This window comes from Meles meles, chromosome 4 (genome assembly GCF_922984935.1).
Source record: "Meles meles chromosome 4, mMelMel3.1 paternal haplotype, whole genome shotgun sequence".
NCBI lineage: Eukaryota > Metazoa > Chordata > Mammalia > Carnivora > Mustelidae > Meles > Meles meles.
In genome coordinates this window covers 88,965,814-89,254,171 of record NC_060069.1, presented here as the reverse complement: position 1 = coordinate 89,254,171, position 288,358 = coordinate 88,965,814, and the positions used below count along the sequence as shown (strand labels likewise).

At 38.7% G+C, this 288,358-nt stretch overlaps 2 protein-coding genes, 1 long non-coding RNA gene and 1 pseudogene across 5 annotated transcripts; 2 read left to right on the top strand and 2 right to left on the bottom strand.

Moving 5' to 3' along the window:
* Positions 1–12,898: 12,898 nt before the first annotated feature.
* On the bottom strand, positions 12,899–12,997 carry LOC123941087 (annotated as a pseudogene).
* Positions 12,998–52,839: 39,842 nt separating this feature from the next.
* ZIC4 (Zic family member 4) lies at positions 52,840–73,945 on the bottom strand. 3 transcript variants are annotated; one of them, XM_046003620.1, is made up of 5 exons: positions 73,564–73,945; positions 69,820–69,904; positions 62,700–63,317; positions 57,769–58,087; positions 52,840–55,685 (listed from the first exon to the last, which is right to left on the bottom strand). In XM_046003620.1, coding segments are annotated over exons 2-5 (1,008 nt in total). In that variant the 5' UTR covers positions 69,890–69,904; positions 73,564–73,945; the 3' UTR covers positions 52,840–55,684. The 3 variants fall into 3 exon arrangements, with proteins under 3 accessions (XP_045859576.1, XP_045859577.1, XP_045859575.1); XM_046003621.1 differs by lacking the exon at positions 73,564–73,945 and adding an exon at positions 72,106–73,071; XM_046003619.1 differs by lacking the exon at positions 73,564–73,945 and adding an exon at positions 72,879–73,071.
* Positions 73,946–76,632: 2,687 nt separating this feature from the next.
* On the top strand, positions 76,633–80,939 carry ZIC1 (Zic family member 1). Its single transcript, XM_046003618.1, has 3 exons — positions 76,633–78,328; positions 79,733–79,896; positions 80,576–80,939. Exons 1-3 carry the CDS (start codon positions 77,347–77,349, stop codon positions 80,771–80,773), a joined length of 1,344 nt encoding a protein of 447 aa, XP_045859574.1. The 5' UTR covers positions 76,633–77,346; the 3' UTR covers positions 80,774–80,939.
* A 7,831-nt stretch (positions 80,940–88,770) lies between these two features.
* On the top strand, positions 88,771–213,025 carry LOC123939662. The gene is made up of 3 exons (XR_006817948.1): positions 88,771–88,974; positions 188,409–188,515; positions 212,988–213,025. It is a non-coding gene; the product is annotated as an uncharacterized LOC123939662 (long non-coding RNA).
* Positions 213,026–288,358: the final 75,333 nt, after the last annotated feature.

The window sequence follows — 288,358 nt, the reverse complement described above, 5'->3', positions numbered from 1 at the left end:
CACAGGATTACAGTTCTACTGTGAGTAGTGATTCCCTTTTGAAGCGATATACTGTTGAAATTGGCAATATCTGTTAAGAATCCCAAATCTTGGGGTGTCTGGGTGGTTCAGTGGCTTAAAGCCTCTGCTTCCGGCTCAGGTTATGATCCTAGGGTCCTGGGATCGACCCCCTGCATTGGGCTCTCTGCTCAGCAGGGAGCCTGCTTCCTTCTCTCTCTCTGCCTGCCTCTCTGCCTACTTGTGATCTCTGTCTGTCAAATAAATAAATAAAATCTTTAAAAAAAAAATCTTAAATCTTGGGGCTCCTTAACGGCTCAGTCTGTTAAGCATCTGCCTTTGGCCCAGGTCATGATCCCAATGTCCTGGGATTGAGCACCCCCCATCACGCTCCCTGTTCAATGTGGAGCCTGCTTCTTCTTCTTCCTCTGTCTGCCACTCCCTCTGCTTGTGCGCTCTCTCTCTCTCTCTCCCTCTGTAAAATAAATAAATAAATCTTTAAAAAAAAAAGAATCCTAAATCTTGTGCAGGCTATTTTGTGAAGTATTCACCACCCAAACATAAGAATCAAAGTAGTGTAGGGAGAGGGTGGTGGGGTTATGGACACTGGGGAGGGTATGTGCTATGGTGAGTTCTGTGAAGTGTGTAAACCTGGCGATTCACAGACCTGTACCCCTGGGGCTAATAATACATTATATGTTTATTTAAAAAATTTAAAAAAAAAAGAATCAAAGTAGTGCATCCCTTCCTCAAAAAAAAGGTGAATTCTATCATTCTAGATGAAGAAAAAATTCAAACCACATTATTTCAACTATTATTTCAGAAGGAAAAAATCATGTTTCATGGCCTAAAGACGTCATTATAAAAATATGTTGCTGTGTGCAACTAATTTAAGTTTCTTACTTTAAGATATACATGTTATGATCATGAAATAATTAAAAATGTCATCCTTTTGACCTACAATCCAACAAGCATATGTGCCCTCTGGTACTTATAAATCTGCTCTTGAGAGAATAATAATAAAACTAGCAAAACTTGCATGGCACTTACTGTGTGCCAAATCCTGTGCTCATCCTTATACGACACATTTCAGTTTTGTGCAATAAGTAGAAATAATTACCCATGTATTACAGAAACATTACCCACATACAACAAATATGCTGATATATTTGAGGCACAGAGAGGTTTAAGTACCTTATTCTAAGTCACATAGTCAGTATGCAAAAACACCACTGAGGCAGTTCTTATTTGGATGAGAGAAACCAACATAATGTTCTAAGTAGTCTTGCAGGCAACTAGACTTTTCTAGCTTTCGTTGAAGCTAAGGACAGGATATAGGCCTTGCCTTGAAAGAAAGGGGGAGGGTCAGAAAGAGATGGCCAGTGAAATCAGGGTGAGCGACAACTAGCCTCCTGGTCAGCCAGATGGCCTGAAAACCACCCTTCTTTATTTAACATTTTTTTCAACTATACTCTATCCCCTAGGTGGGGCTTGAACTCATCACCCAGAGATCAAGAGTCCCATGCTCTACCAACTGTGCCAACCAGGCATCCCAGAGAATCACCCTTCTTAAAAGGAAAAGATCACAGACCTTGCAATCCCCCCCCCCCCAACCCATGATTTAAGAGCCTCCACTTCTCCAACCATGGCGAAAATGCTGAGTGAAGAGAAGTTGCATCACGGGTCACCAAATAAAGATGGATGCTGAAAGAATGAACACCCAACTTGGCGTGAAACCCAAAGGGAGAGAGAGGTAGGACAGGTTTGGACAAGCAGCATGGATGAGCAACAGCAGAGTAGTGGATGCCCAGAGTGACAACTGCATGACAGAGACATTCTGTAAAAGGAGCAAATCCATCCAACAAAGGAAAGGAAGCAACCAAACTTGAAATGGTTTGCACTAAAAGCAACAAAGGCGCGCTCACTGCACATTCGTCTGAAGGGATACAAGGCTATACTACCTGTCCTCCAAAACCACAGATGAGGAGATGAGGATCAAAGGCACCAAAGGGATATGACTAAAGCATATTTGAGAGAGCAGAAGGCACAAGTCAGTCACCATCAGAAACGTTTACCTGTTCCCCATGCTGGAACCGGGTAATGTAGTCAGAGAAAGGGTTCGCCCTGGCACAGTCTACAATTAATTGCAACATTTGATTTCATATTTAGTAAATGGAGTTGAGAGCTTTTACACAGAGCCATTAGAGTGTTCTCCAGACAATCTGTTTTCATTACAAGTTTAGGTACCCAAATAAGAGTTTGTCATGCTCTAACAGCTAAATACAGCCGGTTCCTAACAAGACACTGGACACTGGACAGATGTGCAGACCGAGACAGTTTGCCTATTTCTCCCTGACAGATGGAGGAAGAGTGAAAGAGACCAAACAGAGCCAAGCCCCTTGTGAATGCCTTGCAGAGTACATTACCAAGTTCATTCAGTGGTTTATTCTCCACTGAGTATCGGAGTACTTGGTAAGTGCTATGTGATACAGGCATAATAGGTTGAGGATGCTGATTCTGATTAAAGAAACAATTTGTTCCATGTTGACTGGGCTTAACATTTTTTTGAGCACTTTCCTTTTCTCATCGCTGACCTTTTTGTCTTGTTCTTCACTTTTCTCCTTGTCAGGCCCTTTTGTTTTTCTTACCCCTAAGGATCTTTCTCCTCTTTGATACAGTTCATATCGGCCTGACAACCCCCCTCCCTGGGCACCTGTGTCAATTAAAATCTAAATTTTAAAATTGAGTGATGCTATGTGGTCCACTGGAATAAAATATGTGTCTTCCTCTCTCTTCTCTGAAACTCTTTTAAACTACTTTTTGGTTTGTAATTTATAAGAGCTTTTTTAAAAAGCTCTAAATATATGTGGGAAAGGGTTTCAGCTTTTCTTTCCAATTCAAATGTCCATAGAGAAGTATTTAGTATATGCCTTGAACAGAAGTTAGCTAATTTGAAAATCTATTTGAACCCTATCCAATTATAGCATAAGATATTACAACATAAAGTATCTTTCCTGCTATACAAAGCCTTCTATTTTAGAAAAAGCTAACTGATAGAAGTTAATACAAATGAAAAGCATCATTGCTTTAAAATTCATTATATTTGCATTCAACTCCCACATAGCCCTCATTATCTCCTTGTAGTTGGTGCCTGTAGCCCTGTACTCATTTTTCCAATTTTCATGTAGGAATTTTTATTTCTTTCAATTACATATGTTCCCAATATTTCAGTTGCCCCTAACTTTTTTCCAACAAAGGGCCAAAAGTCATGGTTTTGCTTTGTTATTTTTGCTACAATCAACATTACAGCTAATGTCCTCTGTCTAAATTGTTCTTCATTATCCCCTACGCCTTTGTTATTGTGGTTTTTTGCATTATATTTTTCCCAGTATTGCATCTCCAGTCTCTTGAATATCTAATGTGTTGATATTATTTTCTGAGATTCTCATTATTTCTAGCACTCTACCCAGAGTAAACAATGTATATTCCATTATTTTCTAAATTGCCTTTACACTATTTTAGGAAAGTTTGAACAATCAGATAACTATAATGCATGACTCTGAATTCCTTTTTTGATTCACCAGGGCCAATCAGTATAAATACAGAAACTGTACACACATTAGTGGAAAATAAATTATTTCAGATGATGTATGTTTTTAAATTCTAAGAGAAATGAATCAAAATATATGTTTAAATACAAAAACAAAAAAGTCATAATATATCCTACTTAAAGAAATAGCATTTTAAATATAAAAACTCGGAGAATTTGGAATACTTTTTTTTAACATTTTATTTATTTATTTGACAGAGGGAGGGAGCGATCACAAGTAGGCAGAGAGGCAAGCAGAGAGAGGGGGACCAGGCTCCCCACTGAGCAGAGCACCCACCAGGACTCCATCTCAAGGGCCCTGAGATCATGACCTGAGCCCAAGGCAGAGGCTTAACCCACCGAGCTACCCAGGTGCCCCAGAATTTGGAATTCTTATGAAATGAATCCTATATTCCCATCTTCTTCATTATTCGATTCTGTTGCACTGCTTTCAGAGTAGAAACAGCCAACCAAGAATGAGAATTTATTTAAAAAAGTTGTTCTTTGTGGTTATTATTTTGATTTTTTTTTCCCCAGGTGGGTCAGGAAAAAAAGAAATGGAAAGTATTTTAGGAATTAAATGCAATCTATATATACCATTGAATAATAAAATCACATTATCAAGCAGATATAATACTCTTTTTGCATGTTAAAAAATTTTAGATGTCTGGTATTTTTACATGCCTTGATATTCAGATCAAAAAACATAAAAATTTTAAATAATTTCTGCCCATTTTTATAAGAGAAAGTGGGATGAAGGGAGAAATCATACTCATGAATAAAAAGAAGTTTGTGCAAGGTGATTTGTAATTTCTAACTTGAAATCAGGACAAAATCCTAAATTTCACCACCTTATTCTTGTCAAAAAGTTCATGGGAATGTACTCATTAATAAAATATTATTGATTTATGTACAATCTTAATATCATGCTAAAAATTAAACTCAGTTGTATTCAAAAGGAAAATCTATGCAAAAAGAAGTATTCAATGATAGCCACAAGGATCACAAAAAAAGGTGGTGCTCAATCTGATTTTATTAAACATGTATTTTTCCTGCTCTGACTCTGGAAAGATCACAGCCAGCATCCGACAGCAGCCTCAAGTATCTCTTTGAATTATGGCAAAGGTCGCTCTTCCAACACACCCCAGACCACAGTTCCAAAACCAAAATCTGAAGGCAGACACGGTTGACGACAGTAGATCCAAAGGTGATGAGGAGAGAGAGTGAGACATCCATGTTACAAAAGAAAAGCAACTTCCCTCAACTGGAACCAGCACCTCGACAACCACTTGGCTCTCAAAACTGTAGAAATTATTAGAATGAAGTATTGATTCCCAGAGCAAACATGTCCACCATTAGGAGGCTAATGTTGCACCAAGAAACTTATTTTCCACTCGAAGTTGTTTTTGACAAATGCCATGATATAATGGATTATCTGAGCACATTGATGTTTATTTATTTGGATGGTGGAGGCCCTGAAACACCGCTAGCTAGATACTGTAATAGGTAATATTTTAAATACTCAGCTAATGTTAGAAGTAATTAAGATCGCTCCAAGTCTCTAGAGGAGATTTCAGAGAAACAATGTTTCTAGGTAAGCTTAAGGAGTCAGGAATCTGCTTTGAACAGGCATTGTTAGGTGTTCTGAACACAGAGACGCCACCCTCCTGCTGCTTGAAACGGCATCAACTGGAAAACCTGCGAAAGAAGTTGCCAATGCTACCCAAAGTGGCCAGCATGCTCGGGAGAGGCTGGCCAGGAGCCAAAAACTTTTAAAGTCACATACACCCAATTTCTAACGACACTGGGTGTTTTGTTTGTTTGTTTTTTAGTTATTATGGCCAGTTTAACATATGAATAACTATGGGAACCCTTTCCATGAACTCCGTACACAGCATTTTCATTCCTGGAATTGGAAATAACTATGACTACAACCTTTCACCTCTATCTTTAAAATTCAGATTCTTGGAGTGGTTGCCAAATCCCATGGTTAGGTTCACAGAGTGAGAAATAAAATACACAAATTGAAAGTAATCAGTGAGAGGAAGGTACACTTTTAGACTTTGTTTTAACATGCCTAAGGGTGAATTCTTATTTTTCATATCATTTGAAATGAAGACATCATAAGAACACTTTCTCCATCTATTTCTTTTTACTTCATGGGAAATGACAGCAAACCAAGGTATATAAATGATACCTGTCTCTTATACGTGTTTCCATATAAAAGATCTCTAGGACATAATGATTTTTGTTTAAATTAAAGCATTAATGACCTATTAAACAAAGAGTGGAAGCTAAAGGAAGAATTGCTGTTGAGATTATAAAAAACCAAGCCTGTATGTTTGCAAGATTTTAAGTTGATAAAGGTATAAATTCATACATTATCCTTCTGTATCAGGATACAAAGAGGAATGAATTTGAAAATGTTAGAAAAGGATGAGAAAGAGATAAAATCTGTGATGCCATGAGGGAAACCCACAAGAACAATTAGCAGTTCACTCCCATTATAGGGAGATGAAATGGATGGATAAGGAGGAAAATTCTTGAAAGAAGAGAGAAGTCAGAGGGCCAGAGAACGGTAAAGGCTTTATTAGCTTTGCCACTATTACCCATTACCAGAAAATACTGTCCGTGCCATCAATGCAAAGATACATGCAGCCAAGTCCTCAAAACATTTGAGGTAAGACCTACAGACTCTGACATATTGTCCCCAAAGCATTATTTTTTTAAAAGAAGGGGTTCAACCATAAGTGACTGGCCTTTATTTTTCTTACCATATTTACCTCGTTTCCCCCAAATTTAGATCTTTTTGCCAGACGAACTGAATCTCTTTTCCAAGCTTATTAAATCTCTTTCGTGCTAATGTACTCACTTCCTACAATTTGCACTACATTACCCCAAATTTGTCCTCACTCCGTAGAAGTGCTTTATGAAGACTCTCATTGTTTGCCAAGAAATTAACTCTCCAGAACAGGCAGACGTTCCTATACAAGTGCTAATGAGTGCTCGGCTCCCACACAGCAGCCACCACAGCCCCCACACAACGGTGTTAAGTATTTAACACCTTTAGGGAAGCCTCCTGGGTTGAGGACAAAGCCCTCAAAAGAGGATGTTCTAATCCCCAGCCCAGGCGGTTCTCAAACTCTGGCCTGTTTGGCAGATCTCAGAATCATGCAAGGCACTTCCTAAAATAAAGATCCCAATGCTGTGGGACCTGGATGAGGTCCAGGAATCTGCATTTCTGTGAGTCCATTCCACCACCCTGCCCTTTGTAGCTCTAATGCAGCTAATTCATGGATAAGGTTTACTGTGGAGTATCCCCGCGTCTGCTTGCAGCCGGGACAGGATTATTAACAGGAACCCTGCCCCTTTTACTCTCTAAGTATCCTTGTTTGGACAGAGTGTATCATCACCAACACTGAGCCAACATTGGCCACATTTTGAGCAGCCCTACTCTAGACTGGGTTTAAGGACAGGAAGTGGTCCTTACTGATCTTCACATCACTCCATCACGATTGCGTGCATTCATTCGACAACTATATCGGAATGCCTGCTATCTGCAAGGTGTTGACCTAGGTGCCGAGACACAGTAGCAAATAAGGCATGTAGACTGTATTCTGTGAGGGTGGGGAGAGTCAGGTAATAAACAGGGAAGCAATACATACACAGAAAACAACATCAGATAGAAAAATGCTGAGAAAAAAACTGATACAGAAATTGACTTAGAAAAGGGGCGCCAGGGTGGCTCAGTGGGTTAAGCCTCTGCCTTCAGCTCAGGTCATGATCTCAGGGTCCTGGGATCGAGCCCCACATCGGGCTCTGTGCTCAGCGGGGAGCCTGCTTCCCCCCTCTCTCTACTTGCCTCTCTATCTACTTGTGATCTCTCTATATATATCAAATAAATAAAATCTTTAGAAAAAAAAAAAAAGAAATTGACTTAGAAAGTACCTGTGGGTGGAGAGCAAAACCACGGTCAGGCAGAGAAGGCCTGGCCAAAGAGGTGACATGGGCAAAGAACCGGAAAAATAAGTTCTTGATGCACACAGAACGTACGTCAGTGTGGGTGAGGGTAGAGTGGGCTAGGATGAGGTCAGAAAAATAATCACCAGAATGACATAATGAACCGGGGGCAGTTGTACACTCTCCATACACATTAGTTCATTTCATCTTTATAGTAACTCCATGAAGGAAGTACTATTCTCCCCATTTTATGGATGAGGAAACAGAAACCTGGAGATTTAAGTAACTTGACCAAAGACCCACCAGTAGCAAGTGATGGAGGCAGGATTCAAAGCCAGGCAACCTAATTCCAAAGTCCATGCTCAAGCTCTCCAACCATCTCTCAATGATGATGACAATAATAACTGTAGTAGTGATTATAATAGTAATTAATAATATCAGCTAATCTTGGGTGAGTGTTCACTATTACACTCTTTTATACTCTCATCTCATTCTTACAAAGACCTTTGGAAACAGACACTATTATTTTCCCTATTTTACTTATGACAAAAACCGAGTTACAAAGAGGGGTTTATAACGTGCCCATGGTTGCAAGTCAGCAAGTGTTAGAGCAGGAATAGATTGCCTTGAGCCTTGCAAATCACGAAAGGTCCTACTGAATTAGAAAACTTCGGCCTTTTTCTATACATATGGTTTTGTTCCTAAAATAAAGGGTCCAAATGATTTTCCAGTAATTTTCCTGGCTTTTAATGTATCTTTAAAGTGGATGGAATCTCTTCAGAAGCACTCATGTCTTTTTTCAACATCTAAATGATTTTCTCCTAAATTATCACACTTTATGGGCATCCCTATATTTCCTTGGCACATTTTCAGATTTCTATGCCTTCTAACTGTGCTTTTGCTTTCCTTTTGTCACTTAACGGTGCGTGGTTTGTGCCACTTACTTTTCATTTACAAAGACCAGGTCTTTAGGATTCTCCGTTTTAAGTTAAATATTTTTTGAAAACCGGCTTTCTGCCAAGGGCACAAGAGGTCCAGTTCTTAAGTCTCCATGTACACAGCAGTGGAGAGACACATAGCTGTGTGTCTCTAATACACGGCATGACACAAGACACGTCCCTGAACTTAGGTGCATGACTTTATCAGCCCACCAATCTCATCCCCACACTCCCACACCAGCATCACAAAGTACACCATTTTCTCTAAACAAAAACCACTTTAGGTAATTATTCTGTACTTCTCCCTTTTAAAATTGTTCTTAAAATCATTCTAAAATGAACACCACATGCATAAAATGCTAAGGCTGAGAGCCACAGTAGTGAGCCCTCTACCCGTGAAGGAAGAGCTTTGAAGATGGGTGGAAAGTAAAAAGAATTGGTCTATGTGTGCTAATTCCAGAATTTCTGCAGACCTGATGACTTCCTAAAAGTACTTGCTCTGAAAACATACCCCATTGTCTCTGTAGCTTCATTATCGTTTCACAAATAATAATTAATCTAAAGCACAGAGAAGTTAAGTACTTGCTCAAAGTCACACAGACCAAATGGTAAATACTAGAAATAATCAAAGAAATGGAATAGATGAGCAGGACACCATCTTCAAAAGGCAAAGAGACGGTAATCTGGAAATCTGTATCAAATCACACAAATACAGGAGGAAATGCAACCAGAGAACAATTCTAAAAAACAAAGCAGAAGCAGACCATATTTAATCTAATCAAAATCTCGCAAGTGTGTTGGAGAAATCACCCAGCTTTAGATTTTCAAAAAACGTTAGTTGTCAAATTAGATGGAAGATGAAAGAAGAAATTGCCTTTTGCTGCGACCTACTGCTAAATTTGGTCAATTTTGTTGTTTATCAGCGCATAAAGTCCTTGCACTTACCATTTGACAAATCTGAAGAAAAAAAAACACTTGCTGCAATCAGGTGAAGTAGGTTATTAATGGTTCTGAACAGATACACAGGATTGCCTCATCCTGAGGCAATTAAGGCTGGGAAGAAAGCGTGTTTAAAATCTCTGAGGACTGCCTATCATGGAACAGGTGGTCTTCTACAATTGCCATTGTTTGTATAATTCTGAATTGCTCAGTTTATTTCTTTTTTAACAAATCACTCATGAATTCAGAGGTCTTCTTTTCTTCTTAACCCCAGCTCAACAACAACAACAACAACAACAAAAATCACCCAAAGGAAGGCTGGAGATTTTAGAAAGCAAAGATTGAAGCCAAAAATAACTACATCATAACACTTCATACTATCAAACTTGGATGAAAATGGATATATACCAGTGAAAATGAAAACATAAATAAAACCAAGACTTTTGGGTGACTTTTGCAAGTTGAATCCCTGAGTCACTTTGACCCTAGCCCTTCAGTCTAATAATACTTGCCTGTCAAAATTGTAAAGCAAACCACTTGTAAATTACTGAGGTCAAAGTTCTTGGGAGGGAAAACTTACTGTTTCCAAGTATAAAGATATAGGTAAACAAAATTCAATTCACTGTCCAAGTTACTACTACAATGTCTTTTGTCCAGGAATCTACCATTAACCATCTCCCCTCCACACACATATGCACACTAGCACAGGATTAGATCAGACAATCCTAAGCGATCTCTCAAAGTGTCCTGCACTCCCTTAGTCTAACAGAAGTCACACATTATTACCATTCCTTGTGTAACTGTCTTTCCTTCTATCAAAGCATATTCAAACCTCAAGTAGCAAAATACCAAATAAAATGACTTAAACAATAAACATACTTATTCTCTCCTTATCATGAAGATGGGAGATGGAGTGGATTAACATGACCATCAAAAGACTTATTTCTCTCTCTCCCTCCTTCCTGTCACCCCCACCTCATCAACTTACTCCCCTCATGGTCGTAAGATGGCTACAGCATCTCTCCAGACAGACCTAGAGTGGAACCCAGATTCAGTCAATTACATACTGAGTGGATAATTTGTGGAAATTTCTTCTTACACCTGCTATCTGGGCATAACTCTTTCTAGTATCCCTTTTCATGTTCCAAAGTGTTTGGATGAGAAATTTTATGATCACTCTCTTGAATGTTCTGGGCAAGTTTCTTCAATTCCTTGAGCCCCAACTTTCTTTATAAATGAAGATGACACCACTTGAATGAGGTACATGTGAGTGAAAATTACATGAGATAGCTTATGTAAAGTGCCCAACATCTGGTTGATTCTGAATGAAGAGTTCTTTAGATAAACTGCCTTGATGTTGAAGAGGAGCTGAAACATGGGAAATTAGGTAGTTAGAAAAGAACATTAAAATTATTCAAGTGGCAAGAAACAAAGGAGTGAAAAAAAGAAATTAGGAGCAAGCTGCAACTGGAGGACTTAAAGACAAATTGACTATGGACCTAAAGGAGAAAAGCGCAGGAAGAAAACTCCTTGACTGTGAACATAAAGGACTGAAAACTGGTGATCCTATTGAACAATATATGAAACAGACCTGAAGGAGGGAGGAGAAGACAGACCAAGGAGATACTCAGCTCCACTTTGGACCTGTCTAGTTTAACAAACCATGTGTTAAGAAATATACATCTCAGGGCACCTGGGTGTCTCAGTGGGTTAAAGCCTCTGCCTTATGCTCAGGTCATGATCCCAGGGTCCTGGGATCTAGCTCCACATCGGGCTTTCTGCTCAGCAGGGAGCCTGCTTCCCCCCCCCCCCCACCTCTGCCTGCCTCTCTGCCTACTAGTGATCTCAGTCTGTCAAATAAATAAATAAAATCTTAAAAAAGAAGAAAAGAAAAGAAATATACATCTCATGAGAGGGGTGGGGAGGACTTGTGATCAGTACCTGGCCACGTATAGGACTGTTGAATCACTATACTGTACACCTGATACTAATACTGTATGTCAACTCATCGGAATTTTGAATTAAAACGTTTTGAAGAGGTGCTTCCATGGCTCAGTTGGTTAAATATCTGCCTTGCTCAGGTCATTATCCTGAGGTCCTGGGATGGAGCCCCACATCGGATTCCCTGCTTAGTGGAGAGTCTGCTTCTCTATTTCCTTCTGCCCCTCCTCCCTGCTTGTGTTCTCTCTCTCTCTCTCTCAAATAAATAAATATAAATAAGTTTTAAAAAAAATATTTTGGGGGGCCTGGGTGGCTCAGTCATTAAGCATCCACCTTCTGTTCTGATCCCATAGGTCCTGAGATAGAAACCCTCATTGGGGGTTCCTGCCCAGTGGGAAGCCTGCTTTTACTTCTTCCACTTAACCTGCTCGTGTCCTCTCTCTTGCTGTGTCTCTCTATGTCAAATAAATAAATAAAATCTTTTAAAATACATTAAAAAAACTTTTTTAAAAAGAAAAAAAAAAGGGAAAGAAAAAAGATAAGAAATACATAACTTTGCTAGGAAACTGGAAATGGCACCCAGGGAGTAAAACGGAGCCTGAGGCTAGAGAGAGGTATTTAAGAGTTATCTACATGTGGGGCACCTGGCTGCCTCAGTCAATGGAGCATGTGAGGCTTGATCGTGGGGTTAAAAGTTTGAGTCCCAGGCGCCTGGGTGGCTCAGTGGGTTAAGCCTCTGCCTTTGGCTCAGGTCATGATCTCAGGGGCCTGGGATTGAGTCCCGCATCGGGCTCTCTGCTCAGCAGGGAGCCTGCTTCTCTCTCTCTCTCTGCCTGCCTCTCTGTCTACTTGTGATCTCTCTCTGTCAAATAAATAAATAAAATCTTAAAAAAAAAAAGTTTGAGCCCCATGTTGTGTGTAGAGAATATTTAAAAAATAAAATAAAAAGTTATACACATGAGATTTTTTTAAACATGATCATCAGTTACTTTTTTAAAGATTTTACTTATTTTTTTGTCAGAAAGACAGAGAGCACAAGCAGGGAAGGGGGCAGGCAGAGGGAGAAGCAGGCTCCCTGCTGAGCAAGGAGCCTGATGCGAGACTCAATCCTAGGACCTGGGATCATTACCGGAGTGGAAGGCAGATGTTTAACTGACTAAGCTACCCAGGCATCCCCTTTTTAAAAAAAAAAATATATATATATATATATATATATATATACATATATACACACATATATATATTTTTTTTGCTAACATTTTTAGATTATTTTTAGATGTTATTTATTTGTCAGAGAGAGAGAATGAAAAAGAGAGGACAAGCAGGGAGAGCCACAGGCAGAGAGAGAAGCAGGCTCCCCGCTGAGCAAGGAACCAGATGTGTGACTCAATCCCAGGACCCTGGGATCATGACCTGAGTCAAAGGAAGACACTTAACAATATGCCACCCAGGCGCCCCCATCAGCTATTTCTTAAGTTTTTATTTAAATTTTAGTTAGTTAACATATAGTGTAACGTCGGTTTCAGGAGTAGAAAAAAACAGAGAATGCTTCACAAATTTGCGTGTCATCCTCACACGGCAGCCATGCTAATCTCTGTACCGCTCCAATTTTAGCACACGAACGAGCACATCCACAAGCAGTTTTAGCAGCTCTGGAAGATACTGTTGAAACGGAGAGTATTAAGAAAGAAGTAAAGTAGACCAAGGACAGAAATTTGATGGGGAACTTATATTTAAAGTTGGGAGTTAAAGCTTGATTTGTGCAACAAATTAAAAAGATATTTTAGCTCCAAAGACCTGTTCTTGGTGGGGAGAGGGAGGCTGGTTTGGGATTCAGAAAACCATCTGATCTGGATGTATGAATTCACTCGGCTTCAGCTCTACTTCATTCCACATATATCTCCAGTCACATGGAGTTTATGTCAAACCTACAGTGAATGATTAAAAAATAATTCAATCCTCAACATATTGTAAGGAACGCCTATCCCTTTTTTGAAATGTCCTTATGTTGAAGTTCTGTTATTTGCACTGCTATTGTCAAAATCACACACCTCCTCCAGAAGCAAGTGCAGAGTTATTCATCACAGTAGACTGCATGAAACATTCCCTCTGAAAGGAAGGAGCGAAGCATATGTCCCCATCTGACCACTATCTTGCATTGTAGACACTCACAGATACAGTGTTCTGTTTTCTCTAGAAAAGATTCTAGGGGCACCTGGGTGGCTCAGTTGGTTAAACAGTCTGCCTTCTGCTCACGTCCTGATCCCGGGATCAGCCCCACATCTGGCTCCCTGCTCCGTGAGGAGTCTCCTTCTCCCTCTCCCTCTGCCTCTTCCTCTGCTTGTGTTCTCTCTTGCTCTTTCTCTCTCAAATAAATAAATAAAAATTTAAAAAAAAGAAAAAGAAAAATGGGTGCCTGGGTGGCTCAGTCATTAAACGTATGCCTTGGGCTCGGGGCATGATCCCAGGGTCTTGGGATGGAGCCCACATCAGGCTCCCTGCACAACGGGGAGCCTGCTTCTCCCTCTCCCACTCTCCCTGCTTGTGTTCCTTCTCTCTGTGTCTCTCTCTGTCAAATAAATAAATAAAACCTTTAAAATAAAAGAAAAAGAAAAAAGATACTAGTCACTGCTCTTACTTTCATCAAAAGATATATTAATAAGAATATTAAGCAAAATAATACGAAGTTCAAGTTCATTATTTAATCTTTAATTTTCATTATTATTTGTACACTTTTGCAGGAATGGCATTTAATGTTTTAGTCATGCTTCCATTAATTTGTAATAGAGTCAAGTATTTATTAGTTCATCTTTTTCTTCACATCCATAAATCTTTGTTTTTTCAGTGGTTTTAGAAAACCTATAATCCAATTCACCAAGCAATCTTGGTTTTTCTAACATTTTCTAAATATTATCCACATTTTCTAAATATTATCTAAAACGTAACATTCTCTGGCATGGGCTCCTGCTTCTCATAGAATAAAATAAGAAGCACCTGAGTGGCTCAGTCAGTTAAGTGTCTGACTCTTGATTTCAGCTCAGGTCATGATCTCAGGGTTGTGAGATCCAGTCCTGAAGTGCTTGGTGTGCAACCTGCTAAGAATCTCCCTCTGCTTCTCTCTCTCTCTCCTCATCCTTTCTAAAACAACAACAATAATCCCTTCCTATATTCTGATGCTTTATCCCCACATCCAAATAAAGTAAAGTCAATGTTTCTGCTGCATGGAAAATTCCAAAATACTGCCTCTCTGTGGCAGTATCTTGTGGTATTAATATCTTCCACTGATTTTATGACCCCAACTTAATTCTGTAGTGCTCAGCAAAAACAAAACAAAACAAAAATCCCAATTAAATGTGCAAACAACAATAGAGATATCTTCTCCCAGTAACAAAAAATACCTTGGAAAATAATTTTAACAGCATCTAGATTGTGACACTATCATACCATCAATTAGTCCAACTTCTTTTTTTTAATATTTTATTTATTTGACAGAGAGAAATCACAAGCAGGCAGAGAGGCAGGCAGAGAGAGAGGAGGAAGCCATACCATCAATTAGAAAGATTTTTTGCTGTGGAATAGAATCATGGGGGCGGCGGGGGGGTGGGGTGAGGAATGAAGCCAGCTGGTGACCCAGGAGCACCCAGGTAGGATAAGTGATATTCCCAATCCCCAAAAGATCATGTAAGCCTCCCATACAGGTATTAATGTCAGTATCCCCATTTTAGTATGAGTAGTAAGAACGCCACTCTAATCCTCAAGGTAATAAAGAGGACATTCTCGGGCAACAAAGCAATTATCTTCCCAAATTTCCAGCCTTCAGAATGCAGCAACAAATTTAGATTATCCAAGGCAGATGGTGGCAAATGCCTTGACTGCCTGATAAGCAGGAAGAAACAGCATTTTCCCAATTCAAACTATATACTCCAGGTATATTTTGTTGGTTCATAAAAGCATGACTGGATGGTCAAATCATCAAAATTACCAGCGTATACTTATTTCAGATAACAAATCATTTCTCCGGAGCAGAGCACCTGACTTCGTCTCAGGTCATCATCTTTTTGTTCTGGGATGGAGCCCAGCACTGGGCTCCCCATTCAGAGTAGAAGTCTGCTTGTGCCTCTCCTTCTACCCCTCCTCCTACTTGTGCCCTCTCTCTCTCTCTCTCTCAAATAAATAAACACAATCTTAAAAAAAATCACTTCCCCAGATCTATTATAAATCTTCCAATATCCAGAGCCTTTTGTGTAGTCATTAATTGATGAAATACTGTTTTCTCTCAATATTTTCCTAGGGAAATGACTTAATTTGGGGGGACTTACCTTAATCAGTTTAAAAAGTTGTAATAGGACCCATATATCATTGTTGGGGGCAAAATTTTACTAATTTGGTTAATTATTACAAAATGAATTAAAATAAAATATAAGGCAATCAACGTATTTTTTCTAGGCCACTAGAAAGAACTTCGGTCCCTAAATGAAACACAGAAAAATAAAGTAATAATGAAGTATGTATTTTAAGTTATAAACTACTAAGCAGATAGTTTGGGATAATTTATTCTACACTGAATTATGCTTTCAGATTCCTACCTGCTGTGTGTATTCTGTTGTTGTGCCAGTCCTACCCACACACATATTCTGGCACTAATCTTGGTTCTGACAGCTTCTAAAAGTTCCTTTTATGTCTATATCATATCACATATTTCATGCTTGGAATCACAACTTTCAGTGAACCAAGGAATGAGGGCCTCCTTTTCTCTCAAATAAGAGTACATTGAAAGGGTGTATTCTCATATCATACCTACTACGCCCTGATTCCAGGGTTTTCAGAATAAAATAGGTTTCTAATGAGTGATTTAGTCTTGACTTGACTTGACATCCTTAAGAAATACAGTAAACACTCAGGACTATAATCTCACTGTATTCATTGAGAGTTTGTCATTCCAAAGCATGCACAGATACCACAAAGTTGTGAGAAGCACAGATTTGCCTTTCAAAGAGATTCTCTGTATGTGCCCATTCCCATAAATAAAAGCTGGATGAGACGAGAAGACCCAAGTCTGGTCCCAGACCAGCTATGTTGATCTAAATCAGTTCATTTCTATAAGCCTCATTTTTTTCATCTGTAAAATGAAGGATTTGATGTAAGAGATGTTTGGATCTCCACCAAAAACAAGCCTCTTTTATACTCTATTCTAGTATGTTGTCTAAATGACGAAAGTTGTTGGTTAAAGTTATCTAAATGACAAAAAATTCTCCAGACTCTCTCTCTCTTTTTTTTTTTTTTTTTTTAAGCCAGGTTTCATACTTACCCTTCTCTCTCTAGATCCCTAAAGATAAATGGATCCCTTCAAATTCTTTTAGGCAATACTGTTTGCACAAAAGTTCTCTAAATGCTTATATCAATATAAAAAAGATAAAACCATGAAAGTGTTTAATTTTCCAACTGTGATTCTCTCTAGGGGTGTAAAAACATTCTTTTGAGTTTGTGTGTGTGTGTGTGTGTGTGTGTGTGTGTACACAGTGCTGATCAGAACAAACCTGTGGTTGCCAGAGGGGAGGTAGGTGGAGGATGGGTGAAACAGATGAAGGGGATTAAGAGAATACTTGTTATAAGCACTGAGTAATGTATAGAATTGTTTTAGTGTATGTGCTGCCGAAGCAAGTACTAGAATTGTTGAATTATTTGTACACCTGAAACTTTAAAAATAAAAAAATGTTTAATAAAAAGAAAAGAATAAAGAGAATAATTCCATATATGAATTCACCGTTTCGTTTTTTTAACTGTCAACACTATAGAAAATTGGGAGGACATTTGCTCTTTCAGAACTCGAAGGGCCTACGTGTTTTTTCAGAGACTATACACAAAGAAGGTGTAGCCCGTAAAATTCATCCCGACCAAGCTGGTAAACATCTCCACCTGAAAAACAAACGGGCAGCTAATAGAAGTCCTCCTGCTCCCAGGAATGCAAGCTGGCTACGCTCTCAGTTTCTCAGCAGAGCATTTCAGTGCAGGTTGGCACAACATGTTCTGGGATATCAGCTCCAACTCCAAAATATAATGTGTCCAGTGTGAGGTAAATATCACTGCAGCCAATATGAATGAGCTGCTTTTCTAGTGTTATTTCAGGGTTGTGTTAAACCAAAAGCCACGCTCTTTTAAAGCTACCAAGAGTTGATTAGGATAGGAAAATAGCTAAGAACTTGCTATAAAGATGTAACTGTAAATAAATGTTTTCCACATTTACAAAAGCATATACATATGACAACTGGTCCCAGGCAGCTGCTATGTAACATTATGCTTTTTAATAAATGCCAACATATTAAAAGTGTGACTCAACCAGTATCTAAATTAAAGCTCTCTCACAGAAGCATATTTAATAAAATAGAATATCTAAAATTTGAAATATAACATGAACATTAGAAAAGGTGTCATATCAATCTTATTCCTTAGCAAACAATTAACTTTATCATTTTGTTACTCTGGCTAAAAACAAATTTTTAAAGACTAGTTCATTATAGGTATCTTTACCCTTATATAAATGAACAACTTTTTAAAAAAGTTTTAAAATCTTATAAATTTTGTTTCAACCTGTGTGTGTATATGTATGTGTATAGATATAAATATAGAGATACATATATAAAGCTAATATTTTAAAATATATTGACCAGTTGAATCATTTTCTTAATTTAACTCACATTTATACTTCATGATATAAGATGACCATACAAACTTTGTTCTTCCATCTTAGTTAATTAAGGTCATACAACCATATTTCCAGTATGAGGCTTGTTGATATTGAGAACAACAAATATCACAGAGGAACTTTTCCTTTGGGAAAGTAATTATAATTAACTCCCGTCCTCATTCCTAAGCATACTAGATACCAAAACTTGACTGAGGTATTTTCTTCATCCACCGATAAGTTTAAACAATAATGTACACTTTGTTAAAATCTGACCAGCCACAGATCAAAGTCCATGAATATTTAGGAAACTTTATTTTCCCTACCATCCTTAATATCAATGGCTGTGTTATGATACTGCCTTGAAATCTTCATAAGAGAGAGAGGATATCTAAGCTAAAATAAAAGGTATATTAAGCCATTACAAGCAAAGTATTTTTCAAGAAATAGGAAAAAATAGATCTAGTTGATTTTTTAATTATCAGAAAATCATCTCTATTAACAGCCAAATAATAGTTTTTACTCACGTGTTTGAATATATAACAACAATAAGTCTCTGATTAAATGTGAACCAAAACTTCATGAACTTTTAGGGGCTTCAGATATTTATAGTGTTCAGGAAACTGCATTCACAACTGAGAATAAAAATAACATTTAAACAAAGAACTATGCCACAAACACTCTTAGAAGTAACTAAAAATCAGCCTTATATTAAAGGACAGTTGTGGGTGGGGGGAATTCAGAGGTATTTAACTGATAGCAATAGAAAAATATATTTGAATCACTGTATAATTCTAGAAATTAGATCATTCGTTTGAGATAAATATATCTTAATTCTTATGTGATGAACTAGAAGCAGGGTATAAAAACTTCAGGGTTTATGTAGATTATCAAAGATGTCTCATAAAAATTTGAAGGAATTTGAGGTGAACACAAACTATACAGAGAAGTTTGGGGGAGAGTATGGCCAATCAATGCAAATGTTTTATTCTATAGATTCAAAATAAACGGTCCCTGCCAAGTCTTGTAGGATCCTAATGTTTCTTAAATGTGAGATCAGAACCATTGTCCCTGCTTTAATTCTTACTCTAGAAAAAGCATATATTATAAGGCCTAGTGTTAACTTTCTGGGTGCCTTGTCAGGAGTTACCCAAGGAAGCCTATGCCTTCAGCCAGGTGGAATTTCATACATTAGCATTTTCTAAAGTCTCAGACTGAACTGACAACCCATGTTGTCTATTTCTATTTCTAATTCTATGTTTCCTACTCTGACTCTGCCCCCACCACCTCTGTCTTCATGTTTGTATTTATGACTTATTTTTCTGGGTATATTTTTTGTTCGTCTTTATGGCTGCATACACAGGCATGTATCTGTGTTTGTGTGTAGTAAAATGGTTACTGAAAAATGCAGAGTACAGTTAATTGTGGAATTCAGAACACATTAACTCAAAGCATCTACTCCATTTTCACTGAAATATTTGTGTGCTGAAAATAACTTTCCTAAAGAAAGAACACCATTTAGGAACTTGCTTCTCAGGAACTCACTTCAGAAACATTTTACTTCCTTCTGCCCCTCATCCCATTGCTATCTCTGCTTATGAAACCCTGCTTGCCTTGGGCTCCATGAATAAATAAATACACATAAGCCCTTTGGGAAAATGTTTCTGTACACCTTTGGCTAGAGTCCTGTGGAGTTTCTAAAGCTGGAGGGGATCGACTAATTGAATAGTAAAGTATCTATATATTTTTTTAAATCTAATCTGAATCTTTTTAACAACTACAATGGTTTAGTTTTCTGTTCTCATGCTCATTCAGCCCTCAGCTTCTGTAAATTTCAAAGCCTCGATATTTTCTTCCAAAATTACCTTCATTGAAGTCTAGCATATTATGAATTTTGCTCATGTAAGAAAATATTAAGAGACTTGATAAGCCAAATAGTGTGTTACTCAATTTAGTAGAGTTTCCATATAAACTCATGAGGTCTGGAGGTCATTAAAAAAGAGATTTCTCTTTTTTTGAGAACATGATCCACACAGGTGACTCCTTATCCTGAAAATACAATTGCAGTTCAAGACAAATCAAAGTAAATGGAAATAAACTATCCGGTTTTGAATGGGAAATTGATTAAATAGAACATCATAAATAATGGAAGCTTCATGATGAGCAGAGTAATCCCCACCAAGTTTACAGGAGAGGATATTCTTTATGTGTTAAAAATCCTTAACTTTTTCTATTCAGGAAATTATATCTGAGATTAATTGCATCCTTGTTTAAAAAATTCACTATTATGGGGATCATAACATTTCCCCCATTTATTCCCCAAGTTTGAGGACGTTTTGACTCCGATAATTTACTGAATCACTACCGGAACACAAGCCATTTATATTCCAAAACCTTCCGTCTCCTCAAGGCTCCCCCAATAGTCCCGAGAGCTTTTCCAATTAATTCCCTGGACATCTCAAGTTTTTTCGCCTTAAGTGCAAAAGCTCTGAAGGAATCAACAAGACTTGGCAAAGTAACTTTGCTTCCACTCCAGGGAGGGAAGGGGGGAACCCTGGTTGCCCCTTTTTTCCCTGCCCTAACCTTTTTTCTAAAATCTTGACATCCACGGGGTGGAGAAGTAGGTTAATTAGGCAGGAGTCTCTGGCTTGGCCCCCGGCTGCGGATTTCAGGGGGCTGCGAGCCCCGCCGCCTTTCGAGCACGGAGTGATGAAAACTGGAGGGAGGCCGCGCAGGGTCGGCCGCCGCGCACAATGGCGCAATTATTTGCCTTAAGTTCCATCCTCTGAGGAGCTCCTTGCATAATTCAAGCGTAATTAAGCCGACGACGGTGGAAGCTTTAAAGGCGTGACTTTGAGAAGGGGGGGTGTTTATTTACTTTGGGGCTTCGCTTAGAGAGCAGCTTCCGGATGAGCTGAAAAATGATTACAGGAGGATTTGCACCATCTGCGTGGAGAGTTCAAAAAGTTTGTCCTTTTGCAAATCGAAGTTTTTCAAATTTTCCTCTCCCCTGCTCCCCTCCTCAGCCGCAACCCCTTGTCACAGTTTTGGATTCAAGAACAGCTGACTCTTAAAAAATCCACCTGGGACTGCGCTCACATGCCTAATAGTCCAAATGCTGACTCTCACCCTGAGATTTATCCCTCCCATTCAACTACCATACTTTCTAGTGCTGGAAGTAGAGCTGAGTCATGCCTTTTGCTCCGTCTCCCTGCCCTGGGTCTCAAAACCTCCACTGACTCGGATTTTGGCCCTAAAAAGTCGCGATGGATAGGAAAAGTTACCCCGCGCTGAATCAAACTCACTCACCCCCTAAAACAATAAACAAAAAACAAAAGCTAGCTTTGAAGAGAAGGGGGAAACAAGAGGGGAAGGCAATAAGGTTGTAGTGTTTTGTATTATTTCCTTATTTATATCAAGTTAATGGAGATGACGCGGGAGGGATAATCAAGAGTAGTTAGAAATGGCACAACTAAGAAGGCGGAGCTTGGTTTTGTCTCAGCCAGCTCGGGCTGGTTCCTGCCAGAGCCAGGGTTCAAAAGGTTCCACTCTGCATCGTCCAAAGTTGTAAATATACACTCTAAAATAAATACATATACAGCCCCGGCCTAGTATATAGAACCTAATATATATTATTATGCTTCCTAGTTAATTATATTGGTCCTTAAACGCAATTTTGTCATCGCTTACTATACAATTCTAAAATGGCATACACATGTAATATTTATCACCATATATACAGATATATATCTTAATATATAATATATACCTCCTAATACATATATCAGTTAATTACTCTTGTGACGCATGAAAATAAAGCATACGTCCATATTCATCAAATACGGTCGTACATATTAGGTGAGAAATACAGATATAGAAATATCTATACATCATGTAAATATATTATTCCCATAAATGAGGTTCCCACCAAATATATACATAGATACATACACACATACATACATAGTTATGTCACGCCTATGTGCATATGTTGAATGATGCACACTGGATACTAGGATCTGCTTTGAAGCCGCATTCCACTCCCTTTTTACCTGTTGTTGAAAAACCTGTGGCCGCGATAAGTAGGAACCTGGCGCATAAAACCGTGTTCTCTTTCTTCCCCACCTTCTCAAGCCCTACCTATGACTCCCACGGTCATGGAAAGAAGTCCTTGTTCGAATAGCAGACGTACAGGGTGCGAGCCAACAGATCTAACTATTTCAGAAGAGGCCCGGGCAGCTCGGGCTACGGAAAACTCCCTAGAAGTTCAACTTCTACAACTCTCGGGAGGAGAGGGTCCGAGATCCAGGGAAATTAAGGAAATTAAGTCTTAAGTCTGCTCGGGACGAACCTCTGGCACCGTGGCGGGCAGAACTGTTGAAGCCAGGTTGCTAGGGGCTCAGGGCTTGGGGAAGTCCTCCACACTGAGCTCTCTGTGCGCCTCTCTCCTGTACCCCCGCCACCCCGCGCGGACCTGGGCCCCTTGGAAACACGTCTTTCCTGGCCTCCGCAGGAGATTCTGGAGAAAGTGAAAAGGAGCACTAGTATTCTTTTTCGGAATTCCGTTTCCATTCTTAGGGTTCTTAATTCTGCTCTTTAGGCGCTATTCTACGCCAGAAAGAGCTCTATTTTGCCAAACACGGCCACACCCAGAAATCTTGATCACTGGGAGGGACTTAACGGAAAATTCGTTAATTTTGAGCGACTTTTTCAAAAAGAAGTTAGGTAGGAAGGGGACTGGTGCCGCGCTAGAAAAAGCCACGAGTGAACCCCCAGGTCCCAGAGCAATCAGCCTTCCGAGGCGCGACGAGGGGAGTGCTTTTCCTCAGCCCGGCTCCGGGCGCCTCCCCCATCTGCCCTGGCGCGGGGCGATGCGACATTCTGCGCTGTACTGAGAACATAACATAAATGTCTATAAAAACTTCGTGGAAAGAATTTGATGAATGTGTCTAATTGGTTTAACCCGCCATCTATTCACGAGAAGAAAAGCTCCGTCATTAGTCTTAATTACGTTTTTTTTTTTAAGTCGCTGCCTTTAATGATCATAGAAACCGAAAAATCCAACACCAGCATCTGCGTCATTTTAATTACCCTGTTTATTTGTTGGGGATGTGGCAAAGTTACCCAGTATTTTCCCACATGCTCTCCTACTGATAGGGGAGCCCCACGAGCACGGCAGGCTCTCGTCCAACCCAGAGGAAAAGCGCAGCGTTTCAAAGTTGAGGCTGTGAGTCGCCTGGCGCGGCTTCTAGGCTCTTCTGCCACGCGCGCCCCCGAGCGCCAGCTATTTGAGGCGTTTGGACAACTGCCGGAGGAACGGTTTGCCATCGGATTTGTCCTCGGCAAATGTCTTACCGAACAAAAACAAAACAAAAACAAGCCCCTGCAACTTGAGGATGAATGTTCTAGAAAAAGAGCTCTTAAAAGAGCTTCGTGCACTCCTGGACGTATTAGGAGGCTGGTGGTCCCCGTGTAATCTGCCCAGGGGAATCTGGGCTAACAAGAAAAACCTCGGTTGCCACATCCCCTTCCCAGCTGGCCAGAACCAGAAGCTCCCGCCTTCATTCAAAAGTTTCCTTTTAATTCCTACAGTTTTCGTGCTTAGGAAAACAGACTTCCTGGAAACTGGGACTTGGTTTGAGGTCCCCACCACTACCCTCCACGGCAAATAACACACACAAGCGCGAGAGTAGAGCCTATGTCAGAACGCTTAAAACTCATCCATTCTTCGTGTTAATTAAATTTTGACAATTAAGCTTAGATGAGCTAGGACCTCAAGGATTTCTCTCACATTTGTAAGCCACGGATTTAGTAGCTTCTGCTATTCAGGACTTTGGCCCTCATTTAATTAACCATCAGCTATTCTCTCGATTATTTAAAGAAAATTAAAAACAGTCCAACTTCTTGACCATCAGTGGAAAGATGACAGAAACCTGAGACCTTGAAACCCTTTAGTCTGAGTCAAAGGCTTTTAATTCAGCGAGGCCCTAGGATTTTTTTAAGCAGCAACATCCTGATTGCATTTTAAAATTTTGGTGTGATTTTTACCTCCAACTTTCTCAATTCAGGATTTCAAGACATAAAGGAATAAGAGACAACCTAAACCAGATAAAGGGTTTAATTCTCCAATGTCTGGCAGACAGTTGTCAATCAAAATGGAATTTAAGACTTTTTTTCCTCTAATACAGAATGAGGATAATGAGGGAATTAGTGCCAAGGGCAACCAACTAATTTTTTTTTTCCTCTCTCTCTCACAGAGCTGGGAAGCAAGCTATTTGACAAGTACCATTAGCCACAGCTCTGAACTTGGCACTGCTCGGCTTTGAGGCTGCTCAAGCTTGGATCTCTGAGGATCTGAACCACTCTGTTGACTTTGGACTCAGTGAGGGCCTGAAAGGTAGACCTGAGGCACCTGGACAAGCCTTGGGCTTGGCTCCTCTGGCCATAATTCCTCAGGCCATAATTCAGGGAAATGTGTCCCACAAATTCCTCTGAAGTAGGAGCCACAAAGCCTGAAGAGTTTGTTTGGGTGGAGATGGGTCTGGAAGCAGTAAGAGGCCTCATCTCAGGAGTCATTCCCATTAATCCTTCATCTCCTACCTGCTTTGCAAATTTCCCCTTAGCCTGTATACCTTAGGCATCTCCACGCTTCACTAGGGAAAAATCATTTCACCCCAGTGAGCTCCCACCTTGCAGAACAGGTTGAAGTCCCAGGGTATCCTCAGAGAGTCTGAGTCCAACAAAAACCAGTCTAAAACTCAGGGACCCATCATGCCTATTACATACCCCTAGTGCTTCCAGTGCAATCCCCACCCTTGTCAGAGTGGGGGTGGGGCAGGTGCCCTGGGAGAGGGGAGGGTGTTGAAATTTATAGAGTTTCATCCTTAGGAGAAACTCATTCGGCAAGGAACGACCCAGGTGGTTGAAATATTAAGGCTTTTCTGTCAGGGCCCCTGAGTGACCCATCAATACCTAAAACCACCCCCCTCAACATACCCACCAGCTCAGGAAATTTTACTGCCCAGTCCCCTGTTACCCGTCCTTTGTTTCAGAGGGGCCAGCTTCTCCAAGACAGATAACTTTGGATAAACTGAGAATTCCTGTTTAATGAGATCATTCTTGCTTTCAGTTTTATTGTGATTTCCAACCTCCCATTCTTTCACTCTGTGATTGTGTTCTCCTCCCATCCCTATTCTTCCCACCATCCCCCAGATTCTGGACTTGTTTACACCTGCGCTGTTACTCAAAGAGTAAAAATGCCTGGAGATGCCAGGCTCTGGAGGGGAGAGAGAAAAGAAAGCCTGGTGGCCTGGGGCCCAGATGGGGCAGGGCCATCGTGGGGGTGGGGGGAATAGGTGCAGCCTGCCCTGGTCTGTGTTTGTGCACGGAGTTGGCGCAGGGGCAGCAATGGAGTCTCCAGCCCTGGTTAGACAATGGGCAGCTGGACAGCTGCAGCTGCCACAAAGGAGACCCTCAACTGAGGCACTGTTTACTTAGTGTCCGGCCTGACTCCAGGTCTGCTGGAGGCCAGTACAGATGCTGATCCCACCCTGGGAACTCGCTTTCACCCCTCCGTGGTCCGCAATGGCCCTCGTGTGTTTGCAAACAACTTAATTGACTCCTGTAATATTCATATGCTGTCGTTGGCTTTGGAGAAATTGAAGGGGAGACTTGTGGGGCAAAGGGCTGAGGCCTCTGGAGGGTTGGCTCCCCCCACACATCCAGACTGCCTGACTGATTATCATGGCTTCTTTCCGGAAGAAGCAGAGAGTCTCCAGCTTTTAAAATTTACTGTTTTAATTTTCCAGCCTCAATGTCCAGAAGAAGCCAGACAGCAGGCCACGAGCCACTCCACAGATGGTAACAGACCTTCCCAATGCCTACCAACACAGACACACACAACACAGTGCATGCCGGGGCAGAGCATTCTGTTTGTGCAGGTGAAGAAGACATTCACCTAGGACTGCTACTGGTGTATTCATTTCCATGATCTACTAATACACACAGAAATCACGATCCCTGACTTCTCAGTTTGCCTTAAAAAGAAAAGTGGAAGTCAGCTTGTCTTTCTTGAGAGATGTATCTAAAAAAACAATTAGAATTTGTTTCTTACACGTGCAAATTGAGGTACAGCTGGAAAGGAGATGCCTCACTTTAACTGGGTCTCCCTTGTATTGTCTTCCTCTTTGGGGGCCACTCTCTTGGAAAAGCTGCCAGGAGCCCACATCTGCTAAGACAGCTGTTGGGACTGCCCACAGGGTGCCCTATACCCCACCCTCGTCCACATCTAGGCCTAAAGATCCTGTAGTCTCCTCCCCATACCAAAACTGCCACACTTTTCCTTTGATAATGTCCTGAGCTTAATTTTTTTGAGCCAGCCTAACAATGCTGGTCCAGCATTGGTTGTAACTACAGGTCAAACCGGACAGCACTTCCTTCCCCTGATTTCTGCAGATCTCATTTTTCCTAGTGCCCCTGTAGGATCGAGGGTGGGGGTGGGTTTTTCCAGGAGCTTCTTCTATGAGGAGGGCTGGGCTGACACCTGCACTAAGACTTGCTGGAGAAGGTAGTTGGAAACCTGGCTGGGGCAGAGGAAGCCGAGTGCCTAGTGCTCCCACTTCTCTTTTTATTCCCCTTCATAACATTGTTCAAAATAACGGTCTGGTGCAGATATGACGAGGCCAGCGCCTCCCTTGAAATGGAAACAGAGGACTGAATAAAGAAGAAAAAGTACTTTGTAGTCAGCATCGTCCATCTTTAATTCAGAGACGCATCTATACTCCAGGGAGCTCTGCCTTTGATCTCTTTGATTTTTTTTTACACCAGATCTGTTATGGACTAAAATTCCTAGGTTTTCCATAGAAACATCTCCATTCCTTTGGGATATTGATGTTTTCTTCTTCCTGGGGGTTATGATATGGTAAATCAGATTCAGAAAAGAAGGGACAATGCCAGCATTCATGGGCCTGGGGTGGGGTTTCTCCCCGCCATCCCCCTCCCTCCCTCCGTCCCTCCCTCCCCCTAAATTCTCTCTTCTCTTTCCCTCCCTCTCTCATTCATTCATATTCATTCATATTCTCATTCTCTCTCTTTCTGTCTCCCTCCCTCTTTCTCCCGTTCCCTCCCCTCTCCCTCCCCCTCACCAGCCCTCCTCCTCCTCTCCTTCCTTCCTTTCTTCCTCCTTTCTTTCTCTGCTTCATTTTCTCCCCGTTGTTCTCGGGGAACCGAAATAGGGTTGTGATTCTGGTCTCTTCAAGCCCTTTCAAGCGTCTTCAACTTTGGCGGTGGCAGCAGCAGGTTGCGTTGCCATGGAGACTGTACTGTATGGCGGAGGCAGGGGCGGCCGCAGCTCGAATCCCCCAAACAATGCCGCGCCAAGTGCAGGTTTCTCGCCCTTTTCCGTGCACTTTTTCCTTCTAATGGGGCTAGTGGCCTCAAATGGGCGCTGTATCTTGACACGACAACAATCTCTACCCCCTTTCTTCCCCACCCCCCCATCCCCCACCCCCGCTTTTCCTTCTTCCCTCCAGGTCTTTGATCTATTAAAAATCAAAAGAACAAAGTCACAGAGGAAAGTTGGGTTTTGTTGTGGCTGCCACTGCACAAAATGGGACTCTTCAAACAGAGTGTGGTGGAACCTACGTCTGACAATGCTGATCCAGGATTGGTTGTAACTACAGGTCAAACCGGACAGCTCTATACAAGAGAACGCAAATCCAGGCCTGCCAGGGAGTAGCCAGCTTCTCTGTCCAAAATTGGCTGTAGGAGCTTCTGGCGGTCAGAGACACCTCCAGTCACGTTTCAAGTGCAACATGAGTGAGATCAGGGTTCTGAAGAGGCCCTCAGGTAAGGAGCCACAACGACTTGAAGCTACAAATATCTGTTCAATCTTAAATCATCTTACAAAGCCCCTGTGTAGCATTGGACGCTGCCCAAATCTGGACACGCTTCGGCTGCCTCCACAGTGCTTGGCACACAGCAGGTGATCAATAAATAATTACTGGTTGTCCCAGCGGCTGGTGCACTGCCAAACCCTCCACTAGGGGGCAGGAGAGGGGGGGTTACCCAACAGGAAAGAGCGGTTAACCCATGCAAGAAACAATGATATTGTATTGCATACTTGTGATTTGCTAAGAGAGTAAATCTTTAAAGTTCTCATGCCAAGAAAAAAAAAATGTGTAACTTTGTATGGTGACGGGTGGCAACTGGATTTATTGCAGTGATCATCTCACGGAGTATACAAATACCAAATCATTGTGTTGTACACCTGAAACTAATATATGCCAATTATGCCTCAATAACAAATAAACAACCAACAGCCATACTTTGCCATAAAGGATCATTAAATGATTGGGGGAAGTGCCAAACTATCTGTAACTAGACACTAAATTCAGGGCCCTCCCCCAAATGGGCATAACATCAATATCTTCATTATGGTTATGAGTCATTTGCCACAATAATTTCTGGTGAGACCATCTCGGAGCCAAAATATATATGGACCGTTTTCAAAAAACCAAGACCATTGTAAGATCATCAACCTAAGCTATTTATAGCATTTCTTTAGATAATATATTCATCACCCTCAACTAATATATTGTTGCAATATTAATTGAACTGGTTACATCAGGTCTAATAAGCAAACAACAGGTTTATAGATTGATTTTGTCCCATTGAATTTTCTCTTTTGATAGCAGAAAACACAAATAGATTTGCATTATATTCATCTCAATTTCAAGTTAATAAATGGATTTTTTTATATTTCAAAAATTAACTCAGCTTTAGATTCAACATTAAGTATACAATTCAATTAGCAACCTCTGGCTTTTCCATATTAAAAAATTCAAATTTGAGGGACCCCTAGACGGCTCAGTCGTTAAGCGTCTGCCTTTGGCTCAGGTCATGATCCCAGGGTCCTGGGATCTGGGATGGAGCCCCACATTGGGCTGCCCGCTCAGCAGGAAGCCTGCCTCTCCCTCTTCCACTCATCCTGCTTGTGCTCCCTCTCTCGCTGTGTCTCTCTCTGTCAAATAAATAAATAAATTTTTTCAAGTTCAAATTTGAAATAAAATTGGATAAAATCTCCAATTTGAAAAAAAAAAAGAATAATATACAGAGATCATGAAGTAGAAGAAAGGAAAACAAGACCAACTTGAAACCTTTAAAATCTGACAACTGGACTGTCTGGGTAGTGTGATGTCTATCCTAACATTTCTCAAGGAGCTAGTATGCTGATGATCTCTTGAAACATTTTAGCAATGTCTGTAATGTTTTTGGCTAGGAAAAAACCCAGAATATGTACTAGCAAATGGATATTTGACAAAATTAAAAATTTTTAAACGTGAAAAAAAGCTATGAATTAACAAAATTTCAGCTTTTTAACTTAATTCTTATTTTTAATAGCAAGATAATCAGAGAAACCTGCTAATGCAATTATGTTTTTTCTAATGTATACTAGAGCAGGATAATTATTCATAATGTGAGGCAAGAGGAGGGGGAAATTTGGGGTGTTAAACTATTGCTAAGAATCTGTAAACATGAAAGTATTGTACATACCCTGGCTAAGATCTCAAAACTCTAATTCCTAGGTCCATTTCTTCAAAAGCAGACTAGAAATTTCTGCCTTGGTCATTAAACCTTGAGAAAACGAGAATGAAAACTGTTGGCAAAATCAGCTGAGAGACAAATGTATAGACATCCTTGGCCCAAATGATCAGGACTTGGGATTTTATATTGTCAAGTAAACTCAGATATGAAATTAACAGTTTAGCATGATGACTGTTTATGGGATGTGTTCTCTAACTGTTAAGCATATCACATAGACACACACAAGTTGAAGTTGAAGGATTACATTTTTTCCTGTTTTTCCTCCTTTATGCACATATCTTTGCAGTTTCAATTAAATTAAAAACAAAAACAAAAAAACATGTCCTAGGCAATTCAAACGATAGAGCATGAACTGGTTAGAAGTTTCTAGACCAGTTTCCAGCCTTCAAGAAGGACTGAAGAGAGAAGTCTGTGAGGCTTCTTCACAAGCAGATGGAGAGGGGAAAAGGAAGTAACCATGGTAACCACTACCCAGGTAGAAAAGGTATTTCCATAGGGCCTGAACCTCTTGTTCATTTAAAAGAAAGTATAACTACAGAGGTTGTCAGCAAACTCTCTAAAACACACACATATAAAGATTCATAAACAATAAACCTTACCTACAGAGAGCAGCACTTTCAGTAACCCAAGACTCAATTACTCCCAATTCTAATCACCATCAGCTTCAGTGAAAATGGTCAATGAGGGCTTCGGAAAAGATATGTCTTAGACACAACCTCTTATTTTTCCTCCTTCCTCCCATGAAAGAAGTCCTAACCATGAAGATGATTTGGTCATTTTCTTTTTTAAAATTTTATTTATTTGACAGACAGAGATCACAAGTAGGCAGAGAGGCAGGCAGAGAGAGAGAGAGGAGGAAGCAGTCTCCCTGCTGAGCAGAGAGCCCGATGCGGGGCTCGATCCCAGGACCCTGAGATCATGACCCGAGCCTAAGGCAGAGGCTTAATCCACTGAGCCACCCAGGTGCCCCGATTTGGTCATTTTCTGATAAACTAATTATTCATCAGAGTAAATCCACACCTCCACGGTGTCTTCTGGCTTGAGAAATTTTTAGGGCACCATTCCCATCTAGCCAGCATCATTCTGCTCCTGAACTTCTATGTTCTTTGGACCTTCCTCTGCCTTATAACTATATCATAAGATCATTTCATACTGCTGAGATCCCATTTAAGTGTCCTCAAAATATGATCCCAGAACAGCAGCTTCATGATCACCTAGAAACTTGTTAGAAATGCAAATGTTTAGGTCCTACCTCCAATCTACTAAATCAGACACTCTGGGGGTAGGCCCAGCAATCTTTGGTTGTTTTGTTTTGTTTTATTAACAGACTCTGGGTAATTCTGAAGCTTATCAAGTTGAAAAACCACCAGTTTAAAAAAACCCTACCACCCACCCTGCTGATGGAAATTTTATACTTATGAGTTTGTGTTCCTGAAGTCTAGAGGCAACTAAAGAATCAGGAATATGCTGTCTGAAGATGAGGACTGAGAGCAGAGACATCAAATCAGAGGTTCTGGCCCTGATCTGCTGCTGGTCCAGCCCAGGGCACTGGGGAGCAACCTCATCAGCTCCCAGCTCCAGGTGGCTGAGACTTCAGAGGTGAAAAAGGTGAATGGACTTCTCAAAGAGAAGTCCAGAATGGGGGCAGGGAGATGCCCTTAGGTATAGAAAGAAGCAGTGGAGGAAAGAGGGGTCAAAGGCAAAGATGAGGTTAGATGTTAGGTTCTCCAAAACAGCGAGGAGCTCAAATGCCACTGGACAAGAGGCAGTCGGAGGGGGTGTCTTCTGTGCATGAGTGAGAGTACAAGTGTGAGTGTGGGTATGTGTGAGGGGTGTGGGAGATGTGAATATGGTGGGTGTAAGAGAGGGGAGATGCTAGGGGCATGTGCAGAGTGTGGAAAATGAGGAGGTGTGAAGATAGGAGAGTGACCCATGTGAAAGGATGGGGGGGAGGCACAAATAGCAGAGGACTGTGAGAGGATGCACAGGACACAAAGGGTTATGGGCTGAAGAGGTATGAGGTGGTAAGGGGTCTGGGAGGAGTGAGAGGAGTAAGGAGGGTTGAGGAGAGGTGAGGGGCTTGTGGTACTGTGTGTGAGTGGAGGGGGTGGGAAGAAAGGAGGAGTTGGGAATAGGAAGGACTGGGAAGGAGTGAGGAAGTTCACGAAGGGCTGAAGGAGTAAGAAAGGGTGACAGTGTGTAAGGTTTAAGGGGAGGTGGGAGTAGGTGAATGGGGAGGGTGGAGGGGGGTAAGGTGCACCCTGCTCCAAGCTTCTATGGAAGGACAGGGAGTACAAATGAATAGTGATAAGCTAAGCATGCAGGACAGAATCAGGAGCCAGGAAAACTTGATTCCTGGTCCCTTGCTCCCCCACCAGCCTGCTTTCAAATAAATCAGAGAGTTAGACCTCATCCCTCCAAACGCTCTGAGTACCTGCCATGCTGAGGCTCCCTGTGGGGATTGGCTTCTGCAAGTGACTGATAAACACTGGCACTTGGCTATGCCCTGTTATCAAACTAAGGGACTCCCGGATATGTCTGGTGAGAATGTGGTTTCCACACCAATCAGGTGTGGGCACTTTCCTGGACCCTGCACTCCCCCTCTAATGCCTTCACGACTCACTCCTCCTATAATTCTGAATTCACAACCTTTACAATAAAGAGGATGGAGCCCTTTCTCAAAATTTGGGATTTTTCCATGATGGTCCATAGGAACAGGTCTTAAATCTCCCTTCCAAATGCCATCTGAAACCCAAGCCCTAGTCGGTATTCCCAAGAATCCCCATTGTCTTTGGTAGGAATAGGTAATTAGGGCCTGATTTTGGATGCAACAGGCATTGGAAATCAGAGCACAATTTATTTAATCAGATTGTGAATAAAAATGGGAGTAAGAAAAAGTCTTTCTTTCTCTGTACCAAGAAAGTCTAGACCTGTGACCAACTAGGGAATGTCTGGCCTCTGAACTTCAATTTTAGCAAGGCCTGGCTGTTCACATGAACAAATTTGGGCTATTCCAGCTCAGGTTTAATAATAGTTAAATTCACATACCTCCAAGCCATCTGTAAGTTTTCATGTGCAGAGTAGAGTGGAATTTAATAGCAAGTAATTGCTGAGGAATTTTTAAAACAATATAAGCTGTGTCTACATAAATTATGGGAAGAGAATTAGCTTCAAGGAGATAGAATGGGAGGAAGTTCTGGGGTCTCCAGCACCTGAAACCTAAATTTACTTCTTTACCTTAATTTCAATGCATGGTGAAATACAAAGTTTCACACATCCTGGCAGATGACATTTCGTAATCAAGCCAGAAAGAAAATTATTAATGTAAATGTTAACATATACTACAGAGTCATCTAAAAGAGTTTACAGTTTCAGTGTCTGGTAATGCAATCATTTTACTTTAATGAATGTTAATTTCATATGCAAATGATTTTCAGCAGAGATTTTCCTCAAATATTCAACTCATAAGAATGAATCAGCTATCTTAATTCTTTGAATATAGACATAAGCAGATTTTTTATACCTTTACTATTAAATTTTTTGCTTTAAGAAAAATAACATTACTGTAAAAGCTTAATTATTTCCAAAAACAATAAAAGAAAATCCCTCCTTTCTTCTCCATTAAAGTTGTGATACTCGTTTGTATAAGAATAGTTTTGGGATTTATGCTATGTTTTTATTTGTATCAATTAATTACTATATGTCCTCTTGAGCACTGCTAGATAAAACCACCTACAGATTTCAAAATATAAATGTTTAATGGTATATCTGCTCTGGCCAGAAATATGCACAATTTCTAGATGTCTATCATAAATTAATTGAACTGATCATCTCTCATCTTCAATTTGGTTCATTATAATCAAATAACCAAATGAATATGTGGACTGAATACTTGAATACTGATACCTAGGATATATATATGTGTGTGAACTCTATTTTATCTAAGTTGTTGATTTTTTTCTAACTTGATGTGTTTTATTAAATATATATGCATTTCAAACTAAGCAAATTTGTAAAATTTTTTGAGTTCCTAAACTGATTTTTACAACTAGCTTGAACCTAAGTTGCTTGTATTCACCATCATGGATTATAAATTCTAGGTCCCAGTTCACATATAAGCTAAATGAATTTCATCTACCACAAGCACAGCTACAAGATAACTAGAAACATATTGCTAAAGGCTAGAAATATATTACTGCCTTGCTTCCTCCGTGTCACTGTAGAATATCTCAGAGAATAGAGTTCTAAAGTGTGCATGTCTATATATCTTTAATTCCTAAATTCTCTAAGAGATTGGATGAGAGGGGGCAGAGAAGAGACAATCGAGTCATTTTACCTTAAAATGAAACAATTTTTTAAAAAAATAGTTAAGATGGTTACAAGTTTAAGAAAATAAGCAGATACCCTCTGAGAACTGAAATATGATTTCTATGCATATCTAGTTGCTTGCATTTCTAAACCCAAAGCTAAACTACATAGTCTACCCTTCATATTTCCTGCCAAACTTACAGACTTGTTTTTGAAATGGTTCATATCTGACACATTATTAGTTAAATAATGAAGGTAAACTAACAAATCTGATCTGTTAATTAAGAAATTCTTGGGAGGATTATTTTAAAATAGAGGCAGTCTCCTTAATTATTTTCTATATCATTTGTATTTACTCTTCTTGCAAGCCTCTCCGTATTACTTCTCTGCAAGGTGTGTTTTCTGAAATTTATCTTTTCTCTTTTGCATTCTGGTGTTGTTGTTTATACATTTCTGCTACTTTATGTGGAATACAGCTTTATTCTGTTTGGGTTTTTTGTTAACAAACTTCCCCCTGCTCTGACCCATAGCCCACCAGAAAGAAGGTATGTTCTGCCCAGAAAACAAGAAAAAGGGCTTCCAAGGGAGAACTGGTGACCCACCACCTGCAGATGGTTAAAGGAAGCCTGAAAGCAACCTGGCCAATGTTTGGAGAAAAGCCAATGGCTCTCAGACATTCAAATTTGTATCCCCAGGTTGTGGCTTGGATTGGTACAGTCCTGGTCAACTGCATCCTCTTGGAACGAAGAAAATAAATACTCCTCTCTCCCAAAGGAATGGCACTCCCTAAAAAGAACACTGCGAGTATCCCTGTTTTTCTTAATTTGTCCTCCCTGTTTCTGTAGTCCTATCTGCCCCCGGAAATTAAGCCCTCGAAATCAGTGAGGTTTTGCCATCTTGCTGGTAATGAAAGGAATGTAGAAAATTCTGAACCCAGCTAGAAACCACAGCCAAAGGAAATTCATTTTTTTCCCCCTATGTCAAAGTTCAGGGAAAGGCAGCCTAGGTCTCTAAATCATTCCAAACCTACAATGTGGAGGTTAAAAGAAGGTTTAAACTGATTCTAGATTTTTACAAGATGTTTTCTCCTCCTGCTAAAGTATTTAGTTTTATTGGGGAAAGTATTCAGAACCATAAAGCTCAGGAATCGGTCAAACTTCCCCAGTCCCACGGGGTTCCCAGAGTCCTGAGAGCCTCTTGACTCACAGGCTCCTCCAGGAACAATAAATCCTCCAGGATCTTCGGGTTCATTTTCCCAAACTCCCCATTACTGACTGTCCTGAGCATTAGTCCCTCAGTTTTCCCCACTGTTCCTCTCTCTTGCTTCATTCACTCCCCATCTTTGTGGAAAAGTCATTTGTGAGGGAACTACATTCTTGTGCCCATTTTATCAAAGAAGAATCTGTTGCCTTTCCTAAACGTAAACTTTCCTCCACTGCCAGTTTTGTTTCCTGGTCATCTTATCGACTTTTCTGAAAAGAAAAGGAAAAGAAAAAAGAAAAAGAAAAAGACTGAAGAGAGATGTGTATCCTACATCCAAATTGTCTTGTATTTAACTAGCAACTAGCAATCATCCGACATTAATTTATACGGTTTGTACAAATACCTAAGCTATTTAAAATGCTGCTCTGGGTCGTGTGTGGCAGGGAACATCTATCTGGTGAATAGGCAGTGTCACACGGTAGCATGCTCCCTTGTCAAGGCCGATTGTGTTTTAGGCAAACATTTGCGCAAACATAAAGGCAAAGGTCAAGGACTGTTCAGTCCCAGTATGCGCTAATTCACCTAGCGAACCAATGGGGCAAAAGTTGCATTTTATATGCTCGCCCCGCCAGACTCAGGCGGAGGAGTCGCGCCTGCTCAGGGACAAAATCGCCTCCGATCAACCATCAGCTCCCTTGTCAATTTCTCTCCGGCTGCCTAGTCAATTTCTCTCGGCTCGCTCAAAAATAACTGGCAAAGTCGCATTTGCCAACATCTGGATCAGCTCTGCCCAATCTTTGGCGCAGCACGTGTTTATTCTTCATTCCTGAGTAGGGGAGAACTAATAATAAATAAAATCTGGCTCACGGCAGACGTTTGCAGGTCGCTGTTTGGTGCTTAAATGAACGACCACTCGGCACGGGCGCCTAATATCCATGCCATGAAATACACAGCAGACTAACAATAGTATTCACACCACTGAACCGAGTCCCAGAGCCTCGGGTTAGTGAGAGCAAAGTGCCTATAACTACGCATTCGTAACACATGTCTGTGGAAATGCGTGCGCGCGTGCATGGAGCCGCCTTTCGAGTTTCTTTGGGGCCACTTCCCCGCAATTCAGAGAACACAGGACATTGCTTTCTGGGGAAATATGCTTCTCACACTAATATGTCTACACCATCTCCGACAAATCACTCCTAGTTATTTTCCTAGTCCCTGAAAAAAATACAAACAGTTTCGAGTGGATGTCAACTTGAGCAACTCGGAAGTGGGATACTTTTAGGGTTAAACAAACGCGCGCGCGCTCCAACCCTAGGGTTTACTTTGCATCAATAATCATCTGGCGAGAACCAATGGCTGAGTTTTTCCAAACCGTCCATTTAAGGGAAGAGTTTTTTCCCCTGATAAACGCGAGGGTCGCAGCTGTGCGCGTCCACAAGCAAGTAGTTTACACGTGCAATATTCATTCCTGAGACTGGCGAGCCACTGGCTCAGCTGCGGAGCGGCGCGGCGCTGGCCCGGGGCTAGAGTCGGTGACTTGTTGCCTCTGTGGCTCGAGCGCGGCTCTCCAAACCCCAGCACTCTTGGCTTGCTGGCCCCTGGGACTGTGATGACAGGGGTCGGGAAGAAAGCACCTCCCTATAAACCACTCACAAAACCAGAGCAAAGTTGCAGGAGGCGGCCACTCCAGGAGGGAGCCTGAAGTTCTTTCCCCTAAAAACAACGGGAAAACTCTACTCCAAGCGCATTTTTACTGCGTTCCAAAACCAAAGAGAAAACAGGAAGAAAAAAAGTAACTTACCCCGACCTGCCACAATACTACATTTTGAGCGTCCTTTAACACTGTGATTCTTCCTTTAGTGCTGCAGCCTTTTCTTTCCTCTTGCCAGAAAGCAACTTGCAAACTAGTTGTGGTTTAAAAAAAAAAAAAAAAAAAAAAAAGACAACAACAAAAAACAAAAAACTAACCAAACAAAACAAAAACATCTAAAACTAAATAAAACCGGGTTTTACCCTTCTCACTTCTTGCCAGCTAGAATCTGCCTCAAATACTTCTTCCTTCATTCTTTCTTTCCAAAATTTCCAAAACACCACCTGGGCAGCTTCACAAGCTTAAAGTTTGTGTAGTTTGTGTGAGCAAGTGCGCTGGTGTGCGTGTGTGTGTGTGCGCGCGCGCGCGCGCGGCGCGCGTGTGCGGGTGTGGGAGTTAGTTGCTTTTAAAAAGACGTGGTTGTCATTCAGAGTAATAAAAGTGTGGCCCCCATCTTTGGGTGTGGGTTTTTACATGCACTTCTCATTTCAGTTAACTTTTTTAGAGCTGAGAAAAGCTGCTAGCTTACTTTCTGGAGACTTTGCTCGTTATTCATCTGTTTAGTCGCCTCAGAGGCACAAAAGCGGATCCGCGGCGTTATGAAAAATGGCCTGGGCGCGGAGAATGTCACAGTGGTCGGCGTATTATTTTAGCCGTCTTAAAAAAAAAAAAAAAAAAAACTCAGGGAAAGTTTGCTTTTGATGAATTCAATAAAAGAGAAGCTGCAACGGAAGAGATTTTCAGCTAAAATCATACAGCATGGGGCAGAGCTTAAAGCAGCCAGATGGCCAAAGGTAGAGGGACCCTCTTGGTTTCAAAACCCAGATCTAGAATTCCGCCGGCTGAGCTTCTTAGCTTATTTAATCCCGCGTGTATCTTTATTTTTTTTTCAATTGATTTCCCAGCTCTTTTTTCCACCTCCCTTTTGGTCCCCCACCTCTCTCCCCACCCCAGAAGTTGCTGGTGAGACCCCGTCTTGGGATTTGCAGAAGTCAGTTTTCAATTTCCCCTTTGATAAAAGAGTTAAACTTTTGAGCGCACGGCATCGAGCAAAGCTAACTGTGAAGGCGGTAGGCCCGCTCATCGCGGGCCATCGTCAGGATCTTCGTTCAAATGCCAGGCCCTTTGACGTCTCAGGGCAGCTAAGACTTTTGAAATAAGGGCTCACATGTTCATCCCACCCAGCCTCACTCCCCATTCCCATCCCCCGCCACCGCGGAAAATCGGAAAATCGGAAGAGTTTGGCTCACACCTCTGCCTTATACCCTTACAGATTCCTCCCTTCCGATTCCAACACACAAAAGCATTGTATTCTCGGTAAATTTCTTAGGGGTGCCTTATAACATTCTTAGGGGTCAGAGAGGCACAGATTGTGGTGGCAACAGAGTTTCCATCCCGACTTTGGAATGGGAATTGTGAGATTAATATGCATCATTTTTGAGCCCCATTCTTGGAGTCAATGTTGGTTAAGCAGAGAAATAGGAAGTTGGGAGAGGTGATAAACGTTCACAGCACCTGGAGCTCTTCCTTTCCAGACTGGGGGAACTGGCTGAAGCCACCAGGGATCTTATCACTTGTCATCAACGCTGATGAGATTTAGTCCGGTCAACGAGTTTGGCCACCACCTCCGGGAAGGCCTTGGGATGTACTCTACCCTAGCCTGACTAAGGCTCTACTGGCCCTGGGAACTGAGTGTGGTGAAGGGGCGGGTTTTCCAAAGGATTTGGTGATTTTGGACCCGGTGGACCCAGGGCTAAGTCTGAAAGATACCCCCCCCCCCCCCAGTTGCAGGAGATTTGGGGGCATGGGTATGAAAGAAGATAGTATCCTGGAGAGCAAGGAATAGCACTAGAGATATCTCAACTTCCTGGGGCCCACCATGCCAAGAAGAGGAAGGCAATAGCTGAACTGCCCCAGCTTTCCTAAGGCGGGGAGGCAACCCAAGGAGGGAGAACAGTGGGCCCTTCGGATGCAAGCTGCTCTAAGTACTGTCTCTGCCGCTTCCTGGCTGAGGGACTGTAAACAAAACCCTTTAATCTACTCCAGCTCTCTGTTTCCTCATCTCTAAAATGGGCACAAAAATAGAATCTGTTTTAAATGGTGTTTTTTGTTTGTTCGTTAGCTTTAAATAGGACTGTGAAAGCAAAACAGGTATAGAAAGTGCAGGATAAATGCACTTTCTATAAATATGTGTTGGTATTACTGGTGCTGTTGTTTTTTACTATAAATGCTGACATAGGTTTTGCTGTTGAGGAACCTCAAAGCATAAGCTCCCAGTAAGTGGTTATCTGGATCCATGCCCTCACTCTGTTAGCTCTGAATATCCAAAAGTCCAAAAAGTCTTGGACCCTTGGAGCCTGACAGAGACCTGGACAATTCCAGGATGGGACCAACTCTCCGCGACCAGACCGCCGCAACCTAGCTCCACGGGGTGCCTGGTCACCCCACTCCTTTTCCAGGGCAAGCTGCAGAACCCCAGGTAACTGCGGCAAGACCTTTTGTAGCCCCAACCCTCCTCTTAAAGGTGCACGGACCCCAGGAAAAAACCTCCAAAGCTGAGTTGGAGAAGATCTTTTGGAAAAGACGAGGCGATGCTTTTCTACCGTTTGGAAATGAAGGAAAAAGAACCTGAAGAAGGAATCAGAGAAAGATGCTTGATGCTTGATGCTGAGAGCATCAGCCCGTCACACTCGGGTTTTCCCGCTCACACCTCGGTTCACACCTCGGTTTTCCCGCTCAAGTACTTTTATTTTCCGCAGAGAATGCCGGGAGAAAACATCCCCCTTCTTCCCGGCTGACCTGCAAGGGGGGGCGGGGGGAATGGGTGGCGGCTCTTGAATAGAAGTCGCAGCCCTCAATGCTCCCGGACCCTGGAGGAAGGAGACACAGCAGAGCTCGCACCTCTGAATTACGCGATAAAAACCAATGTCCCCATTGTGGGGGGGGGGGGGGGCAACATGCTAAAAACCCACAAGATGTGGGGCTGGCCCGCATTTACCAGCATTTAGTGGCACATAAGCCCTTTGACCGCCGCTTGGAGTCCCCCACTCCATGTGATGTTTGAAGCGTGGAAAAGTCGTTCCTGGCCTCCACCGAGTGTGGGGAGCCAATGAGGACTAGACTTCTGTCAATTTTTGTCTACCCTGGGTATCTTCCTCCTCATACTCAAATCAGTGCACTGTCTGGTATTCCAGGTGCAGTGGTCCAGGTCCTCTGCCACCTCAACAGCGAGGGTCCCAAAAGTCCAACTCTGACCGGGGTCTCAGAGTCTTGCCCCGTGGGGGAAGCTGGACCCTCTGCGCAGTCGCCATCCTCTCTTTGCTGACACCCCGCTGTTGCCAAGGCTCCCTTCCACGCAGGTGACAGAATTTCCAGACGCTGGTCACCTTGAATATTTTTACACCTTCAAATATGGAAATAGGAGAGGGAGGAATAACCTGACAGGAGTTTGTGTCTTGGTCACTTGTAAATGGGGGGATATCGATTTGGTTTAACCTGAAGATTTCTGTAGCTTTAACTCAGAAATGAACTGCTGGTTAGCCAATAGAAGTTTGTGAGGGTGGGGTGGGGTGCATTTAAATAACTGTCCTAACAGACCCCTGACCTTCTGGGCTGAAGATTTCTTATGATTAATAAATGGCTTTTGCTTTGTGCTTTACAATTATAATAAAACTACTGGGTCACTTAAATAGGTGACCAGCTCAGATATGATGAATGATGGTCTGTCCATAGCATTCATTTTGCCTCCACTTTATGACACCCCATTCTAACAACTCGGCCGGCCAAAGTTTGCTCACAAATCCCACCTCCACCCCCAGTACGACATCTCTCTTACTCTCTCCCTCTTAATTCTCACTTGTTCTTGGCTTTCTGGGTTGGTTCTGGCTTTCTGGGCAACTATCAATGGACAGGAACTTGGGCACCGGGTGGATGGTGCACCCGCCCGAGGTGGAAGCTTTCGCATTAATTGTCCCAATAAATTGAGATATAGTGTGCATAATGCAATGGAGCAATATGGTTATAGTCCACGTGTATGACTTAATTAAGCTATTTGCAGCTTGATGCTGCAAGTCAACGGGTGTGCAAGTGGATTAACAATTGCCCGCTCCCTTATCCTCAGGATGGCGCATAATTACTTTACTAGCGGTACATATCAATTTTTGATGATTGCGGAAGCCATGCTCACTACACCAAGAAGCCGCTTAATAACTCTCTGTTGTGTATTAAAAAAGTAGTGTTTGGAAATATCTCGAAGTCACTCCCAACATTTTTATAGGTTCTGATTGTGGCCTTTAATGGGCCTCCGTTTTATTCCTGATATATATTTTATAAAGGGGCAAAGGCTAAACAACAAGTCCGTGCTCTGAGAGGGAATTGGAAGTCCTCTTCCTGCTTTCCACAGCGAATGCCTCGGGCTCGTTTGCTGGAAGAGGATGTAATGGACCTGTATAAAGGCAAAGGCTTGCGGCTGGGCAGCCACCTTTGGCTCCTCTCTCTCTCTCTCTCTCTCTCTCTCTCTCTCACACACACACACACACACACACACACACACACCTCTTTCTACTTAAGATAATAATGGGAGAATGTGAGCTCTACCTCATTCCAGGACTCCCTTCTCACCTCCACAAATGACACTCTGTCCCAAAGGATGCATGCCCTTCGTGGGCAAGGCTAAGGGAAGTAAGGCGTCTGGTGGCACTGCGGGGTAGTGTGTACTAACACGAGTTTATAAAATTTGCAAGAGAGCTAATAAAATCACCCAACCTGATGACAGAGACATTGACATTCTGACTTCCTGGGCTCCCTGCCCTTTGTTTAGAGTAAGATGGCGCCAAAGCCCCAGCTCCCTTTCACCCACGGCTGGGATGAGTGGTGATCATGTGCATTTATTCCATGTGATTTACTATTTGAATCTTAAGTCAAGACTGGTCATTTGACCTCTCTGGATTGAATTAAATTCATCACCTATAATTTTATTAAAAAGCCCTGTGGCCATCAATCATAATGAGAGCGTGGGGAGTCAACATTTTCTGGGGAAATGTGTCAACTTCACAGACACTTGGCACTTTCCTCTCCTAGGCTGAGCAGGAACATACCTGTGGTTCCCTCTGAGCATAAAGGGTCAATGAAGCATCTAATGGGTGGTGGTATTTGGGAGCAGTTCTTTGCCTGTCTAGGACCAAAGCTGGGGAGATGGTGCCCATTCCCTGATTTAAACTAAGTTCTAAGTGAGACCCCTTCCTCTGGACTCAAGAGCTGGTTTACGAACTGTGCACAGATCTTCAGTCTAAAGAAAATTTTATAAAATTCCAAAAGATGAAACCAAGATCAGAGCTGCTTTCCCTCATTCCCGATACTGCTGCTGTAAACCACTTGGAAATTATAGCATATCTCAGCCACACTTCTGAGTTTCAATGTTATTGCTTGCTAGTGAAATAAATGTAACAGCAGCCTCATTAAAATTTCACTGTAAAAATTTCTAGTGGTCTTTTAGACCCAATTCAACATTAATTCTCAAAACTAAGGTAGCAGAGTCCCTGTTTTGAAGGTTTCCTGGTCAAAGTTGATTTGTTCTTGTACCTGAAGCAGGTGATGTTTCTGCAGAGACATCTGAATGACAGCGGGAGTGAAGGACAAATCTAATAAAGCCTAATAAAGCGTGAGCGTCAAAATGTCATTAAACTTACAAAGATGAGACTCAAAATCACCAAAAAGGTAAATGTCTTCATTAGTCTGATCTCTGAAGACTGTCGAACATTTCATTAATTTATAATTTATGATTGTTTGACAAATATTGAAAAGTATGTAAATATGAGCGGGATAATGTCTTTTCTGCGGGAGATGAGGAAATGACCCAAACTGTACGTGCCTGCAAGATTACACACAGGACCCAGCTCTCTGTTATCAAACTGTGCCGCCCCTTTAGCCAACATATTGTGCAAGTGACAAGTGAAATAGTGCAGATAAACCAATGGTTTAAAACGTAATAAAGACAACAGCCATTTGCATTTTTTACATTTTATTACAAAGGTAATTTACTATGACACATTTCTGAATGTAATTTATGAAAACATGTTAAAGCAATTACATCGTGTATACAGCCCTCAGAGCTACAAAATTCAGATAAATAATAATATTATAGATCTTTAGAGACTCCCTATTGAAAACACATCATAAAGGGAATCTTTTATTTCAAAAATGAGTTGTACAGAAGAAAATAATGGCATTAAATTTTAAAATTAAGAATAAAATTTTGAAGAACAATAGAAAGTAAATGAATAATATGCTTTGCTGGAGTTACAAAATTAAATCTTCATGATGACAATTTGCTTATTTCACAGTGCTTATTATCAACATTTTTTTTTTTCCTTCCTGGAGTCAATGTTAGGTGCAAAGTATTAAAGGCTTCTTGGGAGGGAGATACAAGAGGAATTTATGTTTCCTTTTTCAAACTTCTGAGCTCATTCCTTCTCTCCATCTCTCTTTCCCAAAGCACAGTATTGTAGCAGCTTTAAAAAGTAACAGAGAAATCCATTCCCCAAAGGTCAGTATGTCTGAACTTATCCTTCAAGATTGTCTACATCAGCCTGTCATAAGCTATCAAAACAGGAGAAGATTCCGTTGAGGGAATGAGAAGAAAAGTTTACAAAATAGAGCATGAAATAAAAATAAGGGACATTTCATTTCTCTCCCCACTCCCTACTAACTCCACAATATATTTTTAAATTGGGAATGTATTATTAGATACTTCAGATTCAGCCTCCAACTATTTTTATCAACTTTTCTTTGGTGGGGCAAAGGAATCTTCCTTTTGTTTGCGTAGGTACAACATTGTAAATGTTTAACTTTAAAAGCAAAGTGTAAATAGTAAATCTGAAATGGGCACTTTTCCTGCCCATGGGGGGCATGCCCTGGGTTTATTCCACAACTTTGAGACTTGTTTGAAAGATCCCTTAGGAATGTTATCTGCTATGACAGACTTACAGCCATAAATCCCCTACCTGCCGTATTAAAATCTCTCCAACCTAAAGAAAAAGGCTCTTGACACCACTCAAATCAGAATTTGTGGGTCACCAGGTGCATGTAATAATTGTTTCCTGATCTTCTCTTTCAGTTGGAAGTTCTTCTAGCCCACAGTAACTGGCCTGCAAACCTTCTCCTCCTCCCCAGTTCAAACACCCAACATCCCCAAATGGATGCAGAGGGACTGCGGCTCTTAAAGAATGCCGGTAGAGTCCCACCCAGCTATTAAAGGTGGGGCCATTGCCTAACGTGGTCTCAAGTCGCCTCCAGAGCAGTGGGCAGGTGAGTCCCTGCCTTTGAACTTCTCTATCTTGCCTCCGGCTAGACATTTGGCACGAGAACTGACGACACCACTACTACTGTTTCCACCGCCAGGTGAAGCTAGCGCAGCCGCTGTCCCACCAAAGATCCCTCAGGTCCGCACGGCTGGCGGGCGAACCCTCAGCCCAGCGGGCCCAAACTTCGTACTGATCCCTGACTGCTACACTATCATTTTAGCGGCGTGGGTTGCCCTTCCACCCTGCGGTAGAAGTGATTCTTACTTTAACGCTGGGATTCGCCACCCCTCCCAACCCCAACATCCATCCCTAACCCAGCCACGGCTGGTGCCTAGGTCTGATAGCCCTTGGCCCTAGCCGGCTGTCTGGACTCTCCCTATCCTCTAGAGCTGGACTGGGCCAAGGAGGTGGGCTGTGGGTTACTTTTAACCAGGGTTAAGCTAGTCCTCGGCTCCAGCCTTTGTCTCTCTTGGACTGTCTAGGGGCTGCATATGCTTTTGTGTTGCAAACAGCAAGCGGGGTCCCCAGGAGTCCCTGACCCCATGCCTTGGCAGGAGCACGGTTTCCCTGGACAACTGTGGCTGGGCGGGCTCCCGGCTGCAGTCTTGCGCAGGCACGCTGCCACGCACCCCCGCGCCAGCGCAGATTTGCGGCACCCCGCACACATAAAAGAAAAGTTCCTGAGGATTATAGATAGAGATAGATAGATAGATAGATAGATAGATAGATAGATAGATAGATATAGATAGATAGATAGTAGATATCTATCTACTATCTATCTAGTAGATGATAGATGATAGATAGATGATAAATAGATAGATAGATAGATGATAGATAGATAGATAGATAGAGATAGATAGATAGTAGATAGATGATAGATGATAGATAGATGATAAATAGATAGATAGATAGATGATAGATGATAGATAGATGATAGATAGATAGATAGATAGATAGATGAATGAATGCACTGATGGTGAACTACCTAAATGCGTGGACTGGATAGAAATACACTGAGGGAGGTGATCGACAAAGAGAGGGAAGGAGAGAAAATATATGCCTGCTGATGTGTCAACTTCAGTGGGCAAATCTCCTAATAACAAATGAAACAATACAAAGACTGTATTGTCTTCTATTAGGCTTTCCATATATGACCCTGTTTATATCTGCATGGCCATGTTTTGATGACTTAGAGATATGCAAAAACAAACTTTCCCGCGGTGTATTTCCCCCCCTTCTCCTCTGCTTGTCAAGATTTTCTTTCCGAATAGTCAGATGATTTTAAAGAGAAGGCAAAGGAGAAGAGAAAAAAACCTCCACCACCATCACCACCCAAGAAATGATAAATAGCATCGCATAGCTAATCGCTGGAGGGCGCGTTTACCAATTCATAATCATTTATTCTTGGTGATGTATGGCTCTTACACTTAAATCTGAAAAGCTTCTATTTGAAGGTGTAAATAGCTTTTTTTTTTCTTTCCTGCAGTAAACCTTCCTGCATTAGCAGTGATTGATCTCATGTACAATTCGTCCCAGAGTGCTATTTTACAGGGGGAACACTAGCTTTTGGAGATTAACTGGGGAGTCTGTTACATATTAATGAAGCCGGGAGATATACTAACGTTTTGGTAATTTAGTTATTTGTGTCTATAGCTATCGTCGTTATTTTCTTTTAGACCCCTGCGGTTGTTATCCATCGAATTAAAAAGTGGTCCTTAGAATTATTTTTTTTTCCACTGGCAACTAAACGCCATTTAATGTGAAAAACAAATGTTGACTTCTCTCTTGAAGGAAGTGTTTCTTGGCAAGACATCAAAGTGTTTTAAACTGTATTAGTGGGTTATGTTAGTTTTCTTACCGGGAGCCTGCACTAAAGTAATGACTAACGGGGGAAAAAAGAAAAAAAAAATGTCTCAGCCTGCCTTTAAGAAAAATAATTTAATCTGGGGGAAGGGGATAAAGTTAAAACTCTAGGATAAAAGTGTTTTTGGCAAAAGGTTCCCCTAAACATTTGGAAATCCAAACTTAAGGTTGAGAGTAGGGTTACGGGAGAAGCAGAGATTGCTCCTTGATTTGCAACTCGATAATATCTGGCCAAATGAGACATCAGCATCATTATTGCCTGCGTTCATGGAGAAAGACTTCGAGTGAATTGCAATCCAAATAAAATCCACATTCCACAAGGCAGTTGCTTCATGGCCCTGAATAAAATGGCATTGATTCTGTTTTCTTGTAGGATTTTGTGGGGAGAGATTGTATAACCTAAAATGCTCTGGCTTCCCACAGAAGACCTGGGGGAGTGTCTCTGAGCAGGTAGCCTCTTCAGATACCCTCTAATTCCATGGTTCTTTGGAGGATTCAGGACCACTGCTGGTTGCAGGAGTAGGATGATAAGAGAAGAGAAGCTATTGTGAAAGGCTGGCTTAGAGGGCTGTGAGCACCTACATCAGCCTCGTGTAACAAAAGGTGGATAACCCATTTCCATTTCCACGGAGCCTGGGAACTGCCTGCTGAGTTCAGGAGAGGCCAGGAAGTGGCACAACATCCTCTAGGGACACTTTTGCTCCTGGGTCTTGACCATATGAATCTTAGCTCCAAAGCCCTTCTGATCCCTACCCTAGGACGGATCCTTCTCCTGTCCCCCAAAATAGAGTCCCCTCTACATTCCCCTCCCACAGCCAGTTACCACCCTCCTCCCAGAAGCCAGGATGTGGAGTTCTAGACTGTGGGGGCCTTCGAGGCAGTGTTTGCTGTGAGGCCAGCTTCAAGAAGCAACAAACTTTCCAGGGCCTCAAAACACTGAAGCGGATGGCGCCCGTTGGCCGGGGCGCGCCCCTTTTGTTTTGGGGGGCGATTTATGTTCTTTATAAAAATGTGGTTGGGGAAAAAATAGAAAGAGCCTTGAAAATGTTGTTACAATGAAAAAGGGACAAATTAGAAGACATTTTTCCGTGATCAAAGGCGGGAGGGAGAGCGCGCATGGGCATTCACAAAGCTTGACTTATTCACTCCCCTCCTTTGCAAGCCGGGGCAACAAGCGTGTCCCCCATTGACAAGGCGCCCTATTCAGACTGCAGGTGCGAAGTGGGCCGGCGCGCCCGGCCACATTATGTCAAGGTTGTTGGAGATTAGTGTTCGGCCTTAATAACTAAAGCGCTTGATTTACATTGGAAAAAAGCCCCCTCAGCCGTGAAAACAAAATCGTTGAACGCGTGATCATTGCGAGGGCGGCTGATATCCTAATACTCGCATTGTCCTAGGCTGGGCCCAGGCAAGCCCAGCCTCCTCAGAAAGGGCACGACCTGGGTTGTTGGTTGTAGACCAGGACCCCAGATTCAGAGGGGGTGGGGAAAAAAGAGTGATGGGTGGAGTTTTACTGGAGCCCGAGGAAGACAGAGTGGGGGCTTCACTGAGAGTTCAGATCTGGGCTCTCAGCTTTGACAAAGCCTGGGATAGGAGAATCATGGGGGCTCCAGGGCCTGAGAACAGGTCCAGTGGTAATATCTCAAGGTTGCAGACCCTCCAGCATTACTCTGGGGGAGAGCTGGGGAACTTGTGTTGAAGTGTCGTGGCGATAACAATTTTACTCACAGATGGTCACCTGGGGGTGACTGGAGAGCAGAAGGAACTTAAAGGACTAAGCACACCCCCCTGACAAGATGTTTTCAGGAAAAGCATTGCTTTCAAGCTAAATCTCTTCCTCCAAGAAGAGCCATTTCAAAGAAGTACAGAACAACTTGCAGCCCTGCCTCTCTGTTGTGTTTGCCAGTAACTGAGGGAGGCGCCTACCTTGGCCTTGTCCTGCCTCTCTCTGTGGGTATTTCAAAACAGATTCCATTCTCTCATATACTATCTGTGCCTCCCATACAACCCCCTCCCCATCTCATGAGAAGGGATCCAGAGAACAAGAAAGACATCTGTGGCTGGAACCTAAGAACGGGCATTTCAATATGGATATGTATCTATTCTAACTGCAGTATTTTATTTATTTATTTATTTATTTTGGGGAGGGCAATCTACTTAAAGCAATTTCCATAAGATCTGTCTTAGAAGAGAAGGTTTGGTGGGGACAAGGTGAGGAAGCTGTTAGCTATTGTCTGCCCCTGAAAAGGTCGTAAGTCAGTGCCTTGGTAGCTGACCTGTCAGGGGAAGGTATAAAGGCTTTATTCATGCAGTCGCTTCAATGTTCTCAGCTCTCACAAAAGTGTTTTTATGATTCAATTTTCTTACCTCTTTTCTTAATTAAAAAGCTGAACCATTAGAATAGCACCTGCATCGTGTCCTGACGGTGCCTGCATACTAATTCCAGAGTCTTTACAACCAGTAATTATAACATAAAATCAGAGATTGAATAAAACAGAAGGATTTTGCTTCCAAAGCCCTGCTAATCCCCTTTTAAAAGGGTCTGGTGAAATAATTCAGAACAGTATCCGGAAGTTGGATTACCGCTCCTTTTTTAACTTTTTACAATGAAATGATATTTCACAGTTAAAGGAAGCTCTGTTTTTCTACAACAGTTTTTTTTTTTTTTAATTGGCAGGTTTTTTTGAATGATAGAAAGCATTTGACTATGGAGTCCTTGCTTACTAAATGCACTGGTGGAAAATGTAGGGGAAATTTTTATAGCATGTTTGAAACACTTAAATTTTCTCAGGTGAAATTTGCTGCAGTGTGACTGAGAACTGCTTATGTACATGAGGTATTAGGCAACTTTCTTCATTTCTCTCTGAGGAAATAAATAAGCAAATCTTTCAGGGGCAGATGCCTAGTATTCACGACTTAGAAATATGCGCATTTCAGGCAAAACCCTTTTCACTAAGATGCTGGATGAATCTTTTTAACACTTACTGAATACATTGATGAGTGCAAAAGCTAAAGACCTCCATTAAACCCTGAGCAAAACCTTGCAGTAGCTGAAGCCAAGGAGCTTGAGCTGTCTGCATTTTCTCCCCAGTTCTGGCAAGGAACACTATCTTCATCTGGCTAATCTGATGTTGCATGGGCCAGCTGTCAGCCACAAACATGAAAAAACTGGGTCATCCTTTTGATACTTGGCATAAATCATCTGATAATATTGCTGATGGGGTTTTTTACCCCTTCTTTTGGACATTATTCTACAACTGCATGGTACAGCCAAAACCATAGAAATTTACCCAATTTTGGTTTCTTCCCTCTGCAAACATTTCCCAAGGCTGCCCTTTCATTATGAGGTTCGGAATCATGTACAGCTCTGCCTGACTTGTTTTGAATTGATCAATATTCTTGCCCTGCATGTTGGCTTATATAGAGTTTCACTGGATCTAAAGAAGCCAAAAAGGCAAGACAAATTTCAAATCCATCTCCCTGGTCATATTTACATTTGATTAACTTGTATCCTGAGGTTTTTAAATTTTTCTTTCTCTTTTTTTCTATGCAGCTGTTTTGGATGTTTGCAAGGCTACTGGAAGATTCAGAAGCAAACCCCAAGACTTCTCCTAATTGTTTAATGAGTTTCTTTTTCCTGAATGGCTTTGGGATCTGAACTTTATCAAGTTCCTAGAAAACCCTCATTTTTCCCCATTGAAGATATCTGGGTGAAAAAGCAGTGCTGTCCTGATGCCCAGAAAGGGAGTTTGTGACAAGTAGAACATGTTATTATGGTCACCTGATGACCAAGACATTATTAATTTTCCCAGAATGAAAATTCAGTACAAGAAAACTATGATCATAAAAAAAAAAAGTTTCTGGGACACCTGGGTGACTCAGTAAGTAGAGCAAGCAACTCTTGATCTTGGGAATGAGTTTGAGCCCCACGTAGGATGCATAGATTATTTAAGAGTAAAAATCTTAAAACAAACAAACAATCAAAAAACTTCTGATGCCTTCCTGGGAAAAATGTGCTTTTGTGTAATTATTTTATTTTTTTATAAACATATAATGTATTATTAGCTCCAGGGGTACAGGTCTGTGTACACACTTCATAGCACTCACCGTAGCACATACCCTCCCCCATGTCCATAACCCCACCACCCTCTCCTGACCCCCCCTTCCCCTAGCAACCCTCATTTTGTGTGATTTTTGTCCAAAAGCACAGGTCCTGGGTCACCCTTGCCCCCCACTGACATATTCCCTCCCTTCACACCCAGGTCTTAAAAAATCCAATGCCTATCTCACACTAGACTTATAGAGTGAGATATATAAGAGTCTGTCACACGCAGATATAAGTCTGTCACACTCAGACTTATAGCAAAAATAAATGAACCTCTGGGCAGGGTAGGCCATAGAGTTTACTGCAGTACCACTGTCTTAACAAATCATGGGAGTGACATCAAGATGATTGGGTTTCTCCAGCTTGGACCCACACTGAAATAAACTGATTCCCTCTAATTTTTCTTGGGCCTTTTAGAAATAAATTACTCTCTATCTTGGTGTCCCATGGCACCAAGCTCTAGAACTCTTTGAGAACATTAACTCGCAAGGTTTCAGAACACTCCTCTAGCCTCAGGGCTGCCTGGAGAGGTATGCCAAGCCTTGGCGCTTGAAGTCCCAGGAGGTACCACATTTTCTAGTAAGATCTGGAGATCTGATTTTGGGAGGAACTAGGGGACGTGTCTGAAAGATGAAGTCAGAATGGGAATCGTATAAGTGATGTTAACATTAACAAGTGCTTAACAACATGTAAATGTTAAATGTTTCAAGGAATATCTTATTTAATGCTTGAAAGAAGTTTGTGAGGGAGATACTTTAAATTCTATTTTACCAGATGAGGAAACTGAAGCACAAGGAGGTTTCATCACTTATCCAGGGGCAGAGAGCTGTATGTGGACAAGCCTGAGAGACTGGCTCTTACCCAAAGTCTTCCCACCATGCTGAAGTTTTTGCCTGGTGCTCCGACTGGGATGACAGAGGAGGAAATGCTCAGTGGAGATCATTAGCAAGCTAAGGTACCCCCAAACTGTCCTTGCCGCAGTCACTCTGCGGTGGGAGGGGGGTAACCCTCAGAGAACACGTGCGTTTGTGTCTAGGGTGAGGCTAGCCAAGGGCACTTGGGGACCAGTTAATTCAACCCCCCCTGCCAAAGGTTACACCATTCAGCATTCTGCCAAAAAATAATGGTTTCTGGAAAGAAGCCTGAGCTCTCTTAGCGTCAGGGGCGCTGAAATGTCCCAGAGCACGACAAGCACTGGATGCTAAAGGCAGCCACTCGTCCTCACACTCTCTTCTCCCTCCACTCCCAGGAGTGGTTCGAGCCTAAACTCCCGGGCGCCCTCGCTGCACAGCGCTATCCTGAGAGGGGGGCCGAGGGCGGGTGAAAGGCCTAGGTTTGGGCACTCGGTGTGAGCGGACGGAGCGAAGCGGTGAGCTGGTGGTTCCTTCCTAATCCCCACCTGCTCCCCAGCAAGTGACTGTCGGTGAAAGAGCTTTAATGAGTTCTGTCTCAAGGAAGCCGTGTAGGGGAGATCGAAGCAACAGTAGAGGCCCCTCTAACTTGTCCCTGAGCCGCAGGAGGGGGACCTTTCCTCGGGAGGGACGGGAGGGGGCGCAAATCCCTGTACTAATGTCCTTTGGCCCTCCTCCCTCGCGGTTCCCAGCGACTCGGACCGGTCTTGGCAGCCCCTGGTGCCTTCCCTTTGCTCTTTTCACACCCGCTCGTCGCTCTCTCGCCTTTGCGTGCCGGGTCCTTCCCCCAGCTTTCTCAGGACTGCAGCCTTGGCCCCAAGAGCTGCTTCTCCAAGGTGTTCTCTAAGGCGACCTAGCACTCCAAACCCAACAGCTGTGACCCTCCCGCTTAGCGCAGCCCCGACTCCTAGCCGCACCCACGGGAACTAGTTGAAAGCGTCGAGGCAACGTGTTTGTGGACCCGGAGCCTGGGGTGGGGTGGGGCGAGGCGTCGCCGGAGCCCTCGGGGCTCCGTGAGCTCAGTGGAGGTGGTAGGACCGCTCCGATGTTTTAAGAGGTTCTGTTACGTCTGAAATAATTTCTCTAGTGGCAGGACCAAAAAGAACTCCCACTGAAGATCGCAGTCAGGCCCCAGGGAAGAGTCACTGTGGGCTGTGGCCAGTCTCAGGGCTTGGCCTTTCGCCGCCCTCAGATGGGAACCTTTAAGTCCGAGCATCCGCTCCTCCAAGAGGGAGTGGGATCCAGCTAGGAAGACTCCTGCGGGCAACTATGCCCGAGGCTTAAGCCAGCTTCATCTTTTTTTTTTTTTTTTTTTTTTTTTTTCTTTCCCGGTGTTTATTCCCGACAACTATTAAGCTTTTGTCTGGGAAGTCAAAGGTGGTTCGTGAGAGGACTCGCCATATCCGAGGAGTGGGAAGGCTACCTTTCCAAGAAGACCTTGAGAGCATCGGTTTACTCCCCCCCCCATAATGTAAAATGTCAGTGTTACTGGGGTGAAATTGGGGGCGAGGGAGGCCTCCTTCACAATGGCCTCTTCAGTGGGTCCCTCCGTTTTGCTCCCTGGAACAACTAGGCTTCGGAGGTGTTCCTGTAAAAGCGCTACGGAAGGCAGGGAAAAGGACTGGAGGCTTCCGGAGGACCCCATATCTTTCCCTAGATGATGAAGCAATAATAACAGGACACTCGAATTCAAAAGAGGAAGGGAAACATCACAACATTTATTACCAAAGAAAACAGCAAAATGGAGCTCCATGTACACAACGCTCTTTGGAGGGAAAGAGAATCACAGATTTTAATTCATTTACATATTTACAGCAAGATTAAAGCCACAGCTTTCAACTATGTTTTTCATTGAACAATCACTTTCAATCAAATACAAAACAATTTTTTTCCCTTTCAGGTTAGTTCATAATTTAAGGATGTAAGGGGAGAGCTGATAAATCACAAACAGTGTGGGTGGAGATGTACCAAATAGTCTAAGATTTCAGTCAAGCTTTGTGCGTGTGTGTGTGTGAATTTATGATTACAAAACATTTGCCTGTCTGTATAATTCACATTCATTGCAATCATTACATTTTCCCATAAATTAGCGATATAAACAAACATATGGGGACCTCCAGTAAACAAATAAAAATCAATATAAGAGACAACATTTTGCAGCAACTATAATAACAGCATGGGTTACAGCTTGGGGAAACTTCTTTACAAATCATTTATTCAGCACACACAGAGTGGGGAGGCCGGTACATCCTTGTTTATTTAAACCACCTTTAAAACCACATTGGGAGGTTTGGGGAAAGCCGGACAGAGTGAAATTTTCTTTCCAGGGCACAATATTAAATGAAGAACTGCATATGTGGATGGGAAGAGGGTATTTGCATGCACTTTGGGGACACTATTTTGTAAACTGAAATTTCTGAACTCCAATTGCCAAGATTCTGAAGAAAACAGGAAATTATATATATATATATATATATATAAAAGTCCCTCCCTCAAGCCACTCTTACTTTCTATTAATGGCAAAAGGGGCTTTCTGATTGCTTGCTGCTAATAGGAAGAAACACACAATGGGTCTATGTTTAAGAGGATCATTTTTGAAAGAGCAGGAAATATTAACAATTGCTTGGCTGCAGCCTTAGGTCCCAAGGATGGTTGGCAAGAATACTGGGAGTTTAAGGAGGGTCCCAAGGAGGCTCATCCAAGTACCCCGATGGGACTGATGAGTGCAGGCCAGTGCAGAGAGCAGACACACAGTGTGTGCTTGGGGTATGTACCCTCTGCCTACACCTTCTCTGCATTCTTCCCCTCCTGTTCCAGAGCCAGTGTAAAGGGCCCCCTCAACATCTGTGCACCTTCACAGACCTTGGACCTGACGTCTCTGTGTCGCTTTTGTTTTTTCTGTAGCAGGACTTAGTCCTAAAGTTATCTGTTGGTGTAGTGTGCATGTATTTTTTTTTTTTAAGAGAAGTTTGATTTTATCTCTTTAGAAACGGTTTGAAACTAACGGGGCAGAGGGAGTTTGACAGAGAGGAGAACAAATCGCTGACAAAGAACCTTTTACGTTTCATCAGCGTTGTTAGGACGACAAGCAGGAATGTCTCAGATAATAACTCCCACTTCAAAGATTTCTCAGCTCAATAGAAAGCGGACCATCCTTTTTATTCAACCACAAGGACTGGCACTAAAGAAGACTCCACTGTTTGATTTTTTTTTTCACCGTGTTTATTTTTCCCCTATTCACTGGGGTACTTGGATAAAATAAACAACAAGACAATTAAGGGAACATGGACTTCTAACTTTCCTGCCATCTTCCCTATCCCCTTGGCCTTGGGCTCTTGAGTTCATGCCCAGGGCCAGAGTAGGCCTGAGGGGTATCTTATACCCCACGCCAGGGAGAAACAAGCGTGGGGCAGGGGCTGAAAGAGATTTCTGGGATGGAGGGGCAGAATGGGCTGTTCTGGGGGCCAAAGTGGAAATGTCCCAAAGGCACAGTCTGAACTCCACCACGGGCCTCATCCAGGGTGCCCCCTCCACAAGTGCCTTTCAAATTCAGGCCTCCACCCTGCTCAAGTTGCAGGAGAGGCGCTTTGCACAAAATCGAGCTGGGGATGCTCATTTGTTAAGCTTCTGAGATTGCCCTGAAGTTATTTACTCTTGACCCTGGAGCTTCCTTGGGGCGCAGTCAAGATGTATGGAGTCCGGCTCCTCCCTTTCCTGAAGGCGTCTGTGGCACAGAAGCGACCCCTCCCCACAGAAGTGTGGGGTGAACCCCTAAACGCGGGCAAGGCTGGTCCCAAAGAGGAAGTATATACTGGAGAACGCAGTGACAGTATTAAATGGCGTGAAAGCAAAGGTCAGCGCAAATGTATCTTAATAGAGTGTCTGCAGTGAAGTGTGCCGCCTTTGAAGCGGCCGCTCCCCGCGCGCATTTCCATGGCGAGCCTAACGCGGCATGCTGATGCACCGTCAAACTCACACTTTCAACCCCAAAACCCGACTCTTTGAACAACCCGAGCTTGATTAGACCTTTCTCCTTTTCTTTCCCCTCTTACAAACCATTTCCTCGCCTTTAGAAACTCGCCATCAAACCCAAATGCGCCCTCTGATCACCGCAGAAAGCAGAAACAAAGAAGGCTGAGCGGCGATTCAAGCGGCCCTTTTCTTCTCTCACATTATTATCCATTTTTATTATGATCGGGAACAAGTGCCCATTCGCGTGGGTTTTGTTTACCGGAAATTAAATGAAAATGATTTAGTCCGCGTCAAACAAAAATATATACTTGTATACACAAGAAAAAAGGCCTGTTAGACGTAAATATTATGTCCTTAATGAAAAGCCTGGACGGGCTCCAGGCTCGGCCTTTCAGGATTTCAGTGCAACTTGCCCATTGCCATAGAAATCCTAACTTACCATGAAGATGCACCGTGGCGAAGAAACATTGCTTTGTGCGCGGACCCTTTGATGTCGCAGGCGCTAGATGCGGGCGCTCAGCTGCGTTGGGCGAGATTACCTTGCGAGCAACGCGGTGGACATCTGTAACAAGCAAATGAAAAATTAAAGGCTATTAGTGGCCGACCAAGCATTTTTATTTTATTTCACTATTTTGGATTGGAGTAGAAGGCAAACCGCGGTCTAGAAATAGAAGAGAAAGAAATAAATCCTATTTGGAGAGGGGAGAGTTTTTTAACGTCAGAAGAAGCAAGTTCTTCAGACGCCCTCTGCACCTTGGTGGTGGGGCGGTCGTTTCCCGATGGGAACGAGTAGTTTGCCGCAGACCGCCTGCCCTTGGCCAGGCGGCCTCTGGACTCTATTGTATGGGTAAGGGAGATGGGGGAGGGGATTGCAGTACCACTTCCACAAGAATGGATTCGCTAAGGATATATTTCCGATATTCTGGTTTTTATTAGGGATAATGAAAACAATTCCACTGCAGTTAGGACATCATTTATCTGATGAAAATGGGGCTGCAGGGCAGGAGTGAAAATTGTCTAATAGTGTCTGAAGAGAAGAGTGTAGAAGAAAACCCAGCAGAGTGGCAGGACCAGGACTTGTTTGTTGGGCAGTCCAAGGAGCTCTCCCTAGGTGGGACTACCACTGCCCTACCTATGTCTAAATTCTTAAGGAATCGGGATAGGTCTAGCAAAGCTTTTTCCACCCTTCTTTTTCTTTGTACCCTCCTCCCTCATGTTAGCAAGGATTTAGGGTAGCCCCATCCTCCCTGCAGAGGGTGGTAGACTGGGAAACAGGCCCTGATTTCTCCCCTGCTGGGCAACAATTGCAAAGACTTTCCTCTCCTCTGCCACCAACATCTGGTTCTTTATCTGGGGACTTGGTACCCAGCGTATAGAATACACATTCAATCTAGATCCATTGGGTGTTTACCTGTAAAATATTTATCATTGCAGCACATCTCTTGTCTACTCCCCACCACATGCACAGCTTTTTAAAAATAAGACCAACAATTGTGAGGTGTGTTTTGTTTTTGGTGTGATTTATCCAAACACTATTGCCTAGGCCAAATCCCTTCAATGTGGAGGCCTTGGCTCAGTGACGTCATTGGCCCACTCTGCACCCCCAGCGCCAAGCACCCACAATATTCCACAGGCAGCACCTCTACAAGGGGGAGTGTGTTGTGGGGAGAGGGTGATTGGTCCCCGGAGTCTTCAGAGTACTGAATCCAAAAGCCCCTCTAGCACTCTTTTGTCTGCATTTTCTGTTGTTAGGACTCACACTCTACCCCAAGTATAAAATGTATATGGGGCAGACGGACAGGCAGACAGATAAATTTGTGTGCTTGAGCCAGTCTGTGGGAGAGTGGCACATGATGCCCAGGATTACGTGCTTAAACCCCTCTCCCTTTGATATCCTTTGTATAAGTAGTTGGAAAAATTGGGATCTGTGGCTTGTGCATTTTTGTTTCAATAGCTGAAGGAGGGGGAAAAGGTAGGGAGGCAAAAGTAGAAGGAAACAGGTAACATATCGGCTCAGAATTCCCTCTGCCACCTTCTGCGATTGCAACTTTGGAGGAGACTATGAATGGGGGCTGGGAGGAGAGTAGGGGGGGCAATCCCAGCCACTCAGGCCTTGAGCAAAACATTTCTCATCCTGTGAACCAGGAGAGGACTTTGTGATCTTAATTTCACTGCCTGCAGTTGCCAAGTTTGCACATAAATTCTTCCAGTGTGTCTTTCCCCCCTTCTCCCTGTATCTTTCTGTACTTTCTCTACACGAACACTGGGGTCACGCCACCCAGTCTCGAGGGTGTCTGTGTGAGTGGGTGGAGGGTGCTGGGTGTGACTGTGGAATAAATATGGGAACCATATTTACATATTTATATTTCAAAATAACAGACATTATATCAATACCCTATACGACCTCTAACAACCTTTAGTGGTTACCTTCCTTTCTCCCTCCTTCCCTTCCTTTCTTCCTTCCTCACCCTCTCCTTCAAGCCTCAATAACCCCGCCGAGACTAGCAGTCCGTGTACCAGAAGCGGCAACCACAGCAGCAGCCCTAATACCGGAGACGGTGGCGGCGACTGGGCCAGGTGGTGGCTGGGAGCTTGGGGGCGCGCCGGGGGCAGCTGCGGCGGGACCGGTGCCCTGACACACGTACCATTCGCTCAGTTCGGCGCCACGCGCCACCGCCGCCGCCGAGGAGGCCACCGGGGGCTCGCGACCGAAGTCCGACGAAGGCGACACGAGGGCAGACGGCGTGGCCGAGTCGTAGCCAGAGCTAGGCGGCGGCGGTGAGCGCCCGTGCACCTTCATGTGCTTACGCAGAGAGCTGGGGTGCGTGTAGCACTTGTCGCAGCCGCGCACTTTGCACGTGTATGGCTTGTCGCTCGTGTGCACGTGCGAGTGCTTCTTGCGGTCGCTGCTGTTGGCGAAGCGCCGCTCGCAGCCCTCGAACTCGCACCTGAAGGGCTTCTCCCCTGGTGGAAGCAAGGCAGAGACATTAGCGTGCGTGGGTCGTGGCCCCGGCCCGGCCTTACCACCCTTCTCAATTTCTCTTTCATTTTTTAGAAAAGACCCACAGAATATTTTTAGAAACCTCTTTCCTTTTCGCCTCTCAGGACCAGCACCCCCTTCTCCCGCTCATAACGCGCGCGGAGCTTCCTCCAGCACGCCGCCACCCCTCCCCCTCTCCCGCCTGGGCCAGGGGGTGGTGGGGGAGGGTACAGAGGAGGAGGAGCGACAAAGACTCCATCTTTGTCGTGTTTCCATCGTGATCCATTCCGGTTGTTTTCCTCCAAATTTCCCCACCCGGGGCCAAGAAGTACCTTTGCTCGAAGTCAGTTGACTGAGGAGCTAGCATCGGCTTAATTTAAAGTTGCTGGTTCTAGCCAAACGTTTCCCCCCCGCCCCCAACCACACACACACACACACACACACACACACACACACACACACACACCATCCAGCGGTTCACCCCGCGCGCACCCCACCGTGGCCCAAACTGTTTCCTAAAGTAGGTTTTGTGCAAACGCCAAGGCGATGGAATAATTTAAAGATGCGCAGCCCATGCATACAGCATATGCATAATGTGGATTCGTGCTGCAGGGAAAGGTATTCTGAGCAATGATTCACTTCAGACGCGATTTTTACGGGAAATGGAGCCCCCTCCCCCTTCCCTTCTACCCCCTGAGGGCAAACATTTAGCAGCATTCTTCAAATCTTGCCTAAACCGTCCGGAATCCCTCCAGTTACGCGCGCCGGCAATAATATTTTATTACGCTGCTCTAGCGGCCTCCCGGAGACACTGCCGCGGGCAGCCGGCTCTCCCAGTCCAAAATGACTTGAGAGGTCGAATAGCCTCCCCAGACCACCCACGCCTGGCGGTCGGGCCTCGCAGGTCTGAGCTGAGAGGCGGGCGCTGCAGGGTTTCCCTGGGCCAAGCGGGATCCGAGGCCTCTCGCGTAATCGTACTCTTGAGCTCGGCGGTTTCCGGAGGAGCGCAGCTGCTGAGATAAGACCAGGCCAGGAAGACAAGCGGGCAGCCGGGGTAGACCCGCCTGGGGCTCGGATCCGCGGTGCGATCCCCTGTAGAGCCGCGGGAAGGCGCGAGCGCGCGTTAGGGTGGAAATATTCGCCGAGGACCGAGCCCCAATCCCAGAGCTCACCGGCGGCTGGATTCGCTGGAATGTAGGGGTGGAAAAGACCCCAAGAACCTGGAAGCCCAGGTTCCTGCTGGAGCTGCAGATGCTGTGGAAAGGTGGGGAGGAAGTATCTAGGCGTCTTAAACAAATGGATGCCACTGGGCCCTTTAGGTTGAGAGAAAGGCTACCAAGCGTCTGGCTAAGAAAGAGATGCATGGCCGGAGGACTGTTGCCTTTGTGGTCGCTTCTCCCGCCGCTTCCAGGAAAGACGGGTGCTTTGGGGCAGGTTTGAACAAAGACCTTAGTGCTGAGCCAGGCTGCAGCTCAGGCGGAGTCAAAGGTTTGCGCACAAACCCTCGCCTCCGTGCAGCTGCGGATTGTGAGCCCAGGGTTCTGGCACCGACCGGTCGCTGCGTCCTGACCCTGCAGCAGTACTGCTAGTACAGTGGAGCACTGGGCGGTGCTGGCCTCTGCCATTTCTCGGCACACCGGTACCATTTTATTAAAAACAAAAATGAGAAAGATGGAGAATACATCAGTGTCCCTATTTGCCCCTTGTTTTCTCCCCTCTGATCCCTTTTGGCATCTGCAAAACCAAAACTTTTCTTTCTCCCTTCCTTCTTTTCTTTCTAAAATCACTTATAAGAACCATGCAGTTCAGGGCCTGCAAAAGAAAACAAGATTTACTGAGAACACAGAGGAGGAATAGAATTTGAGGTTGATTGCCACCCCCCCTTCCCCAAATAGTCCCACACACACTTATCCCATTTGTGGGCGCCTCGTTGGACATTCATGTAAAACAGAAACAATGATTTCATCCCAGACGAGGAGCAGAGGGAAAAAACAGGGCACTGAAGGTGATTCGAGCAGCTTGGAAGTTCGGAGGCCCCAGGGATGCCAGGTGAGGCCGCGCCCCCTGCCACGCGCCCTCCCGGCCTCTCCCCAGCTGCAGGAGGCTCCCTGGACTCCTTGCCTAACAACGCGACCCCACTCCCACCCCCAATGCACTGCATCCCGCCCCCTTCCTTCCCAGCAGATCTGGGCGCCGCGCCCTGGATGGGTGGGTGGGTAGATGTGGAGAGGCAGGGTTGGGCTAGGGCCCTGCAGCAGGTCCCGAGCGGCCTCAACCTTAGCCCGGGGTTAAGTTTTGAAAGGCCCGGAGTCCCCTCCCGGAGGCTCAGCAGCCGGGAGAGGCCTCCTCCCCGGCCCTGCGCCAAGCCCGCCTGACAAAGTTCGCAAGCTGCGGCGCAGTTCCGCTAGCGCCATTTTCTCGCACTTGTGGCTGGGCCAGGTTACCGAGCGTCTGTGTCCCGGCGCAGACTCTTTCTACCTTGGATACCCAGCCCTGCCTCTCTCTATAGACTGCCTAGGAAGGTGGGGCAATCCCCCAGCTGAGGGCCCCCGAAAGGGGGGCAGGCGATGGGGTCCGGCTGGAGCGCGGCGGCTGGCCCGCATCTCCCTCGCGGCGGCACCATTGTTCCGGGATTGCTGTGACCGCCACAAAGTGAAACCTTTCGGCATGGGCTTGGGGCAGCTGCCTCCGAAGCCAGGCCCGGGATTCAGATCCGGGAGAATCTCAACTCTTGAGAAATCAGCTCCTGTTCGCCGCTTCCGCGACTCGAGGAAATGAAACGCCATTAATATTTGAAAAGGCAATTATTTTCCTGTTGAATCGAGAACTGTCTTCATGAATAATTTGTAGTGAGGTCTATTGCCATTTGAGAAACATTTTGTTTTTTGTTTCTCTTCTCTCTCTCTCTTTTCATTACTTAGGAGGGGGGTTTGAAGGAAACGCCGGAGCAGGCGAGGCTCAGTAGGTTGTTGTTTTTTTGTTTTTTTGTTTTTTTTTAAACTCCAGCGATAATGAACCAGGACTGCCAGTGGAAAGGACGCACTTAGAATTCTGTCCTGAATAGACGCAAACCTGAGCCAGCCCAGGCGCACTGAACTTGCTTCTCTGCTGTAGGTCGATTGCACTAAGAATTTAACCATTTTCTGCTTCATGGACTTCAAACAGTAGGCCGGCAAAGAGCAGTAAAAGTTTGTTTGTTTAAAAAAACCCTGTCATTAAAAATGAGTTCCTTCTCTGGCTCAGGACTGGGTGTCTATCTTCGCAGTACGGGCCGTCAGCTCCTGGAGTAGCGAGACTGTGGGAGGTGATGGGGCCTCACTTCTCCCCTCCCCTGGGATAAAACTCTGGAAGTTGGGAAGAGGGAACAAATGCTTGCGCGCCTGGAGTGGGGGGAAGGATACTGGAAACAGTTCGGGAAAACTGTACATTTCTAGATACGCTATGTAATTGAAGTAGGAGACTAAGAGTGAACTTTGGTCTGGATTCCACCTGTGCCAGCGTCATGGCCAGGGACCTTCCCTGAGATGCAAGGTTTGGGAGAGAAAGCGGGCTTTGCAAATCTCTTTCCCCAGCTGTGCCAGCCTGGGGGAGACCTTCAACTAATACTTGCCGATGTTTCCACCAAGAATAGAGGTGAGTAAGGTAGAGCTCCAAGAGAGTAAGAGAAGTGGGACACCAACCTGAAACTTATTTCATCCTCTTCTCTCCCCCACTAGTCCCCTTCTCCTACCCCCAAAATAGAGGAGGGGAGCTGTTGATTTTTTAAACTTCCAGAGAGCTTGGGTGAGGAAAACCCTAGCTAGGGAGAGTACAACGTTGGCTGCTAAACTAATTAATGTAACTTCACAGGCTGTTCTGGGAAGTGTGAAAACTTTCTCCTTGCAATTGCATTAATTAGAGATGCTTCTGGCCAGAGGAGTTCAACTTTGCATGCTCCTGAGCAGGCTCCTTTTCTTTCTTTTAACTAGAACTAACAGATGCGGTTGACACATGTCCCCATTTCACTTAACAGCTCGGTAAATGACATTTAAGGCAGATGAGTCTCCTTGGATCTCTGCTGAAGCAAAAAGGTTTGTCAAATGTCCCCAGTGTCAGGTCACCAAGGCTCCAAACCGGGGCAAAGTTAGCCCATGAGACCCTAAATCTTAAAGGCACGAATGGCCTCATGACCCCTCAGTTCAGGTGGTGGTCAGCCACCCCACGGAAGAGTACCTTCGACAGTATTCTAAATAGATCAGGAAAATTAAATTGGTTCTATGTCTTTACCACTTTGAGGAACAGTACCATTTTAAAACCTGAAAAATCAAACTCGATGATAGGGAACACACACTTGCACACACAGAGACCCAAGCACGTTCACACTTGTCCCCTCCCCAAGAGCAAAAATCCTGCACTGTCCTCCCCACACAGCCTCAGGAAACTTCTGTGATTCTAATAGAAGGGCATAATTAATATTTTATGGACTTGGCTCATGGAACACCAAGAAATCCCCCCTCCTCCCAGATGGAACTTGAGGAAATCCAGCCCCGAGGGCCCAGCAGAGGCCACCTGCTTCCCCAGAGGGTCCGCACGAGACAGACAGTGCCGAATACTGACCTGTGTGAGTTCTTTTGTGTATTTTGAGATTTTCTGATCTAGCAAAGACCTTCCCACACCCCGGGAAAGGACAGGGGAAGGGTTTCTCGCCCGTGTGCACGCGGATGTGGTTTACAAGTTTGTATTTGGCTTTAAAGGGCTTGCCCTGGCGCGGACACTCCTCCCAGAAGCAGATGTGGTTGGCCTGCTCCGGGCCGCCGACGTGTTCCACCGTGACGTGTGTAACCAGCTCGTGCATGGTGCTGAAAGTTTTGGAGCAGAGGCGCGGGGGCGCGGGGCTATCCGCTGCCAGCCACTTGCAGATGAGCTCCTGTTTGATCGGCTGGCGCATGTAGCGGAAGAAGGCGCCGGGACCGTGGGGCGCGGCGAGGTTCACGGTCAGGTTCATGCCCCCGTAGCCATGCAGGGCCGCGGCAGCTGCCAGGGCGTCGCTGCGGGCCACCGGCCCTGGCGCAAAGGGCTCGGGTCGCGCGTACATGTCTCCAGGGAACCCCAGACGCAGGAGTCCGTTCAAAGTGCCGCTGGGGGAGGCCTGGGGCGGCTGCTCTTGAAGGCCCTGGAACACCGAGGGGCTGGAGGCGGCAGCAAGCTGGGGGCCATGGTGTCCGGAGCTGCTACCTGTTGTCGAGACAAATAGCGCTCGTGAGAACGGGCGGCGTGGGCTGAGCATTCCACCAGGCCCCGGGGGGCAGGCCCAGCCCAGCCACACTACGGCCTCTGCCGTCAGCACCGGGACCGGGAGCCAGACAGAGGCGGCAGCGAACGGAGTGGACAGCGAGAGGCCAAGCGCCTCCGCTGCGGACCGGCTGGGCGGCAGTTCGGTAGAGCCCCCTGCCGTTCCATGAGCGGGAGAAGGATGGAGGCTGCGGGGCAGGTGGAAGGGGCAGTAGGGCGCGCAGTGCTGAGTGTGTGGGTTTCTGGGGGGCCTCGGGCTCTGCTCCAGAGGGGTCCGACCTGAGCCCTAAGCGTGCTTTGGCAGCCAGCTCCCTGGGGCGATCGGGGTCTCGGAGCCCTGCGGGGGAATGAACGTGAGGCAAATGGTGATGTTTTATGTGGTGGTGGTGTGGAAGCCTCCGGATCATATATACTAATTTCAGTGCCTAGTTCGTCTGGGAAAGCGAGGCCTGCTACATCCCGTCCCGGGCTCCCCAGAGCTCCCTTAGGTCCGGCGGTTCACACCAGTCACCTGACAGCGGGGAGAGGAAAGAACAACCCACAAAGAAACTTATGCAAAGTTTTTTTTTTTTTTTCCTCCCCTCAAGTTTCGGGTTGTGTCCCCCACCCACTCCCCGTGGTCTTTAATGTCTACTTGAAATCCAGTACACTACAGAGGTAGCAGCGGGACGCGTGAGGAAGTGAATAGAGATTCCGGGCCACTGCCGGGCCCGCGGAGAGGAACAATCACCTAGGTCGCCTATTGGCCCGCAGCCCGGCTCGACGTCAGCAATGACAGGTCCCGCCGCACGCGGATACACACACACACACACACACACACTTTCTCTCTCTCTCTCTCTCTCTCTCTCCCTCCCTCCCTCTCTCTCTCTCACTCCTGCTCCCGCGCCTCTGCACCTCACCCCACCCTACCCCCAGCATTTCTTGCTTCTACTGCTCATGCGCTCTGACCCGGGCACGGATTCTTTTCTCTCCTCTTGAGCCCCCTCCCCCTCCTTTCTCGAAGGCTGAGTAGATCTGCTCTGCCTCACTGCTCCTGGAAGTGAGCGAGGCTGGGTTCTGCCTTCTTTCACCATGACTTTAGGGAGGGGGTGTTGCGCTGTACGTGAAGTACTCGGGCTATTAGACGGGCAGATCCAGCTCTACCGGGGCTCAAGGGCAGCTCAGGGCACGCGAGGATGGATGCCTGCTTCATCAGTTTGTCCCAGGAGCCCAAGGAGGAGGGGGCCTGTTTCCAGGGACTGCAGACTATGCGACCGGGAGCAGACGAACTCCTAGCCTAGCAGCCTTTGAGCTTTATTTTTTCGCTTTCACCGAAATTTCTTGTGTCCTTCATTTCTCTCTCTCTCATTTCCTCGGATTCTTTATTCTTCCCTCCCTTTTCCCTCCTCCTGACTCTATTCTTTCCACTTGGCCTTGCCAGCTCCTCGCAAGTACCAGCCCAAGCATCCCGCCCAGACTCAAGCCAGGGTGGGCCTGAGGCAGTGATGACCTGGGAGACATAGACCTCGAACCCACTACCCTCTCAAGACGCTATCCTCTCAAGGGGGCCTAAGAATCATCTTCGCCACAAATCCCTTCGTCTTGCGGACCAGGTGGCCAAGGAAACAAAGGCGAGGGGCATGCTGCAAGGAGAAACAGGTCCTCCCTCACCCGGTGGTCTCCCCAGTCAGTTTGCTGTCTTGAGTTCTGTGCCCTGCCGCCAAAAGGAGCCTTTGGAAAAGGACCTTGGGGATCACTTCCAGTTTCAGCTCTCACCACTTGTTGCCTGCGGCCGGAGTCTCTGCCTCCCTCCTCGTTAGCCTTCAGGGCTCTGAGAAGAGTGGATGCCAAGTTTCCCCGCCCAAGCTGTGCAAGGGACTGCGGACCCACAGCCTGTTCTCACCCGATGCCCTCTCCACAGTTTTGGGGTGGGATTCGCCAGCGGGGAAACAAACAAACAAAACAAAACAAAACAAAACAACCCTTTCCATTTCGGCCTAGTCTAGCAAGTGTTCTTTGTTTGCGCCGCAGACTGGCTAGGGCCGGCTACAGAGCTTGGCGATTTAAAGGGCTGCTCACTCTGTTGCCTGCCTTGCTCTCTGTAGCCAAAAATGCCAACTTAAGTACTTAGGCTTCCCTAGAGGCCATAGAAAGCGACTCCAGAGCAGAGAAAGGCTTAGATTTTTAAGAGAAGTTTTAAGGATTGAGTAAAAGACCCTGTATCTCTAGCAGATGTGCGAAGTTTGGACAGATTGCAAGGAAGTCTGACTCGAAATTGATTGAGCTGTCCCACCCATCCCCAGCACCAAGAACTATTCTTACACGTTTCCTAGTTAGTAAAGGGGGTTTCTTTTAAAATTTTAAAAAATAATTAACTTAGGGGCTCCTGGGTGGCTCAGTCCTTAAGAATCTGCCTTTGGCTAGGGTTCTGATCCTGGGGTCCTGGGATGGAGCCCTGCGTGGAGCTCCGTGCTTGGTGGGAGGCCTGCTTCTCCCTCTCCTAATCCCCCTGCTTGTGCTCCCTCTCTCTGTGTCTCTCTCTGCCAAATAAATATAATCTTTAAAAAAATAATTAACTTATTTATAATGGTTGGCAGATTCTTTGAGACTTTCTTCATTTAATGTTTTGTTCCCTGCTCCGGGTCGCATCTTGGCCGGGGGATTAACTTCCACATTTTCCCTCGGCTTTGACAAGTCCAGGTCTTTCTGCTTCTCTGGTTGTCCGGAAAAGCTTATGCAATGCAACCAATAGATGATGCCTTAGTATTAAAACAAAACAAAACACAGAAAGAAAGAAGAGGGAAGGGAAGGGAAGGGAAGAGAAGGGAAGAGAAGAGAAGAGAAGAGAAGAGAAGAGAAGAGAAGAGAAGAAAATGTTGAAGGAGTGCTTTTGACAGCCAAATTCCTTCTGTTCTGGAAACCAAGGACTTCTACTTAGTGTTGAGACTGGACTTTGAGGACTTGTCTCCTTCCCGGCTTTTACCTTCTCCCATACTCTCACTTTCTGGAATTTACCCTTCTGCTCACAGAAGCCTCCTCTCTTGTCCCCTGTCTTGTTTTCTCTTCCTCAACATGATGGTCAGGCTGGGTCTCAGAATGGTTTCAAGGCTCCCCCCAACTCAGATGTCTGTTGAATGTTGCAGCTGTCTAGGCAAGTCTGGGCTGAACTCATGAAGGCCTTCTAAGGACAAATGAACAAACGAACACAACCCCTCCCCCCCCCCAAAAAAAACCCCAGAAAAACAATATAACCCCCCCCCAAACCAAAAGGAGTGTGCTCTTCCCTGGGATCCCTTTTCTAGCTGTTTCTCCTTACCATCTCTCAACATAGAGCTTAGTCAGCTTCTCCTGTAGCATTCAGGCCAAAGTGCAGGGATACTTCAGCAGTAATCCAGCAATAAAAATATTTTCCTTTCCACCTGAACCTCTGTGATCTGCAACCTACTGTTCGGGATGTTTATCAAACTCATCATCCACTTTTATTTTCATGAAATCTCTGATTTGCACAAAAATGGATCCCTTAATATATATACTGTGACTTCACCCGCATCAAAAGCGTTGAATAACAGCAGAAAACGGGTATTTAGGTTGTTCTAGTCCATGGACACTTTTGGAAGCCTTGTGATGCCAGTAAACTCTAATAGTACTGTTTTTGTTAACAACACATGTGTTAGAAAAAAAAAAAACAACAACAACAACTGTAACTATCCATTAGAAGGTGGTGAAAATAAAGATACAATTTTCCCCTTCCAAGTTTGTGGACCCCTGAATTCTAAGCACTGTTTTTGTAGACTCTGAGGATAAGAAGCAGAGGTTTTATACTTGTAAAGTGTTAGTATGCTGCATACTCATACTAACTTTACCCTTGAAAAACTTTGAACATGTGTGTGGCTTTTTGTGCCAACAGTGAAAGGGCAGATAGGTCTGATTCAGCCAAATCCACTGACAGTAACTTGGCCCCATAGAGCTCCTTCCCAGATGCAGCATTCTCTTGAAGTACTAAAAACATATGGACCCATCCAGGGTAGATGCTTCTTGAGTAGCCAGAGGTTACTTGACCTGCAGGTCACTAAGGCTGCCTGATCCTTACAAATTCCTCAGAGCCACATGGTTCACATGTTGGCTAAATACAGAAATGGGGCCAGGAATTCTCCCAAAGGAACATTTTCCCAGGGACAGAGACATGGAGAAAAAACAAACCCATTTTACCTACTAGCATTTATAGACAGGGAACTCAGGGTAATTACATAAGGAACTTCAAGACATATCTCTGAAATAAGCTCTAAAGCCGTATCCAGGTAACTGTAGATGACAAGTGGGGAACTGATGGCAGGGAGAAATATGTTAGTTTTCAGAGCTGTTTCCTCAAGTCTTCCAGTGCCAGCTAAGGAAGAGTCCAGACTTCATTGACTTGATAGGGCAAGCTGAAGAGTGGTGTTCCCCTCTTTCAGAAAGTTATCTCACCACCTTGACTCCCAGTACCAAATGCTTGGCTGAGCATTCTATTTCTAACCATGCTGGGGGTTACAGCATTGTTGAGTTCACTTTCCTGCTTGATGTGCAGAAAAAAAGAGACACATTCTGCAGCCCAGAGATCTTCAGCAGAAGGCAAAGAAGCACTGGAGGCTTTTGTAGGGGGCTGTTTGGAACAAGTTCCACCGCAAGACACCAAACATCCATCCAGCGTCCAGAATCCTGCCCTAAGCACCTTTGTTCACCTCAGCCTGGTCAATGTGATTTTTGGGGCCTGTTGTATAGAAATATGACATTTGGTGGCCCTACCATCAGCCAGAGCTCCTTCCATTACTGACTCCAATAGGGAATGTCTGACCTCTCTCCTTTGGAAGGAAAGAAATAGGGGAGGTTTCAGATCAATAGCTGGGCTATTTTTCTACTTTGATATTTTAGGAAATGCTAAATGATGATTATCTGTTGCAGGTTATGCTCTGAGCAGGATCCCAGGAGCTGATGGCCACTGCACAGAGCCTGCTCAAGAGCAAGCCTTTTTGTCTGAATGTTCTGCATCTAGATCTGCTTTCAATTGTTCAGTCCTTTTTCCCTGTTTCTAGCCAGGTTATCACCAAAACAAGGGACAAGTCTCTTTATAGGCTATTCACAGCAGACTTTAGATTCCTGCAGTGAGAGGTTGTCTCTAGTCTTATGAAAAATAAATAAATAACTTAAGACCCAGGAGCCCACCGTATGTCCTAGCGCAAATTGTACAAAGGAGATGAGATGTAAGATTTTGGAGATAAAGGAAGCTATTCCTCTCCTCTGCTATGGAAGTTTGGGTTTTAATCATCATTAATGGAACTGAGTATGAAAAAATATGTACTTGGATAAAATTTAATTTCCAAGCAAAGGTTCTGCTAAATATCTTTGGGCAAAAGATTAAGAAACCTGGGGGGTGCCTGGGTGGCTCAGTGGGTTAAGCCTCTGCCTTCGGCTCAGGTCATGATCTCAGGGTCCTGGGAGGGAGCCCCCTGTCAGGCTCTCTGCTCAGCAAGGAGCCTGCTTCCCTCTCTCTCTTTGCCTGCCTCTCTGCCTACTTGTGATCTCTCTTTCTCTGTCAAATAAATAAAATAAAATCTTAAAAAAAAAAAAAAAGATTAAGAAACATGGTGAAAGGATCTTCCAGAACAGCACTAAGGAATTAAAACAACTGAATTTACATAATAAGCGCACGTCTCTTGAGAATTCTGCCATCAAATTATCCCAAAATAATAGAAGAAAGCCATTTCCTGAGTTGTCCATTTAACTTTTGTTAAGAAGGTTGCTTTTCCTTCCAACAAGGGAATACCTTGGAGACAACCATCAGCTGGTGGTGTAGTTGAATGAAATGAGGGAAACTAGAAGCTCCTGGAAGGGAAAACACCCAACCCTAAATCATATGCTTATTCTAAATGGAATATTAAATTAAATTCTTCACAATGAAGGTATTCCTGACAGAGCAGCTGTCAGTCAATCCCTGTTCAGACACCACATTGTGGGAACATAGTTGCCGCCACATTGCAGAAGGCTGGTGTCCCTGGTAAAGATGATGCATATCATGTAAACCCCATCACCAAGATCAAAGTCTGCTCCTTTCATGGAAGCCAATACATGTCAAACCTCATTCCAATCAAATCGTCTGGAAATGAATCCAAGATGAATATGTCATAGAATAATGTGACAGTGGAACTACAGAAGGTCAGGGGTTGTTGTTTCAGTGAGAGAGTCGTCAAATATTAATTCTAGAATGTCCAGATGAGTAGGCATTGAGGGGGATTAGCTGGCTGCTGGTGGGATGTTGTGTAGCTGATTTGTGTGCAAATGCATCAAACACCAAGGTGTTGTTCTCAGTTTCATTGGAACTCAAGAAACACCTCCAAGCTCACAACCCAACATAACCAAAAGACAAAACAAAACTTCCCACTTAAAAAAATAACTTAAACAAACCAATATTCAAAAAAGGATTTTAACTTACTAGACTCTTTCAGGGAGTTTCGGTAAAGCCGTAATCTTTTCCTCATCACCAAGGAAGTCTTGTATCTCATTTTCTGACTTTGAACCTGTTTAGGAAGAAAAAAGGGACAGTCACTAGTCAAACAATTTTATACATGTTTGCATGGCAAGATTGTGAGGCCAGAATGTATCAGTGTTGGTCTGAAGAGTCTTTCCAGTCTTTCATAGACCATTTTCAAATTTAAAAGTGAAAGAAAAGGATTCTGCTGGAAACTACCCATATTTATTGCAAAATGACATAGCCTTCGTGATTAAAAAATATTAAAAAATATTTCCCTACTAGATATTTCTCTGGTGTAACTCATTTGCTGATTTCCCTTGTAGATAGAATTTAAGCACAAGTCAGCATTCAAAAACCTCTGACTTCTAGAATTTAAATTTATTCTATGAGAAATTCCCATTATTTTCTTTAAGTTTTCTGAATTTAGTGAAATGTAATGGAGAGGGCTGTGTGTCCTCTGGGACATCAGGTTAAAAAACTGAGGTACAAGTATTGGAATTAAGAAGAGAGAAATTTCCTCGTAAATTTGTACATCTTGCCCATAGTGGTATGGGAACATTTACCGTCATATGACTTCCACCTCCAAACCCATTTGGAAATCATCACTGGTTGATTTTTTGAAGCTAATATAAAATTCACCGTAATAGAAAAAAAAAGTATCACTTCTATCATTTGGTCCTAGTTGTCTCCATTTCTTAGTTAATAATGTCAAAAATACCTCCCAACCCCCTGTTATATTTGCATCCCTTATCAAATTCACTTTGTGGATAATGCTACCAAGGCTTTGGCCATCTTAAAGCCTGAAACCCATCCTGAGGACCTTTGCATCTGTCAGGCAACGCTAAAGACAGTGGAACAGACGAACGGAGTCGATCCACCCAGCCCCAAACCTCGCTTGGCCTAGAAAGACAAACAGTCATTGAAAAGGTCTCAGGCTGGACAAACACAGCATGCCCTCTGTCAAAGAGGATGTCTGCCTGTCTTGACACTCCAGCCCACAGAACAAGCGATTGTTTAACTTGTTGAACCACAGGCCAAATCCAAATGGGGCTCTGCTATCTCAAAGCCTTTCCAATTCTCTATGCTCAAAGATCTCTTTCTCTCTCCCTCAACCCCCAATCTGGGTTTGAACTAGCTTGTGTGTTTTCACCCTTCCATCTCCCTTCTTTTCTACGTCTAAGCCTGAGGGGTGGGGGCAGGAGATAGACTCACCTTTTCCCAGAGGGTTTTATTTATTTTCAATTCTTTCTAACCAAAAGGCTTCTGTCCCCCCCAAATAATAAGCTCCTTCCTGCACAAATCAGAAAAGAAAGGAGGCCCAACTTTACATTCCTACAGAAAGGTGGCATGCTGGGCATACCCGCTCTAAAATTTCCTCATGGCAGGATGTCTGGCACGGGAAAAGTCCTGGTTGGTTGGAATTAATAGAATTTACTTTTTTGCCTCAGAGGGAAATGGGTGTGAGTTTCCCAAGAGAGGCCAGTCCACCAACAATGCTGCCCAAGGCCCTCCCCTCCCCCCTTAAGAGGCCTGGGTCACTTCTACCCCCAGATCCTGGCAGTCTTTTGTGCATTACAAACCCACAGGAATGCCAACAAATGCAGAGGCTGGACTTCGGACTGGCAACTGGCACTGTAAACTTCTCTGTAGTAGCTCCATCACCAGACTGATGTAGGGAATCAGGGTAAAAAAATGCCTCCTTTGGTTAAAACTCTAGGTCCACTTACCAAGCCAGTTATCTCACTGAAGGTGGGATGAAAGAATATGGGGGCAACCCCTGGGCCCCGGGACTAAGATCTCCACCAACCCAGAGATGTAAAAGCTCTGAAAATGCCTGGCGAGGTTTTCCTCAAATGACTGCTCCTGATTTGTCTCCTCACACTCCCGGGGCCACTTGTTCAGGAGTCAGGAGCACAACCTAGAGACTTATTGGAATCTACCTTCCTCCTCACACCTTGAGGAGAGGAAGGAGTGCCAGCCAACAACGGTAATTGATCTTTCTGGGGGAGAGCCAAGCAGGTGGGCCCCTGGGTACACGCAAAAGGCACCATTTTTCTTTGGGGGGAACACCAAAGCTGTACCTTGTGGGGTCTCCCTAGACAGCGCAGGCCTGCCCAAGGTCAGAGGTCACACACAGTCCACTTCCCAAGCCAGAGATTTCAGTCCCTGAGCCATCAATGCTGCTCCACACTGATTAACCCGCAGGCGCACAGGCAAAGACATGCCCGCCTTTTAGCCACAGCTCACCTGGGGCGGGTGCAGAGCAGGAGCCCTTCAGCCAGCCTGGGAGCTCTCAAGCAGAAACCCAAAAGACATCGGGCTTCTGCTGGCGGCCTGCTGTTGCCAGCTGCCCGGGCATCTCCCTGACTTCCCTCCATCCGGCTGTCCAGCCCCAGGAAGTCGGGCAGCAAGACTGGGTTGTGTGCTGGCCTTTTCTCATTCTTCTGTTCCCTAGAGGAATTAGCTTGGGTTTCCCTGCTCTGGGCTGAAGGCTGGGTGACCTCCGTGTACCCAGAGTAGAGTCTATGTTAGTGAGTCGCCTGAAGGATCAAGCCGAGACATTTAATCTTCCCTTTGAACACTCCCACACCCCCACCTGCCCGCAGCCAGATAGAGGGAAGGAAGTTGGTGCCTCACTTTGGGTCGCTCTGAGACCGATGATGTCCGTAAATGGGTAGAAATGTGACCTTGGAATCCAAAGGGAGTCTCTTGCAGACAGTGCCGGCCAAGGTGAAGCCCCTCAATGCCCCTTCTCCATTCCCAAGACCTCGCTGGCTCCCAGCTGTCCCCACGGACAGCCCACCTCATTCATCAACCCCAAACTTCCCGGTCAACCCTTTGAGGCAGTCCTAGCTTTCTTTCACAGACCAACTCTGTTCCCTCCTCACTTGTCCCTAATTTCCTGTGTCCCTAGATGTCTAAGCTAGTGCCCAGAATTCTAGGCTGCTGCGGCCTGCTCCCCCACAGAGCTAGTCATAGCCCTCGCTCGCATTCGGAAGAAAGAAATCCAAATCCCAAACCCATGGTCGGCCGCGCGCAGAGAGCAGATCCCAGCGGTCAACGTCCTGAGGCAGAACCAGGATGCGTGAGGGCGAGGATCCCGGCCCCATCGCGGACCCAGCGGGCATCTGCCGTCAGGCTGGGGCGGAGAAGTCCCATCATCTTGCTGCCATCCAGGCTAACTTAGCTCCACTGATCCTGGAAAGGGGAAGCCGAGTCCCTCCCTGCCACCCTCGCAGGAGCAGGGAGAGAAGCTGCCTGCAGGGCCCTTCTCCTGGCGAGGGTCCCGCTCATTTGGAGCAAAGGAAGCTCTCCTCCACGACTCCCCTTCTTGTGCCCACGATAGGGCACCCAGGCAGTTTACAAGGAGGGGGGGATTGAGGGGTGGGCAACGAGCTGCTCTAGGTCCGGGTGCCAGTGGGAGCCCCATTCGTCCTCCTTGCCCACCCCCTCCCTGGGAAGAAAAGATGGACTCATCCCCAGCGCTGCCCCTCCGCGGTAGGGCCCCCTCCTCCCCTCAGTGTCAGTGGGGTGGGGCCTATACTCACGGTTGGGGGGCTAATGAGGGAGGGGATGGGGAAAAAGTCTAGCTGGGCCTCTTTCCCCAGTGGGGTTTGGGTGCCACTGGCCCCGCTAAGGGCGCTTGTTACCCAGCTGCTGGCGGTACAGGTTCCGTCTATCTGCCCCCTGGACTCAGGCACTTACCCTGCTCCACCTGTTGCCGGGATCTCCTCATTTCTGCACATCACTTTGGGGTGGCGGAGGGGGAACCACAAACCCCTCCAAGCCTCTCTTTTGTGGTTCCAGCGAGGCGGTCATCCTTCATTTCTCCTTTTCCAGCTTTCGGGAAGCAGTTAGGGAATGTATGATGAAGCAGAAATGAGCCGTCAGGATGATATTTTAATGGCTTATATGTCACGTTGGTGCATGTGGCTTTGAACTGGAGCCGCTTGCGTTTCCTGCAGAGAGCGCCGCAAATCCCACTTGATAACTTCTACAACCCACAACTTTTTTTTTTTTTCCTCACATTCACTCTTACCCTGTATATTTGGAAGCGTTTCCTAAAAATACCCTCTTGTCAACGTCCCCCTTGGATTTTCCACAGACTGGAGAGAGAACACTGACTTTTCTTTTTTGAAGAATTACTTTCCCTCTCCCCCTCCCAACGGCTACCATTCCCCCTCAGGTCCCCTCCCTTGTTTTTTTTTTTTTTTTTTTTGAACGGCAGGCTAGGTGGGTTCAATATTTGTTCTCCCTAGTGAGAGCACTATAGTCTCTAGAGAAAACTTCTCCTTGCAAATAAGGTTTTTACAACTGCAGTGGAGGCAAGATTCAACTTTCTTCTATAGACAGCAGAGAAGACTGAGTAATTCTGATACATCTTTTTGAACAAACCATATAATAGTTTGGGGGTTTTTTGTTTGTGTTTTTTATTATTATTATTATTGTTGTTTGTTTGTTTTGAAAAACCACCCCTTGAGCCCTAGCCCTTTCCCTCTGTTCCCCATACCGGTTCCACTCAAAGTTGGCGGGGAATGCTGGGCTGCTATATTCAGACTTGTTGCTGGAGCAGAACATATGATTTTTTTTTTCTTTCTCAATTTTATATTTCCCAGCACAATAAGTAGAAATGCTGGTCAGGTCCCTTCAGACACCGGGAAACCATCCCAGATACACAAGTTGAGTTTTGAGCCGAGAGAGCCAGGGAAAGGGCAATTCAGCCCGCCAACATCAAGCGAGAATCTAGTCGATGAAAAGACCAGAAAATTAAAAAGGCAAGAAGAGGCCGACACTGACCCTGCCTTCCTCCAGCCGGTGTGGCCAGCGCAGGCGACTAGGCAAAAAAAATATTCATTTTCATTTTCCTCTCACTAGGGAACTGGTGAGTTTCCCAACGGGGCCGCCAGTGAAAGGATGAGTTGAGGTTTCTTTGTCTGAGAAGAGTTTAGGGCTCTGATTCAGCTGCAAAGAAGCCAAATGAAGTTAGAAACAAAGGGCAAATTGAAGGATTCCGACTCTTGGCTTTTTGTGTTTTCCTTACTAGAAAATAATTAGACCTAATGAATATGCAGACGCTTCAGCTAAACCCTCGGCCCAGCTCGGGCTGTTGGGTTTTAAACAGAGCTTCGAGAAATGCAACCTTCATCCCCCAACCCCCCGCATCTGCGTGCATTTTTTGAAATGCATAAATGTTGCCCGCCTTAATTGATTGAGTCACAGGGATTTTTTTACCCCTGCTTTTAAGTGCCATACTCCTCTACCTTTCAACAATCATTTTAATATATAGTCAATGGCTCTTTGTGGACGGGACAAAAAGCAACTACGCGCAGTTGTTGAATAGACTTTGCGCTGGGCAAAGACAGGTTAATCGAGGGCCGCATCGCGAAAACAAGCGAGTGTTGTATGTTTGCACTGAATCCAAATGTCTGCATTTTCCTAACTAAATCAAAGGGAGTGTTATTTCTTTTTCTGCTCACTCATCTGAAGGTAAGTAAATTTTCTCTGGCGATCAAAAGCCTGGTCGGCAACAAAGACCGCGCCCGCTTTTTCCACCGTCCTGGTGTGGCGAGTTGCGGAATTTCAATAACTGTGACAAGGGTGACTGATTTGTGAACCAGAAAAGGTTTGAATGTCACAAAATTTACATTGGTCCTATCTATTGGGGATTTAAATACCAAAAAAGTATTCGGGGATTTCTAGAGAGCTTTGGGCAGTATTGAAGAACAATGGCGCGTTGGGAAATTTACAGTTTTACCTGAATGAAAGGGGCCTCGGTTGGGAACAGGAGTGCAGAGGGAGGGGGTTAGTGGGGGGCAGACCAGGGAGACTAGGGCAAAGGAAGAAAAAAGAATAACACTGGAGAGAAGAAAAAAAAAACCCACCAACTCCGCAACAATGTTTCCAGTTTGCCCCCCACACAAAAAATGCCGCCTCAACAACCTGGAAAGTTAAGAGCTCTCTTCCACCTGTGCTTATTTGGGGGGGGGGGGCGCAGGAAGCCTCATCGATCTGATAAAAGTGAGAAAATGAGGCAACCGATTACCCTGAGAAATCACATTTCTTGTAAATAGTTAGCCAAGTGCCCGTGTGCTACCGAGATCTTAAATTATGAACAGGAGGGGGACGAGGCTAGAGGGAAGCAAACTTCAAAAGGAGCAAATAACAAAAGCCTCCTTTGCTGCCCTTGAAGGGGCTGGGGAGGAGAGGGGAGAAGAAAGAAAAGAAAGTTGCTGAATCGGGACATTCTGGAAGTGCCTGTGTTTACCAGCCCCATCCCCACCTCCTACTCTCGGAGATGCCCCGAGTAGCTAAATCGCTCAGCTACGAGCAGGTTTGAAGAAGGACAAGATAGAGAAAAAAGAGAGATGAGAGACAGAGAAATAGAGAGTGAGAGGGAATGGGGGGGGGGATAAAAGGAGAGTGTATATGACTGCAAGAAGGAAAAGGAATCGTGGCGAAACAATTTTTCCATGAGAAGAGGGAAAAATTTGGCTTTAAAAAAAAAAAAGTTGCTACTCCTGGCAGCCCTGTTTGTCAAAAGGGGATGTCAAGCGCTTTACAATACCTGGGATTGATGAGGCGGGCGGGCCAATGAACGGCGCGCGGCGCCTCGGCGCGCCCTCCGTTGGCGCGGCGGCTGCAGGCGGGGGGAGAGCGGGCACACCAATGGGCGCCCGCGTCAGCAGCACGTGACACCTCCCCCTGCTCCCATTCATCAAGGGGGGGACGGTGTCGTCCTTTCAATTCATTTATCTGCAGGAATGATTGCTGCTATCAGTCTCGCGCTCACCGCCCGGCTGAGGAGGTGAAAGTTTCTCCCCAGGAAGATAAACCGCAAAAGACAATATTGTGCATGATTTGCGCCTTTTCTTTGGCTTTTTCTTTCTTTCTTTTTTCTCCCCCCCCCCCCTTTTTCCCGCAAAAAGCAGAGGGGGAAAAAGGAGAGTGAAGGAGCGAGAAGGCGAGCCTGAGAGAAAGGAGAGAGAGAGAAAAGAAAGGGCGAGGGGCTAGTGGAGAAGTAAGGAGGGGCATACGGCGCGAGGCGGAGAAAGGGCGAGTAGTAGCGGCTCCGGCGCTCACATTCCTCTATGCTACAAATCCGGGAGGAAGTTTTTTTTTGGGGGGCTGAGATGCTCCACGCCTTTTCCTGGGCAGCCTTGACGCAGGGTCCTCTCGGCAGAGACTGAGCGGCGAAAAGTGCGAGCCGGGCCGGCGGGGTTTGCTTGGCGGGCGCGGGAGCCCGCCTTGCCTGCGGCCCGGAGCCGTCCGGCTTCCCAGCGCTTGGTCAGGCGGGCGTCCCGGCGCGTCGCGCCGCTGCCTGCGGGCTAGGACTTCACGAGGTGGGTCGACTCCTCCTCCCTCCTCTTCTTCTTCTTCCTCTTCCTCCGCCTCCCGTTCCTCCTCCTCCTCCTCCTCCTGATTTTCCCTCCTCGGCGGGCGAGGGTGGGGGGGGGCGGGGGAGGCCGGGGCTCGCCCCGAGCAGCCACGATGCTCCTGGACGCCGGCCCCCAGTACCCCGCGATCGGCGTGACCACCTTTGGCGCGTCCCGCCACCACTCCGCGGGCGACGTGGCCGAGCGCGACGTGGGCCTGGGCATCAACCCGTTCGCCGACGGCATGGGCGCCTTCAAGCTCAACCCCAGCTCTCACGAGCTGGCCTCCGCCGGCCAGACGGCCTTCACGTCGCAGGCCCCCGGCTACGCGGCTGCCGCGGCCCTGGGCCATCACCACCACCCGGGCCACGTCGGCTCCTATTCGAGCGCAGCTTTCAACTCCACGCGGGACTTTCTGTTCCGCAACCGGGGCTTTGGCGACGCGGCAGCGGCAGCCAGCGCTCAACACAGTCTGTTCGCTGCTTCAGCCGGAGGCTTCGGGGGCCCACACGGTCACACGGACGCCGCGGGCCACCTCCTCTTCCCTGGCCTTCACGAGCAGGCGGCGGGCCACGCGTCGCCCAACGTGGTCAACGGGCAGATGAGGCTTGGCTTCTCCGGGGACATGTACCCGCGGCCCGAACAGTACGGCCAGGTGACCAGCCCGCGTTCGGAGCATTATGCCGCGCCGCAGCTGCACGGTTACGGGCCCATGAACGTGAATATGGCCGCGCATCACGGCGCTGGCGCCTTCTTCCGTTACATGCGCCAACCCATCAAGCAGGAGCTCATCTGCAAGTGGATCGAGCCCGAGCAGCTGGCCAACCCCAAAAAGTCGTGCAACAAAACTTTCAGCACCATGCACGAGCTGGTCACGCACGTCACCGTGGAGCACGTCGGCGGACCTGAGCAGAGTAACCACATCTGCTTTTGGGAGGAGTGTCCGCGCGAGGGCAAGCCCTTCAAAGCCAAATACAAACTGGTCAACCACATCCGCGTGCACACGGGCGAGAAGCCCTTCCCCTGCCCCTTTCCTGGCTGCGGCAAGGTCTTCGCGCGTTCTGAGAACTTAAAGATCCACAAAAGGACGCACACAGGTACGAAACCACTGTTCTTGAGCCCCCATCCCCCATCCTGGGCCTGGGACCCGAAGTTTAAAAGTCAGCTGCCCGGGAGCACAAACCCGGCCGTGGTTGGTCTGGGCGTCAGGTTCCAGCAGGCAGGCAGTGAAAGTGTGCGCTGGTTTTAGTTTGAGGCTTGAACTTACGAAGAGGTATAGACAGGATTGGACAAGAGGTATCTAGGAATATAGATTTTTACACGAGGGCTAAAAAAAGGCTGGGAGTGCAGAAAGACAAGCCCAGCTTTGTGGAGCCCTTGCAGCGCGCAAAGCCAGGAGAGGTGGCCGGTCCTTGCTGGCAGCGGAGGCGCCAGCCGCTCCAGCTGCAGACAAATCTAAACATTTGCTTCTGGCTACCATCTTCCTCTAAGCAACTTAGTGAAGATGTTGTCAAATGAAGGAACTAAGGAAATTGGAGGAGATAGATGAAGGCGCAGAGAAACAAAAACCGAAGGGGGGGGGGTATTGAAAGCAAATAAGTTGGGCCTGAGGAGGCTTTTGGAGGCTTATGCATATTTAAAGAGCCTAATTTTAGTAGTGACTTGTTTTTGAGTAAGCTTGAAGAGTTGGGAGAGTCAATAGAAGGTGGAGAAGTCTTTTTTTGTCAATTAGATTTTATGAGATAGTTTTCAAAACACCGAATGCTCTGTATTAGCCTTTAAAAATAAAGAGACCAGCCAGGAACAGTTAAAAGAAAAGTTCGCGGCGAGCTCAAGGCTGTGGTCTGAGCTGGCAGGACATTCCGGGCTCCTAGCTCCAGTAAGACCAGGAATCCTGTCTGCGTCCCTATTCTGGTTTGCCTGGGTGATTTCTGTGAACCGCGTTTGGAACTTGGGGTTTAAAGCCAGAGTGAAGGAAGAATTTGCGGCGCCGAGCTCTCGGCCCAGATTACCTTATAAAATGTGAGTGTGAGTAGAGGGTGGGGTGGGGTGGAGGAGGCGACGAGGGGGGTGCGGAGCGTCGGGGAGGGGGTAGGGGGAGGAGAGAAGAGCAAAACAGCAGGAGAATCAGTTCTCAATGTGAAAATTAGAAAGCAAGAGCTAGGTAGAAGCCGCCCGAAGTCGTCTGTATAGCTCTGGGCAGAAAAGCCAGCAGCCAGACCTGCAGCCACTCTGAGATCTAGAAAAACTACCATCACTGATAATAATAATAAAAAATTAAATCCGGATGTAATTGGATTAGGAGTTAAAGTAGTTGAGATATTTATAATTACACTGCAGATAGACGACTTTGTTGAAGACCCGGGTTTTTGAACCTGCAAAGTACTAACACTGAGTTGCTGTCTTTTAAAAAAAAATTTTTTTTATCATTGTTTAAAATTTTAAAAATAGCCGCAGGATTTGTTATCATCAGACTTCTTTCTTTCTTGCCTTCGCACCAGGGGAGAAGCCCTTCAAGTGCGAGTTCGAAGGCTGTGACCGACGCTTTGCCAATAGCAGCGACCGCAAGAAGCACATGCACGTGCACACGAGCGACAAGCCCTATCTTTGCAAGATGTGCGACAAGTCTTACACGCATCCCAGTTCGCTGCGCAAACACATGAAGGTAATCGCCGCGCTCTCGCTGCCCGCCTTTGAGCCAGGACCCGCTCTACTCTTCTGCCAGGGCCCAGCGGCGAGTGGCAGCCGGGTGGTGGAAGGAGCTGGCGGAGGCAGAAAGGCCAAGGTTCCACTTAGCTGAGTACGGCTGGGCAGAGAGGGTGGGGGCTGGAAAGGGTCACGAGGGCACCCAGGGGTGTTCTAAGTTTACTTTTAAATAATGAAAGTAAAAAGAAGGAAGTACGCGACTGAATTTGGCCCAGGTAGGGAGGTAGCCAGGGCTGTACCAGCGCGTTGACTCTGCCGGAGCTGCCGCCATTGTAGCTGGCAGCCTTGGCAGAAGTGCTGGGCTCTTGCACACAGACCCAATCATTTGCTTACCTAAATCTGCGCAAGCAAAGTACAACGGCTGCAGGAGGGACCGTCGCCGGCTCTTGCCTCAAATCCTGCCTCCCCCTTCCCAGATCTATTTTTCTTTTGTGAGTCCCGGGGGCGGGGGCGCTGTCCCTCCCTGGAGCCCTGCAGGGCGGAGGCGGGCAACCAAGCCTAAGTCCGGCGGGTCAGGCCTCCCATGAGCTCAAGGGGCTTCAGCGCTGCGTGGGGAGACGGTACGCGGCCTTCGCGCGTCCTAGGCCGCCGCCGCGCGGGCTCTTTATCTCCGTAAAAACGCGACCTTATTCCCGCAGGTCCACGAATCCTCCTCGCAGGGCTCGCAGCCTTCGCCCGCCGCCAGCTCCGGCTACGAGTCCTCCACGCCGCCCACCATCGTGTCTCCCTCCACAGACAACCCGACCACCAGCTCCCTGTCGCCTTCCTCCTCCGCAGTCCACCACACAGCCGGCCACAGCGCGCTCTCTTCCAATTTTAATGAATGGTACGTTTAAAATCAGAAACAAAACACCGAACAAAACCCTATTTAAGAGACTGAACACACACGTACACAAAATATTACTGAATGAACCCTGCGAATCAACACAGCCCCCTCCCCCTCCCCCCCCGCCCCAGACACCGCAGTTCTATTTTTTTTTTTTTTTAAACCTGCCAATAGACCCAGGACCGAGTAAGAGAAAGAAAGCCCCAAACCCTTACTTTTTTTCCTTTTTAAAAAAATTTTCTTTCCTCTTTCTTTCTTTTTCCTTTTTGTTTTGTTTTGTTTTGTTTTTTTGTTGTTGTTGCTGGCAAAGGTTTGGTAGCCAAGGGGCGGGAGGGTGGTCGAGGAGAAGGCGGCTGCCTGTCCGAGTGCTGCCAACCCCGACCGAGGGCCAGTTTCTCGTCGGAATCGAACAGGCTCTCTGGGGTTCTGTTTTGTTTGTTTGTTTTTGTTTTACTTTCCATTCTTGTAAATACAGAATTATTAGCTTAAAACTGTACTGTTGGATTCTGTAAATAGTTATATCTCGGTTGGAGCGGGCGGGTGGGTTCGTGGCGTTGTGGTCTTTGCATTGGGGGAGGGGGGAGGGGGCTGGGCGGGCGGGCGGGCGGGGGGGGTGGGGTGGGCGGCCGAAAGCCAACTGTTTGTACTGAATGGCAAGAATGTTCTAGTAAATGTGTACCAAAATGTGAATTACTTTGTACGATTACAGTCTCCACGTCGACCTAACAAAATATTATTGGTATTAATGTGCTTTTTTTTTTTTTTTTTTTGTATAAAGTGCAAACATTTCTTGTCCCAAAGTCTAAGTACTTTAGTGCAGTAAAATGTTGTTTCACGTCCTGTCAAGAATTCGTATAGTACGAGCCTGGATCTGCGTGTCAAACTGTTCCATTTGTTTATGTAAAGTGATATTAAAAAAGATATAAACTATAATTGTCCGTTGCTTTTGGCAAAAGATACAACCACATAATGTATATAATTCCTAGTTTCCATATTTATCCGCATGTAAAGGGCCGGTTTATTCATGTTACAGCTATTCAATATTTATGGCTAGAAAAACTCGTATGTACACTTTAGTTTCCAGAACTGTTTGGTAACCTTTCGTACCTTATTAAAGATTCTTAAATCTCAGTGATTGTGGTAGGAATTTCTTCTTCACCCCCAGCAACCTGCTGCCTCTTCGGCCAGCGTTAGTGGGTCTCTAGAAAAGCTTTTCCAGTCTCCCTCGCCTTCCCTTTCTGTCATTGCAGGTCGTATAAACGTGATAAATGAACGCTACCCTGCTGGCTCTCCGAGAGGGTGTAATTAGTATTTATATCAAAATTTATGAAACAAATTTTCGGCCGCTGTATAATTTAAATGACCTTTGCAGACGTAGAATAACAACCATAAAAATAACAGAAATAAATTGCACAGGCGACATCAATATTAATGTAGGTGAATTGTCAGAAGCTTGGGGCTCACTCTGCCGTGTTGCAAATGAACTTGAAGCAGAGGGTTCCGCTGCCCCCCAAATTAAATTCTCTGGGCTGAAACCGAGTTGCAGATTTACAATATCATATTTTAAATTGCTGTCTTCAATTAAACCATTTATGGCCATAACTAATTTTCAGGATGGTGATGCATGCTTTTACAAACCTTCCTTTCTTTGTACAAAAGTAAATGTCCATAAAGCGGTTTACTTATATTTCTTCAAATGTGATGTTAATTTAAATTAATTACTTCCTATGATATGTTATTATTCCTATAATTTTACTACTGTTATTAGTTCTTTAAAAAATACATCTAGGGAAGAAAATTATTTTCTGTAATTTGATTATCTTTCTATCTCTTTTATTTATTTCTCATTTACTTAAGAAATTCGTTCCACTGGCTGGCGTTGATACAGTAAATTTGTAAATGAGGAGACAATATAAAAAATCTAAATTACTTGTGCTTAATGACTGTAGCAGAACGCCTTTTCTCTAAATCAGATTGTCTTTCTTGCAGTTTAGTTTGATAGATTTGCAAGCTATGCTGCTCCTTCGAAGTTAGCTGTGCTGGTAGGAACGCGAGCTTCTTTGTCTCTGGTTGTAGCTTGCATGATCGCCCCATTAAGCAGACAGCGTAGGGGAGATCACAAATCAGGGCCTTGGCTGTAGCTGCAAGGGTGTGGATGTGTCAGAGCAGGAGGCAGAAACTGACCTCACTGTGGACAAGGACGAACCTGGACCTGCTTTTTTAAATATACTATGTGTGTTCAGGAAAACATAGGCCATACTGACTCTGAGAAGGAAAGTAAGAGAGGGGGAAACCCTGCAAAAGTATGAGAACCCCTTAAGATACTGACATCTATTTCAAAGAGACATTAATTTTTCAGAGTATATCATTGACCAATTACAAAATCAAAGTGTTAAATTCTTTTAAAAAATCCTTTGTTTGACATGTCTTTTCATCTCTTGCCATTTTTTTTGTCACTTTTGGCCAACAAAGTTTTCATTGGTGAAAGAGGGGAATTGGTGGAGTTTATGTAGCACATGAAAAACTGGAAGATGGTGGTGGTTAACTTTTTAAAAAATACTATTGTGATTATTAGAGTAAATATCAACCTTTCATGAAAAGAGCGCCACCTTGCAAGGTTTAGCGAGATTTAAGGAAGCCGAACACCTAAACAAGAAATGCTGCTAGCTCCTAAAATTTGTGAGACCAAAAGCTGTCCCCAGTTGGCTTTGGAGGTTTCAGATTGATTAACAGTGTAGTATTTGAAGTGACAGTAGATATTAAGCCCAATAATTAAAAAAAAAAAATAGAAAGAGGAATGAAGATCATTCCATCTCTCTAAGAAAGATAAACACCTCAATTAATCCTTCCCCTTCCCATAAAGATCAAAATGTCTGGGATCCTGACCATGAGTATTTATGATAATAATAATCATAATAACAACAGTATTTTTAAACTTTGTTAGTACATTTAAGAAGATAGTAAACGACTGCATTTTTTCTTTGACCATTCTTAAAAGCAGTTTACTTCAATTTTGGAAATATAAATGTGTCACTATTTGTTATGTTTCGGGTGATTTTTTAACTTTAATATCATTTTGTATAATAATTAAATATACTATGATATATAATTTATAGGATATTTTAAATGTAAATTTTAGGGGTTAATACTTATTTCAAAACTACTTCACATTTACAAGACTTTTTTTTTTTTTGGCTTTGGCCAAATAATTAAAAAAAAAAATCATTCGAGGAATACTGTGTGTGTTTGTGAATAATCTCACTCACAGGAAAGGAACTTTTATAGTAGAAGGCAGTATTTATGCCAATGCCCCTTATGCTTCTCTTCCCCAACACCCACCACAAAGAAAAAGTCATTAATGATGTAGGTTGCTTAAAATAATGCTTCAAACTTAAATGTAGTCTATTATTTTGCTGGTACCTTTAATGTCTGCTTCTTGAGATGTATTCTTCATACTTTTCTTCATGGGCTATTAGGTTTTGAAATACATGAATGTGAACAGCGAGATATATTGTTAGACCCTATTTAGCAGGAGCTGAATATGCTGCAAATGGCTGGTTTCTGTGTGTAGCTGTGGATTTTGGTTTAGGCAGAAAGCCATCCTGATTCATATTTCCACTGTATTGTATTCTCGGTACTATCAAGTGATTAGAACAACTGACAAGTTATTAAAAAGTTATATTGTGTCAACAAAAATGCCTAAGTACAAGCAATCATATTTGAGAAATGAAGAGAAATGAGTTGTGATATGTGTGTGTGTACATTTACAGAGTAAGCATATAAATATACAAGCACCATTTATATGGAGGTTAAGTAATTTTCAAACATTTCTGATCCTTTGTTTTCTTCTTCAAAAGCTACCCCCAACTGCTTTAAGCATTTGCAGCTGATGATTTTGATTTTTTAAAGTCAAGCATTCAAGTTAACCTTTAAGAAGTAAACCACCTCCAAAAGAAAGATGTAACCTTTCAATTGGCCCATATGCTTATCTTTTTTTTTTTTTTTTTTTTTTTTGCTTTAGCTGACAATGAAAATAGCACTAACCTTCTTTGGTGATGGGCCTGGCATTTAGATGTTTTTATTTGTTGATTGTGAAGTTTTCTCAGAACTTTTAAAGGACTGGCAACAGAACTACACTCCCAAGCTCTGAAACCTTCCAGAGATCTCCTTTTTGGGGCCAAGATACAATAAGTGTGTTGGACCCCTGGTGAATAAGTGCTGGTGTAGTTAGTACCAAAACATACTTCTTTACAGGAAGCGGCTTGGAGAAGGCTATGGTCCTTAAAGAGCAGCATCAGTTTAAGATGGCTTGGGGAGTAACTGTATATGGTCTGGCAAACTCCAAAGGAAGACATTGAACTTGTGGTGCTTTTGATTACTTGTGAACTAGATATGAAACCATCAGATTTCAGACATTCCCAACTCACATTTTTTTTTCAACGTGAAATACTAATTACAAATTTATTTCCTCCTCTCTAGGTACAGAGTTCTTGCTTCCTCCTAGTATCAAGTATAGTTCTTAGAACTGTGTGTTCATATTAGGAAAAAAAATGTTTCCATGAAGATGGTCACAGTTGATATCACTCTCTGGTTTTAGAATTCTTGGAAATAGAGTGGCAATGAAAAGATGTATCCCATCTATGCCAGTTAACCACTAAAGGTTCATATTGCACATGGTATGTGCAGCTTTTTACAACCTCATCACCATCAGTAATATGTACTCGTTCAAACTGGTTAGATATAGAAAGTAATATTTTATAAGGGTAACTATACAGCAATCTATTTTTTTTCAAGTGATAAGCACTAGTTTGGGGAAAAAATAAGAAACATGTTAATAACTTTCTATGATATGTCACATTTGAGTCTTCAAAGTTGATTGCAAATATAATGGTGTAATATACACAGAGAATGGGCAATATTCTCCATTAATTTATGCAAGACTGGTTGCTCCAGAGTCTCTCCCTGAGCAAGAGGAAACAAGATCAAGCCAAACCAGGGACTATTTTTACCATGCAAGCTGAATTCTGGCATTAGTTCCTATGGTTTATTTCCACTTTAGAGCAAGGAGCTAGAACAGTAATTTCTAATTGATGCTATCCTGGAGGTGGATTTTTCAAGAATTAAAAGTAGGATTTAGCTATCTAGTATGGAAATGACATTATTTGGCCGTGAAAATGCTAAAGACATACGACTGCTGTCATCTGTCCACAATATTTTGGTTGCCTGTGATAGTTGCAAGGAATTTCTAGTATATGCAGGGAATTCACTGGTTGTGAAACTTAGTGATATTTTCACCTATAGCATACACAAGAATCAACTATTAAACGTGGATATAAACATGGAAATCATATCTTTAAAAAAAACACCCACCATACTTTTGAAAGCTAGATACCTTAGTAAATCTATCCTTTGTGTGACAATTCCCATTAAGCTACAGAAGACATACAGACGTAAAGAGGGCGAGAGAAGCTCACAACCTGATTCCTTTTAAAAATTTTTCTATCCTGGAAAAGCCTAGCTTTTCGCAAAGAAAACTGAGTTGTGGAGGAAGGTAAAACCAAGAGAGAGGATAGAAGCGGACGACTCTCTGAGTCAAGGGAGCTTTTTGTCCTGGAGAATTTCCTGAAAAAATATAAACACGCTTTTGGGTGGATGTGTGTGTCGGGATGGGAGCAAAACAGCAAAACTTCCCTAAAGCGCCTCCACAGATGGCCGGACGGTCCGCGTTCGCGGGGCCCTTTGCGCCACCCCGCAGCCCGGCGGGGCGCTTTCCAAGTCGCTGCCGCGGGCAGGGGCTGCGGCTGGGAGAGCTGTACGCATGCGCGGCCCGCGGCCCGCGGTTCCACGTGCTGATGAATATGCAGGAGGCGCCTGTGCCCACGCGGGCTGCTGAGGGAACCTCTCAGAGGCTCAGGCCTGTGAAAGCCGCTGGCCGGGCTGCCAAAATAGTGCGGCGAGAAAGCTGCACGTGTTTGTTTTCAAACCGCGTTGGTTTAAGTGAGTTCACAAAGCCAGGCAGACTAGCGTAGGCTCTAGCCTATGCTCCTTGTTTTCCGAACCGCAAGCTGAGCTGGCCAGGCAGAGTCCCCCTTATCCCAAGGGTCGTGCCCTGCGATGTGCGCAAGCCCCAGCCAAGAGACAAGCACACTGAGAATTCTCCCTCTGCCAGTCCTCTCCTAAGCCGGAAGCTGCACCCTGGCCCTTCTCCCTTAGATCCAAGGAGAATGAATATGTACCTTCCACTCATCTGGTACCTAATCAGAGCCCAAGTCTGAGATGAGGGGAGGGGGAAAAGGGCAGTAGGGGTTTTCCTAGCGCCCACCCTCTTTGCCCAGATATAGGCCTGAATGTCCCCTTATCTCTCTCTCTCCCCTTTCCCTTTCTTTCTCCTAGCTGCTCTTCCTCTCTCTGTGTCCCACTTACCCATTTAGGGGGCTAGCAACAGCTTGGTCTAAGATTTTCTTTCTTTCTTTCTTTTTTTTTAAAGATTTTATTTACTTATTTGACAGAGAGAGATCACGAGTAGGCAGAGAGGCAGACAGAGAGAGAAAGGGGGAAGCAGGCTCCCTGCTGAGCAGATAGCCCATGTGGGGCTCGATCCCAGGACCCTGAGATCATGACCTGAGCAGAAGACAGAGGTTTAACCCACTGAGCCACCCAGGTGCCCCTTGGTCTAAGATTTTCATCGACCCTTCCCAAATGATGCTTGTCAGCTCTCTAGTTGATGTAGTTTTGTTAAGCTCAACCGTGCTTAGCTGATGACTGGTAGAGGAGCTGCCCTGACTGAGAGACCTGGAAAGTGTGGGGTTTGGAGAGAGAAATTCTTGGGGTCCTGCACTTTGCATGATATTTTGTGGCCGTTGTATTGACAGTTCCAGAGTCAGTACATAACCTGTCCGGTGGAATGACCAACTTGTAAACAAAGGGGAGGGGTGGTGGAGGGTTCTTGTATTATTCTATTTTGAGATCAGCCTCTATAGAGTTCTGTCTTTGGCTGTTTTAGTCGAAATCCTAGGTGCCCTGTCATCAGATAATGGCTGCCACAGGTTCCAATCCTCCTCTGGATTTTAGTTGTAAATGAATGGGTGGATCCATTCCATGACACCCATCCCTCTTGCTTCCCCCACTGCCAACAGGAGAAGCCTTGTGTCCCTGCACTGTAACCCAGGGCCAGCTTCACCCTTCCAGTTCTTGGGGGGTGGGGAAGTCATAGCATCATTTAATCTGACAGCCACCACTCACTAAGTCTTCAGCTTAAGGGTGCGGCCCAGTGGTTTTGGAAATGTTCCTTCCAGGACAAGGCCTTTCCTCTTTCCCAGGCTCTAGGTCTCAGAGCTTGATAATACGAAGATGGCAGGAGAAAAGCCACAGGGACCTGGACCCACAGAGAACTGGCAGAAGCCCGTCACTCGCACACCCGGGGATTTGGCCTAACGGGTTGTGGCAGGAGGGTTCTCTTGTCTGAGTTCCCCAGAGGCCGGAGAGCCCAGCGTCTAGTCCCGACGGCAGAATCGCTTGATCGAACCCTCCCCGCCACAAGTCCCACCTCACAGGGAACCCTTCGCGATTTGGTTCCTTTTGTGTTCGAACGCGTTGTTGCGTGTTGGGGGGGACGATCTAGAGTCCACGGACTCCATGCCTATGATGAAGACCTGTGTCGGGCTCACTGTGAGCGGAAAGCTCAAACCCAGCGTGGGTTCTTGCGTTCCTCCCCAAAAGGCCAGGGCCCAAAGAACCCTTTTCATTTGGCGAGGGGCTTGACGGAAGGGAGGGGCGGGGGCGGGAGCGGGCCGGGGTCTGCTAGCCAGCGGCCGGGCGCGACGGACTTGCCCGGCTGCTCAGCTTGGCCGCCAGCATCCATGCTGGCGACGTGGTTGCTCTCTCCCGGGCCAGAGAGTGGGGACGCCTCTCCCCCCACCCCCAACCACCCCCACGGCGCCCCCGGGTCGGCGCCAGAGCCCCGGAGGCCCGGAGGCTCTGGTCTGATGGAGGCGAGGCGGGCTCTGTGGCCTCCTCCGGTCAGTCCGAGTTTAGTCTGCGGAAGCGACGGCGGGGGAGCGGGCCGGGGCCAAGATGGACCCCAAACCAGACAGGCGCTTTCCTTCCCCCACTCGCGCCTTAGTCCCTGCCCATATTGCCCGTCTTCGGTAGGACTATCTGCCCGGCTTCTGTCTGCTGCCAACCTTTCCCGAAATCTAGACCCCAGACTTGGTAAGTCGCGTTCTTCCCCCACCCCGCCCCTCCACCTTCCTAGCTGACTGGGCCCGCGACTTCGTGCACGCGCGTGGCCCGCGGCGCGCGCTGAGAAGTTGGGCTGATTTGGAGCAGCCGCGCCAATCCAGCCTGTGCGGCTGGTGTGTATGAACGCCGAGGACCCCAAGGTAGTCAGAAATGTCGCGGAGGCGGGAGCGAAAAGGATCCTTGCTCTCCTGGATCCTCGTTGTCCCTGTGGACACCAAAACCTACCTTTTTAAGCAGGAGCTTTCTGCTGGTCTCTAAATGTGTGTGTGTGTGTGTGTGTGTGTGTGTGTGTGTGTGTGTGTGTGTGTGTTGGGCTAGTAGCAGGGGAGGAGAACCGTCCCTTCCCCAAAGCAGTTTCTAATCCCTAAGGTCGCCAACAAAGTTTACTCATGGTTTCCATTTGAATGCTGTGAAGTTATCGTCGTCGTCGTTGTTGTCATTATTTTAACTGAAGACTTCTCAGTCACACTTCTCAAATATACGTGCCTCTTGAGGACATTTCGACAATTACCTTGTCCACTAACTCCACTCCCTTTCCTCTGGGGGGGAAAAATAAACTTAAATTTTCAGTAGTTGCCCTCGGACACGTCGTTTACATGTCACTAATGTGAAGAAAGAAGGAAAGAAAGAAAAACAGCCTTGGTATTTCTTGTTGGAACTCCGTGTGCTCTATTATTGAAATGTGAAAGATGGATTTTTGGGGGGAGGGGTAGACAGGGCTCTGGAAGAGTGCTTTTGAACCGCGCTGCCCTGTTGCACGGGGCTGACCTTTGGCTGACACGGCCACGAAGTGGGCCATTCGTTAACGAGGATTTGATACATTAGACATTCGAGCTGGGCGTGTAAACCCACACTCTGAATCCAGATTTTGCTCAAATTAGTGTACGAGGAAATGATCTTTTTAAGTCCCGAGGCTTAACCAAATGTCAGGAGGGCCAATCGCTGCCTGAAAAGGGCAGTGAAGGACACCCCGTAAAAGACACATTCCTATCTCCTTAAAAAACAAACAACATAAAACCAAAAAGACTTCTTTGAATAATTCCTGAAATTTTCCAAGTCGCCACTTTGAGGAAATGCTTATAAATAAGGTTAATCATTCATTCTAATGAATTCTGTTGTGTTAAATCCTAACACCAGGCAAGGTTGTAAAGGCAGCGGCACAGTTATGATAATAATTCTTCTTTGAGATTCATATATTTTGAGTTAATGTTTTACTCAATAGAGTTAGTAAGAGTGTCAGAATTTATATCTGCCAGGCAGTGGGGCACTACAGAGGAGAATCACAGATTTTAAAGCTATTTCAAAGTTGATGCGTCCCTCAACTTGATTTTGTTCGATTTGTCTCCAGACTTTGGAGCCCAGAAAGCGAGGGCAGGCTGGTGGCTAGGACCCTGGCCTGGAGCTCTGCGGCTGAACCTGCAGCTCCCTGGCCACACGGATGGGGCTGGAGTCGGGGACTTTGCTGCAGCCACTTGGAAGGCGCCACAGCTCCTGCGGTATTAATTGACTGACCCAGGAAGGTGTCATTTTATTTAAGTCGACATTAAAGGTCTAACTTAAAAGGGCACAGATAGAAAATGCTTTCTTTTCTTTCCCCCAATAGCAGAGCCCGCTGAAGGGGGGAGAAATTCGCTCTTATCTAAGTTCCCAGCCACTCTGAGAGTGCAGGGGAGGACGAAGCGAAATGGTGTTCTGCTCTGTGCCTCTCGACCCTCTACCCGCTGACTTCCTTACGGTGCTGTCCTGCACAGAGTACCGCAGAAGCAAAGGAGGTTTTCTGCACCTGAGTGCTGGGTTTCGTCGCTGGGTTTTGCTGGGTTTCGCCGCTGGGTTTTGCTGGGTTTGCGCAGGGGCGGTTCCTGTGACTCGAATTTATTCCAGGCGAAAACGTACACGAAACAGTTTTTGGCCTCGTGTCTTTGCTCAGGGAGTCTCTATCTCCATTCCCCTGTGTCCATTGAGTGTAGATGAAAAGATGAGAAATTAAATGAGAAAGACACTATCATAAAAAAAAAAAAAGATAGTGTAAAAATAAGGAAACTAGTGGGGAGAAGTCATTCTCCAAAAGCCTGCATAGAAGAAATCCAGACAGGGCCTAGGAGAGCTACAGGATTTGCTCCAGAATGAGTTCTGTAGATAGCGTCCGAGGCACAGGCCGATGGCTCGCTAAACGCTGGTTCCCAACCCTTAGGACAAGGACAACTGCGCGGGCTGAACACTTTTCGAGAAGACAGACGTCCTGGCCTCCTTTGGAAAAACCACACCTTCCCAAAATCTTGAGAATCTTTCAGGCTTGGAAGGGTTGTAAAAAGTGGTCTAAGAGTTAAGAAGAGAGTTGAGAAAGAAGGGAAAGGCTGTCAGAGAAAGGAGAAAGGAAAGATTGTGGCTAGTGAACTGCGACATCGATCGAGTTCATTTTCCCCCAGAGGCGGGTCCCAGCACCCTCCTCCCCCAGGCTGCGATCACCAGCTACTGGTGTATGGGCGAGAAACTGCCCAGGATCACCAACTTCCAAGTTGTGTCAAGCTGAGGTAGAAGCGGTGGGTGTGTTTCATTTTAAGGTCCACTTTTGGGTGTCGGTGGAAACAGTGTAACGCTGATTTACGATCTTGTAAGAGTGAAGGAAGGAAGCGATCGCCGCTTACAGACTTGCTCTTAGTTTCTTCGGCAACCTTCTCTACAGCCCCCGCCCTCGTCTAGCCGAGGGAGCTTACACCTGGTTTGGGCCAGACTTGTGCTCACAAGTCTGGGGTACCCGCGAGTGCCCCCCGGAGCCACGAACGCTGAGGTTCTAACTGCGACGTGACTTTCTGGCTGGCGTGAAGGAAACCTCTTTCCATTTTTCTGGGGTTACATTGAGCCCTGCCCCGGGCTCCCTCTCCAAAGCCCCCCCAAAGGCCTTGGTCCACCCGGGACCCTACGCAGGCCGCGCTGTCGCTGACGTCAGGGGCTCCCGGTCGCCCGAACTAAAGCCCTGGCCACAAGGTGCCCCGCGCGGGCATCATTAATTATTAGACGATAAATGTTGCAAAGAAAGCTCAAGCTATTATTATTCAAGTGGGAGCTGGCTATATAATATATAATATATGATATGTATATTATACATATCATATAATATATATATAACATATATTTGATATAATAAGCGGTTCGGTTTCTCAAAGCATAGTTATTAACTTCACACCCTCCTCCGTTCCCTTCTGCCCCCTGGATCCACCCTTTTGTAGATTTGAGCTCCTCACTTTGTAACTGGTTTGGGGATTCTTGGTGGAAGCGTCAATACTTGTGCGTGTGGGAACTGCATGCTCCAACTTCCCTGTAGATAGATTCAAGCTTGAGGAGCTTAATCATCTCTATCAACCAAGGGTGTGCATGTGTGTGTGGGTGGGGAGGACGTTGCTTCATAAAGCTGGATCTAGGATGTTCACATCTTCCTTTCTGTTTGGTCAGATTCTTAGTTTGAGATCCGATACTATCCTTGTTGTTGAGTAAAAAGGAGGGGAAAAAACTCCACCTACACCAATAGGGCCAAGATAAATGAATAGTGTAATTTGGTATCAGGAACAAAACCTTTCATTTGTAACATCAAATGCAACTTTTCCTTTTTTCTTTTTTTAAAAGGAATTGCACATATAATATCTGACTTAAAATAGAATTTTAAGCAGTACTAACGTCTTCAAAATAACATCAGTTCTTGGTTCTAGCTCTAATACATTTTCAAAATCCTTTCCCTGAGGATTACTGCTGAATAAACATAGGGCACAGCAGGGTCATTGTGGTGCAAATTCTCTCTTGGGCTCTTCTCCACAAAAGGAAAAAAAAAAAAAAATCATGCCTTATATGACAGAATTCCACAGGTGATGTGAGGTGATTTTCTGGAAAAAGAACAAAGTGATATTAGAATTAAACTAAAAACGCATTCAAATTAAGATAATTAAGATAAATTTTATTATTTATTGAGTAGGAACAATAATCCACAAATTTAAACTTCTTGAATATTATCTTATTTGGCATAAATAACTTTTTTGAAATTTCCTTGTCGAATTAGTTGTTTGAGTGATCCTGCATATAAAAATGAAGCTCCCATGTATCACTGCATAAAACTAGTAAGTAGCACCTCTCAAAAATATAAAATTATCTTCATACACATAAATATAAAATGTATTTGTCAGTATCCACAGGGCCAGTATGAAAAGTCTTTCTAGTCCTATCTATAGGAGGTAGAAATATCTTGAAAACACTTTGAAAGGCAGGTAATTTGCTTAGTGTTTTACAGACAGAAAAACAACTGACTGAACTTTAATTTTTCCTTTGGAAGTGTTAGAGCTCTGCAGGCAGCTTTTGATTCAGGACTGTGATGACGACCTTTTATTCTCAGATTAGTAATTTATTTTTAACCAATCATTATATGGTAAACATTTAACAAATATGTACAGATTCCTCTGAAGTGTGCAATAATTATTTTGTAAAATATGAGTAAAAATGGAGCACATTCTTATAAAACTTATAAATATATTTGCAGTATTAAAATCTTTATGAAGGACAGTTTTTAAAACTTTAAATGGCCACATTAATAAATTTACAAAATTCCATAAGCATGGATCAATAAAAATTTCCAAGAATTGTGTGTGTTAAATATATTAGAAAAGAGATGCTTGTGCACAAAAAGAAAAATCAAAAGAAACCTCACTTAGGGAAATGAAAACAAACAAAGGTACAGGGTCAAACATTTTTTTTCTTTAATAATTATTACCTATTTTTATGGCTTGTTATACCTAAATTTTTATTTAAAATTCCAAAAATGTGTGTGAGCTGGAAAAAAAATATTTGGAGTCGAGGACAACAGTTAACTGGTATTCAACAATTTCGATGCTGTTTCTGTTTTCCGTCCTACTACTTTTATACACTATAAATCTTTCCAGAAAGCTCTGCTATTTTTGGTACAGCAGGCTGAAATTTATGAGCCTAAGATATATTCCAGACTATGTATATAACACCCTGGTTGAGAAAAACCCTAGGATATTCATTAGATTAAAAAAAGTCAGCTAGTTTTATTATAGTTCCTGAATCAATAAATATTTACAGATTTAAGGCAATAATTGAATCAAAGGACCATATTTAAAGGTTATTGTGTGTGTGTATCTTCAAATAAGTGATTTGTATGATTTTTATACTGCTTCAATCATGATTTCACTTGCTGACCTTGTAAAGTCAGTTAATATTCTTGGCTCTTACTTAGCTTTTTCACTTGTGAAATCAGTGCCCTAGACAAGATACTCACTACATTTTTATATAGTCCTCAAAGTAGTGATTTTACTTAGTCTTGTTTATGTATTAAAGAAAGAAAAACTTTGAATGGTAGAATTTTATTTGTGAAAAAAATGAAATCAGGGAAATCTTCTTAACTGATTTGGATATAAATGAAATAAACTAGCAACTCCTAATTGTAAAACCTCATTGTTAAGATTTTCTTTTTTAAGAGTTCTGCTTCAGATATACACATTCTCTTAAACTAGGAACAATACAGGGAACCTATCTTTTTCTCTTTCTTAGTTTGGCAAGGAAATGAAATACATTTCTAGTGTTTTGTTTACGTGACTTACAAAGAATATTTTCATAAACCAGGGGCAGAGGGTGCTTAGGAGATGGAAACACTATTAAATTTAATTGTTTAAGGATCTGGATTTGGGAAGTTTAAGCTAAATTCTGATCATATGCAAATCATGTAAAATATGCTTCCTATATGTATTAATGAACTGAAAGCTATACAAATCCCACAGTCCAAAGTAACAAGAATAAGAAGAAAACACAATGCTCCTGCACACTCTCCTCGCTAGATCAGTGTGAAGAGCTAAATACAGGGTGTATATTATCCAATCCACAGGTTCTGCAGCTGTTGCTTGTTACTTACCTATCAGTTAACTGCACTTGACTAGACCAATTGATTGATTAATTAACCTGGCAAACATTAAAGATAAGTATAGTTATTGTTATGGAAACTATGGCATTTCAAAAATCAATTTCAAATGCTTTCTTCCCTCCAGGAATATAATAGGAGAGACATATACAGTTAGTTAAAATATAAAGTAAAATGTGGTATTTGTCGTAAGAGAGGCATAAACAAAATCTATTAGGAAATGTTTAAGTTTTCGATTCTCTTAAGAAGATATTGGGTATGGTGCATCAACAGTGAATTTTGGAATACTGAAAAAAAAACTTAAAAAAAGAAGATATTGGGTGTCACTAGCTGATTTAGAAAATCAGAACAAAATATCATGTCATGGATTTTTCTTCTCCTTCCTTCATGCCCTCTTTTGCTCCTTTTCTTTTCCTCCCCTTTACCTCCCCCTCTTCTCTTCTTCTCTCGCTTGCTCTGGAACCTAAGGTAATACGATATTTTCAAAAGACCTTTCTCAGGGTGGTGGTAGTGGTGTTGTGAGCTCGATGCCTGAATCCTTGCCAGGTCTTTGTCTTTTGGGGGGAAGTTTTGTCCAAGTGCCCATCTGTAGTCAGCTAGCCTGGGCTCCCTTGATGGGCTTAAACTCTGTGAATGCTGGGGTCTGGGGCTGGGCAGAGCTTTTCAGCGACCAGGGTGTCCATTTTAATGATTGAAGTGGGTCAGACCAAGCAGAGACCAAGTTCTGACAACTCTAGGCAAATACCTCAGAAGAGGACATGGATTGGTCACCAGGACATTTTCCCCTTTGCAGAATTGTACAGGGTTTCTCTCTTTCTATTATTTGTTTAATCTAAATAAAGATTCTGTTGTCACTAACAAATAAATCTTTTTCTTATTTTTGTTGTGGTTCTTTTTAAATTTTTATTCAGTTTTTAAAAATATTTACTATAGACGTATCGGCATATGACTAATTTTTCATGAATTTTCGATTTGTTCTGAAATATTAAGCCATGTATTTTCTCTTTCCCTAAGACTGATGTGATTTTCTGGCAGTATTTTCCAAGGAAATTTCATGTCCACTTGATAAGATTTCATAGTCACCCTACAAAACCGAGGAATAATTCATGTTTTCTAAAAAGTGTTGCATTCAGTTTCTTTAGAAACTAAGTAGGACTAACTGTTAACTGATCAAAAAATTAGAAATAACTGGTCAGTTTATATATTATTCAGATTTCTGGTTTGTTTTGTTTTGTTTTTATTTTTGTTTTGTTTTGTTTTGCTTTTGCTTTGGTTGCTGTTCTTTGGGTCAATTGCAAAGTGGTGCAACCCAGATCAGTATGATTTGTACTTGCTAGCTGTTGGGGTGAGTCAGTTCAGGCAAGAGGGCTTGCAAAGCATGTTTGAGGACTTGGTTTTGTCACTTTCATGTGTTTTTTATCCTTTTTATAAAAAGTTTTATTTTGAACAATTTCAAACATACACAAAATGGAGAGAATAATGTAATAAATCTCCATCACCCAACTTGAGCATTTATCAACTCACAGTCAATGTAGTTTGTACTTCCATCCACTCTTCTTCCCCAGGATTGTTTTGAAGCACATCCTAGACATCGTATTATTTAATTTGTAAATATTTGTTACTTAACTAATATGTAGTTAATGTTTGCTATGAAGCGGAGGGGCAACTAGTATGTTTTTCTGAAACACTGAGCTTTTTTTTTTATAGAGTAATTTATATTTTTTTGAAGATTTTATTTATTTATTTGACAGAGATTACAAGTAGACAGAAAGGCAGGCAGAGAAAGATAGACAGAGGAGGAAGCAGGCTCCCCGCCGAGCAGAGAGCCCGATGTGGGGCTCGATCCCCAGGATCCTGGGATCATGACCTGAGCTGAAGGCAGAGGCTTTAACCCACTGAGCCACCCAGGCGCCCCTGAAACACTGAGCTTTGAGTTTGAGCTTTGGGTTGCTATTCTTGATCCTTTTAACAGTTTTGCTTCCAATACCAGAGCTTTTATTAGCCACTGGAATCAAGGAGCTCTGTAGTTATCAAGAGGAAAAGAATAATTCGGTTGATTATCATTATAATCAATGAAGATGAAAGCCTGAAGTGGGAAATCTCACAATTTCCAGAGTCTAGTACTGATAATGGAGTGAGAATAATTCACTCAAAAGTTTCTGATTTGGGGAAAATGTGATGACTAGGAATTCCTTTTATTAAGAAATCATATGAACTTGTACTGGTATGGAAAAATATTGTACTTGAAAAACTATCACTTAAATGCATTGAATTTCAGCTTTATACCACCCAAGGCCATACCCTAATTATCAATATAGTAATAAATATGAATTTATGCACTGTGATTTAAATGTATGTTTACTTATCTCATTAAGTTATATGAAACTATGTGTTGTGGTTGATTTTTCAAAAGAGAGAACTGATCTTTTAGAGCTTTATGCTAAACTATTTATGGATGAAATGATGTGATATCTGGGAATTGCTTCAGATAACCTTGGATGAGGGGTGGGTATGAGTGAGTGTAAGAACTAAGACTTTTATTGCAGGGCGATGGGTACTTGGGATCATGATAATATTCTCTCTACTTCTGTATATAATTTTTTTCTTAATAAACTAGCAGAAAAAAAAGATAAAAGGTCAGGAAGAGGGGCGCCTGGGTGGCTCAGTAGGTTAAAGCCTCTGCTTTCGGCTCAGGTCATGATCCCAGAGTCCTGGGATCGAGCCCGCATCGGGCTCTCTGCTCAGCAGGGAGCCTGCTTCTTCCTCTCTCTGCCTGCCTCTCTGCCTACTTGTGATCTCTGTCTGTCAAATAAATAAATAAAATCTTTAAAGAAAAAAAAAAGGTCAGGAAGAACTCCACTAAAGTGTCTGTCTATCTATCATCTATCTCTCTGCAGAGAAATCAAAAGGGTTTCATTAAAAATTGTTTGGACTTTAAAATTAAAAAGGTAAAATTTTACTTCTTTTATCCTGGACTAACCAAGTATGTACTTGGAAAAGCCAAAGAACCTCTTTTGATGTTAGTTTTTACATATATAATAATTCTTCCTCTGGCTTAAATAAATGTTAATATTTTTCTATATATCCCTATATATTAGATATCAGTTCATAACAGCTTGCCAGCAAAAATGTAGCTTAATAATTTAAACTTGCAGCTACTTGAATGTTTGTCATCTAAATGTTCCAATATCAATGAAAAGATCTGTTTGTTACTTTCTATTTGTGGTTGTTTTATGCATTGATTATGGTAGAACCACTCTTATCATGTGGGGAAAATAATGATAGCTATAGATTTTAAAATGAGATTTTTGTGATAGCATAATACTGTGCCATCTACTTTTCTGGAGAGAAATATAGACTCTTGAAGTTCAGGGTTAACTTCTGCCTCATTCTTTCTCCTTCCATAACACATCTGTCCTTCACACTTGATTTCTAGGCCATTCCTGATGGAAATGGAAAACACAGCATCCTCATAATGTAACTCATTGTGGAACTTGGAATTGAATTATGATTTTCAGATTTCAGTTTTTATAGTGGGCCTCTAGTTTTAGCTTATGTTGCCCTTCTCCATTTTCTAACCAGATCTAGAATATTAGGGATAAGAATAACTAAACCCTTCAAAATGCAAAATTATCTTCCTCTCAACCTGTCCTGCCCAGAGATTGACATCCTGTCATAGTTTCCTTCCATGTTCTGACTATGCTAGATTTTCCTGCTTGGGACCCAGATATCCCCAAGGATACAAACTAGTCTAGGTAGTACCATGAAACTAGGGCATTAGAAGCATTCTAGTTCTTTCCTTCCTGGGGTAGATCCTGGTGCATTCATCTCCAGCAGCAGTGGTGCTTATGAGAGCACTCAGAAATGATGGCTTTTCTTATCACTCTGTTATGCCTGTTGTAACAGACTTTTGATACTAAGCCAAGTTGTGGAAGCCATTCATTGAACCGACTAACCATCCCCAGCCCCCAGCCCAGCCTTTGCAGTCAGGGAAGCTCTCTCTGGACCAGTGTTTCTCAGAAGACTTGGGTCAAATAATTTTTTTTAAAGATTTTTTAAAATTTATTTAACAGAGATCACAAGTAGACAGAGAGGCAGACAGATAGAGGGGGGAAGAAGGCTCCCCGCTAAGCAGAGAGCCCAACACGGGACTCCAACCCAGGACCCTGGGATCATGACCCCCGCTGAAGGCAGAGGCTTTAACCCAGTGAGCCACCCAGGACACGCCCCTCTTTTTTTTTTTTTTAAGATTTCATTTATTTCTTTATTTGATAGAGAGAAAGAGATCACAAGTAGGCAGAGAGGCAGGCAGAGAGAGGGGGAAGCAGGCTCCTCGCTGAGCAGAGAGCCCAATGCTGGACTCTATTCCAGGACTCCGGGATCATGACCTGAGACACAGGCAAACACTTAAATGACTGAGCCACCCAGGTGCTCTTTGGGTCAGAAATTGGGGGGGGGGGGGGGCGGATTTATACAAATTCATATTCCTGCACTTCCATGTCTAAGGAATGAGAATATATGGGTTAGAGTTTTGATTGGGAATCTACATTTTAACAAAGTAAAGTTTGAAATTCATTGACTAAAGCCCTAGATTGTGCCCTTGGATTTGAATTTTTCTCTGGGCCCAAAGTTGTTTCCTTTCTCCTGCTTCTGTTGCTGTGATTTTAAATTTCCTGGTGTGTATGATTTCTCGAGTCTGGACTTTCATAGAGATTCCAAAAACAAAAGGCAAACAGCAACAACCTTGGACAGAGTCTTAGCAAACAAGGCTGGTGGTCTCAAACATACTACTTGTGTTACTGCCATTACCCTTACTATAATAGCTGTCTTCTTCTTGATCTAGCATTAGAGTAAGAATATGTACATGATATTAATAATGATAATATGCATGAAAATGCCTTTAAAAAGTTAAAAAGCACCTTATAAATGCAATGTATTATTCAACATACACTCAGTTAATGAACTCATAGCCTATTTGGGGGCACTGTACAACTTGCCCCCTGAACATAGTACAAAGAAAATGAAGAACATATTTCTGCTCAGGGGAAGCCCATAATGAGGATAACATGCACACATAATGTTACAGGAAAACAATTGGAAAGCAACATATCTGATTTATATCCCAAACATACTCTTTAGTGATATAATTCTGACTGCCCTGGGAGATATAGGATAACTATGTGTTTACGTACCAACCATAGTATCTGTTGGTGTATCTCTGACTCTATATATTCATCTCTATCAAGTATCTGCTATTTGTCATTCTATTTTTATCTATATTTATTTTTATTCATTTTTTAGTTTTATCTATCTATAAAGTAAATGTGATGTAGTTAGAATGTAAACTCCATGAGGGTAAGCATTTTTATCTGTTTTGATTGGTTGTCCTAATTGTTGACTGAATGAAGTTAATTAGAAAAGATTCCCCCAAAATGATGAGTATAAGGGAGATCTTATAGGTGCCCACCTGTTGGTTGGTGATGGTTGTATAGAGGAACTACTGCAGGACATAATGTAGGATTGACGTATGGTGAACGTCTCCATATTTAACAGTTCCATTCTGCTTACTACGGACCAATTCAGCAACAGATGACTTGGGGAGATTGTAATTGTGATTTTTCTGTCCCAGAGGAGGGACTCCTCCCCCGCTTTTAGATCTGAATCTTTTGCGAAGTGAAACTAAATTCTGTTTGTGGATATAAACATGCAAGTTTTTTGTTTGTTTTCTTTGATTTGGGAGGGTTTTGTTGGGATTTTAGAATTGAACATTTTCTTCCTTTAGGAATTGTGTTTGTATACAAAAATACATTGGACAGTAGCATACATTTGCCAAATCTAAATAGTTGTGGTTTAATTGTAGTGAAATCTCCTTTGCAATTTCATTTTCTAGTCTATATAAGGAAAGGTAGAAAGATTTTCTCTCTTGGAAACTAGTAAGTGAGGACAGTCAAAGTTAAACAAGCTACTGATTATAAGCAACTTGCACCCAACCAGGATTCTAAATACACCTGGAAATATAATTTGTCAATCCTTTTTATCTAGATATTATGTGAAATTTTAATTCTTCAAAAATTATTTACGCATATAGCAATTTAATTTGTTGTCTGTTGCCTAAAACTGAAGAGCAGTGGGCATGTATTTTAAATATATATTTTAAAACTGCAATTCTCAACCTTTCATTCATTCATTTAACAAATATTTGCTGAATGACTTCTGAGTCCCAGGCCCTCTTCTAAGGTGGAGATGCAGTGATAAATCAAAGTTCCTCATGGAGCTTACATTCCTGTGTTGGGGGTAGGCATTGACAACAATTAAGATGGAAGGAATACATACAAAAGGGAACTTCAGATAGTCATAAATGCTATGCTTAAACTAAACCAGTGTGATGTGATAGGGAGGCGTTGAGGGGTGGAGAGGTTAGTGTAATCAGTGGCCTTTCTGAGGAGCTTACATTTAAGCTGAGACCTAAATGATATGAAGGAACCAGTCATGCAGAGAACAAGAGGAAGGGGATTCTGGCTTAGGAAAGACAAAATCTAAAGGTGCTACAGTGGGAATTCATTTGGCATGTCAATTAAACCATTCCTGTACTCTTCTCCACAAGTCTTTGCTGAGTACCTGTTTCGTGTGGGGTGCAAGATATTCTAAGGTGTTATGGAAATGGTGAGGAACAAAATGGGCATCTTGGGTTCTAGAGCCTATGGAACTAGTGAGCCCATGGAATTTTTTCAAGTGAAAAAGAAAGATAAAACAAACAAACAAAAGAAACAAGTAGAAGTTTTAGAAAATAATAAATGAAATAATACTAAGTGAGATGGAACAGTGTAATAGATGCTGTTTTTGTGGATGCCCTAACTCAAGGTACCAGAAAATGCCTTTCTGAGTCAGTGACTGGTCTGTTAAGAGGCTCACACTTGTGTCACATATCCCCTTTGGATATTTCAAATTATGTGTTGGGGACATAGTAAAACAGGCTGATGATAATGTATGAATCTTGTCGTTCCACCTGTAAACCCACCATATTCTCTTCCACTAATGAAGCATATGGGAATGCAAGGAACTGTAACTTTTCAAGTTTATAAAAAGGGAAAAAAGTCATAAATTTATGTACTTTATTAGTAGGAGCAAATTACATGAAACTCTCCCCACCAAGGATTTGCGATATTCAGGCTGAAAACAGCTGTATTAATTGATGGGAATGTATGGTAGAATTAAGGAGTTTTTGCTGAATAAATATTGAGAAGAGCTTTAACAGCGATGAAACTTAAATAATGAGGGTATGCAAATTAATACAGATTTGAGCAATCCTGCAAAAAAAAGACTCAGGCTTGGTCTTAGCCTTCTTATATATTTTAACTAAAAACAGTGGATTCACCATTGAGCACACTTTCTTATATTTTATAATTTTTCCAATGTTGGGTTATTGTCTTAGTTTATACTATAGAAAAGATATTAGTATTTAAGTTAAGATTCAAACATCACAGGGAATAGAATTATATTTAATGTAGTTGATTTAAAAGACTGTTTATTTAGCAAAGGAAACAGTCTTCAAAACAAAGAGGCAACCCACGGAATGGGAGAAGATATTCACAAATGACAGTACAGAAAAAGGGCTGATATCCAAGATCTATAAAGAACTCCTCAAACTCAACACACACAAAACAGATAATCACGTCAAAAAATGGACAAAAGACATGAACAGACACTTCTCCAAAGAAGACATACAAATGGCTAACAGACACATGAAAAAATGTTCATAATCATTAGCCATCAGGGAGATTCAAATCAAAACCACATTGAGATACCACCTTAACACCAGTTAGAATGGCCAAAATTAAGACAATAAATAACATGTGTTGGAGAGGATGCAGAGAAAGGGGAACCCTCTTACACTGTTAGTGGGAATGCAAGTTGGTGCAGCCACTTTGGAAAACAGTGTGGAGATTCCTTAAGAAATTAAAAATAGAGTTTCCCTATGAAGCTGCAATTACACTACTGGGTATTTACCCCAAAGATACAGATATAGTGAAAAGAAGGGCCATCTGTACCCCACTGTTCATAGCAGCAATGCCCACAGTCACCAAACTGTGAAAAGAACCAAGATGCCCTTCTTAGGATAAGGAAGATATGGTCCATATATATAATGGAGTGTTGTGCCTCTATCAGAAAGGATGAATACCCAATTTTTGTACCAACATGAACAGGACTGGAAGAGATTATGCTGAGTGAAATAAGTCAAGTAGAGAGAGTCAAGTATCATATGGTTTCCCTTACTTGTGGAGCATAAGGAATAACATGGAAGACATGGGGAGATGGAGAGAAGTGAGTTGGGGGAAATCGGAGGGGGAGACAAACCAGGAGAGACCATGGACCTGAGAGACAAACTGAGGCTTTTGGAGAGGGGAGTGGGGGGTTGGGTGAGCCTGGTTGTGGGTATTATGGAGGCCACATATTGCATGGAGCACTGGGTGTGGTGCATAAACAATGAATTCTGGAACACTGAAAAGAAATTTTATAAAGGGTGTTTATTGATAGGAAGGAACATGGATAGGAAACAAAGTGTAGTTTCTGCATGTGGGTGGACAATAGAAAGTAGGAGGCCACATGCGTCTCTGTCTCTACATATCTGGTCCATCCTCTGTTTCTCTCTTTTTGCATAAGCTTTCTTTCCTTAGTTATGGTTTCTTTGTCTCTCTCAAAATTCACTCTATAGGGGCGCCTGGGTGGCTCAGTGGGTTAAGCCTCTGCCTTTCGCTCAGGTCATGATCCCAGCGTCCTGGGATCGAGCCCCGCATCGGGCTCTCTACTTGGCGGGGAGCCTGCTTCCTCCTCTCTCTCTCTCTCTCTATGCCTGCGTCTCTCCCTACTTGTGATCTCTATCTGTCAAATAAATAAATAAAATCTTAAAAAAAAAAAAATTCACTCTATATATGGTATTGTTTGACATTGGTCTCAAATTCCATGTGGCCTATGGTTCTAATTTTCACAGTTCTCTGACTGGCTTAGTCTTGCAATGACCAATTTCAATTTCCTATGAGAGATAATTTGATTTTCCCAGTTTAAATATCAGATATATACGCTGGTCCAATTAGCTGTAGCTAGAGGAGGGGAGTGGGAGATAGGGGCTACACAGTATGTGCTTGTGAGCACATTTTTTAACAAAAAATTAATCCCCTATTATATAAAAATAATGACTATACCACATTTAAAAACTTGACATACTTAAGGATATAGTGTCATTTTGATAACCTCTTCCACCCACACCACACAAATCACGACCCCATTTACCCTCTCCCTACTTAGTAAGAGCTCTCTCTAGAGCTAAATGTGGCTTAGAGTTATACATACCTACACATATTCCATGGAAAATATATAGTATTATATAAATTCATTTCTCCATTTAACAAATATTAGTTGAAAGCACTGGAGATTTAACATTGAATAAAATGAACAAAAATTGTTGCCTTCATGGAGTTTACCTTCCATATAGTGAAAAGAAGGGCCATCTGTACCCCACTGTCACCTTCAAAACTACTCTGACAGACTGACAGACAGACAGACATAGAAGTAGCTAAGTAAGTGTGTTATAGGGTACTTGGGAGGATCATGAGTGTTATGCAGAAAAATAGATCCTGAAGATAATAGGAAATAAGTGGTCAGAGAACAGACTAATTTGAAGGTGACATTTGAGCCAAAACTTATAAGAGGTCATCTAGAGAATAGATATTATAAGCATAGGGAACAGCAGGTGATTGCATGTTCAAAGAACATGAAGTTCTTTGAGTCTGAAGCAGAATAAACAAGAGAGAGAAGAGTCAGGGAGGTCAGAGTAACTAATGGATTCTGGGAGCTGGGGAGGAGTTGGGACTACTCACTCAGGTTCTTGTTAACAAGTTTAAGTCCTTTACTTGTATTCTCTGTGAGGCAGAAAATACTGTAAGGTTTTGAGCAAAGTAACTTGATCTCTCATATTTTGAGTGGATCATTGTGGTTTCTGAGTTGAGACTAGACTGAAGGGAGGCTGGCAGCAGTCAGATCTTAGGTTATGACTGTGATTCAGGCAAGAGATAATAGTGATTTGGACAAAAGAGTAGCAGAGAGTGGTAAGTAGTCAAGATTCCAGATTGATTCTGAAGGTAGAGCCAATAGAGGTTTCTTCTGGATTAGATACTGATGTGAGAGAAAGAGAGAAGTCAAGATTGACAAATCTGACTTTGAGTAACTAGAAAGATGCAGGTTTCATTAACTGTGCTAAAGACTGTTAAAGGGGAAGTTTTTAGGGCATGTGTGTTGAGGCAGTGGAAATCAAGAACTCAGTTTTGGGAGTGTTAGTTTAATATGCCTTTAGACTTTTGTTTGGGGGCGCCTGTGTGGCTCAGTTGATTAAATGCCTGCCATCAGATCAGGTCAAGATCCCAGAGTCCGGGGACTGAGTTCTGAGTCAGTCTCCTTGCTCAGCAGAAACTCTGCTTCTCCCTCTCCTTCTAACCCCGCTCGTGTTCTCTCTTACTCTCTCTCAAATAAATAAAAATCTTAAAAAAAAAAAAAAGTAGACCTTTGTGTGGAGTGGCTGAGCAGGCAGTTGGATTGGAGTCAACAGCATAGTGATAGTATTTAAAGCCTTAAGACTGAATGAGACCACCAAAAAACAAAGGTAAAGAAAGAAGAGAAGAGGTATGAGGCTCAAGTCGGTCTCTCCGAAATTTAGAAGATGTAAAGATATGGAAGAATTAGCAAAGGAGACAGAGAAGCAGTGAGTGAGAGAGAACACCAGGAGAGGTGGTGTTCTGGAAGCCATGTGAAGAAAGTGTTTCAAGAAGGATGGAGTGATAAGTTGTGTCAAATATAGTGGCAGATCAGGTCAGATAGGGACAAAGAAGTGACCATTTATTTCAGTACCATAGGGTATTAATGATTTGACATGAACACTCAGGGGGTTTGTGATGGTAGAGATAATGATCTCTTTAGAGTAGTTTTGAAGGTGACAGTAAGAGTAGAGGAACTGGAGACAATGGGCACATAGGATGAACAAAATGGTATTTTTATGTATTTTTATGTAGGTATTATGTATTTGGCACCGTTTTAATGGAGCAATGTGTGCTAGGGAATCATACTCTATAGTTCTAGCTCTTTTCTCCTAATCATTCCATGATTTTTAATTATATGAATGACCACCAAGTGTTTAAGATAGTTCTCTAAATAGGTCTTAATTCTTCTATTTTCATACCAAAAATGTCAATCATCCCTACCCTCAAACACTGAAGCAAATGACATGTTCAGTGGAAATCCATGGTTAGTAGGAGAGACCAAACCACATAGAGGCAAGAATTGACACAAGCCTGGCTGCAGTGGGGGATTTCATAATGGAAACCAATAGGAAATAAAATCCTCCAAAATGTTCTCCAGCAACTCTTTTCCTTGGATTAGGGTCCACAGCAAGCAGGCAAACACAGTTTTCTGTTTCACAAGAGATAACAAGTGCAGGCCATAGATCATTTTACCAGTAATATTTTTTTTCAAAATACATGTTTGTATAAGTTGATAATGAAACCAACTATAGTTCTCCATTATTCTTTGTGATAAAGAATGGAAGCTTTTTTAGTTGTTGTTTGGGTACCAATCTTTATGGTAAGCATTCTTGCTTTCTGATGCTATTCTCTGTACTCTCAAAACAACTCATCCTGTTTTGGAATGCTTTGTAGCTAGAAACCTCTTTTAGTTCCAACTCTCTCTCATGAAGACAGGAGCTGTTTCTTCCCAACCTCCCACATTGCACAGCTGTTTATGAGGCTTGTAATTAATGAAGATTTGCTAATAATCACACACTCAGTGATGTTCCGGGCTTGATGAAAGAAATAGGGTGGGCAACAGTCATTGGGCCGGGGCCTGTAACTGTGCATTTTGCCAGTGGGCTGTCGATTGGCTGTTGTCTTTTTTAGTAAGAGAATTTCTGGGAGCTCTACATAGTTCCAGCTAAATTACTTCGGGGAAATAGGAAGTGATCTGAGAGAAGAAAAGTTCAACAGGAATTTTCTAAATAGAGTTAGCTTCTTCTGTTGGGCTTATTTAAGTCTACAAATCTTGGGGCACCTAGGTGGCTCAGTTAATTAAGCTTGAGCTCACTCTTGATTTCAGCTCAGGTCTTGATCTCAGGGTTTTGAGTTCAGGCCCTGCATTGGGCTCTGCGCTGGGTGTGAGGCCTACTTTAAAAAAAAAAAAAAAGTCTACATATCTTCAGGAATTTCCAGATTAATTGTCTGTGTTTGTTGATTTCTATTTTCAGTTGCTTATAAAATGACAGTTTTTGCAGGCAACCTCACTTTCTTTATCTAATGAAGGGATCTTGATCTGGGCCAAAAGTTGAAAAGTCAAGTATCTGTAGGTGCCAAAGAAGAAACCAAACAAAAAGCAGCTCAGAATTAGAATCACTAGGGAGAAGTGAGGACTGGGGTGGACTTGCTGCCACATAAGAATGTTTGCCTTGTCTTAACACTCCTTTAAGTTTTTCAAGAGAAGATAGAAATCTGGATTTTAACATGGCATCTTTCAGCTTGGAAATATTGGCAATGAACTCAAAGTTTTTTGTTGTTTTTTTTTTAAAGATTTTATTTATTTATTTGACAGATAGAGATCACAAGTAGGCAGAGAGGCAGGCAGAGAGAGAGGAAGAGAAGCAGGCTCCCCGCTGAGCAGAGAGCCCGATTCGGGGCTCGATCCCAGGACCCTGGGATCATGACCTGAGCTGAAGGCAGAGGCTTTAACCCACTGAGCCACCCAGGCGCCCCATGAACTCAAAGTTTTAAGAAAAGCAATCTGCAACCCAATACATTGCAGGCCAAAGCAAACACATCTGCAGGCTGGATCCAACCCCCGTCACCAGTTTGCAACAGTGTTCCTCCTCCTCCTCCTCCTCCTCCTCCTCCTCCGTTGGCTCCACACTCAATGTGGAGCTCGAACTTATAACCCTGAGATCAAGAGTCTCTTGTTCTTCTGACTGAGCCACTGGTACTCTTTCAGTACCAGTCTACCACTGAACATTTAGTTTATAACCCATTTTGTTTTAATTTGCCCTTACTTCTCCCAATACCTTGACTTCTTTGTCCTTTCTTTCTCCACTGTCCACCATGAGTTTGTCCTTTTGTTCCTGAGCATGAGTACTAGGATGCTTCATTAGCATTTCTCAAAAACTTTTCAAGAGTCATTGAATATTTGTTGCTGCTTAGGGGGATAGCCAATATATGTGTTTAAAATTAATTTACTTTTATATCTATTATTAAAAATAAAAGATAATTTTGAAACTTATTTTTTCTAGTCCTTCAACTTCATCCATCTTTTCAAATGTTGATTTGCTCATCCTTGAATAATTTTTGGTGAATTTATGTCATTGTTATGAAGTAGGAAGATGCTTGCCAGATTCCAGTTCTCTGAAAATCTCTGTGGTCTATTGTAGACTAATTTTGGGGCCTGAGTTTAAGACTTGTTTGACATTTTTGGTGGAAAAATGTGTATTCTGGTAACTATGTCCTTTAAGAAATTTCATGAATTGCAAATAATAAGAGAGTAGGCATGATTGTTAAACTTTGATAACTTCATTAAAGATTCAAAATACTGTTATTATATCAGAATATTTTATAGTTTGAATTTTTTAGATTAATTCTTATGAATGTACCTTATATAATACACATATATATAATTTGAAAATACAAATAATTGATTCCTTGAAGAAGCTTGTTTTGCTAATTTGCATTTCATATTTGGAAACTTTGAATAAAAATGCATTACACTTTTACTCCTTTTTGCCTTCCTTTCTGTTTTATTTTTATTTTTCTTTTCTTTGATAATTTATTTATTATTATTATTATTTTTGGTTGTCAAATGATCCTTTATTGTAATATTTTCCTTTGTGAGTTATCTGGTGGCTCAGTTGATTAAGCCAATTACTCTAGCTTTTGGCTCAGGTCATGATCTTAGGGTTGTAAATCAGTGCCTGTTGGGCTTCATGCTCAGTATGGAGTCTGCTACTCTCCCTCTCCTTCTGACGTCCCACCCTCTCACACACACTCTCATAAATAAAATAAATCTTTAAAAAAAAAAAGAAATATTTTTCCTTGTAGTTCTTAGCTAGATGGGCATTCCACTGCACCACTGTTGATGTTATCTATGATGTCATGAACATGTTGGCCTTCCACATTGCAGCCAACAGATTGGGCAGTCCCCAGGACCTCTTTAATAGTTCCAGATAGTTCTCTGGCCAAAGATTGGTGCCCCTTCTGTCCAACAATGTTGGCAATCTCATCAAAAGTGATATTTCCACTGTGCTTAATGTTTTTCTGCTTCTTTCTGCCTCTTGGCAATTCCTTGAGGGCTTTGATAACCAGGGTAGAGAGAGGAAGGTGCCACTTCAATCTGGGCCTGTCTGTTCTGAATGGTCAGTTTCACTGTAATCCTCAGGTCCTTCCAGTCCTTCCAGTTGCCTTGGTGATGTCATCACCACCTTTTTTGGAGACAGACTCAGGGGGCCATTCCTCAGGGTTAGGGCAGATGTGGCACCCACATCCCCATTGGTCACTTCAAGTATATGAATTTGATCTTGTTAGGGTCTAACTTAAGTGGCATGGTGAAGGTGGCTGGTGTCAGATGAATCTGGATTCAGGATGACTGAAAACACTTGCAGCAGCTTCTCCTTTGAGCCAAAAGCCAAACCAAAAGCCCATGATTTTTTAAAATAACATTCTAAATTTTTCTCTTTGAGTTTCATATTTTTAAATTTTTTTATATGTTGGTCATCCCAAGTTGCATTTTTTAAGGAGGGAGAGGCAGAAGGAGAGGAAGGAGAGAATCTTAAGCAGGTTCCAGACCCAGTACAGAGCCCCATGCGGGCTCCATCTCAAGACCCTGGGATCATGACCTCGGGCCAAAATCAAGAGTCAGAGGCTTAACTGAGTGAGCCACCCGGGGGGTCCCCCATCTGCATTGTTTTCCTATTATTCAGTCTCTATGCGGAGAGTACCAGTTGCTCTACATCCTCATATGGCACAAACTTTTTCTTCTTTTCTTATTTAATATGATTTTTGAATGCTTTGTCATCTTCATAGTTAATCTTTATATTTTGAAGTATATACAATAAATACATTAATTGAAAAGATGTTAGAAGGCATAGGAATGATTCTTTTTCTGTTATTTATACAAGTATCTGTACCCTTATCATACCTACAAATTTTTTGATTAGAATGGGGTGATCCTGGGTTAAATTTAGAAACAAATAAAGATTTTGGGACACCTGGGTGGTTCAGTCAGCTAAGCATTTAACTATTGATTTCGGCTTGGGTCATGATCTCAGGGTTGTGAGATTAAGCCTCCTATAGGGCTCTGCTCTGGCTTAGAGCCTGCTTAAGAGTCTTTCTCCCTTTCCCGCCTCTCCTCTTCTCTAAAAAACAAAAAAATGAGTAAAGATTTTGCTTTAAATCTCCTCTTTCCGTGAATTTTAATTTTTGTTCATTGATGGTGGTTTAAACAGCAGCAGAGTGAGTGAATTTTAATTTTTGTTTATAGTTGGTGGTTTAAATCTCCTCCTTCCTTTTGAAGTCCATCTCTGCTTTCTGTGCCCTGTCATTCCAAGGAGGCCTGTCATTACAGAAGTCACCTCTACAACAGTTTTTCATCAGGTTTCTTATACCTTAGACTCCTGATTTTGTATTTAATGAGGTAATGCCCTCTGTGGTAAAGATTTCCAGTTAAATATATATAGATGCTCCTTAATCATGCCTTGTTTAAAGACTTATCCCTTTTATTGATAAGGTTAGCTCTGATTCTGTGTTTTGTTGTTTCTAGGTTTTCTTTGACTTTTGCAGATACCTAATTCCCATCCTGCAAAGAGCGCATGAGAGGGCAAAGCATGGTGTGTGTATGTGTGTATGTGAATGTGTCTCCAGGTGTGTATGTGTGTATCAATATGTCTTTTATTGGCCTGAAAGGACAGGTATCTCACTCCAATAGCTTCATAGTATTCTCGAATAGGGTGAGTTATGGAGGAGTTTCCAACTTTTCCAACTTTTCTAAATTCTATAGTCCTTGTAAATCCTCTTCTTTGCCTGGCTGGGTACACAAAGTGTAAGCTTGAAGTGCTTCACTGCCAGAATGACCTTTCATTCTCCCAGGTGGCTGGGATTAGATACTGCAGCCCTCAAACACTCAATCACAGTTCTTAGTCACAGACTAGGTCACAGCCAAGCAGTCAGCCTCAGGGGATGGTCATGTTCAAGTTCAGCTCATTAGTATCAACTCAGGCAATGTCTTTTGTTTCTGTTCTCAGGGTTATGTCAGAAACATGCAGAATTTAGGCTGCTTTAAAAAATGTCATCACCTCTCCTCACGTTTTTGACTGTGAAGCAGTTACAGAAGAACGGACTTTGCAGTCAAACAGACCCATCTGTGTGCATGTATTTCCTTCCTTCCTTTTCTCTCTTTTTTCTTTTATTTATTTATCATTGAAAAAGATATAAAAGAGCATGGCAAAATTTCAAAAAATTTAAGAGTATGCAATGGAAGGTAAATAGTCCCTTTCAGATCTCTAAACTCCTTTCCCAGAGGCAGCCATAGCTAGCATTTTATGTATCCCTTCATTAATTTTCTATTAATAATCAAACATATATTTGTATTTCTACCTCTTATTATAAATTTTTTAAAAAGCTGAGGTGTTTTGGGCTTTTTTAAAAAAATATTTTATTTATTTATTTGACAGAGAGAGAGCACAAGTAGCCCAATGCCGGGCTCGATCCCAGGACCCTGAGATCACGACCTGAGCCAAAGGCAGAGGCTTTAACCCACTGAGCCACCCAGACACTCTTTTGGCTTACTTTCAGTTAAAATGTATCTTGGTTGTTGTTCCTGAACACATAGAGATCTACTTCATTCTTTAAAAAAACTATATGTAGTTACATAATGTTCTATTGTATGGGTATAAATACTTTACTGAACCCATTCCCTATGGAAGGACCCTAAGTTATTTCCAGTTAAAAATACTTTAAAAAATTAAAGATGGTACTACAGTAAACATTCAAAGAGATATATGGGGATAATTATTGGAGAAATCCTTAAAGTGGATTACTGTGTCTAAGCATTTAAATTTTGGTAGTTATTGTCAAGTAGTCCTTCAATGAAGCTGTATCAACTTAACTTCCCACTAACAATATTTGAAAGTGCCTGCTTTCAGACTACATACTATTAATTTTTTTTTTTAAATTTGACAGAGATCACAAGTAGAGAGGCAGGCAGAGAGAGAGAGGGAAGCAGGCTCCCTGCTGAGCAGAGAGCTTGATGTGGTACTCCATCCCAGGACCCTGGGATCATGACCTGAGCCAAAGGCAGAGGCTTTAACCCACTGAGCCACCCAGGCGCCCCACTATTAAACTTTTTGATCTTTGCCTACAAATTCAGTTTTCTTCAATAAATAGGAAGCAAATACTCTCTCTCCCTTTCCCTATTTCTCTGCCACCTTTAATTTTCTTGTTTTTATCACAAAACTGGATACTGAAGGTTATAACTTATTAAGGTTAATCATAAATTTCAAATATTGACTATGTAATCACTCCTTATAAGGGAGAAAGAGGTGTTTCTCTGGGCCTACATTCAATTTCCATGCTTCAGTCCCTCTTTGCTTTAACTCTGCCCACATGCTGATATGTGGCAGTGTTAATTGGGCATTCTGCTTTTCGAATCTCATGTAGAATGTACATCCAACTCATTTACCACAAAATTAAAAAAAAATGCAGAGAGTGAATACAGCCATTAGAGTTGTTGTGAATAATTTGGGTTCAATGTAAATGCAGAAAGAAAATAGGAAAACTACTATTAAGTACACCTTGCCCTCCTCAATGGAATACAATACAGATTTCCAATGTTAATTATTTCCACCACCTATCTATTTAAAAGCTGTGAGATTGAAATATGAATATGTTGGGTATTTAAATACTAACTTATTAAAACCCATACTTTATTAAAATATCATTATGCATATTTTAAAGTTAAAACACCGCACTCTGTAGATGTAGAGGTAAAATTCCCGTTTGTTGTCCGCTGAGTGTGAGGGAAATTGGATTTGTCAGGAAGCTGATTGATATCTCGAAGTGTTTTGTTTTCAGTGACTGGCACTGCCTAGTTACAACCATCTATCATCTAACAGGTAATTAGTCAGATTTCTCATCATGAGCCTTCAATCCTGCTGTTTTATTATTGAAAAACCACAAACCAGTAGGCAATTTGAATGCAGATAAAGTTCTCTGTTATGGTCTTAAGGACAAAGACAACATTTTGCAATTCAGCAGTAGTGATTTTGAATAAAAGTCCCGAAATGTAAGTTTGGGTCTTATAAGAAAATAAATATGAAAAACTAATTTGATACCACATTTGTCCTCTAGAGTGACAATTGAGACATTTGCTGTTTACAAAGCAATCCAGTGTTTTAATATGAACTTACTTTATTATAATACTTTATAAGTAGAAAGATAAGTGAAAGAACATTGATAGCATGAAAAATAAAGTTAGACAAAATAAATAAACTAAGTCTTGAATAGCTTTCATTCATTTTTTCAAACTATTTTAAGATGGTGGTTAAAAGTAGTCTGTAATTAGTAGTAGCTAATAATATGAAAAGATTTTTCCTTTCAATTATTTTTCATAAAAAAGTTTAGAAATTAAAATAATTAGAAATTTTAAAGAAGAATTATTTGATCACTCTTACACATGCTTTGTAGTAAACAAACTTGCTTCTGAAGTTAATGTTAAGATACTTTGGGGCCCTTCTATGGTTTATAGATTTCAGGCAACTGATTTTATATTATTGGTATTCCAACAAGATTGATTACTTCATACCATTTAATATTATTTTCTTGACTTAATTAAAAATCACTTAGGGGAAGAAAGAGCTGCACTAGGGTTATGACAAGTGGTCCATTATATACTATCAAGTTGGAAGGGGGTTAAGGATAATGTAAGTCTCTAAGGAATTTTGGAAGCAGGGTTTCCAGGACCTTGAGGGGGCTAGCTATTGTCAGGGAAAGGTCATTTATTACTGTCTAGTAAAACCTTAGTCATGAGCCCCTTCAGATGTCTCTCGGTGGGTCATATGCTTGGGGGATGATTGTCAACATATATCTTGGGAATAGAGATAAAGGAAGTTTCCAAAGGAATTTTGTATATTAAAGTAGATTCACAGGATCCTGGAGGTCAGGCCAAGATTGCCTTTTGCCCTTAGCAAGGTATAAACATAGAGGCAGCTGAGTTCCTAAAGGAATGTCATTCTGCCTCTTTCAAGAACTTGTCAGTGGGCTATAAGTAGTAAGGAAATTTAATTTTTCTTTTGCCTTTTTTCCCCACATCATATCCACCCACCCCAACTTTTTGTGTGGGCATAAATATGTCTACATGCTTTCTCAAACTTTAGTTAAATAACAGCTTTCTTCGCTCTACAAAGTATTGTATATATAGCACATGTACATTAAAATTAACTACATCAGGGGAAACTGGGTGGCTCCGTTGGTTAAGCATCCAACTCTCAATTTTGGCTCAGGTCATAATCTCAGGGTGGTGAGATCAAGTCCTGTGTAGGGCTCTGTGCTCAGCATGGTGTCTGCTGGAGATTCTTTCCCTCTCCCCAGGCCTTTTCTCCTGTATGTTCTCTCTCTCTCTCACTCTTTCTCAAAAAAATAAATATTTAAAAAAATTAATCATATTGTACAATGTTTTAATTCTGTTAAATAGTCATGTCTTCCGGTGTGTAATAGATTTTACCAGAAAGAAAATTTTTGCATAATTAATTTTGATTTTAAAATATAAACTAGGGGCGCCTGGGTGGCTCAGTCGGTTAAAGCCTCTGCCTTTGGCTCAGATCATGATCTCAGGGTCCTGGGATGGAGCCCTGCATTGGGTCTCTGCTCAGCAGGGAGCCTGCCTCCTTTCCTCTGTCTCTGCCTGCCTCTCTGCCTACTTGTGATCTATGTCTATCAAATAAATAAAATCTAAAAAAAATTAAAAAAAAATGTAAACTAAACCTGGGGCGCCTGGGTGGCTCAGTGGGTTAAACCTCTGCCTTCGACTCAGATCATGATCCCAGGATCCTGGGATCGAGCCTCATGTTGGGCTCTCTGCTCATTGGAGAGCCTGCTTCCCCCTCTCTCTCACTGCCTGCCTCACCGCTTACTTGTGATCTCTGTCTCTCAAATAAATAAATAAAAATCTTTAAAAAATATATAAACTAAACCTTAGTTTTGTATGAGGATTGAACACATACTTTACAAACATAATGCATAATATGGCATTCAGCAACTCTTATATAATAGGTAGAATATAATATCGAATATTATAAAATTGCCTACACTTGTTTAAAATATGGCATTCTAGGGCTCCTGGGTGGCTCAGTCGTTAAGCATCTGCCTTCGGCTCAGGTCATCATTCCAGGGTCATGGGATCAAGCCCCACATTGGGCTCCCTGCTCAGCGGGAAGCCTGTTTCTCCCTCTCCCACTCTCCCTGTTTGTGTTCCCTCTCCTGCTGTGCCTCTTTCTGTCAAATAAATAAAATCTTTAAAGAAAAATAAAACAAAATATGGAATTATAAATTTTTCTGGTAGCCTTAATTAAAAATATATCAATGTACACACATATCTTTGTGTTTCTTTAGATACCATAAACTTTGGCTCTACCCTGAACATTTCATAAGACCTTTTCTTTTTTCTTTTTGTTTTTTATTTAAAGATTTTATTTATTTATTTGACAGACAGATATTACAAGTAGGCGGAGAGGCAGGCAGAGAGAGAGAGAGGAGGAAGCAGTCTCCCCGCTGAGCAGAGATCCTGATGCAGGGCTCAATCCCAGGACCCTGGGATCATGACCTGAGCCGAAGGCCGAGGCTTTAACCCACTGAGCCACCCAGGCGCCCCCATAAGACCTTTTCATATGAAAACAAATATCAATTCATAAGCTGTGATTGCTTACATTATCTTTTAAGATATTTTTAAATTTTTAATTAATTTTTAGTTTGTTTAAGTAATCTCTACACCCAACGTGGGGCTTGAATTCACAAACCTGAGATCAAGAGTTGCATGCTCCATCAACTGAGCTAGACAGGCACCCTGCTTACATTATCTTAGATGCACTAATACAAAAAATACTTTTATAGGTATTATCACATGGAGAATAAAACATTAGAGGATAGTTAAAGAATTAAGTAACTGATCTTGGGGTACTTGGGTGCCTCAGTTGGTTGAGGCTCTGCCTTCGGCTCAGGTCACTATCTTAGGGTCCTGGGATTGAGCCCTGCATCAGGCTCCCTGCTTGGTGGGAGCCTGCTTCTCTCTCTTCCTTTGCTGCTCCCCCTGTTTGTGATCTCTCTCTCCAATAAATAAATAAAATCTTAAAAAAAAAGAAAAGTAAATGTTTAAAAAAAATGAGTGATCTTGTTAAGAAGATAAATAGAATGTTACATACATTCTTGTTCAAAGTAGATAAAACATGTGATAAGATTCCCAGACCTCGATAAGAAGATCACAGTCTCTATTATCACATAAAATCCAAAGCTGCTATTTCCCTAAGAATTTTATTTAGATAATATTTATGCAACATGGAATAAACACAAATTAAAACCTTAAGTTAAACTTCTAGGTTCTTTTAGGCATCACGATAGAGCACGCACACTCTGCTGGCTTGGCTCCTGGTACCTAAGCATATTGGGTTTTATTTCTATTTGTGAGTTAATGGAAATTTTAGGTGCCTCTACTGACTACTTGAGTACACTGTGGTATAATAAAAATAGGTAATAACAACTGAGATTATTGGATGGCACGTTTACTTTCTCATTTAACTCTTCCATGAGAAAGGTACCGCCATCATCCCCATTTGGTAGATGGGATACTGAGGCTGAGAAAGAGTAAATGCGTTGTTAGATTTCATATAGCTAGTGGAGTGGTGGAGCTGGGATTTGGAACTAGATCCTTCAGTATGGATCTTAGGCACTTTGTCTGCTTGCTAGTACCAAACCTGAGTATGACTGTCATTGTAAGCATTGTTCTGTTCACTCATTCTAGAGAGACCTCATCCATAATAGTCTTCATCTGGGGGCACTGGAGAGTGGCATATGGAGTCACCATCTTTGGTATCTCCTGACAGCTGCCATGTGTTGGTCTTACTTCTATAGATTTGCTTTGGTCAGTACTATTGTTTTTTTCTTCCATTACCCTCCTCTGAAGCTGAAGTCCAAAGAGACGCAAGGACCAGTAGAAGATTACACAACTGTTAAATGATAGTGTTAGGTAATTCATTGAAAGAAACACAAATCTTTTTTTTACACACTTAAGTATATTTTCTTTGCAGCATATGGGAGAAATGTAGTATAATGGAAAAAAACAAAAAACAGAAAACATCAATTTTGGAGTCAGAAAGACCTGGGTTAAAAATCTAAATTCTACGAGTTCCTAGGAGGTGTGCACGTGAGTGAATTACTCAACCACTTTAAACCTCAGTTTTCATCTGTATAAAAGGGGAATTAATAAGAATATCTGTTATTTTGTGTGTCTCGTGTGTGCAGGTGTTGGATAACACTCTCTCCTCCCATCTGCTCCTGTTTCCTCCCACTTGAAAAGTACATTAACTCTTCTGGCTCCTATTTCACTAACTTGAAATATAGCACTGAAACAACAAGAAGCTTCTATTTTGAGTTTACCTGGCTAATTGAGCCAGCCGGTAAATCAGAGGAGATTGCTTATGTTTCCACCATGGCAGTTGATTTGGGTTTTGAAGGATGGGTAGAATTTTACCAGGGAGAGAATGAGAGTTGAAGACAAAGAGGATATTCTAAGCAAAAGGAACAATAGATTAAAAGGTACTAATATTTGAGGTGGATTTTGAAGGAGTATTTTTACATATTATTCTTGGAAATATAAGTTATTACAGATTTTTTTTGGAGGGCAGGTGGGCAGTAAATTTTAAGATGAATTTGTACAAATATTCAATCCTGCATTTCCACTGCTTGATATCTACTCTAGGAAGACATGCACAGATGTTCACATTACAGAAGATCATTTAAATGTTACTCATCAAGAAAATGGGTAAATAAATCATAGAGTCTTAACTTATTTATTTACCAAATATTTACTGATACTTATTAGTATTGATCTTTATGAATAGTTATCATGTGCCAGGCACTATCTAGGCACTAGATAAAGCATTGGAATGATAGACAAAAATATATACATTTGTGGGGCTTATAGTAGGGAGAGATAGGCAAGAAACAGAACTTCAAAAACTAAAGTATTAGGAGATTGCAAGAAGAGAGAAATGGAGAAAAAGCAGGGAATGAGATAGAAAGTTCAGGGTCAGGGCACCTGGGTGGCTCAGTGGGTTAAGGCCTCTGACTTCGACTCAGGTCATGATCCCAGGGTCCTGGGATCGAGCCCCACATTGGGCTCTCTGTTCAGTAGGGAGCCTGCTTCCACCTCTCTCTCTCTGCCTGTCCCTCTGCCCACTTGTGATCTCTGACAAATAAATAAATGAATTAATTAATTTAAAAAAAAAGAAAAAGAAAGTTCAGCGTCAGAGCTGAGACATGGGAAGGATGGTTTGTGATTTTATTATTTTTTAAAAAAATATCTTATTTATTTATTTATTTATTTGAGAGAGAGAGTGTGAACACAAGCGCAGGGAGAGGGAAAAGCAGACTCCCCCCTGAGCAGGGAGCCCCATGTGGGGTTTGATCCCAGGACCCTGAGATCATGACCTGAAGGCAGACGTTTAACCAACCAAGCCACCCAGGCACCTGGTTTGTGATTTTAAATAGTGTGATCAGAGAGGCTTCAATGAGAAGGTCACATTAGAATAAATACTTGAAGGATGTGAAGGAGGGAGCCATGTGGATATGTGGGGAAAGAACATCTAGTTAGGTTTCTAATAATTGCAAAAACCCTGCAGTGGAGCATGCCTGATGTTTCATGGAATAACAAGGAGGCCATGTAATTCTCATGGAAGACAGTGCTTGAGGAAAGACTTGTAGGAGGTGAGGTCAGAAGTGGAGGTAATTTTGCAGGTAGGGTCTGTAGCTTTTTTGAGGATTCTCTGCCTTTGACTCTGAATGATGGGGAGCCACGGCAGTGTTTTAAGTAGAATAGTGAGATGGTCTGCTGTATTTTTAAAAAAATATTTTAAAAATTTATTTATTTAAGGAGAGAGTGAGTGGGGTTAGGGGGGTTGGGGGAAGAAAGGAGAATCTTATGCAAGTTCCATACCTAGTGTGAAGCAGATGCAGGGTTCAATCTTATGACCCTGATATCATGACCTGAGCTAAAACCAAGAGTCACATACTTACTGACTGAGCCACCCAGGCACCCCAGTTCAGCTGTATGTTTTAATAGAATCTTGCTAATGCTGTGTGGAGAACAGACTAAAGGAGGCAAAGATAGAAGCTGGGAAATCAGTGTGGAAGCTATTAGAATCATCTAAATGAGAATTATTGTAGCTGTGACCAGAGTTGGGGTTGTTGATGTAGTGAGAAGAGTTTGAATGTGAGTGTAGAGAAGATAGTGTCACCAGAATTTCCTGATAGACAGGACATGGGGTGAGAGAGACAGGAGGAGTCCGAGAGGATTTCAAGGGCTTTAGCCTCGTCAGCTAGAAGGAGAGTAGTAGGATTAACTGGTCCGGGGGAAGGTCAGGAGTACAGGGTTTGACACGCTATCTCTGAGATGTCTATTAGACATCTTGCTAAGGAAGGGGAGTGGACGATTCTATATGTGAGTCAGAATTTAGTGGTGAGGTACAGCTCAGAGACATACATTTGAGAGCTGTGCATGAATGGCATTTAAAGTCATGAGATGGAGGCTATTCCCAGAGATTCTGGAATTTGGAATAATACTCAGAAATTAAGAAAAATAAGGAAAACAATAGCATTGATAATAGAAAGCCAACACACATAGAATTTATGCCATGCATCAAGCACTGTTCTAAAGGATTTGCTTTTAAATCTCACAAAATCTTTTGAAGGAGGTAGTATTATTATTTCAATCTGTCAGATGAGAAAACTGAGGCAGAGAGGAAGTTAAGTGACTTGTGATAAAGGGACAGAGTTGGGATTTGACTCTATGCTTTTCTTAACCACAAAAAAGATTAAGTAAAAATACTTTGGAGAATTATACTATCAGTGTGCTATAAATATAAAAGCCTTAAATACCATCATTTATTTCTCCATATGAATGTCTATGAAAATAACTGCATAGGAAAGATCTGGATGTATGCACTTCAACCAGAAATTAAAGATCTGGGCAGCCAAAGCCAAATCCATAAGTATATATGTATAATAGTTACATCTTTGGGGAAATAAAGAACCAGTTGGATATGCCCCAGCTTCCCGATATTTAAATAGCATTTATTCCTATTCTGTTTATCACTCTTGAACCTAAATAGATTCTTACTTTAATAGGCTTTTTGGACACAATTTAGAAAAATAATGCTGAAGGATGTTGATTTATATCAGAAATTGTTATGGGGTGCCTGGGTGGCTCAGTGGATTAAAGCCTCTGCCTTCGGCTCAGGTCATGATCCCAAGGTCCTGGGATTGAGCCCTGAGTCAGGCTCCCTGCTTAGCAGGGAGCCTGTTTCTCTTCCTCTCTCTCTCTGCCTGCCTCTCTGCCTATTTGTGATCTCTGTTTCTCAAATAAATAAAATCTTAAAAAAAAAAAGAAATTGTTAGACCAATAAGTCTGATATTTCTTATATAATTTTATTACAAGAAAATTTCATAAAAGCAAAAATTTGTCATGGCTTTAGCCTGTATAAATCAGGATGTCACCATTTGCTACTTACCCACTAGATATGCAAGTAAAACCTGCGTAAGGTGTAAAGAATTTTCACAAATGGATTTTTGGATTTCACTCCAATATTCTCTATTATGCTAATATTTAAAATATCTTTTGAAGGGAAATACTGATTCAATCAAAGGATACTCTACTGCTTAAAAAACTTGCCCATGCAAATATCCTTGATTATTAATTCATTGACTCATAAATAAAATATAAGTTAAATTAATTTTGACTTTGCATTCAGTTTCATCTTAAGGCCACATTCTGCCCTTTTGCATACCAGCTGATGTCCCTGGGAAAGGTTTGCAGCTGTTTCCATAACCAGTGCTATAATGACTCACCTGCCAGACCTGCACTGCACTCGTTGTGAGAGCCTGATTGCAGGATATTGATTTCTTTAAAGGCTATTAACATTCTCAATGATGAGGATGTGAAGGATAAAGCAAAAAGAGATAGGGAGAAAAACCTTAGAAACATTCAGATAAGTCTTCAAAATGGAAGTGCATAGAGAAGTTAATCGGCTAGTTATCTGACCTCTACACCTTTGCAGAATAGAGCCTGTCTGGAAATTCACTTTGTAATAAAGTTTCCATGAGATTTGGCACCTTCTGCTTCAGGCTAGAAATACTGGGTACTGTTTTTCACTACCATTTTGCTTCTAGTGAGAGTTTTGTAGCAAAATTCTTTTTTTTTTTTTAAAGATTTTATTTATTTATTTGACAGAGAGAGAGATCACAAGTAGGCAGAGAGGCAGGCAGAGAGAGAGGAGGAAGCAGGCTCCCCGTGGAGCAGAGAGCCCGATGCGGGGCTCGATCCCAGGACCCTGAGATCATGACCCGAGCCGAAGGCAGCGGCTTAATCCACTGAGCCACCCAGGCGCCCCAATTTTGTAGTAAAATTCTTCATGAATATCCTTATATTTGGAAAGAAAGATGATTAAAGCTCGTTTCGGTACATGGACATGACCCTGTATGGTTATCCAGCCATTTCTAAACTGATGGGTAAGGCACACATTTATTTAACATGGATGCTAAGCACTTGGCTAGAACGCTGGGTATGCAAAGTTGAATAAGTCCAGATCCTTGCCATCAAGGCACACACAATCATGGCTGAGAAGGACAAAATACAACACACATGGCTATATGCTATAAACGGGATAAGTATTCCTTTAGCATGAACTATGATGGAAAAACTCAGAAGGTAGTGAAGATTAACTCTTTTTTGGGCAGGGAGCATAGTTAGAAAAAGGAACTGACATTTGAGCTAAGCTTTGAGCCTGTAAAGGTACTAAGTATGAATATGATCAGAGCTGTGTAGGGTATCTGCAGATGTAACCATCTGTGTAGGTAAGATGGCTGTGATTGGTGTGTTGAGGAGGAATGGAATGGTTGAGAGATTGAAGTATGTGGCTATTGTAATGCTGTAGTTAAGAGGTGATGTGGGGTTGGATTTGGGCAGTGTAGGGGAAGGAAGGCATGAATCAGCAAGAGACTTTGGAGATGCATCTTATGGGACATGGAAAACAGTTGATAGTGGTGGTTGAGGGAGGAAAGGAAGAACCAAAATTTACCCTCAGGCACCTAGTGTAAACTACCAAGTTTTTTGCAAAGGTCATTGAAGGGAGTGATTCTAGGTTTAGTTTTGTGTGTATAAAGTTTGGGTTTTCAGCAGATTATTCAAGTAGAAATGTCATGTAGGGGGTTCAAAGGATATGTCTGGAGCTCAGGTGGGAAGAGGCAGCTCTGGTATTATTTATATTAGGAGTCAAAAATATATAAGTGATGGCTGAGGCCTCTTTGTCTGAGGTTCTCCAGAAAGTAGCTCTCTTTGATGACCTCTGTGAGCCTCATTTTCTAAGTAATAGTAACTACACTGTGAGTTTTTGGTGAGAAGATTGATTAAGTCTTGTGCCCGGAACCTAGTATGCACTCAGTCCATATTAGTTATTATTGTGGTTGTTGTTTTTATTTGCTGAAGTGCTGAGACAGTAGAAGGCTGGGGATGGTGAGTATAAACCACTCCTACAAGAATATAGAGATGATAGGCGTGAGAGAGCAGGGAAGAGACTTAAAATGAAAGCTTTTTTTTTTTTTAAATTGATGGAGAAATGGGTATATTTGTAAGTTTATGTAGATGGGAAGGACGATGGAAGATACAAGAGAGAGATGGAAGAAATCTTGAAGTTAAGTCCAGGAAACTTAGTGGACATGTTCTTAGATTATTACTTGGGGTCTTGCACACATGGTTGGGGGCTGAAAGGTCATGATAAAGGTTTATAAACAGCTCCAGTGGAGATGAGAAAAAATGACTGTCCTGGTGTCTTCTTTTGTTGAACAGTCTTTAAGGTCCTATTGATTTTGCCAGGACCTGGATTTTCTTCTTCATTAATCAGTTCTGTAATATCAGATACTCTATTCATGCCTTACAACCCAGTCCAGCCTCTAAAAAGCCAATTACTGTTATCTTTTATTTTAAAAAGTACCTATTCAGCTATATCTCCAGTTAAACATTTCTGATGTCTCCTCATTGCCTACAAGATGACAAAAACCTTAATTCCTTAATATGCTCCTTTATTCTTATCTATCTTCCCTAATCTGCCTGAGGTTGCTGTAGTACTGAACTGAGATTCGCTCTTTCATTAACTTGACCACGTACTGTAACATACAAACGATAGTGCTTTTGAGTGGAAGGGGGTGCTACTACATAATGTCAGGACAGTAGATAAAAACTGGATCCTAGTGTCTATCATCTGGTTTCTCACATTTGTGCCTTATTTGTGTCTTCTGTTCATTTTGCTTGGAATATTCTCTCTGTCATCAATTTCATTCTCCCCCTTGTGAAATCCTACCCATCCCCCAAACACAATATAATTGCCAGGTGCCAAAAATAATCAATTCCCTTTGATTTCTCTGGCTGGCTCAATTAGCCATTTTCTCTTCTATGCTTTTTTATAGCATAGAGCATTTTATGTACCCCTGCTTTAGCCTTTATCATGTTGTTTTTTTTTAACTTGTTTGCTTATATAATTGCCCTGTCCAATATACTGTGAGCTCCCAGAATCTAGAATATTGGTGTATACTTGGCACTTGATACAGTGGGTCAGGCCAACAGAAGTCATTCAGTAAGAAAATCGTGTATTCTCTTGCATTGTCATTATTGTATCTGGCAATTTCCCTATTATATCATAAAGTCATGGAGACTTTGGGGCACCTAGGTGGCTCAGTCGGTTAAACATCTGACTTGATTTCGGCTCAGGTCATGATCTCAGGGTCTTGGGATCCAGCCCCGTGTCGGGCTCCACGCTGTCGGGCTCCATGCTCAGCAGAGGTCTGATCAAGGATTCTCTCTCTCCCTCTGCTCCCTCTCCCCCAAAATAAATAAATAAATCTTTTAAAGAAAATCATGGAGACTTTGCTTTCAGTTGATCCTTTTATCCTCTTTAGTGCTAGCACATTTTGTTTTAAAGAGTAGGTCCTGAGCTGTATTTGTTGAATGAAAGAATAAAAAGACATTGAAAAATACACTTAAGTTTCAGGCTATTAGTGTATAATTCTGAAAACCTGTCCTTGTAAGAATATAGTATTTTATAGAATTCTCTCTTGTTAAATAATTTCAACCTAAATTTGCAGCTTTGGGTTAATTTCCAAAGAGATTATTTTGTGGGTAATGGTGATTTAAATCTCATAATATGTTTAATGCTTGGACAAGCAAATCCTTTTAACATCAGTTGAATTTAAATATGCAATTTCGTCTTATTTCACTCCCTGAATACGAAGTAGAGCAATCTTTTTCCTAGGACTGATCTAGGTTCCTAAGCTGGGCTTTATTGTTTGTGTATTGAGAGGTCATGGAGAGCTTTCTGTGAAAAAAATTGAATACTCATGATATTCCTAAAGGAGGAACAGATGCTGTTTTGTAAAAAAATAGGCATATTAGTTGCTTTCCACCAGTTGTCTTCCAGAAAGAAGCCTCTACCTTCTGGTGGGAGAGAGAAACTGCTTGGGTATCTGCTGGAACGTTTGGGGGCTTCCAAATGTTTTCTGATGGTGTTTCTGATGCCTTTTAGCTAGTCTGCTCTTTTACTAGTTGTGGTATTGATATAACATAAAAAAAACATAGGGCAGGGTTTTTATTTTGAAGTAGTTACTGCCGAAATTTTTTTAAACTATTTAAACTAGTTGTTAAGTGACAATTATTTGAAGTAATCGGGGCTGGCAAAGGCTGGAGTTGTCCCATCCATAAGCAGTTACCACTTTGAGGTGTCAGAGACCAAGGGAATCAGGAATCTTATTATTGGTTTTACTTTTAGCTGTTTCAGTCAGTCATGCTGACTGAGGGCTGACACAAGAGCCAGCATATAATGAGATGTCATGATTGTTGCTTTTATGCATTCACCTTGGGGCAGTCATTATACCAAGTGAACAGCTCATGGCATCTCTTCCTGGCGCTCCTACTGCCATCTCTGGCTCCTGCTCTTCCTGTGGTCACCCTTCTCCCTCACCTGCCCGTGCAGTCTCTGGCCAGGGCTTTCCACTTCACTTTCCCCAGCTTTTGCTGATAGCTCTTGGCTCCCGGTGGCTCAATTAATGTTTGAAGCTACAGGCTGCTATCTCAGTGAAGTGCTCTTTCCCAGAGTGGAGCAGGGAACTACGCATGAAACACTGGGAAAAAACGCACCGCCTTGAGTTCCGGCATGCTTCCGCCTCCGCTTGCGGACAATAGAGATGCAGCCCATTATGGGCTGGTCCGGCGCGTCATCCGTGAACTGCGGTGTCCTGCTGTATGTCTATGTATCACGACACTTTGAAGACTTTTAAAACTTTTAAAACTGTTATCTATCTTTATTCTATGCGAGTCCCAGTTGAAATGATTTCTAATTCCTCATTCTGTGCTTTGAAGTTTGGCAATAAAATATTTCCTGTGAATGTCTCTTGCAAAAAAAAAAAAAAATATATATATATATATATATATATTTCCTGTGAAAATAACCGCAATAAGAAAATATATGTGGTGGAGCCGAAGGATGTTTCTTTTGTCCATCCATCATAGAATGAATAAATTAAAAAAATAGTTTTTGTTAATTATAGATAGGGTTGCTATGAAAATTCTTGTCCTGTTTTTAGTGAATATGTACGTACACATTTTTTGTTGGCTATACATCTTGAAGTGAAATTACTGGATCATAGGGAATACATATATCCAGTTTTAGTGGATACTTCATTTTTCATTTAACTTTTTTTCGAAGATTTTATTTATTTATTTGAAAGAGAGAGAAAGAGAACAGATACAGGCGGGGGAGGGGTAATGGGAGAGGGAGAGAGAGAAGCTGACTTCCCACTAACCGTGGAACCCAACAAGGGGCTCGATCCCAGGACAATGAGATCAGGACCTGAGCTGAACTCAGACACTGAACCGACTGAGGCACCCAAGGGTCCCTTCATTTAACTTTCTACGGTTAAATATTTTTATTTATTGCTGCGTAGTTTTTAAAACTAATTTTTATTAGTTACACAACATTTCAGCAAAATGGTTATAATGCAGTTTGCTTGATCCTTTTCTTACTGGCTCAGTGTTTTGCTGGCTTACAATTTCAGAATCCCTTAAAAAAGCGTTTATAAAATCTTTATTTATTTTGGGTATAACTCTTTTTGCTTTATATGTGAAATGCCTACACAACATCCTAGAGATGAGAGTCACAACACGTATATGCACTTACCATCTCATCTGAACCAGACATTGAAACGGGTGCTGTATTTATGAGGATAAAATAAAAGTGTTCTTAAGCACTCAGAAAAACTCATCACATTGTGGCTGGATTAGAATCATTCTTCCTCTCCCTCTCGTTCCTTTTCCTGCTTTCCCCATCCTTCTTCCTCTTATTTCTTTTTAAGCACAACTCAACACTTTGCATTGTACCTTGCTATTTTTCATTTAGCAATAGATTTGGAGAATTTTCCTGTCAGTACACATAGATTTACCTTGTTCTTCCTAATGACTCATGCCATTTTTATTTGTTGAATTACAAATTAACATAGTACTCAAATAAAGATACCAAAATTGAGTTTGATGAATCAATAATCAGCAATCAAGGGATGCTCTATAGATTTTGATAGACTTTTCCACTGTAGAAGAGGGCTTTCAGGCAGCAGGCTCTATTTTCAGCAAACATGACTTTACATATATAATTCATCCTTACAAAAGGGCACAAAATTAACTATTTAATTTATTCAATTTTTCAGTGACAGTAGCTTCACTGTTTATTTCTTTCAACAAATGGGGGAACTAAAATTCTGGTGTATTATTCAATTAAACCAAAGAAACACAGCAAGTGGTATCCAAGCTGGGATTACAGTTCAGGGGTTCTCCTGGTTTCATGGACTGCTTATTAAGTCATGTTTCAATTAGTGCATCATTTCATATTCCCTGGTGTCTCATGCAAATGCAAAATGTTTAAGTTAAGGAGATAATGTTTTTAAGAACTCCAAATTGCATTTGAGCATAAATTCCAGGAAGCAGACTCACCTTCAGAATAAAAAAGGATTTTGTAACAGGGTCATGCAGTTGGATATTTAGGATCTGAATGACTGCATTTTGTCCCTCTTCCCTGAGGGCATTTGGAAGTGGCCCTGAGGCCCAGATGCTTAGCTCTTTGTATGAAAAACTAAACTGGCTTAGAGTGTGTTTCAGTTTTAGAAGTAACATGTTTTTCTTTTCCTCTATCATTCTTTGTTGTGCTCATTAGGTGAGCCTTTCTGTAGTCATAGAATAAGTCAATACTGTCACCTCATAAATAATTTATCAAATTGGCTTTTTGTTTCACTTATTTCTGTTTATAATTTTCCGTTTCTAGATTTTCATCTCTTCAACATCCATTGGTGTATTTTCCAAAAATGGTTATAAAAAATATTTCAAGACAAATAAGATACTTAACATTTAAACCAATAGAAATATGTATTAAATACTTAAATGTATTTATTATTGACATGACTGGGCTGAGAAACACTGGTATGACTTTAATTTGTTTAGCTATTGATTTAAGTAAGTAAAAAACATCAACATGTAATAGTAAAGATTTTCTAATGCATCCACAAGCACTATATGTACACATGTAGTCTTGTAATCTGAAATGTACATAGTATGCTAATGTGCAATTCCATAATTTCTGTTAAAAATGATTATATCCTGCTGCTAAGACCAAAAGCATATTAAAATCAGTTTTCCATGCTTTCCTAATTATGGGATGTACACCAGAATACTCACATACCTAATACTTATGTTAGAGGAAAAGCAAGTAATTTTTAGGTACTGGACACACACACACACACACACACACACACACACACACACAGACACACACACACAGAGTTCTTCTTTTAAAAACAATGCCAACAACTGAATAGATTTATTATTTCACTTGTCAACCAGTGAAATTTTTTTTTTAAAACAAATTGCTTTTTGATAAAACAAGTGATAAATTTGCTACTATGAGCAATCTAGGGATCTGTTTTGCTTTTCCCATGGTGGGGGGCACTTTAAGCCTCTGCGTGTACTCTGTAAATAGGCTACATAACAACAACAACAACAAATCCCACCTCTTCATATTTAATAGTATCATAGAATTTTCTTGTCATTACAATTAATCTTAGTTATAATATATTAAAGAGCATCTTGAATAAAATTGACACGAGTCCTTCCAAATAAATGTCTTCTGATCAGAATTAACTACTTTATACTTTTCTAATGATCACGAAAAATATTTTGGAAATGCCAAAATGGATACATTCATTATTCTTACTCTTTTAACATTGATAGTCTCTACCAAATAAGATTTAGATAAATAGGATCTCATTTTTGTTCAGAGTACAGAGAGACATTGAGTGTAAAAATAATGTGGGGAATTTTAATATTTCACAGTTTTGAAAGGAAATATGTATGTTACTGTATTTTCATACCTACACATGCTATTCATTAACAAAGTATAGTTTTTTCCAAACTGGTACAGTTAGAACAAATATTTGTTAGGGTTAATTTCAGAGAACAGAATCCAGTGAGTTAGTTTCAGCAAACAAGATTTATTACAGAGTATTAAATGGCTTGCTGAATCTTTGGGAGGGCTGACGAAACAGACTCTAGGTTGAGTTTCCAGGGACACCTAGAAGAGCCACACTCCTGAAATGGGCTGCCAAGAGAGCTGCTGATGTTGCCATGACCATGTTTACCTGGGAAGTTGCCATGAAAGGTCCTGGCTCCACGCTGTCTCTGCCCCAATTTCCACTAGCAAAATGGATATGTCTCATGTCACTTCTCTCCCATTTACTTCAGATCCAAATTCTAATCTTGCATGAAGACATTTGATGGCAGAACATGATATCTGGGAAGCTAACTGCAAGGGAGTCTGAGAAGTTTAGTTTTTTTAACTTTCTAGCCTTCATAGCACACAAAGACACATTAGAAGATTGGAAAAGCTAATTAGCAGAGGAATTTATAAGATATGCCATAGAAATAGTAAGAATTCATAGGAATACACAAGTTAAATAACTATTCAAGGCTCTAAATGGCAGACATAGTTCATTCTATAATTTTATATCCAAGATATTGATTCCTCCTCACCATCTTCTTTGTCCTTGCGTAGAAACTTAAGTACCCAAACCTCGTCTAGACATTCAGAGTTTATGAAAGTTAACATTTCCACAACCATTCAATATCTTTGCCCTCATGACTCCTTAACACCACTTCTTTATTTTACTCCCCAGTATGTATTATGTACAGCCATATCTCCCTACCTGTTAATGTTTTGTTTGGAATTCTTTTTTAAATTCTATGGAGGAGTAGAGGATAATTTAATTTCATTTTTTAAAAGATTTTTTTATTTATTTCAGAGAGAGAGAGAGTTTTTGCATACATTTATATTGTTGTGTTACAATGGTTTTTTTTTTTTATTGTATTTGTAATAGCCTTAATTCTCTGGATGCACCAAATTGTCCTGCCTTGCATTATTGACATTATAGACTTCTTGGTCATCAGCAATAGAAATGGACTCTGGCTTTCTAGAGTATAGTCAGAGATTCATAGAATCATGGAAAGGCTGAAAACCAGGCTGGAAAATGAGCAAAACACGAGGGCTAAGCAGCTTACCCCACACAAATACAAAACTGGAGGAAGAGTCCTTATGTTTTCTCTATGCTACAGAGAAATTTGAACTCCATCTATATTGTTAAATATACTGTTGAATTTATATATTGCTAAATCACTTGTTCAGGATTTGAAGTCCCAAGTGTGAGGTTGTGTTTCTGTTTAGGGAACCTAAGTCAAGTGTATAGTCACTATAGGACAGGGGCAGAGAGAGGAATAGTCTGCCTCATTGGACTTCCAAGGTGGGAGGGGGTCACCATCTTAAAGGCTGTGTACACACATCAGGAGAGCCCCCAGAAGAGGAATTTGCCCATTGCTTATGCATCTTCTGACTCTCTTGTGATTATAAGGTCTTGTCTTGTGTTTCGTTGACTTCTTCCACAATAACTGCAAAGTTTCTAGACATATTATAGTTGTCTAAATGCATTTATGGAATTAATTTAAATGGTAAGATATTATCTTTAAGTTTCTCACAGCCTAAGCTCACAAAATATTATGAGTCCACTCAGTAAAAAATAAAAATAAATAAATAAATAAATAGGGGGAGAGGGAGTGATTCAAAATTGCTGAATAGGTTCTCTTATGTTTGACCCCATTTACTGAGAGTGGAGATTGATTAAGCTGTGTCTAATCTCACTTATGTTTTCAACCCTAAGTTTTCATCCAGTTCTCTTCCCTTCCTCTTACCCTGCCAGGATGTTACATTTCACTCTGGACTGACAAGGAGCTCTATAATCTAAAACCCCTCTTTATTTCCCACTACCATCCCCTTGTTTACTCCAGGGCGCCGATCACACACTCATCTACTCAGGAGCCTTTACCAGGGTCCCACTCTTGTCTCACTTTCTTCCATCGCTTACCAACTTGCTTTTCTCAGGTCTCTGTTTCAGCCAAGGAAGGCTTGTCTGACAAGCCTATGTAAAATCACTGCTTCTGTCATCTTTCATTAGTCACCCTTGATTTCTCATTCCCTGTTTTGTCTTTATTGCATTTATCACTATCTGACATATTATAATTGTCTGTCTATTGCCTCTATCCCCTACACTTCCATGAAAATATAAGCCTCATATGAACAAGGATTTTTTTTTTTTTAATGTTTAGTTCCGTGGTGGGCACAGTACAGCAATTTCTGGCCTGCCCTTTTGTTATTGCCTGAGCTTAGAAGTACAGATGGACATTTACAGTGGATATGATTATAAGAATGCTAACTTTGAATCTAAACAAAAAAATGTTATCCTTTCTAGAAAAAGGATTTTATTCTTATTAGGAGGCTTGTGTTACAAAAAAAATTGTACTTAGTTTTTATTATTGTATGTGTTGTTTATTTATTTATTTATTTGAGCGAGAGGGAGAGAACAAGCACGAGCACGGGGAGGGGCAGAGGGAGAGAGAGAAGCAGGATCCCCACTGAGCAGGGAACCCCATGTGGAGCTTGATCCCAGCCGAAGGCAGCCACTTAACTGACTGAATTGCCCAGGTGCCCCTATTATTTTATGTTTTATTTCATTAATAAAAATTGAGGATATTTGTTTTCTCTTTTGCAAATATTTTGTAAAATCATTATTGATTTTTGCCCCTTGGCTCACAAAGCCTAAAATATTTTCTATCTGACCTTTTATAGTTTGAAGACCTGTGGTTTAGTTTATAGCTGTATTACCAGCACCTATAGTAGTGCCTGGTATAGAGAAGATCCTCAGTAAATGTGTTGAAGTTATAAATAAATGAATTACTCCTGGAGCTATTGGAAAGAATAGATTATGAAGAATGGGTTGTGAAGATAGTTAAGCATAGCTTTAAATTTTATATAAGACCTAGGACCCTGAGGCAGCTATTCCTTTATGGAGCAAACATATTATCTATTTCCCTTTTCCATCATGGTATAGTAATATGTGAAGGGAACTAGCATGTGAAGGGAACTACCTCATAGGTCTGTTGAGAGATTTAATAAAATAATGGAAAACACTTAGAGAACACAATAAAAACTAGCTATAAATGTTGTATCATGATGTGTCTTTTGTTAAATTTTTTCATTCATTCATTTGTAACAATGGAACATGGAGTTTAAGTTGAATAAAAGGGAACCGTTGAACCGGAAGAGGATAATCTAAAATGGTAACATCAATGGATTGAATGTCTTGGGTTCAATAATTATTAGAGTTGGGGTATTAGGTGAAAAGATAGTTCGTTATCAAGGAGTGGGACCTTTGCAGTTGATATCGTGGTGTAGTTATTGGTAATGACGAGGTCTAGGGTAATGCTGTCCAACAGAAATTTGTAAGCTACAAATATAACTTTAAATTTTCCAGTAGCTACATAAAAAGTAAAGAGATGAAATTAATTTTAATAATATATTTTATTTAAATAAATTATCCAAAATGCTATTATTTTAACATGTAATCAATATAAAAATTATTAATAAAATATATTACAGTCTCTTTTTTTACTCCAGGTCTTTGGAATCTGGTATATATTTTGTGTGTGTGTGGTTTTTTTTTTTTTTTTTTTTTTTAGTGAGAGAGAGCATGAGTTGGGGGGCATGGAGGAGCATGGGGAGAGGGAGAGAGAAAGAATCTTAAGCAGGCCCCATGCTCAGCATGGAGACACATGCAGGGCTTGATCTCATGACCCTAAGATCATGACCCAAGCTAAAATCAAGAGTTGGACACTTAACTGACTGATGCATTCAGGCACCCCTATATCGTATACTTACAGTACATCTCAACTAAGAAGTTAAATTGTTATCAGAGATGCTTGATAGGTATTTAGATTTCAGAACGTTTACAATTGAAAAAGTTAATTTACATATTCAAATTTATCCAAACATTCTTAAAAGTTTTTCAATGACTAAATCACTTATCATTTAAAAATATTATATTTAATTAAATGTTGAATAAAATTTAAAATTCAGCCTGTCAGTCACACTAACCACATTTCAAGAGCTCAGTAGCACATGTGGCTGGTGCCTACAGAATTGGATAATGCAGGTCTAGGGTGTGAGACCAATGGAATGAGTGGCTGAACTAAAACAGATGACAAGATCATTGGAAGATAAGATTAGGAAACAGAGAAGACAACATATGAGAAGCCTCATCTAGTTGGATAGTGAAACCATCAAGATTTACAATGGATATGTTTTAAAGAGTAGCCATGACCCAGGAATTATAATAGAAAAATGAGGTATAGTGTGGGCTTGACAGATGACCCACAGCAAGCTGTGAGAAGGAAGAACATTTTGGAACTGGTAATAGGGAGAAAAAAAAGACATTTACTCCAACTCTTAGTCAGGAGCAATGGGAGAAAACACAGTCCCTGCTTGAGGTTGCTCTTGCAGTGAAGAGCGGTCTTTAGGGAAAAGCCAGAAGTAAAGGACCCTTCAAAAAACAAATTGAGACGAGATCGGGCGCGTTCAGGGTGGTATGGCCGTAGACACGTGGATGGAACTAGAGCGTATCATGCTTAGTGAAATAAGTCAATCGGAGAAAGACAACTATCATATGATCTCCCTGATATGAGGACATGGAGAAGCAACATGGGGGGGTAGGGGGATAGGAGAAGAATACATGAAACAAGATGGGATTGGGAGGGAGACAAACCATAAATGACTCTTAATCTCACAAAACAAACTGGGGGTTGCTGGGGGGAAGTGGGATTGGGAGAGGGGGAGGGGGCTATGGACATGGGGGAGGGGAGGCGAACCATAAGAGACTATGGACTCTGAAAAACAACCTGAGGGTTTTGAAGGGTCAGGGGTGGGAGGTTGGGGGAACAGGTGGTGGGTGATGGGGAGGGCACGTTTTGCATGGAGCACTGGGTGTTGTGCAAAAAGAATGAATACTGTTACGCTGAAAAAAAATAAATAAAAAAAAAAAAAAAAAAAACAAATTGAGGATAAAAGGCTATATATATATATATATATTTTTTTTTTTTAAATTGATAATAGCCATTCTAATGGATGTAAAGTGGTATTTCATTGTGGCTTTGATTTGCATTTCCCTAATGACTAATCATGTTGAGCATTTGTATATTTTCTTTGGTGAAATATCTATTTTAATCCTTTGCTCATTTTTACAATTTTTTTTAGTATTATTCCACACATTTAGTTTTGGGGAAACTGTTTCTCTCTCTCTCTCTCTTTTTAATGTTTGTTTATTTGTTTGTTTGTTTAATTTAGCAATCCAATTTAGCACCCAACATAGAACTTGAACTCACAACCCTGAGATCTGGTCTTATGCTTTTCTGACTGAGGCAGCTGTGTGACCCTCTTTACCCATTTTTAAATCAGGCTGTTTGGCCTCTTGTTGTTGAGTTGTAGGAGTTCTCTATATATTCTGGATATATGATTTGCAAATATTTTCTTCCATTTTGTGGGTTGTCTTTTTTCCTCTTTTGATACACAAAAATTTTAATTTTAATGCAATCCATTTTATCTATTTGTTGTTATTGCCTGTACTTTTGGTGTCACACTTAAGGAACCATGGCCAAATCCAAGATCATGCAGATTTGCCCTATTATTTTCTTCTAAGAACTCTATATAGTTTTTGCTCTTAAATTTAGGTCTTTGACCTATTTTGAGTTAGTTTTTGTATGTTATGTAATGTAAGGGTCCAGCTTTATTCTTTGCATGAGCAGATCCAATTTTCCCACCATTCGTTGAAAAGGTTGTTTTTTCCCCATTGAATTATCTTGGCACCCTTGTTAAAATCAATTAATTGTAGTTGTAAGGGTTTATTTCTAGGGGGGGTTTATTTCTAGGCTTTCAATTCTAGTCCATTTATGTGTATGTCTACCGTTATGTCAATACTACATTCTTTTTTTTTTTTTTAAGATTTTATTTATTTATTTGACAGAGAGAGAGAGATCACAAGTAGGCAGAGAGGCAGCCAGAGAGAGAGGGGGAAGCAGGCTCCTTGCCGAGCAGAGAGCCCGATGTGGGGCTCGATCCCATGACCCTGAGATCATGACCTGAGCTGAAGGAAGAGGGTTAACCCACTGAGCCACCCAAGCGCCCCTATACTACATTCTTTTGATTACTGTAGATTTGTGGTAAGTTTTGAAACCAGGAAGCGTGAGTTCTCCAACCTGTTCCTCTTTGAGACTATTTTAGCTATTACGTTATCTCTCGAAATTCTAAACGAATTTTAAGATGGCTTTTCCATTTCTGCAAAAACACTGTAGGGATTTTGATAAGGATTATATTAAATCCGTATATTGCTTTGGGTAGTATTATCATTTTGTAAATTTTAAGTCTTCCAATCTGTTAACCTCGGATGTCTTTCCATTTTGGTCTTCTTTAATTTTTCATCCCTTTTCTATAATTTTTTTTTGTCTTCTTTAATTTCTTTCAGCAACGTTTGTAGTTTACAGTAGAGTCTTACACCTCCTTGGTTAAATTTATTTCTATCTTTTTTTTTCTTTTTATCCTATTTCAAATTGCTTTCTTAATTTTCTTTTTAGATTACTCATTGTACGTGTGTAGAAATACAGAGGAGATTTGTGTGTTGGTTTTTTATCTTGCATCTTTGCTGAATTTGCTATAATTGGTTTTGTGAGTTACGTGTGTGTGTATTTGTTAGTTTTTTCTACATATAAGAACATGCTCTCTGTGAATAAAGTTAATTGTACTTTTTCCTTTCCAATTTCGATGCCTTGTATTTCTTTTTTTTGCCTAATTGCTCTGACTAGAATTTCTATGATTTTATTGAATAAAAATGGTGAAAGCAGATATCTTTGTCTTATCCTTAATCTTAGGGAAAAGCTTTTACTCTTTCCCCACAGTGTTTGATGTTAGCTACACAAGACTTTGTATAGTTTAGAATATTCTATCCATTTCCAACCCCTTCCCCATTTTGGGACTATTTTTTGGATCTATTTTCTGTGATCTCTTTTTAGAAATTCAAGTTAGGGGTGCCTGGGTGGCTCAGGGGGTTAAAGCCTCTGCCTTCGGCTCAGGTCACGGTCCCAGGGACCTGGGATCGAGCCCCACATTGGGCTCTCTGTTCCAGGAGCCTGCTTCCCTTTCTCTCTCTGTTTGCCTCTCTGCCTATTTGTGATCTCTCTCTGTCAAATAAATAAATAAAATCTTAAAAAAAAAAAAAGAATTTCAAGTTATTCACTTGTTCTCTGTTTTGTGCATTCCAAAACTATAGTCTTCATTCTATCATTTTCATCTATCTGTCCATATCCTGTTTACTGTAGGAGGGATTTATTAATTTTGTTTTGCATATTATTCATTTCATTTTCTCAGTATTTGTTCAGCTTTGTCTCTCTCCAGTATACATTTTTATTTTGACATTACATCTTTAATTTCTTTGCATTTGGTCCCTATTATATATATTGTCTTCTTTTTCTGGCTTATTCTCTTATGATGATCTTGTTTCTTTTTTACAGAAGCCACATTTTTTTACATTATATTTTATATTTGTATTACATTAAAATACACAAATATAAATGTATTTACATACATTGACATACATGAGAATGTCAAGAAATTTTATAAAATTTGTCTTGAATACTATAATATAACTTTCTAAGTCCTTCCATACATTTCCTTATGTGTATAACAGTTTTAAAATGTATCTGTATTTTTTATTAATATCTGCCTTCCTATTTGGCTTTAAGTTTAGCATAGACTCTTCATATATCATTTATTTTCCCTTCTGTGTCTAGTATCTCTGATAGTATTAATTACATAGGACAGGTTCAAAAATATTTGTTGAATAAATGAGTAAATAAATAGTTTTTGGGATTACTTCTCTTTTCCTTATTCTATATTTTTTTGGGGACATCAGGTTGAACTTCTACATATATTTGTCTATTAATGAGGCAGATCCAACCACACTTAAGATTTTTTTTTTTTTTTTAAAGATTTATTTGACAGAGAGAAATCACAAGAGAGGCAGGCAGAGAGAGAGAGAGGAAGGGAAGCAGGCTCTCCGCTGAGCAGAGAGCCCGATGCGGGACTCGATCCCAGGACCCTGAGATCATGACCTGAGCCGAAGGCAGCGGCGTAACCCACTGAGCCACCCAGGCCCCCCACACTTAAGATTTTTTTAACAAGAATAGCCCTGGCCCTGCTCTTGTCTATGAGAATAGTAGTAGTAGTAGTTGTTGTTGTTATTGTTGTTGTTTTTCAGATCTGAAACTAGAGGACAAGCTGGCATCCTATTCAAATTTCTAGGAGGAATTTTTTTCTATACAAGTCTTCTTTCCTTAGGGTGCCTTCCTATCCTTTTGCCATTTGATTTTAATAATCTGAGTAATGGAATGTGTAAAAAACAAGTCCCAGGGGCGCCTGGGTGGCTCAGTGGATTAAGCCGCTGCCTTCGGCTCAGGTCATGATCTCAGCGTCTTGGGATCAAGCCCCGCATCGGGCTCTCTGCTCAGCAGGGAGCCTGCTTCCTCCTCTCTCTCTGCCTGCCTCTCTGCCTACTTGTGATCTCTCTCTCTCTTCAAATAAATAAATAAAATCTTAAAAAAAAAAAACAAAAAACAAGTCCCAGCTTGCACTTCTACTCCTTTAGGTTTACAGACATTCCAGGATGCAACTTGCCATTGCCCATCCTTCCACATAGTCTATGAATGGATATAGTATGCAAATTTGGGGGAATGGAATTGGAGAGGATTTTTTTTCCCATTTTATTTATTTTTTTCAGCATAACAGTATTCATTGTTTTTTGCACAACACCCAGTGCTCCATGCAAAACGTGCCCTCCCTATTACCCACCACCTGTTCCCCCAACCTCCCTGGAGAGGATTTTCTTTACATATGTATGTATAAAATAGTTTTCCAGCTAATAAAAAAATGCAGTATCTTAAACCTTTACAGTAAATAATTCAATATTTGATTTCTAGGATGTTATAAATTGTGTGTCTTAAGTTAGAGAATAGCCAATATTTTTCCCTTTTAAAAGTTGTCTATATTTATTGAGAGGAAGTCTAGATTGTTAAAAAAAATCAATACAGCTATATTCCTTTCATAGTTCATGAAGTTTTTCACCTTAATTTCGTATATTAGATGCTTTTTATTCAGTCTCAATTTTTAGTGGTGGCATGGGATTTGGTCTTTTTTTCCTGTACATTTTACTAGGAAGTAGGAAAAGCCTGTATGAGTGACTCCTTTCTAGATATTATTGTAAGGTGGAAATTTCTGAATTCTGTTTTCAAATTGATAGCTGGGTACCACCTGAAAGAACAGTAAATTCAGAATCCTCCAGATCTTATTTGCAAACTAAATGTGGTAATATCACTAGATGACAATCAATGAGATACCTAGAGATTCCCAGGAATTAAAATGTGGAACCATGGGGCCAAGATATGAGTGAAAAAATATTATAAACATGCACCATACTGAGAGACTGGGCAACTATTAACATGATACCATTCTACCAAAAGTTCGTGAAAGATTTCTGCTAATTAAGGACCAGTATGTCTTACTTTCTTAATGGAAAGAATTAATAGTTAATGTCCTCTTAATAGACAGTGGCATTATTGCTATGGCATAGGGAATATAGCCCTCTAAGTTAGATCAAGTTTGATCAAAGCATTAAGAAACTATTCCTCTACCAGGGCTCTGTCATATTTGGGTTCCACTACTATCATGGTCTACCCTGCCCTCAACCAGTACCGGGATGACATGCCTAATAGCCACACGATGGGCCTTGATTTCTAGTCACTGCCATCTTACTCATTCTCAGGCAAGCAGCAGGTTTGGTTGCCTTACATAACTGTCTTGGAATTTTGCACATTTTTTCCTCAACGTCAGAGTTTGAAGTTTGGGAGAAATTTCTCATTACTGTGTAAAGTGGGTATATGAATTTCAATTTGGCCTAAAGATTGTAGAGGTGATGTAGCATGTTGAATGATCCTAAAATTTTAATTTAAGATCTCTCAGTTAAGGCTATATTGATTTATTTAATCTTCAAATATAGTCTTGTGAGACATGTAGTAGGTGGTTATGGAACATGTGAAATAAAGATCCTCACTACCAAGATAGGATATTTCATTTTCTTGGAGGAAGATCTACTTTTTATTTCCTCAAGTCTTAATGTGTTTAGGGGATAAGGAGATAAGGTCAGCTAATTGTAATTGTTGATGGAATGGTTTGGGGCTCATAACTACTGCCAGATCCTTGTGGGATATAGAGAGTGGTGTGAAGATGAGTCAACCAATCTTGGACTCTTTCCTAATGAAAACCAAATGATGGTGTGATACTGATCAACTTGTTTCTCAGTCTGAAAGGGTGGCTATTTGATATATTTACATAGTTGGATGTCTGAGTGGGAGAATATAATCTCTGAGTGGGAGAATATAATCTCTATGAGGATCTGAGTGGGAGACTATAATCTCTATGAGGAATCATTGTGAACAACCAATACAGGGCTTGATTATATGCAATGCTTGCTCAGAAACCAGGCAGAGTCAGAGTAACTGTGAATGCCACCATTTTACAAGCCAAGTAAGAGAGGCAGAAACTGGCTGAGAAATTCCGTAGGCTACATCACAAATTAGGGACAGAATTTTGAACGAAATTCACAGGCACTGAGGTTCCAGTCTGTTGCTTAGTCACCATATCTTTCCTCTATTCAGCCTTCAGTCATGGTTCTCCTTTAGATTGAAAGACAGATTTACTTATGAAAGTTGGTGCATACAGTGTGATGGGGGAATGGACAGGAGTGAGGATCGAAGTGATGTTTCTAAGTGTAGCATTTGTGGACACTGCCAAATTTAGGCTGTAAATGTTTTATTCATTACTTCAGATTTATTTTCTCCTTTAAAGATGAAACCTACTTTCAAAAAAATTTGGCATTATAGTAAAGTGAGAAAAACAATTAAAAATAATTGTCCAACCAAAATAAAAAGAAATTCAACATTTGGCTGAATTTCCTTTTTTGAACACACATACACAACTTTTATTATATGTATTATATTCTTATTTTACCAATCTTTAAACAGTGCTTGGAAATTTAAAGAAAAAGTAATTATGGAAGACTATTTAGATAATAATTATTGTGAAGATCAGAATTCAGTGGTTAGTTCTTAAAGGACTGGCTATTACTATCACCGGCTATTAAACTGAACATTTAATATACCAAAAATTCATGACTGCTGTACAATTCTATAGAGGTTTAATAAATACTTGCTAAACAAAAGAACATGCATATATGTACATAGATAATACTTTATATTTATATGTGTGAAAACCCATAATTTGATCAATTGGTTAGAAAAAGACCAGAAAAACTATCAAAGTTTTCAATGACGTTTCTTTATCTCATAATGTTATGTAATAATAATAACCACTTACCACATACCTGTTGTTGTACACAGTACCATACAGATGTAAATTATCTTTACAACAACAACAACCAGCAAAGAGGTGAATACTTATCTCAATTTTACAGATGAGCAAATGGAGGCTTAGAAAGTTGAAGTAATTTGTACAGGTTCACACAGTTATTCAGCACTGAATTTAAACCGATTTATATTTAATTCCAATCAATCAATGCAAGGGGGCGATAACAAATTTCAGATTCCGAATCTCAGTAGTTTCACAAATGGTTAGATACAATTAAAAGAATGTAATGGGTGAAATTAAAGTCTCTTAATAGCCAAATTCAGAGACCTATCATAATCAAGTCTGTAGATTCATTCCTTTAGGAATGTAATAAACAAATATCTTTTATAGAAGGTAACTTTTTGTGTAAATTATTAATAAAATAAGTTTGTAGTGTTCTGGATGTTGAAGATTGGGAATTTACTCTGCTAAACTATTCTAGCCTGCTTATTACTTGAAAAAACCGTTTTATTGAGGCACACTTGAAACACAATAAACTGTGCATTTTAAAAGTGTACAACTTGCTAAGGTTGACATTTGTATATACACATGAAACCTACATGTCCATCACTTCACAGTTTTCATGCCTTTATGTAAAAGTCTCTCTCACTCTGTCCCCTCTTTATCCTGTCCCCAGGCAACCAGTGATCTGTTTTTTGACATTATAGATTAGATTAGTTTGTATTTTCTAGAGTTTTATATAAATGGAATTGTCTGGGTTCTTTTAGCATAATTATTGGAAATTCATGCTTTGTTTTGTGTTTATCAAAGTCTATTCCTTTTTATTGCTGAGCAGTGCTCTATTGTTTGCATGTACCAAAATTTGTTTATCCATTCTCCCAGTGGTAGATATTTAGCTTGCTCTAGTATTTAGCTGTAACAAAGAAAGCTGCTATGAACATGCATGTACAATTTGCTGTATGAACATATACTTTCTTTTCCAAATGGTTGCATCACATTATAATGTAAATTTAGCCTTTTAAGAAATTACTGGACTGTTTAACAATTTTATATTTTGATTTTACATTTCTGCCAGTAGTACATGAGAATTCCCAGTTTTTCCATTATCTCCTCTACATGTGGACATGTGGAAAGTGCAGTCTTTTTAGTTTGAGTCATTCTGATCTACCTGCCTTATTATTTATTTATTTATTTATGAAAGAGGGGGGCAGAGGAGAGGGAGAGGGGGAGTCCCAAGCAGGCTCCACACCCAGTAGAGAGCTGGACATGGGGCTCCAACTTAGAACCCTGAGATCATGACCTCGGGTGAAATCAAGAGTCAGAGACTTAACCTACTGAGCCACCCGCCCAGACACTCCTACCTGCCATTTTAAAATGATATTAACATTTAAGCAATTATTTATTTATTTGTTCATTTATTTTAGTAGTGTCAGTATTCAAACTGGGGAACTATTAGACAAAAAATGTCAAAAGGATAAAATCTTCCTTGGTTACACTATATAACATTTTAATTATTTTTATATTTAATAAGGTCAGGAACATTTGTATTTCAGGATTTTCCAATTAAAATGTTAATTCCTGGAGTAGAGAAAATCTTATTTGTGAATCTTCTTTTTATGGCCTTAATGAAGTTTTATAATTTTCATATTCAGTTCTTGTATATTTTTGTTACTCTATTTTAGGTATTTTAAGTTTTCATTGTGAATATGATTTTAAAATAATATTTCAATCTTGATGAAATCCCAATAGTTCATTTTTGCCCTTGCTTCCCTTGCCTTTGCCGTTGTTCCTAGGAAGATGTTGCTACGGCTGAGGTCGAAGAGGTTGCTGCCTGCATTCTCCTCAAGGATTTTGATGGATTCCTTTCTCACATTGAGGTCCTTCATCCATTTGGAGTCTATTTTCGTGTGTGGTGTAAGGAAGTGGTCCAATTTCATTTTTCTGCATGTGGCTGTCCAATTTCCCAACACCATTTATTGAAGAGGCTGTCTTTTTTCCATTGGACATTCTTTCCTGCTTTGTTGAAGATTAGTTGACCATAGAGTTGAGGATCGATTTCTGGGCTCTTTATTCTGTTCCACTGGTCTATGTGTCTGTTTTTGTGCCAGTACCATGCTGTCTTGATGATGACAGCTTTGTAATAGAGCTTGAAGTCCAGAATTGTGATGCCACCCACTTTGGCTTTCTTTTTCAATATTCCTTTGGCTATTCGAGGTCTTTTCTGGTTCCATATAAATTTTAGGATTATTTGTTCCATTTCTTTGAAAAAAATGGATGGTATTTTGATAAGGATTGCATTAAATGTGTAGATTGCTTTAGGTAGCATGGACATTTTCACAATATTTATTCTTCCAATCCAGGAGCATGGAACATTTTTCCATTTTTTTGTGTCTTCCTCAATTTCTTTCATGAGTACTTTATAATTTTCTGTGTATAAATTCTTAGCCTCTTTGGTTAGGTTTATTCCTAGGTATCTTATAGTTTAGGGTACAATTGTAAATGAGATTGACTCCTTAATTTCTCTTTCTTCTGTCTTGTTGTTGGTGTAAAGAAATGCAGCTGATTTCTGTGCATTGATTTTATATCCTGACACTTTACTGAATTCTTGGACAAGTTCTAGCAGTTTTGGAGTGGAGTCTTTTGGGTTTTCCACATATAGTATCATATCATCTGCGAAGAGTGATAGTTTGACTTCTTCTTTACCAATTTGGATGCCTTTAATTTCTTTTTGTTGTCTGATTGCTGAGGCTAGGACTTCTAGTACTATGTTGAATAGCAGTGGTGATAATGGACATCCCTGCCATGTTCCTGATCTTAGCGGAAAAGCTTTCATTTTTTCTCCATTGAGAATGATATTTGCGGTGGGTTTTTCATAGATGGCTTTGATAATATTGAGGTATGTGCCCTCTATCCCTACACTGTGAAGAGTTTTGATCAGGAAGGGATGCTGTACTTTGTCAAATGCTTTTTCAGCATCTATTGAGAGTATCATATGGTTCTTGTTCTTTCTTTTATTAATGTGTTCTATCACATTGATTGATTTGCGGATGTTGAACCAACCCTGCAGCCCTGGAATAAATCCCACTTGATCGTGGTGAATAATCCTTTTAATGTACTGTTGAATCCTATTGGCTAGTATTTTGGCGAGAATTTTTGCGTCTGTGTTCATCAAGGATATTGGTCTGTAGTTCTCTTTTTTGGTGGGATCCTTGTCTGGTTTTGGGATCAGGGTGATGCTGGCCTCATAAAATGAGTTTGGAAGTTTTCCTTCCATTTCTATTTTTTGGAACAGTTTCAGGAGAATAGGAATTAGTTCTTCTTTAAATGTTTGGTAGAATTCCCCTGGGAAGCCGTCTGGCCCTGGGCTTTTGTTTGTTTGGAGATTTTTGATAACTGTTTCAATCTCCTTACTGGTTATGGGCCTGTTCAGGTTTTCTATTTCTTCCTGGTTCAGTTGTGGTAGTTTATATGTCTCTAGGAATGCATCCATTTCTTCCAGATTGTCCAATTTGTTGGCGTAGAGTTGCTCATAGTATGTTCTTATAATTGTCTGTATTTCTTTGGTGTTAGTTGTGATCTCTCCTCTTTCATTCATGATTTTATTGATTTGGGTCCTTTCTCTTTTCTTTTTGATGAGTCTGGCCAGGGGTTTATCAATCTTATTGATTCTTTCAAAGAACCAGCTCCTAGTTTCATTGATTTTTTCTATTGTTTTTTTGGTTTCTATTTCATTGATTTCTGCTCTGATCTTTATGATTTCTCTTCTCCTGCTGGGTTTAGGGTTTCTTTCTTGTTCTTTCTCCAGGTCCTTTACGTGTAAGATCAAAAGCTTTTGCACAGCAAAGGAAACAGTTAACAAAACCAAAAGACAACTGACAGAATGGGAGAAGATATTTGCAAACGACATATCAGATAAAGGGCTAGTATCCAAAATCTATAAGGAACTTAGCAAACTCAACACCCAAAGAACAAACAATCCAATCAAGAAATGGGCAGAGGACATGAACAGACATTTCTGCAAAGAAGACATCCAGATGGCCAACAGACACATGAAAAAGTGCTCCACGTCACTCGGCATCAGGGAAATACAAATCAAAACCACAATGAGATATCACCTCACACCAGTCAGAATGGCTAAAATTAACAAGTCAGGAATGACAGATGCTGGTGAGGATGTGGAGAAAGGGGAACCCTCCTCCACTGTTGGTGGGAATGCAAGCTGGTGCAGCCACTCTGGAAAACAGCATGGAGCTTCCTCAAAATGTTGAAAATAGAACTACCCTATGACCCAGCAATTGCACTACTGGGTATTTACCCTAAAGATACAAACATAGTGATCTGAAGGGGCACGTGTACCCGAATTTTTATAGCAGCAATGTCTACAATAGCCAAACTATGGAAAGAACCTAGATGTCCATCAACAGATGAATGGATACAGAAGATGTGGTATATATACACAATGGAATACTATGCAGCCATCAAAAGAAATGAAATCTTGCCATTTGCGACGACGTGGATGGAACTAGAGGGTATCATGCTTAGTGAAATAAGTCAATCGGAGAAAGACAACTCTCATATGATCTCCCTGATATGAGGACATGGAGAAGCAACATGGGGGGTTAGGGGGATAGGAGAAGAATAAATGAAACGCGATGGGATTGGGAGGGAGACAAACCATAAATGACTCTTAATCTCACAAAACAAACTGGGGGTTGCTGGGGGGAGGTGGGATTGGGAGAGGGGGAGGGGGCTATGGACATTGGGGAGGGTATGTGCTATCGTGAGTGCTGTGAAGTGTGTAAACCTGGCGATTCACAGACCTGTACCCCTGGGGATAAAAATACATTATATGTTTATTAAAAAAAAAAAATTTGGAAGGGGAGGCGAACCATAAGAGACTATGGACTCTGAAAAACAACCTGAGGGTTTTGAAGGGTCAGGGGTGGGAGGTTGGGGGAACAGGTGGTGGGTAATGGGGAGGGCACATTTTGCATGGAGCACTGGGTGTTGTCCAAAAACAATGAATACTGTTACGCTGAAAAAATAAATAAAATAGAAAAAAAAAATTAAAAAAATAATATTTCGATATATTTTATATGTTTTTAAAAGGTTGTCGATTGTTTATAGGAACACTGTCTTCTTCAGCTTCTTTGATAAACTCCTTTCTTTCAATAGCTTATCTATAAATTTACTTATATTTTCTATGTAGACAATCTTTTTTTTTTTTTTAAGATTTTATTTATTTATTCTCAGACAGAGATCACAAGTAGGCAGAGAGGCAGGCAGAGAGACAGGGGGAAGCAGGCTCCCTGCTGAGCAGAAAGCCTGATGCAGGGTTTGATCCCAGGACCCTGAGATCATGACCTGAGCAGAAGGCAGAGGCCTTAACCCACTGAGCCACCCAGGTGCCCCTGTAGACAATCATTTTGTGTGTAAATGACATCTTTTTCTTCCTTTCTAATTCTATACCTCTTACTTCCTTTTAATGTTTTATTGCCTTTCAATCAAATGTTTTTTGAAGTGGCAAATTATTAAGGTACTCTCTTTAGTTCATTTTGGATCATTTGGATCAAAATGGTGCTTTTTGAAGACATGAATTCTAGTCTCTGATATGTATTATTTATATAATCTTTAGTAAGTAATTTATTTAACCAAGCCTCAGTTTCTTCATCTGAAAATAGAAATAATAAAAATATTTGCAAATCCAATTTACTGGGATGCTTTGAGGATCAAATGAATTAAAATACATGCAAGGTATTTTTTTTTTTATTAACATATAATGTATTATTAGCCCCAAGGGTACAGGTCTGTGAATCGCCAAGTTTACACACTTCACAAGACTCACCAAAGCACATACCTTCCTAATGTCCACAGTCCAACCGCCCTGTCCCTAACCCTCTTCCCCTGGCAACCCTCAGTTTGTTTTGTGAGATTAAGAGTCTCTTGTGGTTTGTCTCCCTTCATATGCCATCTTGTTTCATTTTTTCCTTCCCTACCCTCCAAGCTCCCCATTTTGCCTCTCAACTTCCTCATATCAAGGAGATCATATGATAATTGTCTTTCTCTGATTGACTTATTTTGCTTAGCATAATACCCTCTAGTTCCGTCCAAGTCATTGCAAATGGCAAGATTTCATTTCTTTTGATGGCTGCATAGTATTCCATTGTGTATATATACCACATCTTCTTTATCCATTCATCTGTTGATGGACATCTAGGTTCTTTTCATAGTTTGGCTGTTGTGGACATTGCTGCAATAAACATTCAGATGCATGTGCCCCTTTGGATCACTACATTTGTATCTTTAGGGTAAATACCCAGTAGTGTAATTGCTGGGTCATAGGGTAGCTCTATTTTCAACTTTCTGAGGAACTTCCATGCTGTTTTCCAGAGTGGCTGCACTACATGTAAGGTATTTTTAAACTGTGCATTGACAATTAGAGATTAAATTATTTGTCCAATATGGAGGGGCTATTGTATCTGTTTCTTTGGAGTTGTTTTAAGGGGGCTATGTTATCCCTAAATAGTTTTAAAATAGGTATTAGCTTGTTAAGAACTTGTCTTTTTACTTAGTGATTAGTTCAGCGCCAACTATAAGAAAATTTAGCATAAGAAATTAATATAACTAATGAGAAAATCATATCAGTTTGGTGTTTCAGCAGAAAGGTAAAAATTTTAAAAAAAGTAAACCACATTAATAAGAACATTATTTTATGTGGGAATGCTTTTGAGAGTAAGACATTGCCTTAGTTTAGAAATTAAATCATATAAATACCTGAAACATGAAGTCTGAATGTATATAGTAGACATAATGATCATCACTGTATGTATATTTTGATAGTCTGTAAGAGGTCTACTCATAGCTAGATGCATATTTTCAAGTAATTTTTTCTCCTCATAAGAAAAAAATGTATACAAGAAATACACATAGTCTAGCTAAATGTACCAGTTAATAGTGAATTACTCATAAGACTGACCATCAACAAACTGTTCTGATTCTTGAAGTAAGACTGTGTTCTGATCATTGAACATTCACTCTTGTTGATCAAAGGCAAACTAGGTATCAAAAGAAGAAAGAAAAACTAGGTCAAAGGTGAAAAAACAAAATGGGGAATAATCTAAAAGGAAGTATCTCATTCCTAGCTCATTAGTTAATTATGTGTTTTTTTAAAAAAATATTTTAAATGTTTTATTCATTGTAAGATCTCATGTATGATACTAGTTTTCATCAATTTAGACCCAAGAACAGAATTCATGGTGATCTGTATTAGTAGACAATGATTTTGAAATCTGACAATCAAATGGAAGGAATATTTCATAACATGGAAATGAGATAATCTTGCAACTCTGAATTTACCCCAAATTTATAAATTTACTGATTGCTATTATATATTCACGCAACATGGATAAATGGTCAAACACTAACTTTAACATTGTGTACGTGTACTCAACACCATGGTAGAGAGTAGTCTAGTAATTTGCAAATGATTCTGACCTTGAGGGCTAGAAATCCTTAATCTTCCCAGAATTTGAGCTATTTTTGACTTATTCAAAGTGGATATGTGGTGGGTGCCTGGATGACTCAGTTGGTAGAGCATGTGATTCTTGATCTCTGAGTTTTGAGTTCAAGCCCCACATTGGGTGTAGAGTTAACTTAAAAAAAAAAGAAAGTGGATATAAGAGTGTGTGTTGTGGGAAGGAGGAGAGGAGAAAGGAAATATTGGGAAGGTTTCCTTCCAGGGAAGTCCTTGATCACAGACCAGGGTATGGCTTCCACCTGCACTGTCCTGAGTCTGGGATATGGAGAATGCCATGTAATCATGGCTTGGATATTGAACTTTAATGATTGTAGATTAAGGAGGAGTTTGGAGCTAGTTGCTGAAGAATGCTATTTTAAGAGACTCCTAAACAAAACACTATAAGCAAACTATAGAGTTTTGTATGTCTTCAGTCTTTTCTATTATCTCTTACAATTCATTGTGACCTAACTTCTCTCAGTCTTTCATCTGCCTCATTTTTACTATTTATTGGCTTTCATCCCCATGTTTCACACTACTATGAAGAGTTTAAACAGGGTTGAGAATTTTCTTTTCCACCCTGCATTCTCATCTCTGTCTTTGTGCTGAACTCATACAAAAATGGACTAAAATTTCCTGAATCACTTCAATTTAGTTGTGTTGAATCTTCAGTTCATTTCAGCATGGATCAACCCCCACTCTCCTTTACAACATTTTAAACTACTGGATATCTTAAACTAACAAGTCCCGTCATCATCATTTCCTTGATTTCATATCTTTCATTCCTTAAGTTCTTCCATCATCCTTTATTTTCTAAAGGTATTTGCTCCCGTCATTATGAATTGATCTTTTCATTTTCTTAATTCTCTTACTATGTTTCCTGCTCTATGCCTTAGATTGTACCATTCTTTTTGCTCAGAATGTTAATATATCTACTGAGATATTCTTCATTACCTAAAGATAATTCTGAATGGCACTTACCTGAAGCATTCTCTGATTTCTTTACTTACAATAAACCAAAACCAAAACCAAAAACAAAAACCCTTTACATTTACAAGGTGTTTTCTTCTATAGTATTTTATCTTACTATCACAGCAAGCTTGTGAGGTTACAAGCTGCTGTTTTATCCATTTTACAGAGAGCTAGGTGGCTGATCTACAGATGAGGTTTTATTCCATGTTCAGTGATCTCTGCGAACACAGCCTGCCAGAAACAAATTTCCAGAACTTGTTTAGTGTATTATTTACATCATTCGATGACACTTAACATAGTTTATTATGTAGTTAGTTTTATACATGTAAGAGCTCCTGCTTCTATTTTTTAAGCTCTAGGTAATGTCTTAATTTCTTTTAGAGTCCCAAAGTAACTGCCCCAGTGCCTTAAACATGGAAGATGCTCAATATATATTTGTTGAATAGATGAACAAATTAATTAAAGGACACTACAAAAGATAGAGTGTTGGAAGCCAGAGCCAGGACACAGAGCAACATGCTTTCACGATACTATTTTGTAAGTAAAACAATTGAGGCTTAAAGAGGGCAAAAGGTTTCTTGGGGTCACATCACAAATTAGGAACAGAATTAAAAAGAAAACGCAGAGGCCCTGAGGTTCCACTCTGCTGCTTAGTCACTGAATCTTTCTTCTTTTCAGCTTTCAGTCATGGCTCTCTGTCTAGATGGGAAAAAAAGATTCGTTTATGGAAAATGGTGCATATAGTGTGACGGGGAATGAGAGTCTGGCCCCACAACATTTCCATATGCCCTTAACAAGATCAGCTATGTTTAGCATCTTTCTTTATCAATTTTGCCCACTTCATGATCTTTCAGGTTAAAATATGGTTCTTACTTCAATAGATTCCCATAAATATGGGATGTTACGAAGATTAGTGATGCAAGACACATAATATCCTGCAAGCTCCACAGAAGAAAGGTATTACGAAAATACAAAGCATGATTATTTTCGCTACTAGCAACAGTACTGAGCTTACTAACACATTGTTCACAGGCTGCTGAGCCACTAGCAGATGACATACATTTTTCCTGTACATGGATTAAAGTGGCAAAAATTTCCCTTGGGATATTTGGATCGTTCACTACACTTAAGGTTTTTTTTTTTTTTTTCTGGAGGTGGGGTGGGGTGGGTGGTGTGGTGGTGACAGAGCCAAAGGGTTAAAAGTGAGATTAATTTCAGATCAAAACATGCATAGAAGGCCAAACAGGAAAACAAGTATAAAGAAATAAGTAAAAAGCTAATACCAACATGTAAAAAAAGTGGCTGTTTGTCCCTTACTTGCATTTCTTATGATGTTTGATTTATTCTGAAACGGTATTATCAAACACATTGAACTCAGTCATATTTCAGTAGAAGAACATTTGTGAGGTCTTTTAGGAAAATCCTCTGTATCAATGGAGAAATGATATAATTTAGAGCTGGTTATTAGAAATATTATTTTATTAAAATAGTTTTGCATGAAATCAGTGATATCACTTAGTTGTTGTGATTCACACTTCTCATGTCTGGAAGAAATGTGATTCCATGACCTAAAGATCAGATAATAATATCAGGCCGTAGAAAATGTGATCATATTTTGTTTTACTTTTGTTTAATGTATAAGCAAATATTTTATGTGAGCTAACTTCATACCTCATATACAATGAAAAAGATATTCTTCCACAGTCTGATGACCTAGTTTGATGGCTCCATGAAGTGAGTAAGTATAGAATTTATTGCCAGCGAGATTAGCTCAACATTAACTAGGATAAGTGAAACTCATTATCTGAGAAAGACAAGCTCCTGATATTAGGGTAGTGAATACTAAATATTTTTATATATCCAGTTCATGTGTTCCGTGATCTGGGCATACATTTGCAGCTAACTAACCCTGGCATGCTCGTGGAAAAGCTAAGCATTTCAGAATCATCTAATCCTTGGAAGCAGTACTAAGGTTTTTCTCTTTGGACAACAGGAAGAGTCTGATTGTATGATTCCCAGGTTGATATTAGATAATCCTACAGTGTGAAAATATGAGATCTCACTTGAATACTTGTCTAATTACTGAAGGTGAATGCCAGTTGTTCCCTGAGAGAAGATCTGGCTTTGTGTCTCTTCCATGAGTTGGTCGTGGGCCTTCCGTGGAAAAACGTCTTGGATAACCTTCTCAGGCCTCTTAACAACTGTTAACAGTTTTGTCTGCTCATCTAGAATTCAAAGTCTCTCCTTATTTTTCTGGAGCAAGTTGTGCCTTTACCAAGGCATGTGTCAGATTTTTATTCCTCACTTGTGTATTTCCGCTAAGGAGCCGGAGGCTCCGGGAAGTGAAATAAGTTGGTCAAATTTATTCCAAATTCAAATTGAAACATTGTCAAATTTGGATCTCCTTGGTTCCAAAGCCTGTGATCTCTCCCATGTGCTACCTTCATCTAAAGCTGAATGTGAGAAGTGATTTTTTTTTTTTTTTTGAGAGACATTAGTCCAGGGGTTTGTCCTCCTTCAACTTCTGTGGATACTCAGGTATTATCACTGGACCTAGTTTGAAGACAGAATGGCAATAAGATCCATTTGTATTAATTTAGAGCTGGTGGAATTCCTCTTCCTGCCTTTAGCTTTTATTGGAAGAGATCACAAGAAGCAGCAACGTTCGGTCTATTTCTCAGGGGTTTCAGATTAAATCCCACAGGAGAATGTCTTTTAGAATTTAGAGTCTAAGTATTAGAATTTACTTCTGTGAGGAATGCATATGCTTTTTACTTTCAGCTAATAGGAACTATACACCTTTACGAGTTTCTTTTCTACATTGACTATCACAAAGCTCAGAGTTAAATAAGATATTTTGACAAAGGAACCATGTAATGTTTTCGGTTAGAATATTTATTTTTTCTCCTTTCCTTGGTCCTCATTTTCTAATTTATTAAGTGTATTTTGCATGTTATTCATTTCAACCATCTCAATTCCTGTCAATAAATAAGAATAAAGACCTTTATAAAGAGAACAGAATTTAATCCTTCTTCTACCTTTTATCTCCTTATGCCCTCTTCAAGAGACATTATATGCTGTACAATGACAGAAGAGGATCTGAAGTCTAGGTAAAGATAACTAGGAAGAATGACCATGTTGAAGATAAAAAAATCTAATTAAACCCATTCAGTGTTTTTTGAGTACAGACTACGTGTTAGGCACCATGGGGTATTATAAGCATTAATACAAATGTAAACATAGCCTCTGACTTTTACAGTCCCAGACTAGAAAACAACAAATAATGGTGCAATATATAATTAATCTTATAAAAAGATAAAAGAGGCTCAAAGGAAATGAAAACTCTCCAGAATGTTTATGACAGTGACATTTTAAACATGAAAACATCCAACAAAGTAGCTTAAAGATTTTATTCTTGAAACTATGCAGGAATCTATTCTAATGTATGATTGCCTTTGTGTTCCATTGACAACATACTACGCACAGGCAATTGCACTGTGGACCGCAGCCTGTGGACTGGGTATCATTTCTGGCATCCCATCCTACCCTCCTCTTCTGTATTCAAGAATGCAGATAGGAAGGGAATTGAGGGTGACATTATTTGGGGAATAATCTTGAATCTGGTCTCATTTATAAGCCAAGACAATCATTTGCAAACCACGACCTAATGGTAACTACGACATGTCAAGAAAATTGCTGTGCTACATTAAAATGGGGTCAAAATTAAAAGGTTTTAATTTTCACCTAGTTTTTAATTCTTAGTAGTCTACTGATTTGAAAAATACTTGATCACTATCTCCCTTAAGATGTCTTTAGGCTTCTCTAACCACTGCTCATGTCTTATTTTTATTGCTAAACAACTCAATTCCCAGCTATTAATACCTAGTGTTGGTAACAAATGGAAGACAAGACTCTACTAACATCTACAGACTTGTGAGATTTCATTCTAAATTAAACGCATTGATTGCCTTTATAATCAATTCATTAGAAGCTGGGTCTTGTGTCACTTGATTTTATGGACAGTAAGGAAATTAGGACTGTTAACCTCGAAATGTATTATTTTGTGAGTTTGACAAGACCTTTAATGTTTTTGTGATCCTCAGGACTTTTGATATCTCTGAAATTTCTTTGTTTAGAATAACTAATATATAATTTTAGCCCAACATATGAAATTTTCTAGTTATATGTATTTGGCTATGATAAGAGGCATAAGCTTTTGGTTGGGCTTTTGGAAAATTTTTGGCGTCATGATACAAGACAAGAATGATCTACTGTTCTTAGGATAGATTCGGTTATGTGATAGTAATGGACAACCTCTAAATCTCAACAGTTTAAAACAAAAGATTTGTATCTCTGCATACCAGTGCCCATTGCTGGGGTTGAGATGTGCTCAGGGGCCTGGGCTGTTGGATTCTCTATTATTTTATATCTCCATTTCAACATGAGACTTCAAGGTTTGCCATTATAATCAGGGAGAATCATCATCTGCTTTTATATGGCTCCAATTAGAAGTGACCTATGTAGGGTGCCTGGGTGGCTCCGTTGTTAAGCATCTGCCTTTGGCTCAGGTCATGATCCTAGGGTCCAAGGATCGAGCCCCGCTTTGGGCTTTCTGCTCAGGGGGAAACCTGCTTCTCCCTCTCCCACTCCCTCTGCTTGTGTTCCCTCTCTTGCTTTGTCTCTCTCAGTCAAATAAATAAATAATATCTTAAAAAAAAAAAGTGACCTCTCAGTTCCACTCACATTTCATTTGCTGAATCAAGCCACATTGTTATGACAAACTTAAAGGGGCAAGGAAGCTTAATTCTCCTGCAAGACCAGGAAAGGGAGGAGCACTAGTAAGATCTATCACTTAGGGAATTTGACTGTGGCATCAGTGTGTGGAGATAGTAAAAAGAAATAGAAAACTATGTTTCAATTTTATGTATATTTTAAAGTAGTCAGAGATCTATCAATATCATATCATAGAAAAAAGAAAAAAATGGGGCATCTGGATGGCTCAGTTGTTAAGCGTCTGCCTTCAGCTTGGGCTATGATCCTGGGGTCCTGGGATAAGCCTGCATTTTACTCCCTGCTCAGCAAGAGGACTGCTTCTCCCTCTCCCTCTGCCTGCTATTTGTGTTCCTTCTCTTTCTGTTAAACAAATAAATAAAATTTTAAAAAAAGAAAAGAAAAGAAAAAAGAAAAAGTTTGATCCTATCACAATCTATTACTACCAGTTGGATGTTTGTGTGTCTACTTTGGGAAAATGTCTTTTTTAGTTTATTTGTCCCTTTAAAAATTAGATCATTTATTCATTTTTTGTTAATGAGTTTTTGAAGATCCTTATTTGTTTTGGATATTAACCCTTTATCAGATATATGGTTTGCAAATATTTTCTCCCATTCCATAGGTTGCCTTTTCATTCTGTTGATTGTTTCCTTTGTTAAATAGAAAATTTTTAGTTTGATAAAGTCTCATTTATCTTTCTTTTGTTGTCTGTGCTTTTGGTGTCATATTCTAAAATAAACCTTGCCAAGACAAATGTCAAGGAGGTTTTTCCCTATGTTCTCTTGTAAGAATTTTATAGTTTCAGGTCTCACATTTAAGTCTTTAAACCATTTTTATCTGATTTTTATATATGGTATAATTTAAGGGCCCAATTTGACTCTTTTGCATGTGGATATTCAGTTTTTCCCAACATCATTTATTGAACAGACAGTCCTTTCCATACTGTGAATTCTTGGAACCCTGTGATAGATTAATTTACAGTGCACGTGTGGGTATATTTCTGGACTCTCAATTCTATTCCATTTATTTATGTGTCTGTTTTTATGCCAGTACCACATGCTTTCAGTTACTATAGTTCTGTAATCCAGTTTGAAATCAGGAAGCATGATGCCTCCAGCCTTGTTTTTCTTTCTTAAGATTGCTTGGCTAGTCAGCATCTTTTGTGGTTCCCTATGAATTTTAAGATTTTTTTTACTATTTTTATAAAAAATGCCACTTGGAATTTTGATAGGAATTGGATTGAATTTGTAGATACATTTGAGTTAGTATGGAGATTTTCACAATATTAATTCTTTCAATCTAAGAACATGTGATACCTTTCTATTTCTTTCAGTCTTCATTTTCTTTCATGTCTTATAATTTTCAGTGTATGGATCTTTTACCTCGGTTAAATATTTATATTATATTTATATATATTTATATTATATTTATATAATATATAATATTATATTTATATTAATAAATAAATATTTTGTTCCTTTTAATGTTATTTTAAATGAATTATTTTCTTAATTTCCTTTTTGAATAGCTCATTTTTAATGTATAGAAAAACAACTGATTTTTGTATGCTGATTTTGTGTCCTGCAATTTTACTGAATTTGTTTTGTTAGTTCTGGTAGAGTAGTTAGGGTTTCTTATATGTAAACCATATTATTGGTAAACAGAGACGACTTTATTTCTTCCTTTTCTATTCGGATGCCATATTTCTTTTTTTTTTTTTATCTAATTGCTCTGTCTAGTACTTGCAGTATTGTGTTGACTAAAAAGGATGAGAGTTCTACACCTAATTTGTTGAATTTTTATCATGATAGAATGTTGAATTTTGTCAAATGCTTTTTTTGCATTGATTGAGATGATCATATGACTTTATTCTTCATTTTGTTGATGTGATATATCACATTTGTTGATTTGCCTGTTTTGAACCATCTTTGCCTCCCAAGGATAAATCCCATTTGATCATGGCGAATGATCTCTTTTTATGCACTACTGAATTTAGTTTGTTAGTATTTTGTTTAGCATTTTTACATCTAGGTTAATCAGAGATATTGACCTGTAATTTTTTTTGTTGTGTGTCCTTACCTGGCTTTTATGGGGAAGTAATGTTGGTCCTGTTAAATGAGTTTAAACGTATTCTCTCCTCTTTAACTTTTTGGAAGAGTTTAGGAAGGATTGGAATTAATTCTCCTTTAAATGTTTGCTGTAATTCACCTGGAGGGGCGCCTAGGTTGCTCAATTTGTTAAGCGTCTGCCTTTGGCTCAGGTTATGACCTCAGGATCAAGCTCTGTGTTGGGCTCTGCTGCTCGATGGGGAGTCTGCTTCTTTGTCTCCCTCTGCCCTTCTTCCCCTGCTTGTGCTCTCTCTCAAATAAATAAAATCTTAAAAAAAAAAAAAAAAAGAATTCACCTGGGTAGCCATCTGGTCCTGGGCTTTTTCTGTTTTTGTTGGGAGGTTTTTGTCATTGTTTACCATTGTTGGCCATTGTGAATTCTGGAAGTTATAAAATCAACAAAAGCTGTAACTCCTAAATCTCTGAGACAGGGATAATAATTTTCACTTGAAAGGTTTTTTGTGAGATATATATTAGATCTTTTATACAAAGAATCTAACTATGCTTGATACGAATGTTTTTTTGTCCTTGAATGATTTAATAAATGGTCTACTCTTTATTCTTCATTCTCATTATTACTCTCACAACTTGGACTATATAATTTTCTGAATGCTCAGATTTGGTCTACCATTTTAGAATACTCCCCACTCCCAGTATGGACCTAAGCCAGTAATACTTAATTGGGGTCAAATTTCCCTCTGAGTAATGTTTGGCAATGCCTGGAGACATTTTTAATTGTCACAATTAGGGAGTGGAGGGATTACTACTGGTGTCTAGTGGGTAGAGCTTAGAGATGCTGTCACACATTCTCTAATGCACAAGGCAGCCCCCAGCAACAAAGAATTTTCTGATCCCAAATGCCAACACTGCCCTGTAGAGAAACCCTGCTTAGCCCAATTACCTGGTTTTAGCTCTGACTTCTTGATATGCTGGCAGGTGGTTTTTTTTTTTTTTTTAAAGATTTTATTTATTTATTTGACAGACACAGATCACAAGTAGGCAGAGAGGCAGGCAGAGAGAGAGAGGGAAGCAGGCTCCCTGCTGAGCAGAGAGCCCGATGCGGGACTCGATCCCAGGACCCCGAGATCATGACCTGAGCCAAAGGCAGAGGCTTTAACTCACTGAGCCACCCAGGCGCCCCTGGCAGGTGGTTTTGAACTGTCCCTCCATTCACCTCTTCATTCTCCTCTGATAGTTCTTAGAGTTTTCTCTCCTTCTGTACGTTGAAGAGAGAAACCAAGTCTTATTTGTGTTAGTATTTCCCAGAGCAGATTTAGGTCTTAAACTTAAGAAGTTCTGACTTGGCATTTACTTAATACATGATTCTGGGCATTATAAGTATATGAAAACAAAATTGTTTTAATAGTTTTTTTTTCTTCATTTTAGAGATAGAGATAGCATGCATACAGGTGAGCAGGGATGGGGGGGCAGAGGGAAAAGGAGAGAGAGAGAGAGCATCTTAAGCAGTCTCCATATCCAAGCACAGAGCCCAATGTGGGGCTCAATCTCAGAACCCTGAGACTATGACAAGAGTTAAAATCAAGAGTCGGAGGCTTAACCAACTGAGCCACCCAGGCGCCCTGAAAATAAAATTGTTTTTATAAATAATTGTATTTTTTTCAGGATATTTAGCTTTGAGTTTTTGGAGCTTGGAGGATTGCTATAACAGTAAAAATGAGGGTGCGTGTCCATACATGTTTTTCTTCGGACAGGAAAAATAGTTTTTTTAAAGTGAATTTGACACACAGAAGAGAAATAAAATGTGATTAAATAATCAAAGAAAAAGAATGAACTCCCTTTGCATAAACATAGATAAAAATAAATACAATGTTTATGTATGCCTTTATTAAGTAATGATTTTGTTTAGGCATTTTTTGTAAAGTTAATATGTAATACGCTAACTTTTCTTAATATGTAATCATGTTGTCATGTGAATTTTACATTTCATAAGCTTTCTGTGACTTTGTCTTTTGTTAAGCTACTCTGTGCCTACTCTGTATTTTAGTAATAATAGGATCATAGGATTTTAACTTGTAAACATATATAGTACTTTTTTTTTACATCTAGGAGTCAATATTTTCACTAGTTTCTCTTTATAGTTCTGATTTGTCTTTTTTTTTTTTTTTTTCCCTCCAGGGACATTTCCCTTCTCATTCAAATAGGAGATAAGAAACTTTCAAAGTGATATTCTACAATTAGAAAATTGAGAATGGAAAATCTTATGAATGCAATTTCTGTGTGATGACATATATGGAAACCAGATTTGAATTGGTTGAACAATGAGGGGGCAATGAGGTAATGGGGACAATAATAGACAATTCTATTGATAAGTTTGACCATTTGAGGGGCAGAGAGAGCCTCGGAATACCTAAGGGGCAAAGGGTTGGAAGGAGAATTTCTTTCTTTATTGGAGAAAATTTGCTATGTTTCACTTTATCAGTATCTATAGATATATATATTTTTAAATTAAATTTATTTATTTATTTTTTCAGCAAAACAGTATTCATTTTTTGCACAACACCCAGTGCTCCATGCAATACGTGCCCTCCCTATTACCCACCACCTGGTTCCCCCAACCTCCCACCCCCGCCCCTTCAAAACCCTCAAGTTGTTTTTCAGAGTCCATAGTCTCTTATGGTTCGCCTCCCCTTCCAATTTCCCTCAACTGCCTTCTCCTCTCCATCTCCCAATGTCCTCCATGTTATTTGTTATGCTCCACAAATAAGTGAAACCATATGATACTTGACTCTCTCTGCTTCACTTATTTCACTCAGCATAATCACTTCCAGTCCGTCCATGTTGCTACAAAAGTTGGGTATTCATCCTTTCTTTCTTTTTTTTTTTATAAACATATAATGAATTTTTATCCCCAGGGGTACAGGTCTGTGAATCACTAGGTTTACACACTTCACAGCACTCACGATAGCACATACCCTCCCCAATGTCCATAACCCCCTCCCCCTCTTCCAACCCCACCTCCCCCCAGCAACCCCCAGTTTGTTTTGTGAGATTAAGAGTCATTTATGGTTTGTCTCCCTCCCAATCCCATCTTGTTTCATTTATTCTTCTCCTATCCCCCTAACCCCCCATGTTGCATCTCCATGTCCTCTATATTTTTGAGTCATTTCACTCCCATTATGCAATCTGGAAACATTTCAGTTAAAAATTTTTACACATTCTTCAACATCCCACTAAAACTTTATTGCAAATTATATGAACCACTCATAGTCAGTGATAAAAATTTTTGCAAATATGTACAATTGTATCTTAATGGAATTAAATAAATAACAGCACTGATTATTATTTTACATTACTTTTTGTTCATGTGTTAAGTTTTATTTTCCCAACTTAAAAGCTTTTATAGGCACGTTTCCTCTTTATATTTGGTACTGTATTTAGTAGTGTTCACTGAAGAAATATTGTTGAAGACATAGTCTCTTTCAAATGGTATTATGGAGCCTTCTTCTTTAAAAAAAGAAAAGATTTTATTTATTTATTTGGGACAGAGAGGGACAGAGCACGAGTGGTGTGGAGGGGCAGGGAGAGAGGGAGAAGCAGACTTCCTGCTGAGCAAGAAAGCCAACCTGGGGCTCGATCCCAGGACCCTGAGATCAAGACATTTGTATGCAAGTCACCTGTAAATCTTAAATCCAGAGTTGCCTTGTAATTAGCTTTAGACATGTAGCAACTAAAATTCTATATAAATGCATCATCACAGTTTACCCGACTGAACCACCCAGGCACTCCTTATGGAGTCTTCTTAATGAAGCCATGGCAAACAAATTTTTGTGAGATCAGTTCCACAGAAAGCTTTAGTAAACTGCCTGTAAACATTGTGTCTGATTATATTTTCTTCTTGGCTGTGGCTGCTGGAAAGGTCAGCCTCTTATCCAAATATAGGTCCACTTATAGGATTAACATTAGAGCTTACTGTATGAATTCCATTAATACTGGTTCTTATTACCAGCCTCATCTTTGTTTTCTACCTTATTTCACTTCACACCTATTTTTACATTAATTTTGTTTTGTGCATAAATTTTGTTTAATTTTGTTCCTTATTTTATTGTATGTTTTTCAAATAATCTATTGGAATTATTTGGAGTACAATAATAAATTGTAAAGTGAAATTATAATATTAAGTATAAGTTTCTTTGCATGCTTATAGGTCCTAATGACTTGTATTCAGTGGCCATACAATAAACATGTATTCCTGTTGTTAATGATACTCTATAAAGGGAGAAAAGGGAGCGCCTGGGTGGCTCAGTGAGTTAAAGCCTCTGCCTTTGGCTCAGGTCATGGTCTCAGGGTCCTGGATTGAACCCTGCATTGGGCTCTCTGCTCGGCAGGGAGCCTGCTTCCTCCCTCTCTCTCTGCCTGCCTCTCTGCCTACTTGTGATCTCTGTCTGTCAAATAAATAAATAAAATCTTTAAAAAAAAATAAAGTGAGAAAACTTCTACTGATCGGTAGAGTTGAATATATGAAAGACAACCAAACAAATGAACAAACTAATGAACAACAAAAAGCACCTTGATCTGGATTCCTTTTTTAATTTTCTAAAACAAATGAAAATTTTTAGTTCTACTCATTGTCTTCTTACAGAGGGATAGGTGTTACACATGCTACCAAGATAATTTCCTTCAGTGACATCTTTCTCCTAAATAGCATGAAATGTTTTGGGTCAGGGGGTTCCTGGGTGACTCAGGCAGTTGAACATTTGCCTTTGGCTCAGGTCATGATCTCAGGGAGCTGGGATCCAGCCCCATGTCAGGCTCTGTGCTCAGTGGGGAGTCTGCTTCTCCCTTTTCCTCTGCCCCTCCACCTGCTCATGAATGCCCTCTCTCTCTCTCTCTCTCTCTCTCTCGCAAGTAAATGAATAAAATCTTAAAAAAAAAAAAAAAGCTTTAGATCGGGGAGAGATATATCTGGATTTTTTTTACCTTTGTTGCTGTTGTTTAAGGTTTTGCTAATGGAAGGTTGTCTCATGGATTATTATTATGTTTTGGCATAATCTGGTAACAGAAATGAATGTTCTTGGGTCCCATCATCCATGTACTAAATCAATTTTCAGTTTAGTAAGATTTACAGGTGATTGTATACACATTAAAATTTGAGAACCATTTATTTAGACAACATTAGGAGGCTGATGCTGACAGGCTTTAGGAGTAGGATAATTTTAGAAACACAGAACATTGTCCGTAATTAATATTTAGATTTACTGGTTCTCTAATTTTATTTCTCTAGGATTTTTCTGAACAACACAGGTCAAAGTTGCAAATTGTGCTTTTAAAAAAATTAATTTTGCTAAATCCAAAATTGACTTGTAATTAGCTTTAGACATGTAGCAACTAAAAATCTATATACATGCAATCTGTCTCTGTATCTGTGGGCAAAAAGACTGTTGAGTAAGTATACAATTAGTGTAATACATGTAGAGAATAGTTTCAGTGGTGAATTTGCATTTGTTCTCTCCACCACTACATTTTAGATACATGTCTGTTGGTAAAGGACAGAGCTCCAGCTGATAACTTCATGGAGTTAGTTTGATTAAAGGGGTTATCTGTTATGACATTTATTTAGATCTATCAATTTATTTACAGTTATTCCATGAACAACATGCTGGTTAAGTGTGCTGACCCCGTGCAGTTGAAACCCTGCATGTAACTTTTGACTCCCCAGAAACTTAACTATTAATAGCCTCCTGTTGACTGGAAACCATGCCAATTACATAAACAATCAATTAACATATGTTTTGTATGTTACATATATTATATACTTACAATAAACTAAGTGTTAAGTAAGATATGCTATTAAGAAAATCGTAAGGAAGACGAAATACATTTATAGTATGTAAATGTACGGTATTGTATTTTATTGATACTGCAACACTTTGCATTATAACAGTTTACACATGATGACTCTTTACATTATCTGTTTACAAGATGAATCATGTCAATATCTACATCAATATTGTACAAAATACCGATGATATGATATATATCATATCATGAGTATGCATGCATCATATGCAAATATGATACAAAATACTGTAGATATGATATGCATTATTATATTAACACTAGACCTCAAAATGAAAAGATAATGTGGAAAAAATTCATAATTACTTATAGGTATAATGAATGATTCACGCACTGATCATGAAGCAGCAGCAATACGATTGCTTTATGGTAGCTTAGTGTAATTAATACAATTGCTTCATGGTAGCTTGGCCTATACAGTAATGAATAGATCATTATAAGATTTTTATGGCATATAGTGTTACAGTCATACTCATAATACAATATTAGAAACCTTACATTTAATGTTTCTTGTGTATGGGGTATGTCTGTGATTTCTTAGTCTAATTGGCAGAAATCTTCAAGAAATTTCACAAAATATTTGTTGAAAAAATCCACCTATAAGTGGACCTATACCATTCAAACCTGTATGTTTAAGGGTCAACTATATCTATCTATGTATCTATCTTTGTACCTGTCACCAAAAATACTCTACTATGATATATATGTCTATGCCAGTGTTTATATCTACATCTAAATGTTTCTGTATCAAAAGAATGAATTTGCAGTTTTTTGGTCGATTCATAGATCACAGAACATTATCTATGTTCATAGAACATTATCTATTAACTAGAAAAAAGTGTATGACACATATCAATCCAGTACCTTGTCTCCATTGTAGATCTGAATCTGTTGTCCCAAAACTTTCAGATTATAATGTCCATCTGAACCACTGTTTTCTAGAATCCATATTTCAAAAAGTCCTTAAGGTAATTCTTATGAATCAGGTATGTTTGGGAAACACTGAAACCAATGAGTTAATGGGTGCATAGTTACCCTCCTTTTAGGAAAAAAAAACCTCACATAGTGTTGAAATCAATATTCTATTCTTTTTAATCGTCTTTTTAATATGAAATTAGGGTTAAGTCTAAATTTATTATTTGGAAACTCCCTATTCAGCATTTAATAATTCAGGAGAATCCAAACCCTTCTGAAAAGTTATAAAAATCAATATTTTGTAGCTCACTTTCAGAGTTCTTTAATATATAAATTAAAAGATACAATCCATTTCACAATGTCATTTGTGAAAGTGGATGTTTCTATGATTATGAAAGATGGAATTAAGAAAGGATATACTCTTAACACAAGCATTGGTGTGGAACATTCCATTGGCTTTTTTGCAATTTACCTTGATTTTGACATCTGTGTCCTCAGAGTTGGGGTGCTGCAGGGCCCCAATATTTGGTATTTGTCTACAAATCTTGCAGGGGAAGTTCAACTCAACTGCTGAAAAATAAATGCAAAACAAGGAAGAGATTACAGTTGAGCTGGCTACTTAAAAAAAAAGATTTAGTAATTATCTTTGTCTGTAACTTAGGGCTGCACAAAATGTTTACAATAACTTGCCTGGCAAACTGGGTTTTCTCATATTCCTCATGGTTTAGGTGTCAAAACCATATGCTACCTATAATAATGGACTTTTCTAGGGCACGAAGCTATTCATATTCATGTCACAGGATATGTTTACATGGGAGCAAAATGCTCTAACATCAGAATAAATCAGTAACATCTTAGAGTTCAAATTTCCATATGCTTCCTTGGCATAATAAAGAAGAAAAATCCCAATGTTGTGTAATATACTTTAATTAAAAACAGAACTTTTCTACAAATCATGGAAGTTCTCAAATAGTGCAGACAAATGTATCATTTTGTCATATCATAAACATTTATCTTCATTAAGTGGAAATAAGGATAGTTTGAAACTATAACACAGATATTGTGTGCTTTTTTTGATCTTTGAATATATTCATTTATTTTAATCAATTAAAATCGGATTTGACTTGGATTAAGTTTTAGAAGTTGCACCATGTCAGACTGCATCAGGAGAAATTGAACTATGTTGTCTAGGTGATGCAGAGGTATCTGAAGCATTTAATTCTTTTAATAATTTTGAGTTGAGGTTTAGTTCTTAGAAAAAATCTGATCTTTTTTTATGTTTGCAAAGTTATGCTCTTTAGGTTTCCTTTTATTATAAATATATATTATTGTTTGTATCAGTAGTTGATGATATCACTATTAAAAGGTCATTTCACAGTTATTTTGATACCTTTTGATGAAAAAAGGTCAGCAGTAGTGCATGTAACTAAGAACTTTCAAAACAAGATCTTGAGTATGATAGGTAAGTATGAGTCAATCTATGCTTGTAAAACAGAATTCTATTTTATGTGATGAATGTTTTAATGTACATGTTGATGCTTTTTGGAAAAAAGTCATTTGTATTATTTAGCGATAGCCAGAATAACCAAGTTGTTTATAACTATTTTTGCAAAATACTCTCTTTCACACATGTGGAAGAAATAATAAAATCAATGCATTTTTTTTTAAATGGAAGTTTCAGCCTTAACTTACTAAAGGGGCTATGAAAAAAGTGACCATCAGAATACTTCTTATTTACAAATAAAGCATGTTTGGATTATATCATCTGAACCTAGGATTTAGTATTTGTCATCAAACAACTCTCTAGTTTAGATTAAAATACTCTTGGATTTTCCCTCACTTTGAGAAAGTAAGTAGTAGAACAAAGAATTTCATGTAAAAATGATAAGAAGACTCTATTTAGATACTTATTTTTAACAATAATTGTAAATAAAGGAATAAAAATGAATATTTCAGATATTCCCCGTAATAATACTATATATTTTCGAACAGAAAAGGAAAGATTTTGTATTAGATCTCCAAAGCGTAAACTACGGAAAAGTGGGATTTGCAAAGCACACAGCTTCCAATTGCATGGGTCTTATATTTCGAACCCAGTAGCAGTAAAACTTCATTTTCACTATTGAAGGGGCACCTCACCACTGAAGGCTCGAATGTCTTTTCTAAGTTAGCCAAGACCAAACATAATATATAGTTTTGTGCATATATATATGTATATATATATATATACACATCCCCACTACACTTTGAGTTGCACCTGAAAGTAAATAGCTAACTAGAATAGACTAATGATATGCTTAGTGTCACCAACAGCCGTGGAGCAAGCACCTCTCCCTGTCTGGGTTCTCCAGTGAACCCTTAAACCGTTGGCTTTTATTTCAGGAACACACTCTGAGGAGCATGTCCCCTGTTCTTTCTTACATTCCAGGGGCAGCTCCATCAAACTGCATCACTGCCGCTTAGCACAGCACTTACTCTCTCTAATAAAAAACCACTCCAGGTGCTATATTGAATGGATTATTATCAACAGAGGATTCCAAAATTTAGTTTATGCCCTACTCTTTCAAGAGTCAGGGCAGCCTGAGGTCCCAGATGTGTTTTATGAGTCCCAACATGACAAGTGAAAAAGAGCGGGCCGGATGCATAAAGATGGTCGGCAGAGAGCTGTATTCTGACCCAACAACGTTCCATGTTGTTGGCTTAGGAGACAATTTCAGGAAGTGGTTACTATGCCTCTTTGTGAAAATAGCATCAAAGGCAAAATTGTTGATAAAGAAAAAAAGAGAAACAACGACAGTGAGAGGGAGAGAGAAAGCGAGGGCTGAGTGACAGAACACCAACAGGACCAAAAAGATCAAGGAAAAAATCCTTTAGCTGCAGTAGTTTCCCTTAGAAAGGATCTAAAAAGTACCTTATTTCTTCTTAGAAAGAAAACCTAGGACTTAAGAAAAAATCTAAATGATGGGATCCACATTCCCTACCAAGATTATTTAAGAAAAGTATTTTAATATCAGGTATAAAATAATCAAATCCTAATAGGCTAGGAAGTATATACTTTTTAAATGATAAATCTTGGTTGGGGTAAAAAATAGATTTTTGTGAACATAATAATAATTCTTTGAGGTCACAGACTAAACTCTAATATGGTATATAGTGATCCCTTGCCTGATCCCTCATTTCCTCCCTTACCTGGCTCCTCTTTTAAGTCTTTCTGTTTTCATATTTTTATGTTCCATTTGTAATGAAGATCCTATTATTCTCCGCACATACTTTTTTTTTTCCCTCTTTCATCTCTGTGGCTTTGCATGTCATCTCTTCTGTACTTGGAACTTCAGCCCCTCTTTTTTCTACCTAACACAAGCTCATTATTAAGGTTCAGATCAAGAGTTACCTCCTCTAGGAAGCCTACCTTGACGTCCTCACTTCTGCTCAGCGCATCTCTGAGTGCCCCCTTAATTTTCCCTGCATTTCTCTACCGCATTAGAGTTGTAACTTTTTGTTGCAGTTTGTCTTTCTTCTTAACTAGTCTCTGATTATTTGCAGACACTGGATTAGATACATCATTTAAAACCATGTTCCTACAAATTAGTAGATGATTGGTAAATAATTTTAGAAAGAATGAATGACTAAAGTATCTTTAGTAAGTTATACACCTACCCCCAGGAAAAAATGACTTGGGACATTTTATAAAGGAAAATATTTTTAGTCTCAGCTTTGTGACAATTATGGGCTTCAATTAAAAGCCTTTAATTGCTGTCTAGGCAAAGCTGGCATAAGAAAGGTGTTCTTGGTAGGTAAGGAGATACTGAAATGATTTTATTAACAGAACCAGGAAAGTTGAGATCTACTGCAATGAGTCATTAAGAAATTGTGAATTTCAGGGGTGCCTGGGTGGCTCTGCCTTCGGCTTTGGTCATGATCCCAGAGTCCTGGGATCGAGCCCCGCATCGGACTCTTTATTCCGCAGGGAGCCTGCTTCCTCCTCTCTCTCTGCCTGCCTCTCTGTCTAGTTGTGATTTCTCTCTTTCAAATAAATAAAATATTAAAAAAAAAGAAATTGTGAATTTCATTTTATTTCATAGATCTTTAAAAATAGTGTGGTTTCTGTCATTCATTCATAAGTTTATGTTTGAGAATTTATAATGAGCCTAACATGTTACAGTCTGGGGAAACCAGGCTGGATAAGGCACATGTCTTTTCTTTGAAGGCTCACAGTCTGGTTAAAGATGATATTGTGGCTTACAGACAAACCTATAGGATGAAAGATTTTGAATGATAAGAATCCAGCCCAGTAAATGTAGGAAAATCTTTGAAGAGAAACAGACAATTAAAGTCAATCTGTACACTAACCTGTTATAGATGGGGGGAAGGAGGATGGCAGAAGTCCTCAGGAGCATCTACATGGACAAGAACTTAGATTTGTGTGATTTATTTCACTAGGAAGGATTTAATGGAAGAAAGAGAAGGCAAACAGTGGAAAAGGCTGTCTGAGATGGACTATGGTGGTGGAGGTGAAAGGGGTACATCTTTGTTCTCTATAAACTTGTGACACTGACCTGAACTGAGATGCACTTTCCTCATCTGTAAAATGGGTATAAAGATGAGTACAGTATAAAAGTCTTGTGCAAAGGTGAAGTATGAAGCAGACATAAGTGCAGTGATTTGTTTTGCTTTTTACTAATCAATCCAAGTTTTAGCATGTTTTTATGTCCAGGCTATAAATGCTCTGAAGTACTAAAATGGATGTTGTTTGGCTCTTGCTGAGTTACCCCTGACAGAAGACACTCTGAGCCCCCCAGTCCAGGCAGAACTGGCTGAGCAAGTCTCACTGAGCTCCAGAGCACAGCATGGCCTTCTCTTCTCTGCATTTGTAGCTCCAGGCCTTAACCTTTTATCATTATTTTAATGATGTTTTTATGTTTAATTTAACTGTAAATCATATTAACAGGGTTTTGACTGGTATGTCAGAGGGCTTGAAAACTAAGTTAAAGTTATTCTAAGAGCTAAAGCTGTCAGTCTGACATGTTTTAGTCAAGATGATCCAGTCAAGTGTTGGAAAGATGGTGTGGGGTGGTATTTACTTTGTTCAGGACTTGAGGGGTGAAAATGGACTTGTAGTAGAGCTCGTTCCATATTAGCAACAGTTAAGAGGATAATTTGTGGCTTTTCTTAAGGACATTAACCAAAGAAAAATGCCCCTAAAAAGCAACTAATTATATTTTATGCCTAAGTTATTTTCTGAAGAATGTGATCACACCAGAACATCACATAATTTAGGAGGCATTAGTGAAATTCTATACTTCCCTTATATTACATATAAACCTATTACAGTAATGAAAGATAGGCATGCATCTTTCTATATTTAGAAATCAGAGCTTTAGAGGTCAAAAATCCCATTTCTGAGGTTTTTACTCTCAAATATTTTCTTTTCTTAAAAAATTATTTTTACAAATTAGGTGTTAAAGCGAGAAAAATATATGATATAAAAATTAATCAATATTACTATTAACATTTTGATATATGTAGTTTTTTTATTCTTTCCATGAATAATATTAGGATATCACAACTGCTGAAACAGAGAGCTCTAAAATATCAGTGGCTGAACACAACAGTTTATTTCTTACTCTTGGTGGGGGGGGCTTTCAGCAGTGGGGGGTAGGGGAAGGCAGTGCTCCCTCATGCTCCGCTCCATGTGGTCATGCAGAGCAGAGCCATCAATAACCTTCTACTGAAGGTTCCTAGCCATCAACCTCCAGTCAGCGGGAAGAGAGAGAGGATGGCTAGTGTGATGTTTGTAAGTTACAGACCATAAAATAGTGAACCAACATTTCTGTTTACACTAAGAAACACTGGAGAGGAAGCAAGTTCAATGTGTACATTGTCTTCTATGCCGTGGCAAATACGTATGTCAACAGGCTCACATTCTACACGTTCTGCTGCATGGTATTTTCTGTTTATCCAGGAGTGCATCTCAAACTTCTTGTCTTGTTATTTATATTATCATTGTTTGATTATATTATAATTTCGTACTTTTTAGAGTCAATTTCTTGTTAACCATTTTGGTGCATACCAGTTTTCATCAATGTTGGCCATAGTCTAACATGCTTGTACCTTTGCGTACTAAGCTGATAATGTCTTTAAAAAATTCCCAGAAGTAGAATCGCTGGGTCAAAGGGTATGTATTTTAAACAACACCAACAAAAAAAGACTTGACACTTTGCTAAATTGCCTCCAGACATTTATATTCCTACCAGCAATGAATATGCCAATTGATGACATTTTTCTCTTGGGTAATGGGGTCTGAAGATGAAAGCTGAAAATTGTACTTCCAGGATCCTTTTATTTTAGTGTCAGTTAAAGAACCAGTCATCAAGTACTTGTTGAACATCTACTAAGTGACTGGTTTGTGCTATAGGGAATTCAAGAAAAGTAATTATGGTTGTTTTTATTGGGAAACAGTACTTTATTCTATATGCTTAACACTAAAAGGGAGTTTCAATTTCCTGCCTCTCTACAATTTGGTAACTGAAGCTTTGGTCTTTACTGTGACTATAGAAAAGAGTAAGAAGAAGTAAGGGTGTTTTTTAAAATTCTGTAATTAATTCAGGTGAAAAATAAGGTATTTAAATTTATTCTTAAAAAATATTGTGATGACGAGTTGAAAATGATTTCTGCATATTGGTGACCACAAGTCACATTAGGTAAAGGGAGTACAAATCTGGGGAATGAATGGAGAGGCAGAATCATGCCTCAGCTTTGACTTCATGCATTTCTTGAAAAAAAGGATAAATATAATTACATGACTATTGTCATTGCAAGTTATGAATTCCCATGGCCAATAGTAACCAAAGTCCAACTTAATTTTTAAGTTAAATTTTAAACATTAACAATACTTTTTAAAAATTTATTTATTTATTTTTTATTTTTTATAAACATATAATATATTTTTATCCCCAGGGGTACAGGTCTGTGAATCGCCAGGTTTACACACTTCACAGAACATTAACAACACTTTTAAAGAGGTAAAATTTTGAGGCATCCTGTGAGCTTTCTTTTTCTTGCTATTTTGACAATTACTTTCCAAGTTGCTAATGATCATTATACACTCATTTAAAAATACAATGTTTGAAAAAATATACAATGTCTGGATATACTCTGAAATCATATAGATTGATTTTATTTCAATGACAAGTATTATCTTTCCTTCTATTATTTAAAATTATATTTTATATAATTTATTTTATATTTTATAATTATATTTTATATAATTTATATTATATAAATTATAATACAAGTTATTGTATATATTATTATAATATAAATTATATTATATAAATTATTTTATATAATTTATATTAACATTTTATATAAAAGTTGTGGATTTCTCAGATTTAGATTTGTTGCCATGTTTGTTTATGTGTGTTAAATGGAAATAATTTATTACAAAATTCATTGACTAGATTCTTGTTTTTCTATTGTAAGATAAATTTTTAGTGAAAGTAAGAACTTGTATCTTCCTGAGATGTAGTTCTATAGAAATGCTATTTCCACAAAGTGGAAATATAGTAGAAATATAGTTTTTGTTATTAGATACATGGGTTGTTAGTTGGTATATGTGCACCATAACATATCAGCACTTCTATGAACAGATAAATTTATTCATGTTGTATAAAATCTGAAATTTTTCGGATGGATACTCTACTCTCTAAATACTCAGAATGACCCTGTCAAAGTTTAAAGAATAATGCAGTAGTTTTCAAAACTAATAGGCAGATATACTTGGGGTAGAAATATAATTATAAACAATAACAACAAGCAAATAAATCACATGAAAAATGATTCTGTATTCTTTTTAAAGTATCTAGAAATTCTTAAAGTCTAAATTTGTCTCACAACTACTTTTTACCTTCAAAAACTTCTTTTTTTTTTCCTTACCTGAGACCATTTGCTCAATTAATTCATCAAGCATACTTTGTGTATGATATATAGTCCACTTTCCTTAAGACTTTATAGTCCACTGGGCGAGACAATCAAGCAAACAGAAAACTGCATTTCAAAACAATAAGTATTCCTATAGAAGGAAATCCTGGTTTCTCTGGGAACATAAGAAAAAGTCCCGAAGGAGAGCAGAGATTAGATTGTTTTATATTTGCATTGATGCTAGTTGTATTTTGAAGCACTTGGTAGTTTTTCAGTTTTGAAAGCTTCTGAGTCATGACTGTTGCTAAAATACGCTTCAAATCTTTCAAAGGGAAACACATCTAGCTGTTTAAGTTTCTGAGGAAGTACTCCAAAAAGTATGGGAAGGCCTTCTGTCATGAACCATGGTGATCCATTTAGCCTGCCATCTTTTGACTTCAGTTATTATTGGTGTTACTATTCCAGACAATAGTATTTGCACATCTTATAAAAGGATACACATCCTACACTTAGGAAAAATTAATACTGCATAAATATTAATGATTATGATGTTGTGTGAGAAGTTTTAATTGTTTCTCTAGTTTGATCTTATAATTTTAGAAGTGATTGCAATCAAGTCCAAGTAGACTCGACATGGCTTATAGGTCAAGGGGGATTTGAAGGACTTGAACTGGCCTGAAAGAACATAAAAAAAGACTAGAAAATCAGCAACGAAGGGTTGGAGTTGCCTGCGGTCAGGAGGAGGGAGGGTCTCTGTAATAGGCTCCTAACAGCTGGGCTGTAAAACGTACAGCTGGAGCAGTTGGAAGGGAGATTGGAAAGGCCTGATCCTGCGGAAGAATGAGGGTGAAATGAGATGTGCCTTGCTTAGGACAATAAAAGAAAGGCAGGAACAGCTGTGGGGTTTGGATCTGAGATGCATGGCAAACCCCGTTGCAGGGAAGGCCTAAAATGAACAGCAACTGGAAACATATATACGTATATATGTGTATCTGAAGAGGCACAGAACAGATTGCTTAGGAAAGACTAACAAGCTTAAAAAGTTCTGAGGGATGAACTGGAGGAATGAAGATTAAAAAGAGAATTGAATGGACAGATATTTTGATTCTGCTTTCAGGTTAGAACATACTGCAAATACCACGCTAAGAAACACTTGGAACTCTACGCTTGCCTCCAAAACCAATTATGATCAAGTGAGTTTGGTATATTGTAGTTCTTAATTGGAGCCTTTAATGCATCCTCCAGTCTATTTAGACATGGACTAATAGGAAATCAATTTAACTTGCTCTACAGTAGTTTAACAATATTAAAACATTTACATAATTTTGTGATATTTCTCATTGTAATAAGATACAGTAGTCAATTTTTCCCTTTATTATTAAGAACGAGCTTTTATGCTGCTTGGTGGAAGAGCAGCTTTCTATCTTTGGGTCATTAGATTTGCTGCTTTGAATTTAAAGGGAAAATAATATTAGTCCCCCCCAATATCTGTTCTTCAAATTATGTAGTAATGCCTTTTTTCCCCTTCTTTTTGCACTGCATAATATAATCTGGCATAAAGTAAGTGTGATCTTAATTGTTAGACTTGTTTATTCCAGGGAGGAACCAATGGAGCACTTACAGTAATTAACATATTTTCTGTGGTCTTCTCATTTTGTTAATGATATCTTATTGAAGGCTGTGCAGTAATTACTGCCCACTGAGGTACATATGCTGAAACAAATTAATGGCCAATGACCAATAATGATTACATTTGTAATTATCTATTATAAAGTATAAGCAGAAAAAAATTGAAATTAAAAACAATGTTCTTTGAAGCTAAAATTAAACTGTATTATTAACCTGTACTAAAAATCATATTAACAACTCAATAGAGAAATGGTATTCTATGTCTTATCATAATCTCCATCAGTTTCATTTAAGTTACAAGAGACTTTTATTTTTCCTAGTGTTGCATAGTTTCACCCAGTGGGCTACAAAGGTAAAAGTGTGAAGAATAGGATACATATCAGGTTTACTCTCAGGTATGACTTTTAGGAATTTGTAGCACATTTATCTTAACATAGGCAACATAATTTTCAGTGACTTCAAGAAGTTAAAGTCATTTAAAAAATATCTAATTGTCTCGGGGGCGCCTGGGTGGCTCAGTGGGTTAAAGCCTCTGCCTTCGGCTCAGGTCATGATCCTAGGGTCCTGGGATCGAGCCCCACATCGGGCTCTCTGCTCCGCAGGGAGCCTGCTTCCTTCTCTCTCTCTGCCTGCCTCTCTGCCTACTTGTGATCTCTCTCTGTCAGATAAATAAAATCTTTAAAAAAAAATCTAATTGTCTTTATTAAGGGATTCATAATTGGGCAGCATCCCCTCTAGCAAGTAGAAAGATGCTACTGTTACAGTGATTTTCTACACCAGATAACAGTATTTCCTTCTTCCTTCTCTTGATATTCTTTTCCCCAATAGCTTCTTGCTGCTTATCTGTGTTTAAGAAATTCTGGGTCACTTACCATTTTTAACAATTTCAATATTATTTAATATTCAAATTTCATTTATCTCACAGGTTTATCAAAATAAAGAGTAAATTTCCTTTTTTAAAAATTTTATTTATTTATTTGACAGAGAGACAGCTAGAGAGGGAACACAAGCAGGGGGAGTGGAAGAGGGAGAAGCAAGCTCCCTGCTCAGCAGGGAGCCCAGCGCGGGGCTGGATCCCAGGTCCCGGGGATCATGACTTGAGCAGAAGGCAGATGCTTAACAACTGAGCCACCCAGGCACCTCAAGAGTAAATTTCCTAAAACGCAGCTCACTATAACTTGGGATAGAGGGTGGTGTAGATGTTCATGCAGTTTTCACACAGCACAACTTGATTTTGTAAAGTTGAGCAGTTTGAAACTCCTCTTTGTACTACCAACAACTTCAATATATATATTTTGGATATGGAAAATAATAATAAGCCTTAGCTGAGGATTAGCATTGTACAATGTTGGGGTTCTCCAGACGGGGTGCAAGAGACATAAGTTCTAAGTGTGCGTCACTAATTAGCTGATAAGTCACTCATTGTCTTTGGGCCTTGGTTTTCTGATCTGAGATATGGGAAATTTATACTAGATCATCTTCAAGGTCACTCATCATCTTTAATGTTCTATAATAAGTTTTATAATAAAGATCCTATTTCTCTCATCTCTGCTTAAATCCTTGTGTGAAAATATCTTATTAAGATTTTTTAGGTGATTTTAATAATTCGGAGTTCGGTTGATGAGTCGAATATTCTCATCTTTGATTCTCAGGCCTCACTGAATATTTAGGATATGAAATAGAACTATAATTTTTTGTTCACCTGAGTAAAAAAAAAAAAAATGACACCAGCATCTAAACCTAGATAACCTAGCTCAAATATACACACTATTTTCAAATAAACTTAAAAATAATAGCTAAATTATTTTTAATTAAAATATATAACAAAGTATAATGATTTTTAAAATAATAGTGTTTTGTTCTTTGTGAAAATTTGGGTTCCTGCAAGCTCAGTCTTAACAGTTTTTATGTATTTTTGTACTTTGACTCTTAGCATGTATTAATGTTCAAGAAATATTTGTTGAAAGAAAAAATGATTGTCAACATACCTTTCTTTGCTTTTGAATATTCTGTATGTCATTATGTTGTTTTAAATTGTTCTCAGTATTAACTATCTTTTCTCCCGCAAATAGGAAGTTGGCTTTCCATGTGACAACTTAAATGTTTTACAATGAAGCAATTAAGGCTAGATTCTTTTGAGTTAGAGTTGATTATTTGGATAGGGATACCATGATGGAATTATGATCTTGCTATTTTAAGTTGAATATCACATCCAAATTGCTTTTTTTTTTTTTTTTTACATATGAGGAAATTGGGCATAATGAGGGTATAAATTGCTAGATTGTTATCCAAAATTATCTAAAATCTCTGCCCTGGAGATTTCGGTCTATCTATTAAAACTTCAGGATCCGTTAGCGAAAGATGAGAAAAGTTGTTACCTAGCTTTAGGATTTTTCAGAACCTCTGACTGCTTTTAATTTTTTTCTTTCAGTTCATGGGAACTGGTCTTGTACGCCTGACTGAACTTGGTTTATATTTTTGACAGTTTTTTATTTGCGTCCCATTTGGATGTTTTTCAAAATGTCCAGACTATTCACATTACATCTGAATAAGCACTACCTAGTGGTTTGATTCAAATTGTCTGGCTTACTTCTAATTAGTATTGTTAATGTTTACAGATTATTCTTAATAAAATAAAGCTTTGTGGCTTTATTTTAATTATAAAATTAAAAATGTAATAAAAATAAAATATTTTAAAATACAAATAATGTGGACATTATCAGAAGTTTTAAAGAAGAATTTGTTTAAAAAAAAAAGCCTGACTGCTAGAAAACTCTTGGTTGGGGTAAAAAAAGAAACGACAGAGTAGCCGAAATATAATTGTCTCTTGATATAATTCCCAATCTGGAACAATCTTGGTAGTCATCTATTAATGTATTTAGACTTAGCAACACTGACAAACTGAAGGTTATAGAGATGAGCATAGGGAATACTTACCTGCTAGTCTTACCATACTAATAATTAGCACTAAATTTTAAATATATTCAGCTCTAATGCATGTCTGCACATCTGTATTTTGGTAATTTAAATAAAGCAGTATGTTACAATATGAAGTTAGAAAATGTTTCCTATTCTAACTTAGCAATTAGTGAGAAAACAAATAAGAGATTCAGAGAAAGTTATTACTTAGAAGTATGCTGGAAAAATAAAGTAGTCATTACTTGGCTATTTATTTCTAGTCCTGAAATTATGAAAGGTTTTTTTTTTTTATTTGCTCAATACAATTAAAAGAAAGTTATTTAAAAAGTTAATAAGGCAAGAGCCTGAAATTTATTTTATTAAAAAAATCATGAATTTAAAAAAGGGAGGTTATGGACAATTACACAATAGTCTTGTCTCTAGATAAGCTGCTCCATGAATTGGGGCAAGCGTATTTATCCTTCACAGGCTCATTTTCCTCATCTGACATTCCATACTTTTCGAGTCTGGAACATTACCAAAGTCCTTTCAGAAACTATTTGCAATGTGTATATCGGTGTTAATGGTTTTAGTTTCTGTCTCTCTTTTTCTCTCTCTCTCTGTATGTATATATATATATATACAGTTATTGTTATAAATTCTCTTAAAATCTATATGGAACATTTATAATATTAAATATACACAAACCTTGTATATGAAAAAAAATCCAGAAGGATAAATTATTTTTCTTATTTTGTTCACATATATAAAATAATTCCTACCATGTCATTTTCTTCAATGATGTGTACTTTGGGATTATGGTCATAAGAATATCACAGTCAAATTTTGTTTTTGGAAACATTTCAACATCTCTATTCAAAGACTGACTGGATCATGTTTACAGAGGCTTTTCAAGGCATCTGTTCTTAGCCACAGCTGAGAATGGGGCCCACCGTGCAGACTGGAAGGATCCACCTAGAATTTGTTGAATTAAGTCCTTGCACCTGGATATAATTGTCGTGCCGCTGTGCTGGGGTTTTCTTAAGCTACTGGTAAAACAAATTAGCTCAATTTAAACTGGCATCCAGTAGAGAAGCAACAACTCACCTCATATAATGTTTTTCAAATAATTATTTTTGTATTGCCAGTTTTACCTCATGAATATTTTCCTGGGGGCTGGGTGAGAAAAAATGTAGCTAAACCAGAGACGTGATAAAAATTCTACTCATGTTATAGGCTTTGATATTATTACAGTATAATTAAGATATGGGTAAATATGCGATTATAGTTTCAGTTCAGCTGGATTTTTTTCCACCATTAAACAAAACATCAATTCAGATATTTAGTTGTGAGGTAAAGTTTAAGAAATATTCTCATATCCATATGCAAGTTTCATAAACCATTGATGTATTTGCTGTAGCTTTAATAATACAACTGTTTTTACAGATAGAACACATGCATGTGAGAGACATGATAAAGAGGAGACGGGATTCATTTGTGTTTGTCAGTAGAATTAATGAAACTCATGTGGTTATGTAGTTTTGAGTCATTTATACTTGGCAACCTAATTCACAAATTTTCTTGGAAACCCGATGAACTCCAAACTTTAATGGCTGGTAAGAACGAGGCTAGTGCTTGTGGGATTATGGGGGCTAATACATGTATGTATTTCTGTGTGCATTCACTGCTTCCCCACAAATTTCATGGGTGCCAGTTATGGGTCAGGCAGGATTCTCAGCACTGAGGACACAGCAGGGAAGCGTGAGAAGTTCTTGGCTTCCTTAAGTTTACATTCTAGTTTGGGAAACACACACAGAAAGAAAAAAGGAAGGAAAGAAAGAGAGAGAGGAAAGGAGGGAGGGGAAGAGGAAGAAAAACTAAGAATATAATTATGTTTAGTGTAAGTATGTTTAGTATAAGAATATAATTTCAGTTCAGTATTAAGTTCTATGAAGAACGTAATGTGGGCTAATTAGAGAGTACTGACAAGTACAATTAGATTGGTCAGGAAGGCTTCTCTGAGAAAGTTTCATGTCGATGTATGCATCAGTAAGCACATATGCTAGCTGCATTAATATACCCATGTATTTCTTAATATGCCTTTGCATTTCCAGTCCCCTTGCACAAGGGCTAGCATAAGATGGAGAGAAGTCTTCCCTACTTGTATGGAAAGCACAAAGCATTTAGAAAGGTCTGTGCACATGTGTAGCGTATATATATATTTCCAAAATAAAACATACATAACAAAATAAATCAATATTACAAAATGATTTATTACAAAGGTTTGGATATAAAGCCCTACAGAGGGCTTTCCTAACCTTATTTCTTTGAGCATTGTCACTTCTTCCCTGGTCATAATAACTTGTACGTATTTCTCTTAGTACACCCTGCCTTACATTGTCACTAGTTGTCTACCAATGTATTTTCCTCTCAAGATCTTACTCTTTGACAGAGGCCTTTGTTTAATGTATCTTTGTATTTCCAGGCCCCTACAACGAGTCTAGAAGCAAATCAAATAGGATTTGATATAAGTGTGTGATAAAGGGATTCTATTATAGTTCAATAAAAATATTACTGCCATACAGGAAAATTCCATTTATATCCTGATGTTCTGAGACTGAAATATTGTGGTTAGGGGACAGAGCTGAATTCCAAATTCCAGCCACCTAGCTGGCTGGCTTGAGCTCATTGTTGGCAACAAACAGTGCCACCGAGTTTGATTAGCAATGACAATACCACTGCTGCTGGTGGAAATAACTATCATTTATGCAGCGCTAATGCCAGCTAGTAGCCACTAGCTACACTGTCCTAGCAATCCTGACAATCACCCTATGAGGCAGGTGTTATACACCCACTTTACAGATAAGTATTTGAAACTTGGAGACAATGAAACATGCCTGAAGTCATCGAGCTTGTCATAGCTTAATATAATGTGTGTGCTGAGTTATATTTATGAAATGTATGATATGTGATAAAAATAGTATAAAATTCCAAATTAAAAAGCTACAAAGTGGCTGCCATATATATGTATATATATATAAATGTATATATATAGTATAATATATAAAATTATGTGTAAATTTATATGTAAAATGTACATATGTAAAGTGGATGCCATATGTGTGTGAATTTGATATATGTATGTATGTGTATATATATACATTTATATATATATATGAGATGTGCGTGTGTTGTTAAATGGTGGTGGAATAGTCTTTTGAATGTTTGGTGAGGAAAGGATGCAAAATGTTAGGGGTATGTATTCTGGTAAAGCCTGGGACAGTTATATACACGTTTGAATGTGTATGTGTACATTTATACTCATCATTGTGTATAGATATTTGCAAAGTTATTGGATACTATCAATTTTGAACAAAATTACAGTCGTTATAGTACAGTCTCCTTACTGAACAATGAACTTTCGTTTGGAGGACAGGGCCATTTCCTGTTTATCTGTGTTCCCAATGCTTAACACAGGGTGTGGTACAAATGTAAGCACCCACTAAATGCTTGTTAAAAAATAAAAGAATTAGCAAAGCTTAGCATTGTCACATAGCATAAGGGGACCTAAGACTTTTATGCCCATTAGCTTTAAAAACCTATGTCAAGAACAAAGGAAATCCATAAAAAAATAGTGGTTATTATTACTGTTTTTTTTATTTCAAAAGCTCAGTGGAGTTTTATTTTTATTATAAGAATTAGTCTATTTCACAAAAAATGAATCTTGGAACACTACATCAAAAACTAATGACGCACTGTATGGTGACTAACATAACATAATTAAAATTTTTTTAATAAAACAAAAAATTTTAAAAACAGAGAAAGTTGAAAATCAGAATTAGTCTGTTTCAGTACTGTAGTTCTGAGTTAGGCAAATGGATTAGAAATATAAAACAAGAAAATCGCATACATGTGCAAAAATCTAGCAATAGTATTCCTTTTAAAGATCTGACATAGCCTGTAATCAACAAAATAAGCAGCTAAATAAATATTTTATGAGTTTGATGCTAATGATCACTGATATTGGATCATAATATTGACTGATAAACGTATATGTTCTAATACATCACTCACACACATACACTCTGTAACTGAAAAAGAGGCTCCTGCACTGGGAAGCTCTGAAGGCTCACCAAATATCCCCATTGCTTTTCAATTTGTGGATTCTTTTGTTAATATAGAAAAAGGCAGAGGAGAGGTGCAGACAAAAAAAAAAAAATCTGTAACCTGAAAATCAGGAGAACTATGAATCGTTAGAATTACCTTTTCAGAAATATAAAAATAAGTTCAAAATTAAGTAAAATGATATTTTTATCTCACCATGGGATGACAGAGGCAAAGGTCGGTCCTCACTGCTGGTAATTTATTTTATGTTTATATGTCTCTAGGTAGAGGGAAAGTAGAACTCACTAAAATGCTTTCTAAGAGTTTAAGCACACAAACTCTATTACATGCAGCAAAAAGTGAAGAACTGGTCTATGTATAAATGTAGGTGACTTGAAGAAACAATCACACTTTTACATGGTTATGTGTATCAGATATTAGAAAACCCAAAATGTGTTTCTCTACTTAATGGGTTCAATTTCCATCATTACTGAGTACAAAGAAAAAATAATTCAGTCTGTAAACTCTATTAATCAGAAATAGAAGGTCTTGGGTAGAAGCTCCTCATAGACTGTTCAATACAAGTGTGCAATTCTCAGAGTCAAAGGGAAGCACCTTACAAGGCTGTGTTTCTCTCTTAGTTTTTCTAGGGGGACACTTGGAACCACCTTGGGAATAATCTCTCTCAGGATGACATGCTGCCTCAGGCATCCCAGTGTAAGCAAGGCTCTCACAGTTCTAATATTCTTCTTATATTAATATTGAAACAAAAAGTGGGAGTGTGACAGGCTTTAAAATTCCTCAAATTATCTGATCCTATCTTAAGTGTTTGGGTAACTCTGAAGAGAAAGTAAATTGTGTCTTGTTGAAAGATAGTGTAGAGGCTCAGTACAAGACTCTAGAAATTACCTGTCTGTCACAAAAGATTTCTTTCTATGGACTAGATGATAGATGGTCGATTTCATAGAAAATTCTATGTTTCCAAATTTTTTATGTCCCAAATTTAATTTCCCTATCTGATACCCACGGAGTTGTTAGGTTAAAGTGATATGGAGCTAGGTAATGAGAAATGAAGAGATGCTCAATAATCTAGTTCTCCAGACAAAAACTAAGGAGACATCTTTATTTCCCCCAGTTTTTCATTACCACAAATACTCTACACTGTGCTTTCAAAGTACGTATTGTGATTCAATTGATTTCTGTGTATCTCCACTTGAGCCAGTACCTATTTCTGTCACCTGGACTACTGTGCTGGCTTCCCTGCCTCTGGTCTCCTACTAAAATGTGTTCTTTGTACAGGAGCCAGAAAGATTTTCTTTTTTTTAAGTTTATGTCAGATCATGTCACTCCTTCTTTAAAAGCTTCTATAGCTTTATTCATAATGGCCCAAACTGGAAACAGCCCAAATGTTCATCAACCAGTGAATGGATAAACAAATAGTGCATTCATACAATGGAATTCTTTCAGCAATAATAAACAACTGATACACATAACAACGTGGGTGCCTCTCAAAGGCATTATGCTAAGTGAAAGAAGCAAGACACAAAAGGCTACATGATTCCATTAAATGACATCCTGGAAAAACTATGGGGACAAAGATACAATCAGTGGTTGCTAGGGGGTGGAGGACATGAGGGAACTCTTTGGGGTGACAGAAACGGTCTATTTCTTGATTGGGGTAGGTACTCAACTTTATATATTTGTCTATAATCATTAAACTGTTATGCACATGAAAAGGGTGAGTTTTATTACATTCATAGGTGTGATGGTTATATGCCATCACACCTATGAATGTAATAGAATTTATTACATGTAATACTTATATTTATTGTATATAATAATTATATACATATAAATATGTTTATATAGTTGGGAGACTCAATTCCAGAGAATGCATTAAGTGTCCTTTAGAAAAAAACACGAGAAAAAAATGCAGCTTTGTCAAGTGCCTCCGTTTAACTCTGGGAATTGGACATGTGTACTAGAGAGTCTGTGAGGAGCTTCTACCCCAAATTAGATACATAGGAGGTAAATTATGTCTCACTAAACATGGCTTAAAAAAAATAAAGACCATTCTAAGGCCTCTGCCTGTATTTAGAATACAAATCCATACTCTTGACTCTGACCTGTCAGGCCCTTTGTGAACACGCTTCCCCGCCGCCCTTCAGATTTGTCTCCCAGACTCACACTGTTCAGGTTTACTACCTAGGGTATTTTCTTAGATGTTTGATATTTAACTTTAAAAACAAATTATTAGCCTCTAAAAATAAAATTTAATTTTTATTAATGAGGATTTAAAATATAAAATTGTACATTAAAATTCTTTAACATAATACCTATACTTTCTCACAAAAATTAAAAGCCCCATCTACAAAAACTCTGTTTGTGTCATAATAGGCATCCTGATTCTTAGTTCATGGAAAGGGAAGAGAGAGGCAGTGATTTTAAGTATCTGAGGTCACGTTCAACTTAGTTAGTGGCCAGGTATTTTCTGGTAGTTAAACATGATATGAGAAAAGATGAATTTATCCTATATTAATTAATTAAACAAATGAGTTTTTATACCTATTATGTAACAGGATACTCAAGGGAGTCATTTTTTGACTTTATAAAACTATGAAAATTGAATTTGATTAGATAATAACCCCTTATTTTATTTAGAAATATAAGTTTAACATACAAACATTTAATTACATATATTTCAGACATTTCAGACATACACCTTCATGTATGTTGAATATGGGCCAACACACAAACTCACTGAATTTTACAATATAAAAGGATAGAGGCTGTGTGTGGAAAACACACACCTCTATACCCTCACACACATTTTATTCAGTTATAAGAAAAATATACTTTTCTAATAGTGCACCGTATAAAAGTAAAAATTCAGTTTACATTCCTAAATTAGATTTACAAAGTTTCTATAAATGCGTTAAAACAGATTCACATAAATCACTACAATGTCATTTTAAAAAAAACAAGTCACATTTATTACCTGATAGTACACCCTATCGCATGGGTCACATTTACATATTATGCACCCCAGGAATGTGTCAGGACTAGAGAAAATTTCCAGCTCATGTGAGAAATAGCAAAAATACAAGCTGTTTCTATAGTAGGATCATGGGGCTTGAATTTTTCAAGTTTTTCAAGTGACTACTTCCTTCCTCCCTCTTTTTCTTCTTTCGTTCCCTCCCCCTCCCTTCCTTCCTTCCTTTCTTCCTTCCACTTCTCATTCTTCTTTTTAGCCTTCCTTTTCTTCTTAAGCTCACTGAAAGGATATGGTCATTGAAGAGAGTTCCCAGTTTATGACTTTAGGATATATATTCAGTTCACCTTAAACTTCTGTTGTTCGGCGTGAATATAGTCAATATTCAGATTGCTTGCTAGCCTGAGTCCCAGAATTTGTTTTAAGGTATCCAAGAACAGGATGACATTACTCGGGAAACATCTTGTGCAATGATGCCACATCCATCACTTGACTAAGAGCTTGTTTTCAACTTTATAAAGCAGTGGGGTGACCTTCTGTTCCCAAGAGAGGGCCTCAAATGTATTGGGCAAATCTTTGGCTCTTGAAATAGCTGTTCAGTGTTACAGATGTTCAGGTGACTGACTAATGGTTTCCTTCCCCCATAAGACAGCTCCTGGGAAGCTCTAGGATGTGGCTTTAAACTGGAATGACTCTGGGGAAGTAGGTTTGATATGGCATGGTCTCGAGGCATGCCTAGTCTGAAGTTCTCCCAGGAAGTCTGATGAGTTCTAAAACTTCCCTGGCAAACGGATCTCTGACAGCACAAAGAGGGAAATGTAAATGAGGAAAATACCAAGGTCAAGGCCTTGCTTGGTGCTTCATGGGTAGAATAGCATAGTGGTTAAAAACTCTAGCACTGAGGTTGAGATGCTTGGCTATCCTTCTAGTTCTATCTCTGATGGCTGCATGACTGGAGCCTCAGCTTCCTTATTAATAGTAATACTGATATTAATAATAATAATGATATCACATTTTCTAATGGAATTTTGAGGTGTGAACGAAATTAATGAGATGCCTAGCAAAAAGTAAACATTGACTAAGTGGTATCTATTAGTATTGTTATTGTTACCCTACGCCTCAGAAAATAAGTTAGCCATAGTTGAGAGACTACTGGGGATTTTCTCATTTCATCAATGTAAAGAATAATTTCTACAACGGTTGTGATAAATATATATGAAAGGAGCTGAGCACATTGACAGGTAGAGTTCAGAGTGCAAGTGGGTGCTGGAATTTAAAATATTCATAACTAGTTTATACAGATAGGAAAATTTTGTGTGTTGAATCAGTTTATTCAGATATAGGCATAAACATCTTATTTTCTAGATTTTATAATTATATATAACATGGTAACAAAATATTAGAGGAGGAGGAAGCTTAGAAGTAAACAATATATGTTATATTTTTCTAGTATAACATTTCTATGAGAAATTTGATTAAGGTAAGAGAAATAAAATCTCCTGTTAGAGTTCCTTCAGCATTTTGCAATGCTTCTTACACAAAATGCTAAAACTATTTTAAAAAATTCCATTTATTTCTTTTTACTGCACCTGGGCCAGGTCTAGGAAGCTAATTATTGAAACTACATCTCCCAGAAATTAAATAGGCAAATATTATTGTTGTTATAATATAAAATTACTGGAAAATACTTAACATTTTACTACTTCCTTATCTTCCTTTTTCCTCATTATTCTTTTTAATACTACTATTATTATTACAGCTGCACGGAAATGACATATTGCTAAATAGCAGTGAACACTGGAAGAAGGTTAAGCAAAGTTAATTTATGCAAGGAAACGGCAGCTAGAAATGCGGGAGGACCTTATTCTACTTAATAAATACATTATTTGTACAGGTCAGTTTATCTGCTGAGTATTTCCAGGCATCCAAATAATTGTTATTCTCAACTGTCTCATGTCTTAGCCAAGCTAAGCCACAAAGGATGAGTAGTTCAGAGCTTAGCGAATGCTTCCCAGCTGCCCCCAGGAGTCCTGGGAGGGAGACTGAAGAGCTTCCCAGAAGACCGGAAAGGAAAGGCCGCAGCAGAATCGCTTACAGAAATGGCCCGGATGATGTTCGTTTTGGATTCATCTTTGGGCTTTGTGATCTTGGGGGGAGTTTCTTATTTTCCTCCATTTCTCCATATGGAAAACTAGAGGAGTAATACCTCCCTTACAAATATTGCTTTTATGAGAAACAGTGGAGATGAGGTTTATAAAGGGTTTGTGAAATGTAAAATGCTTATTCTGCTTAAATCTAACAGAATAGTTAAAAGTATGCCGTTAGCTTGAATCTTGGCTCTATAATGGCAATAATAATGGTGCTTACTGCTTGGGGTTGTTGGGAGGGAACCACTACACATAAAACAGGTGGAGCAGTTGTGGGTGCATTTCCATGCTTTTTGTTATTATTATTCTACTAACCCTTATTTTCTCTCAGAAGCAGACCAAATGGGCATACTTAATATAGATTGTGAGAATGATGGAGAAGTGAGATTAATTTTTAAAAACAAAATGAAAAGAATAAACACATACTGTTGAAGAATATGCAATATTTAAGTTCTACATGCTATATGTTTAACATGTGTTAAAATAATTTCATGACAGAAATATTAACTGAAAAAAATAATTTTGGTCATTTAGGTTTGTATGTTCTTTGGACAGGCTCATGTGAGCACAAAATGAGATGAAAGTCTTTCTGGCTTTGGCTGGAAATAATGTTTTTAATTGGGGAGTGTTTTGTATTACCTGATGGATTTTAACTTCTTGAATGTCTTTAGTAATTAGTGCGTGCAGCATTAGCTAGCTTGCTTTTGAACGTTCAGAGCTATTCTTTATTATCTTAAAAAGATGGGGTTTTATGATATATGTAAATATGCAAGCTTATATGCTCCTTAAGATGAGATGAAAGGCAATGATTTTATTCTACTTAGAAAAACTGGGTTAGTGCTTCCCAGATATTAACAGGTATAATGTAGATAATAAAACCAACCACAATGAAAATATTCCTCTGGTCAAGTTTGAGAGACACTAGATTAATTAATACTCAAAAATAAAGCTTTTATTGTACTACTTCTCAAAATCTTTTATATATTAATGTGTGCTGAGAATCTCTGAGGATAGCAGTAGTATGTTTTTCAATATTATTTGACGACTGAGTCCTTTTCCTGAGGGACTGTTGTTAAGGAATATATTTTGAGAAGTGTGGGGCTGGAAGATTATTGTGTTTCTGGTCTTCATTTTCAAATGAGAGAAAACAAAGTTCATATCAGTTTAGAATTTTCTAAATTCTTTTCATCTTGCTTGCTCAGTTCCATTGGGGACATCCTTGTTACTTTACCAGACAGTTTCTAGGGATAAGAGACTGGCTCCTGGCTTCTCCCTTTCTTCCTTCTTCCATTTTAAAAGTACAAATTATTCCGGGGCACCTGGGTGGCTCAGTGGGTTAAGGTCATGATCTCAGGGTCCTGGGATCGAGCCCCGCATCGGACTCTCTGCTCAGCGGGGAGCCTGCTTCCTCCTCTCTCTGCCTGCCTCTCTGCTTACTCGTGATCTCTCTCTGTCAAATAAATAAATAAATCTTTAAAAAAAAAAAAAGTACAAATTATTCCATGGGCTAGGCCCAGGAAAATTGGGGTTTTGCCTCTAAGAGGGTCTGATCCTGAGGATGGAGAAAAAAATAGCATCTGGGATTTAAAGTACCAGGAGAAAAAGACAACACTCCAAACAAAAGTGATATCTGCGAGAACAGCTTGGAACTTTGAAAACGTATCTTAAAGGGAAAATTGAGGCATCAATAAAATCAGGAAGGCGATAATTATGACAATTGTTTTATCACGTGTTTTATTATTTCTCCGCGAAGGAGGGAAACAATAGAAAAAGAAAATCTCAATTGTGAATCCTTTTGTTTTGTCTTGTTTTTGTTTTTGTTTTGCTTTAGTCTTCCATCCTTGGTGCTTAGGGCCAGATACTTCTGTGTGGTGGAGGGCCATCCCGCACACTGTAGGATGCTTAACAGCCTCTACCGGATGCCCACAGCCCCTCACCCCACCCCCGCTTGTGATAACCAAAAGTGTCTCCAGGCCTTAGCCAATGTCTTCTGGTGGGCAGCACTGATCCCAGCTGAGAACCATTCCTCTACCCCTGTCTTCCAGTATTTTCTCCCTTTGGCACTAAAAGATGAGTCCAGAAAATGGAAGGGCATCATGCTGTAAATCTTCATGTGAATAATACAATACAGCTGCAAATACCTTCAAAAGGAATAACAAATCTCTGACAGGGCTTCTGTCATTTTTCTAAGTCTCCTTCTGGAAGTATGGTATCACCTTTTTTTTTTTGTTTGTTTAAGATTCATTTTATTGATGAGAGCAAGTGAACACGCACGTGTGTGCCCAGGATCAGGGGGCATGGGAAAGGCAGAGGAGAGGGAGAGAAAGAATCTCAAGCAGATACCTTTGTGCACAAGGCCCTCAGTTGGGGAGAGGGGGAGTTTAGTCTCACGACCCTGAGATCACTACCTGTGAGATCACAACCCTGAACGGAAATCAAGAGTCTGACTCTGAACCATTCAACCAACTGAGCCACCCAGGTGTCCCTGGGATCGTTTATTTAATCTTCTGTTAGCTGACTTATTTTTCATTCTTTTGCCCTGACTGATCACCATTCCCACTTAAAAGACAATTAGTAAAATGTTCTCTTTTTGTCTTAAAACATTTAAGAAGGAATTACTAAAACTGTGGCTCAAAATATCTCCTGGTTGGCATAATCTTTCTGAAATTAGCAAATATCAGTCATTTCAATAAAATAAGTAGTTGCCAAATATGCTGGTTAAAGTTATAAACCTAATGAAATGGGATGACATACAGTACCTTGCCTATTGTTATTTTTACATTCTTTGGGGCTATAAATTCACACCTCTCTCTCAATAGTTTCCACCTTTCATATTGGTGTTTGGGACTCTGTTATAGGGCTAGAAAATGAAGCTGTCCATGATAGATTAGGAAAGACAGAATCCAAAAATAAGCATGTGGTTTCCTAGCACAATAGATGTTAAAAATGTGCATTACAGTATTGTTTTAATTATTATGTATGTTTCTTTTTGTCTTGGGTCTCTAGGACTGAACATTCATTTCTGGAAAGGAACATGGTAAATTTTTAAATTTATGTCAATCTATACTGGATTTGAAAGATTCTCTACACAAAGGGGAAAAAAGGGAGAACAATCTAAAAGGAAAGAGAAGACACGTATATCCTGATAACTAGATAGATTCTCAAAGCTTATATATGTGTTGTAGTCATGAAATAATTTAACATTTTGCCATAATATTTTCTGCTTGATTGACATTCAATTATATGCTTTCCAATTTTATACAACCTCTCTAATTATAGTATAAGTAGAAAGATGAACCCTAAAGGAATCTATATCTCAACTTAATAGAGGAATATTATTTTCTTTTTGCTCTCCAAAGTTTCTTTTGAGGACAGAGTTTTAAAATGATATGTAATACATTCACTGCCCAGTTATCCTTAGTGCTTCTATTACCCGTAAATAATAAAAAGCTTAAAGTCCATTTTTCTATTTTTGAATCTTACATATGATTACATTTAAGTTAATCTTCTTCGTTTGTTTTCCTTTTATAAAAAGGTACTCTGTTACCTCTGTCAGATTACATTAGAGGATTTTGGTGACATTCTTGTACTAGAGAAACTACAAACACTTCTACAGGCTATGTAGTTATGCAGCCACAATGGGTATAATCCTATTTTTATGAAGAATGAATAGAATTGACTTAAAAATAGAAATAGCTTCCTGAAATCACCTACATTCTATTTAGCTCAACTTAAAAAAATAACTTAAAAGCTTGTTGCAAACATTTAAATCAGATAAGTCAGCACAATCCCTTGCCAAAGGTCAAAAAGATTGCAGTAAAAATCCAAACAGAATATCAATTGGGATCTGACAAGGCAAAGGAAGTGGACGATTGAAATACATTTCTTTTTGAATACACATTTGCTCATCTTTGCTCAAGGGTCAAAACAGAATTATTCTGGAATAGAAATGGTGACTATCTGACCTGTTGTTTAACGAGTGTTTCTAAACTGGTTTATAATTACCAAATTAATCTCAGAATATATTAAAAGCCTATTTGCACAAGCTATGTACAAGTTAAAAAAGGAGCAGAGCACTTTACCTGCATCGATACAAAGCATTGCATAACAAGTATTTGTTTTTGTAGTTATTGTGGCTTTGGGAACAAGTAAATATAAACAGCAGGAAACAAAAATACAGAGCAGTGCAAGGGGAGGTTGTCAGGGAGCAGTATGGTGACTTTAGGCGCTGAATCCGGCTTGAAGTAAGCTTTGTTTCCGTGTGCGTGAGAGAGCTTTGGTGCTGTATCAGACCTCTGGGGCAACCACGCAGCAGGACGGGGATTATCCCAGGTTTACTAGAGTCTGTGCTTCCCAATTCATAGAAAACTCGCCTCCCTGTCATACTCTTATATTAACTCAGTTCTCCATCTTCTTCTTTTTTTTCCTTTCTAGGATTTTCAGTCTTTTGGCTAAAAAGAGTAGCGGATGTTAATTCAGAAACTAAAAAGTATTTAATGAACACAGTTGAGAAGATACCACATGTTTGACATCGATAGATAGTAAGTAAGCATAGCATGGGTAATTTTGCAAACTGAGCAATTCATTTTCTGAAAATGATGTTTCTTTGTCATTGGTGGCCCTGCCAAAAAAGTCTCGAGCACAAATTGACTGTATTTTAATACAACTGCTACTCACTCATGGTCAAGTTCCTAATGTATTTCTATTCTAACAATGAAATGCATTCATTCCTCCCTTCCTTCCTTCCTTCCCTTCTTCCTCTTTCTTTCTTTCTTTCTTTCTTTCTTTCTTTCTTTCGAGGCTCGACAGGGTTAATTCCATTTAGCTATAAGAAGACGATGCTCTGGTGGAAACCCCATGGTTATCAGAGACCCAGATTAGCTGAGTGAGGAGGGAAAGGAAACTGTGCCCTTCCTGTCTCTTAATAAAGCTAAGATTACAGAAGTATTTAATAACCATTGTGGGTTTTAATAGGAAATTGTATGTACACTTTCGGTAATTCGCTCAATCCGTGGTTACCATTGAAGATCGTTTTGTTTGAGCTAGCTTAGATATCTAGAAAATGTTGTAAAACCAGGATCCTATTACCCATAGCACTGCTAAGTAATCAACTATATAGGCATTAAAAGTTCTTTTTGGACATCTCATTTGCACTGAGAAGAGTGAGTTGCACCACGGCTTAAGAAACAACAGCAATTGTTTTATACGCACTGAGAAGGCAATAAAATGTGGATTCCTTATGTAGGTCCAAATGTAGCAGCTGGATTTGGCTTTATGAACCATGAAAAATAGTTCCCATCTGGAAGTTGATGTTGAATAAAGATGCAACAGTAAGACAGCATTTTACGTGAAACAATTTATACATGTTTAGCACAATTGTTGGTAATTTCCAGTTATAATTAGAAAATAATAATTGAGGATCAATGAGTTTGGTATCAAATACCCAAGACTTTCTTAATCTTGGAGAGATTGTTTCGTTCATTAAAAACAAACTAGGCAACAACAAAATTAATTTTCAGTTTTCTGAATAAACAATTAGTACTTTAATAATCATAGTTATACAATTATAAGCACATATTCTGAAGTTTAAAATTTTATTGGCAATAATGATGAATTCTTTAGTTATTGAAAAATATATGGTAATGTGTACAATCCACGCCTTCATTCTACAGCATGTTTTAAAATGTTAGTTCTGTCTTTGAATAAATTTTTATCAAACATTACATGTAAATTTGAAATCATATATATGAATGGGACCTTCTGGGGTTATTGGACTATCCTCAAGCTTTTGTGGAAAAATATTCTCAAATAAAAAATAAACATAGAACCATAAATCCAATTTTATAAGATTGAAATAATGCTTGTCAGCATGTTCCAATCTCCCCCTGAATTTATTATGTAAATTGACCAAAATTATTGCTTACTGACAACTCTTTTTAGTAGATGTTTTGCATTTAGCAAGGACAGGTATAATTTGCGCCCTTTTGGCAGTTGTTTTCGCCATATTAAAATTGAGAGACTGAGCAGATAATCAGAATGTCCACAATGTTTATAGGCTATCACGCATCATTTTATATGTGTTAATCCAATATATAAGATTTAAATTAAAAAATAGTACTGTTTTCATTTTTGCCTATTGGTTCTTTAAAACAGATAAAGATTTTAAATTTACAGTAGAGTCTCAGTCTTTTTTTCTTTTTTAAAAGTATAAACTTCTGAATTACTTAGATAAAACAAAGTCTGCTTTAGTATATCTGCAAATTTAAAAATAATTTGTAATGTATTTTGAAGTTCATTGAAAAGGCAATAAAGCAGGAAAGGATAGAAACACAAATAGAAGGTGGCAGTCTATTAAAATATATTAAAACTTGACAAAACTTACTAGAAAACATTGTCCTAAACTTCCTGCTTTTCCTTAAATGCTTATTTCTAAATTCATCTATTGGGGAGGGGAGGCGAACCATAAGAGACTATGGACTCTGAAAAACAACCTGAGGGTTTTGAAGGGTCAGGGGTGGGAGGTTGGGGGAACAGGTGGTGGGTAATGGGGAGGGCACGTTTTGCATGGAGCACTGGGTGTTGTGCAAAAAGAATGAATACTGTTACGCTGAAAAAATAAATAAAATGGGAAAAAAAAAAAAAAAGAATTGATATGTGTAGGGGCGCCTGGATGGCTCAATTGGTAGAGCATGTGACTGTTGATTTTGGGGTCATGAATTCCAACCCCATGTCAAGTGTATGTCTTACTTAATAATATAAAAAATAATAATTGATGTGTGTTTTGAGTTCTGTCTCTGTGAAATAAAAACCAAACTACCAGAGACTCTATACTATGTTCTATCTTGGTAACTGTCTAACGATTTGTTAGCCTGCCTTCTGCTAAGCCCAAAGCTCTACAGTTCAAAATTTGTAAACTACAAAATATTATTTCAGACTCTTTAAACATTGTATGATTAAAATTTGAAAGATAAGTGAGTGTTAGTAATTATAGAGAAATATTTTTTATTTCCCAAATGAATTAAGCATGAATTCTTTTTTTTTTTTGAAGATTTTATTTATTTACTCGACAGAGAGAGAGAGATCACAAGTAAGCAGAGAGACAGGCAGAGAGAGAGTGGGAAGCCCGCTCCCCGCTGAGCAGAGAGCCCGATGTGGGGCTCCCTCCCAGGACCCTGAGATCAGGACCTGAGCGGGAGGCAGAGGCCCAACCCACTGAGCCACCCAGGCGCCCCAAGCATGAATTCTTTTAAAAAAGTGGAAAGAGAATCCTTTTTCCAATTGTTTTTATTCATTTTTTTTTAAGAAGTGGGAGGAGCAGAGGGAGAGGGAGGGAGAGAATCTCAAGCAGATGCCACTCCTAGTGCAGAGCCCAATACAAGGCTCAAACTCACAACCCTGAGATTGTGACTTGAGTCAAAATCAAGAGTTGGACACTTAATTGACTGAACCACTGAGGGATCTCTCCAATTATTATCTCTCTCCTTCCTTTCTAGAATCACATTATCCATGCCTTTACAGAGGTGGGCCAAATGTTTTTTTACCCAGTGTTTTATCTCCAAACCAAACCCAATTTGAAGATGCAGCTGAAATCGAACTATTCCATAAAGCCTCTCTTGATTTCCTCCACTGCAGTTCTTTTCATTTTTAAACTTGCAGAACTGGGATCATCTCAATAATTCCTTGGAAGACGATATATATGTGTATATATATATGTGGCATTATACATATATATGCATATATATGATATATATGTAGTTTTGACTTTGTGTCTATAATCTTCTACTCTAGATGGTAATGCAAGTAAATTTTATACTCTAAGTGCATCATAACTTCTTTAAAAGCAAACACAACATTTTCACAATTTAATAGCTCATAATTCACAGCTTTGTATGATAGGCACACAATAATAAATAAATATTTTGTTGCTTCTCTATCCTTGACAAAGCACTGCATCAGTGATTCTCAGCTAGGGGTGATTTTGCCCCTCAGTGGACATTTGACATTGTTGGGAGACATTTAGCTTCTTACAATGGGGGTCATACTCTAACAGAAACTCACTAGGTACTGCTTTCCACCTATTTTTTTTCCTTCTTGGATTTTGGGTCATTTGGCAAAAAAGAGTGGACCTAAGACAACAAAAAATTATACAGCCCAAAGTCTTAATAGTGTCAACATTGAGAAACACTGCTTCACATCAAATCCCTTAGTCACAGAGTTGAACAGAAATTCAAGTAGGGAAACAAAATCTTTTTAAAAATCTAACTATTGTATATAATTTTTTCTTTGTCAAGAATTTTTATTAATTTTCACCTGCAATGTGAAATATTAGGCATTTTTTTCACATGGAAAATGTATTATCTTTTTTCCTGAGTATTTATTTAATGAGCACACATTTCATTATATAGATTTCACCATTTTGCCAAATAGGTTTTTTTTTTTTTTTTCTGGTTGGAAAGCAGAGATTAAGGAAGAACAAAAACAGTAGAAAAATTATAGAAATCATGTGTTTCACTAGGCAGAAGGCAAATAAAAATTGAGCTAGTGTCTTAATTTTTTGTATTTGAGAAACATGACTGATTTCAATATTTAATGGGCAGATATTTTACCTGCTTTTCCTTCCCCAACTTGAACTCTATATCTGTCTTTACTTTATTCTATCTTATCTCTTTGGTAAATTTGCAACAAAGATTCCATTAAATTCAGTGGTCTTTGGGCCAATTCTAAGTTTCAGAAAGATCGTCTGGGATATTTTTTTCTGAGGGACTTACATCATCCCAGGGCAAGGGAATATTCCCTCCACCTGAGGACAGGGGTTGGTTGAGGCTGCAAAGCGTAGTTTTGAATGTGGCAGGAAGGTCTTCTTCATTTTGTTCTGGGAAGCAGACATCCCTTCCCTTCTTCCTCATGCCCTGGGTTTGTGCCACAGCCCTGGAGATAGGCCCTGTCATGACTACTTTCGTCCCTCCCACACAGGAAAATCTGTTTGTTGTTTTGTAACACAGTCCAACAAGAAGTGAGGGAGGGAAGCGTTGTAACGGTATTCATTTCTTGTGAATATTGGAGTATTACGTATTTTCTTTTCAATATTCAAAGGTCTCTTCCAATTTCAGAAGTCTAATATCAGGAATCAGTTTCTAAGTTTATCACATAACTACCTCTCTTTCTTGGCTTTTGGAATACCTCTCATACTTCCATAAATGTAGTTACAGAGAAACTTTAGTAATGGCAATTTCTTTTTTTTTTTTTAAGATTTTATTTATTTATTTGACACAGAGTGAGATCACAAGTAGGCAGAGAGGCAGGCAGAGAGAGAAGGAGAAGCAGGCTCCCTGCTGAGCAGAGAGTCTGATGCGGGGCTCTGTCCCAGGACCCTGAGATCATGACCTGAGCTGAAGGCAGAAGCTTAACCTACTGAGCCACCCAGGCGCCCCAGTAATGGCAATTTCTTATCAAAAGCCAGGTACAAATTCTAGCCAGTGTTAACATTAAAAAAATATCCTCGGATTTTTTCCTTAGAAAGTAAATTGTGAAAGCTGTGTTTTATTAAATTAAGTATACACGTTGCATTATATGATAGGTTTAAATGCTAGACCTATTTTGTATCCTAGAAACATCAATATGTACTTTGTTAGAATAGAAACATATTTTAAATTTCAAAGCAATAGACTTACTCTATGTTGAGGCATGTCTTGGTTATTAAGATACTGTCAACAACAACAAAAACTTTTATGTATCCTGTTCCACAAAACCATGATTTCAAAAAATAACTTTTTAGTTTCTGAGAAGCCATCTCAAGAGCCAACATTCAAGAAATATGTTTATTTAGACCCCAAATTTTATAAGAAATGTCCACAACTATTTCTAAAATCTTGCTCAGTGTTCTTAGTTTAGCTGTCATCAATTCTCTTTTTAGTCTTTCATTCTTTCTTTCGCAATTTTTCTCTGGAATTCTTTATTCTTACAAACATCCACTTATACTTGGAAAAATAAAATATTTTGGCAAAATTCTTTCAAATAATTTATTTGCCCCCTTCTCCAGTTATAATTCAATGTATACTACAAATGCATATTAAGTTGTCTTTGAAAATATTTGTCTCCGTTTTGAGCTTACTTTAAAAGGGAATGACGAATGTGTAACTAAAGTTGTGCTTTGAAGTATGGTGGCTATCATTTATCATTTTAGTTGGAGAATGAGACTACTGTTAAATTATAAAAAGTAATCCCTTATTGCTCATACGCATGGAAATGACTCACTATTTTGCAAATCATCTGTCTTGCTCCTAGCGAGCCTGGTTTGGCCCAGTCAAGCAAAAATTTGAGTGCAGAAAAATAATGTGGACATCCCAAATGCCCAATGGTACCAGACTTTCAAAAGAATTTAGTAATTATGTTATAGATACACAAAGAGGTAGAGTATTTTAAATTATGGGGTTAGATTGAGGGGAGAGATAATAGGTACATTAAGACATTTAAAGACAAGTAGAGAAAAGATATATGTAATATATATTAAGCCAACTCCCAAGTTTCTTTTTGTTTTTATTACCTGTGGGAACTTCCTGCAGCCTAATTGTCTTTTTTTCTTTACATGTATAACTCTCTAACCACACTGTGAATTCTTGAGGGCAGGGATTGAATTTCATTCTTTATGTTCCCTGGACTGGATCACCTGAAGTAGCAAGTACATTCACTGGAATATTTAGAATATATTAAAAAACTGAAATATATCAGTTTTAGAAAATCATCACTGAACTTTAAAAAATATTAATTTTTTTCAAAGCTACAGAACAATATAAAATAGTATAATAAACATGCATGAAGCCAACATGTGCAGGTAACAGAGGTTGACAGTTTGTCATTTGCTTCAAACCATTTTTAAAAAATACTTAAAATTCTTGGAACACCTGTCTAGTTCAGTCAGTGAAGCATGCGACTCTTGATCCCGGGTTGTGAGTTCCAGCCCTGCAGTGGGTGTAAAGATTACTTAAAAACAAAATCTTAAAATAAATAAATAAATACAAGTAGTTAAAATTCCTTTTTTACCTTCTCCAATCTCCTTTGCCTCCCTTCCTCCCCATAGACAATCACTGTTCTGATATTGGTGTGTCCACTTTCTCTTCATGTTTTTAAATACATTTCAAGATATAACCTATAAATAGTTTATTGTTTTCATGCTTAAAATTTACATAAATATATTGCACTCTGTGTATCCTATATCTGGTTTTAAATTTACATTTGAATCTACATCAAAATTTAAAGTCTATCAAATCCTATCTCATAATTTTAATTTATATTTTTATTTCTCTGATTTCTAGTGAGATTGAGTGAAGTAATATAGGTTTATTTGCCTTGTGAGGTTTTTCTTTAGTGAATTGTTTTTTTTTTTTTTTTAAAGATTTTATTTATTTATTTGACAGACACAGATCACAAGTAGGCAGAGAGGCAGGCAGAGAGAGAGAGGGAAGCAGGCTCCCTGCTGAGCAGAGAGCCCGATGCGGGACTCGATCCCAGGACCCCGAGATCATGACCTGAGCCGAAGGCAGCGGCTTAACCCACTGAGCCACCCAGGCGCCCCTAGTGAATTGTTTATTCATATCCCTTGTACATTTTTCCACCAAAGAACCCTAGAGTTATATGTATTGCCTACATCCTCTTCCTATTTGATTTCTTTGTACATGTTTATAGTGCCTTTCCTATACAGGTATTTTAATTTTAAAGCAGACAAATCTATCCATCTTTTTTTCTGATATGAGATATTTTTGTTTTATTTAAGCAAACTTCACGTATCATGAGGTCATAAAATGTTTTGCCATATTTTCTTTTCTCATGCAGGAGGTGCATTTAAGTCTTTTCTTTCTGGAATTTATTTTGGTGTATGGAATGTGTTAGAGATCTTATTTTTTTAATCCTATATGGATAACCAATTTTTCTGGCCCCTTTCCTTGAATAGAACATGCTTTATTCATTACACTGTAATGGCACATGCCAACTTCCCCTATATGTGTGGGGTTGTGTCTGACCTCTCAGTCCTGCTTCACTACCTACTGATCATTTATACAGAAATGCCACATCATTTTAATTAATGTATTATACTGTGTCTCAATATGTACTGGAGTAAGTTCTGCTTCTTTGTATTGGCCATTCTTGGCCATTTTCACTTTCATGTGAATATTAGGATAAACCTATTAAATTAAAACGTGTTAGTATTTTGATTGGATTTGCATTGAATCTATAAATCAGTTATGGAGAAAATGGCATCTGTATGCTATTGAGTCTTTTAACTCTGAATGCTGTATATTGTTCCTGTTTTTAAAAGGCTTTTTTAGTCTTAAAATTTGATTTTTTTTTTTTTTTTTTTTTTGTATACAGGCCTCACCTTTATAGAGTTATTTCTAACACCTTTATTGATTATACTGGTTTTGTTAATAGGATTTTTTCCTAGAGTCAAATAGATAGGGGTTAAGAAGTCTGGGTTCTGGGTCCAAGGACTTGAGTTTAAATTCTAGCTCTACCACACACTAGGTGTGTCTCAATTTACTTACCTCTAATTTGGGAACAATTACTAGCACTACTTCAGTAGTGTTGTTGTGAAGAGTAATTGAGATAATACAGGCCTAGAATATAGTACTTAATATACTTGATTTATTAGCATTACTCCAACTCCTGTTATATCTCCTGCTTAGTTTTTGCTACTACAAAGGATGTTATTCATTTGTGTGTGTTCGTCTGTAGTTATTCTTGAATTTTCCTGATAGAAAATCACATCACAAAAAAGGACTTGTTTTTAAAATCCTTACACCTCTAATTTCTTCTTGTCTTACTGTGTTAGCTAGGACTTCTAATATAAGCATATATAGGCTAGTATAAACATAGTAATATAAGCATATGCTATGTTTTTACTGAAACAAATTAGACTTTTAGAGAATATTTATGTGAGTTTCCTCTTTTGCCAATGGTTAATTACACAGAAGTTTAACACACTCTTTCCGTGATTTTGGGCATTTTGCAAACAAACAAGCAAAGTAAAACATCGAAACACATATCAAGGTTTTCCTTCTGCCTATTATGTTGTTCCTCTGTCACATTCATTTCCTTAAATCCTACCCATCTTCAAGACGGCCAGTCTAATGCTAGTCTTCTACTCTAAACGCTATTTTCCTTATGAAACCTGTGGCTTCTCCTAGATGGAGGTAATATCTCTAGTCCTCTACCCCTTAGTGCTTCATCAGAATGAGAATCTCTCTTATTTGTACCCTAGATTACATTACAGTTATAAATATTATTATTGTTCCTACTCAGATTCTAAGATTTTTGAGGTCAGGATCAGCATCTGTTTTATTCTGAATTTTCTTTCCAGCTACTACTAGAAAAATTCTAGTTAACAAATAGCAAGTAAATAAATGAAAGAAAAAGTAATATCTGGAACTGAATATCAAACATGTCTAAAGCTCATTAGGGAAGAAGCATAAAAGCAGACACACATCTTTATTCTTTTGTGATAGTTTGCTTTTTTTTTTTAATTGTGTGGCCGTGAGTATACAGACATATAATTGATATTCTGAAACAAAGTCAGAATTTGACTACCACTGTGATTTTTGATTAATTAACTCTACTAGAACATGTGACACAATAGAAAGATAGTAGAAAAGCACCCTCATGGGGACAACCAGGATGCAGAAATAAATACCATTCATCTCTATTTAATAGAAAATTTAATAATCTATTCAGCTTTATTCTCTCCAGCTTAATCCAGGCCATTTCAAAAGTGGTCTTTGGAGAAATATTTTTTAAGAAGTAAGCTGACTCAGATGTTTGCAAGTAGGATGCTTGGATTCTTCCTTCTGTTTTTTTTTTTTTTTTTTTTTTTTTTAACTGAAGGAACAAGTCCCTCATGAAAAATACATTGTAGTGCTCCTTATCACTATCCATCACTATCCAGTCTTTGAGTTCACCACAGTTGCTTCATTTTTTTTTTTTTAAGATTTTATTTATTTATTTGACAGAGAGAGATCACAAGTAGGCAGAGAGGCAGGCAGAGAGAGAGGAGGAAGCAGGCTCCCCACAGAGCAGAGAGCCCGATGTGGGACTCAATCCCAGGACCCTGAGATCATGACCTGAGCCGAAGGCAGCGGCTTAATCCACTGAGCCACCCAGGCGCCCCACAGTTGCTTCATTTTATGTGGATTTTGCCCCTTTGGAATCTAAGTTTTTACCATCTAGACTGGTTTGTCACGGCAAATAGAAAATGTCTGGCGAAGTGGTGGACTGTTTTCTCTTTGAAAACTCTTCTCTTTGAGGAGAAATAGAACCCAAGGTTTTTATTCACGAATCACACAGAAATTTGATAAAAAAAAATATAAAGTACTAAATATGTAAATATGTAATGTCCTAAACGTAATCTCTAAGTTCTTAATGTATGCCATCCCTGTTTTTCAGAACTCGATCTCAACTTTATTTCTCAAAATATATCTGCAGAAGTCTGCAGAAACCTGCAGTCCAGCATCTGCTCCTGGAGGCCAGGCTTCCAGCTTGCACCGACTTTCAGGCTCTTCCTTCAGGCAAACACCTGGAGGCAATCATCTGCAGATGCCAGTCTGTAAGCAGATGTATATGGTAGGACAGCAGCACTTTTTGCCATTAGAACAGCTGGGAGGAAAGGAAAATAAATGTGTTCTGCTTTCCTTTGTGTCATATAAAACTCCCTTAGCGCATTCTCACCTGGAACCCATTTTCCTTCTCTTCTAGTCTTGGCTTGTTTTTGATGGGAAAAGAAACTTGCCTTACTTATCCTTTCAGGTTAAGAGGAAGTTTGTTCTTCCTTGACATCAGTCACCTTGGTTGAGATTGTTGCTCAGAAAGCATTCTTATATTTGCTTAAAATAGTCTCTGTTCCAAAAAGTGAGCTCCTTGAAGGGATTATGTTGGATTCTATAATTACTCCACCGTATGGTGCCTAGTACAAGTTTAAATACATAGACACACTCATAAATAATTATTTCTGATTTATATCTCAGGTGCAGCTGAAAACTCAATGTGAATAATTTTATTTAACATTTAAAAAATATATCCTCGGGGTGCCTGGTTGGTTCTGTTGGTGGTGTGTGATTCTTGATTTTGGGGTTGTGAGTTCGAGCCCTGTGTTGGGTGTAGAGATTACTTAAAAATACAATCTTGGAATGCCTGGGTGGCTCAGTTGGTTAAGCATCTGCCTTTGGCTCAAGTCGTGATCCCAGGGTCCTGGGGTGAAGTCCCACATTGGGTTCCTTGCTCAGAGGGGAGCCTACTTCTCCCTCAGGCTGCTGCTCCTCCTGCTTGTGCTCTGTCTCTCTTTCTTTGACAAATAAATAAAATCTTAAAAAAAGTAAATTCTTTATATAATATACACACACACACACATTTTTGGTTTACTGATGAGATTGTTTGGAAAAGTAATACATAATTACATATTATTTTAGAGAAATGTATTTAGTCTTCTTGATTTTAACATTCTTAATCAAAGTGATATGCTGACTGGATAAAAAAATACTCAAATAATAAAGAACACATAATTAAAAAAAATACTTGTTTTCTGCTCCACCCTTCTCTGCCTTCAATCCTAATTCCTAGAGACAACATTTTTAAGTGCTTCTGTTTAGATTCTTCTGTTAGTCAGCTCCATTAGTACCAAATAAAATGGAGACACCTCTAATTCTTTATTTATCCAGTTAAGACATCAGTTGTCGGGGCGCCTGGGTGGCTCAGTGGTTTAAGCCGCTGCCTTCGGCTCAGGTCATGATCTCAGGGTCCTGGGATCGAGTCCCACATCGGGCTCTCTGCTCGGCAGGGAGCCTGCTTCCCTCTCACTCTCTCTGCCTGCCTCTCTGCCTACTTGTGATCTCTCTCTGTCAAATAAATAAATAAAATCTTAAAAAAAAAAAAAAAGACATCAGTTGTCCTCCCAGCATGATGGATGAGAATTAGCACGCACCAAGCCTATACCCTTCTCTCTCTAGCCCAATTTTACAATTTTTAATTCTTCTAAATATCACTTATAAGGGTGTCTTAAGAACATGTACATTTATTTTTCCTGGGTAAATACCTAGAAACAGAATTGCTAGGTCTTATGATATTATTAATTATTGTTATTAATTTATAGTAAATAAGTGGAATACTATTCAGCATTGAAAATAAAGGAAATTCTTCCAAAGAAAACATATAATTGACCAACAGGCATATGAGAATGTGCTCAACATACTAATCATCAGGTAAACACAAAAACACAATGAGATATTACCTCACATCCATCGAGATGACTGTTATCAGAAAGACAAGAGATAATAAGTGTTGGCAAGGGTGTGGGGCAAAGGGAACCCTTGCACACTGTTGGTGGGAATGTACATCGGTAGAGCTATTAGAGATTCATCAAAAAATTAAAAATAGAACTATCATATGGTCCAGCAGCTCCTCTTCTGTGTATATCCCCAAAGGAAATGAAATCAGTACCTTGAAGAGGTATCTGTGCTCCCATGTTTCTTGTAGCATTAGTCATAAAAGCCAAGAAACAGAAATAACTGGTCTGTCAACAGATGAATGGATAAAGAAATAGATATATGCACACATATATATAAATGTACATATATACACACATATGCATAATTATATATATACACAAATATACGTAAACTTATATATACTATTCAGCCTTAAAAAAGGAGAGTCTGTCATTTGCAGTAACATGCATGAACCTAGAGAATATTGTTCTTAGTGAAATAAGTCAGACACAGAAAGAAAAATAATGCATGATTCCATTAATACATGAATTCTAAAAAGTCAAATACACAGGTGAAGAGAGAAGAATGGTGATTATCAGTAGTGGTAAGGTTGGGGAAATGGAGATGTTAGTCCAAGGATACAGAGTTGCAGATATGTAGGATGAATAAGTCTAGAGATCCAAGGTATAGCATGATGACTATAGTTAATCATACTGTATTGAATATGGAAAATTTGCTGAGTGGAGATTTGGGGACTCTCACCACACACAAAAAAATGGTAACTGTCAGGGGAAGATATGTTAATTAGCTTGATTATAATAACCATTTTGATATATATTTGAATATACATTTATATATCATATTGAATATTTACTTATTTATATATATTTATATATTATTATAATATCATAGTATACATAGTATATATTAATATTTATACATATAATTTATATATAAATATATATTTGATATATATCAAATTATCACTGTACATCCTAAGTATATACATTTTTATTAAAAAATTAAAAATTAACCTATCCCTGTTAAAAAAGATGGAAGAAAATTCTGACACCTGCTATGTGGATGAACCTTTAGGACATTATGCTAAGTGAGATAAGCCAGTTACAAAAAGACAAATACTGTGTGATTTTGCTATGTGAGATATCTAGAATAGTCAAACTTATAGATACAGAAAATAGAATGGTGGTTGCTAAGGAATGGGGGAAGGGGCTATGGGGAGTTGTTTAATGAGTACGGAGTTTCAGTTTTGCAAATGAAAAGTGTTCTGGGGGCGCCTGGGTGGCTCAGTGGGTTAAAGCCTCTGCCTTTGGCTCGGGTCATGATCCCGGGGTCCTGGAATCGAGCCCCGCATCGGGCTCTCCGCTCATCAGGGAGCCTGCTTCCTCCTCTCTCTCTCTCTGCCTGCCTCTATGCCTACTTGTGATCTCTATCACATAAATAAATAAAATCTTTTTTTTAAAAAAAAAAAAAGGGCGCCTGGGTGGCTCAGTGGGTTAAGTCGCTGCCTTCGGCTCAGGTCATGATCTCGGGGTCCTGGGATCGAGTCCCGCATCGGGCTCTCTGCTCAGCAGGGAGCCTGCTTCCTTCTCTCTCTCTCTGCCTGCCTCTCTATCTACTTGTGATCTCTGTCAAATAAATAAATAAAATCTTAAAAAAAAAAAAAAAAGAAAAGTGTCCTGGAGACAGATTGCACAACGATGTGGATATACTTAGCACTACTGAATTGTACAGTTAAAAATGATTAAGCTGGTAAATTTTATACAGTTTGTGTTTTACCACAATTAAAAAAAAGTATAATGATAACATACATGTTACCAGAAAAGTCAAGAATATTAAATGAATGAAGTGTGAAATTAATTCTTCACTGTCTGTATACCTGAGAGGTAACCAGATCAAACAGTGAAAGTTTTTTCTCTTGTCCTAAATTACTAAAGCATAGAAGAGTTATCAGTGGTAAAGAAGATAATACCTCTCCTTTAAGGAACTCATGTTCATAATGGCTACACTACTATCTGAACTTGGACACAATCAGTACTTAATATGTAGTGTCATTTTTCTGGGTAATCCCACATAGCTTTAAAAAAAGAAAAGACAAATGAATATTTCTTAGTATCTAGTATGTGCTAAGCATTCTGCCAGTTTCTCTATAAACAATATTTAACTTAATTTCTTCACAGTGTTATGAGTTGAATTTTCAAAAGACTTCTGTAATAACTAGTCCTTGTCTTCATCATGCCACTTAACACACTCTACCTCCCTCTTGCTTCCTTGAGGCATAGGCTGTGTTGTGTCTGCTTTTGTACCTCTCCGTGCCTGTACCAGTAGTTAGAACATGATATGTACTTAGGCAACGTTTGTTGAATAGGAGACTATTACTACTCTCATTTAAAAACTTGTGCCACTGACTTTCAAGGGGGTTAGGCAAGATCAGAGAGCTAGTAAATGACGGAACTATCATTTAAAGTAAATGTATGGTTTTCCTTTTTCAAACTCTAGCTTGTCTTTCTGATTTTCTGCTAAATAGGTTCCTACACTGTGATGCTAGGGTAGAACTGTGGGCCATTGCCATACTAAATGAAGTCGTGAATATAGAATTAGGTACTCAGCTCAGTGGATTCAGAAGCAAAATTAAGTCTGACATGTATGATGATAACAGTTGGCATTTGCAATAACTTTATGTGGCATTATATACTCATTAATTAGTCTACATAATACTTCATTATGTGAGTCTTCATTACTGAATTTTAAGTACCTAAGAAACAACGTTGAATTAGCAATTAAACTAAGCCACATGAATAAACAGACACAGTATAGCATTCTATGAAGTCAAAATGAACATTCATGTTCTTAGAACTCAGTAATCAGGCTTTTCTTCATATTATGAAGAAACTATTCTTTTCCCTCTTCTCTAGAGAAACATTTCTCATGAAGTAGCTAGGCAATTCAACGAAGAACCACAGTTAATGGATTTTTATATGTTAATTTTAGTTAAGTAATTAATATTTTAAAGTTTATTTCTGACGTGAGGGTTAGTAGTTATTCACAATTTTATTATCCAACTTTTTTTATCCATGTAGAATTTCCATTCCCTGGCTATGAGAAAAAAAAAAAGAATAATATTTTGAATTACACATTAAATTGAATAAATTTGAAATAAAATAAATCCAACTAAGATAGATGTTTACCTCAATATAAATAAGTAGAGAAAAGGAAAAAGAATAGAGACTTAGAGAGTAGAAACTGTGCTTTAAAAACCAAATTTTAACAGAATGTATACTGTGTAGTGAATCTTTTTACCTCTCTTTTCCCAGAGTTGGTGAATGGAAGGCAAACTTTGGAATAGATATTTACTTTGTTTCAGAAAAAAGATGTCTGCTAAAACTGGCATGTTCTAGTTAGAATGGGATTTTGGAAAGGGAGGAGACTATTCTACATGTTTTTTTTTCCTCCTATAACAAAGGAGCCCCAGGTGGCAATTAAGCCCAGAGCTAGAGACTTCAAGTAGTGACACAGACGACAATGGCAGGTGAATGGGATTTTCCTCTGTGAGTTCTGATTTTCTCATGGCTTTCCAGAAGCATTATCTTCGGAAATCTGGAGAAGCTGAGTTCGCTTCTTCTGTCTGGGGTAGAAAGAGACAAATGAGAGAAGTCCAGGGCTCTGCCTCTGTATGAGAATGCTCTTTTTGTTCATTTCCTCAGATGAGGCAGAATTATTTTTAAATGGCTGAAACTAAAAATAGTTGTTAGTAGTCCAAAAACCCTATAAATAGTGCCTGCCCTTTAAAAGATGTAAAAATTCTAGCTATTGGCTAAATAGGAGACATCCAGGAACTATCAGGACCTTGTCTGGGGTGTGGCTAGGACAGGGTCATTTCAGGTCTTGAAGCAGGAGAACATTTGCCCTTTGGAGGAAATAGGTTCATTAGCAGTTCCTAGAAGTGCACATAGATACGTGAGGGTGAGCAGCGCTACAGATTACCCAGATGACATGGGAATGGGAAAAATACATCTTTTCTTGCTGTCTGACTCCAGCTTGAGATAGATGAAAAGATGGATTTAGGGACACTGTAACTGTCAATTTGGCTGTTAATATTACTCATGAAGTGGGAAGCATAGACAAGAGAGACAGTTTTATGGCATTGTAAAGGAAAATGTAGTAAAAAACCTTTATAGAAATACTGAGGGGGATGCTTTCAATTGTGAAATACTTAAAAAAAAAAAAGTTGAAAATAGAGTCACACATTTCTTCTCTTTAAAAATTGCCTGTCAAGTTAGTGGTGAAGACGTGTGAATAAAATAAGCTAATTTGTAAGTAACTGATTCAAAACAGAGTTTATAGGGCAATCAGGTGCAACTATGGTCTAGGCATATGTTTCACTGATACGTAGTTGTGCTATTCCATTAAGGTCAGATTTGTGTACCACTTCTGTAGTACTTTTTAAAATTAAATTTCAGAATTGTATAAGCAAAATTTGCATTAAAGATTCATTTTAAGACTTCAGGAGAAGAAATGCAGATGGGCAATACAAAAAGGTGTTCAACCTTTCTATAGAAGAAAACACTCAAAGTAATAAGAAAATTTTGGCTGCTAGTTTAGAAAAAAAATTTAATATAGATATTTTAAAGAACTGATATTAGAAAGGTAAAGCAAAATAAGTAGTCTCTGGAGCTGCAGAACATGTAAATTAGTTTAACCTCTTTGACGCTATTAAAATTTAACTTTTGCTCACCCTTCAATCCAACAAATTTACTTGTTGAAATTTATTCTCAGGCAGTGACTGGATAAGTGTACAAAAATGATTTAAATATAGGAATGGAAGTATCATAATTGCTGGCAAATAAATAATCATGTTGGTCATATTATGACATATTCATGTAATAGAAAAGTTTGATTATTAAAAATGATATTGCATATTTATGCTTATTGACAAGAAAAGTTCTCTATAAAATGTTTTTGAGTGTATTATGTAGATTAAAACATAGCATTTAGATTAAGCCCATTAAAAATTACATCTGTATGTATTGAGAGAGTTTGGAATCATGTTCCCCAAAATTTTGAGTAAACTTTCCTTGTTAGTGGGATTCCAGGTGGTGTTTTAATATTCTTTGTTATACTCTTCTGTTTGAACTGGACAATGAGTATATGTTTAAAAATCCACAAAACACATCCCAATTTTAATTTTGTAAAACAAATCCTTCTTAAACGGTGGAGCTATAATAACTTTATTTTCTACATTAAATGAAAGTGAACTTCATAGAATTAAGATACTTGCTCACATGCTCTTACCACCCTCACCAGCCCTCAGTGTTCCCACGGAGATGATGAGGTAAGCCATTTTATTAATAAATTTTTTTTTTTAAAGATTTTAGTTATTTATTTGACAGAGATCACAAGTAGGCAGAGAGGCAGGCATGGAGAGGGGGGGAAGCAGGCTCCCCGCTAAGCAGAGAGCCAGATATGGGGCTCGATCCCAGGACCCTGAGATCATGACCTGAGCTGAAGGCAGAGGCTTAACCCACTGAGCCACCCAGGCGCCCCTTATTAATAAAATTTTTATGGGTTGAAAAAATCAGTTTTGTGTCCCAAATGATACAAAAGGTAAACTAAATTGAAAGATTTATGATGTATGTGGTATTTGTTCAGATAATGATTTAAACACAGGTCATGTTGTATTATGGGATACTAATAGATTACAACCAGATCTTTTTTTAAAAATTTAGTTTCTATGAAATTTAGTTTATTGTTTTGTCTCATTTCCCAAAGTAACACTGATACATTATTCTTTTCATTACTATAATGTCTCTAGTAAAAGTCCCCATAATGAAAGTAAAGTAATATATTTTATTGCCTAATTTGTTTATTCATTCTTTTATCTTGGGAATTTATTTTTGATAAATAAGAGTAAATATCTCACACTGTTAAAGTATTGAATTCAGCTTTGAAGGATGGTTACGTGCTAAAGAAGGTTATAAATACAACTTATTTTTTGATCAATCGCCCCTAACCAAAGTTTAGTTTTAATAACAAGGCTCATACTAATCTGTATACCTTGAAGCAATATGGAAGTTGTAGAGGATTTTCCTGTTTTTGAGCTTAGGGTCTTTCAGCTGTTACATCTTTGCAAACAATGCAGATTAAACATTCATTATCTTGTAAAAAAATAAAAACAGCAGAAAGTGAAATCACAATTTTCAAAAACTTTTTATACAATTTCATATTATTTATTAATAAAACCTCCAATGCAGCATAATAGTAGGTTTCATTCAATATGAAGAAATTCACTACTATGTTGCAAAGTATGTAAGTTTCATTAGTAAACAAATAATTCTATATTTATTCTAGATAAATAATTACCGCTCAATTTTTTAGAAAAAAACATTTAGTAAACTCTAGATCTTGTTTTTTTTTTTTGAATGGCAACTCCATTGAAGAGAAATTCTACTCAAAGTAAAAATGAATCAGTTTGAAGTAAATGGTTACATTACATATGATGTAATGAAACTACTGAGTAAATCTACATTTTAATATTTCTGCACCGTATCGAAAATTTCTCATATTTTATTGGTAAAATTATTCTCCAAGTTTTTTCCACTTGCGGTTTTTATTATGTCCGTGTTGATAATATATCTTATTCTAATTATACCATAACACTTCTTTCCCAAAGAGGTTGGACTGTTTAGTCTAGATCCTTGGTGAAAAGATCGACTACTGGTTTTGCATGAAAATAGAGTGACATAGAGGCTTTGATGATGAGACTAAAACAACAGGCCAATATAAACAGACTTTGGAGTTGGAAGGAAGCTAATTGTTATATGGGTGGAATGATAGAAGAATTTTAAGGACTTAAGGACTACAAATCAGTGATTTTTCTGATTGGCATTTGTTAGTGAACTAGCCAAAAAAAAAAAAAATCAGTAATTTGTTAAATATTCTGTTCATTAATTGACATGTAATTTGAATGAGTTAAATGAACACAAGTTTAATTAAGCTGAATTAACAGAAGATGAAGTGCTGTCTGAAGGCCTTGATGATATTCTTCATGGTTTTCTTTGACACTCAAGCTACCAGCAAGACTTATGATCTACCTTTGTGTTTTTTTCCCATGGAATTCTAATTTTAGTTTTAGAAATGACAAAGATAGTAGTTACCAAATAGTTTTATGTCTTCACATGTGTCTAGTTATCTTTGATTTTATGTTGATTATTGTGTTTGAAAAGCTGCAGACATACCTTGATTTGTCAAGCCCCACTTTTTCATGCTTTAGGTTTGTGATAACTTTTTATCAAGTAAGACCATTGGTATCATTTTCCCAATTACATTTACTCATTTTGTGTCTCTGTGTGACATTTTGATTATTTATTTATTATTTTTTTAAAAGATTTTATTTATTTATTTTACAGACAGATATCACAAATAGGTAGAGAGGCAGGCAGAGAGAGAGAGGAGGAACGAGGCTCCCTGCTGAGCAGAGAGCCCGACGTGGGTCTTGATCTCAGGACCCTGAGACCATGACCTGAGCCAAAGGCAGAGGCTTTAACCCACTGAGCCACTCAGGTGCCCCATTTTGATTATTTATAACAAACTTTCCAAACTTTCAGGCTTTTTATTATTATTTCAAATTTTTCAGTTATTACTCTGTTATAGTGATCTGTGATCAGTGATTACAACTTGCTGAAAACTCAGATGTTGGCTAGCCTTATTTTAGCAATAAAGTATTTTTTAATTAAGATATTATGTTGGTTTTTTAGACATAATGTCATTTCATACTTAATAGACTATTGTATAAATATTACTTATATATGCACTAGGTAGTCAAAATATTGGCTCACTGTATTGCTTTATTTGCTTTATTGTGATGGCCTGAAACTGAACCCAAAGTATCTCCAAGTATGCCTGTACTTGTAGTATATGTTTGTGGTTGATGTCTTCCTCCATCCAAAGAGGATTTTCTTTGCCTTTTACTGGCACATGGAAGCACTAGCCATTCATGGCCACTTTAATCCAAATTAAATCCAAATTAAGAGTTTGATATATTCTGTGATGCAGAAAGAACTTGAAGATGGGCAGCTCTCCATTTAGAACTGGCTTACTTCAGATGTAACTCCTAGAGTACAGCTCTTTGAGTCTCCATCTAAGTGAGAGTTAAATTGTCAAAATCTTCACCCTTCATAAACCCTGGACTCTAGGTATTGTCTCTTGTCCTAAGTGTCACCAAAAGTGTAGCTCAGCTGATTTCCTTCGTCTTCAGGATTGGGAAGGACAATCCCAGGGCCAGAATTACCTTTTTGAATCTTACCTACAAAGTAAGTATTGTTCTTCAGTACTTTTAAAAGATCATAAAGATGTAAAATATTTGTAAGATATGAAATCTGGTTTTTTAGTTATTTTTAGTGGCAAAATGTTTCCAAATTACTCTACCATTAACTGAAGTAGAAGTTCCATATTCTTTTTTTTTTTTTTTTTAAAGTAGGTTCCATACCCAGTGTGGAGCCCAACATGGGGCTTGAACTCATAATTATGAAATCAAAACCCAGATCAAGCCAAGATCAAGAGCTGATTGCTCAACCAACTGAGCCACCCAGGAACCCCATCCCATATTCCTTTTAGTTGTAAATATTCCATCATGTAACTTCTTGGGTGTTTTTCCTTGTGAAAGTTTGTGTGTGTGTGTGTATGTGTGTGTGTGTGTGTGTTCATGTGTGCGTCTACCAATTTCTTTATCAGTTGTTATCTAGTCCTAAAAGAATAAAAATTAATGAGGTTTTATTTACATAGTTTCATTTCCTGACTTGTATGCATATGTGTGAACTTTGGTACATATTTGGTCAGACAGATTTGTGTTTAACTCTTGTGTTTGCCATTTACTAGCTAAATTACCTTGGGCTAGATAATGTAATTGATCTTTCTAACTTGGCTTTTCTTGTTTAAAATAACAACTGCCTTACATTTACTGAGATGTTGTATGTTACAGGCATAAAATAATATTCATATATGATAAGAATATGGGGACTTTCCTATTCTCTCTTCCTCACATTTATTTTGCAATATTGAAGAGTTAAGTCTTTGAGTAATAGGCATTTACCAGACATCTTTTTCCCTCCAGTAATCTCTTGATTTATTATCCCAAAACATCCACCTTTTAAAATATATTATTATTGTTATTATTTTTCTGGTCCATTTCCCCTAATAGACGTACAGTTCTTAAGAACAGGGCTTATGCTTTGTCTCTCTGTATCCTCAGAATCTAGTACAACTCCTCACAGAATATTAAGTGTTCAACATTTTTTGAATCCATAAATATTTGTATTTGGTTGTTTCAGGGATTCATCAAATACCCTTTAGGTTTTGCATCAACTTGAATGGCAAAAGGAAACGAAATATTTGTCTGTAATTAATATTAAAAACTAAATATTTGTAAGTGTATTTAGCTCCTAAAATTTCATTTTCAACTGTATACTACCTTTATGAGGGTACTAGAATATATTTTTATGTACCTTATAAACTTTATACTAATTTTCAAATAGAAATTTTTGAATCCAATTTCCCCCTTTTTTTTTCTGTCCCTTTTCTTTTTTCCCTTCTCCCTCTCTTCCTTTCTTTTAATATTTTCTGCTGTAAAATGTAACACACTTTCAGAAAAGTGCATTCAATAGTTACATATATTTGATGAATAATTATTAAACAAACATGCAACTACAACCTTTGTCAAAATAAATAGAATGCTTGTATTTTGCTTCTTTTGCTCAATATTATATTTATGAATTCTTTCATGGTACGGTGAATAGCTCTAGTTCATTTATTTTATTAGTACATTTTTCTCATCCATTATACCGCTGAGGGATCTTTATTTCTAGTATTTAGTTATTCAGAATATTGCTAATGTGAACATTCTTGTATATGCCTCTCATACATGATCACTTTAGTCTCTCTAGTGAACAGAGAGTAAGAGTAAAAATTTCTAGATCATATTGTACAGTGTCTTTAGCATGAGTAGGTATAGGAAACTGCATTTTGATGTGATATACGACTTTACATTCCCATCATAGTGTATGAATGTTCCCAGATACTGCAAATTCTTTTAGTGTTAAAGATTTCTTTAGAAGATTTTTATTTATTTATTTATTTATTTATTTATTTATTTATTTGAGAGAGAAAGAGAGAGCACATAGTTTATCTCATTTAACTTTCAATTGGCATTTCCAAAGAATTTAATCTGATTGAATTCTAAACATTTGTCACTTATGTTACAAGTGTCTTTTCCCACTCTGAATTTTTCTTTAACTGTCTTGCTTTTTGGGGAGGGGTTTAAAATTTATTTAAATTTTAGTTAATGTACAGTGCAATATTAACTTCTGGAGTAGAATTTTGTGATTCATCTCTTACATACAACACCCAGTGTTCATCAAACAAGTGCCCTCTTTAATACCCTTCACCCATCTAGCTCCCCCCAACCCACTTCCCTCCATCAACCTTCAGTTTGTTCTCTATTGTTAAGAGTCTCTTATGGCTTGTTTCCCTCTCTCCTTTTTTTGTTTTCCTTCCTACTATATGTTCATCTGTTTTCTTTCCTAAACTCATGTATGAGTGAGATCATATGGTACTTGTTTTTCTCTGACCGGATTATTTCAGACAGCAAAATACACTCTAGCTCCAACCACATCATTGCAAATGGCAAGATCGCATTCTTTTTTATGGCTGGGTAATATTCCACTGTATATACATACCACAACTTCTTTATCCATTCATCAGTCAGTGGACATTTGGGCTCTCTCCATAGTTTGGCTATTGTTGATAATGCTGCTATAAACATCAGTGTGCATGTACCTCTTCAAATCCACATTTTTTTATCCTTTGGGTAAATACATAGTAGTGCTGTTGTTGGATCATAGGGCAGTTCTATTTTTTAACTTTTTGAGGAAACTCCAAAGCATCTTCCAGAGTGGTTGCACCAGTTTTCATTCCCACCAACAGTGCAAGAAGATTCTTCTTTCTCTGGATCCTCACAAGCATCTATTGTTTATTACATCATTAATTTTAGCCATTCTCACAGGTGTGAGGTGGTATCTCATATGGTTTTGATTTGAATTTCCCTGATGATGCATCAGACACATGATGCAGATCATGTGTCTGCAAGTCATCTGGATGTCTTCTCTGGAAAATTTCTACTCATGTCTTCTGCCCATTTCTTACATGGATTTGTCTTGATATTTTTGGATAAGCAGAAGAAATCTGTTTTAATGAAGTCAAATTTATTAATCTTGTTCTTTATAGCTAAGGCTTTGTGTCTTAAAGTATTGCCTACCCTGAGGTCAAAAGGTATTCTCTTATACTATCCTTTAAATATCTTTCAATTTTGTTGTTCAACTTTAGATATTTAAACTACTTGGAAATTATTTTTGTGTATAGTGTGATTCATGGGTTCAATTTTTTTTTCCCCAATATGGATATCCAATTTTTAAGCAACTCTTAATGTGGTGCTTCACAGGTATGTTAGATTATCATCATCATTATTAAAAGGGACATTTTATGGCATATTACTCTTTAAAATTTCTTTAATGTATCCCAAAAGGTTTAATAATTTTGGGGGGGGGGTAACTTTCCCTATAGAGGTTTTGTACAACTTTTGATTTAATTCTAGATACTTGATATTTTTATTTATTTATTTTTTAAAGATTGTACTTATTTGTCAGAGAGAGAGAGAGAGAGGGAGAGCACAAGAAGGGGGAGCTATAGACAGAGGGAGAAGCAGGCTTCCTACTAAGTAAGGAGACAGAAGAGACTTGATCCCAGAACCCTGGGATCATGCATGACCTGAGCTGAAGGCAGATGCTTAACTAACTAAACCACCCATACGTCCTTTTTATTCTGTTTTAAATGGAATGTTCAGCATTTTATTTTATATATATTTGTTGCTTTTATATACAAATTAAATTGATTTCTGTATATTGATTTAAATCTGAGAACTTTTCTAAACTCTTTAATTAACTCAAATAATTAACCTATGGAATATTTTGGATTTTCTATACATTTAATTTTGTCAGCTGTTAACAATGAAAATTCGATTTTTTTCCTTTCAGGACTGAAACTCACTATTTCTTTTCCTTTTGGTACTCCAGGCTAGGATTTCCTTTAAAATAATGAATAGAAATTCTGACAGCAGACATTTTTACCTTTTTCTTCAACTAAAGAGAAAGGTTTCAAAGCTTTATCATTTAATACAATGTTTGCTATGGGTTTTTTGTAAGTACCCCTTATCAGGGTAAGAAGACTCACTTCTGTTCCTAGTGTGTACAAATTCTTATCATCAATGGATTTTGAATTTTATTAGTGCTTTCTCTGCATTTATGGAGTTAATGATATATTTACCCCATTTTTAAAACTTGATATAGTAGTGAATTATATTTATTTTTTTTAAAAAAAACGTTAAGCCAACATTTCTTTATGGGATAAAATAAAGTTGGCCATAATATATTACCCTCTTTGTATTGTAATGGATTTGACTTGATAACCTTTTTTAAAAATCATTTTGGCAGTTGTTGATGTTCACTGAAATAGCTTCATTCAAGGAAATAGCAGGTCAGATTTTTGGCCATTAGGGGGGAATGCATTTAACCAGGTTTGATACCTTCTTTAAAAAGAATTTTTGCATTCACAGTAAGACTCGAAACTTTTAATTTTCCTTCCTCATGCTATCCTTCAGATTTGGTACTTTTTTTAAAAAAAGATTTTATTTATTTGACAGAGAGAGACACAGCAAGAGAAGGAACACAAGCAGGGGGAACAGCAGAGGCCGAGGGAGAAGGAGGCATCCGTGGAGCAGGGAGCCGGATGCAGGACCCTGGGATCATGACCTGAGCTGAAGGCAGACTCTTAAGGACTGAGCCACCCAGGTACCCCCAGATTTGGTATTAATGGGTTATAAAATGAATTGTAGAATATAACATTTTTCTCTATTCTCTGAAAAAAAATTGTGCAAGTCTTTGTCTTAGCCTACTCATGCTGCCATTAAAAAAAATCCCCATAGATTGGTGGCTTAAGCACAGAAGTGTATTTTCTCATAATTCTTAAGGTTGAGCATCTGAGATAGAGGTGCAGTATGTTTGTATTATGGTGAAGATTCACCATTACTGGCTTGTAGATGGCTGTCTTCTCACTCTGTCCTCAAGAAAGAGAGGGAGGGAAAGAGGTAGGGGGAGGGTGGGGAAAGGGAGAGAGGTTCTTCTTTGGTTAAAAAACTCGTAATTTAGAGCATATAATCTCATCCTTAGGGTCTCACTCTCATAACCTCATCTAAACCTAATTACCTCCCAAAGTCTTCATCATCACATGGAAGGGGCAGTAGGGCTTCAACATATAAAATTTGTGGGGCAAGGGGTGCACAGCTCAGTCCATAACGGTCTGGAATTGGTTCTTCAATGACTGCTTGGTAAACTCATTCATAAAGCCATCTGGACCTATAGTTTTCCTTGTGGGAAAAGTATAACATTTGATTCAATTTTTAGAAGATTTAAGTTTTCCATTTCTTCCTGAGTTACATTTTGTTACAGATACACTTTTTAAAAAAAGATTTTATTTACTTATTTATTAGAGACAGAGAGCATGCATGTGTGAGCAGGAGAGGAGCAGAGGGTGGGGGGGTGCGGGAAAGAATCCTAAGCCGACTCTGCGCTGAGCATGAAACCTGAAGCAAGGCTTGATCTCACCACCCAGAGATCACCATGGAGTCCAAACCAGGAGCCAGAAGCTTAACTGACTAAGCCACCCAGGCACGTCAAAGATACACTTTTCTAGGAATTTATAAATTTGTTCACAGTCATCTTCTTTCTATCTGTTTCATGTCTGCAGTGTCTGCAGTGATTTGTCCTATTCATTTCTAATATTCTTTCCCCCTCCCTCCCACTGTCCCTCCATTTTCTCCCTCCCTCTCTCCCTCTCGCTTCTTGATCTCTCTTACCACAGGATTTGTCTTTTCAAACATATAACTTTAGTCTTCTTGATCTCTTTTTTATGTTTTATTTCATTTCATTTCATTTTTAAGATTTATTTATTTATCTGAGAGAAGGAAAGAGGAGCAGAGGGAAAGAATCTCAAGCAGGCTCCCCATTGAGTGTGGAGCCCAGATGGGGCTTGAGCTTATGATTCTGAGATCACGACCTAAGCCAAAAGAGGGATACTTAACCAACTGAACCACCCAGGTGTCCTTCTATTTTATGCTTTAAAAACATTTTATTAATTTTTACACTTATTTTCATTTCCTTCTTTATATTTCTTTGATTTTATCTTTTGGTTTTTATAATTACTTCACATAGGTGTTTAAAATTAGTTCATTAATTTTCAATGTTTCTCTTTTCTATTATATATATTTCTTGCTAATAACATTTTATATGTTGCTTTAGATTCATCCTGTGAGTTTTGCTATATAACATTTGTGATTGCACAATTCAACACATTTTCTAATTTTTAAATGATATTTCTTTGGCCCATGTGATGTTTAGAATACATTGTTTAATTTCAGAAGATATGGGGAATTTTCTAGTTGTCATTTTCTGATTGATTTTTTTTTTCCATTTTATTTATTTTTTCAGCGTAACAGTATTCATTCTTTTTGCACAACACCCAGTGCTCCATGCAAAACGTGCCCTCCCCATTACCCACCACCTGTTCCCCCAACCTCCCACCCCTGACCCCTCAAAACCCTCAGGTTGTTTTTCAGAGTCCATAGTCTCTTATGGTTCGTCTCCCCTCCCCAATGTCCATGACATAAGTGCATTGTGATCAGATAGCCATACGTTGTATGGTTCAGATCTATTTCAAAATAGTGTACAATATTAATGACATACAAAAAAGTGTGGATAAAACATAACTATAATAGCTTAACAAAGTATTTTAAAGTAACTGTTCATGTTAGTACCACCTAGGGTAAGCTGTAAAACAATGTTAAAATCCCAGAAGTTACTTTGTGGTTCTTTCCAACTTTCTCTGAGATTTCAATCCTTTATTTGTTGACATATACTTTATGGCACAACGTATAGTCAGTTTTCTAAATGTTTCATGTGTGCTTGAAAAAAATGTATTCTACAGTGTAGCATATAATGTTCATAGGTCCATTTTGTTCATTGTATTTTAAATTTTATGGCTTTACTTATTTTTTCTGTTGATTCTACCAACAGCTAAGAGAGAGATATCACAATCTCCCACTATAAGTACAAATTTGTCCCTTCTTTTGGTATGGTCAATATTTACTTTTTTTTTTTTTTTTGAGGCCATATAATTAGGTGCATACACATTTAGAAATACCATTTCTTTCTAGAATTTTTCACTAAATCCTTCTTGTCTTTTATATTCTCTTCTTTTTTTTTCACATTTTCATCTGTACTTTTACTTATCTGGATATTTTCTCTTGACTTACCTTCTTTTTCAGCTTTTGACACCTGCTATTCCTGGTCCTGGTTTGCTCCCAAACATGTCCACTGGGCATATTTTAAAATTTTATTTTTTACATTTTATTTTATTGTATTGAATTTTTATAATTATTTTATATTTTATGTTTTACTGTGCTGCACATTATTGTATTATTTAGTCCTTCAAACAATACTTGGTTGTCTTTCAAATCTCCTTTGTCACTTTGTCTAGCTTCCTATGCTCTGTTGGTATTTTTGAGCTTATTGTTGATTTCTTTATGCACAGTAAAGATGGTCATGTTATAAGCTGTGCTAATGTCGATATGTAACCTCTTTTTCCTTCTGGTTCTTAGTCATATATATATATTTTTCCTTATCCATGTATGTTTGGTTATCTGTGAGTACTGTTGCCCCTAAAAAGTCATTTTGGATATTTCCCAAAGCTTAGGGTCTAGGACTTGTGTGTGTGTGTGTGTGTGATAATTTGCTTATACTCCAGTGGGTATTTACAGTCTAAGTTCACCTTAAACTGATTTTGGAGATAAGTCACAAATTTGCACAAAAACCAGTGATGAGATTTTAAGGTAGTAGATCTCTTTCTTCTTCTTTTTTTAATTGTGTTATGTTAGTCAACATGCAACACATCATTAGTTTTTGATGTAGTGTTCAAAGATTCATTGTTTCTTTCTTCTTTTAAAAATTTTTGTTTATTTATTTGAGAGAGAGAGCACAGGAATGCACAAGCTGGGGAGGGGCAGAGGGAGAGGGTGAAGCAGGCTCCTCACTGACCCAGGAGCCCCATGTGGGGCTTGATGAGGGGGCTGGATGCAGGGCTGGATGCAGGGCTCCAGCCCCAGACTCTAGGAGCATGACCTCAGCCCAAGGCAGACACTCAACCTACTGAGGCACCCAGGTGCCCCTAAGATAGTAGATTTCTTAACTACTATGACATAGCACACCTTTGCACAACAGTTTTGATAAATGAAATGGTGGATTGCCAGAGTTTCCTGGTAAGTGGAATTTCTCCCCAATAGGGAGGGCTTCATTTCCCAGCAGGCGGAAGAAAAACAAGTAAAGCATTTTTGTAATAGAAATATTAATAATAAAAGTAATAGCTCTCTGTATTGAATACTTACTCTATGGCAGGCACTGTTAAACACTTAATATAGAATATATTATTTAATTTTTAATATATATTATCCCCACTCTGTTGTTATAAGAACAGGCTCCATGAGGTCAAGCAACTTGCCCTAGGTCACAATTGGCTAAAAATCATCCATATGTTTCTCAAAAACCTACAGTATCACACTATATGGTGGGCTTTTTTTCATTTCTGTGAGGCAAAGAGACTACTTCTACATGTTAATAGTGTAACCTTTTTTTTTTTTTTTTTGGAGAAACATATGCGTTGAAAAAGAAAATGGTCTATGGCATCATCTTTGGCATTTTCCCAAAAAGTACATTAGTGTGTTAGTATAGAAACAGTTTTTGGCAAAGAAAAGACCTAACCTCTACTTTGCCTCACTGGTTTACTTAGACAGTTAATTCATTTTATCCAGTCTCTTGAATAAATTCTCATGGTGCACTAAGCTACATTTATGGGTAAAAAATTGTAAAATACCTTTGAATATTTATGGAGTGAAAAAAGTAAGATATTCTTTTCTATTTGATTAATGTTATTGCTGCCTAACGTAAGTAAAATTGCTGGCATTTGAAATAGATACAAGTGTCATTTTTATATTTTGAAAGAAGAAATACGAAAAAAGCAATTGAGAAAGGAAAATATGTTTATTCAATTTTTGTCAGCTTGTAAGTGAAGACTGTAAATAGTTGGTTCTCAGTTTTAAGGGACTGCAAGGACAAATAAACAAATCAATCTAAAAATAGAAAAAAAAACAGGAAACATACATGATTTGTTAACAGATATTGGCATTTTGTGAATCGGAGAGTCTCTGCCTCTCACTTCCTTTTTTGAGAGGCAGGAATATAGTTGTTTTGAAATCTTGAAAACTCTTATGTATGTTGCTGCATTTAATTGTATTGCTAACACCTCAGTTAATTTTTTATGTGCAAAATCAGCTGCAGAATCACATGCCTCTGTGCTTGGCAACTCAATACTACTTTGCTCTGTTATGTGTCATAACTTCTCATGAATTTTTTATTGTTACTTACCTGGATAATTTGTGACACCGCATTCAGAATTAACTTCCCAAATTGTGAAGTGTATGGCTGAGCTCCCTTGCCTACAATCCTTTAACACCTTTTCTTTGCCTGCAAGATACAACAGAAATGCTCCAGCTGGTACACAATGCCTTTCATTTTCAGGCTCCAGCTAACTCTCCAGTCTCACTTTAAATTCCCTCCAAACTTCCTCTGCCCTTCAACTACCCTAAATTATTTGCTATTCCTCAAATGAGCCATGTTGTTTCAGGTCTATGTGCTTTACACATGGTGTTCGTTGTGTCTGTAGTGCCCTTTCTTCATGACTTTCCAGGTACTTTTCATTCTTTAGAGCTTGATTCACCTACCACTCCCTCTTTGGAGCAGCTGCTATATTTTCTGTCTCTTAAGCCTCCTGGTACCTTATCCTGGCTTCTGTATTAGTACCTCTCCACTGTATTGTAATTATATACATGCTTAGTACTACTTCTCCAGTAGGTCTTAAGCCCAGAGTAACAGTGAAAGCAAAATAAATTTTGTTGAATAAAAAAGCATATGGATAATACCTAATTCACAAAGTTATTGTAAAACAGTGGATATGAAAACTTAAGCTATTTGACACTATAGAATTGCTATTCATGTATTTACTCATGTCTACCCAAATGCTCAACATGCAAGCCAGGCCAGACCACTCTATTGAGACATTTTGAGGAGGGTTGAAAATTATGCATTTTTATGATTGAGCTTGTAAGATGTGCGAAGACTATGAAAGTAAATTAGGGATTTAAAAACCACTCTCTGACATCAGAAAGCCTATTATCTATATTATGAGACAAGACATAAAAAAAAAAAAACCCAAATCATCGAATAGCAAATGATGCAAGATTTCCTATGATGAGTGGGCATTTGATGCTGTAGGAGTTGTAGGTGAGTGTCAAGAGGGAAGACCATTATGAGAAAGCTGATTTTGACGTAGATACAAAAAGTCATAGCCTTTTAATTGAGAAAGGGGTATGCAAAGTCAAAGGAAGGAGCTGCTGTGTTCCCTTCTGTAAAATGTGATCTAATGTGAGCACAACTTCTTTGAACTCTTCCCCATGGATTTCTCTGGCTTTGCCCACATGAAAAAAATCCTGTTCATTCTTCAAGATTTGGCTCAAATGCTACTAAAAACACCCAGTGGAACCATTCCATTTTTTTTTCTTAATTTCCAAGAGCATCATATCATTTAGAATCAGACTTAACTTTATATAATAGAAATCTCCCTTCCCTTGCCAATAGCCCAAGCAAAATAGATATTTACTTTCACGATTCTGCAATCATCAAAAACTCAGACTCCTTTGATTTTTTTGCACTTTCCTAGCTTCCATCTTAGATTCTCTTATCATTTAGAGTGGTTGTTGGAGCGCTAACCATTTTGCTCCAGTTTCAGGCAATAGAAAACAGGAGGGAAAGGATAGAAGGAATGTGCTTCTATCAAGAGCTTGCCAAGGCCTTTAAGTCAATGGTTTTCATTCATTGGAATGTCCAATGGCCACATCAGCTGCAAGCCAATTTATTTAACAAAGCCATACCTAACTACAACAATGGCTGAGAACACTGTGAGCCAGTATAAAACTGGAGTCTGGTTTAAGAGGAAAAGGAACATGGACATTGTGTGGGTCACTGTCCCTCTCTACCACAAACACATTCTTTGCATGTTTCTTGAGACAGTTATCATTGTCTTTTTTTCATGCCAGTTATTTGGAATAATGTTTATTTCTCCCCACCAGACTCTACTTCTTTGATGGCAAGGACCATAGCTTATAAATGATTTAAGAGAATTAGGTCTGGAAAGAGAGATCTAAGTGGGATCACAGAATGTGTGCAGTGGAGTACTGGGAGATAAGAATAGCAATGGAAATGAGGGTGAGATTATAAGAGTAAGTACTAGTCAAGTGAAATAGTGGTTTTCAAGCTTTTGGACTCAGGACCCCCTTATACTCTTTTTTTTTTTTTAAGATTTTATTTATTTATTTGACAGAGAGAGAGAGAGAGAGAGATCACAAGCAGACAGAGAGGCAGGCGGAGAGAGAGAGGGGGAGAAAGGCTCCCCGCTGAGCAGAGAACCCAATGCGAGGCTCCTTCCCAGGACCCTGAGATCCTGACCCGAGCCGAAGGCAGAGGCTCAACCCACTGAGCCATCCAGGTGCCCCCCTTTTTTTTTCATTTTATTTTATTTTATTTCTTTTCAGTGTTCCAGAATTCATTGTTTATGCACCACACTCAGTGCTCCATGCAATACGTGCCCTCCATAATACCCACCACCAGGCTCACCCATCCCCCCACCCCCCTCTGTTTCAAAATTCTGTTTGTTCCTCAGAGTCCACAGTCTCTCATGGTTTGTCTCCCCCTCCGATTTCCCCCAACTCACTTCTCGTCTCCATCTCCCAATGTCCTCCGTGTTATTCCTTATGCTCCACAAGTATATGAAACCATATGATAATTGACTCTCTCTGCTTGACTTATTTCACTCAGCATAATCTCTTCTAGTCCCATCCATGTTGCTACAAAAGTTGGGTATTCATCCCTTCTGATGGAGGCATATTACTCCATTGCATATATGGACCATATCCTCTTTATCCATTCATCCGTTGAAGGGCATCTTGGTTCTTTCCATAGTTTGGCGACTGTGGCCATTGCTGATATGAACATTAAGACCCACTTATACTCTTAAAAATAATTGAGGACTCTAAAGGCTTTTGTTTCTGCAGATCCTACATATCAATATTTATCACACTAGAAATTAACACTGAAAAGTTTAAAACATATTTTTGTATTGATTCATTTCATTTATTTATTTGAGTTTACGTGGCATGCATTGTACATTAAGAGTACAACACAGTGATTTAACTTCTCTGTATGTTATGTATACTCCCTGCAAGTGTAATTGCCACCTGTCATCGTACAGTGCTGTTACAGTATCATTGACCATATTCTCTGCCCTGTCCCTTTTATTTCCATGACATTCATTCCATAACTGGAAAGCTGTATTTCCCTCTCCTCTTCACCCATTTTGCCCATTCGTCTAGCATCCTTCCCTCTGGCAACAAACATCAGTTTATTCTCTAATTTTACTTTCTATTTGTTTATTCTTTTTTGTTTTTTTTTTAAATTCCACATATGAATATAATCATATGGTATCGATTTACTTTAAAATGATGTTAATAAACCATTACGCATTGAAATAAATAACATCCTTAGAAGGTAACTATATTATCCAAAATTTTAAAAAAATTAGTGGGAATAGCATCATTTTTTTAAACTTTTTGCAATATCTTCAATGTCTGTTAGAACTGAAGAAATAGGTTCGCAACTCTGCTTCTGTATTGAGTCTGTTGAGGTATTTTGTTTAGGTGAAGTGCTTGAAGAAAATCTGGCCTCATGTGGATATGTCATTGGGAAAATGAGGATCTCTTGATCCCTAAAATGATCTTAGGGTCTCCCAGGGGTCCTTGGGCCACACTGGGAATTGTTGGGCTATGTATGTACAAAGTGTTAAAAACTAACAAAGGAAACCAAATAGGAATCCTTTTATTGTAAAGGAAAATAAAAAATTATATAAATAAACATGTTATTATTTATTTTGAAGATCAGTTCCATCAGTTTATAGGAAACGTATCTTGTGGGACTCCTGGGTGGCTCAGTGGGTTAAAGCCCCTGCCTTCGGCTCAGGTCATGATCCCAGAGTCCTGGGATCAAGCCCCACATCGGGCTCTCTGCTCGGCGGGGAGACTGCTTCCCTTCCTCTCTCTCTGCCTGCCTCTCTGCCTACTTGTGATCTCTGTCTGTCAATTAAATAATAAATAAAAAATCTTAAAAAAAAAAGAAAAGAAAACATACCTTGTAATATCAGCACCTGCAGGCTTCTGTTTAAAAGAAGGATAAAGAATGCAAGTCATGCTTATACAATTGCGAGAAAGAATGAAGTTTTGTCCTGTACTATGCATAAAATCTGCTAAACATCTACTGCATGCTTTGCTTTAGAAAAGCAAATGTCTTTACCTAAAACTCATTTCATGCAAAAATGAGATAATGAATGTGAAAGTGCTTATCTCCAAAGCTTTCCTCCTCCTCATAGCCATTCTGGGTAAGGCCCTTCAGAAAGAAAAACAATTTTTTGAGGAAAGATTTTTCCTAATATTAAAAATATATGTAAACATATACACACACATCCATCCCCAAAAAAGGAAAAATAAATTTTCTGTTTAACTGACCTGTAGTCCGTTTAAGGAAGATTTGCAGGCTTGGGCCTGTTTTCACATTTAATTATGATTTGGTATAGTTTATTCAGTTGAAAAAGCTCAGTATGACATAAAATAGAGCCTGGCAGAGGACACAAAGTTTCATGAATCCCTTGGAATACTCCCAGGGCTCTTGGATGCTGATGGCAGCCTATTAATTCTATGGTCGGGCCCACCGCCATTTTGAAGGGACATGTGCTTTGCTTCAATATGTCAAATTAAATTCTATGCAGTAAGGATGAGGGAGTGTGGGACTCTGCCTTCCCCTTCTAACTGGTTTCTGTCTTTCATAAAGAGACACCAATGTCACACTTAAGTTATTAGTCACACTGCTGCTATATAACAAATTACATCAAAGCCATAAGTTAGTGGCTGAAACAACACGCAAAACTTACTATTTTATAGTGCTGTAGATCAGAAGTCTGACAGGGTCTTGCTGGGCTAAAATAAAGGTATCAGTGTGGCCACCTTCCTTTATGGAGACGCTACTGCCTTAGCTTTTCCAGCTTCTAGAGGCCACCTGCATTCTTTGACTTGTGTTCCCTTTCTTTGTCATGAAAGCCAGCAATGTAGCATCACTCTGAGCCTTCTGTCATCTTATCTCTTTCTGACCTCAGCTGGGAAAGGTTTTCTGCTTTTAGGGATTCATGTGATTAGATTGGCTTCACCCAAATAATCCAGGATCATCCCTCCATTTCAGTGTCTGTATATCCTTAAGCACATCTGCAGAGTCCTTTCAGTTATATTTGGTACCACCTCCTCAGGGTTCAGGAACTAGACATGGACATTTTTGGGGGCCGTTATTCTGCCCAACACACTCAGCTTAAATCTCATTGACGTTAGTTTTGCTAACTTTAATTTTTAAAACATCAAAGCAAAAATGGGAGGCTAAAAAAGGGGAAGAAATATACAGAAAAAGAATATTGATGTCATCAACTACTGTCTGTGGAAAATTCATACTTAAAAATCTATTATCCCACATAGATTTAGGTTAAAATGATAGAATTTCATTATCCATTGTGTTGATTATGTAATCAGTTTTACTGTAAAAAAGACAAATGTCTGCACTTCACAGTCATCTCATGTATCATTTGATCTGCTGGTTGCTACGGAGATCACCCATTTCAAGTATATTAGGTAGCAATGAATGATGTAATGAGAATGGGCATGTGTTCTGATGTCTATTTTTTATTCCTTAAAATGGTGTCTCTTCCTTTAATTATTTTTTTAGCTGAGCTCTTACATCCTCTTCTTTTGCTTTATAGAACTTTTCAGATTTTAGGCTGATGTAGCCATTTTATTTACACATTAAGAAAAAGGAGGGGTACCTGGGTGGCTCAGTGGGTTAAAGCCTCTGCCTTTGGCTCAGGTCATGATCCCAGGGTCCTGGGATCCAGCCCCGAATCGGGCTCCCTGTTTGGCAGGGAGACTGCTTCCCTTCCTCTCTCTCTGCCTGCCTCTCTGCCTACTTGTGATCTCTGTCAAATAAACAAATAAAATCTTAAAAAAAAAAAAAAGGAAAAGGAAACTCCATTCCTTGCATTGTTCAAATTGCTGAAATCAATATAAAGACAGACATTCTTAGACAAATTTTAGGTAAGTTATCTTAAGTGAATTAACATTAGAGGCAGTACTCAATCTGAAAAATACGTATTTTATTTTTCCAGCCTCACTGAGGTGTAATTGACAAATAACTTGTAATATATCTGAAATATTCAACATAATGATGATTTATATACACTGCGAAATGATTATCTCAATCAAGTTACTGAACACTTACATCACCTCATTCAGTTCCTTTTTTTTTTAAAACAGGAATGCTTGAGATTTACTCTCTTAGCCAATTTCAAGTATACAATACAATATTAACTATAGTCACTAAGCCATATGTTCAATCCTCAGAATTTACTCATCTTATAAGTTCAAGTTTGTGCTCTTGACCAACATTACATTACATTACAACATTACATTTCCTCTATCCCCCGAACCCTGTAAACCATCATTCTACTGTTTCTATGATTTTGCCTTTTTAAAAAAATTCTACGTATAAGTGATACCATGAAGTTTGTCTTTCTCTTACTTATTTCACTTAGCACAATGTTCCCCAGGTTCATGCATATTGTTGCACATAGAAGGATTTCCATTTTTAAAAATATATTTTAAATATTTATTTAATAGCTCTAAGCATTGTATATATAGGTCATCAACTTAGAAACTCTGATATTAATTTCTGTACACCTCAGGTGTAAACCATGCATACATTACTTAAAAAATCATGCTCTCTAGTTTTATTAAGGTAATTCACTATTAGTGCAGAATTCACCTTGCATTGTCATTGTTGAGAAAGGAATATGAGTAGGAGCAATTACCTAGATCCTCTAAGTAGGACATTATTTATCCTATAAAAACACTAGTTAAACTACTTGTGGCTGAAATATAAAAATGTGTTGATTTTAGGTATTAATTTTTTATTCAACAAATTTACTAAATCTCTTACAAGTTACAACAGTTTCTTTGTCAATTCTGTTGGATTTTTATGTAAATAATCATTATATCTTAGAACAATTATAGTCTTATTTGTTCCTTCTCAATTTTTACACCAGTACTTTTATTTTTATACTACTAGACTTGTTATGACATAATTAAAATAAAATGTTGAGTAGAAGTATGGTAGACATCTTTGTCTTGCTCTCCAACTGAAAGTGAAAATTTGTAATGTTTCACCATTTAATATTTGCTATAGGCTTTTATAGATATTCTTCTCCAGTATTTCAAAGTTTTCTTCTGTTTTTGGATACCTAAAAGTTGTGTTTTTATTTTGTCTTTATGATATGAAATTTACCAAATGTATTTTCTACATCTATTTGGATGATTACAAATTATTATTCTGTCATCTTTTTATGTGGTAAATTACATTGAATAGCTATTGTTAAATCAACAGTGAATTCCTGATACATTATCTTTTTTTTATAATTTTGGTTTGAGTTTGGTAATATTTTGTTTAGGATTTTTCCAATTATGTATATGAGTGAAATTAACCTTTAATTTTTCTTTCTTGTGCTGTCCTTGTCCAGGATTTGCTAGGCTCATAAAATGAGTTAAAAAGAAGTCTATTTTTCTCCTCTTGGAAGAGTTTTATGAGTTTAGAATTACTTCTGCTTTGATATATGACAGAATTTACCAGTAAAGCCAGCTAGGACTGAATTTTCTTTGTGGGGAAAATTATAGATCACAAACTTTGTTTTTTTTTTAAGTTTTTATTTAAATTTCAGTCAGTTAACATATAGTGTAATATTAGTTTCAGGGGTAAAATTTAGTGATTTATCACTTACATACAACACCCAGTGCTCATCACAAGTGCCCTCCTTAATACCCATCACCCATTTAGCCCATCCTCACACTGGTCTCCCTCCATCAACCCTCAGTTTGTTATCTGGAGTTAAGAGTCTGTTTTATGGACAAACTTGATTTCTTAGGCAAATCAGATTCTTCCCCAACTTTTCTAGGACTTAGCTCATTTCATTATTATCTTCAAATTTATTGCCATTAAGTTACTTGTCATATCTTCCTATGATACCTATGATATCTTTAAATACTTACGGAAATAATCTGTGACATAAGATCATTGCTTCCTATTCAAGAAAAGACTTTCTTTTCTAGGCGTATATCTCTGGGGTCTCAGGGCTTTCTATATTTTGGCCTGAAAATTCTTCATTCTCTAACCTGATGTTTTTAAGAGCCCATTTAAAAATTCTATTTCTGACCTTTTGGATGTCATCAGTAAGAAAGTTAGCCTGAATTATTTCATCTATCTTTACAGAAATCATATGTTTCTGTCCATCAGTTGTTTACATTTTCAGCTCTTGTGATTTCATATCATCCTCCCCTGCTTTATTTTATTTTCCTTACTTTATTTTATTTTCCAGAGCTGCTATCATTATGTAACAAATGATATGATAATGTTATTTATTACTTCCTTCTTCTCTATCTTCCTCCATAGTCTGAAGGGTTTTTAACTGTTCCGTTTACTACAGTTGCTTACTGTATTCTCAGTGTCTAGAACAGTGCCCAGCCCAGATTAGATGCCCAACAAATTTCTGTTGAATGAACAAGAACAACTGATTTTTGCTGTTCAGAAGTTTTTAACGTAATGCTTTATACATACTGATTCCATGACAGAGCCTTAGAGTTATACTTTGCAATTCACTAAATCTTGGAGCTAGAAAGACCTCAAGAAGCAAACGCTTTCTAGATTTTTTTATATAAGGAAACAGTCCAAAGATGATAAACCATATTTATTTTAACGTTAAGAATAAGGTTTCTAGGCAACATTTTTTTTCTTTGAACAGAGATTGACATTTCATTTCATGTACAGAATCATGCAATAATTGCTGAAAGATATTTTGAAGTCATTTATACTAGGGGGTTTTAATTAATTAATTAATTTATGAGAGAGAGCGCGCATATGTGTGGCAATGAGTGAAGGGGAGGGGCAGAGAGAGAGCACGAGTGAGAATCCTAAGCCACTCAGCGCTGAGCCTAACTTGGGGCTGGATTCCCCCACCCTGAGATCATGTCCTAAACTTAAACCTAAATTAAACAGAGGTTTAATTGACTGAGCCACCAAGGCACCCCTATACTAGGGCTTTTTAAACATGGGCGCATGCATGACATTTAGAAACCACGAATCTCCTAAAATTGATATAAATATATTATTCCAATGCGAACTAGTCATTTTGCTGTGAAGCAGGTCTAGAGATTGATATGCATCTCAAGAGCGGACCTGAGTCTGAGAAGGGTTTGTGCTGTTGAGGACCGCTTCTGGCTTTCTGTCCCTTGAGTGTTTTTTATAAATACTATATCATATCAAGACTTTTTTTTTTATAAAAGATTTTATTTATTTATTTGACAGAGAGAGATCACAAGTAGTCAGAGAGGCAGGCGGAGAGAGAGGAAGCAGGCTCCTCGCTGAGCAGAGAGCCCGATGTGGGGCTCGATCCCAGGACCCTGGGATCATGACCTGAGCCGAAGGCAGAGGCTTAACCCACTGAGCCACCCAGGCGCCCTCATATCAAGACTTTTGACTCTGGGGGTCATAAAACAGAGCTCCGTTTGTGGGTAAAAAGTGGTACAGACGAAGTACTCTGTGCATTCTGTACCTTCTCTTTTTGCTTAGTCCTCTCTTTTGGGAGGAAGGATTATCTAACTGGTCATTGCAGACTTGTGGGATCCGTTGATGGAGGGACTGCTTGGAGAGGGAAGATCTCTGCCAAACCCTTTGGAGCCCTTTTGTTATCGATCAGGGTATCTGGGTATTGGTAAGAAGCCTTATGATTCCTTATAAACTTTAAATGTCATGGGTGGAGAAGAGGTCCAGAACATAACTGCAAAAATTCTCCAACGTTTTAGTTCACATTTTTGTTGTTGTCGTTGTTGTATGGATAACAAATCTCTTTCAAACATATTTGTACAAGGTCTTTCGAACACATTTATACCATTGTATCTAATACGTATCTTTAGACACATCACCTGGACACAGGGCATTCCAAGACCACGTATACTGTAGTAAGTTAAAGCTTCACTAGCACTGCATCATGGCATTGCTATCTAAGGCCACTTATCATACAAAGAGAGCACTTCAGGTCAACGATAAACAGTGTGGCATATGTGAAACATGAGTGTTTTCTAAGATCATTTATTCTTATGACAGCAATATATCAAATATGAGACATGATTTAATCCAACTCATTCACTTCTTCCTTTTTTCAAAGGAATATTTCATTTTTAAAACGGCTATGAGTCGTTCCTTCCTACCGTGTAATAGATGCTTCATCTCTTGAGAGAGCAAGCACTACATTGCGTCTTCTGAGTGGGACACTGACCCCAGAGCTTTGGCTGTTCTTTAGTAATTATCTCATCTTCCATTGCTTGCCCCATGTTGCTCCCAACCCTGATGACTCTGCATTTGTGGTATTTCTTGGATGCTGCTGGCGAGACAGGGCTTCACTTTTGCAGTGACCCCTCTCTCATATCCACGTTCTATTCCGTCCAATTTTGAAATAAGGAAGTCAGCCCAGACAGACTGTGGTTTGCCCAAAATAATCTACTGAATGTTCCATGATTTTTAGGCAAAAAATATTCTATTTTAATTTAGTTATTTTATTATTTTATTTTATATTTTATTGTTATTTTATTATTTCATTCTTTCCTTGCTTGTTTAATGGACATTATATGCCAGGTGATATACTCAGGATCAGAAATATAAAGATGATGAAGACTTGTTTCAGCTCGAGGTGTTCCCCTTCTACTCGACAACATAAAGGACTGTGTATTTACATGAGGTGACACAGGCTATGCAAGAAACAAGGGAGGGACTGGTTCTGCCCCGGCCGTGGGCTGGGTGGAGTCTGACACCTGGGAGAAACCAGTTCAAAATGGGCTTTGAAGTCTAAGGACACATTTACAAGATAAAAGAAGGAGTCATCCTTCCAGAAACGAGATGTCCAGAAATGAGATGACACACGCTAATGCTTGTTTAGGAATGAGTAAGAGCTTCCGTGGCATGGGAACGGGCAGGAAGGGACACATTTAAAAGACATATTGGAGGTAGAATTGAAAGCATTTGCTCTTCATGTCTATGTAAATACTGACAAAAAGGCATTGCTAAAGAAGACCCTGAGGTTTGGGCTTCTGGGTTAATCAAGGTAGGGAATATTTAGCTCGGAACATACTGAGCTCTTGAAGTAAGCATGTAAATTTTACCTTGAAGGTATTCTAGTCGGAGATGCAGAGGAGGGCTACTCAGAGATTTCTACTGCTTCATATGGTCATGGGCCCTAACCAGGTACTTGCTGCCGTAGAGCACCTCACAGACCCTGTCTGGTAAGGAGCGTGACGAACACATTTGCTCTACGTTAATTTTAGGTTTTTAAGAATAGACTTTATTTTTTTTTTTGCTTTGAGAATTATCATATTAAAGAGAAATCTGAGAGACAGAGAAAATTATAGTATATGTATTCTCCCTTGTTAAGTATAATTCAAATTGAAAAAAGGAATTTACATTAGAGTTTTTTTGAAAGGAAGAGGAATAGGATAAGGAAAATAATTCAAAGCGGAGATGGCATATACCCCTGTATTCTTTTATCACCCTTCACCCCTGTATTTTTATAAAACTTCAATGGAATAAAAAAAATAGGGATAATTTGGGGGTATTTGTACTTGGTGATTTCCTTGATTGTTGAAGGATAAAAAACAATTGCCTGCAGCCCCACCAAAAAGAGATATCCTCATCAACTACAGGAGCCTTGATGTTACCCGTGTTGTTTACCAGAACTTTAATTATTTGCTTGCTATCATTTAAATGGAGTTTTCCTATTGGTTAAAGAGTCTAGTGTCAAATTTAAAGGCAATCGTATATGTTTCAGGGAGGTATAATGAGGGCTTCTTTGGTTCAGATAATGTCCTGCCCTTGATCACAATTTTGTTCACTTTGCAAATTCATCAAGCTGTACAATTAAGAGCTACGAATGTTTCAGATATATTTTATACATCAGTAAAATGTTAACTAAAGAGAGCAATGATACATTTTTCAGACATACATAATATGGTTATTTCTTACACTTTTTTAAAAAGTACATGGTCTGCAATGGAATAATTTGATAAGAAATCTTAATGCTGTTACCCGTTTATGTCTGCTGGATTTGCATGTTTTCAGGTAGTCACATAAAGATTGCATTGCAGAAAAATGTTTCAAAAAACACAGAATGTGCTCTATGTGTATCAGGTGATTTAAGGTTTTCCAAACAGTGTTCAGAGATTCCATTTAGGTACCCAAATTGCAAACTAAAACTTAGAAAAATGCTTCCCTGAGGTGAAGTTAATTTGCCTGGGACAGAAGACTTTTTAAGGATGCCAGTTTGCCCACTGTATGGCCCAAGTGTTTATTTAGCTGAGGCTTGGATGAAAGCCACCACATCAATGTCACAGTCTCAGCACATGTGAGGAAAATACATGTGATACATAGCAAATTAGGTGTCATGCTCTGGGAAGGGCGGAATGGGATTGATGTGCCACTTTTCGCAATGCTCTTTTACTGTCAGCTGTGGCTTTGAGGAAAGCATTAGAGATTCTTGTCACAGATGTTTCTTTCATAAACTGTTGTGGGAGAATGACATTCTGCAAAAATGGTTTACTACTCTTCTTTCTTCTCTTGGGGAAACAAAGTACGCTCCCGAGCCTGGCCAAATGGACTCAAGGAGCGCTCTTCATTTATACCACAATAGCATTAAGGATCAGGACATTTACAAAGTTGATTTTAGAACTTTGTTGGCAAATGTAATGTGTTGAGGTATTTACTCAATCTATGTGCCATTGAGGAGGGTTGTAAGACTTGTTATAGGGGAGGGTAGAAACCAGTCCGTGGGATGTTTAAAATTGAAATTAAAACTGAAAAATGTTTGTATGGTTTTTATTTAATAGTTCACAATTGATTAAAGTAATTAATCTTTTTTGCATATTGCACTCCACTCAAACTACTAAAATGAGAAGTTGAAATTTCTTTCTAGCTCAGCCACTTTTGTTTATAACATGATGAAGTTTATGAAGAACAATTATATTTATATGAAAAGAACATGTTTGATAGAATTATTTGATGGTAATTTTAAAATTAAGGGGCAAGACCTGCTTATCCCCCTGGGAATTTTAATATATCACTTCCATTTGGTATAATTTTCACTGAGAATTGGGTGAGTAAATGTATGCATTTTGTACATTAGTATTTTCCTGCTGAACAAAAATTCAGTTACTATAGCAACTGCAACATCACATGGGATCTTAAGAAATAGAAAAAAATACTTTACAAAAAGTGTTATCCATGTGTCGTATTAATTTTTCTTCTTTATGCTACATACAAGTCAGGATATTTCCTCTGATGTTATGTAGATATTCAGTATTTAATCATTCATTAAAGTTTTTTTGTTGTTTTTTCTTGTTTCACTAAACGTTACAGACTGCCTACAGAAGTTTCTCTCTTTTTTTGTAAATGCAAACAAATTGGGGTATGCAAAATTTCACTTGTCAATTTAGACAATGAAGATTAAAGTAAGATGAATGCTTATTTTTAAAGTGAGTTGATTTTCTTTTTAAAATTGTATGAAAATTTGTATTGTTTTGAAGTGTAAAAAAAGAAAACTATACTAGGACAGGTCATACTTGCTGATTAAAACACTTTACTTCCTCCACAGGGTTGCAAATATGTCTTAAACATTTATTTTAAAAGATTCTCATCTCCTATGCTGACAGGAAACTAAAGGTTTTTTTGATGGAGTATAAATGAGTGAAAAACAGGTGGTAAAATTTTATTTTTCATGCAGATGAGTTTAAAAGTTATGATTTTCCTAAATTGTTGATTTGTTGTTGTTTTAAACAAACACAAAGAACCTGGCTGTTTATTCATTCTGAGGTCTGGTTTGAGTGTTCTATGAGACAGAAGCATGTCATGGAACTTTTCTGTACAACTACATCTTTTTTGTTTTTTCAGATTTTTATTTATTTATTTATTTATTTGACAGAGATCACAAGTAGATAGAGAGGCAGGCAGAGAGAGAGAGGGAAGCAGGCTCCCCGCTGAGCAGAGAGCCCGATGTGGGACTCGATCCCAGGACCCTGAGATCATGACCTGAGCCGAAGGCAGCAGCTTAACCCACTGAGCCACCCAGGCGCCCTGTACAACTACATCTTAATCCTACATTTTGAGGTATTCTTACTGTACTTTGGAGTCTGCTTGGATAGTGGAAAGGTTAAGACTATTTTCCTCAAATCATCTTTACAACTGTTAGTTTTGTGAAACAGGCTGTGGTTCTCTGAAGTTTTGCTAGATAACAGGCTCACTGAACTAGCATGGAAGTAGCCTCAAATTTTTTTCCCCCTCATATGCTTCTTTTGTGAATTCCAGATTCACACGGTTTATAGCCATGGTTTAAAACCTGAGGGTCACCGAAGAGAGACTGAGAGAGGTGTTTGGAGTGTCTCTTCTCTCTTGCAACCATACACACACACACAAAATACTGTACTATATTATTCAATGAAGATTCAAACTGGGATTTGTGGAGCCAGAAAAACCTTTTTTTTTTTTTTTTTTGGGACACAATGCCTATAATATGAACTGAGGACTGATAAAAGTTGCCTCACAAGTATAGAAAAATATTAAAAAAAAAACTTTAAAAAAGCTTGCATGCTTATAACATCTGTTAAAATAGTTTTGGTTATTTGTAATGAATCTTGAGTATAATTTCCATTTGAGATAGTGATAAAATAGCAAGAGTCTTGCCTTGCCTAAGTTCCTTTTCCCCCACCATACCATGCCCTAAGTTAATCAAAACTGGGTTGAAATGGATGTCTGTGTTAGATCTTATCCATTATTTCCATTGCAAATTGTGATAAAATAGCAGAAACATTTTACAAGCCGTTTCTCCCATACCATGTGTCATAATGTTGATAAAACTTTGACAGAACTAGCCAGACAAGCAGGTGTGGATATTCTCAGGTTTTTAGAGGCTAACCTTTTTTTAAAATTTAGTTTTAAAAAATTTTAATTCCAGTATAGTTCACATACAATATTCTGTTAGTTTCAAGTGTACAATACAGTGATTCAAAAATTCTCCACATTACTCAGTGCTCATCAAGATAAATGCACACTTAATGCCCCTCACCTATTTCCCCTCTTCCCCCACCTACTTCGCCTCTGGTAACCATCAGTTTGTTCTCTGTAGTGAAGAGTCTGTTCCTTGGTTTTTCTCTCTCTTTTTACCTTTGTTCATTTGTTTTGTTTCGTAAATTCCACATATGAGTAAAACACATGGAATTTGTCTTTCTCTATTTTGCTTAGTATTATAGTCTCTAGCTCTATTCATGTTGCAAATAGCAAGATTTCATTCTTTTTTACAGCTGGATAATATTCCGTTATATGTGTATATATACCACCTCTTCTTTATCCATTCGTCTATCGATGGACACTTAGCCTTATTCCATAATTTGCTATTGTAAATAATGCTGCAATAAATTTGGAGGGCATATATTCTTTCAAATTAGTGTTTTCATATTCTTTGGGTAAATACCCAGTAGCGCAATTACTGGATCATAGGGTGAATCTATTTTTTAATTTTTTGAGGACGGTCTATACTATTTTCCATACTGGCTGCACCAGTTTGCTTTCCCACCAGCAGTGAGAGAGACTTCCTTTTTCTTCATATCCTCACTAATATTTGTTTCTCATGTTTTTTTATTTTAGTCATTCTGACAAGGGTGAGATGATATCTTTTTTTTTTTTTTTTATTTGACAGAGAGAGATCACAAGTAGACAGAGAGGCAGGCAGAGAGAGAGAGAGAAGCAGGCTCGTTGCTGAGCAGAGAGCCCAATGTGGGACTCGATCCCAGGACCCTGAGATCATGACCTGAGCCGAAGGCAGCGGCTTAACCCACTGAGCCACCCAGGTGCCCCGGTGAGATGATATCTTAATGTAGTTTTGATTTGTATTCGCCTGATGATGAGTGATGATGAGCATCTTTTCATATGTCTGTTGGCCAATGCGATGTCTTCTTTGGAAGAACGTCTGTTTACATCTTCTGTTCATTTTTAAATTGGATTATTTGCTCTTTTGGTGTTGAGTTGCATAAGTTCTTTATAAATTTTGGATACCAACCTTTTATTGGATATGTCGTTGCAAATATCTTCTCCCATTAGTGGGTTGTTTTTTTAGTTTTGTTGATTGTTTCCTTTGCTCTGCAGAGCTTTTTATTTTGACCTTGTCTCAGTAGTTTATTTTTGCTTTTGTTTTCCTTGCATCAGGAGCTATATCTAGAAAAATATTGTTATGGCTAATGTCAGAGAAATTACTGCCCATGCTCCCGTCTAGTATTTTAATGATTTCAGGTCTTACATTTAGATCCTTAATCCATTTTGAGTTTATTTTTGTGTATGACATAAGAAAGTGGCCCAGTTTCATTCCTTTGCATGTAGCTGTCCAGATTTTCCAATATCATTTGTTGAAGATACTGTCTTTTTTTCATATTGCATATTCTTGTAGTAGCTAATCTTAACTTCCCCAAAGCCTTGTGATCCTCAGGGATATCTGTGTGTGTGTGTGTGTGTTAACATCAACACTAATGAATGGAGTGAAGCATATGCTGGTTGCAAAGGCACCAAACAAAAGATGGGAATGACCCTGATACAGGGATTACTATTTTACTGCTGGCAATAATTCAGACCATGCATGGGTGATGGTTATACAACAGCCATAAGACTGTCATATGGATGACTGAGCACATAGATCTTCAAGACTGGCTGACCTTAGAGATAGGTTTGCTTCTCTAAACATCTTATCTAGAAGTTAAGGCAATATCCCCTAGGTAATGATGGTAATTATGTCCCATGTCCTTATAATTTATGTCCTACCTCAAACAGGTGGATGAGATGCAGAAATCAGTTGATAACGAATACATGAATGCTCTTTTCAGTGATATATTTTTATTAAAATAAAAATTATTAAGTAACAGCTCAATAGACAGTAGTGATCATAAGAAAATACAAGATCTGAAGAAATAACAAACCCAGACACCATTAATCTTTCTCTTTTGATTTCCATCTGGGATAGCAAACTTACTCAAAGCTAGTGCCACCTCATAGAACCTTTCCACAGTTCTCCAGGATTTTTATTGCAACCAGCCAAAGGATTTGTTGACTGTCAATGGTCTCTTCAGAAACCTGCCCCATCTTCCATTTTGCCTGGTGCTTGCTGTTGTGTGGCAGTCAGTGCTTATCTTTCTGGGTTGGGACCGAGAATGCTACTACTAAACAGTAATCACCAATAAGAGAATAGTGCTAATGCCACTAGGATCTCTACAGTCAAGACTTCTTCCTTAATTAGAACAGATGCCTGCTCCCTTCTATCCCTTCTGATCAACAGCTCAAGTCAATTAATATCCACTACGGATTGGACCTAAAGCAGATTGCCCAGAAGTGTTAAGACCTCCAGATAGGAGTCATATTTTCTTTAGTATTATTTCTCACTCACCTCTCTCTACACCTCCTTCTCCCAACTTGGCTTCTCAAAGGGACCAGCTTTTGAACAGTTTGTATATTCAGAAGAATTTGTAAACTGTATAAAGATGTAACTTTCTATTATGTACTTACCTTTGTAAAATGAATCTAGATCACTTTAATCACTATTCTTCATTCATGAACTCAATGCATATTGAAAATTTTTCTTTGGAAACAGAATTTGAAAGTTTTAGAGTGACAACGCAATTTTGCTTTGAAATTCCTTCAAGCTTTTTGTAAATTTTTGAAACATTTTCTTACCAACTCTGTTTTAAGCTGTTGAGAATATACATGGTCTCTTAGTCTGCAAGCAGTAAATTGCAATTTATATTTGTGAATTAAAAGACTTCTTCCAAATGAGGTCCTTTATATGTGTTAATGAAATATGACACAGTGAATACATGCTTGATGTAAAATGGTCAAACAATAAGCAAATATTAAAGCAAAAATAAGGCACTCTTTATTTACCCTTCCTCTCAATCCCACTGTGTTCACTGCAAAAAAACAATGTTAAATGTCTGATAAGCATCCCACAAGCTTTTCCATTCATATGTACACAAACATATAGCTCTGCAAAATATGCATATTTCTCTAGTCTTGAAGATCTTTCTGTATCACCATATACAGATTGATCTCATTCTTTTTAAAATGCATACAGGGCGCCTGGGTGGCTCAGTGGTTTAAGTCGCTGCCTTCGGCTCAGGTCATGATCTCAGGGTCCTGGGATCGAGTCCCACATCGGGCTCTCTGCTCGGCAGAGAGCCTGCTTCCCTCTCACTCTCTCTGCCTGCCTCTCTGCCTACTTATGTTCTCTCTCTGTCAAATAAATAAATAAAATCTTAAAAAAATAAAAAAAATAAAATGCATACAGCACAATAATTGAATTACTTTCTTATCATTATGCACTTATTGGAAAAAAAATTTAATATCCTAAAAATACCATAAATAAACATTTTGTTTTTATATGAGGATTTCTATAGGATAAACTACCAGGAGTTGAAATGCAAATGTACTTTTCAAAAGTCTAAGTAACACAGTTTTAAAATGATTCTTATATTTCTAGTGGGCACAGAAGCTCTTAGGAGAATTTTAATATTTTCTGTTCAATCACTGAATTTTAAAGAAAGATATAAGGTGATGTAACAAAGTGGTTTAGGGAAGATGACAACAGTAATTAAATAAATACAGAATGAGTTCTCTAGAGATAAGTTGGGATAAGGGCCATCTCACACAGAAGAGAGGCTGTGTTAGGATACTTTGCTTTCCACTTCTGCAGAAATTCTTGTAGATCTACATTCCAGTAGATCAGCTAGACATTGTGAGGACTTTGTTGGTATGCATTTGCCTATGGTAGGACTGAGTATAAATGAACCTTTATACTCTGATCTTTGAAGTCTGAAAACTGAATATTTATCTGTATTTTTAAGAGATCCTTGAGTTTATTTTTTTTTTTTTTCGATTTATGTTCCCATCACTTAGTTGGTTAGGTAATAGTACTAATTTTGAACATAAATCCCATCCATATAGGAGATTACAGAGACAAATGTAAGACTCAATATTCTCTTCCAGAAACAATGATCGTTCCCCTCTGAACTCTTGTGGCTCTGGTTTATCCCATTCATGGTACATCTATCACAAATCATTTTGTTTGGAATTTATCTGGGCACTGGCTCATCTTCCTTAAAAGATTTTTCTTGATTGCAGGGAGAATGTTTTGTTTATCTTTGTGTCCTGTCCTGCCCAACATAGTTTCTTATGGACGAATGATGCTCAGTAAATATTCTTATGAATAATGAGTGGATAAAATGCATGTTTGTCACTGGGCACAAGGCCCCAAGAGAGAGAGAAAGAGAGAGAGAGAGAGAAAGTGTGAGGGGGAAGAGCAGATGCAGAGGGACAAGGAGCCTGACTTGGGGCTCATCTCACCACCCTGAAATCATGACCTAAGATGAAACCAAGAGTTGGATGCTTAACCAACTGAGCCACTCTGGCTTCCTAAAAAACCCAACACTTTTATGAGAAACATAATTTAAGGAACCATCCAAATGATAAGGAATAATAATCATCTTTCCCACTTTACAAAAATCATTTTTACTGCAAAAAGGGAGAGTGGTATGATAACTCACAAAAAAAGGTAAAACAAACTTCTTCAGAAATACTATTGATTCTATATACACAATATACCCAAGTTATAGGATGTTAGGGTAAAAATTCTGTAATTCTGTTTTCCTTACTTTTTAATGTAAATTTATGATGTTTACCAAATTATTTTTGTTTTTAATTTTTTAATCTTTTAAATTTTTATTTTTTATTTTTTATATTTTAATTAGCATATAATGTATTATTTGTTTCAGAGGTACAGGTCTGTGAATCATCAGTCTTACACAATTCACAGCACTCACCATAGCACATACCATCTTCAATGTCCATTACCCAGCCACTCTATCTGCACCCCCATCCTCCAGCAGCTCTCAGTTTGTTTCCTGAGATTAAGAGTCTCTTTTGGTTTGTCTCCATCCCTGGTCCCATCTTGTTTCATTGTTCTCTCCCTTTCCCTCACGAACCCCAGCCCTGCCTTTCAATTTCTCATATCAGAGAGATCATATGATAACTGTCTTTCTCTGACTGACATATTTTGCTTAGCATAATACCCTCTAGTTCCATCCATGTCATTGCAAATGGCAAGATTTCAGTTTTTTGATGGCTGCATAGTATTCCATTGTGTATATATACCGTATCTTTATCCATTCATCTGTTGATAGACATCTAGGTTCTTTCCATAGTTTGGCTATTGTGGACATTGCTGCTATAAACATTGGGGGGCACATGCCCCTTCGAATCACTACGTTTGTATCTTTAGGGTAAATACCCAGTAGTGTGATTGCTGAATCATAAAGTAGCTCTATTTTCAACTTTTTGAGGAACCTCCATGCTGTTTTCCAGAGTGGCTGCATCAGCTTGCATTCCCACCAACAATGTTGAGTTCCCCTTTCTCTGCATCCTTGTCAACATCTGCCGTTTCCTGACTGTTAATTTTAGCCATTCTGACTGGGGTGAGGTGGTATCTCATTCTGGTTTTGATTTGTATTTTCCTGATGCTGAGTGATGTGGAGGACTTTTTCATGTGTCTGTTGGCCATTTGGATGTCTTCTTTGCAGAAATGTCTGTTCATGTCTTCTGCCCATTTCTTGATTGGATTATTTGTTCTTTGGGTGTTGAGTTTGATAAGTTCTTTACAGATTTTGGATACTAGCCCTTTGTCTGATACGTCATTTGCAAATATCTTTTCCCATTCTGTCAGTTGTCTTTTGGTTTTGTTGACTGTTTCCTTTGCTGTGCAAAAGCTTTTTATCTTGATGAAGTCCCAATAGTTCACTTTTGCTCTTGCTTCCCTTGCTTTGGTGATGTTTCTAGGAAGAAGTTGCAGCAGTTGAGGTCAAAGAAGTTGCTGTTTGTGTTCTCCTCAATGATTTTGATAGATTCTTGTCTCACATTGAGGTCTTTCATCCATTTTGAGTCTATTTTTGTGTGTAGCATAAGGAAATGGTCCAATTTCATTCTTTCACCTGTGGCTGTCCAAGTTTCCCAACACCATTTGTTGAAGAGACTTTTTTCCACTGGACATTCTTTTTTGCTTTGTTGAAGATCAGTTGAACATAGAGTTAAGGGTACATTTCTGGGCTCTTTATTCTGTTCCCTTGATCTATGTGTCTGTTTTTGTTCCAGTACCATACTGTCTTGATGATTACAGCTTTGTGATAGAGCTTGAAGCCTGGAATTGTGATGTTGCCAACTTTGGTTTTCTTTTTCAACATTCCTCTGGGTATTCTGGATCTTTTCTGGTTCCATATAAATTTTAGGATTATTTGTTGATTTCTTTGAAAAAAGTTGATGGTATTTTGATAGGGATTCCATTAAATGTGTAGACTGCTCTAGGTAACATAGACATTTTCACAATATTTCTTCTTCCAATCCATGAGCATGTAACATTTTTCCAATTCTTTGAGTCTTCCTCAATTTCTTTCATGAGCATTTTATAGTTTTCTGAGTACAGATTCTTTGCCTCTTTGGTTAGGTTTAATCCTAGTTATCTTAAGGTTTTGGGTGCAGTTGTAAATGAGAGCCAGTCCTTAATTTCTCTTTCTTCTGTCTTGCTGTTGGTGTATAGAAATGCAACTGGTTTCTCTGCATTGATTTTATATCCTAACACTTTACTGAATTCCTATATGAGTTCTAAGAGTTTTGGAGTGGAGTCTTTTGGGTTTTCCACATGAAGTCACTGCGAAGAATGAGAGTTTGACTTCTTCTTCGCCAAATTGTATGTCTTTTTTTTTTTTTCTTTTGTTGTCTGATTGCTGAGGGTAAGACTTCTAGTACTATGTTGAATAGCAGTGGTGATAGTGGACTGCCTTGTCCTGTTCCTGATCTTAGGGGAAAAGCTCTCAGTTTTTCCCCAGAGAATTATATTCACTGTGGGTTTTTCATAGATGGCTTTGATGATGGTGAGGTCTGTACCCTCTAGCCCTACTCTGTGAGGAGTTTTGATCAAGAAAGGATGCTGTACTTTGTCAAATGCTTTTCAGCATCTATTGAGAATATCATATGGTTCTTGTTTTTTCTTTTATTAATGTAGTGTATCACATAGATTGATTTGTGGATGTTGAACCAACCTTGCAGCCCAGGAGTAAATCCCACTTGGTTATGGTGAATAATCCGTTTAATGTACTGTTGGATCCTATTGGCTAGTATTTTGGTGAGAATTTTTGCACCCATGCTCGTCAGGGATATTGGTCTTTAATTCTCCTTTTTGGTGGGGTCTTTGTCTCATTTCAGGATCAAGGTACTTCTGGTCTCATAAATGAGTTTGGAAGTTTTCCTTCCATATCTATTTTTTGGAACAGTTTCAGGAGAACAGGTATTGATTCTTCTTTAAATATTTTTGTGGAATTCCCCTGGGAAGATGTCTGGCCCTGTTTTTGGGAGACTGTTTTTGGGAGATTTTTGATGACTGCTTCAATCTCCTTACTGGTTATGGGTCTGTTCAGGTTTTCTATTTCTTCCTGGTTCATTTTTGGTAGTTTATATGTCTCTAGGAATGCTTCCATTTCTTCCAGATTATCAAATTTGCTGGTGTATAGTAGCCTGTAATACGTTCTTATAATTGTTTGTATTTCTTTGGTGTTGGTCGTGATCTCTCCTCTTCATTCATGATTTTATTAATTTGGGTCCTTTCTCTTTTCTTCTTGATAAGCCTGGCCAGGATTTGATCAATCTTATTAATTCTTTTAAAGAACCAGCTCCTAGTTTCATTGATCTGTTCTACTGTTTTTTGTTGTTGTTGTTGTTGTTATTGTTGTTTTGTTTCTATTTCATTGATTTCTGCTCTGATCTTGTTATTTTTCTTTTTCTGCTGCATTTAGGCTTTCTTTGATTTTTTTTCTCCAACTCCTTTAGGTGTAGGGTTAGGCTTTGTATTTCAGACCTTTCTTGTTTCTTGAGCAAGGCTTATATCACTATATACTTACCTCTCAGGACTGTCTGCTGTATCCAAAGATTTCGAAAAGTTGTGTTTTCATCTTCATTTGTTTCTGTGAACTTTTTCAATTCTTCTTTAATTTCCATTCATTCTTTAGTAGGATGCTCTTTAGCCTCCATGTATTTGAGTTCTTTCCAACTTTCTTCTTATGGTTGAGTTCTAGTTTCAAAACATTGTGGTCTGAAAATATGCAGGGAATGATCCCAATCTTTTGGTACCATTTGAGACCTGATTTGTGACCCAGAGTGTGATCTAGCCTGAAGAGTGTTTCATGTGCACTAGAGAAGAATGTGTATTCTGTTGCTTTGGGATGGAATGTTCTGAATGTATCTGTGATGTCCATCTGGTCCAGTGTGTTTTTGAAGGTCCTTTATTTCCTTGTGATCTTTTGCTTAGATGATATGCCCATTTCAGTGAGGAGGGGGTGTTAAAGTCCCCTATTATTACTGTATTCTTGTCGATGTGTTTCTTTGATTTTTTTATTAATTGGTTTATATAATTGGATGCTCCCATGTTAGGGGCATAGATATTTAAAATTGTCAGATCTTCTTGTTGGCTAACCCTTTAAATATGATATAATGTCCTTCCTCATCTCTTATTATAGTCTTTGGCTTAAAATCTAATTTTATTGATAAAAGGATTGCCACATCTGCTTTCTTTTGATGTCCATTAGCATACTAAATTGTTTTCCACCCCCTCACTTTAAACCTGGAGGTGCCTTTGGGTCTAAAATGACTTTCTCGCAGATGGCATCTTGATGGCTCTTGTTTTTTTATCCATTCTGATACCCTGTGTCTTTTGATAGGGAAATTTAGCCCATTTACATTCAGGGTAACTATTGAAAGATGTGAATTTAGTGCCATTGTATTGTCTGTAAGGTAATTGTAACTGTATTTTGTCTCTGTTCATTTCTGGTCTATGTACTTTCAGGTTCTGTCTTTGCTTAGAGGACCCCTTTCAACATTTCCTGTAGGGCTGGTTTGGTGTTTGCAAATTACTTTGGTTTTGTTTGCCCTGGAAGCTTTTAATCTCTCCTTCTATTTTCAGTGACAGCCCAGCTGGATATAGTACTCTTGGCTGCATATTTTTCTCACTTAGTGCTCCAAATATATCATGCCAATCCTTTCTGGCCTGCCAGGCCTCTGTGGATAAGTCTGCTGCCAATCTAATATTTCTTCTATTGTATGTTACAGACCTCTTGTCCTGAGCTGCTTTCAGGATTTTCTCTTTGTTACTGAGACTTGTAAGTTTTACTATTAGATGATGGGTGTTGATCTATTTTTATTGGTTTTGAGGGGGATTCTCTGTGTCTGCTCGATTTTGATGCTTCTTTTCTTCCCCAAGTTAGGGAAATTCTCTGCTATAATTTGATCCAATACACCTTCTGCCTCTCTCTCTCTTTCTTCTCCTTCTGGGATCCCAATTATTCTAATATTGTCTCATCTTATGGTATTACTTATCTCTTGAATTCTCCCCTTGTGGTCCAGTAGTTGTTTATCTCTCTTTTTTTCAGCTTCTTTATTCTCCATCATTTGATCTATATCACTAATTCTCTCTTCTGCCTCATTTATTCTAGCAGGAAGAGCCTCCATTTTTTTTTTTTTTTTTGCATCTCATTAATTGATTTCAACTTGGTTAGATTTTAGTTCCTTTATTTCTCCAGAAAGCATTTTTATTTCCTCAGAAAGCAATTCTCTAGTATTTTCAATGTTTTTTTCAAGCCCAGCTAGCATCTTGATAATCGTCAGTCTGAACTCTGGTTCTGACATCTTACTAATGTCCATATTGATTAAGTCCCTAACTGCTGGTACTGCCTCTTGTTCTTTTTTTTCTTTTTTTTTTTTTTAGGTGTGTTTTTCCACCTTGTCATTTTATCCAGATAAGAATAGATGAATGAGAGACAAAATACTAAAAGGGTAGCAGTGACCCCAGAAAAATATACACTAACCAAATCAGAAGAGACCCCAAACTGGGGGGAGAAAGGAGAAAGAAAAAAAAAAAAAGAAACAAAAATATATGATTATAACAGAGCCACACACTTGATTTGGGGTGTGTTTTGGTCTGTTAGAAGAAATTGCCTTTCTGAATTTTAAAGAAATAAAAACTTACATGCATACAAAAATAAGGGTAAACATAATGAAGGGATGGAATATTACTGTAAAGATGAAAATTTAAAAATATTCTAAAAAAGGAATTGATAAGAAGTTGATTGAAAAGAAAAGAAAAAGGAGAGAATGTGATCAGGCTGGAGATGAGAGCAAAACCATATACTAGATTTAGGGTATATTTTGATCTGTTAGAAGAAACTGTACCCCAATATTTTAAAGAAAGAAAAACTTATATGAATACAAAAAATAAGGTAAAATACAACGAAGGAACACAGAGACTGCAAAAGCATTCAATAAACATTTACAGCAATAACTTTTTTTCATATCACAGTTATCTTTTTTCCTACCTATTATTGGGCTAATTCAAGAGTACTTTACTTTGAAAGGCGTTGATGATATTGCAGCACTTTTAAAGCACTATTACTCAGAGGTCTAAAAGTAAAGTATTCTCTACTGCTTGTCTCCAAAATCAGGGCAATATTATTTTGACAGACACCAAGTAAAAACAAAAAAACTCGGTTTCCACCCTCTGTATCTTTCTTTTCCTGTATATTTCCCTTATTTTCATGCTATTACCACACTCACACAGCACACTTCACTTCTCAAGTGTGGGTTTTCCCCACAACAAGTAAGCAAGTCTGAGACAACACCTGGGTTCCAATAATTAAACTCAGGTCTGACACTGTGTACCCAGAGATAGCGTCAGATTTCAGGGGGATGGGTTCAGTCCCACAACACTGCCCTCCCCACCTTCTATGCCAGTCAGAATCCAGGCTGTCACCTGTGGTTCTGACCAACCAGCTATAGATAGGAGGTCCCAATGACCTTCTTCTCAGGTTTGATTTATTTGCTAGAGTGGCTCACAGAACTCAGGAAAATACTTAAGTATGTTTACCATTTGGAGCTCACCAAGAGTTTCCACAATAGAATAGAAGACACTCCTGTCATCTAGACACTCCTGTCAAGGTTTCTGGATTCCAGGGCAGAGACCAATATGCATTATTTTCTATTAGTTCACACCAAGGAAAAGGTTCATTAAGAGAAATTTTCCTGTGATGTTGAAAAATATAATAGTGCAATTTAAAAGCGTTCCAAATAATAAAGGCTTCTATTCTTTCAACAATAGGCATAGTTTTATCATAATTTGCTTGTTTGACATAAATTAGTCATAGTCTAGGTCAATCTTTGATTTAATTCTTCATGCTCTTTGGTAAATTAGACAGGGATGGCTCTTTGTTTAATAGTGAAAATTCATGTCTCTCCCACAGGAAGGAGCAGAGGGCATGAGTATTGATTTTCACATACATCTATGTAATCAACTGCTGAGAGAAGGTTAAATGGCACTGTGCCTTGAGCCCCAGTCATGGTACATCTGTAAACCTTCTCTACAAATGGCTGAAGCATGGGTGGTGGGACTTCTAGGAGTTTTACTGGTCTCTTTATCCTATGACTTTTATAAAATAATGGACCTGGGAAACACCGGGACCTGTGATTGACCAGATTAGTTTCCAAAACTGATCAGTGAATTGTTACAAATTTTTTGGAAATTCTTGATATAAATGTCAAAGGAATGTTAATGGATTAACAGGTTTTAAATTTTGAAAGAAACCATATTTTTTCTGTTTCTTCTTATATCCGTAATGTTAATATTTTTCTTTTGCTATACTGATATGCAGATAGGATATATTAACAAAGCAGAAATGAAATTCTCTTCAAACCACAGTTTCAGTTATATAACTTCTAATGAAACACCAATTGACATTAGGTAAGGACAGAACCATTTTTGCAAATAGTGAAAGAGTCTCCTCTACAAAATCAAACAGATTTTGACTTAATCAGATTTCTTAGAGAGGTAAACTAGATACCATGCTTTAAGCTAGGTAAGGATAAAGTAATTCCCTGACTAGTGTAGCCTTTTTTTTTTTTTTTTTTTTTGCTTAGTCTTGATAAATAACAAATACCATCTTACATACAAACAGGAGGATTTTGAGATTTAAAGTTAACAATGAAGAATATAAGTAATATTAAACTCAGTTTTTGTTTTATCTGATTTTCTGTCAGGAGAAGGGAGACATAAGGCATTCTATGTTGAGATAGAAGTGATTTCGGGGGGGGGTTTCCTTCTTAATATAAGCTCTCTGACTTGTATTTCTGGATGTGAGAGAAGTGGAGTATGTAACAACTGCAGTCTTTTTAATCTTCATTTCTTTCTAATGGAAAGGCCCAGATTGCATCCAATAAAAGCTTTCTTTCTGGCCAGGATTTGGTCAGAATTTTGGTGAACAGGATTTTCCCAAAGTAGGACTAGTAGCACTCAAATTACAGTAATTTATTAGAATTTGATCCTATAAGACACACAGAATGATTTTTCCAGAGCTACATTTATTTCCATCATCTCTTTCTTTGCCAACTATGAATCATTTAAGTTTTCAAAGCATAAATAGTATTCTCCCTAGAAATAATTGGATGACCACATAGATGGATCCTGTATTTTTGGAACCATTTATGACATGGCTCTGGAAGAAATCAATTTTCTGGAGCCTTAATTCTGGGTAACCAGACTGGTGCTTGCTGAAAGAACAAAGCATCTTATTTACATAAAAAAGAAATACATTCAGTCTGTAAATGGAACTAGTAGAAATGTAAATGGTAAAATTATCTTCAACTTTTCAGTGACATTCAACATTGCAACTTTCTTTTACTTAAAATACAAACTTTTCACTTGGAATTAGGATAATTGCAAACTATTTTTTCCCAAGGATAAATAAACAATAATATCAGATTTAAGATTTCATGAAACTTGCAGTGATCTCATTAAAATGCCAGGTTCTGTTTGTTTCCTTGTTTGTTCATTTGCTTGTTGATGGGCATTTGACTTTTTCTCACTCTTTTGGCTATTACGAATAATCTTGCCATGAATATTGGATTGTGGGTAGTGGTTGTATAGCTCTATAAGTTGAGTAAAAATCATTGGTTTTACACTTAAGATGGGTAAATGTGTGTAATACCTCAATAAAGCTGTGTTTCTTTAAGGCTAGTTGTAAATATAGCTAGATTGTACAGCTGTAGTTGATTATTTGCAAGATGTTCAAGAAGGCTCTCTTGCCCCAATATATCTTGCTCTCTTACCCTTATCAATATTTGACATTTCACCATTAGAAACTTGTTTTTTGGGTTTTGAATTTGACTATCCTTAAATGCTGTTGGTGGGGATAACATATGAAGACTAATCACTTTGTTGTGGGAGAAATGAAATCAACAATTTGTGAGTGAATTAGAAATATCCAAATAGTTATAGTTCAAGGGGTGACTTTGGAGGATGTTGATCAGAACAGGACATGAAATGGATGTAATAAAGATTCAGAGTAGAGGAACATCTCTGGAAGAAAAGATGTGGATTGAGTACTACAGAGGAGGTTCAGGAGAAGCAGAAAGATCCTTGAAGCCTTAAGGAGGTTGCATTAAGCTAGTGGAGAAAACATTAAAACATGGTGGTGAGAGGTTGCTCTTCTTCCAGAACTTTGCCCTGTTATATAATTTAACTTAAACTTTTCCCTGGGTATTAAAATCATGAGATTATATATATATATATATATATATATATATTTTTTTTTTTTTTACAAGAAAAATAGTGGAATCTCAGCAAAACAGTGGTCTCTGCAAGTCTGTTGGTGATAGTCAGATTCACAGAACAAAAAAGTTGCAAAATGATTGGAGAACATTGTAGAAAAAGCTAGTTCTTGGATAATCTCAGACAAAGGGTACAGAAAGTATCAACAGAAAAGAATATCTTGGTAAATTTTTAAGTTTTATGCTACATGTTTTAATTTCTAAGGGTTTCTGTTGATTGGACATAGGACAGTTATTCTAGTTGTGTAATTCTATTGACTATTTATTGAATTATATCCCAAACAACAGTGTTTCTGATGGGAACTGCCAATGACACTGATTGTGAGGTTTTATTTTTGTTTGTTTGTTTTTAAGGCCAAAATTTCTGTTTAGACCAATTTTTCACTGATGGAGTTGCCTTCTCATGGCCACCTGTTCTGTAAGAGAGTATTTTCCCCAGCACAAAGAAAGTCCTCTCTAAATGCTTAGCTGCAAGCCACACCATTGTCTTTCTAGTCTATATTTAACATATCTGGGTTTTGATTAATGATTCTAAAACAAGCATGAGAGATTGTAGCAGACAAAGAATTACTTTTATACAAGTCTCTCTGTTATTATTTCATTGGAACTAAATGAGGATGGGGGCAGTAGATGAGTTATTCATGCAATGCAGGGAAGAAATGTCACTTACTCTCTGGACCCCTGCAGAGTTCCACAGATTTCACCAAAATATTTTGTAGATTTCTATTTTTTTTTAAACTTAAAAATATGGAAGACCTGAATGAAATGGATAGGTCTCCTTCAAGAGTCAAAAAAAAATTCAATTTCATTGCTCAGCATGTAACATTTTTTCTCTGTGTTTCAAATTATGTTGTGAAAGTAGATCTCCATATCTTTTTAATACAGAACTTAGTACTGTACATTGGGAAAAAATCATACAATAGAAGAAATCAGTCTTATGTGATTATGCTTTCATATTTAAAATGTGAATTTTCTTAAGGTTTTATTTGTAACACATTTTTAATTTATTTTGTAAGGAAGGTAACATTTAAGATAATATTTATCCTTGACTATAAGGAATAAGGAATATATGCAAATACAAAGAAATCATACTGTAGCCTTTTGACCCCATGTACCTAAAATACTTTTTTGTAAAGAATTCTTTCAAGACAATTCTAAAGGCGTGTGACTGGCTGAAATATTTATCTAAGGCCTAAAAAAGCTCTACTGGAATATAGCAGCATGTTAGGAAGAAGGCTCTCCCAAACATTTTCTTTATAGAAGATTTCTTGTAGTGCATGATTATTGTATTGTATGCATGAAATAAGTGAAGAGTTTTTTTGCATTTGATGATAGAGAATAGGTAAATGTGTCTAAGTTAATTTGTGGGGTCTAGAACACTTAATCAGTTGCTGTGTCTATACATACCCAGAATGTGCTTTCAAGCCTACATTACCATAATTTACTAATGGGCTGTTACAAAAAATACAGTTCCTGTAATTATAATTTTTTAAAGATTTATTTATTTATGTATTTGTCAGAGAGAGAGAGCAGGCACAAACAGGGAGGAGCGGCAGGCAAAGCAGGCAGAGAGAGAAGCAGGCCCCCCTTTCCCCCACCAGACTCGGGATTCGGTCCAAGGACCCGGGGATCATGACCTGAGCTGGAGGTAGACACTTAAATGACTGAGCCACCCAGGGGCCCCTAATTACGATTTTTTAAATGAAAGTGCCTTTCAATAGTTGCTAGAGGCAAAGACAGTTCAGGGGACAGTTCACGGAGGTGAAAGGCTACTGCAGTAGGTTTTATATGAACAGTAACACCAATACCTAACCCGACTGAGCCTTTGCTATGTGGTAGAACTGTGCTAAATATTTCACGTATTTATTCACAGTTAATACTAACTTTGAGATAGATTCAACTTTATGAGGGTATCTCTTTATTGACAGAAGAAGTGGCTAAGCAAAAATGTCACCTGAGAACACAGCATGGCAAACACTGGTACTGCCTCCCCAAAATAGATTTCAGCCACCAGGACCACTAGTGCAGTGATATTCCCAGTGCATATAATGGATTATTATTGGTCTAAACCCAGGGACAGGAAACTTTCTATAAAGGACCAGACAGTAAATATTTTAGACTTTGTGGCCCAGGAGATTCGTTTCGCAAGTACTCAACTTTGCTGTTGTAGGATGAAAACATCCATAGATTAAAAAGCATGCGCATTGCTGCATTCCAATAAAACTTTATTTGCAAAAACATTCACCAAGATTTGATCCTAAATTTTTATGGTCATAAGCAGTAAACCATGCATCATGAATGCATCCTACAAGGCCCAAGTGTATAATGTGGTGCTTAAGACCAAACCCGCTGATGCCAGAAGGCTAGGTTCAAATGTTGGCTCTAACCTGAGTGACCCTGAGTAAGTAACTTAACATCTCTGCACCTCAGATTTTTCATCTTCCCCAATTTGTAGGGTTGTTGTGAGGTTCAAATGAATTAACAGATGAAAGCAGTTAGAGTAATGCATAATATACCCTTAGTAATGTTAGAAAATATCACATTTATATAAACACAGATGTTGCATCCAGGTAGCTTGTAGGCCAAACAGGTAAATTCTATGTTTATCAAAAGTTTGAGTTTGGGGCGCCTGGGTGGCTTAGTGGGTTATAGCCTCTGCCTTCGGCTCAGGTCATGACCCCAGGGTCCTGGGATCGAGTCCCACATCGGACTCTCTGCTCAGTGGAGAGCCTGCTTCCCTTCCTCTCTCTCTCTCTGCCTGCCTCTCTCCCTACTTGTGATCTCTGTCTGTCAAATAAATAAATAAAATCTTTTAAAAAAAAAAAGTTTGAGTTTGAATGCCTTAGATGGGAAACACATTATCTAGTTTGCCAAAAATCTGTTCCACTCCCTTGTAGTTGTCTCTGTATCTTTCACACATATAAATGGCCTAGCCACCGAAGACTGAAGATTGTGACCTTTGCTCACAACTTACTGTTATAATGTAATTAATTTTCCAAATATAATGGGAAAGTTGATTGACCGTCATGCAGAAAGGGAGTTAATGAGAGTTAGGAATTAGTTAAAATATCCAAGAGTTAGAGTACAAGTAGCCCAGCAAATGGGATATTGTAATGGCAAATTTTAGTGACAGATCCTTAGCAGAGTATTCCTACATAGATTGATTAACTAAGTCCCATCTGAACTGAAGGAGAGAAAGCATAGGGCTCCAATGATAACTTTGGTTCTGTCTTCTAGAGTCTATTACATTTCAGCTCCACTGTAAATTTTCAGCACCTCTTCCCTGCACAGTTATTAGTTCACTTAAACTGTGCAATCTGCTGTTTCTGCAACTGGCATCTTTGCTCAAGAACATTCTTTCTACCGAGTCCCATGCTGCCTCCTCCAAAGACCCCATCAGAGTCTTTGGTCCCCTAAAATCTACAGCCTGGATCTGAAGATTTTAGATATTACTTACTGCTTCCCATTCTGAGACCACACACACGGTAGGTACAGTGGAAAGGACATGGACTGAGAGGACAAAGTTAGAATTATCTTTCATATATTTGTTGGATAACCTGTGAGGCAGTTTCCTTATCTATCATGGACATAATATCAACCCCCTTTCAGAGTTATGCTATCCATTGGAGATAATCTGTGGAACTAGAAGGAGGCTCTTCTCCCCAGTGACCCTAGTTTTGCTGCTGCTGCTTTGTCATGACACTGAATGACTTGAATTTGTAAAAGGACTGAGTAAGGCAAACAAAGCTCAGCCATTGGATTCATGAAATGAGACTCAGAGGCCCTTTAACACTGAGTTATTCCAATGCTTGCTTTATTCTAACACCAGAGTGTCAGCTCAAGGTAGAAGACGAACAGACAGCATGACAGTCTGTAGTCCTCAAAAACACAATTCAGAGAGTTGCATCAAACAAATGCCGTAAAGATGTTTTCTGATTGATTCTCTTGTGGTCTCCCTCCAAGCAGGGCAGCAAGTCTGGCCTGTATTACAAATGGCCTTTAAACTCATTTCTGTTCTATTCGCTCTTTTTCTGTATTGGGTAACCCCTAAAATGAAGTTATCAGTAGGCAGTACGGAAATGTGAAGCTTAAGATGGGCTGGCTGCTGGGGGTGTGGCCTTTAAGTTCTTGTTCACTCATGGGTCAGTACTATTCTTCACATCTCGTCTCTGCCTTATGTGTATATCATAAATAATGATGACTGGAACATGTTAGGTATGCAATAGTTATCACCAATTATTATGTCATTAATGGGAGTGACCATTACACATTTCTCTATTCCTTATATCTAACACAGTGTTTTGAGTGTAGCAGGGTCTTACCATGTTTGTTAACTAACTAAGTGAAAATCTTTTTTTTTTTTTTAAGTGAACTCTACCCCAATGTGGGGCTCAAACTTATGACCCCAAGATCAAGAGTCTCATGCTCTACTGACTGAGCCAGCCAGGCACCCCTAAGTGAAAATCTTGTGAGGAGTTGTGAATAAAACAGACACTGGGCATATGGAGGGCAGAGGATACAACTGGGCAGAAGAAAGGGCTAGAACGGGGAACAAGTGGACGGAAAGTCATATTTCACTGACTTACAGTTTTGATACAGAAAGCACCTTGATCTTATCCATCTGGACCCAAAGGGATTGAGGACAAATATATTTCATGCTCTGCCATGGTTGTTAGGGCCACCAGCCATACTTCCTTTATTCAGTTTATTAAACCATTGATGAGAAGTATTTATTGAATGTCGGACATTTGTCAGGACCAGGACCAGGTTCTGGATGTATAGCATGAGCAAAAATATTTTATCGGGGGCTATAATTTCCTAGGAGAGTTAGATATTAATTAAATAATTACATGAATAAGTACAAAAGTTTATTCCTTTAAGTGATAGAAGGAATTGCATCTTACACTATGGAGATGAAAAGAAGAAGACCTGCCATCATGTAGGATCAGAAATGGCTTTCCTACAAGAAGGATAATTGGAATGAGATGTAAAGAATGAGTAGGTGTTAACACTGGGAGAGGATAGAGTAATGTAGAGAAACACATACTGAGTTGAGGAAACATCACCTGTCAAGACTTCCTGAGGGAGTACACCCCAACTGAGAAATGGGAAGTAAGCTGGACTGCTAAGAGGAAGAGAGTGGGTAGTAGGGATTCCTCGGGGCCCTATAGACCTAGATTTTATTCTGAGATCAATTAAGGTATTTTAAGCATGCACTGACATGATAAGATTAGCACTTATAAAATTACTCTGGCTGTAGTGGAGGACAGACTGGAAGAGGTCAGGAGTGGATGGACTAAGATCAGCTAGGTTATTTGCTACGGTTCAGGTGAGAAGTGAAGACACCTTGGTAGAGAAACAAATCGATAAATGTAGGGGATCTCAGAATGTAAAATTGAGAGGAATTGATGAATAGAATAGGGGTTTGAGAGAGAGAAATGTCATAGATGACTTGTGCAACTGCATAGAGGGTGACACTCCACACCGAGGGAGGCAACACTGGACAAGAATCAGGTATGGAAAAGATCATGAATAAATCTAGGATGCAGGTGGTTTTACTGAACAGTTGTACTGTGTTGGCATTCAAAATTCATTTTTTTTCCAAAGATTTTATTTATTTAGTTGACAGACAGATATCACAAGTAGGCAGAGAGGCAGGCAGAGAGAGAGGAGGAAGCAGGCTCCCTGCCGAGCAGAGAGCCCGATGCGGGGCTCGATCCCAGGACCCTGGGATCATGACCTGAGCCGAAGGCAGAGGCTTTAACCCACTGAGCCACCCAGGCGCCCCAAAATTCATTTTTTATCACACATGGATCTTTTTCTTCTAGAGATGACTTAAGAACAAATTTTCCACTGCCCTCAAAAACCATGCAAAAACTTTCAACAATGTTACATCTCTCTACATGTCAAGTAAGAGTAACACCTACTAAAAAAGTGAAGAGGCCCAAGTATAAATATACACTGCATGCAATTATGGACACCAAGTATATTCTTGAGCATTAAGAAAAAGTTCCAAAGAAAGAAAGGAAAAGAAGAAGAACCCTATTATCTCAGCATATTGTTTTTGGGGTTTTTTTTTCCATGTTTTTAAAGTTCATGCCCTTATTAGCAATCATATTTTTCTATAGTTTAATTGATACAAACATTTCATTTTGAGAAGCAATATGGAATAATAGAAAAGACTATAGTTTGGCAAGATATGGACCCTGATGAAAATTCCTACACCATTCCTTTTCAAGTTGTATCATCTTTGGCAAAAACTCTCTCTGAACATAAGCTCCTTCATTTGGAAAATGGAGTGGGGGAGAGGGTAATCATCTTCTCCATTCATTGCTGGGGTAGGTAGTGATTAAATAAAGTTATATTTTACACTAAATATTTAGTGTCTGGCACACAGTAAGTGCTTAATAAATGTTAGACATTTGTTTTACTTTTTCTTTGTGGCCTGCCTTTTCCACATAGCATTCTATTGTAAATGTTGAAAGACCAGCATAATGTTCATACTTATACTTTAGTTTGTTTCAAAAATACTTTATTGAGTGTGTGATGCTTAATTTTCTTTAACCACTGTCCTGATGTTGGACACTGTTTTTTCTGTTCTTGTCAATTTTAGATAATATTATATTATTTCATATATTTTGAGCTGTTTCTTAGGATTAAACATTCAATATTATGGTTATGTCAAGATGATTTGTTTATTATTTAGTTGCAAGTATTGATCTGTATTGATCTATAGAGTTACAATAAATATGTGAATGTATATGTGAATATCAATATGAATGTATCATATCAAAACTTTGCACTAGGGGCACCTGAGTGGCTCAGTGGGTTAAGCCTCTGCCTTCGGCTCGGGTCATGTTCCCAGGGTCCTGGGATCGAGCCCCACATCGGGCTCTCTGCTCAGCGGGGAGCCTGCTTCCTCTTCTCTCTCTCTGCCTGCCTCTCTGCCTACTTGTGATCTCTGTCTGTCAAATAAATAAATAAATAAAATCTTAAAAAACAACAACAATTTTGCACTATTATAACATGATTCAGGGAGCTGTGTGTTAGTCGGGAATAGTAATATCACAGTGAAGAAGCACAAGCGTTCTGGAGTCAGTTTGTGTGTGTGGAAAATTCCTCCACTGAATGTATGACTTTGGGGAATTACTTAATTTCTGCAAGGGTCCATTTTCTTAACTCTAAAAATGGGGATAATAATAATACATTCTTTTAGGGTTTCTGTAATAAATAAATCACATTTAATACAGTGTCTAAAAATAATAAATCTAATAAATATTAGCCTTTAATTGCTACTGATTACAATAGCTAGTGCATAGTTTAAGTTTCTATAAGAGATAGATGGTTTTAATTTGATGGAAATACCTGACTTAATGTGATAGAGATTTGTTTCCTTTTTATATAACAGTCTAGAGATAGAAAAATGCTTAGAAGAGATTGGTGGCTTTGTTATATGGAATCTCCTGGGAACCCAGAGTTCTTCTATATTATTAATCTACTACCCCATGACACGTTACTCTCGTCTGCTTGGTCAAAGCTGGCCTGCACCACACAACAGTACTGTAGAAAGGGAACAGAAAGGTGGAATAAGAGTAAAAGATTATCACTTTCTTTTTTAAGAATGAGACTCAGAAGTTGGATATAATACTTATGTTCACATTCCAGAATTTACTTTATTGTATTGAATCTAATATGCCATCAATTATCAATCATCCCATTGTATATGCTTAAGTTAATTAAATGATGATTCAATGATTTACAATTGCTTATATTTAAATTTTTGAACTATGTAAAGAACTCTTCTAGTTCTACTTACTCATAGTTTAAAAATATGCATCATTTTTGTGCAGTCATAAACAGCTAAAAGTGCAAGACATTGATTAAGGTATTCTCAAAACATCTTTACATTTGAATGTAGACTACTGAATCATTTTTGGTTCAGAACTGTTAATGCTTACATTGATTTGCACAATGTTGTTCTTTGTGTTGTGAATCACCATCATTTGTGATAGGACATTGCTAAAGAGTGTTCCCCTATTGTCTTTGGGATTATACTTCAAACCACTAATATCCATTCTTCAACTTAGACACATTCTTATTTGATGAAATGCACAAATTAATTTTTCCTCAGTAGAATGCCTCAATTGAATAGGATGTTTCTTTTTTTCTAACAAGGCCTTTGAACTTGCTTTTAAGAGTTTAAATTTTCTGGTTTTGAACAGTAGCTCAGGTTGACCTTATAGCTTTTCAGCTTTCAAAATTTGATCCAGTGCAGTCTAGAGTAAAGTTTAGATTTCAAATTTATTTCAGTTTTATTCTCACCTACCACCAGAATAGCTCTTGGCTCGAGGGAGACCTAACTCATTTTTTTATACCGCTTCCCTTTCTGGGCACCATCCCTCTGCCCCACTTATGTACTGTGATAGGAAGGTGGTATAAAGAAAGAGAAGCAAAAACCTCTTTACTTAACTATCTTTTCTTGATTTTGAATGCCTTTTTGATGGTTGTGGGTGAGTTCACTTGGATACCATGCTGGAGGTCTTCCTACTACACAGTTTCCGAACTTGAATGATTCCTCTGATGTAACCACTTCTTTCCTTTCTTTTTTTTTTTTTCCATTTTATTTATTTTTTCAGCGTAACAGTATTCATTCTTTTTGCACAACACCCAGTGCTCCATGCAAAATGTGCCCTCCCCATTACCCACCACCTGTTCCCCCAACCTCCCAGCCCTGACCCTTCAAAACCCTCAGGTTGTTTTTTCAGAGTCCATAGTCTCTTATGGTGCACCTCCCCTCCCCAATGTCCATAGCCCGCTCCCCCTCCCCCAATCCCACCTCCCCCCAGCAACCCCCAGTTTGTTTTGTGAGATTAAGAGTCATTTATGGTTTGTCTCCCTCCCAATCCCATCGTGTTTCATTTATTCTTCTCCTATCCCCCTACCCCCCCATGTTGCTTCTCCATGTCCTCATATCAGGGAGATCATATGATAGTTGTCTTTCTCCGATTGACTTATTTCACTAAGCATGATACGCTCTAGTTCCATCCACGTCGTCGCAAATGGCAAGATTTCATTTCTTTTGATGGCTGCATAGTATTCCATTGTGTATATATACCATATCTTCTTTATCCATTCATCTGTTGATGGACATCTAGGTTCTTTCCATAGTCTGGCTATTGTAGACATTGCTGCTATAAACATTCGGGTACACGTGCCCCTTCGGATCACTATGTTTGTATCTTTAGGGTAAATACCCAGTAGTGCAATTGCTGGGTCATAGGGTAGTTCTATTTTCAACATTTTGAGGAACCTCCATGCTGTTTTCCAGAGTGGTTGCACCAGCTTGCATTCCCACCAACAGTGGAGGAGGGTTCCCCTTTCTCCACATCCTCTCCAGCATCTGTCATTCCTGACTTGTTAATTTTAGCCATTCTGACTGGTGTGAGGTGATATCTCATTGTGGTTTTGATTTGTATTTCCCTGATGCCGAGTGACGTGGAGCACTTTTTCATGTGTCTGTTGGCCATCTGGATGTCTTCTTTGCAGAAATGTCTGTTCATGTCCTCTGCCCATTTCTTGATTGGATTGTTTGTTCTTTGGGTGTTGAGTTTGCTAAGTTCCTTATAGATTTTGGATACTAGCCCTTTATCTGATATGTCGTTTGCAAATATCTTCTCCCATTCTGTCAGTTGTCTTTTGGTTTTGTTAACTGTTTCCTTTGCTGTGCAAAAGCTTTTGATCTTGATGAAATCCCAATAGTTCATTTTTGCCCTTGCTTCCCTTGCCTTTGCCGTTGTTCCTAGGAAGATGTTGCTACGGCTGAGGTCGAAGAGGTTGCTGCCTGCATTCTCCTCAAGGATTTTGATGGATTCCTTTCTCACATTGAGGTCCTTCATCCATTTGGAGTCTATTTTCGTGTGTGGTGTAAGGAAGTGGTCCAATTTCATTTTTCTGCATGTGGCTGTCCAATTTTCCCAGCACCATTTATTGAAGAGGCTGTCTTTTTTCCATTGGACATTCTTTCCTGCTTTGTCGAAGATTAGTTGACCATAGAGTTGAGGGTCGATTTCTGGGCTCTCTATTCTGTTCCACTGATCTATGTGTCTGTTTTTGTGCCAGTACCATGCTGTCTTGATGATGAGAGCTTTGTAATAGAGCTTGAAGTCCGGAATTGTGATGCCACCAACTTTGGCTTTGTTCTTCAATATTCCTTTGGCTATTCGAGGTCTTTTCTGGTTCCATATAAATTTTAGGATTATTTGTTCCATTTCTTTGAAAAAAATGGATGGTATTTTGATAGGGATTGCATTAAATGTGTAGATTGCTGTAGGTAGCATAGACATTTTCACAATATTTATTCTTCCAATCCAGGAGCATGGAACATTTTCCATTTTTTTGTGTCTTCCTCAATTTCTTTCATGAGTACTTTATAATTTTCTGTGTATAGATTCTTAGTCTCTTTGGTTAGGTTTATTCCTAGGTATCTTATAGTTTTGGGTACAATTGTAAATGGGATTGACTCCTTAATTTCTCTTTCTTCAGTCTTGTTGTTGGTGTACAGAAATGCAACTGATTTCTGTGCATTGATTTTATATCCTGACACCTTACTGAATTCCTGTACAAGTTCTAGCAGTTTTGGAGTGGAGTCTTTTGGGTTTTCCACATATAGTATCATATCATCTGCGAAGAGTGATAGTTTGAATTCTTCTTTACCAATTTGGATGCCTTTAATTTCTTTTTGTTGTCTGATTGCTGAGGCTAGAACTTCTAGTACTATGTTGAATAGCAGTGGTGATAATGGACATCCCTGCCGTGTTCCTGACCTTAACGGAAAAGCTTTCAGTTTTTCTCCATTGAGAATGATATTTGCGGTGGGTTTTTCATAGATGGCTTTGATAATATTGAGGTATGTGCCCTCTATCCCTACACTTTGAAGAGTTTTGATCAGGAAGGGATGCTGTACTTTGTCAAATGCTTTTTCAGCATCTATTGAGAGTATCATATGGTTCTTGTTCTTTCTTTTATTAATGTGTTCTATCACATTGATTGATTTGCGGATGTTGAACCAACCCTGCAGCCCTGGAATAAATCCCACTTGATCGTGGTGAATAATCCTTTTAATGTACTGTTGAATCCTATTGGCTACAGTTTCAGGAGAATAGGAATGAGTTCTTCTTTAAATGTTTGGTAGAATTCCCCTGGGAAGCCGTCTGGCCCTGGGCTTTTGTTTGTTTGGAGATTTTGGATGACTGTTTCAATCTCCTTACTGGTTATGGGCCTGTTCAGGTTTTCTATTTCTTCCTGGTTCAGTTGTGGTAGTTTATATGTCTCTAGGAATGCATCCATTTCTTCCAGATTGTCCAATTTGTTGGCGTAGAGTTGCTCATAGTATGTTCTTATAATTGTCTGTATTTCTTTGGTGTTAGTTGTGATCTCTCCTCTTTCATTCATGATTTTATTGATTTGGGTCCTTTCTCTTTTCTTTTTGATGAGTCTGGCCAGGGGTTTATCAATCTTATTGATTCTTTCAAAGAACCAGCTCCTAGTTTCATTGATTTTTTCTATTGTTTTTTTGGTTTCTATTTCATTGATTTCTGCTCTGATCTTTATGATTTCTCTTCTCCTGCTGGGTTTAGGGTTTCTTTCTTGTTCTTTCTCCAGCTCCTTTACGTGTAGGGTTAGGTTGTGTACTTGAGACCTTTCTTGTTTCTTGAGAAAGGCTTGTACCGCTATATATTTTCCTCTCAGGACTGCCTTTGCTGTGTCCCACAGATTTTGAACTGTTGTGTTTTCATTATCATTTGTTTCCATGAATTTTTTCAGTTCTTCTTTAATTTCCTGGTTAACCCATTCATTCTTTAGAAGGATGCTGTTTAGTCTCCATGTATTTGGGTTCTTTCCAGCTTTCCTCTTGTGATTGAGTTCTAGCTTCAGAGCATTGTGGTCTGAAAATATGCAGGGAATAATCCTAATCTTTTGATACCGGTTGAGACCTGATTTGTGACCCAGGATGTGATCTATTCTGGAGAAGGTTCCATGTGCACTAGAGAAGAATGTGTATTCTGTTGCTTTGGGATGAAATGTTCTGAATATATCTGTGATGTCCATCTGGTCCAGTGTGTCATTTAAGGCCTTTATTTCCTTGTTGATCTTTTGCTTGGATGATCTGTCCATTTCAGTGAGGGGAGTGTTAAAGTCCCCTACTATTATTGTATTATTATTGATGTGTTTCTTTGATTTTGTTATTAATTGGTTGATATAGTTGGCTGCTCCCACGTTAGGGGCATAGATATTTAAAATTGTTAGATCTTCTTGTTGGACAGACCCTTTGAGTAGGATATAGTGTCCTTCCTCATCTCTTATTATAGTCTTTGGCTTAAAATCTAATTGATCTGATATAAGGATTGCCACCCCAGCTTTCTTCTGATGCCCATTAGCATGGTAAATTGTTTTCCACCCCCTCACTTTAAATCTGGAGGTGTCTTCGCGTCTAAAATGAGTTTCTTGTAGGCAACATACTGATGGGTTTTGTTTTTTTATCCATTCTGATACCCTGTGTCTTTTGATTGGGGCATTTAGCCCATTAACATTCAGGGTAACTATTGAGAGATATGAATTTAGTGCCATTAGTAGCCTGTAAGGTGACTGTTACTGTATATTGTCTCTGTACCTTTCTGATCTACTACTTTTAGGCTCTCTCTTTGCTTAGAGGACCCCTTTCAATATTTCCTGGAGAGCTGGTTTGGTGTTTGCAAATTCTTTCAGTTTTTGTTTGTCCTGGAAGCTTTTGATCTCTCCTTCTATTTTCAATGATAGCCTAGCTGGATAGAGTATTCTTGGCTGCATGTTTTTCTCGTTGAGTGCTCTGAATATATCATGCCAGCTCTTTCTGGCCTGCCAGGTCTCTGTGGATAAGTCTGCCGCCAATCTAATATTTTTACCATTGTATGTTACAGACTTCTTTTCTTGGGCTGCTTTCAGGATTTTCTCTTTGTCACTAAGACTTGTAAATTTTACTATTAGGTGACGGGGTGTGGACCTATTCTTGTTGACTTTGAGGGGGGTTCTCTGCATCTCCTGGATTTTGATGCTTGTTCCCTTTGCCATATTAGGGAAATTCTCTCCAATGATTCTCTCCAATAGACCTTCTGCTCCCCTCTCTGTTTCTTCTTCTTCTGGAATCCCAATTATTCTAATGTTGTTTCGTCTTATGGTGTCACTTATCTCTCGAATTCTCCCCTCATGGTCCAGTAGCTGTTTGTCCCTCTTTTGCTCGGCTTCCTTATTCTCTGTCATTTGGTCTTCTATATCACTAATTCTTTCTTCTGCCTCATTTATCCTAGCAGTGAGAGCCTCCATTTTTGATTGCACCTCATTAATAGCTTTTTTGATTTCAACTTGGTTAGATTTTAGTTCTTTAATTTCTCCAGAAAGGGCTTTAATATCTCCAGAGAGGGTTTCTCTAATATCTTCCATGCCTTTTTCGAGCCCGGCTAGAATGTTCAGAATCGTCATTCTGAACTCTTGATCTGACATATTACCCATGTCTGTGTTGATTAGGTCCCTAGCCTTCGGTACCGTCTCTTGTTCTTTTGTTTGTGGTGATTTTTTCCGCCTTGTCATTTTGTCCAGATAAGAGGATATGAAGGAGCAAATAAACTACTAAAAGGGTGGCAAAGACCCCGGAAAAATGTGCTATAACCAAATCAGAAGAGACCCCAAATTGTGGGGGGGAGAAAGGGGATAAAAACAGGTTCTGAAAAAAAAAAGAAAAAAAAAAAAGAAAAAAGAAAAAAAATTTAAAAAATAAAACAAATAAAAAAATATAAAAAGGAAAGAAAATATATATATATTTAGATGAACTAGTCAAAAAATGTTAAAAAAGAAAAGGGTAAAAGTTTAAAAAAATTTAGCAGAAGAAGAAAAAAGAAAAAAGAAAAAAAAATTGAAAAAAGAAAAAAAATTGAAAAAAGAAAAAAAAAATTGAAGTAGCCGCAAGACTAAAGAATCATGGGGAGAAAGCCATGAGTTCCGTGCTTTGCTTTCTCCTCCTCTGGAATTGCTCTGCTGTCTTAGGAATTGAATCTGCTTTCTCCTTGATAGATGAACTTCGTCCTGGCTGGATATTTTGTTGATCTTCTGGGGGAGGGGCCTGTTGTAGTGACTCTCAAGTGTCTTTGCCCGAGGCGGGATTGCACCGCCCTTACCGGCGGCCGGACTAAGTAATCGGCTCGGGTTCACTTTTGGGAGCTTCTGTTCCCTGAACACTTTCCGTAGAGTTCCGGAGGACGGGAATGAAAATGGCGGCCTCCCAGTCTCCGGCCCGGAGGAGCCGAGAGCCTGGGGCCCCACTCCTCAGTGCGCCCCCAGAGGACAGCACCCAATCACTCCCGTATCCCCAGCCTCTAGCCGCGCTCCGAGCTCACCCAGCCCGCGACCAGTTCAAGGTAACCCCGAGCTGAGAGTTCAGTCCTCGGCTCTGTCTCTGAAGCCGGCTTCTCCGTTCTAATACCTGCGAGCTCTCCGACACTCCGACAGCCCCGATCCTTCTGTGACCCTGTGGGGCCTGGGGCCACGCTGACCCCGCGTGGGCTTCACCCCGGTTTAGCCCCTGGAGCAATGTCCCTCAGTGGAACAGACTTTTAAAAGTCCTGATTTTGTGCTCCGTTCCTCTGCCGCTTGCCGGGAGCCGGCCCCTCCCCCCGCGGTCTATCTTCCCGTCGTTTTAGATTCACTTCTCCGCCAGTCCTACCTTTCAGAAAGTGGTTGATTTTCTGTTTCTAGAGTTGCTGTTCTTCTTCTCTTCGCTCTCCCGTTGGATTTGTAGGTGTTTGCAATGTTTAGATAAGCTATCGAGCTGATCTCCTGCTACCTGATGTAGTCTCAGCCTGCTACTTCTCCGCCATCTTGACTCCTCCTCCGTAACCACTTCTTTCACTGTCTTCTTCAGCTTCTTCTTAAGGCAGTGCACTCAATAGCTCCTGAGCTTTCCTCTTCTAGAAGAAACCATCTCCAGAAAGAATAGCAAAATGGTCCAAACCCAGCTGTTTCCTATGGTCCACTGAACCCACAGGAAATGCCATGTCAGACAGGAAGTACAGAGTACAAAGTATTCTGCCATGTCTCTCCAATGTTCTTCTCTCTTCTTTTCTTCACTAAATACTGAGGATAGCCATACTTGTTTACCTTATCAAGAAGAAGTGGGAAATGAGTTGTCTGATTCCTCTGAGAGTCTTTCAGATGTCTTCTTAGAATTCTTTTCATCTGGCCCTAGGTGAAAGGAGAAAAGGTGCCATCACTGTAATGATCCTCTTTGATTCCTCTCACCTTATTTTTATCATTATTATTTTAATTTTTGCTGTGATGTGATAATGGCAGGAGTAGCCAAGGAGAGCCACAGAGTGGTAAGCTCTGTGGAGATCTGCTGGGTGATAGGCTTTAGTTTATGAGACAACTTAGCTTCCATTGCTCTTTTAGCATGGCAATTTTAGTGGCAATTCCATGAAAACAGGAAGATTTCCCTCCAATAGCATGTTAAAATAGATTTGGGGTTCTTTCTGGGGTTACAGAATGTACATAGAGAAGTTATAGTGATTCTTTTTATTAAAATAACTAAATCAGTTATGGAAATACTGAAATAACTGTTCTAGTTCATACAGAACTTAATCTGCAGAAGTGATTTGTTGTTATGATATATTATCTATATATGCTCCTAATATATAACAATTAATCATTAGCCTTTTAAGTCAGGTTTATTAACATATAATTTACATACAGTAAAAATTTCTCTTTTTAGGTGTCTCAGTGATTTTTTAACACACACATACAGATGTATCTATATTTATGTATTCTAATCTATTGCTCATCTTTTCCATTCATTTATTTATTTATTTATTTTATTTTTTTTTTAAAGATCTTATTTATTTGACAGGGAGAGACAGCAAGAGAGGGAACACAAGCAGGGGGGAGCTGGAGAGGGAGAAGTAGGCTCCCTGCTGAACAGGGTTTTTTTTTTCCCCCATGTAGGCTCCATCTTAGGACACTGGGATCATGACCTGAGTGGAAGGCAGATGCTGAACTACTGAACCACCCAGGCACCCCACTTTTCCTTTTATAAGAACATTTTCCAAAAGGCAGAGTTTTAAATTTTAAATTAATTTTAATGAAATACACTTTATTCCTTTTTTTAATGCTTTATATATTTTGTGTCTTAAGAAATGTTTCCTTAATCTAATGACTTGATTTCTATTTACTTTTACCTAGAGCTTTTAAAAAAATTGTTTTAGGTTTTACTAGTAAGGCTATTACCCATACATACACCACAAACCTAGATAGCTGTGCCCTGCTTTCCATAATTTGTGACTTATTGGATAATGTCCATATTGCTTCATTAAGAAAGGATTAACAGGGGTGCCTGGGTGGCTTAGTGGGTTAAAGCCTCTGCCTTCAGCTCAGGTCATGATCCCAGCATCCTGGGATGGAGTCCCGCATCAGGCTCTCTGCTCAGCACGGAGCCTGCTTCCCCCACACACCCCCCCCCCCACTCTCTGCCTGCCTCTCTGCCTACTTGTGATCTCTCTCTGTCAAATAAATAAATAAAATCTTAAAAAAAAAGGAAAGGATTAACAATGAGAGAAATAATTGACTTAGGACATAATGTTTAAATAGAAGTATAACATTAGAACCAGAAAATCCATAAAATATTCCTACAAAAATAGAATGCAAGTACAGCAAGTTGAAATTTTGTGGGTACATGATATGCACCAAGCTTAAGGTTTCCTTCTTCATATATATATTATTTATTATTATATTATAAAAGTTGTCTTTCTATATTCATAAAAACAAAACAACAATGTGCTCTGCATTGGTACTTTCATCAGTAGTTCGGCAAAGGAAACAAAACTAATTAGATTTTTAATTTTTGGATGCTCTGTTACTTTTTAGCAAAAAATGAAGTTTGGCTATGAGTTTTAGATTTTTACCTTTATTTCTCTAAGCACCAAATACAGAAAATGAGGATTTAATTGCAGCATGAGAGATTTAAGTTAAACACAAAAGAGGCTGTGAAGAAAGAGGATTTATCTATTATAAATTACTTACTTTATACCAACATTGTGCTAAATGCTTTTTATATCTTATTTTATATATCAGTGAAGGTTGCCATTAAAAATAATGACAAAAAAAATTAAAAAAAAATAATGACAAAAATGCTAACTAGTTTATTTTCTTATTTAGAAATAATTTGTTGAGCATCATTTGTGTACAAAACATATACCAGAAGGAAAAGAGGAAATAAACAGATACATAAATGTACATCTTTTTTTTTTCGGTTATAGGAGAAATTAATTAATCACCCCAGATCATCTTCTTCGAGAGAGGATAAGTAGACGATTAGATTATGCCCCAAGTTACTTCTAACTCTATAATATGTAAGTCTTATTCCACTGCAAATAGAGGAATCAATAATAATTACTATAAAGTCTTTTTAAATGTGTGATTTTCAAGTACACCCTTATAAAAGGAATACTTTGCAATACTTTGTCCTCAGAAAATGACCTTAGCTAGGCCTTTTGTCTAGCACTCACAAAACATTTGCTGACTTATTTTTTCATGTCTAAAATATTGTTAGATAGCACTGTAGGTTTTAACAAGATGTAATTCCTGTTCTCAAGGAGTCCAGTGTCTAAAGAAAACACAGCAGACATGATTTATAATACAATTTGATAACTCTTAAATTAGAGCCTTACAAACAGAGAGAAAAAGACACTAACAGCACTTGAGTCAGGAAAGCTCTTTCAACAAAGAGGAGGAGAATAAGCTGAACTGAGGAATTTGCCAGGTGAGTTATCAGGAAAATCTATGGGAACACAGCCCAGACAGAGAAAACAACACATGCAAATACAGGAAAATGCTGGTTTGTTCCAGGAATTCTAAGTCAGTCAGCATGGCTAGAGACCTAGGTTGAGTGTGAAGGATTAGCTGTAAGAGGACAATGGTAGACAGATAATGAAGGGCTTGGCTTTTATCTTTAAGATAAGACCTTCTAAACTTCAATGTGCACATGATTCACTTTTGGAGATCTTATTAAAATCCAAATTTTGGGGGCATCTGGGTGGCTCAGTCAGTTAAGCATCTACTTTTGGCTTAGGTCATGATCCCAGCATCCTGGGATCAAGCCCCAAGTCAGGTTCCCTGCTCAGTGAGGAGTCTGCTTCTCTCTCTCCCTCTGCCCCTTCCCCATGCTTGCACTGTCTCTCTCCCTTCCTCCCAAATAAATAAATAAAATCTTAAAAAAAAAAAAAAAAGTAAAATGCAGATTCTGATTCAGTGGTTCTGGGGTGAGGCATGAAATTTAGTCTTTCTGAAAAAGCTCTCAGTCATGCTACAGCCCCTAAATTTCAATTTACCAAGAAGATGGGTCCATGGTAAAGATTCTGAAATAAGGTACAGACACTATTTGATTCATACTTTAGAAAGACAGCTCTGGACATCAGGTAAAATGCAAACAGACTGGAGGGCTGTCATTAAGATGCTTTATTCCAGCAGAAACTTATTAATTTCTATCTGTACAAACAAATCTAGGAGCAATATAGAGGATAGCTGAAAATTAGTTTCACCAAAGACAGGCTATTTCAAAAGGACTTTCTGATCACTGGTATCTCATGATTTATACAATTAGAAGATTATTTCTAATACTTTTACCATCTTAAATGATGTAATTTAACATAGAGACACAAAATTAGTCTTTTTCTTACCCAAGTATGTCTTTCTTCCTCTCACTTTTCTTTTTTAATTATTGGCCAAACAACATTGAAATAGTAGTATGAAATAGTATGATTTATTTAAAAAAGTGAACCAGTTCCTGGTCAAAAAAAATACACATCAGAAGGGGAGGAAGTTATTTCTATAAGAAGACATATAAATTAGAAATAAGATATATAAAATTATGTCTTTTATGCCTATAAAATATCTATAAAACTTTATATCTTTAAATTATATCTATATATTTATATAAAATTATATAAAATATAAAATTAAAAATATTATAATAATATCGACCCTGTAAGATGATGACATTTTAGAAATGAGCATTCCCAAGAATAGCTGATCAACTCTGAAACATGTAGTGATTTTAAGTCATAAGCATATTATGTAGAAAATGGTCAAACCTAAACTCCTTTGTAAAATGTATTCTGTTAGGAGTCCTGTAGTTTTGGTTGTCCACTCATATGTGGTAATATCAGTAGAACCCACTCCTTGGGAAAGGAAGAGAAACTTTAGACACCATCTAGGTTAGTGATTCTGAAGAGTTGGCTGAATGTTAGAGTCATGTGGGGACCTTTTAAAAAGTACCAATACCCAAACCTCTATCCTCAGAGATTCTGAGTTAATTGGTATGGTTGGAGTTACAGCATTGATATTTTTAATGTTTTTTAGTGAAATATAATGTATAAGTATGTATAATGTACATGTACATGTATTATAATGTATAATGTATAAGTATGCAGTTTGGTACATTCTCATGAACTGAAAACACCCAGATCAGAAATAGAATGTTACATGTCCTCACTACAGCAAATAGGACTGGGAACCACTGATCTGACTGGTGACCACAAGAATATGGGATTCCAAAGAAAGAAGACATTCTCTTGGGATGGGGTGGGACGATGAAGGGATAGTTTTTACTCATTTCATGAAAGGCATGACATCTAAGATTGGACTTGAAAGATGGCAGAATTTGGAAATGTGGACTTTGGGGAAGTTCATAAATTGTTATAGTATGCGAGTGAAGGAAGATTGGCAAGAAATAAATGTAATGTTTGGGGAATAAGTAATATTTGCATAGGAGAATGTGTGAGGTGAAAGAGAAGAAAAATAGTGTGGAAAGTTGAATATTTGTAAATAAGGTCTATCTTAATGTGGCAAAAACATCGCACATGATAATTTCATTTAATTGCACCCTGGCACATTTATGATTTTATGTATTTGTGAGTCTGTATTTAACAATACAAGAAAAAAACATAATTAACAAAAAAAATGTGATCTTACACATTTGCTTGACAATATTTTACATGGTTTTAACGTTTTTATTCATTTACTGATTCTGAATAATTTTTGTCAAGGAATTTTCCAAAAAAAAAGCTATTAAATTTTAACTTTCTTTCTTTTAAAAAGATTCATCAATCCTTGCACCCTATGCAGTATTTTTAGATCTACCAGTAGCATAAGAAGGAAGTGAAAATCATTGTAAGCAAAGATAATCTTTTATTTCAGGTGTATATGTACTCTGCATATAAAATTCATCATAATATAAATAATTAGTCCTGTCATTTAAAAATGATAATTATCTCATTTACATGTCTACGACTTTTAAAATGCATCATACTACTTCAATAAATTACATTCTGGATCATATCAGTATCTCTTCAAGAAAATGAAGTTAAATCTTTGTTGTAACCAGCAGCTTAATTTTCATTAGACCAGCTATTTGATAATTAGTCATGCACCATAAATCAAATCCCCAAGTCTTCTTCTGGTTTCTTAATTGAAAATTATTGTTTCTTGGCTCTCTGGTTGAAAGTGCAGCAAGTGTGAGCTTGATCGATGTGGAATTGGGCACAAACCGTTTGAAACAGTCAGAACTTGATAGATCATTGCCCCGAAGGGGCTTGTAATGGTAGGTAGGCAGAGATCCCCAAATTAAAGATTTACTTTTAAAATTGTAAGTGCAAAGATAGCTCTAGTATTTGAAATCCATCTTGACATTTTGGCTACCTTTCAACTTTCTTTTTTCCTTTTCTTCCTTTAAAAAAAAAAAAAAGTCAGAAACTACCCATTTCCGCCAGTGACAATGGAGAGAATGTAACATGATTGGAAAATCCAACTTTTTTGTTTGGGATGCAAACATGAAAATATTCCTCATTAATGTCATGAACAAATATTGAATTTGTTGGTATTTTAAAGTAATTTGAAAACATTGACTACAAACACTCTACTCATCTGACAGCTAATCTGAGAGAACAGATGGCTACCCAAGTATTGCCCCCAGTCACAAAATCATTTCAAAAATGATACTGTTGAGGCTAAATAAAAGACTTTGCAAGTAATAAGGAGAATATTGCTTCATTGAATGGCTGCAGCTTGTTGCCATTTTTCTTCTGACAGTCTAGGAGGATTTGCAGGGAACTTTGGTCATGTTTGCAGTTCTTTAGTTAAGAACAGCCACAGGGTTTTTCAGCATTCATTTCTTGTTTCCTAGTGGCCTGGCAGCCAGGACCTGATGAGGCCCACAGCAGGGAGCACTGTGAAATGCACCATAAATTTCAATGTGTGAAGTCAAAAAAGCTAAAAAAAAAAAAATAATAATAATAATAATAAAAAAATCTGGGCACAAGAATCAGAGTTGAAATTTGAAAATTACCTGGGCAAATGCACCCTGAAATAAATATAGCATTTTACCAGCTTCATGTATAAAGTGAAGTGGGTGGTTTAAAGTTGGTGCTTTGCCCAATAGGCCATAAAGAGTAATGTTGATATTATTTAATCCAGAATAATCGCACTGTTGTTACATGTTTTAGTTACATAAAACCTTCTAGAAGGAACACTAAAATAATTTTGGTTGGTTTTATGAAATGAATTCAAATAAAGCTTTTTGTTAAATTATGGTTTGGACTAAAATAAGAATCACCTCAAAAACCTTTGGAGATATGATACCTTAGCCATGACTTATATCTTAGAATTTAAGGAATCTTACTACCTGTCAAAGAATATCCGAAATAATTACATACATACAATTTATTGTCTTTAAGACTTTGAATAATTTGTTAAAGCCATCTTTTCTGTAAAATAGTGAAGTTCTCTAGTATCCTTTCCTATGCTACCATTCTGTCATTTTGTGGAAAATTGGCATATGAGACTAAATTCCTCATTCTTGATGTATTGGGTTTTGGCCTGGGGGAATAATTAAAATCCGTAACCAATTGTGTGTGTCTATATTTTATATATATATATATATATATATATACCTATATATATATATACCTATATATATATATAAAGGTATGCGTAGACAGGTTCACAAATTAGCTGTATGAAGTCCTGATTTGCTTGATTAACACAGTATTCTAAAAATCTTCTGTTGTTTTTGTTGTTGTTATTGTTGTACATGCAAATCTCCTGCATTCATGAAGCTTATACTTCAGTGGAGGAAAAGGGAGGCCAACAAATGTAATTAAAGCAGTGAAGCCAAAACATAGAAACATGTAGGCTTATCTAGGTATCATGCATCCCCCATTGTTACCCACACTACATCTTGTGTCTTGCTAGTCTTCCTGCAGTAAGCATTGACCATGAAGTCTAACACCAAAAAACAATCAGGACCAACCTCATGTTGATGCAGCTTTGTTTAGGCTGTGGGTAGGAAAACACTCTTAAAACTGAAGTATGAGGAGTGGATGAGTCACACAGTCTCAGAATTCCAGAGGTTATAAATTGTTTCAATTAAAAAAAAATCTTGATAATTTGGCAACATTTCTAAATTCAGAAATATCACATAAGAATCTGATTTTTGACTTCTAAAAAACAGAAAATAAAGAAATACATCTTTCTGCAAACATATAGTCACTTAGAACTGAATAGCAGTTTCTCCCATCTATTACAGTCTCTCCAACTCTAGTTTTCCTGTGTCCATTTAGAGGCTGGGTGCCAGTTATCATTTGTCAGTGTTACACACTTCATTCTACATTTTTTCCCACTCATTTATATTATATATTGTGGGTCCATATACAGGCCAAGTGAAATGAAACCTCCAGCAGGCCTGCTGATAATACAAAATATATTATGTAAAAATGTAAGTTAAATACATTATTTTTTTTCCTCTCTGGTAATAAAGTAAATCCCTGAATGCTGACATGCTTCTCTTCCACCCCCAGCCCAGCCACTCAAAACAAAACAAACAAACAAAAGCCTGAGCTTGAGATTTCTAGGATTTTCTGTCTGGTTCTTCACTCCAGGAGTGCTGCCAAGCCTATTTACATTTGAACAAAACTTTGAGGATCCAGGAAGTCAATGTGAGCTGTGTCTACTGAATTATATCTTTGATCTGATGATTATCTTTTGCACTCCTTGTTTGCTGGATCAGTAATAAACTGAAATTGGAAAAACTTCAATGGAGTTTGCATAATGTTTCATGCCAATCTTTGAACCTAGGTTAGCCATTGTAGACTAATCCAACTTACCTAGTTGGCTAGTGTTCTAGATATGATCTGGACTATTAATGTTGCTGCCTTTGAGAAGCTGATAATTTCCTCCAAATATCCATGCTTCTTTCTTTTTTTTTTTTTTAAGATTTTATTTATTTATTTATTTGACAGACAGATAGCACAAGTAGGCAGAGAGGCAGGTAGAGAGAGAGGAGGAAGCAGGCTCCCTGCCAAGCAGAGAGCCCGATATGGGGCTCGATCCCAGGACTCTGGGATCATGACCCGAACTGAAGGCAGAGGCTTTAACCCACTGAGCCACCCAGGCGCCCCTCCATGCTTCTTTCTAAAAGAACTTTCTAACTCTGGCAGTCTGAGGAGAGGCAGTTCTAATGTACAAATTATTATTCTGTCTTGGGCACTGACCACAAAAACTCACTTGACAAGGCCAATCAGATTAATTCTCCTAGGAAATGGAATTCAGTCATAGAAACTGAGCCATTTGGTTGTGAGGTATCTATCTAAATGATCCCATATATCCAAGGCTGATAGTGCCATTTTGGGAACGTCTTGATAAGAAAACAGAGATAGTCACAGAGAAAGAAAGAAATCACAATACAACCCAGTGAAACGAAGACATCTTTTCCATAGCTGTGTTCTTGGAGATTTCCAGCTATCAATTTTCATTTGACCTGCAACCAAATGTTCCTTGACTAGATAGATATGCTGAGATTTTCCTAGATATATTTCTATGAATGTAATTACTATCAGAAGGCGTGTTTTTCTAATTCTCTTCTCATATATTTCTAAATTGTTCTTTGGAAATGTTGAACTGATTTATGCACTTACAAGAGGGTGTAGGACAGCAACTATTCTCCTTTACTGAAAACCTACTTCTGGGCAAGTGGACATGGAGTTGTTACAACTACTAGTTACAGCACTGTATACTGAATTTTCCCAGTGATAAAGACATCAAGATCTTCACAGGTGGTAAAGATTTCTTTAGTTTAATATTTTCTGGAGATGAAAATTAAATGAATGCTCCTGTAAATTCTGGACTTTCTTGAATACTTAATAAGAAGTGATATATGTGCATTCAATTAAACATGACAAACTACAAACATATAGTGAATACCAGTCTCTCCTAACTGCAATAACAGGCATATAAAAATTATAAACTCATAAGGCAAGGAGTGAGGAAGAAGAAATAATAGTGAAGATGTCAACAGATATTTAGAAGGTGGAAAGCAGGTTGACAGGTAATAATGGACACAGCACAAGCAGAGTAGAAACCCAAATGCCTATGGAGGGAGATAATGAGAAGTATTCAGAGACTCAGAATTCAGAGGCTCCAGATACACACTTGGGATGCATTGATTGGGATTTCCTACAACAATTAAAAAAAAAAAAAAAAGGCAGTTTCACTAATCCTTAACTCTTCCCACTCAGGCAGAACTCCCAGTCAACTTCTTGGTTACTCACAGTTAATTGAGTGAGGTGCTAAGAGTCTCCAGACATTTGAGGAGAGACTTAATTAATGTAATACAAGGGTCAAACAAATAAGTCGTGAACTATGAAGAAATAGAGACAATTCAGAAAACCAAAAAACCAGAAGCTGATTGATAACATCAGCAAGACAAAGAACCTATTACTTCCACAAAACAAGAACAGGATGTTGTTTAAAAAAAAAAAAAATAGATCACGGAATAAAAAAGAGAACTTTGACTTGGAGCTCTGGGTGTGGTGCATAAACAATGAATTTTGTTTAAATTAAATTAAATTTAACATAAAATAAGATTTAATTTAAAAAAAACAAAAAACAAAACAAAATTAAGAATACAATAAAAGCATTGATAGATAAAATGGAGTAAATCTTTGAGAAAATAGTATAAAAAGACAAAGAATAGGACATTGGGAAGTGTAATAAAATTAGAAGATTTTCAAGGATATCCAACATCAAGATGATGGAAGAGTTCTAAAAAGAAAAAACAGAAAAAATGAAAAAAGTTGGGATCGAGATGGAGACAAACCATTAGAGACTCTTAATCTCACAAAACAAACTGAAGGTTGCTGGGGGTAGGGGTGTGCGGAGCGGGTGGTTGGGTTATGGACATTGGAGAGGGTATGTGGCTTGGTGAGTGCTGGGGAGTGTGTAAGCCTGACGATTCACAGATCTGTACCCCTGAGGCAAATAATACATTATATGTTAATAAAAATAATTAATTTTTTTAAAATGGTAAAAATAAAAGAAAAAAACAGAGAAAATAGAGATATAATACAAGAAAATCCCCAGAACTGAAGGACATTAGTCAACTGATAAGAAAGTCTACCAAGTATTTAGCACATGAAATTTGATGAAAATAATTTCAGTTTACAAATCTACATGCAACCAGACTCTGTGAAAATAAAGACATTTTCAAGCCTACAACAACCAGATTAGATTTTACAAGAAAGCAGAGGGCCCAAAGAAGATTTATTGTGGAAAATCATTTTGGTTTGATTTGATTTATTTTAATGATGTGGGAGAATAGTATTGAGATAAGTATTAAAATTCTGTTGAAAAATTTAGGAGAAATTAACTATATACTAATATAGTAGCAAAATAATAACTAACTTTTAAAAAGACAAATATTGACTCTGTAAAACATAACAAGTAATGCAAGAAAATAATGATAGCACATTTGACTATTATTTGACTCAGCAGGGAACAATACTTATATAACCAAAACATGTAAGTCTTTAAAGGTATGTGATCACAAAGGAAGGGATATGGGAAGTAAAGTGTAAGAAGATACTTACAGTAAAGAAGTCAATACCTAACATGCAAAATTATTAGATTATGAAATATAAGTGTAATGTATTTATTTAGAAATACAGAGGCAAATAGATTTGTAATGAAAGTGTTATTCTTGAAGAAAAGACTCTAGTGGGTTAGTGGATATGAAGTAGAAGACTTTTTGCTGTTTAGGATTTTCAATACTGAATACATTAATTTGATAAAAATAAAAGCATTTTAAAAAATGGTAAGAAACTCAAACATCACAAAATTTTTCTTCCATTAATAATCCAAATATTCTCAAGCCTATGAATATGTATATATTTCTGTCTCTTTTTAAAAAAAAGGTTTACTTATTTACTTGAGAGAGAGAAAAAGAAAGAATGAGCAGGGAGGGGGCAGAAGAAGAGAGAGAGAATCCTGAAGTAGACTCCCCACTGCGTGCAGAGCCTAAAAAGGCCATGATCCCAGATCATGACCTGAGCCTAAAATAAGAGTCAGTTGCTTAATTGACTGAGCCACACAGGTGCCCCCCCCTCATTCTTTTATACAAGTAGTGAAACTATTTACTCTCCTTTGTACTCTCCTCTGTCGACAGCAGACACTTAACTCACTGATCCACCCAGATGTCTCTATTTTATTCCTTTTTAATGGTGCCCCTGTGTTCTATTTTATGAACGTAACCTGATTTATTTGACATTGGAAGCTCTCCTTTTAAAATGTACATGTCTGTGATGACTGGGTGGTTCATTTGGTGCCTCTTATTTGAAAATTTTAGTATTAACATTTTTGACATATTTTTACTGAATGTATATATATCCAAAGGAAAAAAATTAACAACTTTTAAAGATGTATATTTAAATTATCTCATTGCTGGCATCTAGTAGGAAAAATGCTTTTCTCTTCAGAAAAAGTGACTTCTTATGCAAAGAGCAAGAGATAATAATACCACTCCTTATTACTTTTTGTTTCTTCCCTTGACAACCATTTTATTCTGGACAATTGAATCTGCAAGTGTAATCAAAGGCTTTTTTTTTTTTTTTAAAGATTTTATTTATTTATTTGACAGAGAGAGATCACAAGTAGATAGAGAGGCAGGCAGAGAGAGAGAGGGAAGCAGGCTCCCCGCTGAGCAGAGAGCCCGATGCGGGACTCGATCCCAGGACCCTGAGATCATGACCTGAGCCGAAGGCAGCGGCTTAACCCACTGAGCCACCCAGGCGCCCCTAATCAAAGGCTTTTAAGGAACATGATTATCTTGGCTACTTGATTAGCAAGTGTAACTTTCTGATCATAATAGGTTCTCCAGTAATCTTTAAATTGGAAAGAGCCTAGAGCAATTCGGATGGGCTAATGCATATCTGAAGATTTAAGAGGCCTTAAAACTTAGATGATTACATACTATAGAACAGAAGATACAAAGAAAACATGATACTTGAGCATATAAATGGAAGTAGAGTTTGAATGCAATGAGAGGACTTCTGACACACCGAAGAAGACATTCATCAAGTGCCTGTAACTAGATTCAATCCAATTCAGCAGTATTTATGGAGTGTTGTGTGACGAGAACACAAAGTTCTGGTCTTTGCACTTGCAGACATGATATAATAATATCTTATTTAAAAAGTATATATGGGCGCCTGGGTGGCTCAGTGGTTTAAGCCGCTGCCTTCGGCTCAGGTCATGATCTCAGGGTCCTGGGATCGAGTCCCGCATCGGGCTCTCTGCTTGGCAGGGAGCCTGCTTCCCTCTCACTCTCTCTGCCTGCCTCTCTGCCTACTTGTGATCTCTCTCTGTCATAAAAAAAAAAAAAAAAAATCTTTAAAAAGTATATATATATACTGAAGTGGGAAAATAAATGTTGGTTCATACTTAAAGGTTGAGGATAAATATAACTTATTAAAATTGCGTAAAGTTAAAAAATGTAGCTTCAGAGAGACTAAAAGTATTTATTATGGAAAAGAGAAAACTAAAAATTACTTAAAATATTTCTACCTCTGTATGTTTATTTCTATATCCATACCCATATCTATTTCCTGATCCATATCTATATTCGATTTTTATGCCAGCTTACATGATATATGTTCTTTTTATTCTTTATTTTTTTAATTTGAGTACAGTTGACACACAATGTTACATTTGTTTTGGGTATAAAATATAATAATTAATATATATTATTTATATACAATAATCTATGAAGTTGATGCTACTCTTGTTCTCGCTTTACTAGTAAACTGAAAGTTAGTAGAGAAAGTAGCAAGATCACACTTAGTGAGTAATGGAGTTGGGACATTCTACCACTTTTCAGATAAGCTGTAGAATAGTACTATCCATTGGGACTTTCTGCAATGTTGGACATGTTTACCACATGTGACTATTGAACACTTGCAATGTGGCTGGTGCAACTGAGAAAGTGCATTTTTTTTTAAGGAGAGCACGAGCAGGAGGGGCAGATGGAAGAGGGGAGAGAATCTCAAATAGATTCCACACTGAGCACGGAGCCTGATGCAGGGTTATATCTCATGACCCTGAGATCATGACCTGAGCGAAAACCACAAGTTGGAAGCTTAACCGACTGCACCATTCAGGTGCACCATTCAGGTGCCCCTGAGGAAGGAATTTTTAATTTGAATTCGTTTAAGTTTAAATAACTAGCTCCTGAGTCTAGAGAAGTAGACAGTGCAGATGCAGTAGGCAAAAGAGAAAACAGAGCAAAGCTTTGAGTCAGTGCAGAAAATAGTGCTTAAACCTGAATGAAAGAGTTGGACTTAGGAGAAAGAATACCTTCTCCATTGTTAGAGGAGGAAAGGAGAAAAGATCCTTGCACACAGAGCAGGTTGGTGGATGTGTGAGTGAACGAGAACATTGTCATGACAATGAAGTTTGAGGCAAAGTGAAGGATGGACAGCAGATGGATATTTCAGGAGGGGAGATAATGGTTGCTTGTATTTTTTATATATACATAAATATATACGAAACAATGCACAAAAATTACACAAATAAAGAATACATAAAATTATCTGACTGGAGAGAGTAGGAAACAGGATGGATGGAGAGAGAGCTAGGAAGAAGAATTTTCACGTGTTCACAAGTTCTTTATTTATTTATAAGTTCACTTTATAACTTTATTTATAAAGTTCACGTGTTCTTTATGTTGCATGTTGAGCCCATATAAGTGTCTTGCTCATTCAAAAGAGTAAATAAATAAAAATTTTAAATACTGAACCCAAAGACTTAGAAATGAATTTACCAGATAATAATAAATAGGATAAATAGGATTGCTGGCAAGTGTTGAGGACTCTGAAGAAATTTCAACTTTATAAGAAATAATAACCATATGTTTTGCTTTTTTCTTCTTTAAAAAACACTTTCCAGTGCATATTACTATGGGAAATACTGATCTCATAAGAACAACAACAGAAGAGTTTTACCTGACATTTTGACAAAATGATACATAGATTTTATTTAATAGATCTATAGATTTGTTATAAATCTATCGTATAGATTTATCTGTACATTTATAGCTGTGTGGCCATTGAAGGGCATTGATGAGGATGGGATATCATAGTGATTGTTGGTATATCCAGTAACAATCTGCTGCAAATTGGTTATGGTTCTTTAGAAATGAGTTTTAAATAGTTGTGAACCTAATAACTAGGCCCTACTGAAAGCTAAATACATTGTAGGGATATTTCATTGTATGCTTCGTATAAAGAGACATTGCCCACACTCCAAGTTTTTGGATAATGATAGTATACTACCAAAGAATTTTATGTCATTATAAAAAAATCATTCAGATGAAATCTTAAAAGCAGTCTTTCTTGCTTGTTCCTGTTACCTTTCACAGGTAGAAGAATTTTGTTTCCTGTTTCTTGAACCATCTTTCCTTCACTCTTTCCTCCTACACTAAGGGCTTTTATTCTATGCAAAATAGCCCTGGTGAGATCCCTAATACTTGAACTAGGAGCAAGACGGCAAACATGGACAGGGGACAATGGATTCTGCCTAAGTCTGGACCCGTTTTGCCCCCATTTTCAACAGAATGAGGTGTATGAGCATCCCTTTGTCTTCCCTTAGCTACTTAATTCATCAACCACCTTTTCTTCTTCCTTCCAACGTTCTGTGGAACTAAAATACACTGTCAGGCTGTTCACTATGAATGTCAAATGCCAGGCTATATAAAAAAGGAAATATCTTAAATGCAAGAAGGATGTAGAAAATAAAATGCCTTTGTGATCTCAATTCTATATTTATGTGTGGGACCTAGGGGTAAATATGTATATGATATCAAAGACCCTGTTACATATTAACATTTTTTGTTAATATTAGATTTTATAGTGATTGTTCTTCAAGTGCCTTCCACACAAAACCTCTGCACTGAGCAATAAACATTGCTTATTAATGAAACCCATTGCTTAGCCTGTCATGATGCTGCGATCCTCTTCTGTAAATACTTTCCGTGTGGGTTTTCCTCAGCGTCAGTAGAAAAACGTGTAGAGAAAATGCAGCAACGACTGTGTCCGATTTTAACAGACAGACTTCTCAGTTGTTCTGGGAGGTCTACCTATTCCAAGGGAGAATCCTTCCCTAAACTCAGTGAGAGATTCTCTTCATTTTTGTTCACAACTTCGAGAAGGGATGACATGACACCCCTTTGCCCTTAGACTAAAATAAACATATCATGTTGAAACAGTAATTCCAAATAACCTATTTTCTGAAGGTGAGGACATTTTTGTCATTTAATATTTCGTCTCAAGCATACCAGGGTATTAAGGAGAAATGACCGGCATCTGCAGGACTTGCACTCTGCAGTATCCCAGTAGCAGAAGGGGATCCGTGTCCTCTCTAGGCTGTTGGCAGAGGGCACTGACAATGTGATTGAGAATGAAAATGAAACCTAACACCAGTGTCTCTTCGAACCCCTCTGTATAATCTAATGTACTTAAACTCTTCCTGCAAAATCCTGCTGCTTTTTTGTTGTTTGATATTCTGACCATTTTTGAACGCTTGAACTCTGACAGAGAGGAGGGACTTGGAAAGGTTGTCATCCGATCAGTGTTAGAAGGCAAAAGGAATAGCTTTCTCCTTGATAGCACGTCTTTCTGCCTGACAGTTGGTGGGAGATTAAAATGATCTAGGTGGAGAAGACTGGTCGGGGGGACACCACTTTTGGGGGAGGGTTGGTCTGCATGTCAAAAAATGAGGGTTCCCCCCCTTTTCTTTCCTGCCACACCATAATAAGATTTCACTGCTTCTTTCTTCATTGTTATGATTTACTCCAAGTTTTGAAGGAGACTGAATTTCTGCTATGCTACTGTCCAGCCAGGATTGTGGTTAGACGCTGACATTCTGAGTTCCAGCCATATTAATGGCTGGATAAAGGCTATAATCCTTCTCTCTTTGAAGCCCAAGGCTGATTTTCAGGCAACACTTGAAAAGCAGAGCCCAACTGAAGAGGCATATTTCCTCCCAGCACATGATTGACTCTGCTTGCCTTCGTCTACATGTGCCTTACACATTTGGCGACCTAACCAATTTGATTTTGATAGTAGAGAGCAAAAGAAAATAACTTTTGTTATCTAAAGGGTGATCTGTAACCCCTTGTGCGATATTCTGATGGTTGTTGAAACCCCCTTAGAAACAGAAACACCGAAATCATTCTCTCCTTACACTAGAAAACATCCTGCTTGAAAGTTCTTGCCTCTCCCTCCCTTTCTCGCGTTTTGGCGCAACATCATATAAAGTCATCGGTCTGAGTCCATGGTGATTAATGATAAAAGCCTATGTAAATAAGGCACTTCATACATCCTCCAATTAGTCGAACCCATGGAAGTCTTTTCAAAATAATTTTTCACATCAGCCGTTCAAAATTCAACCTAATATATGTTAAGCAACCCTTACAAGATTTTAAAATAGAAGCATGGAGTATAAATGTTCCATAAAAGTCGAAACAAAAACATCATAACAACATAACATCGTAACAACAACAGAAACAAAAAACAAAAATAAAAAAGGCTCGTGTAAAACAGAAACCCATGACCAATACAGAACTTTTCCCTGGTGTCTATCTCACTTGTGGATTGTTGATATCTGGATCTGTGCTATAGGGACTTTCTCCTATAGGATTTGCCAAGTATACTTAGTGTGCTATGTTTGAGAAAGATTAACAGTATTACAGATCAAAGGGGGACCCTGCTGCATGGTCTTACGAGATTGTCATTCACTCCCATTATGGCTCATTTGCACAAGATTTTCATGTAATATGAGCCATTGTTTTGATGGCAGTGATTTGACATAAAGACAGGGCCGAGCTGCATCTCTGCGCCTTCCTCGGTCAGGCTGGGGGGTATTTTGGTCCCAAAGAACTTGCCAATCATAAAAGGCAACTGTTACTCAGTTATGGATCAGCCCTCCCCCCCACTGTCCCCTGCCCCCACCTCCTTGTTTTTAAGGTGGAAAACTTCTTGCATGTTCATGGATACCATAAAAAGCAGACAATGCCTACTTGTGCTAGATTAGATACAGTTTAACTGGACAAAGTTTCAGATACCCTATTCAAGAGAGCGAGTTATGAGCCATTTTAGTGAACTGCTTTTTCTTCTTGTGCTTTCTGCCATGCTTATTTTGATTTTAAAATAACTTGAAGTGGTGAAAAGTTATGTCTGAGCTTCACTGAAAACTTTTCTTTAGCTGTATTTATGGTTTTCTGGTGATTGAGTTTCTTGGCTCTGCATAGAATATATATTTACGTATTTACATAAACTAGTCACTAATGTTCTCTCTTTCTTTCTGCAAATTAGATTTAAAAGAAAAAGAGAGGTTATTGCTGCTTCAGTGGTGCCCGACAATACAAATGAGCGAGAAATATTCCATCAAAATCCATATGATTTCAAATGTAATTTTATTTAACTAGAGAGGCTATCCTCTTGTTAACTTTATGCAGCACATATCACAATATAAAAAAAAAATCCTTTTAGTTGTATTTATGTAAACATGGCAAGAAAATTTTTGAAGTGGTTTCTGTTAAGTATTAAATTAAATGTAAAGAATTAAGAATAAAAACACTGGAATATAATCTCTTTTTAGAGTCTGGTTTGAATTTTCTAAGTTAATGTATTTTAAATCTGGAATCCTAATGCTTATAGCATTTAGTATTTCTGGGAACGTGCTGGTTAGTTTTATGCAGCATTTATTCAATGCTTTCTACACAAAGATGCATCCAAATTTTTAGAGTTTTAAAATTTATTTTATGAGTTATAACGATGTCTTACTAAAGTTTTGTGTTTAGAATAATAAAGTACTGTAATTTGTTTGGGTTTCTGATTCCATCTTAAAATTCTTTACAGCAACCATAATGTCATAGATCAAAAAAAGAGAGGTAAACTCATGATTTCATGATATTAGAGAAAATGTTTAAAAAATCAGAGAAATCACTACTGTATACTCACTTTGAAACATTTTTTAAAGATCTGTATTTTAAAGTTATCTTTCCTTGCTCAGTTAATGAAAGAAATGATATTTTTTTCATATAATCCACATAAACTTTTATACTTTACAACTGCATTGAAAGCTAACCATGAAGAGGTCAGGGTGTTCAGTGAATATTTTAAAAATATCTATTTACTTGAAAAATAATGAAAAAAAAAACCCCATAAAATTGAGTTAAGTAATCAGAATAGTTTCTCCAGGTTTAGAGTCTGAAAAATTTCAGACGCAGAAAAAGTTGAAAACACAATACCGTAAACACTTGTGTGCCCCACACCCCCCTGGAATCAACAATTATTAACATTTTTGCCACATTTACTTCTTTTTTTCTCAAAGCATTTAAAAATGACAGCCCTAAGTTTTCCAGCATGCAACTCCAATGCACAAGGCCACACTTTTTACATAATTATGATGCCAGAAAATTAAGGTATTCTATAAAATTTAGTAATTAGAATGTTAAAATGAATTAAAGATTAGTTAGAACCTGGGGACAATTAAAAATACATAAATCCTTAATGGTGAATATAACAACTTTAATAATCTATTCCATAAGCACTTTTTCAGTTACTTTAAATTTAAATTCAAGCATTACATGTACATACTTCCACTGGAATTTATAAGCAGGTTTTGAAAGGCAAATACAAAACTATTAGCGGGCTGTGTTTTGTTTTATGAAACACTTTGAAAATACATGAACAACAGCGCCCTCTACATTTGGATAGCTCATGATGAAAAAAATTTTACTGATTGGAAAAAAGAGCACTTGAACAATAATCACTTGTGGTTTGGGGGGACAAATGATGTGATTGTAATACATTACAAAATTACATGGTAATCTCTCGTATGAGTTTCCAGTGTTTTAAGCCATTGATTTAGTATGGGAAATCAAAATCTGGAAACTCAATATTGCACCATTCAACAAACAAACTGACAGAAATAATAGTCCAGAGAAAAGAGAAGGCTCTCTAGGAAAATATATAAGCCTGTTTCAAAAATAAACTTAATTACATTATTTAATAGATTTTCTGAAATAAGTTGTGAGTAGCTAAAATTGTGTCATTTTTCTTTCTTGCTGATATAAACAGAATATTAGGATGTTTTCAAATTCTGAAATGCTTTGAAAGCTATTTAAAAATGCTTTATAGTTTTCAGGACCCAGCTATTGAAGAAAACTTAGAATTTGAATCCAACATCTAATATGTTTTCATGAGGTGAAATAAAATTCATTTGTGTTTAAGTAAGTTCTTTTGAAAATTATTTTTCAGATTAATAATGAAGTTTATGAAATTATAAAGACATATGAAAATATAATCAGTCATCATAGCTGTAGACCCTCATGCCTATAATTAACAAAACTATCCCCCAAACAATTAGAATATCTTCTCCTAAAGAATTAAAAAGAGGAAGATTATATTCCTATATTATGACTTTAAAAAATTACAACATATTTTTATAGCAGAGAATAATAATTTCAAATATATATATTTTTTTCTCTAACTACAAATGCTTTATTCTATGACAACTGATTTTTAATTTCCCTCAACAGTCAATAAAAAATGTGCTTAATAGCAACAAAATCAATCCAATGTATTGGTATTTGAAAGATTTAGCTTCCTATTTAGTGTTTTTTTTTTAGTACAACTTTTCATATAAGAAAATACTTCAAAAATTATATTTTGCTTAAGTATATTCTTTTACACACAAGTTTGATACTGCTTCACTCTTAAGTTCTGAGGATAACTTAAATACTGTAAGCTAAAGTCAAATTCTTTTAATAAATTATTTGTGAGCTGTGGGATGACAAAGAATGTTTTAAGATGGTTAAAAACTGGAAACATGCTATTCCTCACCCATTCAATGCCAGTGTTTCAATGTCTAAGTCATTTCACTTAAATGAAAAACAATACAAAAATTAGTTAAGGAACAAGTATTTTATGTTTTAAATAGAGTCACACAACTCAAATATCTAACATAAACTCCTGCAGCCTGCTTTGTACATTTTAAGTTACAGCAAACCTGAAGAGTAATATAACTTGAAAGAAAAAAAAGAATGCTCTTTGAAACGATTCCTTTAGTCTTTTCCTTTGCTTACAGTGCCATGAAAAATCCTAGCACATGCTCTAAATTTATAAAGACAAAATGCCAGTGACTCTGGGGATCATCTTGTTCATTTTAAGAGCAAATTAAAACAGTGAAAGAATGGTGCAAATAATTGTTTCATATGTTCTTTGCTTGTGACTGCTGTAATCATCGGGCCTGATTTACAAATGTAGACTTGAAGGTTTCTCAGCTTCCTGCAGGGTAGAAGACTGTTACTTTGGCACTCACCCTCTCGCCCTTGTAATCACCACTCAAAACTGTGCCCTGGTACTTCCAATTCCCAGTCTCTTGATTGAACACCTCATTCTGTGCTAACAAGGTATCCAAGGTATTTGAACAGGGGCTCAAGTCGGAAAATTGTTAATGGTTTTGCTCATTAAGAGTTGCTGTTCTAGTTTTGGTAATTTGGTAACTGTCTAAATTGCAAGTTGATTTTTTCCCCCCTTCAGCTTAAGGAAGGATGCTAAATTGAAGACAGTAACAGTAATGAAATTTCTGTTTCAAAACTGACGAGGGATGTTGAGTGCTGTCTGTGTTATTATGCAATAGTTTTCACAGAATTAATAAAATGATCTTGAATGTCTAGGTTTATTTTCTGGTTATTTTCAAGACGTGATGAAAGAAAAACCGATTAAAGTGAAAACATTTTCACAGATCGGCCTATGAAATAGCTAAGATTTCCTGAAAGTTTAAGGGATAAAGATAAATCAGCAAAAGTGATTTCTTTAAATATGTAAGAAATGATAAAGTTATGACAGTGTTTCTAAATACTTTATGTTAAAATAAAATTGATACTTCTATTTTTGAAACTTCTGTTTTCAGAAATATCCAAGTATGTCTTTTAAAAACACATATGATCCATTTTATTCTAAAAATTATTGATAGTGTTGATTTACTTTATTTACTATTAGAATGACTTTTCATGGTGATTAATTACAAAGTCCGTTTTTATTTAAAGATAACTGTATTTTTCTACTGAACAGTTTTTTTAAAAAATTAATTTTGGATGTGACGTGAATGGTCAAAATTGTCTTTTACAAATATACATAAAAGTCCTGAGAACATTTTTCACGAGTTTAATGTATTCGCCTCCATGGAAATTGTCCTGACAATACCAAGTTATTTTACTTATATAATCTATTTCTTTATGTTTCTTTGCTCTTCAAAGGATATACCTCCCCAGAGGAATTAAGAAAAAAAAAATCTATCTATCTATCTATCTCCTTTGGTTTAGTTTGAAACCTGTGATTTACTTTATCAATTCAGATTTAAAAGGGAGAATATTTCTGAAAAGCATTTTTCTTATACGGTCTCTATTTGTTTCTTTCTTAATCACGAAAGGCTTTACTAAGTTTGCCAGCAATCTCTCCAGGGATTTATTTTAAATTATTTTTAGTGATTTGGACAGTTGCCATTTTATCATAGAGATGAAAAGGTGGGAGATGAGATTCAGCTGAGGATGAAGTTTCTCCCCTGTACCAACTGAAGGGCTATTTTAAAGTGATTTATGTGGCAGTTTTCTTCTGTGTCACCATTATGTCCCTGCTGCCTGAGTGTGACAATTCGGTGCTTGCTAACATTTTGGTAATAATTTATTGGGATGAGATTTTTTGCCTGGAGTTCAGCCTGCAATCCTTTTAACACTCTGCTAAAAGGCGTAAGTTCTCTACAGGCTTATTTATTTTTCACTTTGGAACTGTGCACTCACACAAAAACCTGCCTACATAAATCTGCAACTTTTCTTTTTGAATTGGAAGTTGAATACAGACTATGACTTGTGCATATAAAAAAAAATGCAGAAATAATGCCCTCCTACTGCGTAAGTATTTTTGTTTTTCATGAATCAAGCCCAAAGTTATTTAAATTAATTCTAGCCTCATCATGGTAATAGAATATCATTTTTTGCCTCTTAAAAATACTAATGCATAGATGTAATTTTACCGGTTATTTGACCAAGTTTCTCATACATTTTAAAATTCTATAACACAAAGACAAAAAAAAAAAAAGCAATGGCTACAGTTGCATGTTAACAAGCTTCAGTCAATCAATGTGAAAATGCAATTTTTGATATTCACGAACCATCATATTTTTCATTATATTTTTGAAAATCTAGAAAACAAAGAATTCACATTTTTCCCCATGTGTTTACATCAAAAGCTATGCAACTGATTAATCAATCAGGGAATCTCTGAAATCTTGCTGTTTGATGTTGGGTGTTATGATTTAAAAATTCTATCACACATCTAAGCTGGACACATTTGCTTTAAAATAAAGGCTCTGACTTCTTTATGTTTGGCTATGAGCACAAGTGGATTAAAAATAAGGTTTATTACATTAGACCTAAACTTGGTTCTAAGTGAAAAAAAAGTTAATGTTGTTTTTTCTTTAATATTGAAATCTTCAACACCTAATTTGATTGATCTTTCCAGTTGTTTTGCATGGGGAGTCACTTCAATATGCCCATGAGTGTATTCGGGTGATTTTTGTTCATATTAGTGACAAATAGTTGGAGACTGGATTTTTTTTTTTTTTTTAATCTTGGGGGTAATTCAACAGATTCCTGCTTAGAAAATACTACTGACTTTCATAGTCATGTATTTGTTATTCAGATATGATTAAGCTATGAACTGAGAAGAAAAATATTAACTAATGGAGATTTGAAGCTTCTAAAATTACTTTTGGAGTTTTCTGTTGGTACTGTGATTTTCTTTACAAAACTAGGCATTGCCACTTCAAAGAAGATAAAATTGTTTTATAATACTTTGGCTAAAAGATATCAGTGTGTGTAGTCAATTTAGGTAATTGGTTTCTATACCTAGTCCTGGGAATCACTCAGAATTTACTTATATTTCTTGCATGGATGAAATTCCTGTGGAATACAGTAAGGGAAACTATGATTTAGTGTTTGTTTGCTTTTTTTAAATTAAGTTTTTAAAAAAATATTTTACCTAAGTATTTTAGCATCAGTTGTGACTTTATGTTGAATTTATTTTAATCATTTAAAGGTATATGAATCGTTATAAAACAGGGCTGGCTCCACAAAAGGAAGGTCACACTTTTTTTTTTTTGGATACGCAAGCCTAACTTTGGATTTGGTTCTGTGCTTAATGTATTATTTATTTTTGATAGTTGCTGAAGTGCGTGCTCATGGTTCACACTCTAGTTTGTATTAAAAGGTCATGAATCTATGACTTTAATGGCTCGTATCTCACAGTAAAGGAACAATAAGCATTCAAATACTTATTGTTATCCGCTCTGCTTATGATGTTGCAAATAATAATACAAGTATTGCTCAAACATCTTAGGTTTAAGTCACGATAACAGTAAGAAATCTAATGATGTAGCTCCAAAGTCTAATCTATGGAGAAGATAAAAACTTCACTTTGGTACAATAGTATTAAAAATTGTCTAAGTGACTAAAATATCTGCATTTCTAGGCCTAAATATGTTGTGTAGGGTGAATTTATTACAGTGTTGGAGGAAGCTGGTTTCATGTTGATGAAATTGAGGGGAATTCACATTTTTGTTTTTTCTTCTGTCAGTTATTCAAATGTAAAAACTGAGGTCAGCATTGCAAGCCCTGTTAAAGGTCAGTTTACAAAACGGGCAAAATTAGATAGAGAGTTAGGGTAGACCTCCATATAATTTTCTTTAAAGACCCTGAATTTTAGAGTCTGCGTGACTTTTTTTTTTTTTTTAAGATTTTATTTATTTATTTGACAGAGAAAGATCACAAGTTGGCAGAGAGGCAGGCAGAGGGAGAGGGAGAAGCAGGCTCCCCGCTGAGCAAAGAGCCTGATGTGGGGCTCGATTCCAGGACCCTGCAATCATGACCTGAGCTGAAGGCAGCAGTTTAACCCACTGAGCCACCCAGGCACCCCAGAGTCAGAGTGACTTTTTAAATGAATGAATCCAAGGCCTTCATTTTGAAGATTAGAGACGGTTGAAGGCAGGAGAAATTCAGAAATCCAGGACTTTCCCGGAGTCCCCCAGGCCGGTAGCAGCCCCAGGACTAGAATCTGAATTCCCTATTGACCAGGCCAGTATTTTTTCCCCCAGCCCCAGTCACATCAAAATCAATACCTATTTGAATGGTTGTATCGAATAGAATAAGAGCAGTTGTGCCGAACCACTGAAGATGACTTGATCCTACTCATCGTGTATTTGTTACTTGTTAAAACATATTTAAGTCATCCTGTGCACTAACTCGTGGTGCAAAGATCAGAAATAGAATCGCAAGATGAATTTTTGCTAAAATGGCTAGCAAATTTAGAAAGCAGATTACTTGTGTTTTTCACTGAAGTTATCTTGAATATGGGAAATACTGAAGGAGAGAAGACATTTTTATAGGCTTGATGTTGGGTTGGTTTTCATGGTATTTTCGTGTCACTGGAGTGGATGCATATTTTGGAGGAAAGATCTGGGTGTGTGTGTATGTGTATATGTGGAGCTGGGGGAGGGTTATGGTATTCATCCATCACTCTCTATGGTGCTGTCCAGAAACAGATCCCATAAGCCATGACTAGGGAGGCAGAGACAGAGTTGTAGAAAACAACCATCTGAGATTTAGCCAGGCAAATGAGGGCTGTTCTGGATTGATCTTATGTGGCAGTATGGTCTAAGTGTGGGGGGCATCGAGGTAAGAGAGCTATGATACAATCAGAGATGGTCATAGGTAAGAGATGAATTTTTAGAGAAATCCTATGGCGTGTAAAGGGATCATTATACTAGCAAGGAATACATAGAAGGTTATCATAATGTGAACCCACCATATTCTCTAGTCTGCTGGAATATTCTGTTTTGAGTAGGTAATGTGCTTTTACATATCCATAGATTTTCTCCTGTTCTTCTTTCTACCTAAAATATACTTGTTCATTTGTCTACCTGGAAAAAATTCCCTTTCACCCTTCAAAACTTGACTGGCGTGATACCATCCTTCTATAGACCTTCTGAACTTCTTGCACCTCAAGCGAAATTTTAATGTTAGCCTACTACACATCACATTGTATTCTAAATTAATAAATTCTCATTTAGAATACAAGCATTCAGTATTCTACCACCAGAGAAAGCTGTGTTCACATTTTGATATCCTTGTTCTTACAAATACATACATATGCACATAAATACATACTATGTACATATTGCATATATTTATATAGTTGAAATGATACTATTTATACATTTTAAACCAACCTATATGATTTTTAAAAAATATTTTATTTATTTATTTGACAGACAGAGATCACAAGTAGACAGAGAGGCAGGCAGAGAAAGAGGAGGAAGCAGGTTCCCCTCTGAGCAGAGAGCCCAATGTGGGGCTCGATCTCAGGACCCTGAGATCATGACCTGAGCTGAAGGCAGAGGCTTAACCCACTGAGCCACCCAGGCACCCCAACCTGTATGATTTTTAAGTGTTTATTCCACTTAATGTCATATTGTGGGCATTTTCCCTTCAAATTTTATCTTCTCCATTCCAGTAACTCAAAAAATCCTTTTTTAATTGAACAGATGTGGGTTTTAGAGAGAAAACTGGAGGTGGTGGAGAAGACAGATTGGAAGGAAGCCAGTTATTACAGTGTCCCAGGCAAGGGCCAATAAAAAAGGAGTCAGGGCAATAGGAGTGGAGAGCAGAGATGGGTAAGACTCAGTTGTGGTGAATGTGCTAGAAACGTTCAAGTGGGGTGAGGGTCTTAAAGACACCCCTGAACTTGGTAATTAGTACATTGTTAGCAATGTTGGTGAAGAGCATTTAGGGGAAAAGAAGGGCAGGGGCAAGATGGCCTTCATAAAGGACTAGATTAAAGATGAGAAATTAGGGGCGCCTGGGTGGCTCAGTGGTTTAAGCCTCTGCCTTCGGCTCAGGTCATGATCTCAGGGTCCTGGGATCGAGCCCCGCGTCGGGCTCTCTGCTCAAGCGGGGAGCCTGTTTCTCCCTCTTTCTCTGCCTGTCTCTCTGCCTACTTGTGACCTTTCTCTCTGTCAAATAAAAAAAAAAAAAAGATGAGAAATTAGATGCTGCAATATGGATTCTTCCCCAAGAATTTTAATAGATAGGAAAGAGATTGATAGGAAAGGAGCTTGAGGGGAAGACAGGGACCAGAAATACATTTCAGTTCGAAGTTGGAAAAGCTAATGGAGAGGAGAGAAATTGAAGAAGCAAAGGAGATAGAAGGTAATTTGCAGAATGATACTCCAAGGACAAAGAAGAGATGGAAGACAGAGGAAACTTGCCTGCTTATAAGTCAAGTCTTCTAAAACTTGTAGCTAGGTATCTCAGAATTTTGAAATTGAAGATATGACAGAGATGTCTGTTATCAGGAAATTGTATTTGATTATGAAT

What these genes read in the sequence shown, in the direction of transcription:
- ZIC1 (XM_046003618.1), top strand. Translation starts at nt 77,347, where the DNA reads ATGCTCCTGGACGCCGGCCCCCAGTACCCCGCGATCGGCGTGACCACC. An exon ending in CCACAAAAGGACGCACACAG is followed by an intron (nt 78,329 to 79,732) that starts GTACGAAACCAC and finishes CCTTCGCACCAG; the next exon opens with GGGAGAAGCCCTTCAAGTGC. An exon ending in CGCTGCGCAAACACATGAAG is followed by an intron (nt 79,897 to 80,575) that starts GTAATCGCCGCG and finishes TTATTCCCGCAG; the next exon opens with GTCCACGAATCCTCCTCGCA.
- ZIC4 (XM_046003619.1), bottom strand. Translation starts at nt 72,986, where the DNA reads ATGCCCGCTGGGTCCGCGATGGGGCCGGGATCCTCGCCCTCACGCATC. An exon ending in CTGCGCGCGGCCGACCATGG is followed by an intron (nt 69,905 to 72,878) that starts GTTTGGGATTTG and finishes CTTCCTAAACAG; the next exon opens with GTTCAAAGTCAGAAAATGAG. An exon ending in AAACTCCCTGAAAGAGTCTA is followed by an intron (nt 63,318 to 69,819) that starts GTAAGTTAAAAT and finishes TCTCGACAACAG; the next exon opens with GTAGCAGCTCCGGACACCAT.